The 256,481-nt window shown below is 37.4% G+C and overlaps 2 protein-coding genes and 1 long non-coding RNA gene across 6 annotated transcripts; 1 reads left to right on the top strand and 2 right to left on the bottom strand.

Moving 5' to 3' along the window:
* Positions 1–13,288: 13,288 nt before the first annotated feature.
* KCNT2 (potassium sodium-activated channel subfamily T member 2) lies at positions 13,289–185,508 on the top strand. Of its 4 annotated transcripts, XM_052802059.1 has the most exons (31): positions 13,289–13,439; positions 58,528–58,607; positions 67,477–67,576; positions 70,564–70,620; positions 71,489–71,537; positions 73,440–73,499; positions 77,727–77,801; positions 78,306–78,389; positions 79,144–79,238; positions 104,170–104,350; positions 106,510–106,674; positions 108,221–108,357; positions 112,077–112,140; positions 124,030–124,138; positions 130,908–131,016; positions 135,315–135,371; positions 136,502–136,651; positions 137,790–138,019; positions 138,707–138,923; positions 140,247–140,352; positions 140,631–140,803; positions 144,104–144,175; positions 147,330–147,464; positions 151,763–151,874; positions 159,145–159,246; positions 162,114–162,197; positions 166,536–166,664; positions 169,505–169,525; positions 174,121–174,421; positions 177,728–177,812; positions 181,986–185,508. In XM_052802059.1, exons 1-31 carry the CDS (start codon positions 13,345–13,347, stop codon positions 182,095–182,097), a joined length of 3,546 nt encoding a protein of 1,181 aa, XP_052658019.1. In that variant the 5' UTR covers positions 13,289–13,344; the 3' UTR covers positions 182,098–185,508. The 4 variants fall into 4 exon arrangements, with proteins under 4 accessions (XP_052658019.1, XP_052658021.1, XP_052658020.1 ...); XM_052802061.1 differs by lacking the exon at positions 144,104–144,175 and having other exon boundaries at positions 13,290–13,439; XM_052802060.1 differs by lacking the exon at positions 169,505–169,525 and having other exon boundaries at positions 13,291–13,439.
* On the bottom strand, positions 53,878–97,859 carry LOC128148341 (uncharacterized). Its single transcript, XR_008237262.1, has 5 exons — positions 97,752–97,859; positions 97,580–97,669; positions 77,220–77,272; positions 57,123–57,169; positions 53,878–54,305 (listed from the first exon to the last, which is right to left on the bottom strand). It is a non-coding gene; the product is annotated as an uncharacterized LOC128148341 (long non-coding RNA).
* Positions 185,509–194,710: 9,202 nt separating the features above from the next.
* On the bottom strand, positions 194,711–195,643 carry LOC128147627 (beta-1,3-galactosyltransferase 2-like). The gene is given in 3 exon segments (XM_052800367.1): positions 194,711–194,883; positions 194,886–195,235; positions 195,237–195,643. Coding segments are annotated over 3 exon segments (903 nt in total). The 3' UTR covers positions 194,711–194,737.
* Positions 195,644–256,481: the final 60,838 nt, after the last annotated feature.

Raw genomic sequence — 256,481 nt, 5'->3', positions numbered from 1 at the left:
CTCAGTTAAAAACCAGAAATTCAAATTAAATGTGTGTAAATATGAACTTCTGTACTATACACTTATCATTTGAGATCTATGTTGAAAACAATTGAAATAAAAAGCAGACAAAAATACAAAATGTGACTTACTAACCCACTGGGTCTTGTATAAGATAACCAACTACCCAGAGCAAAGGAAAAGTACTTGATCAAATATTTGATTAAATAAACCTATGTGATGCTGAAGTACTTGTTTCAGTGTCACATGAGAAATGATAAGATGGAGAAGATGTGAATGAATTGTAAGATGGATAATGAACTATGCAAAGAAAAATAATAATGATAGTGCTAAAAGAACTATGTGGCAAACTGGGCTAACAGAGGAACTCCTCATGGATTCATGTAAACAGTCTTATTAATGTTTCCATTAAATGTCTTGGCTTTATAAGAAGTGCACTCCAGTGGAAATGTGGATCATATGACAAGAATTATTTGATACTGAGAATTAGGGAAAAAAATGTAAAAGTACAAGTGCTCTCAGGAGATGGATGCACAACAGCTGCACACCAGATACCCTGTAGTGGTGATGTCTGACTGGCATGGAGTATATACAGATCGACCTGGTATATGGTCCCAAAAGACCACATAACATACCCTTATAATCACTGGCTTTATTAGCCTACTGATATAGGACAAAAAATAGTGTGTTTAGAGAACAGATCTCAAATAAAACCTGAATTCCAAACCAGTTAAAACTTTTTTTGCATCTCAAAATGCAGCTGGAATTAATTTTTTTTTCTTTTTTTTTTTTAACCTGGGCTCTGTTTTCAGTTACCAGTTCTAAGGAATGGTCTTAGTGAAAACTGGCATTCAGCTGTTCCACCTAAAGAGCTCTTCCAGACAGCATAACATCTCTTCCTTTCCCTCCCCCTTTCTCTTGCCAAGCGACTCATATGTGGAGAATGAACTCTCACTCTGTTCCATGACCCTGTGATGATTGGTTTGCATCCATTTTGCAGTTACTGGTGCATACCCGATCAGTAAAAAGATTTTTTTTACACCTGTCTAAGTTCAGCTCTAAGAAACAGCTCCTCACACAACTTCACTGCCCAAATCTTTAACTCCTTTTGTTTTGTGGTAGAGAACCATGTGCTGCTGCAGACAGCAGTGCTCTAACTGCACCAAGACAGTCCCACTTGTCTTCTCTGCATCCATTATTGTATTGTGCATGCATCTACATGCTTCTGTACAAGTGGGCTGCTGGGTGCAAAAGCTAGTTTCCTTGCAGTGGTGAGAGAGGTTAACCTTCCCTGGTTTAGCCTTCCTTGTCACAGCAGCAGTACTAACTGCTCTTCAAATGTAGCAGTAACACTGCTGCTTTCCAATTCCTTAACCACTGTGGGAAGCTCAGAGAGTGAGAAAAACATTGAGGCAGAGTGCTAGGAGGCACTCCAATTCCAGGCCAGAGACAGTGGCTCAAACCAATTAGCTGTAAAAATCCATGCTGCAGGCATGGGTTCTATAATTTCTCCAATTTTAAGTGTTGTATCTTCTGATGTTGGGAAGCTCAAAGTGGTTCAGGTTTTATCAAACTGCTTTCGGGTGATTAAACCACTTGCCAAATCATTACGAGCCTGAAACACACTCAAAGATACTTTCAGCTACAGCTGAACCAAAACTGGAACTGAATTGAAAATTTACCACAAATTTCCTGACTGCTCTCTATGAATACAGGCAATGTTAAAACTATTTAAGCTAAAAGATAACATCAGCACACAAGAGCAGATACGTCTAAACTTCCTATGAATAAATTTAGGTGTCTTCTAGTTTTCAGCTTAAGTAGTGAGGCTTTTAAGTAATCTTTTTATAGGCATAACGTAGGCCTATACAAAGAAACCATCTTCAATCACAAAGCAAGGGACCAGACTCAGTCCTTTCCAGTCTTGTGTTTGTGATCTTAAGTCACTAATTAAACTAACCCTAACCAAATGGAAATAAAATCAGGAAGTTAATCTTTCTTCCCTTCCTTACCTCTTCCATGGGCTATCACTTGATTCAAAACTGATGTCTTTAATCATGTCTAACTGACTTAATCATCTCTAGCCTCTAACAAAACAGAGCATATAGGCAAACCATGCCTCAGGACCTCTAAGGCAGGCAAAAAAAGTCATCTCCAGAGGACCCTTACCTCCTATTGATAAGAAAGGCAGAAAGATTGAAGTAGTTGTGCAGCCAAAGGCAGCTGGATTTTACCTACCTAAGCAGAGCTATTGCTTTGAGAATGGGTGTGACTGCACTTAAATGTTGCTGTGGGCACAGCCAGACAGCCAAAATATCACCACATATTCCCTGCACTAGCAAAACTGCACGTCATAGGAAAGTTCAGGCTGGAAGGGACCTCAGGAAGTTATCTTGTCTAAAACTCCTGCACAAAAAGTAGTTATCAGGTCAGACCAAGTTACTCAAGACTTTATTCATTCCCTGCTCAATGTGGGGGCTTAACATCAAAATTCAGAGTGTTTGTTCAAACCTGAATCATTTTGAGAACAGTGTTTGGAAGCCATTTTCTGTTAGGAAGACAGATACGAGGAAGTCAGTGTATTCTACTAGGGAACTAGTGATAACTAGTAATAGAAGCTTAATTAGTCACTGCTGAAATAGCATCTCTGACCAGTATAATTTCAGCATGCTCTAACAGCATGCTTGCTGTCACACTTGAGTTTAATGATAACATTGGAGCCCGCAGAATTCTAGAAACAGTCACTGTTTTGCCCCAAAATCTTCATGAAATGGTCCTATCCCACTATATTAATAGTTATAATAATAATATATTATATAGTGAGATTATCTTTTCATTGTCAACAGTTGTCTCTCCTCCCACTGGCAGGCAACTTCTCTAACTCGTAATGACATTACACATCATGTAATATCTACAATTACAACCTAATGGTCTGACAGGGAAAAACCGCACTGTTCACTTAGTTTAAACCAAATCACAAACTGGTTTATTGATTTATTAATAGCACATAATTAACTGGCAGTCAGTGAAATACACATTCAGGTTCAGTATCAGCAATACAACAGATAAGACACTGTTAACAGACAAAATGCTAATAAACACCTAACAAATTTCTAAATGACCTTTCTTCACCAATCCCCCGAAGTTCTAACCATGCACACAAAGTTGTGCACCCACCCACCCATAGTTATACACACAGTCCCTCTCTCACACATACCTTCTGCAGGAGATGTGGGTGCTCAATGTGTACCTGTGCTGCACCTCACAACCTGCTAATGCGCACACACTAGGGAGAAAGCACCACAGAAGGTCACAAACATACCCTCAGCTGTGAGTCCCTACCTGTTGCACCCCACACTGTCACTGCCCAAGCTAGATGCAGGCTGCTGGCAGAGTTAGAGAGGGAGGATGCTCTGCCTGGCCCAGACAGGGGTTTTGGTGCCAGTGGGTGAACATACAACAGTGTCAAACCCAACTCCTCTGGTTTTGACTGCTTGCTCTGTTCCCACTGTTCTCCCTACTGTTACAATGTTTTATTTGTCCCTTACATTTGTTTCCAAATTGGCACCTCCCTTGTTTCAAAACTCACTCTGTAACTCCCTGATTACTGTTTAATCTGGCTGATGGTCGTCATCCCCTTTAATATGATCAGCTGTAGCATATGCATTCTCAGACAGTTTTAGATGCTTGAACTCACATTCCTATCTTAACAGCTGTTGTTGTTCAGGCCATTTTACCACGGATGGGCCACGTGAGCAGCCTTGGAAACAGAAAAACAATGTTAAGAATTCTTTGAATATTCCTTCAGCTTCTAATGCAAATTAGATAACAGCAAGTGTTCAGGCATGGTTTTGCAGCAATGACAGGAGACATATAATGTCCAATTCTAAAAGTATTTTGTACCACACTTCTGATTACTCTTAAGTACTATCTTGTTCTCCTCCCTTAGTGCTCTGTACTCAAAAGCGAAGTGAAAATTACTTGAAAAGTTGTTCTTTGCAAAAAAAGATGCTCTCCTATATAAAAGCAGCTGTCAGTATCTCTAGTTTTAAATAAAGTCCTCCTACTTGCAGCCAAGTGGAGATTCACTGGAAGGCAATTCAGAAGTTATCACCATTTCCCACCAGCTCTCTCTCTGCCTGCTATAGTGCTGCTATTTCTCTTGTTCCTACAGTTTCCTTCCAGGTCACCACAGATGTCAGAGGACTGTGGTGCACCAGGACCACGGGTAGCTCTGAAGTGGATGCTGTTCCTTTCTGGATCTGTGCTATGATGGTTTAGCATATAAGAATAAAAAGATCGGGTAATATTGTGTGCCCTGTGTCTGAAACAGCCTCACGCTTGCAGTACAGAGTCATGCTTGTCAGGCTGTGGAAAACACACCCTCTACCTACCAAGATTTCAGTTTAATTAGACACATGACAAAAAATCCAAAACCATCTCCAATTTTTTTTAATCCTTTCAGAGGAATAATCAAACTGGAAATTCTTCACATTTCTCCTTCTGCCCTAGCTTTGCAACTTTACAGTGACCTTAAAACTCTGTTCTCACTTTGGGCTATTTCAGTCTGTTACTGTTTCTGAATCACTATCAAACCTTTTGTGCCAGCAGAACAGTCTGCTACTGCACAGCCATTTAAAAAATAGGCACCAAGTGGAAAGATAGGCAGACTCCAAGAACAGTTTTTCCCTTAAGTTTAAATAATTCCAAACACTGCAGCATTGTACTCTGGAAGGTAAAAGACAGTAAAATAAAGAGATATGCAAAAATCAAAATGCAAAATACACAATAAAAAGTAAATAGGATCATTATAGATTTAAAGGTTTGTAATAATAGCAAGATTTGTTTAGAAATAAATACTTCTTTTGGAAAAAACACATGGAGCAGTCTGGAGCTTGTGCTGCTGCTTGTAGAAAATTATGATCACCAGTTTTTTTAAAGTCTTATGATGTATTAGTAGCATTCCCCCAATGGCTGTGCTTTCTTGAAGGACAATTAAAATTATCATCAACTATTCCTGTCACTAGTCCAGCACACAACGCAGCTACCTAGCAAAGAGGTGACATAAGCATTTATTTCTGCAGAAACACTGCAGAAACTTACTGGACAACATAATTATTATTTATGCTATGGTAATGCTCAGACCCCCGCTGCCCCCAGACTGTACTATAAGATTCAGAATGAACCAAAAATGGGACTCATCCCTAACAGCCAAGAATCTAGTAAGCTATAACAAATGTACATTTAAACTAACAAACAAAAAAGGGACAAACCCAATATGCTCATGTTGACCTAACTCACTAGCCAGGCTATTCCCATGTGCCGCAAGTCGACCCGCTGAGGAAAACGACCGGCCTGGCTGAACAGGGAGCTTTTGCTAGGAGTCAAGAAAAAAAGGAGAGTTTATCATCTCTGGAAGAAAAGGGCAGGCAACTTGGGAGGAGTACAGGGATCTTGTTAGGTCATACAGACAGGAAATTAGAAAGGCAAAAGCTCAGCTAGAACTAAATCTGGCCACTATCGTAAGGGACAACAAAAAATGTTTTTACAAATATGTTAACGGTAAAAAGAATCCCAAGGAGAATATCTATCCTTTAATGGATACAGAAGGGAACGTTGCCACCAGAGATGAGGAAAAGGCTGAGGTACTTAATGCCTTCTTTGCCTCAGTCTTTAATAGGGAGACCAGTTATCCTCAGGGTACTCTGCCCCCTGAGCTGGAAGGCAAGGATGAAGAGCAGAATATACCCCCCTTAATCCAGGAGGAAATAGTGACCTACTACGCTGTCTGGACACTCACAAATCTATGGGACCTGATGGGATCCATCCAAGAGTATTGAGGGAACTGGTGGAGGTCCTTGCCAAGCCACTCTCCACCATCTATCAGCGATCCTGGTCAACAGGGGAGGTCCCAGAGGACTGGAGGCTTGCCAAAGTGACTCCCATTTATAAGAAGGGTCGGAGGGAGGATCCGGGGAACTACAGGCCTGTCAGCCTGACCTCGGTACCGGGGAAGATTATGGAACGGTTTGTCTTGAAAGCACTCACATGGCAAGTCCAGGACAAGCAGGGGATCAAGCCCAGTCAGCATGGGTTTACGAAAGGCAGGTCCTGCTTGACCAACCTGATCTCCTTCTATGACCAGGTGACCCGCCTAGTGGATGAGGGAAAGGCTGTGCATGTTGTCTACCTTGACTTCAGCAAGGCCTTTGACACTGTCTCTCATGGCATACTCCTTGAGAAGCTGGCGTCTCATGGCTTGGACAAGTGTACTCTTCGCTGGGTGAAAACCTGGCTGGCTGGATGAGCCCAGAGGGTTGTGGTGAATGGGGTTAAATCCGGTTGGCGGCAGGTCACAAGTGGTGTTCCCCAGGGCTCGGTGTTGGGCCCCGTTCTGTTTAATATCTTTATTGATGATTTGGACGAGGGGATTGAGTGCACCCTCAGCAAGTTTGCAGACGACACCAAGTTGGGAGGCAGGGTCGATCTGCTTGAGGGTAGGAAGGCTCTACAGAGAGATCTGGACAGGCTGGATCGATGGGCTGAGGCCAATCGTATGAAGTTCAACAAGGCCAAGTGCCGGGTCCTGCACTTGGGTCACAGCAACCCCATGCAGCGCTACAGGCTTGGGGAAGAGTGGCTGGAAAGCTGCCCGGCAGAGAAAGACCTGGGGGTGCTGGTTGACAGCCGGCTGAATATGAGCCAGCAGTGTGCCCAGGTGGCCAAGAAGGCCAATCGCATCCTGGCCTGTATCAGAAATAGCGTGGCCAGCAGGAGCAGGGAGGTGATTGTTCCCCTGTACTCGGCACTGGTGAGGCCGCACCTCGAGTACTGTGTTCAGTTTTGGGCCCCTCACTACAGGAAAGACATTGAGTTGGTGGAATGTGTCCAGAGAAGGGCAACCAAGTTGGTGAGGGGCCTGGAGCACAAGTCTTATGAGGAACGGCTGAGGGAACTTGGGTTGTTTAGTCTGGAGAAGAAGAGGCTGAAGGGAGACCTTATCGCTCTCTACAATTACTCGAAGGGGGATTGTAGTGAGGTGGGTGCTGGTCTGTCAGGTGGCTGGAGATAGGATGAGAGGAAATGGCCTCAAGTTGCGGCAAGGGAGATTCAGGTTGGATATCAGGAAAAATTTCTTTACTGAGAGGGTTGTGAGACATTGGAATGGGCTGCCCAGGGAAGTGGTTGAGTCACCATCCCTGGAGGTATTCAAAAAGCGCGTAGACAAGGTACTCCAGGACATGGTTTTAATGGGCATGGATGATGGTTGGACTCGATGATCTTGAAGGTCTTTTCCAACCTAAATGATTCTATGATACTAAGTTCTTTTTGAGAAAAGGATGTGAAAGAGAAGAGTGGCTTTGCAGTTGCAATTCCTTTGCAGCAAGGGAGAAGTAAGAAAATGATGATGCTTTCAAATTATAATGTGTGGGAACAGAAAGTATTAGGGAAGGATGCAAGACACAAGTAATCATCTGAACAGGAAATGACAGAAAAGAATAAGGTAAAGTCCAGGCAGTCCTTGGAATTGAAATGGAAGTAAGTAGTTGATCTTTGACCTAACAGATATGGTGTTATGGTCACAAAAATGGGGAAAGTAAAAAAGGCTGCCCTTACCCAAGCAGTAACAGACACACAAAAGGATGGGTCTAAGAAGAAATGAGTGTTAGATTATACGAAGTGAGTGTGCAAGAACTAGATATTCTGGATGCAAGGATCTAGAATTATAATCTCAAACTACTGTGGGGCCTATAAATGTTGCACTGCTCAGCAACATCCCTTTGCTTTCTATCAACCTCAAGAAGCAGAAGTATTAGATAAAGGTAAAATGGAAGGCTGTATGACTTAAAGGTCATTTTGCCCTCTTGCAACTCAATGGGAACTCACTTAGGCAATCTGGCCTGAGCTATGTCCATTACTAAGTATTATTAGTATACAGTGGTGATATATATGCTTTTTAGACATATATTTTAAAAAGTCAAAATTGCAGTTAATAAGCTTAAATGCTTATATCCATTAAGGCATCCTCTAGATAAGTATTTCATACTGATGTAGTTTTAACTTATATATTCCACATCACTAAATAACAGCTCTGTATCATGGTAGGCAAACAGGGAGAGTCCTTAAAATACACCTCTCACCAGTTTTTGCTGTTGGTTTGATTTAGCCTCTCAGATCCATTCAGATTGCAGGATGCTGTGACTCTCAGGCCAGCATGCCTAACTTTAGTCCTATAAGGCATCTATGTCCTGCACTTCAGATTTGAGATTGCTTTTGGAGTTGATGGCCTGAAAGCTAGGCAAAAAAAAAAAAGAAAGATACTAACAGATTTCTTAGAAAATGATGTTTGCGTTTTTTTTTAACTGAGGAGTGTACCTTTTTCAATGCTGAAAGTCTATTTTCTGAGATAAACAATATTTAACAGCAAGGACTCCTCATTTCAGAATTTAATCTAGACACATTTTAACAGATAATGTCATTATTCTCTTTTCTACAGAAGACTCCACCTTTGCAGACTACTTTGGAAGTGAAATTGCAGTTAAAGTGATTCAAATATTGTTTAAATACAGTTTACTAATCTAAACCCCAAATCATTTTGTGAACTGCGAATGCTGAGTCCCTAAATATTTTATTCAGCTGGCAAAGCTGCAGAACTCTCATGTGCTTCCCAATGCTGTTAGTACTCTGTACCCCAGTTCTAGTCTTAAACCCCAAACCACACAGACATACTCAAGTGAGAATTGATCAACATGCAGAAATGTGAGAGTTCCAAAAGTTCTCATTAGCAACATAAACATCCAGATACTTCTTAATTATGGGGAGGGAAAAAAAAAAATCAAAAAAGTGAGCACCTGGGAAAAAGCCTCAAAATGAGCTTGAGCTTGAGTTTTATTCATTTATTTTTCAGTCAATCAGTCTTTCAGCCTGCCTAACCCTTTACTAGCACCAACAGACAAATAGCAGAAAGCATGTAAACTTTGCAAAGAAGGCATTTCCACTGACCGTTTTTCACTTCAGCCTAGACTGCTCCTGATGGTGTCTTACGTATGCCCGCTTAGTGAGTTAACTGAATCCCATTAGACAATATTAGACTATCTTCCTAGAAAGCACAATAAGTAGAAGTTACTCACCTTACAGAACTGTTTAAAATGATTTAGTGTGCATTTGCTTCATAAACGCCATATCCTTCTTCACCTTTTGTTTTAAAAGTTTATCTTCACCAGTGTTCTTTCTTACCCCAACCACAATCTCAAAATATTATTTAGGAGAATAAAAACAATAGTTAGGACAATAAGCTTATCAGCTGAGGAAGACAACTCTCTGAGTCATGGTATAGAACTGAAAAGTAATGGAGGGAACAGGAGTAAGAACTGTGCCTGGTAGGTCTATTTCAGCACCACAATGCAGAGGACCATCAACACTTCAAGAGGGTGAAATTCACCAGTTTATCATGGGCAAGATTCTTCTCTAACTCCTTGCAGTCAGGTTTGGCTTTGATTTACCTGAATAATTTTAGGTATCAATACCAACAGTAAAGAATGTCCCAGTAAGTGTCAATAATTAAACTGTTCAATAACAGAGAAAACCTTACAAGCTTTTTGAGGAAAATACAAAAAGTGAACCCAATAATCTGATTTACTTTGTTACAGTAGAATGCATCATTCAGATTTAGATAGAGGGGCAGAACATCTTGAATTAAGAACAGTATTAATAACCTATATATACCTCCATATACACTGCAACTGTTCAGAAAGTCCAGAAGACATTTGCATTGTGCCAGCCTGTTTTATCTATACAGCATCAAAAATGTAAGTAAGTAACCTAAAAAGGAAACCTAAATACTTTTTTAGTTCTTTCTGTACCTCAGTATGATCCAAGATCTATATAAAATCACTAGCAATAAACTCAGTAACACAGCTCTTGACACCCCCCACCCCCAACTTCAGAGTTAAGTACTTGGAAAGAGTTACACACCTCTATCTAGCCAGTTAAAAATTAAAAAAAAAAAAAAAGAAAAAAAAGAAAAAGAGATTCATTAAAGTCTATTTTCAGTCCCCAAGTCAGGGCCACAGATGCGTCTGACACTTCTCAGGGCCAGAATCATCCCAAGAGTACAAACCTACATTTGCTCCTTGAAAGAACCGAGCGTGGCTCACAGCTTTTCTTTAACACACAAACACGGCAGAAGGAATGCCCAGCTTGAGCATAGTGACCCAGCATAATAGTTCATATATAACAGCATCTGTCTCCAAGCAGATGATTCAGTGTCTCCTCAGCTTGAAGACATACATTTCCCAGGTGTTTTGAGTTGCTAATCAAAATATTAGCTGACTAAAATCCCATCTCTGTCCAATTTTATACACTTAGAGGTTTTCAGAGTGACCAAGCCTCATACTGTCAGACATGAAAAAACATAGCTAATTTTTTACTGGAAAGAGTTTATATTGCTTAGGAGTACAAAATTAAGCTTCTGTATAAATTGCATGACTATAGTCTTAGTTATGAGTTTGCTTTCTATTAGCTCTACTCAACTATTGACGAGGTTGCTAGTTTACCAGTCAGCTATTACCATTCTGAAATGCATTTCCATGGTAAAAAAAGTGCAAAAGCTTCTACTGCTACTTAGCTCCTCAGGTATGAAAACAAATGTTAAATTAATCAATTAAGGTGGAAAAATTAATAAGGCTGCTAGTAGATACAGCAGAAACACCATTAATTTCCCAACCGATCTACGATTCACAGACTTCAGAAAATGACTACAGTTAGTCTAACTACTTTATTTTTATAACAAACCATTATAATATACAGGCTCCACCCCACCTCAAGTTTTGGCAAGATGAAAAGATACCCAGGCAGAGAGAGAAAACAATGTTTTCTTAGAAGAGGCAGCCTGTTCAACTGGAGAAGCAGCCAAGAAAGAAAAAATTGGCTGCACGTAACAACTATTCTAAAGAAGAAAGATCCTGGACTTTTTTTAATTAGACTTGTAGAGAGCTCTGACCTCAGAACACAGCACTGTAAAACTGGCAAGAATGTGGCAGAGGGGTAATTCACTATTTATTTCCCGTATCATCCAAAGCAAAGAGTGACTTACCTTTGAACTCTTGCCACATATGTGCATCTATTTTGCTTCATCTAACAGGCCTTTCTGAGAAGCACATTGTAAATGCTGAATGCAGCAGGCTGTGAAAAAGGTTAAGCATCATACCCCAGTGATCCCAGCATTTTACTGGGCTACAACATTGCATCTCTGTAAAGAAACAGCAATCAGAGAAGCTATGCTTAAGACTCTGTGCTAAAAAAGCAAGGAAAGATACATTGTCTGTAACAACAGCAGAGACAATCCGAGTCCTGACTTGGACTACCTGTTGGTTACCTGTAGAACTCTTTCCATTACAGCATGAAGCTCAGAGCTGGATTCTCAGTAGGGCACATTATTATGTGATACACTGCAGGCTGCCATACTTAAGCTGACAGTGTATGTGCCATACCAGCTTTTAACTAGCTTACCTTCTACACAGAAATCCAACTGAATGGAAAATAGAAGGTTCACTCTTCAATACACAGTATGAATGCATGCACCTAATTAAATATGTGGTATTTAAACCACATTTAGGAAATAACTTCTTGTTTATCACTTAGCCCCTGATCCAGCAAAATCTAAATCTAAAAACTGCACCAGTGTTAAGACTGTGCATGATTTCATTCTAGGAAAGGAATGCTACGATTGAATAGTTTAGGTGAAGGCCTAATCCGGGAAGGCAAATCACAACAGGCTGCAAAAATGTAGTAGTATTTATGTTTACCAGAACTAGGGCATTAGATGCTAAGTATGAGAGTTACTCTAGGTTACAGTGGACCTTTAAGAGCAAATCTAAAAAACATTGTTTGCTATTTCAATTTGGTGACAGTGAATTCAAACAAATCATCGTATCGGGAATATGTGCTTCATCAGTCATGTAAGAAATCCAATACTTTCTAGAGTGTCTCCCACTTTCAGGCATTGCCTACAAATGTCAATCACTGGAACAATTCAACTTCCTTGTATTTCTACAGGGCCTGTGCAACAACCCCCAATTAATTAAAAGGGGAAATTGACCACGTTTGCACCTGAGATTTCAGAATAGTTGGCACAAACCAGGATCAGACATATGTCACTAACAAGATACGCCTGACTGACTGAACATGAGCAAGAAAGTTATGAAAGACCCAAGTATGCTCTGATGACCTACCACCAGTAACATGGGGGTCTGCACAGAGGCTACTTACAGCTCGCCAAGATAAACCACCTCATTTTCCAAATTTCGGGGCCTACAGAAAAGTACTTCTGAGGAAGCCCCAGGTGGTACAAGAAGCGGTTGCTGGCTGTAGGAGGTAGGCTTGTGAGGGAGCCCCACGAACGCCCCCAAAGGAGGGGCTGGGACCGAGCCGGTGCTGGGGGTGTGAGGCAGCTCCTCCAGCCAAGCGCCGTTCTGCATGCCCCAAACGGGTACTCCGCGGTACCACCCCCACGGAGCCCCCTGCCCTGCCGCGGCGTGCGGGGGCACCCGAGACCCGGCAAGGCCCGCCGAACCGCCACCCCGAGGGGACAGGCGCGCGCCTCTGCTCCCACCCGCCCCACTCAGCCCGCCACCCCGGCGGGCCTGGGGAGCAACGCGGCGCCCCCGCCGGCGCGTCGCGGCCCAAGCGTGGCAGGAGCCGGCGGTCCCCCGCGGCGGTCCCCGCTCTCTCAGGCACCGCGCCCGCCCCGAGGGGCGAGAAGCCCCCAGCCCCTGTACACTAATGACGGGGCTGCCATTGGTCAGCAGGCAGAAGTTCCCGCGCCGTCACTGGAGTATGCTAAGGAGTGCCCATCCCACTGGCTCGCCTGCCGGCGGCGGCTCCAAACAACATTTGCATGGCGGTGGACAGCTCTTTGTTGTCAACCGCGGCGGGCGGTGCGCGCGCGTTCGCGTTGGCGCCGGCTGGGTGGGCGGGTGGGCGCGCGCCGCCGAGGCCGCCCTACCGCCGCCTGCCTCCCCCTAGGGCGGGCCGCGCGAGCCCCCCCGCGGCGCGAGGCGGAACTTTCAACCCGCGGTCCGTTAACCGCCACTCGCACCCCGGGGCGCGAGGCGGTGCCGCCACCCCCCTCCGCCGCCGGGAGACAGCCCTCCCGCCGCGCGCCGGCAGCCTTTGTGCGCGCGGCCCCCGCACGCGCCTGGGGGACGACCCGCTCCGCGCCGCTCCCGGCCCCTCCTGCCTCGCTGGGCTTCCGCCCCCCCCCCGCTCCCCCGTTTTGGTGGGTGGGGGGCGGCTGCCCCTCCGCAGGGGAGCGGCGGCGGGCGTTCCCCTCCTCCGGGCAGGATGGCGGACCTGGACAGCGAGGTGCCCCCGCTGCCCCCGCGGTACCGGTTTCGGGACTTGCTGCTGGGCGAGCAGGGCTGGCAGAGCGACGACAGGTGAGCGCGCGGTGCGGGGGCCGCGGTGGCAGCCCGAGAGGGAGCGGGGGGTGCTCCGCGGGCGGCGCCCCCCGCCCCTCGGCCAGCCCGCCCGAGCGGGGGCGGCCCGGCGGCGCGGGCCCCGCGGAGGGTCGGGCTGGCGGCGGGGCGCGCTGCCCGCGCACGGCACGGCCCGGCCCTGCCGCTGGCGGGCCGGCGCGCTGTGAAGGCACGCACCGCCCGCGGGAGGCCAGCCCCGGTGGAAAACTTTCTCGGGGAAGGGATGCGACGGCCGCCGAGGGGCCGCGGTGCCCCGCCCCGCCGCCGAGGGCGAGTCGCGGCCGACGCCCCTCAGGCCAGGCGCTGGGCACCCCGCCGCCTTCGGGGCACCAGCGCCTGTGCAGAAGGGCAGTACCTTTCTCTTCTCTGCGGCCACGGTAGGAGGAAGAGTAGGACAGGTACGGTACCGTCTCCGGACGGTGACTCGCACTGAGGAGAAACCCCAAAGAAAATACTCTTCTGCCGCTTGTCGAAAGGCTACCTGCCGGGCTCACCGGATGTTTTTGTTGTCCAATATGTATGCTGCTTTACGTGCAGCTTCTTTTAATGCTAGGATCCTAGGCTTGGCTGTAACTACCATTAATTTATGCCTTTATACATTATTTCACGGACTGTCTGCGTCTTTAATTACAAACCAATAGAAGAAGGTATTTGTTTGTCGCAAGTCAAATAGTATCTTTGAAAGGAAACAAACCCCTTATATTCAGACAAACAAACCAGGAATGTGTGTTTAATTTCAAAATGCTAAATGAACAGTATCCTTGAGCACCAACAGCATCATGCCACTCTGACCATACAGCCTGGTGTGTCAGTAGGCTATTACATGATCCCGTCTTGTGGAATTATGTGTGAGATCCACTTTGTAGTAACGAATTTGTTGTGGTCAAATGACAGAAAAGCAAAATTGTCTGGTAATGTATAGTGGCATATTGGATCGATTTTAATTCAATATATTTACATTGTCAGAATGAGTCTTTAACTTGGCAGTCAGGAACTTTGATTTTAATGCTGGTCTACATCGTTTAGATTTTAGCTACTTTCCTAAAGAAAGATGGATTCTCATGGATTGGTAATCACAAGATCATGCAGATACGTAACTAATTATTACCTTTGTTTAGGAGAATGTGCTATACATTGAAGCAATTAAACAAATGATGTTTATTCAGACAGTTATGAAACGGTGAATGACATTTAAGATAGTCACAAAAAATGAATGCTGTTGGTTGGAAATGACAGCATTGTAACTACATAATGGAGAGTTAAAGAGTATGTTTATTAAGGCATGGTTTTATAATTTAAAAAATAATTAAACCATACATATATTCTGCATTCATAACTTCTGATTGCAGTATTCTTTGAGATTTTAGAAAATTTAGATCTTGGCATCTTATATCTACATTTTATTTTACACTGGAATAGGAAGAAAACCCAGAACCTTTCTTATTTTATCAATTTTGTTTATTTAGCTAGGGTTTTGATGGCTAAAATAAACAAAATATTCTCTATATACCTTTTAGGACCACTCTGTGGCTTAACACTTTTTCTACCTCTAGTTTAAACTTCTGTCAAGCATTTTCCTGACACCAGTTGTTTGACTTGAACTTTATGACGTTACCTTCGACGGAAGCAGCATGATCTGGTCTCAAATAGGAAATAGTGTCTAAGCAACTGCCCAAACCATAGCATCCATTTAGTTATAGAAATGTCTATTGCAAGTCTATGTGTACTTAACAAAATGAAAGTAAGTAATCCTTAAAAAATATTGATAGCAGAATTATAGCGTAACAGTATTATAGAGCATGGTTATTGTTGGAAAACTGTAGCAAAGGACTAGTGGAAAATGAATAGTTTTAATTATTTTATTAATACTCATACAAGCATTACAAGAAAAATCTCTAGCACATCTGAAATATAAAATACGAACCCAGGACTGAAAATAGCTAGTGGAAATGGCTTTCTAGATCTTCAAGTATTGTCCTGTGCTGAGGCTGGATGGAGCTGCACTGTGGCAGGAAGGCTGTGCAGTTGTTTCCCTGCAATGCAATCAGGATTGTGCTTTACATGAGGCTGTGAGAGCAGTGCTCTCTCCTCCAGCTCTGCAAGTTACCATAGCAGTCTCTTTTGGTACTAGCTTTCCAGTAACTGAACAAAGTCCATTCTTAAAAAATCTTGTCTGTTGTCTTTTTTTTGTCCACCTTACAATATGGTCCTGTCCGGATTCTTGGTTTTTTTGTACTGGAGGATATCACTTTTAATACTGAAATATTAATCCAATCCCATGTTGCTGGTATTTTGCTACTATCCATTATAGAAAAAAGCATACATCTTCTGCATAGAAATATTGTCAAATGGAATATTTAGAATATTAGGCATACTTTCAGGAAATACTTAATGAGATTAAGACTGCAGACCTGTGGGAACCCTGCGATCAGCTGCTTATTAGCTAGTAATGATTAGTATTACACAAGTACATCTTATTTTTAATTGTTTGCTTTCTTGTCTTTTCTTTGCATCCTTACATAAGTGGTTGAAGTTTGTTTTTGGTGAAGCACATCTTTTGTATTATATTCTAATTAGTGTGTAATATAGATATTGCCTACGGTGTTGCTTGTAACCCGTTCAGTTGAATGGACATTAGCTATGAATTGAATAGGTAAACACTAAAATACAGTTGAAGTAGCCTTATAGTATGGCTACACAATGGCAAGTGATCAAGATAGTTCATTTTAGGAGGTTATTGGCCCTTGGCTGAGATGCTGGAAATAGTCTTCTGTGTATTTCCAGTTCACTGCAACTTCTTAATTCCACTTGCTTTCAACACCGGCAGTCTGATTTATATCAAGGGTTTTCTGTCTGTGTGGTTTGTGAACTTCAGGTCTGTTAGCAGCTAAACTCGTTGTCTTCTTAGTTCCATTCCCTTTTTGATCTTGCCAGTCTGTTCATCCTTGAGGTCTCTCTTTTCTCCTTCCATTCTGCCCTTTCTGGAATTATGCTCACTTTTTGCTGGCTGGGAGGCATATGTTCCATCTCTGTGTTTTCAGATGCTTGTTGATTCTTCAAAGTGGAGAGGAGATTGAATTATTCCTCTCATCTGCCACAAACCACTGTGTCACCAAATCACAGTTTCGATAGCACAGTTTGCCAGTAAATCATATGGTAGTACTTAATAATAAATATGATGGAAATGATACAGACCTCTCCTCTTTTTTGCTGAAACATGTATTTCTGACATAAGCATAGTACGCAGTTTTGAAACCTTACTGGTTATGTTTCTTTAGGAGGAGAGTTTGATCAGCTATTTCTTTTAAATGATCATGTTCATGTATAAAATGCACACATGCTAAAATGCTTAGCTGAATGTAATACAACTCTGATTCAGGAATTTTATTCTTAGATCTGTACCTGTTTGGAGACAGATTTATAATCTTCATTTTTTCTCAAGGACTTCTCCTATGGTGGACCTTCACTCAGGCATCTTTTCTTATTTTGGTGTCTAACTCATGGTCCATTTCTTACCTATACTTCTCCAACACAGTAATATCCATCTCGCTGCTTTTGCATTTCTTGCTCAGAAAAATAATTCTACTTGCGTAGCTTAGATTCCTAACTAACCTTGCAGTTGGCTTCGGTAACAGATGGGTTCTGGGCTGTCATATTGCACAAACCGCCAAAGTGGATTGTATATTGTTTTTCATAAAAGAAGTTGCTGTGTGCAGAAGAACATGGTGAATCTTTGGCAAATGCATTTGTTCAGTAAATAAACTATTCTGAATAATTTATTAATATTCTTGAATTTGCTGAGTGATTTTTCCTGAAAAAAATTAGATGTTAAAACCAGTTTTGGTTTTTGAAGGGCTAGATTTTCAAAGGATTTGCTTCCCTTTGAAAACTGTGGAGATAAAGCTTGATGCTTACAGTACACACATTTTACATGGAATAGTTAAATATTCATTTACTCAGGGAGATAACTGAGTAAAAACTCAGCTGTTTTCCTGTCACTATATAAAATATTTAAATATTGCCTGGATCAATCTGAAAAGCTTCCGCAGGACAGCAGGTAAAAGATGAGCCCAGTAGCTAGAGCATGTGTGTGCGTCAAGTGGGCGATTTCTGTGGTGGGTAGGGTACTGTACCGGGTTTCTTCTGGCCATGTAAATATCCCAGTCACTGGGCTGAGGGTAAAGAGAAGATTGAGTCATTGACTTTTTCACTAATTTTGTAAGTATCACTAATATCCCTTTGTGAATCTCACATTTTGCTTTCATTATTGAAAGTATCTGAAACTGAAATAAACTGTTTTGATTTTCTGGATATTCTTGAGATGTTTCTTGACCATCATAATGCAATTTGTCTTTCACTTTGGCTGCTAGGGAAGGGAGCAGGAATAAAGGGGGGACTCAGTGATTAACACAACAAGTTACCTGTTAATTCAGTGAGGTTTCACTGAATCATGATTGTAACAGTAAATCATGTAATAAAACATTTCATAAACCTACTGATCATCAGTGCTTAGTCTTACCAGCTGTGTTGAAGAGCAGCACAAATAAAAGTAGAAAATACCCTACCTAGTGAAGACCTGACATGTTCAAAGCTGGTAAATAATTTGCTTCAGAGGAGGGAATAAAAGAGGATATTTATTTTGGGTTCCCATTTAAGCTTTGGAAAGATACAATGAAGAGGTTATTAACAAAAAAAATGTTTTCTTGTGTGCATACATAGTTACCATGTACTTCAAAGTAGCCAAACCATAGGATGCTAGAGATGTAAAGAAAGAATTCCAAGTTAAAAATAAAAAAGCATTTACATTCTGTCAATATCACTGCTTTTTTAGTAAGGTCAGTCATATAAATTCAGTGCTTGAGTATCTTGCAGAGCACAATTTACCTCACATTTCTTAAACCATTTATGTACAGACACCTAGTCTGTTCTTTAGAAGCTTATAAAGATTCAAAAGCTGCATTTATTTTAGTAAATTCAAGCAAGCCAGGAATGTTTCCTGCCATTGAAGCATGACTGCTTATTCTTGTAAATTGTTCAGATTTTCCTTTGCATGCTTTGGTCGTAGCCAGCTAGCCAAAACTGTCTTGAACAGTGCAGTGCCCAGGAATGATTTGGCAGTTTGAGTGTCCAGGGAGGCACTCCGAGCAGACAAGTTGTATATAGTCACCCAATTTGGGAAGCTCAAACAGTTTTCTGATACATATGTAGGCTGTTTTGTGCCATTTAATATCAGTGCCTGGGAGTGTGCCTGGGCAAGTTTAACTTACTTAAAAGATGTACCCGGAGAGGGTCAAAGTAATTTTATTGTGAAGGTAACCTCTCTGCTTTAACATTACATGCTGCTTCTCCCCTTTGTGCTGGTAGTTCCTCTCTTTCTGGTCTCCTTTATTTCCTGCACAGTCACATGTTCAGATTATGCATATATGGTGGACTGTGTTGTAGAGAGATACATTTATAAAGCACAAACCTGCTTGTGCTTGGTGCCTTCCTTCCTGAAATATGCAGTATAGACCTTATACATGGGCAATAAGTGTGTTTTGTCCCAGAGTCCTTAAAAAATGAAAGAAAAAATACTTGCCTTTAAAGAACTTCAATTTATTGCAATAATTCTTTCCCCACAACATTTTAGAGAAAGAAAAAGAAACATATGGATGTTTTTAAAGTAAGTATGCAGAGTGAGATTTATTTTAGTGACTTCATAAAAATGTATATAGTATTTTTTGTTTTGTATACCTTTTACACTTTAAGTCCCTTTGGGTTTAGGTAAGATTAAGCAGTATGTTGGGCTTTCTTTGGAGCTTGCACACCAAGGTATATTTTATCAATGCTGAGTATTTCTAGCAATACTAATTAAGACACCATGTAGTACACATTCCAGTGTTGAATTGCTGAATTAATGCACTCTGTCATATGAACAAATCATTGAACAATCATAAATTTCTATTTTATACTACTATTTCATTCTACTGCCTGTTGAAGTTTAGCATTGTATACAGAGCTAATATGTTCTAGGAAAAATCACTATTACTGTGCCACTTCAAAATCACATACAACAAATGGAATGTAAAGAGCAAAAAATGAACATAGAAATCCAATATATTTTCTAACCCCCACCTTCAAAGCATCAGATTTCATAACTCTTCTATATGCTGTTGCAATAAGTGTTTACAATTTCATAGTCATGGAACAAAAATTTACATTTTCCAGTTCTGTAATTTTTTCCTTTTCTCTATATATGTAACAAGAATATTAACTGGTACTGGAAATACATTTCAAATCCTGCTCCTGTATTGAGATGAAAATTTGAGTCATTTTGCTACACTATATACTTTAATGATGAAACTATAGAGCTAAATTTTACCTTTGTGCAAGAACTGTTCTTACATTGGATACTTAAAGGATTACATTAAAATCAGCTTTCAGTTCTGATGTGCTTACTGCGTAAATGAACATTACCACCTATCTGGAAAGAGATTCAGATAATACAGAACACCTCCACACATCACTTGGACAATTGTATACTGCTGGCTGTCATGTTGACTGGTGACTTTCAAGGAACAGCTCCTTGCTGTAAGTCTCAGAAGGCACTTTAACAGTCATTTGTCACAGTGTGAATTAGTAAATAAAGCCTTCCCTTTGCCTTTCCTTTTGGAAATCACCTGAGATTGTTAAACTAAAAGGGGATAAAAACCCCCACACATTTCTGAATCAAGTGATTTAAAATATACGAGTCTAGATTCAACTTGCACAAAAATTCTATTATAATTTCCTCAAAAGCAAATTCTATTATGGTTTCTTCAAAATAATCCTCCTCTTCCCTTCAAGAAATACTTTAGTCAATTTGGCCTCCTCATTTTAGAAAACGTGTTAACTTTTATGAGTTCTTCCATTTAACAGAGGCTACAAAATAAAAGGACTTAAGCAAATATTGTTAAATTTATCTTGATTGGTCCATGTAAGTAAATTTTCAAAATAAAGTGATTTAGAAGCCTAAATTCTATTTTAAAAGCTTGATTTTGATTGAAACTGCTCAAGATCTTAGTGAGCTAACTGACTAAGAGAGCAAGTGTTTTCATAGCTGCAGTGAGACTCTGCACAGTAGTAGTTGGAAAGTTTGAGCTGCCCTAAACCCTGAAAAAAATTGCTCCATGTACAGGCCAAGCCCTTTCTCACTGTGCAAAACCACCTAAATTAAAAAAGGATTAAAGAAAAATATTAACATTGGTAAAACCACTGCATCAGCCACACCAAGAGGTCTGAGTTTACACTTTTGTGGCAGGTTTAGGAGTACAGTCCCATGTAAGTAAACTGTTAATGTATCTCCGTACTCACCTTCCTTCTAAATTTAGCTTAGGATTGGGTCCCTATTATAGCTAAAAGAGGGAATCAGTTTACTTGTGTGGAAGTAAGAGGAAGTAATGCTTTGTAGAAGGCAGTTCTGTCAGCCTCATGTTAATTTCTGTTTTAGCATCATTCTTGCAACAATGGAAGTGACGTGCGGAAAACAGACTCCACAATCAGTGAGATTGTAAAGTAGGTATGTTCATTCAGCGCTGGGCAGCACGGGGGGTAGTCCCACCAAAGTCGTGTGTGCCTGATTTTGGCAGTTCACTTTAAATTTATACAGTCAAGTGTTACATATACATAGAGTTTCACAATACGCCTATACATAGGCATTACCTATCCCCGCTTCATATTATAATTAGTTCTAGGAAGTCATTTCCATAGTTTCCTTTCAACTGCGCTTGCGCAGTGCCTCCTTATGGTGGTCGTGAAGATGAAGGCTGTATGTCTTCTTCACAGTGAACTCTTAACCTTCTGTCCCTGTGCAGACTCAGTTGTCCCTTGGCATTTGTCCAAATCACAAGGTTGGTCTTGGTTGGTTCTTGGAGTCACTGCTGATTCTTATCAGGGACTATCTCCTGTCTCAGTCAGCCTCAACAATGGAAACGTTAAACATCACTTCTCATCCCCTTGGGCCATGTCTACCTCTATTGAAACTTCTTTAATTTCATTATAAGCTAGATAATTATTAAACAATTCCTATGTACATTCATATATCTATTATATCTACTAAGGTTCCTTTGGTTCCCCGTCTCAGTCCCCCCTTTTCTAGAAAATAGTAAATTCTTTTACTATATCCAACTCTAGTATTTTAATGCATTATTTCCTTATTTAGCATTTTCTCAAAATATTTGTTGGACTCAACTGATTCTTTTTCCATTCACTGTAAGAGTCTCCTGTATTCTTACAGCACCAAACGCCACATTGAACCATTATGCAAAGGACTACAGACAAGAGAATGATGATTATTACAGTGACAAACAATTGTTTCAACCATGTGAAATTTGGTAACCAGGAGGTTAATTTTTCCCATATCTCAGTGAATCCCCATGAAGTGTCATCTTGTGACATTAAATGTAAAAATTGGGTTTTTTTCCAAATTTGAGAGAGATCTGTTTCTATTAGTTTCTTTTGGTTAACATAGGTGTAGCAGCGTTCATTAATTACAGTGCACAGGCCCCCTTGCTGAGCAAAGAGCATGTCTAGACCTAGTCGATTCTGGAGCACCATTTTTCCTAGGGAGGTGGTTTCTTCCTGGAGGGTCTTTATAGCATCGATTGTGACATTATTAATAATTTCCATAGTGGCAGAAAGATTTACCAGAGCTTTTTCTAACTCACTAACTCCCAATGATGGAATGAGCCATCGTACAAAACTATGAAAGCTAGTTGGTCTTTCCACTAGAGGATTGCTGGTGCGTTTTTGTCTTACTACTGGTTTCATATAAGTTCGTAAAAAGTTTTGGGAATCGTGATCCGTTAAATTTTTAATCGTAATGGTATTAGGAGCTATGGTTCCTACGGCACATTGGCCAGTCCAACCTAGAGGCAGTACTTTATATCCTGTCTGTCCACAAATCCAATACCATCCTAATCCTACTGGGGTGGGTCATCCCCTGGGTGTAATAGAATTATGCCCCCGGGTTCTTGCAACCCAGGTTTGATTGGAGTTCCACATGTTTGCGTCACCATACTTAATATATTCAGTACAATTAGGGTAACTTCCAACAAATAACTTAACTGATCCACATTTAGGGTCTGTGTTATTACCTCCAGAATTCTTATTTGTGTTTTTCAGATGGCACCTTTGAACACATGGAACCTTTTGGGTTTCATTCTACAATTCGCTTAAATCTGTTTGCCATTGAAGGTTCTCAGGGGGTATTTCAGTGTACCTTGTGAGGGACATGTTATTAAAAGCTGCTACTATCACAGAGATGTTAGAAAAGACTGTAGCAATTACAGGGTAGCCCCGTCCGAGACCCTTAGGAAAACATGAACATATCCAGCAATCAGTTTGATTTACTATTTTTGCAATACTCTCGTGGAGTTGAACAAACGTGTTCCCATCCCATGTTATGCTCCTTGTTACCAAGGTTGTCCATGTTACCGCGTAAAAACTAAGTGTCCATCGGGTTTTGTGGTGACTTTCCATGGAGTTTTGGGTGACTTTTTCACTCTGGTGTGATGAATCCAAGCGTTCTGTTCCTTGATTCTGATTGCAGTAAAGGAGGTGAGTAGTACTTGGAATGGTCCTTCCCACTGTGGTTCCAGGGTTTTTTCTGTAAGAGACTTTACATATACGTAATCTCCAGGTTGTATATTATGTACAGGTCCATCTAAACCTCTCCCTCGAGTCCCAGCTACATGTTTCCTGATTTTATTGAGCTGTTTACTTAATGCTATCATGTAAGAGGTCACAATTTCATCCCCAGCTTGTACAGACACCCCTTTTTGTATTTTATAGGGTCTCCCATATAACATTTCAAAGGGACTCAGTCCTTCCCTTGTCCTTGGTCTTGTTCGTATACGCAAAAGGGTTAAAGGGAGAGACTGAGGCCATGTTAGATTTGCTTCTTGTCCCAATTTTACAATTTGCTGTTTGATTAAGTGGTTCATTTTTTCTACTTGACCAGTTGACTGGGGGTGATATGGAGTATGAAGTTGCCAATTTATACCCAAATGGCGGTTAATTTGTTGTACTATTCTTGAGACAAAATGTGGTCCTCTGTCAGAGGACATGGTTGCTGGAACCCCGAAACGTGGTATTATTTCTTGTACTAATATTTTAGTTACCTCCCGGGCTTTAGCCGTTCTTGTTGGGAATGTTTCTGGCCAACCTGAAAAGGTATCAGTTAATACTAGTAAATATCGATACCCCCCTTTTCTTGGAAGTTCTGTGAAGTCAATTTGCCATTGCTGTCCAGGCCCATTGCCTTTCCCAATATGACCCATTTCTAGTTTGGGGGTATTCTTAGGATTAGTCTGAAGGCAAAGATCGCATTGTTGAGTCACTTGTCTCACTGTGGTATATAAATTTCTAGTCACAATTTCTCTTATTAAATGTTTATACAGAGCCTCTGTCTCCCAATGTCTTTTTCTATGCTCCTCTCGAATCAAATGCCACAGTAAGCAAGAGGGAATGATTAGTTTTTCCTGTGGGGTATGAGCCCAGCCTTCTTCATTATATGACCCTTCTAAATCTGTAATAAGTTTCTGATCTTCCTTGGTATATTCTGGCTTACCTTTTAGGGAGATTTGTCTATCAGGAATTAAAGCCCCTTCTATTTTTACCTTTGTTCTGGCTACTTGTTTTGCTTCTCTGTCCGCCAGTTCATTTCCTTTTTCCAAATCTGAGCTCACTTTCTGGTGTGTCTTAATATGCATAATCGCTACTTTCTTAGGGAGCTGGACAGCTTCCAGTAACTTCAGAATTTCTTCTGCGTGTTTGATATTTTTCCCCTGGGAATTCAATAGTCCTCTCTCCTTCCAAATTGCTCCATGTGCGTGTACAACTCCAAAGGCATATTTTGAGTCCGTATAAATGTTCACAACTTTGCCCTGGGCCAATTCCAGGGCGCGGGTCAGAGCAATTATTTTTGCCTTCTGTGTAGAGGTGTTCATGGGCAAAGCCCCTGATTCTATTACCTCTTGACTGGTGGTGATGGCATATCCCGCATGTCGATTACCATTTAGGACATAACTGTTTCCGTCTGTGAACCAGGTTTCTCCGTTTTCCATGGGGCTGTCTTTCAGGTCTGGGCGACTTGCATATGTTGCTTCGATGGTTTCTAAACAGTCGTGATGTACTGGTTCTCCTGTGTTCCCGCTGAGAAAAGAAGCTGCGTTGACAATGTTAGTGACTACAATCTCCACGTCATCTTGTTCTACCAATATAGCTTGATACCTCAGGAATCTTTGGGGAGAGAGCCAGTGTCCACCCTTTGTTTCCAGTACTGTTGATACTGTGTGAGACACTAAAACAGTCATTTTCTGGCCCAGAGTAAACTTTCGGGTTTCCTGTATGTTTAGTATCACAGCCGCAACTGCCCGCAGGCATCCAGGCTAACCTTTTGCAGTCGTGTCTAACTGCTTAGAGAGGTAGGCAACAGCCCGTCGATACGGACCCAGGTTTTGTGCTAATATTCCCAGGGCAATGCCCTGCTTCTCATGTGAGTAAAGAAGAAACGGTTTACTTACATCTGGGAGTCCCAAGGCCGGGGTCGACATTAAAGTCTTTTTCAGTAGCTCAAAGGTTCGTTCGGTCTCCTTGTTCCACTCAAGGTGTTTCTGTTCAGTGGTTGTTAGTGCATACAGTGGTTTAACAAGCAATCTATAATTATAGATCCACAATCGGCACCACCCTGTCATTCCCAGAAAAGTTCGTAACTCTTTCACTGTCTGAGGTCTCTGAGTTTGGCATATTGCCTCTTTACGGGCTTGTCCCAAAGTTCTTTGTCCTGCACTAATTTCATAGCCCAAATAATTCACTTTGCATTGTATTACCTGTGTCTTCTTCTTGGATACCCGGTACCCTTGAAGTCCCAGGAAATTCAACAGACTCACCGTCCACGTCATACAATCTCTCTCTGTCTTGGTGGTGATCAGGATATCATCCACATACTGTAACAGCTTTCCCTCCTCAGACGGGGTTTCCCAGGATTCTAAGTCTTTTGTAAGCTGATTGCCAAAAATGGTAGGACTATTCTTAAATCCTTGTGGTAACACCGTCCAAGTGAGCTGAGTCTTTCGACCACTCTTGGGGTTTTCCCATTCAAATGCAAATAATTTTTGGCTGGCTTCATGGAGAGGGAGGCAAAAGAAAGCATCCTTTAAATCTAAAACAGTAAACCAAGTTAATTCAGGTGTTAATACAGTTAACAGGGTATATGGGTTCGCCACTACCGGGTAAAGATCTTCAGTTATCTTATTCACTGCCCGTAAGTCCTGGACCACCTGATATGACCCATCGGGCTTCTGAACCGGTAGTATAGGGGTACTGAATTCAGACTCACACTCTTTTAGTAATCTCAACTGCAAAAATTTTTCTATCACTGGTCGAATTCCTTCTCCGTCTTCCTTCTTTAGGGGATATTGTTTAATCCTTACCGGTTTTCGGCCTTCCTTGATCCTAACTTCAACAGGGGGGGCACTTTTTGTTCTTCCAGGTGCATCAGTAGCCCATACCCCCGGGTACACTTGGTTTAAGATGTCCTCGTTAATGTTTCCTTCTAGGGGGAGACTGGTTAAGGTTAGGCTCAGTATTTGAATATATTCTTGATCTTTTACCTCCAGAGTAATTTCCCCTTTTTCGAATACAATTTTTGTTTCCAATTGTTCCAACAAGTCCCTTCCCAAAAGTGCCTTTGGGGAGTTGGGCATATATAAAAATTTATGAATGCCCCACTGTTTTCCTAATTTATATTCTAAAGGTTTACAAAAATATGCCTTTTCACTTTGACCAGTTGCTCCTTTCACCATGACATAATCATTTCCCAGGGGCATCAAAGCTTGGTTCAGAACCGAGTATGTTGCCCCTGTATCTACCAAGAATTCTATTTCTTGTTGTGTTTTCCCTAGCTTAATTATAACCAGTGGATCCGCTAGGGTAGATTCCTCAGGTTCCCATCAATCTCCCTTCACATGGGCTACTGTTCTTCCTGTTTGAGCCCCCTGATCCTCCTTCTTGTTCTTTGGGCACTCCTTTTTTTAATGACCAAATTTCTTACACAAAGCACACTGATCTTTGCCCAGTCGGGGCAAGCCTCGCCTAGGCCCTCTTCCTCTTTCTTCCTGGATAACAGCCATTAATTTTCTTTGCCCCTGCCTATATCCTTCTTCTCTGTTACTAAATACTCTCCATGTCTCATCTAATAATATTTCTAAATTCCTACCCTCTGTAGGGCGCAATTTTTGAAGTTTGCGCCTTATATCTCCTGTAGATTGACCCAAAAATAGGGAGACCAATTGTTGTATTCCTACCTCTGACCCAGGATCCAGCGGTGTGTTGCGGCGCATTGCATCCCTCAATCAATCCAGGAATTCAGATGGAGACTCGGAAGGACTCTGTTTGACTGCATATAAAGCTGACCAATTTATAATTTTGGGGATTGCCCTCTCCATTCCTTTTGTAATCCAATCCTGATACCCCTGCAATCTTTCCATATGTGCAGATCTATTAACATCCCACTTTGGGTCTTGGAGAGGGAAATATTCTTTAACGTCCCCTCCTGTGATCTTATAATGATCTTCAGCTAGGTTCTCTGCTGTTTTTAAAATCAGCTGTTTCTCTGTTGCGGTCATATATTCTAATAATAGCTGTATATCCTTCCAATCAGGGTTATGCTGTTTTACAATAAATTGGAAATGTTTAGTTACACTTACCGGATCACTCCTATAATCTTTAGCAACCTTTTTCCATTCCCCTAGGTCAGCAGTAGAAAACGGTACTTTGATTAACATCGTCTCACCATCCGGCCTCACCGCCTCTCGGAGAGGTGCTTGTAAAGCTGTTGAGGTAGTTTTCTTCCTAGTACGGGAAGATACAGGGCTGTCCGGGGGGGGTGGAGTTCTATCCGAGTCTGCATCCTGTTCCTGTGGTCGAGGGGGAGGCTTAAACAAATCAGTTAGATCTTGTTCTGATACCTGATGAATTTTATTTGTCTTTGTACATCTTTGTCCAATACTACATGCCGAACAACACCGTCTCAGCTTACCTCTAAGTTCCTTGTTGTTTTCTCGCTCAACTGCGAGCACCATGGGGTCCTGTGGGGGTACTATTCCACAGTCCCTTTACCACTCCAGGTGGTTTCGGAGGGTGAAAAACATGTCTGCATATGAAACTTCATCCCATTTTCTTTCTCTCCTTAAAAACAGCATTAGTTGTAATAGAGTATTATAATCTGTTGACCCATTAAGTGGCCACTTAGCATCACCTTCTAACTTATATAACGGCCACCACTGATTGCAATACTTAATAAGGTTCTTTTTATTTTCCGTACCTCCGGCCCCAACAATATCTTTCCAGTGGGTAATAACACAACCCAGAGGACTCTTCCTCAATATTCCCCCTTGATTGTTTCCCATTTCATTACTTCTCCCTTTAATATGATTCCATGCAAATTGTTTCTTACACCTCTTTATAGAATTCTCCTGGTTTTTCTCTCACATGTCCTGAATTCCGAGATTAAATTTTCCTTTTCACACACCAATTTCACTATTTTGGTTATCTTTCCAACCACAAACAATCCCAACTGTGTATGTAGCTCGTTCCCTCTTATCCCAAGGAGTCCAAACCCCACACTCAGGGCATTCAATATCCCCGCCACAATCTATTTGCAACCTCTGTTTACACCACACACATTCCAGGACATATGAGGGCATACACTCATTTCCTGGATGTAAAAGACACCATTCTAATACCTACATTTATGCGATGCACCATACAGGGACTTTCTTATACCAACACCACAAAATGATTAAGATAATCAAACTCAAACTTACAACTTTAACATATAAATTCAAGTTTCAAATCATCAGTGAGTCACACTTCGTTTGTCTCCGGCCGTACCCCTTGTGAAGTTACGAAACTGTGGAGCAGAACTCCACACACGCTCTGCAGCTGAGCTGTGTGTCTTTTACTCAAACATTCAATCCACAGTTTTAGATATTTACACATTAACAAACATATATACACATATGAATCTCAACATAACATTTTCACATTCTCACACAAAATCTTTAACATTAAATTTCCAAACATTCATACCATACAATCATCGCTCTAGGTGATAACTTTTCAGCAGCTGTAAAAATGTATCAAGCGCAATTGCGAGGGGGTCCACTTACCCCATAAACCAAGCGCAATTGCGAGGGGGTGCGCCTACCCTTCTCCTGCCTCTTATATACCAGTCATCGACAGGTCCGTCCTGGGTCCCGATACTGGGATACAGCAGTCACCTCGGATTTGCTCGATCTACCCTCAAGATCGCTAGCGGCCGCTCCATCGGTCAGCAAATCTCCCTTTGTTACCGTCCAGGGTACCCTCCTCCCATACGGGGACTACGCTGTACGCCAGACGTCTCTGCGCGATTTACCAGCTGCCCCGGCCTGTACTTTTACAGGCTCCCCTTGTAGAACATACCGTTTGGACCGCGGCTTCAGGAGGTTGTTGTCTGCTCCCGCGGTGAGCGGCTGGCAGCGGAGGCTCCTCCGAGGAAAGTGTTCGGGGTGCGCCTGGGGGCGTCCGCTCCGCAGTCGGTCCCGCAGCCGAGCAGAGAGTCTCCTGGCTGGCTCGCCAAACTGACGTGCGGAAAACAGACTCCACAATCAGTGAGATTGTAAAGTAGGTATGTTCATTCAGCGCTGGGCAGCACGGGGGGTAGTCCCACCAAAGTCGTGTGTGCCTGATTTTGGCAGTTCACTTTAAATTTATACAGTCAAGTGTTACATATACATAGAGTTTCACAATACGCCTATACATAGGCATTACCTATCCCCGCTTCATATTATAATTAGTTCTAGGAAGTCATTTCCATAGTTTCCTTTCAACTGCGCTTGCGCAGTGCCTCCTTATGGTGGTCGTGAAGGTGAAGGCTGTATGTCTTCTTCACAGTGAACTCTTAACCTTCTGTCCCTGTGCAGACTCAGTTGTCCCTTGGCATTTGTCCAAATCACAAGGTTGGTCTTGGTTGGTTCTTGGAGTCACTGCTGATTCTTATCAGGGACTATCTCCTGTCTCAGTCAGCCTCAACAATGGAAACGTTAAACATCACTTCTCATCCCCTTGGGCCATGTCTACCTCTATTGAAACTTCTTTAATTTCATTATAAGCTAGATAATTATTAAACAATTCCTATGTACATTCATATATCTATTATATCTACTAAGGTTCCTTTGGTTCCCCGTCTCAGAAGCAAGAATGCATTGTTTCTATATTCCACTTAAACTAGCACACACTGGAACTGGGGGAAGGACATGAAAAGAGAAGAGGAATGCTTTGGTGCTGTTAAAACTGTATCTGTCCAAGGAAGTGTTTGGTAGTATGCCCCAGCAAAAGTTTTCTAGTGCAGAAAAGGTTTAAGTGTCTCAGCTTAAAAACTCCCACAGATGAAGTAGTCTTCCTCCTCTGGGACGACATGATGCACAGTTTGTAAATGTGCTTGGTACTTTAGTCATTATACCCTTATTACTCTAAAGCTCTTATTTTTCCATCTAGAACTTGATACTACTTTACATCTGGCAGACACTGTAATACTCCATGGGGAACTGAAGCAGTTCTTTCCCAAATGGTTTCTATCTTAATTTTATGATTATTATTCTATCACAGCCAATTATTATGATTCTTTATTTTATAACAGTAAACTGCTGCACTATGCATTACTCCCAGAATGACTCTTCTATAACAAATGGTAACATTAATTCATTTTGTCTCCCTTTTATCCTGTAACAAAGAAATAGATCACTTGGAGCATCAGAAATGTCTGAAGCTTTAAAATACGTTTATTGTAAAATAAATCTGCCAAACATTTCAGTGCTACACATTCAGTTTCTAGACTTATCAATTAAAGGTGATCTTTTGTACTGAATTCTGATATGTACAGTATGCCCAAGTACTTGTGCTTTAAAAGTGGATTCTTCATATTTTTTCAAGTAAATGAGCAAGTTAAGTCCTTTCTGGAGGCCTGCACACCATGGTCCCATAATCTCTCTGTCATTGGAGAGAATGCTATTCAAAAACCGTCAATGTTCTGCAGCACAGAAGATTTGGTACAGAATGCCTTAAAACAGCTGTTAAAGATTTCAGCCTCCCCCATGCAATCATCTGCTAATTATGTTAGCAGTCAACTTCCTGGTGGGAAGTAGCAGTAAAACAGAAACAGTCATTAAGAGACAAAAAACAGTGTTTATACTCACAGATAAAAACAGAGATATTATTATTTACTCAGAAGTATCTTTTGAGGGACAAATCCTGTCTCCACTTACAGAGAGATCTGTTAGGCAGTGCTGTAGTTTTGTGGTGGAAAGCAGGTTGCTGAGTCTGACGTTGTCGTGCTTGACTTGTCAGTAGCAAGCTATGGTAGGTAGATGGGGAAGGCAGGCATTAGGTTAAGATTCAGTGCAAGTTATCTACTGGGTTAGCAAAAAGAAGAAAACTTTGCCCACCCCTCTGCCTCGGTCTTACAAGTCTCCTGCTAGCTTTAGCCGTTAATAACTGCATATCTAACAGCACAAGGTTCATATGCCTGGCGGGGGCAATTCCACGATTTGAGCAACAGCCCTCACTATGGATTAGCTCTGCCGGGAAAGTCCGGCCCTGCCTCCTAGATTCTGTACCCTGAGTCAAACCACTTCGGCTTTTTGTAAAGAAAAGAGTTCGCCCTTTAGCTTTTTATGACGTTAATGTTAATAGCATTTACCATATGTCAAGTAGCTTTAAGTTACAGAGCTCCTTCAAACTATAGTGATTGTTAAAATATTTAATAAGGAGTAAACACTATAAAATAGCCTTACTCTTTTATTGTTCTAAATAGCCAAAAATGTTCTAGAGGTTTTATGTTTTTCTCACTTTGTTTTCTCTTCCCCTTGTGACTAGAGAAAACTGCAGCACAGATAAAAGCAGTGTTACCAAACCAAATCTGAAACAAATACAGATGGGAAAAACAACAAGCTGAGTTGTAAATGGAAAACTGTGGTTATATTTGTTCCTTGTGTGACAGCATCTGTTAATACACAACGTTGCCTGACTCTGGAAGGGGATTTAGTTTCCCATCTTCACACCAAATTCAAAAGAAGCTAAGGGCACTTATCACTATTGCCCTGTAATTCTCACCATCAAGCACAGACAGCTGTAACAGAGATGGCCTAGAGGCTAAGCTCTATATTTAGCTGAATGTAGCCTTTTGAAAAGTGAGCAAGCTATGTTTTCACTCTGTACAACAATCTGGCATTTGATCACTTGTTCAAAGGGGTTTCATCAGTTAAACAAATAACTTTTCAAAAGGCATTTTTGTACATATTGTCCAGTTCGTAATTACTGTTTTGTTCTCTCAGTAGTCATTCAAAAAAGATAATACAAACACAAAAAGTGGAACGAAATATTCTGTAATGTGCAGATGTTGGTTAGTCAACCAGGTTTTATAAAGATTATCAAAATCCAAGTAGATTTTTCACCCACCTAAGAGTATCATAAAAGTGAAGCTTCTCTCACAAGAGTAGTTCCAGGTATCATGTATCTCATTGACACTGAGGAATTAATTTACAAACTGTATTCAAACAGTGACCCACATGATCATTTATGTTTGTACTGAGACTGACCACAGATTGCATGAAAATTACAATTTAGCTAAAATGATACAAACAACATTCAAAATGCACTAAATTAATTTTAAAGGCTTGGTTAGTTTTTGGTTCCCATTTTTCCTCTAATTTGGCAGTTCACAGATCACAGTCTGAGTCCAGGAAAAAACAACAAAGTTAAATTTGTGCTGTCATGAATCCATTTAATACAATTAATTGTGGCAGTTATTGTTTGTGGCTAGCTCAACTAGTCATTCAGAATGGTCAGGTTTTAGTGTGATGTTGGCAGAGTATTGCAGAGGGTGGGAAGAACAAGGCTGGCTACTAGAAATGTTTCAGTGTAGAGGGAAGTATCTCTGAGGGTGTAGGAGGAAGGAAACTTTCGTGAGCCTCTAATAGGCAGTCTTCTGACATATACCATGGGCTAGTCCGAGACTGTTGTGGAAGTCCTCAGGTTTTGCTCTTAATTTCAGATGAAAATGAGCTGTTAGAAGATGACCATTACCAAAATTATGAGGTGAATGTCTTCTTCCAAGGCAGAGATGACTGGGAATGTAGAGTTGTCTCGCAACCTGCTGCTACTTGACTTCAGGCTAAGGTGAACTGAGCATTTAGAAACTCCTTTCCTTTCTAAGCAGTGCTGCTTTACAGTGATAGAAATGGTCATATGGAGAGAAGGAAGAGCTGCAAGTACTACTGTGCCTTCTTGTATTGCCCTAGACATTTGACTGGTTGTCAGATGTTCTAATATACAGCCAGTCCAGTCCAGTTCATAAACACAGATCTCTCCTCATTGTATCCATACATTCCACCTGATCAGCATTAAGATCTATGTAAGACTTCAAAACAAGATGGCAGAACAATACCTGTCCTGACCCACCTCACCAATACAGTTAGCTAAAGAGATCTTAAATAATTTGACTCTCACAAAGCTAGCAAACTCTGAAATTGCTGCATTAATTTGGGAAGTCACATTTAAGGAAAAAAACAAGTATTTACATTGAACAGGCCAGTTTTCTGAAGGCACCTGCTAAATTATTTTCTAAACACACACAAGGCACATTATGAAAGTTTGAAATTATTGTTTTGAAAAATTGAATACTGGGCATACTATTCTACCAGCCATACTACTGATGAGCAGCATTTTACTTCACAGGGTACTGAGATGTTAAGTGCTATTTAACATGAATAAAGATGACAGAATGAAACTTTTAAAATATTGTGAAAATGGATATTTTAAATTTTTCTAATCTAATGAAAAGACAATTAAAACCATGCCTAATGATTAATCAGGAAGTGTAATGGCTCACTCTGAGTAGAGACTGAGATTTATATGAAGTCCATAATTATATGTACCCTGTTAGCTGTAGAGAGAACAGTATCAGACAGGTGACATTTTAGAGATAACAATGACTTCTAAAATACTTGTTCTATTATGTGTTCAAAGTTCTTGAATCATTGTCACTCCTTAATTAAACATTTACAATTTTTATTAAAATTCTGTAATTTTTTTAATGTAAACCAATAATCATATACTATGGTTGTACTGTGCAACAAGCTGTGTTTGAAAGGAAGAAGGCAATTCCACACCATTAGATCTACTACAGTTTATACATATGTTAAGCTGCAAGTATTACTTCAGACATCTTATGTATTTTATCCTCCACCTGGATGACGACATTGGAGCCAAAGCACCTTTAAATACTAGAGAATGAAGATAGATATGTATCAGTGCACGATTCTTTTAGGAAGCATCAGCAGGAAATGTCATCAGCACTATTCTCCTGTTGATTTGGTAGACTAAATGGAGGCTCTGATAATCTTTCCTCTGTGGGAAACGTCAGGCTAGACACCTACAATCAGTATTGGCCTTTTGTTTTATGACTTTTTCTGAGTCTTTGCCTGAATACTCCTCCTCTTTGTATTTATCTGTTAAATACTCACCTTTGTCCTTTGTGTAACTGTTAAACACGTGATCGTATACAGCTCCCATAATTTCAGGGAAGTTGTGATAATATCAGATTCAGCTCTACATTTACTTCTAGAGTAATTGGCATTCTAATGGCAGTTTTTGGGGTATTGTATAAGTGTTTCCAGATTGAAAGTCTGGACTGTTTGAATATGTAACTTTAAAAAAAGAAAAAAAGACACTCCTTTTTGTAAAGTTACCCTGCTCCTAGACATGTGTAAAAAGTATGTGCAGTATCACTTTTTTTTTTTCCCTTTTTCACTTTTTAACACTTCAGCTATATATGGAATCTCAGATAAGTTCTTTCTAGGCTTGTTAAAGTATCTGTGGGAAGCTCCTGACAAATTTAATTTGACTTTTTCCTATTTTTTTCCTTTCAGATCAGGCATGGTTCCTATAATTTCTTACCCTGTAATAAACAAATATTGCTAATCTAAGTAAAGCTGTAGACAGGTGGGGAATTGAGCAGAGTACAGAAAAAATGAATGAAACATTTAAACTAACTTTATTGCTTGCTTTGGATGTCAAGTTCTTGCATCCTACTGAATTTAATATTAATTCTCTTAGTAGAAGGAAAAGTGTAGCATGCAGAAGAAATAAGTGTTTGCAGAAGAAAAATTTAGTTTAAACAGTCTGATGTAAATGTTATTCCATGCTTCAGTGTGTTTTGTAACAATGATCAGTACACATTTTTGGAATACAATCCAAAAGGTAATGGTGTAATATTCTTAGTTACTAAAAATTGTAAAAATAGTAAATCTAGTATCATTAAGAGTACTATTATTAACTAGTGATATTTCTCCTTTGGGAATACTGCTGGCTATGACTAGAGTCAAGAAAGAGCTATAAAAAATAGACTTAATTGTGTATTGTTGTGGGTTTTTTCCCTCATAAACAGAGTTCATGTGGAGGTGAGGAACGATCAGAATTAGCTAGATATTTATTTTACATGAAAAGGACGATGCGCGTTTACCACACAAATTGGTCGGTAAATTTCCGTAATGACTTTCAGTAAGTCTGAGGAGGCTATTTTAATGCTTCCCTCAAAAGAAACTGAAGAAAGGCTAAATTATTATACTGAATAGTGGTTTGATGAGAATTAGCAGAAAGCTTGATTTTAATTGGAAGTCTAATGTCTTCAAAGCTGAAAAATCTTTTTCAAGTACTTTTCTGCTTCTCTGATCACATGCCAGAAAGTTCTATATCAATTTTCACTTCAGATCATAGGACAAAAAAGAGATTTCAGCATTTATTCCCTATTGCAAAACCTAATGTGGATAACCTGTAAAAGGCATTGTTCCGTAGAAATTATGCACAAATGGAAAAAATCCCCAAACACCAACTCTATTCCTTATTTGCCATGCTCCCCTCTTCTCATAATCACTCCTTCACCTCCAACAGGTTTAGAGTTGAGACTATATATTGTGGAAGTGAAACACCAATGTTTTATCCATCAGATTGCCATGTTACCTTAAGTGGATTTGCACTAATTTTGATCTGTGCAGCAAGACTGTAGAATAGTACATCAGTATTGTACAATATTGTTTTGGCCAGAGTTTTATTCCCTGTGTTTCATTAAGTATTCATCAAAATACTGTAAAAACCCTAAATCTGCATAAAGAAAGTTAGCCAAAAAGTGTTCTGACAGTTATGGAGAAGTGGGACACATGCACACATACATGATGCACAACTTCTTTTTAAGTAACTTGCAGAGAGATTTTAGTCTTTTTACATTAAATATCACCTTTACTACAAGTAGTCCTGTTTATTTCAGTCGGAATATTTGTGGGCCTTGGTCTGAGTAGAAGAGGTTATTTTCCATTGAAGAGAAAGCGTATCAGGCAATACAGTATCAAGCTTTATGAACAACTTTACTCATTCACCTTGAACCGATGCAACTTATTCAGGCATCAGATATAACTGCACAAATTTTTGAATATATGGAAAACTATATTGAAGCTAGCCTCAATTCCCCTTATCACTAGAATAAATATAGGCATAATAGGTAAAAAATAAACACAACTAATCTAAACAAATGTCCTGTGAATTCATATGCTGATTTTTTCATTATCAAATGTGAAATAATAGTTTATTATTCTGTTTTAAGTCTCAATTTGATAAATGACATGTGTATGTACATTTTCACCCCCTACAAAGTTGGGATGTATGTACAACTAATAATTATTGGCCCCATTCTGTGCTACTCAATATTGAGGTTCATGGAGCATTATGCCAGTGAACCTCTCTCTTTTATGTTACATAATGTATTTTAAATGGCATTGCTACCAATGCATACTGTTAGGTCCTCAATAGAATATTTCAGGTGACATCTTAGTGACCGGTGTTTGACAATCTAAAAATATTCTAGAAGATGGGGAAGTTCACAGATAAGTCATGTGTATCTGTCAAAATATTGAAAATAATGTGTTAGTTTGTTGTTATTCAGTATTTTAAGAATGGAGATGCTTTGGGCGCTTTTGAAAATGTGACTGTGCTACAAGTCCAATGCTAAACAATGAGCAGATACGAAAATGATAACTGGATCTTGTAGCACTTGGTTTTCTTGTAAAACTTAGCACCAGGTCCCATTTCAAGTACTCTTGCCCCTTGTCTAAGAGTATGTAAGCTGGCTAATATGGAGTCTCAGGAGTCTGGCAGATTTAGTTATATTATGAAGCAAAGCGTGTCCAGTATTTCTTTTAATTTAATTTATTTTAATTCGGAAAGTACCCCAGGCTGAAGATTACAGTGTCAAATAATGAACTGAAACTTTTAACAATTTTTTTTGTGTGTAAAACTTTATATCAGAATGTAAATATCTGGCATCAGGGATAAGCTAGCATTTAAAGTAGGTGGCATTTAGGTAGCTAAGAGGAAGTTTTGCTCTCATTGACATTACAAGGAAAGCTGTCATAAATTACTGCATAGCTTTCTAACCATATACAGAGGATCTAAATCTTACTCTGAAGTCTGAGATTTTGATGTTACACAGATAAGCATAAAAAATAAAATTACAGTGTCAAGTTGATATTCAGAACAAAAAAAAATTGTAGTCATACGTGTTTAAAGTTAATTCAGTAAATTCATTGAAAGTTTGGTGATTTTTAAAAGGCATCAAAGAGAAAAGCCAGAGTGGTATAGAAAATTTCCCATTGGTATTTGATCATCTCACTCGGAATATGGTAGCATAAGTAGGATTGGTGGATAGGTGGTGAAGTACTGACATAGAGTCCATAAATGCAGTAGGAACGCTATTTAACAGTATATTTGATTATATCTGAGATATACTTCTCCATTTTCAGTGGAGAAATAGTTCAACACAGTCAACTGGAATAAAGTTATTCTATTGATAAATTATATTAATTTTCTTTTCAATTGTGAAGAATTGCAAAAAAAAGATTCTGAGAAAAAGAAACCCAAAAACTCCGGGTAGACCAATTTATTTAATCTCTGAGTCTAGATGGAATTCAGGCTACAGCTTTCTCAACAAATTACCCCAAACCAGTCATTATTTCATGGCTTCATGAATGATAAGAATCTGGACCATTTCAGAGATAAGACATTTTACACTTGGGTCATTTTAACTGAGGCTGTTTCCTTCACATGAGTGATTATAATGTATATTTCACAACACTCCGAGGTATGAAAACATGATTTTATAACTTTTATCTATTTGTAGTTTTTGTGGTGACATTTTAGAGTTGAAGAGTAGAGTACTGAAATAAGCAAGTGACCACAGACAATACAAGAAGTCCAGGCTACAGAAGGGATTTGAATCAGGATCTCAAAGACATGCAACAGAAGGCCATATTTTCTCTTACCTATCATTAGTTGGGTAGATTAGATGATAGCATGTTTAAAATGTAGGAAGCAAAATACCCATAGTCTTTCTGCTCTTCCAGTACAGGTGGTAAACTACAAGTCCTAAGCTTTCCATTGCCTTTCAGGTAATTTCTCAGACTTCCAACTGTAACAATGCAATTTCAGACCTTTCAGTTCAGTCGCAGAGGTACCAGAAGGGGAAAATGGATACATGCAGTTTGTCTGAGCTATTTCATATTTCTTTTCCCTTTCCTTATTAAAAACCATAAAAATACACCTCCATTTTCATTGCAAAAAAATCCTAGAAAAGAGTGAATGCAGTACAATATTAGAAAACCTGAGTTTGAAGTTACCAAAGTAGACTAATTTTCTTGTAGTAAAGGGATGAAGATTGAAAAGTGAGCAGAAATCAAAGTTTTTGCATCTGCTCTTGCCTTATGGGATATGAAGATGGAATCTTAGCCCACAGTGAGACAAACAGCAAAAATCTCATTTAATGATGCAGGATATATGTCTGCATATGAAGGAAATGTATTTGGGTCTTTTATAAAGTAATAATAATTGAGTGTTTATTTTTTCATTCTCATTCATACCCTTCTTAGTACTACTTATGCTAAGACCACTGTTTATGGTAACAGTTAATGTAATGAAATTCTTTCTCTTCTTTTATATATTAAGTCATAAATTCTTAATAGGAAAGGCTGATTTTTTCTGTGTGTTCTGTTTGTCTCAGTACCTAGCAAAGCAATGTCTTCACATACTGGAATTCTTAATGTTCTGGTAAAAAAAAAAGAAAAGAAAAAAAAAAAAGAAAAAGATAATATGCCAGTCTAGAAATATTTACAGAATCAGGGTCTTAAGAAAACTTTATTCAGATGAACTGAACCATTGATGTTTAGCCAGTGGTTTTTTTGTTTAACTGAGGTATGTATTTGGCGATCTGTTGATTGCTTTTACCTCCACCTATGGGCATACCAACTACTTTGGTTGCCTTAGACAGTACTGATATATAAACATAACTCATAAAGCAGACATGAATATATTTATGTTATCACTTACATGTCAGCTGTGTATTACTTTACCAAAGCAATATAAATAGCAGAAGAAATAAGAAGTAATCAGCAATTTTATTCGGCAGCTACATTATCTGAACACCTAATATATGTACCTAGTGTTCTGATAGCCTATTCCAACTGTTTTCTTCCCCTTGCCAAAGTAGCTTATTCTATACCTGAAGTACATGTCTGTCCCATTTGACCACAAAGCATTTTTATCTCCTCTGTGACCAGATGTACAGAAGTCAGAGTCTGGCTAATAAATGCTGATGAACACATTTTTACCTAAATGATCAATATATTCACACCGTAGGAAGAGAGTTGATGTACATGGATTTATAGTTCCTTTGTGTTGCAACTGAATATATGTATACAAGTTGCAAAGTATTTATTCATTGCTGTTGGTTACTTTAGTGTTCTTACTGTCTGGGTTCAAGGCAAATAAAGATTCATTTTGTCTTGCTTAGTCTGCTTCTGCTTTATAGGTGCAACCAGCCTCTGCTGTGCTACGTCTATAAGAAGTTATCTGGCTTATTCTATTAGGATTCCCTCTGTTCTATCTAAAGGAACATTGTATGTTCCTTTATGAAAAAGGATTTTGTACTATTTTATTTTTCAAGTTATGTTACCTTCCTATTCAGTAGGTTCTTTTCCTCTATGACTTTCAAGCTAATTTATTATATTAAAAATGTGAAAAAAAGATGGTAACTTTCTGTAGCCATAATAGCATTTTTACTCTACATTCTTCCCAAAAGAAAACGTCTTTTGTGAGGATAGGCACTCACTTTGTATTATACCAACCCTGTTTATGTACTTTTTGGGTTGTTTACTTCCTTTCCTTATTATAAGCACTTGATTTTTTACCTTTGGTATCAATCTCCAGAGAACCTTTTCAAGTGCCTTATAAAAATTTAAGTACATGATGTTCACTTCAGACTTCCCCCTTATCTATCTCTTCCAATTATCTCATAATGGAGCAGAGTGCTACAGCTCATACTCTATTTCTACCTGTCATTTGCTTCATTCTTAGTTTGTTCCTAGGCTAAATCCAACTTGTAGGTCTTGGCATGGGTGTCATTTATTCTTTTTCATCTCTTGTTGACATTCTAACCAGTACTTGTATTTTTATCATTCCTAATGTACATTATAAGAATATTTTTTTTAACTCTTCACTCTTATCTCTAATACGGTGGTTACAAAATACGTCAATTCAGTTTCTGGCATTGTAGCCTAGTCTCTGCTTGGAAACTCCTAACATTTTAGCAATGTTAGGAGTACAACAACTGGAATATATAAAACTAAGCAGAATTATGATATTCATTGAATAACATTAACCACATTTCTGAGACTACTATACCCATGGATGTTGTTCTCGTCCAGGTAGGAATTGTGTGGAATTACTTGTGCTAAGAACATGGCTTATGCAACTCCACAGAAATTGGAATAACTCCACACTGGGCGTTATCTCCTGTCCATTTAAAATATTAAGGTGCTCTCCAACTTAAGTGGCTATAGAATTGGATCCTTGAGACTCCTCATATTTTAATTTTTTTAAGACAAAGCATTCTTAGGAGTTCATAAAGAGAAAAATGGGAGGAACAAAACAGCATTGGAAGGAAAGCATTGTGATATACAAAAATCTGATTTTGAACTTCATGCATACTTGCCTCGTATTTTTATTATTAATTGTATTTTGACACAATCCAGAGACTTTGAATCTAGGTCAGACCACTGTAGAAAAGCACTGTAGGGAAAAAGAGGAGCATATGATTCCCGTTTCAGAAAGAGTGTGGCAGAAGTTAAGCAATGTGCAGCAAATAGATGGAGCACAGGACAAGGATGTATAGATCAAATATGAATCAAACAATGAAGAATTCAGGGTACTGAACTACCCCTAATCCTGAAGGCTTACAAAAGACTGATACTTGAGAGGCACTTTTAGAAAGAAGAACATTTGAAGACAGCAAACATGAAAGTGGAAGAGTGACTGAGGGAAAAATAGACGAGGTGCCAGCAGTAAATGGAACACAGCCTTCCTCTAGACAGAACAGTGGCTTGGTAACGTTCATGTGTAGATACATGTTTGTGCGGTAGAGTAGGACAGGGGATTCAGCTCTTGACTGTGGGTAACTACTACTTCTCCAGAATCAGTTTAGCACAAAAAAGATGACCCATAAAAGCCTCCTTTCGGGAATGCTGTGTTTATGCATCTTCTTACTTGTACTTCTTTCAAACACAGTTCTGACTATGCCTGTAAAAGGATCAATTTTGATTTTATGAACCCTACAAATTGAACTAGGGAACTATACCATGCTTTATTTTAGTAAGCTAGCAGTGTATAATGCTGTTTCAGTTGACTGTGTAAATTTATCCAGCTGAAAGTTAAGATTGTATGTTTTCTAACTCCCATTGTTAAAAGGGTGAAAGCTCTTACAATATTAATATTTTGCCAGTCATATTTGTCTTTGCTCAGTTATGCTTCTTTTAAAATTGAAGTGTGTCTGCACTGAGGCAGTCTATTTAGTCTGTTATTTAGCAGATGGAACTGGTCTATTTGGTCCGTTATTTAGCAGACAGTGGTAAGCAATAGGAAATAACGTAAGAGCAGAGCAAGTAACACACTGTTGCTTATTTTAATATAGCCTCATTCTGGTATAACCTCTTTTCCAACTTTCCCCTCCATCAACACTCATTCCATTCCCATGTATATTCCCATATTCTCTCAATTTTGTTCTTACCATCAATATAGTTATTACTGAAACAAATCATCAGTGTTTTCCTAATGATACCAAAGTGCTCCTGATGCTCTGTTCTGAAGTGCAAAATGTGCTCTGGAACTTCTGTATTAGTTAACATTTACAAAATGTTAATAGACAGCCTAATGCAGGCAGTATGATTAAGGAGAGGTTGCAGAGAAACATCTGTACTATCTTAGACAGAACTAACTTGTGTTTGTGAAATGGGCTTTGACTGGATGATTATTAGCATGATCAAGTAAACAAGTGATATGTTCTGCTTAAACTACCCCTGTAGGAGCTCTAACAGCCAAATAGTGACAGATACATGATTTTTTCATAATCCTCTTGGAAATATTTTAGCACTTTAAGAACACTGTTTAGAGATTTGGCCTACAAAAATACTGTCTCAGTTTAGGGAATTAATTTTGAAAATAAGGTAATAACATTTGTCCAGATTTGAAGGAGACAAAAATGAACTAACTAATTTATTTTTTAAATGCTGTTTATAAATATATAAATTTGCCAGTTGCAAAAGTTCTGAATGAATGTGTAACAGAACTATGACAGCTATTATTACTGTATTACAAATAGCATAGATGTTTTACAGAATCAGTAGAATGCCTTTCCTAACAGGCGCACTAGCTAAGAACCAGTGATGGAAGTATGTATAGCCAGCAAATGTCTCACTGGTAATGAATGCACAACAGTTTATTATGCTAAATCAAGGTTTAGTTTTAAACATGGTTATGGATAACACCAATTTTTTAGAAAGACTCAATAGCAATGTAAACCCAGATACCTATAGTCACATTTATGAATGCAATTCCATGAACATCACACTGTACAATCCTAGAAGAGTTTTTGGTTGTAGTCTCCCCACCCACGCTTTCTTCCCATTAGTTTCATTACCTGAGCAATTGAAGAATTGGTCCATTAAATTTGTGACAGCAAATTTATGCTGTCTTTTACACCAATACAAAGAGATAGTTCATAATCACTGTCAGTCAAACACTGCAGTTGCACTAAGGTCCTGCCTTTCCCACTATCCCAGAGTGTTTGCTCCTGCTATGCCTTTGCATTAGCTATGATAATCCCAATGAGATGAGTCTGATCAACAAACTGATCCAACTGAAAACTCTCTCTCCAAAGGAATGAATAAAAATTGCCTTCAATTAGAGCAAATTCCTAGTCAAACTCATCTGGAAATAACATCTTTGTAAGGGTGACATGACCGGAGACTCACCTCGTGGAGATGGCAGGTTCTTACACTGGTCATAAAACAGCACCCTAACTTGACAATATATCTACTGCTGTCTGCCAACAGTAAGCACAAGCCTATTTTACATGGTTGACAGATAAGTGATTTTGTGTTTACATCTAATTCATACACAAATCTGTACCACTGGTTTATCTGGTAATAAGCAAATCAAGTGTTAATTGGTCAGCACTGATAGATTTAATGATAGTTGGCAAGAGATTGCATTCTTGAGAGCAATAGAGAGCAGTGAACTACATGTTGATAAACAACTATCTAGTTCCAAACATAAATCAAACAGCTTCTGCATCTGTAAACAGAAAACTGCCTATATGACTTTCCTGAAAGCCAGTAGTAAGCTGATAAATACCAAATAGATGATTCAGTGAAGACGTGCAGCTGAATATTCCTTAATGATTTTGCTGCTTCTGCAGAGAGATCCCAAACATACACTAGTAAAAGACTCCACGCTGAAGACATGTACATATTTTCCATATTGTGTATATACTTGACTGCAAGTTTATCACTCATACACCATGACATTAAAGAGTTCAGCTAGTTCAAACCAAAACTGGAGGACCTGAAAGTGCAGTCTAAGCATAGCCTGATGTCCTAAACACCTCTGTGTTGCCAGGCCTCTGGCAGCAGCAGCTCTTTCTCTGTAGTGTGAGTAATAGCAAGCTCAAATCAAAGGCCAAGGGCTTGGGCCTCTCCTCCTTTCAGGGCTGCAATTCCCTCTGCTGCAGGCTGCAAAAGTAGGGAAGCTGAGGGCCCCTCTGTTCTATGAGTCTGAGCCCAACAACTTTGTGTAAAGTACCTACTGCCCACATTAAAATCCTGGGCAGCTGCTTTTATTTGCCACATCGTATGCTTCTTTGTGAGGCTTTGCTACTGCTTCCTCCAGCCTGTGCTTAAGCTTCATTGTGGTAGTTGCTGTCTATGCCTCCTTTGTAACAATTGTTTCTCATGTTTTTCTGGGGCTTTTTTGTTTGTGGGGTTTTTTTTGTTTGTTTGTTGTTTGTTTTTGTTTGTTTTTAAACACACAACTGGAGAATAATCAGTTTTATCATTTGGCCTTCGTGGATTACTACTGCAATAGTGATTTGGACTGTCAGACATATTTAAACTGTTGTACTATATGGCACCTGTCAAATAAAGGTTTCAGGTCATTTCTCTGAACATACAATATCTTAACTTGCCAGTACTACCCAGATATTTATGTTTACATTGCTAGGTAGATGCGTACATGGATTTACCTTCCACACAGGATAAAACTCAGCCAGCCTTCTTCATGCTGTATAAACTGCTGTGAGTGACTCTGCTGCACAGGGTCCTGGAGAGCAGCTTTGCCACTTACTCCACACTCATCATATCCTTCTCTGGAGGGGATTAGGAGGTGACAAAGCAAACTGGGGTGACAGCTGGGGGTGGCAAGAGGAATTTGTGAGGATTAGGGATGGAATGAAAGGAGTAAGTGGCAAGGGTGGTAACAGAAAGTGAAATTGAGCACTTTTCTTCGTTCACATCTCCTAAGCTGAAGAAACATTCTATCTACAGTTTTCCTGAAGGAAACAAACAAAAAGTATAATAAGGAATCAAAGATGTATGTATCACAGGTATAGAGAGATGTACATACTGACTACAGGTGATCTCACTGGAGACTAAAATTAGCAACAGCTTCATTCTGGTTAAGTAAAGGTCTAAATATTTGAAGGTTATAGTGTCTCAAGAATTTCGCTGCTTACTTTCCCATGACTTGCCTGTAAAGTCCACTAGTTTCTGAAAATGTAGTTCATACCTGGATTGCCTTTTCAGAATAGGCATATTTGAGTTGTAGACTGAGTGCCAAACTTTCATTGACTGGAGATGAATTTTACCTGCAAGGATTTTCTATAGCAGACAGAATATTTTTTGAGGGAATTGTGTGATTCAAGTTCCAAGGCATCATGTTAGTATCACATCACAGGAAATACAGAAGGCATTTCACTGGCTTCATTCTGAAGCTGGATTTTTAGATCCAGCAACTGCAATATGTTTAGATGTTATTTTCTCAAGGTTAATAGTTATATACGCTTCAGGTTGATAATTGTTTTAGAGAAATATGCTAAATTTTGGGCTTCGTTTCTCCTCCAAATATCCATAGTATGGACATTTTGTTTGTCTTAAAGGAAGCAGCTTTAGGAGATGGAAAAAAAGGAAAAAAACCAGGCCACTCTGAATGGGGTAGAGAATTCAGATTGCTTAGAGATATCTCTTTGATGGCCAATTAAAAAAGAAAAAAAAAGTAGCATCTTAAGCGTAAAATCTACTCATTTTTAGCCTAACACTTGGGAAGAAAGTCTTCCATGTTTGAAGGGCAAATGCAATGCTTTCTGAAACTGCAGGCTATTCCAATTCATCTGATGCTTCTTATAAAACTTTTCTTAGTATTTTCGGTGAAGATGGCTTTATTTTTGCCATTTTTACTGCTGAACTCTGCAGGAAGCTGTTAAACAACTAAAAATCGTATTATCATCCCCATATAGTTACTCAGAAAGCAGTCCTGACAGCTAAGTTAGGACAGAAATATGAGAAGAATACAGCTCCCAAAAGGGAGGACACAAAATATAGGTCACATCCCACCAGGTCAATGTGATACAAAAAGCAGCATAATGTCTTGCATAGTAACTGTAGTTGTACAGGAAATAAATTTAAAGCTACAAAGACTTACAAAATTGCAGACGTTCTGTTTTAATTGGGTCAGAAAAGCTAAGCAATACCAATATTGAAACGAAACCAAAACTATTCTTTGGGTTGATGAATGCATTTTCCTTGGAAAAATTCAATGGATTTTCTACTTAAAGAACAATAAAGGAAATATAACATATAATTACCTTCTTGAACAAAACACTTTTCAAAGGGAAAACAGGAACTTGTGATTTTGACATGACGTTGACGTTTCTATCTTAGAACTCAGAACATTCAATTTCTGAAACTTCTCTCCTTATGAAATGTTAATCAATGAGTAAGACTCCATACACAGATCATATAAAGTCATCTGTTTACACTGAATGCTGTAGTTTAAGACAATTTTTCATAAGCTTCTGTTTCCTTTTGGGTAGATGCAGGTAATACTTCCTTATAATTTACTATGTCTTTGGTAAAAATTTAGGTTAACTTACGGAATCCCAATATTTCATTTTTGAAAAAAAACCAAACAAAAAACCCTTCAAAATTTGTTTTTCTGACTTGATATAATTATGCTGTGCATTTTTCCAGGAAATAATGAATAAGTTGTTGGTTATAATTGAAGATTACCAAGTATTACTAGCATAATACAGTAAAAAAACAAAAGCAGAAAAGCCAGCAAATAGAAGTAATAATAAAGCAAGATGGTAACAATAAAAGCTGTGGAATTCTTAGAGAAGAATCAATGTATATGCTCTTCTGAATCTCACACTGACATGCCAGTTTTATGTAAAATACATTGTACAATTGAAATAGCAAGAAAATTTCTTTCATTTGGGGAGAAAAATAGTAATTAAATACTTAAAGCAATAGGGAACTATCTAGTTAGAATATTTTTACTATTTGATTGTTTTACTCAAGTTTATGTGAGTAGAATCTTTCCATTGATCTAAGTGGGCATTGGATCAAACCTACTAGGAAGCTGACTCTGTGTTTCAGGTAACATATTAATGAGTCATATTTAAAATTATATTTTACAGTTGGTCATGTGATACTTAAAAAATGACAGATTGGGATTCACTCACAAAGTTTTTTTGTTCCTTTTTTGGATTTTTTTCTATCCATCTGCTCTTTTTTTCTTGTCCCTTCTGCTGCATTTTCAGAAAACTAAATCTTAATTTCTTATTTTTTTTTTAAGTAAAAATAAAACTGAGATAAATGATCTAATCCGTGAGGATACCATGTTTGAACAGCTCTCAGCTTTGTTCTACTTGCTGTTTTTTTGAAAAGATGCAATCTTGAAAAGTAAGAAGGAAGAAAAAGATAACTTACAGAAGAGCAGTAACAGAATAGTCAGGTACATTTGTCTTGAGAAGTAAAGTTTAAGTGAGTAGTGATTTGGATTTCTCTGGCAATCAGAGGCTAACTTGAGTCACTTGCAAGGGACCAAACTGAAGAAGAACGTTTGCTCAGCATTTCCTTAAAGTCAAGACATGTTGGGCTCATCCTTTCTCTCATTAAACATGAGACCTGTGCACACACAGTGTTTTTTGCTGTTTTAAGCCTTGGACTACTACACCTACACAAGAAACAAAAAAAGAAAATGTAATAACTAGCTCCTATGCCTAAACAAAGGTGACATGTTTCATTCACAGGTATTTGGTTTTTTATATGTAAGAAAGGTGTGTGTACCTGTAAACTGCTATATCTAAATTAAGCAATGAGTCTTTAAGATTTTTATTTACTTAATATTCTAGAGATGACAAAATCTACCAGAACAATTTAAGGCTCCTGTTTATCCGAACACCTGTTTCTGTCTTTATCTAGATAATCTCCATGACAATGCCCCTCATAGTGTTTAGCTGCTTGCTTTGTAAGAGCAAAGTGTTAAATGGGCAGCATGCAAACTGAATCCAAACTTATTAAAATAAAATCTACAGAGAAATAACATCACATGTTAAGTGTTGAAGTAGGAGTGATACAACTCCATCACTGCCATTCATCTATTTTGAACATACAGTGGATATTTTCATACATGGTCATCATTAAGTTTCCAATAGGCCTGAGGAAGAAGTAGCTTTTAAGGGCCACACAGCACCAACTGTATGAGGGCCCATATGGCATTTATGCAGTGCTACAGAGTTTATTTATTAAAGCCTTGATATTTGTGAGCTATCCTAATGTGCAGTACTGGAAGTAGGCTGAAAATTGATGAAATAATTCAAGAGGAGAGGAAAGCCAAGCATCTCAAAAGACTGAGATTTCTTAAGGTGATGAAGTTATAACTTCAAGAGTAGTGAAGTCCAGACGTACACATGGCACAGGCCAGGATTTTGAACACTAGGAATTCAAAAGGAAAAGGAATGACCTTTAGATTTATTATTAAGCTAAAAGACAAAGTGGCAGGAGAAGATGGGTAATGAAAATGGAGAAGTTGCCAGAGGTAACACTAACTTAATGACACTTGGTGACAAAGAACTGTGAAATTGTTAATAGTGACATGGAAGGAAGCCTAGAGAGAAGGCTATACAGTCTGTTTTGACTGTGGTTAGACTTAGAGATGGTGGTGCTATGGGAGAGAATGAGTTCTTCCTGCAAAAGAAAAAGCAGAAGCAAAAATAAGAGAATGGGACTTTGACCAGAAGGAAGGGAAGTTTCCAAAGGAGAACAGAAAAGGACAGGAAGCAAAGAAAAACAGAGTCCTGAGTTACAATTCCAGATGGTCAAAGTGTAAAGAAGAAAAAGGTGTGTTGAAAGCAAAGGTCCATGCAGGAAATTAGAGCAAAGAAAAGAAACGACAGGAGGGACAGTGTGCCATTTCCTCAATGTTTTCAAGTGAAATAGTGAATTCTGTAGTACATAGAGGAAGACAAGACAGGGTGAATTCTGCAAGGAACTAGAGAAAAGGAACTTGAAGAAGGGATTGGAAATATTCTTAAAATTTGGATGGAAAAATAGGAAGAAGGAGTCGGAATGAGAGGATGGTGGAGAGTAAATTGTGAGCTGAACATGGAGTAGCAGGAGAGAGGTCTCAGAAGACCAAAGAAAGAGGTTTGGGGCAAGAAGGTAAATAGGTGGAGGGCTACAAACAACTCCTAAAACTATTCCTGACCCTGCAAACTGTCTTTAGCGTAGATACAAGTGTGTCTACCTGGGGAAATAACTAAGGTTTTTTTTTTTGAGAGAGAGAACAAGAGTCTTAATAAGGTAAAAATTAATTGGCAATATTACAACAGACAGAAGTTTGGAAGCATTAATAAATAGCTTCAAATGGAAGGTTTGCAATGATTAGCATTAAAATACTGTAGTAGAAAATACTGTTAAACTTTAAATCAACAAATTGAGGCATGTTGTTTCTCTTAAGAACAGTAATTTCTAATTCATACATACAATGTATGTGGGGTATCCAGGCAAGCTGCTTGACCCATGTATGTCTCGCCTATCACAGAGAAGATAGATTCAATGAATAGACCGCTGTAGTTGTAGGAGAAGGATCCATCATTTAGCTTTTGTTTTAGAACATCAACAGGTGATAGAGACATGTAGTTGTGATGTGGAGGAATAGACCATGTTAGGCACATGAATTGTCCTCCTCCTAATGCAGTTTCATTACTCATGAATCACCAGCTGTCCTGTTGCCTTTCATAGCAAAGCAACCTTTCCCTTGAAACAAAAATTAAATGTTTGTTGAATGGCAAAGAGGTAAGTTGGTACAGAAAAATAATTTCAGGAAAGCAATAGAGAAATTGTCCTGGTGAACAGAGGATAAAATTTGAGCAGAAAAAGATAAAGATATGGTAGCTTCTAATGGGTTACGGTGTCTTGTGTCTTTTGCTCCTAACACTCTAACACAGAGTTAAATCCGGGCTGACAGCGACAGAAAGGTGTTATCACAGTATGCTTGATATTCAGATATTCAAAGAAGTTTGTTTCAAGTCTTTTTGACAAGTAGTTGCCAACATTATAAAAAAACCCAACAAACATTACTGATATTCAGTATGGGTAATTGACACAACTGCATACAGCTGAACAGTGTCTGGAATCAAACTCATGAAGCATACCCCATTACTCAGCATTCTCTGATATTCAGACTTACGCAGACTTACTTTTTAAAAGCCTTGCATAACGGATTTTCATTGCAGTAGCTCTGTGCTGTATATATCCTACACGTGAAGTATTTTTGCCCAGAGGTTAAAAAGAGCTTTTTAAACATGCAATAAATTAACTTTAAAACATATATGCTTTCCCCTCCTTGTATGCTTTGAGGGTGGGGGAAAGTTTTACCAAACCTGTGAGGTATCTTCCTTGTGTGATTTTTCATGCACTATTTCTTAATACATCATTCACATTGGATTTACTAACTTTCTAACCTTAGGCAATAGAATTGCAACAGGAAAGTGTATTTGCAGTAAAAAGTCAGGTGTGTGATATTTGCAGGGCCACTAAAATGGATAGGGAGATTGCTCTGAGATTTCTTTTCCCCATAGTAAAACATCATAGTATTTTGTTTGTTTTTTTTTTTTTTTTTAAAGTTTCTAATGACAAAGAATACAGATTGCAAATTCATTTTTTATTACTGCACCATTACTAGAATGGTGAATTTGTCACTGGTTTTCATGGGTGCAGGACTGAGATGATAATTCTCTTTTTGAATTTGCAAGACTGATTGTGAATGGGGGATTTAAAAAAAAAAAAGTATTATTGTTTGGTTGAAAAGCATGCATACTACCCACCACTGAGTCTCAGTCACTTGCTATCAGCCTTCCCTTAAAAATCTTTCCCTCAAAGGAATGGAAAAAATGAAGATACTTGGCACAGAAAAGTTTGAAAAATAATGCCATTTCATACCTCTGTTGCTGTAATATTAAATTGCTGCCATGAACCTGTATAGGTTTCATGAAGACAGTTTTATGTAACTGAGGCAGCTGATTGTAAAAAGGAACGTGAAGCTGGCTCGCAGTCAGATTTTAAAATATATTTGTATTTATATACATAAAAGTATAGATACACATATACTATTTAAATTGTAAGGAAGAAAGTGTAAATTAAGGGCTGAAATTTTTAGCATTTTGGCTTTTGAACAATGAAGCAAAGAAAAAGTTTGCTTTTGCATAGAAAATATTTTCTTGTGATTGCAGGTGCAAATTTTTACTTTGTGCAACCTGAAAAATTTGGTTTGGCCTGTTTTCTGATGCTGTTTTGGATTTGTTTCAATTGAATCAAGCAGCACTTGTTGGAAAGATACAGCAAAAAGGGTTTGAGCACACATACAGTTCTAAGCTACAAGGTCATTTATGCATCATTGATCCTTTATTCTGTAACTTGTGATTAAGCTGAACTCAGTTCATGCTATTTTTGTCTTCATTAGTACAGAGAATTTTTATGGTGACATTGATAACACCTGAGCTCTATAAATCCATTAGTTATGGTAACATCCAATTACATAATCAAGTGAATGTAGGTATGTCTGGAAAAACTTCATTAGGTAGATTAACTCAGATTCACTGATGTAGAAGGTAACTTCTAAATAAATATACTCATAGAAAGAAAAGAACAAAGGAAACGCCCAGGTACAGATGTCGTAGCATACACTCTAAGTATTAAGATGACCAAACATTTCTTTGTTACATGACAGTTCAAATTTGAACCAGACAATCATACTTCATAAGTTGTTCTAGAGGAGTACTGTGAGAATTTAGTTTGGAAAAATAAAGAGATAATAGGTAATACTGCATAGTACAAGGCAATTATTAGAAGGTATGGAACCTGTGTTCTATCATGTACATTCACAATGTTGGATATTATAAAGAATCTACAAGACAATACTACACGAACACAGTTCTGCAGAGATCTTGAAAGTGTTTGTTGGTTTATTCCTAATAAACAGATAAAACCCCCTATCAGAAAAAGACATTATACCTGTCAGTTTTAATTCTTCTACACTTGTTAGAAGTCATCTTTAAGAAAATGCAGGGCCATATTGCAAATATTAGATTTCATCAGCATAGTGCATGGCAAACGACTTCAGTAAGGACATAGCTTTTAAAGACTGTGTCATAAAGTACCCAGAAAAATGTTGAGGGCCTGATCTCTGCAATTCTCTCATGTCATGCTCACACTGCAAGAATGAACTACTGAATTAGGAGGCTGCAGAAGAAATAGCATCTTTTCTCTCTTTCCAGTAAGTGGGAGGAAATGAGCACCCTGCCTTCCCCAGTTACTACCGTTTGTTTTGGGGTGCTGTCTTTCAGCATGGAGAAGAAATGAAAAACTCAGAACTTTATCTGTTCGGTGTTCATCATGACCTATGCAACTGATGACTTATTTCCTACCAGAAACAAATAGAAGGCCTCCGCAAGTTAAGAACCAGTAATGGAAAAGTACTGGTCTCACCACCATTTCCTTCAGCTCAATATGATGAGGTATCATTCAACAAGCAGTCTTGATCTGTCATATTGATTTTGATGGAACAAGCAGGCCTGGAAAGTTAAATGACCATTTCTCTGTGAAGCTCTAAACAAATCAGAGATCTGAGTATTTCAGAACTTGCAAAACTTCAAAAAGAAGAGTTGCTACTCAAGACAGTCATCATTAAAATACACCGATCTTTTATTAAAAGCTATTAGAAAAAAATGCCAATTTTCTTTTTTTGCAGTAAAATAAGCTCTGACAATAGCAGTTCACTTTAACACTTCAGATACTTCACTTTTAAGCACCTATCTACATAATAAACCTCCAGGTTTGAAATCTAACAGGATTTCACATATATCAGATGGCACATGCCAATAAAAAACATACTGTGTCTATATTACAAGGCTCTTTCTGTAGGAAAAACATGAAATGTCCCTTCCCATAAAGATGGATTTAATTAAATCGATGTAGTTTTTGTCAGATTGGCTCCATTTGTACAGTTAACACCTTTTCTTGATTCCAATGTCAAGAAGTAGTAAGCATAAACATTTACAGCTCTTAGTACATGCGTAGTGAGAAATCCAACTCATACTTGCATTTTTGAAGGGATTATTTCTGCCAAATCTGCTATCTTCTAACACAAAAGAAAGACTATTTGTAGATTTGAGGGTGCAAGGTAATATTGTTACTATAGTAAAGTGTGGTTATGGAGTTAGAATGACATTGTAAATAGCAATGGAAAAATGCAGACAAAATTAGTTACGTAACCGGAGTGCAGACAGATTGGTCCCAGTGATTTACAGTTATGAGAAGTGCCTTGCATTAGTGTCCTTGGCATGAATTAGTATTTTCCTGCTATACTTTGTATTACATTAAAATGTACTACTCAGATTACATCTTGACTGAATTAGAAGAGTACAATGTATACTTGTACTTTGGGTACTTCAAGATGCTTCTTATAGTTTGAAAGATTCCACTGACATCACTGTTCTTTGGGTTTAAACTAGGGAAGACCACTATTAATGGTATTTAATTTTAAGAAGAAGGTTAAAAAACCCACAGTGTTTTCAAGAGAGTCCTATAACTTCAGTTGCTTTTGCCACAGATATATCACAATGAATTTATGCATTTTCAATAAAGCTGAAGCAAGAGTCAGTAAAGCGTAAAATGTGTTCTTTAACTTCCAAAAGCAGCTTTTCATGGAATATTCAATGTCTACCACATACACAGAAAAAGAAGCAATAAACTGACTGCGTACACAAAATCCTTATGTTCATCAGACATTTCTGTCCCAGTAACCATTGTCAAGGAATAGTGTTTTAGTCCTTCAGCTTGATTTCCTTTTGGCCAGGGTGGACTGAAATACAATGTCTTTTACAGGAAGATAAAAAACATGAAGCACAAATTGTTTAAACTACACTTTTAAATTACTTAGACTAGAAATATAGAACAAAACCAAACCTATTCCATAGGCTAGATGATCTGCATACACATATGCTGTCACCCTGTACTGCATGTGTGTCATTTCATCAAAACCATTTGCTTGGAATCAAATTCCAACTAGTATTTATCCTGCAACAGAATGATCAAATTTTATATAAGTATATGACAATGAATTTCACTCACTCACTTGAAACATCTTTACTAACTTAATTAAGTCCAGAAAAAAACTTGTTCAAGCCCTTCACTACTGCTACTACTACTACCACTACTACCACCGCCACTACTACTAAATGATCTTAATATTGCAAGTGAGGATCAGAATTTATTTTTGTTACGTTCCCGAAATACTCCTTTTCTAGGTTACACTTCATAGTGGGAAAAATGCAGAAAAGAGCAAATACTTGAGGTAAAACTTTAATCATTAAAAGATTACAACAAAGGTTCAAGTAGAATGAGTGTTCTCCCTAAAAATAAAGAGCAGAGTATTGGGAAGGAACAGTATCTGGAGGTTTCTGTCTTTATCCCTGCCAGTGGCTCCTTCAGCCATTCATTCTTAGCTTTATTTAGTAGATAGTAACCTTTAAGAAACGAAGTGAAATATTCTCTGCCTCATAGCCAGAGTATCATGAAAGTGTACATTGGTTATAGATGCATGATAATGTATTTCCTGCAAATGTAGAAGGCCAGTATGGTTTTTACTTAAGTTTTAAAAAAGTCAGGAGAAGGAGGAGTTGAGCCACAGAAGTGGCATTAGCAGCATTCATAATCCATTTTGCCATGGAAACTGCTGCACTGTGGAATTCCAATCCGTTGTGAGCACAGGTTGCTAAGGAAAGAGAAGTAGACAGCTGTTAGAAGGCTATCATCAGAGCAATTCATAGTGGTAGTGATAGGAGGGTGATTAGCTCCCACATCCTCTTTCCTCATTATCATTAAATCATGGCTTACTGTTAACATGTTGTTCTTTCATGATAAGTGACTACTGTAATCTTCTTACAGAAAAATCTGAGAGATTAGTTTAAAATGTGTAAAAAAGATTACCAATACTGTTCACCTTTTAAATGACATCCCTTACTTCAGTAGCTTGTGCCACTCTGTTTACCTACTGAAATATGTCCTTGAAGATTAAGTATATACACTTAGCATGTGGCAGCTGCCAAATCATGGGAAATGTTTCCCACTAAAACTGTCATTGCATTAATGACAGTAAGTACCTTGGGAAATGTGCAGACAAGAACAGAAGCAGAGCTCAGGCCCCCCACAAACCTGCTTACCTACCAGTTAACACCTGAACATGCTTCCTTAACTTGGCTTAAGGTTACCAACTATCTAAATTGTACTTCTGTTAATGGCAACGACTCCTGCAGTCTGGAACAGGACAACACTTAGTCTGTATTTAAGTTCAATAAAAGCCCAGAAACAAGTTGCTCTACATCTGATGGGCTTTTTCTCTAGTTTGGTGGCAGTTTCTAGGACATTCCTCTAGGACATCCCCAAGCTCTTTGAAATACCCAGTTGCCGGTACTCTTAGTTTAAACAGCAAAGGGTAGGTGGGTTCCTCGTCTTAAATGCCAACTGCTTAAAGATCTTACCACAGAAGGGGTAGAGCCAGGCAGGGCAGAAAAGCTCATCTAGGATAGGGGTTGCTCTTACTGCTGTGTCAAACGTGTCATTGCACAGAAATAAATTCAAAATTCTCTAAGTTCTGAGGTACTTAACGCCTTCTTTGCTTTAGTCTTTAATAGGGAGATCAGTTATCCTCAGGGTACTCTGCCCCCTGAGCTGGAAGGCCAGGATGAAGAGCAGAATATACCCCCCTTAATCCAGGAGGAAATAGTTAGTGACCTACTACGCCATCTGGACACTCACAAATCTATGGGACCAGGTGGGATCCATCCAAGAGTACTGAGGGAGCTGGCGGAGGTCCTTGCCAAGCCGCTCTCCATCATCTGTCAGCGATCCTGGTCAACAGGGGAGGTCCCAGAGGACTGGAGGCTTGCCAAAGTGACTCCCATTTACAAGAAGGGTCGGAGGGAGGATCCGGGGAACCACAGGCCTGTCAGCCTGACCTCGGTACCGGGGAAGATTATGGAACGGTTTGTCTTGAAAGCACTCACATGGCAAGTCCAGGACAAGCAGGGGATCAAGCCCAGTCAGCATGGGTTTACGAAAGGCAGGTCCTGCTTGACCAACCTGATCTCCTTCTATGACCAGGTGACCCGCCTAGCGGATGAGGGAAAGGCTGTGGATGTTATCTTCCTAGACTTCAGCAAGGCCTTTGACACTGTCTCTCATGGCATACTCCTTGAGAAGCTGGCGTCTCATGGCTTGGACAAGTGTACTCTTCGCTGGGTGAAAACCTGGCTGGGTGGACGAGCCCAGAGGGTAGTGGTGAATGGGGTTAAATCCAATTGGCGGCGGGTCACAAGTGGTGTTCCTCAGGGCTCGGTGTTGGGCCCCGTTCTGTTTAATATCTTTATTGATGATTTGGGTGAGGGGATTGAGTGCACCCTCAGCAAGTTTGCAGACGACACCAAGTTGGGAGGCAGGGTCGATCTGCTTGAGGGTAGGGAGGCTCTACAAAGAGATCTGGACAGGCTGGATCGATGGGCTGAGGCCAATCGTATGAAGTTCAACAATGCCAAGTGCCGGGTCCTGCACTTCGGTCACGGCAACCCCATGCAGCGCTACAGGCTTGGGGAAGAGTGGCTGGAAAGCTGCCCGGCAGAGAAAGACCTGGGGGTGCTGGTTGACAGCCGGCTGAATATGAGCCAGCAGTGTGCCCAGGTGGCCAAGAAGGCCAACGGCATCCTGGCCTGTATCAGGAACAGTGTGGCCAGCAGGAGCAGGGAGGTGGTTGTTCCCCTGTACTCGGCACTGGTGAGGCCGCACCTCGAGTACTGTGTTCAGTTTTGGGCCCCTCACTACAGGAAATACATTGAGTTGGCGGAACATGTCCAGAGAAGGGCAACCAAGTTGGTGAGGGGCCTGGAGCACAAGTCTTATGAGGAATGGCTGAGGGAACTTGGGTTGTTTAGTCTGGAGAAGAGGAGACCTTATCGCTCTCTACAATTACTCGAAGGGGGGGTTGTAGTGAGGTGGGTGCTGGTCTCTTCTGTCAGGTGGCTGGAGATAGGATGAGGGGAAATGGCCTCAAGTTGCAGCAGGGGAGGTTTAGGTTGGATATTAGGAAAAATTTCTTTACTGAGAGGGTTGTCAGACATTGGACTAGGCTGCCCAGGGAAGTGGTTGAGTCACCATCCCTGGAGGTATTCAAGAAGCGCGTAGACAAGATATGCCAGGACATGGTTTAGTGGGCATGGATGATGGTTGGACTTGATGATCTTGAAGGTCTTTTCCAACCTAAATGATTCTATGATTCTAAGTTGTAGAGCTTAGTTCCAATATAGATTCTTAATACGGTTATGTTTTTGCTTCCTCTGAATAGGAAGCAGTGTAATTATCCATTCTACAAGGAATACTACAAGAAACCACACCAAAGCTAAGTGACTAGCTATAATTAACTGACCTCAGTGAGTGAGTCAGATCGCGCCTTCTTTTTATGACATGCTGACCCTGTCCTAGAAAGTGATACTCCTAAACTTCTGGTAATAAGTAAGCAAGCATGAAAAAGTCACATTACCTGAGATGCTATCCATTCTGGGCCCACAACTAAATAATCCTCCAATTCTGTAAGTGTACAGAAATGTATGGTATTAGACAATTTTTTGAGGGGAAGCGAGAGACTACAGACAACATTAGATTATACAAAAACTGTTTCAGCAATGGCTTCCCATGCAAGAAGGGAAAAACTAAAGTCAGGCTCCTGCTTGAAAAATATGACAGTACATATAAGAACAAGTAACTGAAGTACAGTCATTTGATGAAAGACTGCTAGAAAGAAATGCACAAATAAATATCAAGTATGCTTATGAACAGAAAAGGTATATGCAGTTTTGCAACACATGAGGTATACAGAGAAGTGACAGGTAAGGAAGCAACTCACTTTCATGATGTCACTTCAGCAGTAGTAGAACAGTTCTCAAACAGGACTGACTTCTCAGGAAGGCAGAGAAATTGTGCTGGGGTACCGTGATTCATTGCTGGAGGAGAACTGGGATTGGTGAGGGAGATCCAGTCAGTTGGGTAGAGCAGGCACTTCAGTGGAAATGGAACTAATGCTGCACTCATCCTGCAGCAAGCAGTGCAGCGCCACGACTCTGGAATGGCCTAAGTTTTTTTTATACAACTAATGCACATGTTTTTTCCCCCCCTTGCCAGCCCCTGCAACAGTTTTCTCTTCTAGTCTGTAGAATTATTGCATGAATTGTGCTCAGACTGAATTGAGGGACAGAAACATGAAATACATCTTGGCAAATCTGGGGAGAAGGGAGGAAAAAAAGATGTTACTGTTGCTTTAATATAGTCAGGAAGGGGAGTTATTTTCTGTACGATATTGTATGATTGCAACATAATTTTGCTTTCACATCTCAGTATTTCATTGTGACAAAAGCAAAGTTCAGAGAGGGTGGTTTGCTTGGTGCGTGAGCATTTGATTAAAGGTGAACACAAACAAGTGAAAGCTTAACTGAGGCACGAATGCTTAACAGAGATGTGAACAAGATATAAAAAAGAAGAATCATTAAAATGTCAATTTTACAAGAAGGGAGTTAAACTGAGATGGAAGGTTTAACCTGACCATCAAGGAAATCTTCCTTAGAAAGATGCAGATATGAGAATAGTGTTCCAATCAAAATACCAAAACCATAGATGCTTCTGATTTTGCAGTCTAGAGTGTCCAAGTAATATGAAAATGATTCTGCATGTAAAGGGGATAAACTAAGTTTTCGGTTTGCTGGGGGTTTTTTGTTTTCTTTTTTCATCTTTTAACATTAGTGATTCAGATCCAAGTGAGCTTTTGGCTGAACACTCTCTATATATTCCTCCAGTTATATATAAAGAACAGATGATTAGGGAAACAAATTATTTTTTTTAAAATAATTTATTATCTTTCATATTCAATCCTAATACTTCCTTTTATATTTCAGGGTGCAAGTTGAATTCTATATGAATGAAAATACATTTAAAGAGAGACTAAAGCTCTTCTTCATCAAAAACCAAAGATCAAGTAAGCAGTTGGATTAATTTCTGTCAAGCATAATTGTGATACGTTGAGTAGAATCCAATTCCATTGAAGGCAACAGCAAAGTTATCATTAATTTTCTTCTGACCTAAAATTTTGCCCCATAAAGGAGTCAGTTTTACATAATATCCAAAACAAATTCAAAAAGTATTATTTAAACTTAAAAACAACATACTTATTTTGTAGGATCAAATACTTAGTGGCGTGATTTTATTTTTGTATCATGATCAAGTTGACTAATTTGTGTGGATCTGACATTGCAAAGCTCATTGACAAGTCATGACCTTATGTCTAGGAAAGCAAAGAGCCTCTAAGATGCTGGAGAAAAAAAAGCTGCAGAAGTACCTAGCTTTTTGAAGTGTTCAATTTTATTAAGTATTCCTAAACAAATTTCAAACCTGATCTGTACTAAAAGAAAACAATTTGGAAAGGAAACTAATGGGGAGGACGTACCTCCTTCTCCTGAATGTAGTACCTCAGAAATATAGTCCTTGTCTTTAGTCTGATTTAACGATATCTTCATTGACATGTGCACTTAAATTCATAGGCCATCATAGAAGAGAATAATGCGGAGGAACTAAGATATTAATCTTTTTATATACATCCATGCAGGTAGTGCACAGGAGTGGAAGCATTGTATATTACCAAATCTTGATTAGACCAGTGGAGTTCGTAGCTGTGAAGAGCAGTAACTGACCTCAATTTTCCTTTGTGTAGCAGGATTGAATTTACCTCCATTTGCCCTACACCTGTAAAGAATTAAAATTACAATAGCTTTATACATAAAGCTTTTAGAATAGAAAGAATACATTTTGGCCTTTGTGATACAGTGAAGATGGTTCTATGGCTTTGTGTCTGGGAAAGGACAGAAAGGAGGAAAAGAACTTTACTTTTTCGGTGTCCCAATCTAAAAACCCCGGACAAACAAAATTTGAGAGACTAGATCAAGTGTTTAAAAATAAGACAGACTGTAAGATCTTCTATCTTGTCCTGGTTTCAGCTGAGAGAGAGTTAATTGTCTTCCTAGTAGCTGGTACAGTGCTATGTTTTGAGTTCAGTATGAGAAGAATGTTGATAGCACTGATGTTTTCAGTTGTTGCTCAGTAGTGTTTAGGCTAAAGTCAAGGCTTTTTCAGCTTCTCATGCCCAGCCAGCAAGAAAGCTGGAGGGGCACAAGAAGTTGGCACAGGACACAGCCAGGGCAGCTGACCCAAAGTGGTGTAAATGGGGTGTTCCATACCATGTGATGTCCCATGGGGAAGTGGGGGGAATCGTCGCTGGGGGACTAACTGGGTGTCAATCGGCGGGTGGTGAGCAATTGCACTGCGCATCATTTGTACATTCCCATCCTTTTATCATTGCTGTTGTCATTTTATTAGTGTTATCATTATCATTATTAGTTTCTTCTTTTCTGTTCTATTAAACTGTTCTTAACCCACGGGTTTTACTTCTTTTCCTGATTTTCTCCCCCATCCCACTGTGTGGGTGGGGGAATGAGTGAGCGGCTGCGTGGTGCTTAGTTGCTGGCTGGGGTTAAACCACGACATTATCTGTAAGAGCTAGTATTAATAAATACTAGTTTAACATTACAGAACATGATCTTTTTATTGGCTAAGCTTCTCTAACTTTCCAGGTGTGATAAGCAAAATACTCCCCTAAGCAAAAAAAAAACCCCCTAAACAAACAACAAAAAAAAGGCACTGTACTGTGAATAACTGATATTTTCAGTTTAGGCTTTGGAATTATTTGCCAGTTTCCAGCTGGAGAATCAGGCTTAACAAATCTGCGGGAGGTTCGTCCATGGGGAAGGCTTTATTTATTACACTTGCATAGACACACAGGGGAAAATTCATCTCAATTCGGGTGCCTAAATAGGATAGAAAGGAGAGGACTACCTCTGCTAGTAAATGATGTGGATAGCCTTCAGAGTATCTTCTCTCCTAAACCTCAGATGGGACATAGGTTTTTTCACATTATTATACATCTCATAGAATCATAGAATGGTTTGGGTTGGAAGGGACCTTAAAGATCATCTAGTTCCAGCCCCCCTGCCATGGGCAGGGACACCTTCCACTAGAGCAGGTTGCTCAAAGCCCCATCCAACCTGGCCTTGAACACTTCCAGGGATGGGGCATCCACAACTTCTCTGGGCAGTCTGTTCCAGTGCCTCATCACCCTCACAGTGAAGAACTTCTTCCTTTTATCTAATCTAAATCTACCCTCTGTCAGTTTAAAGCCATTACCCCTCATCCTGTCACTACATTCCTTGATAAAGAGCCCCTCCCCATCTTTCCTGTAGGCCCCCTTTAGGTACTGGAAGGCTGCTATAAGATCTCCCTGGAGCCTTCTCTTCTCCAGGCTGAACAACCCCAACTCTCTCAGCCTGTCTTCATAGGAGAGGTGCTCCAGCCCTCTGATCATCTTTGTGGCCCTCCTCTGGACCTGCTGGAGCGGGTCCATGTTTTTCTTATGCTGGGGGCCCCAGAGCTGAACACAGTACTCCAGGCAGGGTCTCACAAGAGGGGAGTAGAGGGGGAGAATCACCTCCCTTGACCTGCTGGTCACACTTCTTTTGATGCAGCCCAGGATATGATTGGCTTTCTGGGCTGCAAACTAGATTGGGTTGGTAAATTTATTTTCTAATGAAGATTTTTATTTGAAATAAGTTTCTTATTCTGTATTAGCATACTTTAGAGCTCTCTTGCTGCATTTAGGCCAATATGAAAAGAATGTGTACAAAACCTCAGTATGCATAGAACAAAGAAAGGAGATGTGTGAAGAACAATTTCATACTCCATTTTATGTTTACTTATGTTTACAAATCTGTGTTGCAAAGAATGAGTTTTTGCTCATACATTTTTGTATGTAGGTTGTGGAGTCTCCCTCCATAGAGAATATTAATAAACAGTGCAGACACAGTCCTGGGCAACCAGCTCCCTTCCAACCTCAACCACTCTGTGATTCTTGTTAGAGGTAAATGAGTTTAACTAAATTTACATTTTAAATGTGATTAATTATACTACAACTTCTAAAATGGTTTTAGTTCTCTTCTACTTTTCTCCTTGTGACTTCACATCTTTAAGTATTTTATATCTTTATAGCCTTTGACTTCTGACATTGTTGATGTATGTGTAATGGAGTTAAGAGACAAAACACAAAAAGCATCCTAAATTAGAAAAGAGTATTACTCCTGGCTAGAAAGGCAGTCTGGGAAGCTGTAAGCAATAATAGCCTTTTTGTTCCTGATCTAGTCCACAAAACAAGGGTTTGATGCAGTCTTGTTTACTTACTAAGAACATCTATAAAGTTATGACTTGGCTCACTGTAAATCTCTTTTCACTGGTAAGATAGGAAGGTTCCATATAGTACCTTCTCGCTTGAGATAAGTGAAAGAATTTTTTTCCCTACTTAGATCTTAACAAGATTAAGAAAAAACACATATATACAGATACATATTTTGATGGCAGAACTGCAGACTCTGTACATCTAAAAATAGATACATTTATGATCATCAGCACAAAAATTAAACCAGAAGTTAGTTAATTAGTATGAATTCATAGCCATTCCTTTGCCAAGTGCATAGCCTTCTGGCTAAGCACATTAAGAGACTTGTCATAAATTACTATACTGGGACATCTGTGCTAGGTTATGATTGGGTAAGTGTGATGTATGGGTCCAAAGGAGAGGTATGATGTGGAAGTTTATTTGAAATAAGCAAGAGAGTGGGAAGCAACTGTTAATTCATCCTATTGGAGATGGGTTCATGCTGTAGTCAAGTAGCACAAGAATTTTCCTGCTTGGCTTGCTTGATGATTGCTGGAAAAATACAGATTCTGATGGAATTCTCCTACACGGTGATGCCATACAGAGCTGAGGTAAATTTTGTAGAAGCATGCTGTGTTTTTGATTAACGAATGAAAATACAGTAATGAGTTCTTCCTGTAGACATCTAGTAAAGACACTGTCATTATGGGCACCTTCTTTTCCCGACAGGTCCTCAGGAGAGGGCTCCAAAGAAAACTCTTAAGAGATGAGGCTTGTTTTATCTGTTGTTGAATTATGCAGCCAGTTCACAGAAAGTAAGTTGGAGAATGGGGGTGCTTACTGTACTTACAGCAGCATATGGTATGGGCATGCCATTTCCCACTAGAATCCCACAGGTTACCCAAGCACTGCTACTGGTTCTAATGATACAAGAAGCTTAACCAACAATTAGCCAAGGCAATTTTCAGGACAAACAAATAGGAAATACAGCAAAATTATTACTGTACTGAATGAAAAAAATAAATCCCCAAACCAAAGCATTCAGTATTAGTTAAGTTCAGTCAAACACTCCTTCTGCTTATGCAGATTTTGGTTCCTGTCCAAATAATCACCAGAATCCTCTAAAATACAATCTCCAAAACCCAAACCTGCTGCTGAGATAGTACCTGCTACTCATTCAAGTGTACTCATTCAATCCTCCACTGAAATTGGAGGATTCTGTTGCGCAGAGGTATCAGGGATTTGATGAATAAAGATATTGCTCTTTAGATCTTAGTCAGTGTTCAGCGAGGGCATTGAAAACCTTCCTTCACATACTAAAGATGTAATTGCTATCATTGAGAAAATAATGGTCAGTAGTATCAGCAAATTTTCAGACAGTACAACCAAATCAAACTACACGTTCACCAACAGTTTTTGCTAATACTTAAGACTTCACAAGTGAATTTAACACATCAGAATGTAATATCAAGTGGTTTTGTCAACCAGAGCAGTCAACTCTAGAATTCATATGAATTTTCTTCAGAATACTGTTCTGATCAAAACCACATACAGACCGGTAGCATGAAATATCATCTGTTTCATTCATTATTCTGGTTTTGGAAGTATTTGTATAAACTGATAAAACAAGCCTTCATCTGTGTCTAATGTCAACCTAGCTTCCACTCAGTCTTCCGCAAGTAAATGTCTAATCAAGTTCAACGAATGCATGAAAAGCATTTTACAAAGGTGTCAGCCAGCGTACCTCCCCCCCCCCCCAAAAAAAGAAAAAGATGACATATTGGTATGACTTGCTTGCACTTGCCAAGATCACACACTGCATTATCACAGCCTGAAATAAGTCTCAAAGGGAAAAAATAAGTGAAGTTTCAGTTCAGTGGAGAGGGAATAAAAGATAACCATCACCAGGATATAAATTATTAACAGTATATTTTCATCCAACTCCTAAAGCCAGCAGCTGAGGTGATTTTGCTAAAAACCAAAAATATCTTAGAGACTTACAAGAAAGGAATAATGGAAGGTGATTGTAAGATCTTCAGCTGCTATCTTTGTTACTTTTGCTTTGATTTAGATCAGTTCTCTAAATCAGAGGATTAATCTCCAAAAAATGGTTGTAAGGGAAGCATCACAGTCAGAAAGTCACAGTCAGTACTGGTGAAGTATAATTTATCACTCTGTACGTAAAAATGCATGCAAAAAATAGCAAATACTTGTTCAAACTGAGAAGGAAACATGAATGTTTGACGCAGTTATATTTATTTCAGAAAACAAACAGATTTTGAACTGTTATTATCAATTTCTTCTTTTAAAGAAACAAAGGATGTAACACCATGGTTACATGGACACAGTGAAATTACAATCATTAAACAATACATAACTGGATAACAGTGTGTGATTGATGTAGCTGAATACAAGTTCCAGGCACCAGTGTCAAAACAGAGATATTCTGCGCAAATGACCCTGCTACTTGAATAATCTGGCTGTGAGTGGAAAAAAAGAAATTAAGTCAAGCAGACCATGTTGATCCACTGACAGCATGTAAAGTAGAGGACATAAGTAGTCAGCCAGCAAACAGAAATATGAAATGCTTTCTTTGTAACAGAGTAATAAATGAAAGCCTATTTTAAATGCCTTCTGTAGTGACTGTCCCCTCCTTCCCATAGTTGAAATCCTAGATCTCCATGATGGTGGAATAAATACATTTCTTCCAACTCACAGGTGACATCCCCAACTGTGAGGCTACAGAAGATTTTGACCAGAGAGAATGCTTATTTGGCAGTCCTACATTAATCATTAAACCTTTAGCAGGGGTGACTAAATATGGTCCCTCTGACAGCACATGCTGTTTCTAAAGGCTGAGGCATACAGAACTAGGAGAGGTGACCTTCTGAAATAGGATAGACTTGAAGCCTGTGCTTCCGTATTTATATTGTAGTAACAGACCCAATCACGTATGGTACAAGGCCTATCCTATTGCCTTATAAGCTTTATATATAACCCAGTCCATGATATGCACCCTGTATCTATGCTAACTAGAACCCTTAGACGAAAGCATGTGTTCTGTGAAAACCCTGCCTTGTATTCTGTGGGAAACACATTCCTGTAGAGATATCCAGGGCCTGAAGCATAGCCTGGAATCGATCTATGGAACTTGAATACTTAAGTAGTTCTAGATCTTTCAGGACCAAGATTTGAGAGTTAAGAGTTTAGGGCAGCAAGCAGGAGCATGGGTCCCTTGTATTGATGTAGTCTTTAATCAGAAAAGCACAATTTTCTTTTGGCATTTAAACCAACATATAATTTCAAATGATGATGAGAAACCAGGCCATTATCAATGCAAAAAAGAGGTGTTTTACACCAACATTAACATTTACAGAGCTAAAAAACCAGAAGAAACAAACAAACAATAGGCTTTTGTACTTATCTAAGAAAGTTAGACAACACAAAATTGGTAAGGAAAAGAAATCCTAGTGGACTTTTTTTGTTTGCTTGTGGTTAGGTGGGTTTTTTTGATTTTTCATTTGCTGTTTTTTTTTTTTTTTAACATTATCTACTCTTCTTGTTGTAATAGCCTAGTTGTTATGGCAACCATTCATACTCCAGGAGACTTCTACACACGGGCTAGTACAGACAAACAATTCATGTTTCTTCAGCTACAGTTCAAAAAAGCTGCAAAAAAAGGTCATAGCATTGTCCAAGAAAAGTACTGGGGTTCTTCCTAATCAAATAATAGCATAACAACACACTCAACTCAACTCAACTCAACTCAACTCAACTCAACTCAACTCAACTCAACTCAACTCAACTTCTACAGCCTCTCAATCCATTTACTACTTCAACCCCTTCACTCATGTTGGGAAATAAATAGTCTGTGGCTAATTACTCTTGATAGGACAGCAGGAATCACTAGGTTAATGTTCACAAACCTAATTGCCAATAACAGCTGTGGGACTTCTCACAGGATTCTCACAGGATTTTAACCCCTAGTTTACAGATGACAAGATGCTGTAAAAGTCTCTCCAGTTCTCGTGTGATAACTGCAATGTCACAGTTAAAAGTAGTAAGCAGTGTTGTGTAATAAACTTTAAGATTTCTTCCAGCAATTACATGGTAGAATATTTAAGAATCTATTTTCTATTTTTCTGTGTTTGCTGTAGATTGTGTTTTACTTGGAGAGAAACTAGTGGATATAAAAGGTGATTTATCAGTTTTATCTGTAAGGCGTTCATTTTCATCTTAGGACTGAGTAAAGTCAAAAAGTATGTAATAGTACTGTAAATTAATTATGATTCTTTCCTTAAAAGGGAATGTATGCACACAGCTTTGGGTATGCATAATGAAGCTGGAGTTCTTAATTGATAGCAGTAATTATATTGAGTTCAGCAGACCTGCTAACATTATCTGCAACACAACAATAAAAGATACTATCTTTACTATGACTAGGTGCAAATGAAGTCACATCTGTGTAAGGCTCAGTCAATGGTATTCTGCTTTGGGCAGGAGGGTTCAGCCATGCAGAATTGGACTCTCAGTTCACAAGACTGAAAAAAATTAATGCTTGAAGTGACCTCCCTGCCACTTAACCTTAGTCAACTGACAGTTTTAACTTAATTAGTGAACAAAAACTTAAAACCAGGAGTTAGATACAAATATTTAGACTGGCAAAATTTTTAAGACTGAAAATTTAAACTCTAATCTTCTAATGACTGCAAAATCTGATTAAAATACAATTAAGTTGCACTGTAGTAGATAACGGCTCCAATTAGCACTGAAATAAATTGCCCATGTGATAGAAGCAAGTGTCCAAGTGGATCCCTTTGAAGGAACCCTGTCTTTGTGCAGTAGACCTATGTTTGTGGGAAATACTGTAATATTTTGTAATAGTATTTGTGATATATCCTTTCAGCTAGAACATTTCAATATTCACATGGTCTGTAGAACAAGTTGTTGATTCAGTTCAGGTGTGCCTTCAGCATGACTTTCAGATGTCCTGATTCATGGACGCATAATTATGCAACTTCAACATTAAATAACTACAGTTTAATATTTTATAAATTGGGATAGTATTAATATATTCTATATGAGAAGCTACTGCATGAAGACTTTCAGATATTAATATTTAAATACTCGCCATTGTATATTTTCTGCCTATGGTTGAAAGTATATCTTCTTCATGTCACTGTATTTTGCATCTCAAATACCATATGTAGTTCTTGTTCCCTTTTCAAGATAGTGGGCTTGTAAAACTACAAAAGACCCAAAGAATGGCATCAGGAAAGATGAATGGCATAGAAGAGCTTTCAAACAAATGACTGAGTAGTTCTTTACATTAAAACAGACTGAGTCTTAACCAACCCAGAGATTTCTGGAAGCTGGAAAGGTGTATTATGTATATCCAACAAGCTTATTCTCATGTTCTTCTGTATGATATGCCGATCGTCCATATCAGGGACAGGTTACTGGCTAGATTGACCTTTGCTCTGTTGCAGCATAGCTGTTCTAGTTCCTTTTAGTTTTACCTTAAAGTGGATGAAACTGTAAAGAACCTGAATTTATTTCTGTGTTTTCTTTTCTTTTCTTTTTAAAATAGGTCTGAGAATACGATTATTCAATTTTTCTCTCAAGCTACTAAGCTGTTTCTTATACATAATTCGTGTGCTCCTGGATGATCCTACACAAGGATTTGGATGGTAATGTTTTTTTTTTTTTTTATTTCTGCTCTCAAAGCATTGTTTAACTTACTTATAAGAAATAAGTGAATTTAGTGAATAAATGTTTGATATTCTGTCAACAGAGGTTTGGTTTTATGTCTTACAGATGTTCTGAAAGAATTATAAAACTAGTCTTACACTGTGAATGGAAATAAGAACTAAAATAACAATATTCTTTTTTCACTTTACTGCTAAAATAATCCTGGCTTTTTACTCAGATACTGTGCATCAGATATAGTTGTACAAACATATCTTTTGGTTGTATTATTACATAACATTGCTATGTATCATATTTATGTTTATATTTATGAAAATAAAATTGCAAATATCTGGTTGCCAGTTTATGCAACAATAATTTGGGGATTTTGCTTAAATAATTTTACTTAGGATTTTACTTAAATAATTTTACTTAAATAATTTTACTTAAAACCCCAGATCCTAGAAAAAAGCAGACACATACATAAAACTGAGCTTTCATGTAGATGACATTGATGATAATTTTCTAGCCCTCTGCTTTGTCTACACACTTCGAAGAGAGGGAGACCAAAAGTACATTCTATACTCACTATGGTCTATGGTCATAATGCTGATTTTGCACCCTACAATTGTTGGTATGGTATTCTACATTGTTCATGGGGTACTCTGCTTTTTTTTTTCCCCGCATGTGTTATACAATCAACCACTAATTGTAGAAGAATTTATAATTTATTCAATCCTGTACTTCAGTTGTATTTGTGCCCCAGATATATTGAATCTTCTCAATTCTAAATGCCAATAAGCACCACATTTTATTGACTTACTTACTTTCACTTGATTTGATTCTGTTGGCCTTGAATACTGAAAGAAAAAAAGCCCACATGAAAATACTAAGCTTGGGATGATAGAACTAGCACTCTTCACGCAATATTAGGCAAAGGACAAACTATGACTTCTAATTTTAATATTTGAAAATCAGTTAAATCTAATAAGGGTAATACTATAAAAAAGCTAGTGCACAGGAGAAATACTATATTTTACAAGAATCAAATCCAAAGCAAAGTGAATTAAAGAATTGGCTTTACTCAGCAGTGCATGAGAAAAGGATGTGTGAATGGCAAGTACAGAAGATGTATCTGAGAATTTTTTTTGTCAAAATTTATTGTAAGAAATTAGAACATCTGAAAAAGGGCCAGAAAAAAATCTCCCTGGAAAAGCAAGAACTGCAAAAACTATTTTTTGACTCCACATGTATCTTAGAATGTCCTTCAAGGAGAGGAAATGTTTAGGGAGGGAACAAGCAGTAAAGATTTCACAAAACCTTTAATAGTGATGGAGAAGAGAAAATCCATCCTCAGAAATTTAGGCATAGTAGCACAGCAACTCAGGGACTTGAAATATTACAGCTAATGATAGTTTCTGGCATGAAAAAGCTGCTGATACTCTTTTGTTGTGAGAACTCTAGTGAGCCCAAATAAGTGTATTACGCTGCAAGGTTATGTCTGGGTATGCAGAATGGATTAGAACATAAGCACTTCTGCCACAGGCATACTTTGATACTTTTGTATTCATATGCAAAGACTTTTCTGCATCTTGCAGACTGCTTAATTACCCAGATCTTTCCTGACATGCTTGTTCCTTCGATCTAAACGTTTAACGATTCACCAGCCAGAGAGTGTATTTGTATTTTCTATATATATTATTCCCTTACATTGTGTTGTGGTACATTTAAGAGACAAGTTAGTTTGTTCTATCTCTGTATAACATTTATCTGGCTGAGAAGTTTCAGATAAGTCACTTCTGCATGCTCACTAAGACCCCAGTCTTAGGAGCTATGCCAGACAAACCAGCCCTGTGCCCAAATGGTTCCCCGTTAATGTCAATGGTTTTGCATGTAGAGGTCCTGAGGGCTTGATACCTAAACTACTGTCATAATACAGTCTTACAAATGTGGTGGTATGAAAAAAAAATCCTTTCTAGAGACTGTGTCACAGCCTGATGAAACAAACTACTTGGTGTGCTGAGAGTGTGGCCACAGAAAACATTATCACCTGGTGTTTTTAAAGTGACAGTTCTGAGAGGAATGCTTTTCATCACAGACTCCCCCTGCAGATTTATTTCCTGTTTTTCAGAAATGCCTGCGCAAGTTAGTATGTTTCATTTACTCCTTCAGGCACAGTGGGTGTACAGGGAAGAGTTTAAGACATAAAGCATCCTTATTAATGGATACCATTTAGCACCTGTCCCACTCATAGTCAGTAAAAATATAGCTATTGCTAATCTGTGGTCTGCAAATCCTTCTCTTTTCTGCCGACCTTCCTTGTCAAAGATAAACAAGGATATTTTTCATCATTTACACAAATATATATTCCCACATCCTTACATGACCATTTGAAGGGAGGATTTGTGCCAGCAGTTCAAGGCAAGATAACATCACATGTACATAGCAGCTATTTTTTTACATAGATGTCACCAGCTTCTTACTTGAATTACTGCTGCATGAATCTCCAGCCCTCCTCATATCCTCACAAGAGGTTATAAAGTGTAGTTTGATGCAATCTTTCCTGTTGAGAGTATGGCAGGTATATGTGCTCTTTCTATCCCAGCCTATCCATATGATAGGATTTCTAGTATCTCTTGATCTTCAATATTTATAGTGTACATAGTTCAGCTTTTGAAAGTGTTGTTTCAGTTGTTTTGTTTTTAAATTGGAACATGTTTGAAAATAAATCTTCAAAAAATGTAACCTGAAATGCTTCATAGTCCTTTATCTACAGATACGGAACACATACAAGAACTACTTTCTAGAAGTTATTTTACTTTTTAAAATGTCTATATCCATTGCCTAGGGTTTCAAACTATTGCATGCATTTTATTGAACACTTAATACTGTAATTAATATCCCTTTCCTCCCATGTTTTTACAATTGTGTTCCCATATGCATTTGCTAATGAAAATGGTCTTTGCTTGGATGGGATGACAACTATCAGTAAGGAATTAAACCGGAGTTGTTCCAATCAAAACTACACACCTGGAACGATTGATTGGTGAGTTCCTAATTTAAAAAAGCAAACCAAAAGTCCACATAATGGTGGGGTGGGGAGGAAAACAGGAAGACAAATCCATTTCCATCTGGAATGGTGACATTTTAACATATAATAGTGATGTTACCGTAACTCTCACGCAATTACTTCTGTATTCCTGAATATTCAAAACTGCCTTTGATATTTTAATTGTTTCTCTGATTGCATAAGTGAACTGCTGGATTGGATGCTCTTACAAGATCTGAATGCCATCAATGCTTATACCTTGCTGAAAAAAAATGGATGCCCTTATTTAAAAAACAATTATATGGCTAGCAGTAAATGACTAACAGTAAACTGTTGTGCCATTGAGTGTGCCAGATTCCAGTAGTACTGTATCAATTGCCAATTATTGTTTAGTTAAATACTAAGACAACATGAGGTTTTTCCAAGGTATGACAGCCCCTGTGAGTCAGATACCATTTATATCGTTAACACACACAGCAAAAAGTTCACACAAAAGAATTGTCAAGTTTCTTTTTCCTACCACAAAAAGTTATTCCTCTGCATCTCCAGAATCAAAACCAAAAATTGATTCTTTATGGAATCATAGGGGATGAACTAGCAGCCACTGAAGCAAATAAAAGATTTCAGTGTCACTGGGTGTTGGATTACTTCCATGGGAACTCAATGATTGGCTTTGGATTAGAAATACAAGCAATGTCAATACTCAGTAGCTAACTACTGACTTAAAATTTTTATTAATGAGAATTTTTTTTTTAAAATAAGGCTGCTCTAATTTCCATTTACATGTACAAATTTCTTTTCATTTTGTTCAAAACACTTAATGAGATTTTGATTAATTTCATATTTATTTCCTTATAATTAACAGGTCTCCTATTATTTGGGTGAATCGAAGCTTGCCTTTATGGGGCTTACAGGTAATATTTAAATGGGTGATTTAACTATTTGCATTTAATAACTGTAGACAATATTGATTTATAGCATTTTAGTGATGTTAAAGGATACTTGGAAAAGTTGATGTTAACAAAGAAATCTACTTGATGACCAAGTACAACAAAAGCATAAAGATTAGCTGATCTGAGCTAAATTATTTGAATTTATATGGCTTTAATATGTATTTCTGAAGTATTAATTCTTAAACAAAATATTGTAGAATTAGATAGCCTTTTCTCTTAGAATTACCAAGCTCTGTTGAGTCAGGTAGTCACTGCTCTAATGATGAGTTTAAATTTCATAATTGCTTATGACTAGCTTTTGACATGCTTCATGGGCTTTCTACGCTAGAAAGCTAAAGTTACTTCGTAATATAGAAGCCTACATGTTTAGAGGAGTATGTCACAAAAGATGCACTATGTCAGTTCTTAGTAGGTCTTGGAGGTCTTTTGAAACTTGTGGTTCAATCCTCAGTGTCCTGGAGCCTGCTTATTTTAGGAACAGTTTTTTTACTCGTGGACAGTGCTGTGGGAATTCTTCTTGTGAAATGTATTTTTTCTATTAAGAGTTCCTTCAGCTTCCAGAATGGTTATATATACCATTATATTCCTGCACCATGCTTAGTGCAATGCCATTATGATGGTTTGTACCTCTATGTAATATACAGTTTTACTAAGGGAAGAATCTGTTGATGAAAATACCTTTCAATTTCTTGCTTAAAGTATGCACAGTTTGAATAATTTTTGACTTAGAAATTCAGATTACTGTATTCAGTTTAATTAAAAAATACTGAAAGATGTATTTGCTGATTGTTACAGTTTTATTCTAATAAGTTTATTTGATAAACATAGGAATTTTTACATATGTGTTTGTGTATGTGTGTGTATATACACAACCATTCATGGTGGGATATATACAATAGTTGCAAACAAAGATTTATTTTTATTTGAGATATAACCTGAGTTTATATAAAACAATAATACTTATTTGGAGAAACTGATAGCATATTTTGATTGCATATTTTAATAATTTTGCAATTCATAGCATCTTTTTTAATTCTAGATAATGATATTGTGAGTGCAAATAGTGCACTCTTCTGAGTTTTCAGTAGTAGTGAGCGTAAGTTTAAAATTAGAAATCCTGAGGCTTGTTTGACGTCAGGCTCCAGCTGAATTTTACATTTTCTTGACAGAATATTCCCACAATATACATTAAAATACAAATATTTGCTATGCAAAGGATTTAAGGAAGTTTTATGGTTATTTAATAAGTATAAAGTTCTAATTTTTTACTATTTTGATATTTTTAAAATATTTTTAAACTACATAATACACTAACTACATAAAATCTAAGTAAGGCTTATAAGTTGAGCTCAGTTGCATTTAAATATTAAAATCAATAATGATTCATCTGTATCGGTTTTTGTTGTTTTCAACTTTCTGAATTATACACAGTAAGAAAAGTGTTTGTTTTTCTACACATTCATAACATTATTACAGAAAAGTGCTGACTAACTTCCATTATTTACGGCTTCTTCCTTCTCTCTCTGTCTTGTGAAAAGATCTTGGTACCTTTTAGGAACAGACAACTGAAACTTGAGAAACAATCTGACAGACTGTGTATGGAGCTCTCTAAAAACCATGGGAAGGCCACCCTGCAGGCTCTCTGGAGTGTTACACTTTGAAAAGAGCAATAGGACTCAAGTCACAGCCTGTGCTTTTAGTCAGAAGAATAACAATATTTAAGCTTCATCTAAATGCTGTTAGCTGAGATGGTTTCAGAGGATGCATGGAAAAGCTGTTTATTATCTTTTACTTTTCATTGTAATGCTTAATGTCATATATTCTTTAGAAGCCAATATTAATACACATATTTTATCACTTAAGGTTTCTGTGGCTTTAATAAGTCTCTTTGAAACTCTGCTGCTGAGTTATCTAAGCTATAAGGTAAGTACTTTTAGTTACTTTTAGGCATAATTAATCACAAAAAGTAGCTGAGTTAAATGTTTCAATATAAAATTCATGTGCCTGCATTTGTGCTCACACTGATGTACAAGCAGGAAGTTGAGAAAAACACATGTGTAGAGGACACCATATTGTCACAGGCAGCCCTGTTCATGTTTCCCAAATTTATGAGCCAACACTAATACCTAGAGAGTGGAACTGAGAAATTAAATTTCAGTTTTTTTCCATTGTCCACTGGCACTTTGTAATTTGAAAACACATTCTCAAAAGTGACCTTGATTTTTGGATACTGCTTTTTCAAGTGCACAGTTTTGTATGTCTATCCATAATGCAACGGACACGATTCTCATTGATGTCAAAGCTACTCGGTATCTATAACTCAAGTTTCAGGTCTCTAAAACTGCACACCAAAAAACTAGGCCAAGACAGTACCTTTTGTTTTTTTTAATTCTGGATACCTACATACTTGTGTTATCCATATCTCTGATGCTATTGGAACATCTTTGCAAAATGCCTTGATATCATCTGGTGTGAATACAATATATTTTTGTGTTTGCATTCTCCTTAAAAAGTTATATTTTCCTAGTATTTTTATTCAGTTTTCTTCATTACATTGTGTTATGTGCTATCCTAGTGAGTTTTAGGTGCTCTGCATTTTTAGTACCTTCAGGAGGAAAATACTAAAATAATTTATCAAAGTAAATATGAAAAGACTTGGCTTCTAAAGCTAAAAGTATCTTGGAGCATAATTATTTTTTTTTTTTAATTTTTGAATTACTGACACTCAGTAGCTATCAGAGCCACCACTGAAGTTGGAGAGTTGTACTTCAGTGTCCTTATCAAGTATGGCATGAATGTTTTCCTTAGCGCCCAATAATGCTGAGGCTTAAAACTGTCTACTGTCTAAAAGTTATTCTTCTTAATCCTTGTAGCATATACTATTTAGGTGTTGGTGTTACAAATGCAAATCAATTATAAGCAGAAACAATCAAAAATTAACACATCCAGTGCCAAAACAGTAAAGAGCAATCACAGTTTATACTGTTCCTGAGTTTATTGGGCAGCATTTTATCCCTATCCATGCTGCTTGTGGTCTGCATCAATTTCAGTGAGTACAGAAGATGAGAGAAACACCGGCGAGTCAGCTCCCATGAGAAGTTACTTATTAGGGTGCAATGGGTGTAAAGCTCTACTATCCTGATTTGCTGCATATACCTGTCACAGAAGTTGAGGCAATTTTATGATGGCTGTATTTCCACTCCCCATAAGGGAATAAGAGTAATGTAAGGAAGAATAATAGTACTGAAATGCACTTTGGCAATCCACCTGATGCAAACACCTCCTTCCCTCTGGCCCTGCCCTCTTAGTTACAATCTGGAAGTGTCACAATAGAGCCATTTACCACAGTTTTACAGCAGTCTCAGGAAGCCAGGAAGGCTGGTATTTTGCCCACTGTAAGGCCTTTATGCACAGCCAGGATGACCAGAAGAGTCTTGGCTCGTGCAAAACTGTGACAGATTACGTATTTCATGCCAACATTTCCAAAGCTTTTACAATTTAGGCATAAGTCAGAGGACAAGCCAGGAAGAAAACAACAAGCAAAAGGTGATTGTGTTTGCATTTGTGCGCACATTGCTAGGATTTCACAAATAACCTGTAAAATAAATAAAGCAGTCATTTAAGAGAATACTCCAAGGAATTTACCTTTCTGATGCCTGGTTGATGACATACGAGAAATGATTCAACATGCAGAATAGTGAAGACATAATAGTATATCATGCTACTAGGATACAGTGAATTTGCATTTTTTATTGCTTTTATATGGGAGGAATGCAAAGAAGGTAGCACTGTATTACACTGCTGATCACTTGGATCCAAGAATGAATCGTTTACAATCTGCATTCTCACAGCTTAACCCATTACATGAGGGTTTGCACTTGGCCAAAATTCTGAAAGACGTCTACATTAGAAATTTTCATTGCCAAAACTCGTCACAGACATCTGGCAATCCTACTGTATCACTGGCACACAGACAGTCTTAGCTGCTTTTATCAGTACCATACATTCTCACTGCAAAAGGCAGTTTTGCAGAAGACATGATGCATTTGTATGTGGAAGCCAGAATTTTAGACCTGCACACATCACTAAGTACCTGGAGCACATCTGCACAGGCATTTTGCCTGAACAAGTAAATTATGTGGCATTTCTTTTCTATAATGCAGAAAAGAAAGCTCTTAACATTAAAAATGAGGAAATTAGTGAAAATGCAGAATGGGTCAGTTGGGAAAATCAAATTTTCTTTTGATTTTATTATTCCTACAAATAAAACCTCAGCTTACAGTCTCATAATTTCACTTCTGTTTACAGGGCTGCTTATCACATGAAGTATGTAAAATCATTCAAGTATGTCTAACTCCCACCAATTACAATTACATGGAAGACAATAATCCCTGCCCCATAGGTACAATGGCTTCCAGATGTGAAAAGTTAAAAATAGAAGAAGAATTTTATATGCTATGGGGCTTGTATTTAATTTTCAGTGGTTATATCAGATGGTTATTTTAACAGGAAAGATTAATATGTCATTGCAACTGAAAATACAATGCTGTACTGCAAATTCTTGTAATATTGCCATGACATATACTACATTGTTATTGCATTACCTATGATGGAGTCTTGATATACAGAGTTAGTAAAGCTGTAAGTCACTGAATTTTAAATATCTTCCTTTTTAAATGTATGGATTTTCATCGCAACATGTAATCATTCACAGTCACTGTTCAGATGTGGAAAAGAAGTAGTATTATACCCATCCTGTAGCTAGCAGTAAGCAGATTAAAAGATCAGTACCACTTTAATTGAAATATGTGGGAAGACCTCTAATTTCATGTAAGCAAGATCAAGTGCCAAAAAGCCCTAAAATGTACTGAAGTGTTTGTGGCAGAAATACAGAACTTTGATATTGTAGTCCTAATTCAAATAGTAAGCACTAGATTGTCTTCCGTACTTCTGTCTCCAAAACAGTTGGGAAAGAGAAAATACCAAGTAAAGATAAAAGAAGATAAATGCAAAGGAAGGAAGGAAGGACTCACTATAGAATACTACTGTCTTTCCCTAACTTAATTTCTTTCCTCTTTTTAATACTTATTTCTTAATAAGTTAATATCTTAATAGCAGGATTAGAATTAATACAGAGAAATATCCAGACCTCTGTAACTAACATGCAGAGGCTAATAAAACAAGATTAAGAGAAAATGAACTGGTATTTTTTCTTTGGAAAATACAACGTATTTGCATTCCTCTTTTGCTTTATATTTTGCCATGAAGTTCTATCAGAAGGATGTACAGAGAGCGGCTCTTCATTCATAACAAACATTAGTAAGGACTATAGGGCAGTCACCTGGGCATAGAGGTAATCAAAACAGTTGATTTGATGGTAAAATCTTCTGAGCAGGGCACGTCCTTTGGATATATGTCTCTGCAACTCTTAAAGACAATAAGCATTAAGATAAGAAAAACTTGGGCACAGTCAAAAGCTAAAGCATTGTAATGCAGGATTTTAAAGACTTAGAGGCTTCTAAGAGAAAGAAGCAGAAGTAGTTGCAGATAAAAGAATTTGCCAGGAGGGTAGTCTGTTACCTGTATGAAGAGTCACTCCTTGTCTGTGTGTAAGTGTGCATGTAAAAATAAAAATAAACTAACCTCTGAAGAACGAAAAAGCAGAGATAAGTTGTCTATGTATGATTCCAAGGTACCTAAAAATGCAAAGAAGAAAACAGGAGCATATTATTCTCTGAAGAAAAAGAAAACTTAATTGAACAAAGCTCTTCATTAGCTGAGAGAATGAGTTCACTAGTTAATGCAATTAGAATTCTTCTTTTAAGCTGTCTTATTAACTAGGTCATAACAGGGAAATAATATATGGTCATATGGAAACAGAGATCTGCTCTAGTAAAAATACAGATTTTAAAGTATATATTTTTGCCTGTGAGGCACATTATGATCAACAGTAAGAAAAATAGGCCAGAGTGACTTATATTCTGTATTCACATTTGACATATGTGTTTAAATTTGAGATGAATGATCTTCCTGAAATTCAGCTAGTGGGAGAGACTCCATGTGTGGCATTGGAATATCACATATATTTCTCATCAGAACTATATGTAAGCCTACTGTGACATGGTGGTTTTTTTTTCCTTTTCTTTGAAGGGAAATATCTGGGAACAAATTCTGAGAATACCCTTTCTCCTGGAAATAATTAATGCTGTCCCTTTCATCATCACGGTAAACATATTTGAATTAATACATTTGCACATTGCATTTTTATAGCTGCAAAAATACTCTTAATTTTTATTTAAGTAAATTTGAATCTTATGTGGATAACAAATTTGTGCCTGCAGGAACAGAAATTCATCAACAACAAGAAGACAGTTTGCTACTTTAATGAAGTAATAATACAGATCACTTTCCCCTTTCTCCCTGGTAGGGGACAAACAAAACCAAACCCTTGTAACTCAAACTACAGCACAATCAATAAAATAAACCAGCTAGATATAAAAATCTAAGAATCTCTGGTGTCTGCACAGAAAACTGACTGTCCTTATTTTATCAAATTATCTTACATACAGTTAATCACAAAGGAAGAAAAAATGTTATTTAAAGCCATATCTCACACTAGTAACACCTTAATAATAAGTATTTTTCCCAAGTGTTTCACTGCTGCTTGAATAGAAAAGCTCTATTCTTGACTAGAAAAGCTTTTAATGAATTTGTTAATTTTTCTTTCAGATTTTCTGGCCAGTCCTAAGAAACCTGTTTATTCCTGTATTTTTAAATTGTTGGCTGGCAAAGCATGCTTTAGAGAATATGATTGTAAGTATGACAAAGGAAATAACTATTTCAGAGTTTCTATTTTTTTAGTATATTGTCTTTAGTGGGATTTTGGCAGCACAGTCCACTGTGAACTTTAAGAGGAAGCTAACCAGGTCTGTATTTAGATTATAGAAATGGTCAAGCATTACTAAACTGCTTTCTGCATCAAAATTAGAAAAAATTAAGATATCAAGTTGTCACGACCCGGGCTGGACAGACCAGGGAGTCGCGTTGAATTCGGAATTCCTTCGGGCTAAATTAAGGTGAAACGACACCAAACGATCAGTTAAACATTTTACTCATGACAGAAGTAACCTGAACTTGGGAGGCATTACAGTAGGTGGCAGGGTTTCTCACAGCAGGATTTGGCATGGAACTAAATTATTCCCGTGCCAATAAGGGAAGGTTGGAATGGCTGGTTCTTTTGCTACTCTTCCATTCATACATAATTGCAGGGAACTCAACTGCTATGCCTTAATTGGTCCTTGCAGCCTGTAATTTTTAAGCTAGACATGAGCAGCCAGACCTTAAAGCAGCTTGCAATAGTATCAGAATTGTGCCAAGTTCAACAAAGAACTAGTTAAATAATCAAAGTATCACAGCTGGCTCTTTTGCACCCTGCTATATGATCAGCAAATTCTAAGTGCATTTGAATGACTGCATTTTATCAGGGCACTATATAATTCCTCTATAGAATCAGCTCATGCCTTATTAATTCAAAACTAAAAATAACACCTATTTTCCATTAATACAGAATGATCTTCACAGAGCCATCCAACGCACGCAGTCTGCAATGTTTAACCAAGTCCTCATTTTAATATCTACCTTACTATGTCTTATCTTCACTTGGTAAGTGGCCAACCCCCCTTTTTTATTACATATAAATAGTAAAATTAGATTTATTATATATAAATACTACCCCCGTTTTTATTATATGTATTAGCTTTTCTTCCTTTACTACATAGTGATAAAACAGGCATTATGGAAATCATGCATTGAAATAAAAAGAGTAATATACTTGCAGTGAAAGTGTTAACTAGCACCTGGTACTACCGGGGTCCTGATACACTGGGTTTGGAAACAGAATGTGCATGCATGGGAAAGGGAATCATTCTCACTCTAAGGAAGGAAATGCAGATGATGCAAAAACACAGGAGAAAGGAGTGGGGGAAAACTTACGTATGTACCAAGAGTGCAATCTCAGCAGAAAAGTCACTCAAATTTGAAGAGTACCAAAAGAAGTACCCATACTAAGGTCACCTTCCTCTGACTGGTGGGACAGAGAGAAAAATATGCAAGATCTCAGCCTTACCGCTCTGATGACCAAGTCAGGTTCCTATAAGGAGTACAAGGGGACAGCTGTAAATAATCTCAATTACAGGAAGTGTAGATTTTATAATCTAGATTAAAGAAAGTAGTGGATGGTAGGTTCAAACAACCAAAATGTGTTACTCTGAAGAACTTTTTACTGCAAGACCTTGAAAACGTAAATTTCCAGGAGTTTGGGAAGCACGGAGAAAAATCTGTTGAGGGCATTAAATATAAACATACTTGATTAATGAAATTCATGACCTGCAGATTATTGGAGGCTAGGAAAAGATCCACAGGAAACACCACTTGATTGTCCCATTTTTATATTGTGCCTTAGGGATGTGCTGTTGACCAGAGCTGGAGACAGATAAAAGTAGAATACATGAGTCTTTGGTATTACCCAGGATGGTCATGCTTATATTTGTATAAATGGATAGTGGTTATAATGTAGCTTGGTAGCTTACTTAACATACAACATTTTCTCAGGAGTACTGCCTGAGAAGTGTCATATACAGAAAAAAAAAAGTAGAGGAAGAATGTGTGTGTTACAAGACAGCGTGAAAGGGGGCAGCGAACAGAGAAGGTGATTCTGTGTGGAAAGGCTAAATCACCTGTATTTATTTTGCCAGACAGGGTGCCTTTGGGTCAGCACACTGATAAAGTTTGGTCTGTCATTTTGGAGACAGTGATCTGATTTGCTCTTACTGTATTTCTCTAGCTTGGTTTTCTGATAGCCACTGTTATGTGCTGCCTAAAATAACACATGGCCTTTTCCAGTCTTGTCCCTCTCTATCCTTTTTTCAAGAAGAGGAGTTTGTTCTAGCCAGTGGCTAAACGAATGGTCCAATTTTACCCTTTGTCTTATGGCTACACAACTGCATAATGACAAATGCTGCCAGGTCTAAACAGTAATGAATTTTTGTGAGATTAAATTTCCTATTGAATATTATGGCCCTTTAAGAGGAAATTTTATATAAATAAGGACTACAATACTTGAACCAGAATGCATAAAATTCTACCACTGTAGCACTTGGACATTTTTAATTGGCTCTAATTTTGCTTTTTAACTTTTTGCAATACAACGCACTCTTGAGTAAATATGCCTTCACCTTTTTTACTAACCTACTTCAATATTTTACTGAACTGCTGAACAAAATATGTATCCAGTTCTCACTGAAGTAAACTAGTGACAAGAATGTTTCCTAAGAACTCACTGTGATGATCCCTGGTTGAATAAGGTATAGAAGCTGCAGCTAAACAGAACATCATGCTCGCCACCAGGCGTTTTGATAACTGACAGTAAAACATGCAGTAAATGGCAAGCTCACCTCCAGCAATTATGTCTGGTCTCAACAGCTGCAAATACCAGCTCATTATAGATCATTATATACTGACCTAGTATTGACCCTAGCTAGACTGCAAAATAAGCTAAATAGGATGAAAACACCCAGTAATGTAATAACTAAGGAAATGAAGCACTTTTGAAATGACTAGGAATAGTTGTTCAAGCATCTGAAGCTTGCCTAAGACTTGAGTTCTGTTTAGCCAATTGTTACCATTTCTTATATGAACACACATAATGGCATTTTTACACTTTTTTACCTGTCTACGTATGATTTTATATTACAGAGCATATTTTTAATATATCTAAAAAATTCTCTTATAAACAGAATCAATTAGCTTAATGTCTTGGATTATGTTACATCTGTGGTGAATTTGAGACAGCGTTTCATTTTAAGAGGCATCATTTTAAGCTTACATGAGTTTCTTCATGCTGAAAGAGGAGCAAAGTCCATTTCTGGAATCTGTCCACTTAAGGGTGGCTTTCAGCAGGCTGATCTTTCACATTTTCTGCAACAGCAGGCAGTAACCAAGTGTATTCCCCCAAACACGTATGAGAGCTAGCACTATACTTATCCATACATGTAATGGAGCACAATACAAAAAAAATTTTGAGCTAACACTAGTCTGTTTTCATAACCATGTTTTGGTTACCTTTAGAGATACTGCCTTTGTCCACGAAGTACCATAGCTTCAGTAATGTAAAATTAATAAGCCTAGATTAGTAGCTTGAATACAGTGCTTACAGTTTCAGAGCACTTTCCCCTTAGAGTATATTGAGTAGCACAGGGACATGCTCATGGTGTGCTTTGGTGCCACTGTGCCTCCATGCCTACCTGTGAGGTTAATGAGATAATGACTTTCAGGCACTGTATGGATTCAATTGTAACACCACAGCCCTTCTTAGTTCCTGGTTGACAGGCTTGCTTTTACCAGCTGCTTCAATAGGAACATTGGCTTCTCAGCACTTCCGAAGTCAATGTAACTTTACAACACAGGGTTCTGTTCAAAACCATGCTTTTTTATCAGACACATAGAAATAGGTGTCACATAGCTTTGTATGGGGATTACACCATTGTCAACCATTTTGTAAGAAGTCCAAGACGGTATGAAGCCCAGAAAGACTCCTCTTTCTACTTCCATTTTTTACTAGTTCACTTAGACTGGTGCACTGAGAAAGTGCAGCAGAAGTGCTTTCTTACTGCTTCAGGTGAGACTGAAACCTTTTGTAAGTCTTCTGATGGTCATTTCTGTGAGAAAGTTTAAAACAAATAAATGCTGAAGCATAACTACTTTCCAGTGATTAGTTCATATCCAAAAGATATGCTCCTTAATCAATTTTTCAGAATTTTGGGTACATTTTTAACATATTTAAGAGTAGGTTTTTGCCGAGGTGTGACAGAGATGCTTTCTTTACTTCCTTGTGCAATAACAGAAACCTGTAGTTCTGTACAGAGTACAAAATAGCTGGATATGTACAAGCATACTGGAGCTGACATGTCTCCATTGATAATTATGGAAGTACAATTTTGCTGCAGAATGTATATTATAGCACCCTTTCTGAAAGCTCATGTGTTTACAGAGTAAGAAGATATTTATATCAGAAGATACTTATGTCTGATCTTTGTATGGGTGCAAGTTCAGTGAGCAGGAACGTGCCTCTGCCATCTGTGTCTAGCCAGAGCTGAAATTACACTCTCTCAAATGTGGAGGAACTGTTCAGTCCCAGTCACTGAGAAGTGCCTTAGCACACCCAGGACCCTGGGGAAGGACCTGGCTACACCTCCCAGTCTCCCGATGGTTTACAATGGAGGGAGAAAATTTGGTGTATCTAAGCCCAGTACACTTTTACTTGTTCTTCTAGTGTGTAGACAACAGCATTGCATTTGTTACCATTTGAGTGGTCGTCTTTTTCCACAGACATTTACTTTAAAGATCAGTTTGAGGGATCTGTGTTATGTAAAACAGCTGCAAGAAAATGGCATATTTATAGAAAACATTTTTAAAAATTCATAAATGTGTAAAAGGAACTCTTCCTCATCAACTTTGCTCCTGTCTGCATATAATAAGTATTTTCAAAATAAATTCTACCATAGCTAGCAGAAAACCCACAGAAAATTAATTAAATTCTGCCTCATGCATCATCAGCAAACCCATCAGTTACATCTCTACAACAGAATCTTATAAGTGGTGTTTACACATATAGAAGCATTCCAACTTATGTCTTATAACTCAGGTGTAAGCTTTCAGATGAAAAGTTAAAACAAAAATGTTTACAGCTAATTGGCTAATCTCACAATTTTTAGATACCATTATTCAAGCTGTCCTTTGCATTCAGAATATAGTGGGAGAAGGCTCCTTTTGTATTTTTGTATACAGTTGACAATTATTACAGAACAAACAGTAATCACATAATAAAATTTTTGCTCTATTCCACTGTGATTTTTGATGATAATTGTTTAAGGATCCGAGCGTAGAACTCATTTGCAGATCAGTAAACTCATAAGGCCAACTCCATGTATCTGTAGTTTACAGATTACATACAAGGACTTTTTTTCTTTTTTCTGATTTCAAAGACAGATTAGGCTATCACATAATTTTTTTTTCTTAAATACCTCAGTGGCTTCCTATCCAGAGCAACTATACATATACTAAAAGATGTGTACTCCTATATGACAGACTGTTCAGTAGTTAATAATGATACAGTTGTAGTGAAAGTTATAGACCTAGTCAAAGTATATGTTGTGTCATTTAGCTAATGGATGTTTGCACTTGTTTGTCAGATGGAATACTAATTATTTCTGTAAACTGTACAAGAAGACAAATAACAGTGAATGACTATTTCAGGCATCATTCTGTGACACAGTGAATCATCTATTAAGACTTATTTTGCTCTTTAAATCAGTGTTAGTCATGTATCACCAGTGTAGAATGATTAGCTTGTGAAAAAGGTGGCTACAAACTGAGATGGGCATTTATTTTTTTCTTACTGAAGACTAAGAAGCCTGCACAAACTTTGCTTATGTCTTCATTGAAAGCTCACTGAGGTCAATCTTAATATTTTTTACCCTTCAGTGCTTTCAAAATCAGAAAATTAGGATGTTTTCACACACTAACTTACAGAATAAATGTGGTATGCCAGTACTGTAGCCTCAATGTCAATTACACATCAAAATTCTCATCTGGAGGAAACAGTATAAGTTGCTTGTAAGAATGAAAACAAATCCAGACAATGATCTAGTCCAAACAAGACAAATCAAGACCTTCAGATTTGGAATACTATGTTACAGAAAAAACCCAAACAAACAAAAAAGGATTAATCCCATGTGATGTTAGAGAAAATAAGGCATCTCAATGCTCCAGTTCTCTTTATTATCAATAAGTAGAGACAAACACCTTAGAGGCCAATGCAGATCTGAAGGGAACTAAATCACCACATGGAGGTTTGTGCTTCTCTGCCCTTCTGTGTTGATTATATCAGGAGCCTACAACTGCAGTTCTCCCAAGAGCAATGCCTAGCATTAAGTAGGATGAACTTGAAGAATGTTGGTGGATTATGTAATGTAGAATAAAATGTGGGGTTTTGGGTCTATAGTTCTTTCTGTGACTTTATGTTTTGTTGTATAGTACTCTCAGTGCTCGGGCCCAATCTCCCAGAGAGATTTTCTGCATTCAAAAATAGCACAAAATTAAACTCTAATTCTGTCATTTAGTTTGATCAAATACAATGATTCTAAAGTGGTAAAGCACATGAAGTCTCAGGATCTAACAGACTAAACAGGAGTTGCAGAATTTACATCCCAGAATATTATAGAACATTAATGGAAAGTTCTAAGTAACTGTAAATAACACAAAATAAATTATTCAACTATTAAAAGAATCCCACAAAGTATTAAAATAATAGCAGTTGTGCTTTTGTTTCTCTGAAATAAAGCAGATGTGTCAGGAACTTGCTTGTTTCAAACAAAGGATCTCTGTTTTCTGTTTTGAAATATTCCGATGTAGTACTCTCCAAACATAAACAAATAGATCTTGAAGTAGGACAGGTAGCATGTGTAGTACCTTTCAAATCCATCGTACCAACTTCCACCCTACCCTTGTCCTGCTTTTTGATTGCTGAAGTCAGGGCAGCATGTATGGGTAGTTTTTCTGTGAGTGTATACAATTAGAATTGAAGTCTACTTCAGACACTACCTTAACACTTCCTTAAGTGATAGAACAATAAAAATGTTGCGCATCCTCTGGAAGGTCAATAACAAAACATTTCTTAAAATATCCACCTGTTATTTGCGAACAAATAATCTATACATTAAATTAGGGTTTATCTGAAATGTTACCTTCTGGGAAGAACTGTGTGCATGAACACAAGGACAACATTTTCATCAGCTTTGGTAGGAGAAAAACATATTTCATACAGAGTTTATCTTTTCTAAGGTATAGAAATTTATAAGGTGGCTTTGCTAAAATCTGCTATATAAGAGGCATGTGAAAACAGAGTGTTGCCACAAATAGTTGTCAATATAGATTATTTAAATGAAACACAAATTGAGATAAAACTCTTACTGTTTCTAATGGAATATGGACTTAGGGGATGGGCCACACCTTTTTCACCTTTGCTAGCACTGGGGATCATTTACTTACAAGCCTTTGAGAAGGCTTGATGAGAAAATGTAATGAAAAATTATAACGACAAAATGTAATAAACCCCCCAACTTGTTTCTTGGATTAATGCCTTTGCTTATTTTTATGCAACTATTGTATTGTGACAACACAGAAATGTTACCATATATGAATTTATTCTGTTTTCTTTTTTTTTCCTTTGGTTGATAGCGTGGTATTTGTCATAATACATTTTTTAAAATACTTTTACATATTTAAGTTCAAGAGTTCAGATCTTAAAAAAGCATATGGGTGATCAGGGCTGTTAAAGAGTGCTGCTTAAAGAGTATAGGATAAGGACTTATGCTACTGAAAAACTGATTAGTTGTTTGTGAAAGGCAGAACAGAAATTGTGTTTATTATAGGGAGAGCAGAAGTATGGAAGCCCAATCAGAAGTCTTTTTGGCTACACATCAAACGTGGTTTCTATGGAAACCTAGATAATTATACACTGATTTTCATGCTATTTTAGTTATTAATTTGGTAGTGACATAATATTTCCTTTGTTAATCTTTTCAGATGTTTCTACATAGTTATTTCTAAAATAATTAGGTCAGCATCTTTCCCATGTGACATGCAGGGAATTCTTTGTGCAAATGATGTAATGGAACATTTAAAACTAGACACAGAGACCAGTGAAATTAATAATAATCTGAATAGCCTATTTACTGTGGTCCCTGGAACAAAGTCATAAAGGTTAGAGAGTTCAATCCAAATTATCTTCTGAGTGTGAGAGAGACATTTGTAGTCATCTTGTCTTCTTCTGAAAATAAAAAATAATCGGAAAGACTAAATGGTAGCTCAGCTGCTTCACAAAGCCTCTGTAAAGTGGAGTGTCAACAACAGATTATTTATAAGCAAATCCTATTTTTTGAAATATGTAGGGAAATATTAAATTAAGGAAGTAAACAATACGAATGAGAGATTTCTGTTGTTTATTGCATCCTGAAAGATGGGTTGGGGCTTCAGGTACTTGTGATCTTTTCAAGTTACAATCAAAGTTTTGCTGATTTTCTAGCACAGGTTGCAGATCATTTATTAACCTGAAAATCAGTAGTTCCAAACTTAATTTAGATAAAGGTGGGCAAAGTTAAATTTGAATAAATTTGAAAGACAAAATAAACTTATCCACATTTTTTGTTCTCTATTGTTGTACCACATGAGACTTTAATATTTTGAATGGTATGTAACTCTATGTTATAGGTCAGGTAAATCATCCTTCAACAATTAATCAATAGCAATTTCACAATCTAGTAGTGTGGTGTTGTTTAAATCAGTATTTTTAATTGACACTAGAAAGAATTTTCAGCATGGCCTGCAAGACTTTTACTCTTGGTGAGAGTTAGACATTAAATTACTTTCCATTCTGAAAGTTCCAGCCTCTATCCTTTGAATCATTTGTGATTATTCTCTTCTAATAATTTTTTTCTGCTATGTGAAGGTACTGTAAATTCAGTAATTAGAATACGCATACTTAAGCAAAGTGTAAAAATAGATTAAAAACCAAACTCCTGCCCAAGAAGGAGAGAAAATGTCTGTCAGGTTCTTTCCCAATAGTTTCCCCAATAAGTTTCATGTGATGTAAAAATGTCTCTCAGATAGCAATAGCTGCTAATATTTACAATAGTCTGGACAACTTTTCATTAGAGATGCATTGAGAATATTTGGGAGGGTTACACAATATTTTGCAAAACATTATGCACTCTGAGTATGCTATTGGGAGAACAATTTTTCGGCTTTTATTATCATGACATCTTGTAATACAGTAATAATATTACCAGATACCATCACAAGCAAAGGTTGTTCTGGCAGCAAAGACCAATTACCATTAGGTAAGGTGGAAAAAAAGGAAATGGTTTTGAGTCATATAACATTTGGACTGTTAGAAATACAATTCTAAAAGACTGCATCTCCATAGCATCCTTTCGTTAGCAATCATATTTTGAATTTTGTGGGAGATAAATAAAATCAAGCTACTGCTAATATTAACTAATTATGGCTTGCCAGCACGTGTAAAGCAACACATAAAATTCCTCAAAGTTAATCTAAGTGCAATCCTGTCCTTCTTGTTTTGCAGGAACATAGCATAACATAGAATGACTATAAGGAATATGTAAAGTCTTAGTAAAATTAAAAATTAAATTAGCAAAGCCTGCTTTAGTTTTCTGTGTCACACTGATGTACAGAAGGACAGAACTGGGGCCACAACATATAATTCCATAACTGTCACGTGAACCCCTTGACATAATGAAGGGGGATTTGGTGAAAATCTAGAAGTCATTACCCAAAGAGCAAAGACAAATCAGGAATGTCAAACAGAAATAGAATGCCATATTCCGTTACCAAAAATCAACTACCATATTTTAATATGCGCAATATGCATTTGAGATATGTATGTCTTCAAAAGTATCTGCACTTGAAAAAGATCCACAGAAAAAATGCAGTCAGAGGAAAGGTTTTGGGGATTAAGAGACAGGGAGCAATGGAGATAAATACAACAGGCGTGCAAGGGCATGCAAATTTTTAGGATGTGGGTTCTTTAATAAGCTTTCCATTGGTTTATAAGCACACATGCACACATACACCTGCTGCTGAATCACAGGCTTGTAAATAGATATCTTGTGTGAAAATGTAAATGTTACATATGCAAAATATGCATGTTACCTTCAGAACAGGGGTGACAAGAATAACTTTGGTAAAATAAAATACTAGAATACAAGTTGATCTGGAATACAACCAGAGTCTGCATGTTGTGAAATACTGTATCATGATACTGGTAAAAGAAATCTTATGTTTTGCTTTGGTTTTGGGAGGACTTCAATAAAAGCAGGTAAAGTTCCCCTTAAGGGAACTTAAGGGGCAATTTGATACATAAAAAAAGTGTTTAAAACCTCTGTCTTCCATCTGTGTCATTACAGGAAGGCATTACATTTCACATGCTTCGTTTTATCTTTGCAGTAAAAAGAAAAAGCTGATACTCACATGCTGTCTTTGAGAATGTTATATCATTTTAAACAGTAGCAAATAGAATGCCATGTGTAACAATGGATGACTAACTATGTTGAGGGTGTTATTTCACCATTTAAAATTCAATGCCTGGCAGCAAACCATCATCACTCACAATTCTTGGCTCAAAAATGAAGTTGTCATTAGCATGCAGACTTAAAAAAAAATATAGTTATCTTTCATTGACTGATTCATTAGGCTGACAAAACTATTTTACTTCACTAAGATTTGGTGTTTATGGTGGTTTATGCTAACACATTTAACTGTATTATTAGATGCCATCAGTTATTCTGGTTCTCTGATGAGCAGTAACTCATTATGCTGATTTGTGATCAGCGTAACTCTTCAGTGATTTGTTCACTTTTATTGTCTGTTTCATATTCCAGCTGTATTTTAAGGGTGTGAAGTTTAGCAAAGTTCATATTTCTCAAATCAGGAAGTGAAGAGTTAAAAAAGATGTTGATACAACTTTGGCCATACTAACAGAAGCTGGCACCAGCCACCAGGAATTATTCACTCACACCCTGTTTGTATTAGGCATAACTTTATGGAATATTGAAAGGATATCTCAAAGGCTTTGGCAAAGCTAGGGATGTGATACGAGATGACCTAAAAAGAAGACAGATTTTAGTGCATTTACAATGAATTTTAAAAGAAAAAAAATCTCAATTTTTCTCTTCTGTATACTTGGTATTCCATTAAAAATTACTATAATGTTTAGACAGATGTTTTTCAAACAGGTGAAACTAGACAGGTAGACAATCATCCAAACATAGTAATCATATTTGGGTGATAAATACATGCAAAAGTTAAATGTCCATGGATTCCTCTAAGTCACCTGTGTGTGATATTCTTTCCATTAGCAATAGGGGCCCCATCCCCCATGCCAGAGCTGTCACATGCCAAAATCACTTACTGAGCTTAAATAAAGGAAGTAAAGAATTAAAAGTATGATTCATTACAAAAATGTTACTTGTAAACTCAATCTCTGATAATTGCTTGTGAACTTCAACAAGAGTCTTTACCAAAACATACAGGTCTGTCAATTGTTTGACCTAGTCACAACAATTAAATGTCAGCTTGATATCAGAGAGTGTTAAAGATTAATCTCTAAATGGTATCTCAGCTCCAATAAATTTGTATTTCTAGCACTGTTAGCAGATATCGCTTTCCATTCTCCCTGTCCCCCCCAAAGCAGAAGTCTGTAAATAAAGACCCTTTAGGGTATAATCCAAATAAAGAGCTCTCTGATTAATGAGTTCTGCACTTCCATTGGCAATTAAAACCTTCTCCTAAAAATAAGTTAAAAATAGTAAATTATATTGAGTTTTGTTATCTCTCAACCTCTGTAAAATATCTAACTGTATACTTATAAAGGAACTCAAATGTAAGCTTAAAGTTGAATATATGCTTCCATTCTTTGCAAAAACACAGCCATATTTTTTATGTTTGTGGAAATTGTACATTTCTGCAATATATATGAAAAATTATATATGCTGTATATTAGGGTGGAAGTGCCTGGGTCACAGCAATAAGGAAGAAAAAATAATTGGTATTCATTTAGTAAACACTTAAGTACAAACCGTGGGTTGACTTTGCAGACTGAAAACTTAACAACAGGCATGAAATCAAATTGTCAGCTCCTTTGGGCACAGAGTACTGTACATAATTACATTCCACAGAAAAGCAGTGTTTTTACAAATATATTACAAAAGGAGTAGGAGATCATATAAGGGATGAGGCTATTTAAAGGTATCCAGTACTTTATGGTCTCCTATAATTGCATGCATTCTACTGCTTTGCTTAACTCTACAGTGTAAGAACAGAACGCTTCATGGCATTCCAATAAACTTTTGAATTACCTTTTCATATTTTCAGGACATCTATTATTACTGGCTTACATTTATGACAAACCTTAGTCAACTGCTGAGAATGAGCACTTAATTTGAGTACTTAATGAGTACTTAATTTGCTTTTCAGTTTACAGTGTGTTGATATCAACAAATTAAATACAGTCCTATATTTTGCAAGTTTATCATTAGTGATGAGCAGTGAAAACAAAGTAAATGTAAATATTTTATGCAAAGAAGTTCAAAATAAAATTGCTGAGGAGAGGGCACAGCTACATGTGGGTATGTATGTACTTTTACTAGAATTGGATAAATACGGCAAAAAAGAATGATTGTGGGTCATGTTTCAACTGTACTTCACTCAATCTCTTTGTTCACTTTGCTAATATTCTAAAACAAAAAAAGAAAAAAAATGCAGAAGATAAAGATTCAGCCAACTTTAAGGCAAATGTGAAATACTTAATCTTGAATATTCAGAGTGGAAGTCTAATTCTAAGGCCTGTAGTGAGTATGTAGTAAGAATAAAATCTTACTGAATATTCTCCATGGGCTAAGCAATCAAAGGGAAAATATGCCAGACAAAACATAGCAGAGACTAACTATATAGTGTGCTGTCAGTCCTGGTAGTCATGGTGATCTTCTTTCTTCTCCTCCCCGCCTTCATCTTTCCACTATTATGATCATTAATCCCATACTATTTTGCTGGCTGCTTGAATCAGCTCATCTCTTCACTCATGTGTCTGTTGTTTTTTGGTCATCCTGATACAACCTGTGCTCTTTTTTTAAATGATGAGTATTATCAACTATGCTATTTTGAGAATGTAGCTTGTTGGGATTTCATCATAAACCATCATAAACATAGCTGTGATTGTTAAACAGTCACACCTCACACTTCAGAGTAGTCCTGGGAGGTTTTGAATTTCACTGATTTTTGGGAAGAGTTTTATGCATAGATCCATTTGAATTCTAGCCAAAGAAATTATCAGACTTGAAGGTTTTTCTTCACGCAAACACATGGTCAAAATGGGTGGTCCAAAGAAGAAAACTCAGATGGAATTCATAAAAACTTCTATGACTTTCAGGAAGCTCTTTAGCTATTGTAAAGTTCAGGCTTTTCCGCTCAACCAAAACATTTCATTGAAAACACCATCAGACTCTACCAGTGTTAACAATAGTGAGGAGTAGGAGTAGAATGGTGATGAAATCATGGAGCTTGCTGATCAAACCAAACAAGACACAGCCAGTCCAAGGTATCTAAGTCCTCTGGCTCATAGCTAGAAGAATTGCTAGGTTTCCAAGCAGAAACTCAAACCATAAAGGAGCCTACTTCTGTAATATATGATGCAATATATTGCTTTTATCTCCTAGCAGTTAACCTCCTATAATTTTCACCCCACTAGACAACCTCTATTTAACATTTGCCCCCTTTCAGCTATTTTGGCAAACCTAAGCATTAAGCCTGGTGCTTAATTATATCTTGTTCACAGGCCAGTTGTTTCCCTGGTCATTGCCCAAACAAGTTCTAGCTAAGACAGTAGGTCATCAAGGAGACAACTTTGAAGTAAAAATACCTTTCCAGGAGGAACACAAACAAGAAAGAAGTATTTATGTGGAACACTTTTTCACGTATGCTGTTGTTTTTTTAATAACAAATCATTATGAAATAAAGTAGCCAAAGCATACCATATGAGTATTTAATAAAAAAAAAAAAAAGGAAGGATAAACTTTAAGTCACATTGTGGTTTCCATACACCCTTTTGAATCTTCTACTACCCTTTTCAGTGAACTTTCTAGTCATCATAAGCCTACAGGTAGTGTTCTAAATAGACAGAAACTGGACATCAGTGCAATTGTCTTGAGACTGCCCATACAGCCACCCATTTAACCAGCTTGATGGACACTACCCTTGTAAAGCAGCAACACAGTGTATGCTTCTATTTCCATTTTGCTCACTGCTTGTTTGAACAATCTTTCTCTGTCTTAAGAATATCACGGAACATAGCAGCTAAATTGAGGACAAACTTATAGAAATGCAGATGCACAGGATTTACTGTCCAGCAAACCCCACTGGCAACCTGCAGAGGTATCTGTGTAATTATTGGTCAGATTTTTCTCCACTATTGCTTAGATTGCAGTCATCCTCCCATTTAAGAATCAGTCCATCCCTTGTCACTATCCTTCACAATCTCAAGAGTTTTGCACAAAAATAAGGAAGATGATGACAGTACCCCAACACTGGAACAAGCTGGGGAGAGCTGAGAGGAATCAAAGATGTTGGCAAGGAGACTGCAGCTTTGACAGTATCTAGTGGCCTTTATTCTTTTCTGTACAGGTGACCTCACTGGCAAAGGTAACAACACTGACAACACCTATGCATATGAAAAAAGTTTAAATAATGCCATATTTGTGCACATAACAACAAAAATATTGAAGGGAAACACTCATAATGGTAACAGAGAAAAGACCATGATGAGTCAGTGATTTCAGAGCGCAGCTTGAAATGCAAGAAGCGTACACCACTGTCCCGATGTGATCTGACTACAGCCATTTACCTTAAACACTATTTCTAAATTTAAATTTTCCAGAGGGGAGAAGAATAGAAAGTTTCTCATTACCTAAACTCCTCTCCCATAAAGTTGTGTTTTAGCCAACATCCAGACATGCAGAAAACAGATATGTCCATCTAACTTGTCACTTGGAGAACAAACCTCTCTGCTTGCTTCATTTTGTAAACATAAAGGGGTTACTGCATTTCGAAACAGCACAACTTTATAATTTAAATAATATGCAGTGCTGTTATTTTCATGGATACTTTCAATCATTATTAAAAATACTAGAGAATGTGCTTATGTTCATTGTTCAGCATCTTGAACAATTATTCAAAATACCATCTTTACTTTATAAAAACACACACATCTACTTAAAAAGTAAATAATAGTGCAATAATAAAATCCAAAATGGAGCAGATTACATCCTCATTTAAGTTATCATAAAGCTTTTGCATTCACTGACCTATAAATACTCATCTGCAGAATGAACTCCTCATTGTAAGCGTAAACATTGTGCAATAGAAGGAACACAACAGATCTCTGTCTCTGTGTTCCTACATAATTGTAGCATTTCACAGTGGTCTTCATTTGGCCTTCTCAAAATGTTCAAGTAAGTCCATCGTGCTCCATCTGTCTCCTCTCCATATCTGCAAACCTCTCTCCTTTGTTCTCAGAAAGATTATATAAAGCACAGCAAGCAGCTGCCATGATAAACAGGTATTTCTCATCAGTTTCTAGCCTACATGTCTGGGTCTTCTATTTATTCACCCTTTAGTCTTCCAAATGCATATTCTATTGTTTTTCTCAAAAAGTGCTTTTCTCCATTTTGGGTGCCTAATAAAAGAATCCGTAAGCTCAGTAAACATATGAAAAGTCATTTCTAGTAAACAGAAATATTCCATTCTAGTAATATTTCATGACTAGTTTTTCTTGCTTCGGTTATACATCACATACAAAAATATTGTTATATGGAATAATCACTCTACAAGCTAGACTTGCAGGACCTGGAATGAGAAGGGTAGAATTTGTGAGGTAGACGGTGCTTCACAGGGGCCTCAGAGCCTACGTTCTGGCTCAGGAAAAGTCAGCTTTCTGATACCAGTCTTAGTTATCTATGTCTTCTAACGGTGAAGATTGTCATCATTATACTGTTTAGTCCTTCTAGATAATTGGTGATGAAAACAAATATGAATGAAAATTTCTGGGGAAAAGATGAGCTTAATGCAGACAGTGAGGATTGACTGCAATAGCATATTAAAATATTGTGAGTGAGATATAAATAAGGCAAGCAGAAATCAGTTTCTTCCATGTCTACAAGTAAAATTCACTTCTGACAGAGCTTGGGTATAACTGCAACAGAATTCATTTTTTATGGAAATTTAAGCTGGAAAGGAAGATTTCACCTGTGAGCTTTCCAAAGGGCTGCACCCCTCATGCCTATGGTTAAGGTGGATAAGACAAGTGATACCTGCTGTGAGTCACTTGCAAGTTTTAGATCACTCCAGCCTGTATTTTCTATTGGTCTGAGTTTCATAGCAGGATAAGCAGTGCAGGAAAGACCATTCTTCCTGAATATTACTCACCTGTAAATTTCTGGGAAATTAATTTTTGTTTATGGTGTCATTAACAAGAAAATTTTGCAACTGGAGGAAGGTAATTTGGTTTGTCCTGAAGCAGTTGTTTTAATCGCAGCAACGAGAGCTGCATTCAAAATGCAAACAAATGAGAGCCTGTCAAGGAGATGTAAAAATGTATGGAAGTTCAAGGAAGATCCATGATGAATATCCTTGAGAATCAGATGAAAAGGCAAAATCTTATAAGGAGAGAATTTTGACCACCAGAACTGAAGGAAAACTAGGAGGAAAATTCAAAAATCCTATTCCACAAAAAGCCTGTCCTAAAAGGAAGGAACTAGGAGAGAAGTTTTCAGGTTTCAAGGCTAAGATAAATCAGAATGAATACTTAACAATAAAATTAAATCCATTTGTCATTAAAATATGCTGTGACTTGAGTTACGCTGACAATGAACAAAATCATTTTGTCAGTAGCTTATAGACTATATCATAATGCTGTAACAGTTTTAAGGCTGTAAATCATCTAAGACCGATCCTGTCTCAAGTGTTTGTGAAATTCTGTTGAATCAACTCTTTTCCTAAACGTTTATTTACTTCCATGACCTAGCTTATATGGGTATCAAAAATTTAGTAAACTAGATACCCGAATAGACTGAAGCTAAGGTGGTTTACCTTGGCACACAAGGAGCTGCATAAACGTAATAAGCTGCCATAAAGGAATATTGGTATCTGGGATTTTCCAGCTGTTGAAAGATATTACATGTTTCAGTGAGGTCTGGAAACACTCTTACGGTAGGCAGCTTTGGTACAGAATACATGTAAACATTAGAGAGGATACTTCAAGGTCAGGAACTGCAGGATTGTTTACAACAAATAAATGTTTGTAATGAGACTGAAGTGTACCTAGGCTAGGATGGACACAGAGCTGATTCATCCTCCATCAGAGAAAGTCTGCTCTTGGACCACGACTAAGGTATGCATTTTGAATTATTATTACAGGTTATTTTAATGCAGATGGAGTATTTCAGGGGAGAATCTTTCCATACTGTTTTTGTTTATTTTTCATTAAAAACCTGTTACTGCTCTCAGTAGAAGCAGGACACTGAATTAGACGAGCCTTTTGCCTAATCCAGTATGGATTTGGCCATTTTTTCTCTGTCAGTCCTTTTAGAAACTTTATCTCTAACCATCCAACTTGAGAATCTTTTTGCCTCTTCTTACCATCTCTCTCCATCACTATCATAAAGAGGAAAGAAACAGGATGTGGTTTTGGATTCACAGTCATAGAGAATGAATATGCAGCTGGATCTTCCATATCTCCAGTAGAAATCTAACCAATAATGATTACTTCCTTCAAAATGGAGCAAATAATAAAAAAGATAAAAAGTGGTGCTTCCATAGTAGATATAACCTGATCTCAGAGTTTTAAAAGATTGAGTTTCCATTTCTTTATTACTATTAGCTTCTCTTAGCCAACCTTCTATGATTCAAGATTTTTTTTTAACAAATCTTATGATTAAAATCCAAGCGTAGTGTCTTTAAAATCTGTCAAGTACTTAATTAAACAACTTACATAGTGGTAGTGGTACAATAACAGGCTTTGGAAATTGAATATAATTTTCCATGAGTTACCTCAAAACAAACTTAGGTTCAGACAGATATCCAAACACAGTCCTAGAGCTAGTTTGTGTTTTTTAGGTTTTCTTCATATTTATAAGAATTTTTATTACTTTTTGTTATTTATGCTAAGAGGATAACTGTGACTGCGTTCTGTCACTAGGAAATGAAATACATGTATACCTGGTCATAATCAATACCTCTGTCTCTAATTCCAATCCTGATTGTACACGCTGGGTTAGTTGTTTCTTACACACGTTTAACAAATATTTAGGTAATGAATCTTTCAGTTGTTAATTCAATTTGATCAAGGGAGTGTGGGTAGTTTGCATAACAACTGTTACACTCTTAAAAGTGTTTCAGAACTATTGCAAGAAACATTAAGCATGATGTTCCAAAGCATAACATATTGGGTCTATTAAATTAGAAGTTTGCATTTGAATTTTCCAGCACAGCACATATAATTTCTGAATATTATAAATAGATTACATAATTGTTCTTCCTGAGAAAGGATAGGTATGTAATATTACCTAATACTTCAATGCCCTGCAGGTGAAGAGTACCTGGTGGTTGAAGTACTGACTGCATGATTCTATTTCCTGAATAGTTACTGACTCCTTGAGTGAGCAGTCCAAAACTTCAGACTCCAGCAGGCTCTTAGCTGCAACAGTATTGATGCACCTAAGTCGGAATGCCAGTTTACTTTGTTTACCAACAAAGTTCTGGGGTAGACTGAAAGCATACAAAAATACAGATGGTTCTTTGGACTTACAGACTGACGTGCTCACAGACCTTTTTATGGAAATACACTGAGCTACATGCTGCCCACAGTGGGACTCTGCTTCTGCAGTCTCAATGACCAGAGGTGTTTTATTGCAGCCCTACTTCTCATTTCACAAAACGCAGCAGCAGGAGTAGAAAGGTTCTAACTCAGTTTCAACAAATATTTAGATACAGTTGGTCATTTCATAATATCCTATTCTGCTTAACAAGATGTTCTGCAGTTTCTGGAAGTCACATGGCTTACTAGTGGAAGTTTATTTTTATAAGTTGAGCTTTTGCAACCGTTAGCTGCATATAACATACTGATCTTTGGGGAAGAAAAATGCTTATATTAGACACTATAGGTAAGCAATAATGATATCATCAAACACTGTCATTTAGGATAAAGATACAACTGGAATACAGAAAAAGGTGACTTTTCCAGCTGAAGAGAAATTCAGAATTCATTTCTGACATGGTGGGATTGCTGTGTAGTGAAAGAAAGAATTCTGCACCCCTACCTCAGCTTGTATTCGCAGTCCCACAGAACCGAAGAGCTTGATTCAAGGCCTGTTGAAGTAATCCGAGTCTTTCCTTTCACTACTATGATTCTGAAAAAAAAGGGAGAGTGTTGTATGAAAACATATGCCGGTCTCTGAAAAGAAAATACTCTGGAAAAATAGAAAGATTTACATTGGACTGCCTGATGAAGTGGCATTAGAGTTGCAAAAATATCTGAGATACTTGTCATAACATTAATTTTCTCCTTGAATATTAAGAAGCCACAACATCCAGCAGTATCTTTTTTTCTGTCCAGTCAGTGAATACATTTCAGCACGATCTACTGCATTTGTAGGACCATTTGTTACCAGCTAAGAATAGCAAGTATAGTTCTCTACTGACTTACTTTGAGGACAGCATAACAACCTTCATCTTCATTCCAGTCAGCATTTTTCCCTCATTCCTTTTACTGTCTTGTATGCAATTTCAATGTCCTGGAATCAGTTATTCCCACAGCTTTAAAGCCTTCTGTATGGAATGAAAAGTGCAAATTGGAACTTCTCATTGTAATTCTTGAATTCAATACATTATACATGATATATTGCACCAGATTCTGTCATTTTAACATTTTGGAAACTGCATATTACTTAAACTAGTAAATTTTTTTTCTATTTTAATGCTGTTTATGGAAAATTGCCTTTCAGAAAATAAATGTTTAGAAAAAAACAGGTTTTATAAAAGACCTGAGAAAGCATCACAGGGCTTGGAAAAAATTGAAGCATTTGTTTTTCAGCAGCTTAAAACCTCAGCTTCAGGGTGTTTGGACAGGATAGACATTTTATTATTGGTCAGAGTATTTTCTGATTGTCTTTCCAGTCATTTACTTGCTGTAGTTTCTGCTCATCCCTTGTTCTTTTGCTTTGTCTCTTCTTCATTATTTACACAAGAATCAGAGGTTCTGTCAGAAAGCATTAGGTTTTTAGGTCATGGGTAAGGTGGTTAGCAAAACCTTCACCTTTTGTAGGACCAGACTACACAGCTCAGTATTGTTCATAGGAAAAAGATAATTAAAATTCAGAGAATGTGTATTATCATTCCGAAGTCAGCATACAATATTTCCATATGTAACTGATACAGTGAATGAAAAAAATGCCTCTTTAATGTCACTCCAGTTATATTGGTATTCAACACAGAGTTTTGTGAAGTGTAAATTGAGCATTTAATGATTCTTTGTATACTAATTCTACAAGCACTGAGAACTGCTTTTCCAATAATGTCTAATTTTAAAACATAGGACAAAACTGCATCTGGCTTGACATCAGTGCCCTAGAGAAGACAGAACACCCCACAGAGACAACCTCCAGTATGAAAAACTGTTTGCCTCTGTGCAAAGCAGGGCGTTCTCCAGATACAGCATTAGTCCTAACATCACTTTCATTTTGAGGACTTAAGGCTGGCACCAGCTTAATATTAACACCTTTGGCAAGTAGTGAGCAAGTTTTGCCAATTCCAGGCAAAACCTCTATGCTTTTTTCAGGCTTCTAAGGGATATTACATGCCTCCCAGTGTGAGGCTGAAGTATGAACTGTTCTATAGCCACATTTTATTTTTGTGTAAAGATAGAGGAAGTTTCTTTAAACATCTTGGGTGAACTCTTCCAAATCTTCATTTCCTTAAGCAGATAGTTACAGCCTCTATAGTGATAAAATTTGTCTCAAATGCCTGCTCATGTATTTCCTGGAAAGTTAAAATGGTCGTCGTCTTCAGTATTTTGCTGTATTTGAATTTTACCCATAGATATTTGCTACAGTTGATGGTCTATTCCAATTTTTCTCATAAAGAAAAATAAATCTCTGACAGTAGCATCAAAAAAATTTAAAATAATACAAACAGCAATTGGCAGTACAGAACAATCAAATAATTGTAATTTAATTTGTAATTTGTTCTAGCATCACCATTCTGTGGTAGGATATGTAGAAACTTTAAAGAGTTTTGGGTGTGAGAAGCTACTGGGAACACTTACTTAATATGCAGAATTACTATATTTCTAAGTTATTTCAAATGTAACTTCTGTAGTATATGAGCACTGAGCCTGTACCACAAAATCTCACTGAAACCCCATAAAATTAATCCCCCTTGATTTCAACATATTCATTAGCTAGTCCCTGCAGCTAGCTACTTAAAACACAACAAAGTAATTATACAAGTTGAAGCTCAAAGTTAAAGTCCAAAGAAAACAATGCTATTAGTTGCTACCCAATCCTGAAGACATCTAAGCATCTCTAACTTTTGGCTTCAGCCTCTGGTGCATTATTTTAGACCTCAAGAGGTTGTACCTGTAAACAATAAGTTTTCTCTAAAAGTGAAAATAAAAATGTAGAAATCGGATATATTTGGCAACACTGAAATGAAAATACAAACCAATATAAAATAGATTATAACCAATTGATTATAAATAAGAATAGTTAATGTAGAGTACTTGCAAATTGCTATCCAAATGGTTCTTATTAAGTCCATTTCTATGACATGCTACCACAGCATGACAAAAATCTGATTTAGTCTCAGGGGTTATTTTACTCTACAGTATTTATTTCTGTACTGCATGTGGATATAGGTTATTAAGAAATAGTAGTTAGTTTTGGCACATAAAATAAGCAAACAAAGATTCCTGGAATTAGAAAGAAAACTTCCAGTAAAATGAAGATCGAACTCTCAAAAGTTCAAATGATACCTAAACTAAACATGACTAATCTTCAGAGATTACATGTTGCTATCTTTACTTTTTGTTTTTCAAGTGCAGTGGTAGTAGAGTGTTTAAAATCACACTTCTGTTCTCCATAAGTTTGTAATAAAATTTCTGATACTACTTTACTTTAGCAGATCCATGGTTTGGGTTTCTGTGGGGTTTTTAGTAGTTCGAAATCTCCTTTCCATTAAACCAATTTTGTTTTGTTGCAACTGCTTACTTAGATCTGCTATAAAAAGACAGCCTTGCTGAATTTACAGGCAACCTAAAATTGGTATAGAAGGTGCTGGATTGGGCCCTATGTTTTAATTAGGTGTTATTTCTGTATTTATTATTATAGTGGTTTATTCTCTCCACAAGAACAAGCTGGTGTAAGCATTGCCTTTGCTGAACATTCCTCTCCTGCTTGAAATCCTTATGTTTGTCCAGGGATGACCAAGTAAATTATTGTTTCTTCATGGGATGAAAGAGGAGGAGGAAGCAAACAGGAACAAGGAGATAAAAATACCACCATAAAATATCAAAACAGCCAAAAGATGAAGTCCAAGTGACTACGTATTTCATTATGTCAGGAAATAGAAGAAAGCAGACAAGAACATATGCTGTCTCTATTGGTACATGCAGCATTTGTGCATATTTTAAAAATAATGCTTAACACTTAATTTACAAGAAAAAAAGAGGTTGATACTATTCATATAAAGAAGGTTATATTAAAAGATGTCAATATGTTGTGGGGAATGGAGTAACTAATCCATGTGGACTTGGCTTCATGGACAGCCAATAACTCTCCACTGCACTCTCTATGCAGTGTAATCTGGTAGCCCAAATAGCAACATGCTATAGATGCTGAGTAATGTTTCTTTAGAGGCACTGGTGGTGAGACTAAAGTATAATATTCTTGGGGGAGGAGTAAAAGAGGTAGTATTTCATTTGGTAATGAGACCCCCATAAAGTTGTCTCTTGAAAGTTGGGGTTTTCTGCAGTTTTGTGATCTCTGGCTCTAGTAAAAACAAAAGGCAGAGCAGCAAAACACCCAGTAAAATTAACACTTGGTAACCTAATTTTGGATTTATCATTCCTTTGTTTTCAGGGTTAGGGCTTCAAGTATGATTTGGTAGAACTGCAGATGAGGTGCAAGTAATTTTGAGGAAAGAAATTAATTTGTTCAACAAGCTGTTAGAAGAGCTGAATTTCTTCTTCAGCAAAGAAGAAAGAGCTCCCATGTCTTACTGACTTTAATATTGTTAACTAAATGTGAGAAGCTTTGGCTCATGCCCACTGGGTTCAATGAGAAACAGCTTGAATCTGCAACATTTTGGATCAGGCACAAAATTATTTTGATGGCTTCAAGGAATAGGAATATATAGGACTGTAAGGGAGTACAGCTGATAAAATGAAATCTTGGTCTCACTAAATAAAATGGGAATTTCACCATTCACTTAGAAAAGGCTGAAATGGTTCCTGATGTATTAACTTATTTCAGTTAAGCTAAAGTGTGATGGGCTGGGCTGGCTACGGAAGCTCATGAAGAAGAATAAAGATAAAGAAAATATCTCCTTTATCAAGACTTGAGTTTTCCTACCACCAAGCTATTAAAAATTTTTGTAAGGTTTTACAAAAAGAACAAAAAGTGAAGGAACAGTTCTCATTCCTTGAAAATGTAAAAAAAAGTAGGGTATAAATTTTTTTTTACAGCTTAAACCATCCTGTCAGATACAAAGGGTAAACCTGACCCTTTTGCATATACAAACACCAAGCAATTTCACAGGCACCAGCATCAGAAAAAATACATTTCTATCAATGATAGGATCATGCATTATGCTTCAATACAAACCCATCTGTGGATATTTAACACACTTAGTGGAGTGGTGTAATAGTCCTGTTATGTGGGGACCACATCACTGGCTCAATGTAATTGCTGCTTTCCTGGCCCTTGTGACCTTAATTCCTGAAGTCAAGGTTATGTGTTTTAGAGATTTACCCACAAAAGACAACTAAAGAGAAGAAAACGCACCATGGTGATCCGGAATAATAACAATGAAGAATTAAAAACCCATCACCATTCTGCTTTTAAAATTACATATAACTTATATGACTAATGATATTAAAATAGCTTCTTTTTCCATACTCGGATGCCTCTGCAGTATACTCTATTGTTTCAAATTAACACTGGAAAAACTTCCTTGTCTGAGATCAAAAGAAAGCTTCATTAGCATAATTCCTTACAGTCGTTCTGTTAATATTTTCAGGGACAAAAATATAATTCTCCTTTTTGTCAAAGAAAAAAAAAAAAAGAAAAAACTGGGAACATAGTGAAATTATGGAAGATCAAGATTACAACTCCAATGAAAAATGTGGGACAAATTGAATAGAAATATAAAAGTATCAGTTCTTACTGAAGTATGAAACTTATGCAAACAATGGGGAAAAAAACTCCCACCCTTTTAAGAACATTTTGAGATGTGTGAAAACTACAAATGCTAGAACTGTGAAAAGGAAACTGGGAATTTGATCCATATGTTCTGGAAATGCTACTGCCCACAGCTAAATTATTTTTGGAGAACCAGAACAGAGAACAGAAGAACAACTGCTAAAGCTGTTATAAACACAGGGTCTCCCTGGTGATGCAAAGATCTTACCATGGCAGGTATTAATGAGTGACTATTACCGTCTGGATACCATATATGAAGAAATCATCTTTGGTGTGTTCTAGAATAATTATTAAGGAATACTATATTATTTATCAATTATGTCTCTAATTCTCTGAGGAGAAATCATCCTGCTAACTCGAAGGGGAAAAACACTATTCAGGGTGGTTCACACATTGATTTTCTTCATATAGGTGAATATAATTTAAAAGCCTGAACTGATCTAAGTAATTCTACTGTAGGGAAGATCATATTTTAAATTTGGGAAGCTCTTTATCATGGTATATTTTTTCAAAGTGAAATATTATTAAAATCTGCAACATATGAAATAGCAGTAAGACCTGTGGACATATGCTGCTACAGCTTCTCAAAACCAAAACCACATCATGCTGATTACAAAAGAAATAATTACTAATTAACTTGGGCTACCATTTCCTTGTTCACAGGAATTTGTGACTGGAAGGAATGAACTTCATTTGTTCTGCTATCATAGACAGCCAAGGCTTATTATTTCTATTCTGTACTTTTAGCGAGCAGAATATTCATACCAGTTGGCATCTTCCACTTTCCACCTGAAGGCTGACCCTGGACACATTACTCTGACAATTTGATAACCTGCAATTCTCACATTCAGTTTATTCTAGACAGTCAGCACCCATTTGTACCAACATTATCCTTCTAGTATGCAACACACACACTCATATCTAGTTCGTGCTAGTAACTCTTGCCACAGAAAGGGATAGAGACCAACATAAAGAGCGATAGATTTAAAGAAAGCAGTATGTATATTTTCTTAGCCATACTAGCAAACTCTCCCTGAAAGTTACAAGATGTTTATAAAAAATTCTGAATGATGGCAGCTATATACCATCTGTTTTGTTCTGGTTTAGAAAGGAACTGCATCAATCCATGATGTTCTATATACCACCTCTCCCTCACAACAGCCACTGAGCAAAACCTAGCAACAAAGTTGTGACTATCCTATTGAAATAATCAAAAAATGAGTTTCTTTTATTACAAATGACATTTGAAAATTATATTAATAACACACTTCTGATTTGATACTAATTTTTTCTCTTCTTTGAAAAAATGTCTTTGCTAAGCTATTTCTGAATTCTGAAAATAAATAGTTCTCTGCACATATAATCATCAAACTTGAACTGACCCTAAGTACAGTTTTTATTTTTCATGTCTTTATTCATTCTTTTCTACATAGTATTTGTGGAATTCAGCATCTGGAACGAGCAGGAAACAGGTTGACTCTCTTTGACTCCCTTTATTTCTGCATAGTGACATTTTCCACTGTGGGCTTTGGGGATGTTACACCCAAGATATGGCCTTCAAAGCTGCTTGTTGTCATTATGATCTGTGTTGCTCTTGTGGTGTTGCCCATACAGGTAAATGTGGATTTTTCTTCTCTTTAGAATTGTTTTTAAAACAAAAGAGTAATAAGTGAAATAATTTATTGTTACTATTATTATTGCATATAAAATGTCAGAAAAAATAACCATCTTCTATACCTCCTATTCTGGTTTTTTTTTCCTTCCTTTTTCCTTTGTCTGTTCTTCTGTAGTCTAGATTTATACTAAAAACCCCAGAGCACTAATAACAGTTTTCAAATGCTGGTGAAAGCTTTCTGTTCCTGTCATGTACCACAGAACCCTTCCTTCATCCTGAGATATGGGTTTGTTATTAAAGGAGCAATTTAAAAAAAAAACAACAGTAGCCAGCACTTTCTTTATGAGTATAGCATTTCCTCTGCAGGCTCTCCCTGTTTCTAATCTTGGTTCTCTCCGCTTCCTCTCTTACTCTTACAGCTCAGTGCTAAGTTGAAAAAAATCTCATTAAATCTGCAACTCAAGCAAATTGGGTTCACAGCTGTGTATGTCGGTACGCACACAAACAGAGCCAACAGCACAGTTAGGAATTTTTGATGCCTACTTAAGTTTAGGACTTCTAACAGTTTCAACAGGAGAAGGCTGATTTATGAAAATCCAAGTATTTCAAGGAATTAATCAGTTTCATTAAATTGGTACCATATATTTCCCAGCTCATTAGGTGAGGCTTTATGACAGAAACCCTGAGATTACATGGGAAGCCCTGTCAAGATGTTAACTGTTCCACACTTGGTGATCACCCAGACCTCGTGCCACAAAAAGGAGATGTGGGGAGACATTGTGAATGCTTATCAAAGCTTATAGCAGACCTGCTAGACCATGAAGCTCCGGACTTTCTCACACAGCCATAGTCTCCAGACTCTGCTTCTTTGACAGTGAACTAAAGCTCACTGTGAGCAGACAACACAGAAACCCTGAGAGATTGGAAGCTCAAGCTTTCAGCATTAATTTCCTTGAAATTATTTGAACATTTTAATTATACCTAAATATTTAATGTCTGCATACACAGACATATGCACTAACACAATTGTATTCCCACTCAGTAGAAATTTAGTAAAATATATATACTATTGAAAACTAAAATATGCTTTGTTTAAGAAATTTGGAATTTCCTAGGAAATACAAATTTCATCTTTCAGGTAGTTCTGATATACACTTCAGGCATAAGAGCTGTGTTACAAGTAAATAACCTGGAATCTACTGCCCTTTCACATAAATTTACCTATTATTAGCTACTTTATTTTATAGCTTTGTAGTGATACTGGGGGCTTCATATAGTCTTCCATACACAGAATGTGGGATGCGTTCTCTCCTGAGCTTTTGTCCTGCTATGATATGAAATCATTTATTATTCATGATTCAGTCTCTCCATCAGTTGAATGTGAATGAGAAAAAGCAGCTATCACACAGATATATAGTTAAATTGAGCTCAGTCTTAAATGCATATTATTTACAAGAAACTTTGAAATGGTGTTTGTATGTTTTATTACAGATTGTTACAGTATTCTCTTTAGTATGAAGGATTCAAACTAGTAGAGGAATGTTTACTGTTAGCCTGCATATGTTGTTCAGCTGGCAAAGGCAAATTTGCTGCATTAACAGCTGCTGTGTATTTAAGTTGTATCTAAATTTAAAAGACAGATAAGAGAGTATACAGAAGGTCACCTTCAGAACATTTTAAAGTCTCTGAGAAGAGTAAGTACTCTGCCCAAAGTAAGTAAAATGGTGCTTCTATCCAAATATCTATACTCACAGTATGCACTTAAGTGTGTGAAAATTTAACCTTTCAATTGAGGGAAGCATTTATGTTATATGGCACTGGAAAAAGAGAGCTCAGAAGTATGAAATACATAAAGGAAATATGGTACAGCCTTCATTCTTTTCTAAAATCTTGAGATTTACTGTAATCTCATGATATGTTAATGTATTTACCCTGCTATTTGTGTGTGGTAGAGACTAGCTCTGCTGCCATGTTTTTCAATCACCCTTTTCATCTCACCCACTTACTAGAGAACTTTTTATGAAGAAAAAGACAATGTGGGCTAAGGGCAGCTTTTCACAAAGGCATGAGATGAATGATGCAACATTGGTAAGTCATGATACAGTTGTACTGCACATCTGCTTGTCTGTATTTCACTGACAATTGGCATCTCTTGCAGTTTGAACAGCTGGCATATTTGTGGATGGAGAGACAAAAGTCTGGTGGTAACTACAGTCGACACAGAGCTCAGACGGAAAAACATGTTGTGCTGTGTGTTAGCTCTCTGAAGATTGACTTACTTATGGATTTCTTAAATGAATTCTATGCTCACCCCAGATTGCAGGTACTTACAGTGGTAAAAAAAAAAAAGGAAAATAAAACAGATTTTTTACAGACAGCCTTCTGAACTGGTCTTTAGTATGTAAAACTAAATTTGGGAATAGCTGACTGAATTGGGAATCTATAATTGCAATAAGAAGCTGAGATACAGTATGGAGACATTAATTTTAAATTGAGATAAATAGACTAAATGGATAGAATTACTGTCTTGTTGAATTATGCCAGTCCTTTTAGAAACAGATATTTACATGCAAATTCCTTATATTCTACCCCAAAATAGAAAATAAATGAAAACTACTCAAATTATTTTTCCTGTTGTTTTGGGACTGGATCCAAAACTCCTCACAAGTCAAAGCATCTTTTGGTTTTCACATTTTGCTTTGTTTTTTGCCAGGGTTAGGAAGATTAGATCCTTTTGGAATTATTGAAATTAAGAAATAAATAGACATACTTTAAAAGACAAAGACCTTGAAAGATTACACACGAGATTTTCTTAGTGTACACATATTCCCTAGCTAATGCAAACATGTTACATGAATTGTTTTGATCATCTAAAAGCTTATTTTTATGTGAGAGAGCAATTTGGATTCCTTATCATTAGCTTTGCTACAGACCATTTCTTTTACTAAATCTCCTCTATGTCTTTTACTAAGTTACCTGTGGTACCATGCTTCATTAACTAGTGAAAAAAAATCACGAAAATAGAAGCCTCAAATTGCTGAGCAGCAATTTGACAAATCTCAAATCCAAAATATTGCCCCAAATAATTAGCTAGTAAGAGGCATAAGCAAATGCACAAAGAAATCCAGTTCTTTATAGATGCAAACACAAATTGAAATCCAAAATTTAGTTAACTAGCCTGAAGAATGAGTCAGGCTCTGTGATACACTGGAGACAAAGAAGAAATGTCCTTATAATACTTATGTAGCCTAAAAGAGCTTATATGCGTTCCCTTCACAATTGAAATGGGAAGCTGAAGGATACAGATGATACACCAGATCCAATGCACTAAGCTTTCTGCAAAAGTCTGTGTGTACTAAGGAAGACTTCTATGATGAGCCTGTCCTAAGCTCTCAAGTCTCTCCTCTCACATTCCATTTTTCTCTTCTTTTCCTATGTACACACGTGTATACTTCAGAGCAACCTAATTTTCCTAACAAGGATGGATCTGCCCATTAATGTAGAGGAAGCAGTTTGGGGGAAGGCAATTCCTTTTCGATTGTTGAAAACTTCCTACATTTTCCAGCTAGAATGACAGAAGTGTAAATTGTCTCTAAAAAAAATTATGCTCATATGGAAACAAAAATGTTTCTAAATGGACTTCCGTTGCTGCCTGGGAGTCTTTCCTGACCAGTTGACAACTGTCCAGCCATATTTATTAAAGAATTCAATATTTTAAACACATGTATTCCAATAACTTTTGTGAATTAAATTTGAGAATTATCAGAGACATTTTTGACATCCTGAGTCTCTGCTGACTCATTCTCTAGCAACAGTAAATGGTAATGTAAAAAAAATAACATGACTATTCCCCCTTATGTTTTTGACAGGACTATTATGTCGTTATTTTGTGTCCTACTGAGATGGATGCTCAGGTCCGAAGGGTGTTACAGATCCCAATGTGGTCCCAAAGAGTTATCTATCTGCAAGGCTCAGCGCTAAAAGATCAAGACCTGTTGAGAGCTAAGTAGGCAAATATTGTCCAGTTTTGGTTTTTCCTTTTGTTTCACTCATACTGTTTGATAAGTAAATTTGACAAACAACAGAAGCTGTGCTAGAAGGAAGGCATGTGTATTTAGAAAGCAAAGCTCTTTGATATAATGTGTTTTTCTTAATATCTGAAATTTTTCAAGGAACAAATATTTGTCAGCTCTTTCATTTGACCAAATTTTTCTTCACTATCTTTTCTGTCTCAGTTTTTAAAGGTGTCAAGACAGAGTGCCTGTGATTTCTTCTGAAAAAGCAGCACAGAAAATTCCAAAACTGCCAGTAATGCTAGAATTTGTTTCTGTTCTCCTGACCAACTGAAGGGGAGAAAAGTCAACAAAAATAATTATCGCCCTTTGAACCCGTTGCAGTTTTATTTTCTTCCTAAGTTCAGCCTGGTAGTATAAGCAACTACTCTACTATACCTCCATACACTCTTCTTTCAGGGCTTTCCTCTTACCACATAGTTCCACCACTTCTAAAAAATTCTCTCTGCCTGTTAATAGTGAATCACATTAATCAAAACACATCAGTCAAACACAGTTCCTCAACCTCCCCCCACCATTGCTCAATCACTTGAAGGTGTGAAGGAATTCACAGTGGAATTCATGTAGGAGGATCTTCTCTTTAAACTCTCCAAAAAGAGAGAAAGGTGCTTCTTAGCAAATAACTGATTTAACTTATTTGCATTGCTCTTTATAAGAACTTATTCAGCAACTAATATAGATATCTAAAATGAAGCCAATACCTGTCTGAGTATTTGTGTCATTCAGCCTTCTTTACCCCAGGGGAGTTATTTCCAAGAATCTAATCTGTGAGAAGTCTAGTCAGCAGTGTTATCTTCTCAGATTTCTGCCAGTGAAAAAAACAACTACTTCTATATCTGTTTAAAATTTGAAAATCCAGTAAAGCTTTTTTCAGGATTAGGAATTTTCCTTTAGAGAGAGGTTCCTTTTTTTGCTCTCTTGCTGATTTCAAGAAGGAATGCTTGTGGAGATTTAGCTGGCATTTGTTCTACACTTTAGGAGAAGAAAAATTAGGCTGTTCCCTAAAGATAATCTTGAATTTCACTTACAATAACCTGGAGGTAGTCAACTATGGAACTGTGCTTTTTCCTGCAGAACATGTAATTGAATGTACCTGTCATAGAATAATTTTCAGCCTCTCCTGAGGGAAGAATCATAGTGGGAATTTAATAGAACATTTAATATGAAATACAACCCAGTACCCACGATGTTTGGTGTATTTCTTTTTAATGAGAACATAATGTACTGAGAAGATAACAAGGCACATGGTAAACTTATTCTAATAAATAAAGTAATGGTTACCAACAACAAAATAATCAAGCAGTGTCTCATCAAAATTTACACATGTATTATATGTGAATGCAATGTCAAAATAACATGATAAAGGTTCATTAAAAAGTAAAGGAATACCAAAAGTTGGCTGGCTGCATAAGTAGTAAATACTCAGTTAACTAAAGACTCTATTTTGCTTTACATGCCCTAATACACAATTTGACATTACAAAAATGATATTCATTCTTGCTTCCTATCTTTAAGAGCTTCATGTTGAAAATTTTTGGTGATCTCTGAACAATGTTCACATGCCCAGCCTTAACAAAAAAGCAGGATGAATTCTGTCATGAGGTATCACACTGATGCCTATATTGTTCATCAGCATGACTGGAAGCTTTATAGCTACCTTCAGCATTTAAAATAACACAGTAACTGATTAAAACAGCTCTCATTCTCCATGCAGACTAGCACTAGAAAGTGAGTAACACTACCATGCTTGATTTCTTTCCCCTACAGCTTTCTCCCATGTTCTGTCATGACTTCAAACATTTTTTCTCTCTCCTTCCACTTTCTTTAGTGAACCATCACAAATCTTAATCATCTTCATGTCCACTCTTTTTATTTACCTTATACTTTTTCCAAGCTATCTGACATCTCATTATAGATATCTATTTATCAACTTTGGTTTAGTTGCAGAGAGTTGTAAATAGATCTTAATTTTTGCTAGCAAAGTAAAACCACTATCCTCTGTGAATAATAAGCTTGGAATTGTATTGTAGAGCATGCTATGTAGACTAAGCCTGCATCTTGCAAGTGTTTTCCCACACAAGCTCTCATTTTTGCCCCACTTAAAACTATATTTATATTCTTGACATATAGCATCTCAACTCCCTGAACCCTTGTTTCAGAACACTCTGAAAATATTATTTATGTAGTACATCACTTTGCCTCATTGCAGTCCTTCCCTGGCTTACCCTTCTTTATTGCATCAAGGAGTGACCCCTTATTCTCACTTAGCCTGCAACTCCCAGTTCTTACTGAGAGGTAACCTTCTGATAAGTCTATAATGTTATTCATTCTCTTTCACACGTACAACAGATTAAGATACAAGTCCCATTGTGATTTCATCCATGCTGTCCCTTTAATATAGGATGAATTTCTCAGAAACATCTGCAAAGTAATCCCAGTATTCTGACTCGCATCCTCTCTTCAGTCAGTTGTCTGCTCTCATATCTAGTGAGACCACTTTCTACTACGATAATTTTTATATTCAGGTATTGTCACACCGTTTCTTCCTGTTTCCCACGTTTGCATATGCTTTTGTTGTCCTTTGTCATGTCACTCACAGCTTAAATGCCAAAGACTGTCTTTGTGTTCTGTGTTTGTACAGTACCTAAAAGAATGGGCTCTCAGTCTAAACCTAGGGTCCCAATGGCCTAAACTTTTACTAACAACCACCAGTTCCATTTTCTAGAAGCAGAGAAACCAAAGGTTTAGGAATCTCAGGTCCCATTCAAGACTCCAGAATGGAGTTGCTGTAATGAGCAGTGAACTGCCTGTTCATTTTCCCCAGCTTCTGTCTCACTTTTCTCCTTCCCAGGAAACCCATTATGATCATCCTGTTTCTCTTTGCCCAGAAAGTCCTGTCTTCCCAGGGAGGTCAACCAAGTCCCTATTTCTTTACTTCCATGTACCAGTAAGTGAAGTAGGATTCACTGGACAAGGATATCAAGATCTGAGGCAAGAGAAGAAAAGCAAACTTTGATTAAACCTTCAGTCAGATAGTTTTTTTCTGCATTTCCACCACCACTCTTTTTATTACGTGACCAGTTGTACCCAGTAGAGAACAATTAGGCATTAAAAGTTCTCAAAGAGACCATGAACTGAAAATGGTTAATTCATTTAATGCATACATACACAGAAATGTTTGTTGTTTATCCCAAATGAATTATTCTAGTACATCTACCCATCTTTCTGCTATCACTAGGCAAGACAAGTCTATGTGAAGTTGTCAGCCCCCTCTCTTTCATTCTTATCAATAATAACTTGTACATATCATACCCTTACACACTATGCAGACTGGTGTTATTTATTCACCTTTTACACTGATGACAGATAAATACTTATTTTGTATTTGAGGCCACTCTGCTTTTATTACTGTGGCACAGCTTCTACTGGCACCAGGGAAAGAAAGTTTCCCAGAACCTAGTCAAGAAATACTGGTACACCATGAGTTAGTGCACAAAGTGCCTGCTGTTGACATTCAGATAACGCATGAGAACAGATAGACTAAACTTTCTCTGTATTCTGTTTCTGTAAGCATACAAGACTATAAACTGTGAAACACAAGTCCACATAAGTGTTTTGTTGGTATGTAACAGGCTTGTCTTCCTTCTTCTAGAATGGATGATGCTGAAGCTTGTTTCATTCTGAGTAGCCGCTGTGAGGTGGACCGGACAGCAGCTGTAAGTTTTGAAGAAATAACTAAGAATGAATGTACATGCTGTTTATACTGTTACTGCCCTTAGTCCCTCTCAGGCACTGAGACATATTCTGTGAACAGAAGATTGAAAATTAGCTGATTTACAGAGGGATTTTGTATGTGGGATGAACTTCTTGTCTCAGTTAAGATAATTAAAAGGTTTCTATTGGATTCTATTAAGGCCAGGATTTCACAAATTTATGAAACATGATCTAATGGCTCATTTCACCTAACATATCTACTTCTGCTTGTTTAGAAAATAAATTACATGACCTACCTACCAAAGAAGTTTGGATTTTACAGCACATTTTAGTTATACATTGAACTTTTTTGTAAAAAAAAATAAGAATTTATACATTCTTACGGGACTTTAAAAAAATAAAAGGGTACTGTAAGAATACAGTACTTTCAAAAACAATTTTCACGTTGAATAAAATAAATTTTTATGAGTTATCTCCTTTTTTATGGAACAATGGCAGAATACTATATAAGCACTATCATGGCACCTTATAGATATATTGATACCTAGTCATTAATCATTCCAAAGGGTAGTACTCTGTCAAAAAAGCTTTATTCAAGTTACGTGGATTAATGTCAGTGTTTGCTCTAGATATCCAATTCAAAGAGTTATATATTTATTAAATCAGAAAAGAGATAGATATCAACTGATTGGTATTTCCATTCAGAACTATTGAAGTATTGAAAGTTTACTACTAACAAAGTAAAGATTGAATTCAATTTTATAGATTAATGATAATAAATACCAAATAACCAATATTTCTGAGAGTATTTGACCATTTTTCATATTGGCCATTTTTAAATGTGAAAAATGGCATGATTCTTTAAATAAATTACTATGGTTTTGCCCATGCTACTAGTTATTTGCAGTCAGGTAAGTTACTGTCCACAAAGGAAGACTGCTAATACAAGCCTCTACTCAGCGTATCTGTGATAAAAGAATAAAACTATTGTAATATGAACTAGAACTCTTCAAACTAATGAAATTACCTACCAATCACAAATATCCAGGAAAAAAGTCCACCGAGGAAGGATTTATGAATACAACTTTAAATTTTTCACCATGAGCTGCATGCTAAATTATTGCACACTTGCCTCTATTCAGTTCAATCTTGAACTCCAAAGGAAGATCAGAATAAATCTGAATATTCACAAAGTTAAATTAAGATGCTTACAAATTGCCTAACAAGGTCAAACTAGTGTTTATAATTCTGTAATTATGTTTTAAGCTATCTCAATTAAAAAATACTGGTTTGCTGCTACATTATAAGAAATAGGAATTATTTTTCTAAACATTAAAAATAGATACAGAAAAACATGGGAAATGAGGGCTTTTCATTATACATGCAGCATTTCTTAATATATTCTTTATCACTTTTACAATTACTTCATCTGCAATCAAAACTTAGTTGTTTCCATACCTACACATACATCTTACCAGAGAAGGAAGAACAAAAAAAGCAACATAAGCTGCAGCTAGCAAGAAGAAAGGATTATTTCCTTCCTAGGCAAATGAGTCCCCAGAAGCAAATTTTATCAAAAATAACTTAATTTTTTGTAGACTACCAGCATGCTGTAAAAAATACTTTCTTCAATGCTAAAGACCCTGTGCTGGACCCATCACTTGCAGAAAGCCACTGAACTCCCTGAGAAATAAATCTGTGCTCTTACTATAATATTCAAACTTACTGAACTAAGAGCTTTGAATTTGATTAATCAGCAATAGACTCCTGAAAACACACTAACAAAAGCCACTGAACTGGCAGCAAGTAGTCCTGGAGTAGTCAAGTAAGGCAAGCATACTGTTTGGAAGTGACAGAGGTGCTAGGGTTTTTAAGGATAAGAACAAGCAACAATTCATGTAAATACCTGGGAAAATACTGGTAACTTCTGTGAGACTGAAAAATATCAAAAAGCCAACTGCCTTGCCTAAATTAGCCATGAAGTTCAGAATAAATTGGCTACAACATCTCATTTCACAGAATATACTTGACAGTTGTGAAATGCTTAGAAATGAGAAATCCCATATAAGCAGAGCATGTGATTTACATTGCACTTGGTAGGTTTATGCAGCTTTAAGGACATCACCAACACAGGATTCACTTAGAGGTAAGCTGTTCATCTCTGCTCATAACCTCTCCAGAATTTATACAAAGAAAGGACAATTTTCAGCTCTGCTGAACTCTCCTACAGGGCAGACAGGGGACTCTACATGGAGCTCACAGAGCTTCCATCCATTCTGGCCAGCACTATCTAGTTTTGGTTTCAGAGTCATGGCCAGCTACAACTCTCTCCAGGCAGCCTTTCTGCCCTCGGGACACTGGGCCCCAGGAAATAAAAGAATGGTACCTGGCACATTTCAGCTTCCAGAACAGACTATGATCAAATCTCATTTATTATTGTACCTGGAGCAAACAAACAGGCAAATCTTACCAAAGACACAATGCTGTTACGTTCCTCTGGGACAGAATGCCCTGTTGGGTGACTGGCTGGCTAGTCATAATGGCACAGTATGTCAGCTGTAGCAGTGATACGCTGAGGGTCAATGTCATCTGAAGTTTTTAAACAAGATGTCACCTCTCTGTTTTTGTTGTTGTTCAGTTTTCATTTTCACAGGGAATGTAATTATTTATACTGCAAGTAGAAAACAGCACAACTGTGGGGTTTTTAAAATTTTGTTTTATTTTACTGCCCTCCAGAGCTTTGAAATGAAATGGCTTTAATTTCCTACACTGTTCCAGCTCTAGTCACGAACTTCAGTATTGTAGTGCATAAGGTTACAGTTTGTCACTGGGCTGAAGGAATTTCAGTTGTCATCCCAGTATCAATCTTTACAACTTGATTTTTCACCCTGCTGTGCTTGAGAAGCTGACAAACTGTTAGGAGTGCCTTGGATCCTCTCCTACATCTGACAACTGTCAAAATAAAAATTAACAGATGCGTTGAGGAGATTCCTGATCAGAACAGCTGTTGTTACTCATGTGATTTTTCAAAGTCCATGAGGGTTTTTATCTCCCCAGCTACAGTCCTCAGCAGAGGATTTGCTCATTTGCCATAGATACCACTGGCTGTTCATTGCTTGCTATTTCGTTAGTTAGTACGTTTTAGTGCCAAAGTCTGTGTTGCCTCCGATCCATTGATCTCAACTATAGCTCAGGAGAAAATTACAATAACAGGTGACATGCAGTTACTTCATAAAAATTGTCAGTTGCTTCCTTTTTCACTGGGAGGACTAGGAACTTCAACAGTTGGACCAAGAATTTGTCAGCTTTCCAAAGTCTCCTACCAGAAACAACTTCTTCTGTGGTGACAAAGCTCTGCCAAATTTTATTCTATCAAATGCTATTTTGACATCTCAGACCAAGATGTAAGCTGCTCATCTGCTGTAGCAAGCAGGACAGATCTGTTTCACTTCTGGAAGATGCAACTCTTAAAGAGAGTTCAAATTGTACTTAAGTCTGGATGGGGTTTTTTTGTTTGTTTTTTTTTTTTTTTTGACTGATGGGTATAGAAAAGTAGTCTGTACCACACCACAAAGATAGCCAGTGACTTCAGTGGGCTGCCCACATCAAATTGCTCCACAAACCTAAGGTACCTGAAAACAGTACATCTGCTGTTTTAACCTGAGGAGTGGGAAGAGAAGTCTATTTTGAATTATCCTATAGATAACTCATTAATAGACTATATAAGTATATGAAAGACCACTTCTACTGCTGACAGCTTTGTTCTGATGCTTTCTGATGGTTTAGTTCAAGATTGCACCTTTTTTTTTTTTTTTACCCCTTCTGTTGATTAAATTGCATGACACTACTAAATAGTAGATCTAGCAAGGCTCCTCCCCTGGTTGGCTCACCTTCCAGCTGTGTCAGAAAGTTATCTTCCACACACTCCAGGAACCTCCTAGATTGTTTACTCTCTGCTGTGTTGTATTTCCAGCAGGGGTAAAAGAATCCTCGCTCATGAGATGGTGGGGGTCATAGAGAGGGCTTTAAACTAGATTTGAAGGGAGTAAGGGATAAAACTAGGTGCACCACAGATGAGCTTGGGGGCAGCATGCCAATGTTAGGGGTGGATTCGATAGGCCAGCTCAAACGCATCTGTGCCAATGCACGCAGCATGCACAATAAACAGGAGGAGCTAGAAGCCATCGTGCAGCAGGATAGATATGACTTAGTCGCCATCGTGGAAACATGGTGGGACGACTCCCATGACTGGAGTGCTGCAATGGTTGGCTACAAGCTCTTCAGAAGGGACAGGCAAGGTAGAAGAGGTGGTGGGGTGGCTCTTTATGTTAGGGAATGTTTTGACTGTTCAGAACTACATGATTCTGATGACAAGGTGGAGTGCTTATGGGTGAGGATGAGAGGGAAAGCCAATAAGACAGATATTGTGCTGGGAGTCTGTTATAGACCGCCCGACCAGGTTGAAGAGACGGATGAATCTTTCTACAAGCGGCTGGCAGTAGTCTCAGAATCGTGTGCCCTTGTTCTCGTGGGGGACTTCAACTTTCCAGACATCTGCTGGAAATACAACACAGCAGTGAGTAAAAAATCTAGGAGGTTCCTGGAGTGTGTGGAAGATAACTTCCTGACACAGCTGGTGGGTGAGCCAGCCAGGGGAGGAGCCTTGCTAGATCTGTTCTTTATGAACAGGGAAGGACTGGTGGGAGGTGTGATGGTCAGAGGCCGTCTTGGGCTTAGTGACCATGAAATGATAGAATTTTCAATTCTTGGTGAGGCAAAGAAGGTGGTCAGCAAAACCACCACTATGGACTTCCAGAGGGCAAACTTTGGGTTCTTCAAGGCACTGGTTGAGAGAGTCCCTTGGGAGACGGTCCTGAAGGGCAAAGGGGTCCGGGAGGGATGGACATTCTTTAAGAAGGAAATCTTAATGGCTCAGGACCAGGCTATTCCCATGTGCTGCAAGTCGAACCGCCGAGGAAAACGTCCAGCCTGGCTGAACAGGGAGCTTTTGCTAGGACTTAAGAAAAAAAGGAGAGTTTATCATCTCTGGAGGAAAGGGCAGGCAACTTGGGAGGAGTACAGGGATATTGTTAGATCATACGCAGAGGAAATTAGAAAGGCAAAAGCTCAGCTAGAACTAAATCTGGCCACTATCTTAAGGGACAACAAAAAATGTTTTTACAAATATGTTAACAGTAAAAAGAATCCCCAAAAGAATATCTAGCCTTTAATGCATACAGAACGGAACATTGCCACTAGAGATGAGGAAAAGGCTGAGCTATTTAATGCCTTCTTTGCCTCAGTCTTTAATAGGGAGACCAGTTATCCTCAGGGTACTCTGCCCCCTGAGCTGGAAGGCAAGGATGAAGAGCAGAATATACCCCCCTTAATCCAGGAGGAAATAGTGACCTACTATGCCATCTGGACACTTGCAAATCTATGGGACCAGATGGGATTCATCCAAGAGTACTGAGGGAGCTGGCGGAGGTGCTTGCCAAGCCGCTCTCCATCATCTGTCAGCGATCCTGGTCAACAGGGGAGGTCCCAGAGGACTGGAGGCTTGCCAAAGTGACTCCCATTTACAAGAAGGGTCGGAGGGAGGATCCGGGGAACTACAGGCCTGTCAGCCTGACCTCGGTACTGGGGAAGATTATGGAACGGTTTGTCTTGAAAGCACTCACATGGCAAGTCCGGGACAAGCAGGGGATCAAGCCCAGTCAGCATGGGTTTATGAAACGCAGGTCCTGCTTGACCAACCTGATCTCCTTCTATGACCAGGTGACCCACCTAGTGGATGAGGGAAAGGCTGTGGATGTTATCTTCCTTGACTTCAGCAAGGCCTTTGACACTGTCTCTCATGGTGTACTCATTGAGAAGCTGGCATCTCATGGCTTGGACAAGTGTACTCTTGGCTGGGTGAAAAACTGGCTGGATGGCCGAGCCCAGAAGGTTGTGGTGAATGGGGTTAAATCCAGTTGGCGGCAGGTCACAAGTGTTGTCTGTTTAATATCTTTATTGATGATTTGGACGAGAGGATTGAGTGCACCCTCAGCAAGTTTGCAGACGACACCAAGTTGGGAGGCAGGGTCGATCTGCTTGAGGGTAGGGAGGCTTTACAGAGGGATCTGGACAGGCTGGATCGATGGGCTGAGGCCAATCGTATGAGGTTCAACAAGGCCAAGTGCCGGGTCCTGCAGTTGGGTCACAGCAACCCCATGCAGCGCTACAGGCTTGGGGAAGAGTGGCTGGAAAGCTGCCCGGCAGAGAAAGACCTGGGGTGCTGGTTGACAGCCAGCTGAATATGAGCCAGCAGTGTGCCCAGGTGGCCAAGAAGGCCAATCACATCCTGGCCTGTATCAGAAATAGTGTGGCCAGCAGGAGCAGGGAGGTGATTGTTCCCCTGTACTCGGCACTGGTGAGGCCGCACCTCGAGTACTGTGTTCAGTTTTGGGCCCCTCACTACAGGAAAGACATTGAGCTGCTAGAGCGTGTCCAGAGAAGGGCAACCAAGTTGGTGAGGGGCCTGGAGCACAAGTCTTATGAGGAGCGGCTGAGGGAACTGGGGCTGTTTAGTCTGGAGAAGAGGAGGCTGAGGGGAGACCTTATCGCTCTCTACAACTACCTGAAAGGGGGTTGTAGTGAGGTGGGTGCTGGTCTCTTCTGTCAGGTGGCTGGAGATAGGACGAGAGGAAATGGCCTCAAGTTGCAGCAGGGGAGGTTTAGGTTGGATATTAGGAAAAATTTCTTTACTGAGAGGGTTGTCAGACATTGGACTAGGCTGCCCAGGGAAGTGGTTGAGTCACCATCCCTGGAGGTATTCAAAAAGCGCGTAGACAAGGTACTCCAGAACATGGTTTAGTGGGCATGCATGATGGTTGGACTCGATGATCTTGAAGGTCTTTTCCAACCGAAATGATTCTATGATTCTATGATTCTATACTGGTAATCTAAGTTACACTGCCCTAATAGCATCACAAGATGGATGCATTGCATAGGAAGATATAACTAATGTATCAAGTTGTTATGGCAAGAAAAAAATTAACAGAATTATTTTAAAATATATATTAAATCAATGTCTTGCTTTGAGTTCTCATGACTTAAATTCCTGTTACACCCACTTTAAAATGTACAGCTCTTAGTACGTGAACTGAAATATCAGCTCTATATTAATCACCATCAGTATCAGTGGTAATTTTTGATCACTGACTGCAATGCATTGCATGGAAAGCACACAGAAGAGAATATATTTTTTCCCTCATCTCCCAAAGAAGCATATATTGTATAACGTGAATAGAAGCATAATTTTGTTTCAGTTATCTCTGTTTATAGTATGTACATATATACCTCCTTTTTACTTGGGAAAAATGTGAACATTTTTTAACGTCACTGCAATATAGTGTAGAAATTGCTACATATGTAAAACAGAGCATCACCAATACTATATGAAGAGACTGAATCTAAGAAATCACTTAAAGTGCCTATCTGTATTTTAATTTCTCTTCCCTGGAATACTTCTCCAGGGTAGAATCTGGGAGAGTAACTGAGTGAAAAAAACGTGGAAGCCCACATAACCAGCTTTTGTACACAAACACGTGTATATACCAAGTGAAAAGTGAGAAAATGAAACAATAATACAAGGTTATTATATTAACAGTACATCACACTGAGTTGATCTTATGAAGCTATATAAGGCATTTTAGTATCCATTTTATATATATTACATATGTGTAGACTGCTTCTTCAAAAAAGAGTTAGCAAATGGAAAGCAATACATATTTCGCAGTGTTAAAACTGCAAATGTGTGAAGTAATCATCAAGAGATTTTAATTTTAAGGAGTCTTTCCCTTTCCTATACAATTATCTAAAAATATTTAATGTTGAGATTCATGGTTTTAGTTTTACAACACTCACTTCTATGGGTCTAGGTTTGTTTGGTTTTTTAATAAAATGGTGTCATTTGAATCATTTTAATAAGCGTTCTTCATTCTTAACAATTCTTGCACCTTCTGACAAAACCAGGCTTTTTAGACAAAATAATTAAAAAAAAAAATTCAAATAAAATAGCTAACGTTGAGAAGAAAAGTGGAAGAGTAAAGTTAGTGTGAAATGTACAACCGAAATTGTATTTACTGGTACAGTTTTGGTTTATCCAATAAATTTAATCTTGGCGCAGGTATGTAATACTCAAGAATGAAAAAAATAAGTCACCTGTATTTCATTGTATATAAGCTATATTTCTATGCATATGGCATACAGGAAACAGCTTTTTCTCACCTCTTTTGCAAGCCAATGTGGTCTGTGAATGATTGCTATGGAAAGGAAGGGAGGAAACTGGTAATGTCAAACCCTGTGCAGTGAAGCCACACCGTCACTGCAAGTGACTCTGAATATGTTTCCCTGACACCTTTTGCATAAAAAGATAAGGTAATATCTTCAACAACACAGGTTTTTGAAATCTGTCCCACATCCACTCCTAAATCTCTTACTCTTCCTGTAGTATATCTGTATGGCCATCATCTATCCCATTACCCAGTCATTTGCTACTTCTAAGGTGTGTTGGCAGTTCATTCCCTTCAGAAAAAATGACAAAAAGCCCTAAATATAAAAAAAACCCCTAAGGAGGATAAGTCACCATATGCTATAGAAAAAGTGACTGCATACAAGGAAACCTTATAGCAGGGTACATCCAAGTTCTGAAAGCTCCTGAATGGGCACAGCAATCCTACGTCTATGAAACTGTTAATAAGAAAAATGTGAAATAATATATTTTACCATCCTGAGAAGATCTTCCTCTTAGGACTTCATTCTAGTATTTCTAATAGAAAAAGTACTTGCTAACATCTCAATTGACATTGAAATATTATGGTTTGAAAATGTCAATTGTGCTCTGTTCCAGGCAGAGATTTTTCCCTTGTGTTCATGAGTCTGAAAGCTTGTCTTATTGCTGATGCTGCAAACATAATGAATCATTCTTTATATTTTATCTTTTAATACCACCAATTTCATGACTAGGCAAGGCATTTCAACCCAAGTATTGCTTCCTATGTGCAACGCTCAAATATTCCTTTTTAGTTCTGAAATAAAAACTGATGGCTGATACACTGAAATTAGCCATATTTCATGAAATTCAATATATGAATGTGTTATCACATACTTTACTTTTATGGGATAGCAGTAATCATCCTGCAGTTAACTCACTCTTGATGCGTGGTAATAAGTACAAAAACTAACAGGCTCAGAAATCTATTGGAATCCTTTGGTCAGTAGCTGGCTAAATTCTGACATCAGTTATGCAAATGTTTTAGTTGCACAATAATGTAGATCTGTTTTTAATTGAGCTGATTATTTTTTAGAATTATCCACAACTTGAAACTCTTAATTCCTGATGTCCTCATTTAATGTTATTTAAATTCTGAGTCTCTTTGGAAGGACATATCTAATACATCATTCTTGATTAATTAGACATGACTCATCACTACCATCTAAGTTTTCACACGATTCTTCCACATCTAAATGCCACCCCTTCCAAATTATACCATCCCCAACACTTGCAGAAAGATAGGAGAGGGACAAAATACCTTATTAGTAGAAGACTTCTGGAAACAAACCCTCTATTCTGCATTCCAACAAATAGAATATATTATACTAGGATCATAAGATAATGGAGGTTGGAAGGAATCTCAGGAGGTCTTGTGTCTGACGGGTTAGTTGCGAACACAGACCACATTTGCTCAGGGCTTTATCTAGGTTGGTGTGGAAAGTGTCCAAGGGTGGAGACAACATAGCCTTTCTGCACAACCTGCTCCACTGCCTGACTGTCTTCATGGGGAAAAGGTTTCTCCTCATATCCAGCCTGAATCTCTCTTCTCAACTTACATCCATTGTCTCTTGTCTTCCAACCATGCATCACTGTGCAGAGCCTGGCTCCATCTGCTCAGTAACCGTCCTGTAGGTACTGGGGGCTGCTCTTAGGCCCCCCTGAAGCCATCTCTTCTGCAGGCTGAACAAGCTCCATTCCCTCAGCCTCTCCTCACAGGACCTCTGCTTCTGCCCCTGACCATCTTGGTGGCCCTCTGCTGAACTCAGTCCAGCTTATACGTCTGCTTTATTGAGGGCCTGCAAACTGGATGCAGTGTCTAGATTCAGTCTAGGTTGTGCTGACTAGAGGAGGATAATCACTGCCCTCCATCTAGTCACTGTGCTCCTGTTAAAACAGCCCAGGATGCTGTCAGCCTCCTCTGCTGTCAGGGCACACTGCCAGCCCCTGCTCAGCTCGCTCTCTGCCAGGACCACCAGGTCCCTTCCAGCAGAGCTGCTGCCCAGCCAGTCAGCCCCCAGCCCGTGCCAGTGCAGGTGGTTGCGCAGTCCAGAGGCAGGACTCTGCTTGGGCCCTTGCTGAATTTCATGAGGTTCTTGTCAGCCCATTCCTCCATCTTAACTTGGTCGATCTGAATGGCAGTCGTGCCCTCAAGTGTTTGGACTGTTTCATCCAGTTTGGTATCATCTGCAAACCTGCTGAGTGTGCACTCTTTCACCTCCTCCAAGTCATGGATAAAGATGTTTAACAGAACAGGTTCCAGTGCAGATCCCTGTGACACCCCACTTGCCGCAGGTCTCTGGGTAGAGTACATGCCATTTACCACTGCCCTAAGACTCCAACCATCTAACCAGCATTTTACCCATATAGTTTTCCACTCATGTAATGTCTGAATGTGTGTCCTAGTTTCCGCTGGGATAGAGTTAACTGTCTTCCTAGTAGCTGGTACGGTGCTATGTTTTGAGTTCAGTATGTGAAGAATGCTGATAACACTGATGTTTTCAGTTGTTGCTCAGTAGTGTTTAGACTAATGTCAAGGATTTTTCAGCTTCTCATCCCCAGCCAGCAAGAAAGCTGGAGAGGCACAAGAAGTTGGCACAGGACACAGCCAGGGCACCTGACCCAAAGTGGCCAATGGGGTATTCCATACCGTGTGACATCCCATCTAGTATAGGAACTGGGAAGTGGGGGCGGGGAATCGCCGCTCGGGGGGACTAGCTGGGTGTCGGTCGGCGGGTGGTGAGCAATTGCACTGCGCATCATTTGTACATTCTAATCCTTTCATTATTACTGTTGTCATTTTATTAGTGTTATCATTATCATTATTAGTTTCTTCTTTTCTGTTCTATTAAACCGTTCTTATCTCAGCCCGCAGGTTTTGCTTCTTTTTCCCGATTTTCTCCCCCATCCCACTGGGTGTGGGGGGGGAGTGAGTGAGCGGCTGTGTGGTGCTTAGTTGCTGGCTGAGGTTAAACCACGACAACGTGGAAATGAGAATACTGTCTTGAGACACAGCATTCATGTGCCCAGAGGTGTAACTCCCCAGATCATCCTTTTGTTTGAAGACGGGTAAAACTATTAATTTTTCTGCCGTTGTTGGAGACCTCCCCCAGGCTCCACAACCTTTCAAAGATAAGAAAGCAACCGTACAAGGACATTGGCCTCCTCGCTCTGCACCCAACTGATCCTGTGGGTTTGTATGGGTTGAGTTCTCTGGCACAATCCATGTCCAAAATCATCCACTGCTGATGATTCTTCTCCTCCTTGAAGCCTGCTTCAAAGCAGAGGCCTGAGAGACCTTGTTGGTGAACACTGAGAGTACCTCAGCCTTGTCTGTGTCTGCAGAATTACTGGATTGTCTGTGTATGTGTATATATATTTATGTATTTAAATATATGTAATATACATAATAAATAATATTACTTATGTAACAGGTATGTGAACATCCACACCATTGGTATTTTATAGTCTTAAAATGAGTTTTCTTCAATGGAGTCAGTCTGACGAGGTTTTTTTTCTAATGTAACATGGTTATTGGTATTTCACTGTCATCACTTCATACTTTTTATTCTAGGATCATCAAACCATTTTAAGAGCATGGGCAGTTAAAGACTTTGCTCCAAATTGTCCTTTGTATGTCCAAATACTGAAACCTGAGAATAAATTCCACATCAAGTTTGCAGGTAAGTGTAAGATTTCAACCATTGGAAGCACTTGTTAGTATTTGGCAGTTTCCTTCATAAACGCACAAGAAAAGTGAGATTCCCTAGGCATATTTGCTGGTTAGAAGCAGGTTAAGAGTGCAGTGTTGTAAAATAACATGGGCTGCATATATCCTATCAGTAAAATGTCATGTTTTACATTGAAATCTTATTTATAAGCACTTTCAAGGATTATTACTCTTTAATGTTACCTAATATACAGAGTAGAATTATTTGATACATAACACATTGTTACTCCTTAATTATAGATCCAGATAGGTTTCCAGCTTGCTGTATCCATGTCTTTAAATTGTTTCTGTCTACTAAAACATCCTAAGGGCTATATGAGAAGATCTGCTTAGAAAAGGCCAAATTTTATCCAAGAAACAATTAAAAAAAAATCTTCCCATTGGACTGGTTTTTTTTCCTAAGTGGTATGAAAAACATTATTTTAATTGCTTTCCAGTATTTTGGAAAGAGACATATAATTTAATTTTATATCCAGTAAAATGTGTGTCTTGGAAACTATGACATAAAATGCAAAATGACATTAAGAAATCCAAACAAATCCTCTCTTATAAGAGAATACCAGCTTTAATCTGAGAAATTTTTCCTCCACACTATGTAGGTAGGTGTCTCTCGCTCTGCCTATATGTAAACACACACACACATACGTATATATGTACATACAGACATATATATCCTCATGGGCAAAACTGCACAAATACTTTTATAATGAACTCATTTTGCTTATCTTTGAGAAAATATCTCTATGAAGGAGAAGCAAAGCTTTCCTTTTCAGCTGTAATTTTGAAAATTCAGTTTTCTTGAAGGTATTCTAAGGAAGAAAAGATTGCTGATTCATGCAAAAATAAAAAATCTCTATGGAAAAATATTAGTCTCTTCCATCATCCCAGAATGTGATGAAAAAGTAAATTCCAGTGCAGAACAATTCCAGAGCAACAGTTAAAGCTGTATTTTTAAAAGCTACTGAATTTACCACTAGGTTGGAAAGAAGGGCAAAAGCATCGATAGCAGTTCTGAAGTTATAAAAGTGTAATCTGAAACTCTGAGATGGCGCAACAGGGAATAAGACTCATGCTGTGACAAGAATGATGGTGCTTTTCATCTCCCCCTTAAAACCACACAGCACAAACATAATCTCTTCTCCCTACCCATGGCCACTTTTTTTTTAATCGGTAACTGTGTTAATTTGTTGTTTGTAATTGTATTTTTAAGAGAGTTTCATTATTCTTGATGGTTTGTCTCTGTAGGAGCTTATATATAACTAGACTTGCAAAACAGGTAATTTTTTGTATCTAAGTCTCAGATTGAGAATTGGGACCATATTTTTTTTTTTAAAGCAAACAACAACAGAAAAACCAAAACCTCTTTCTGTAATATTTCCTTCAACTGAGTTTAACCAATCTGGTATCTTACTGCCTTCATTTATGTTTTGTAGTTCTTCAGGGGCTTGAGGAGACCTTATATATTCTGTGCCTCATTAGGCCCCTCTAATATTAATTATAGTAATGCTGTGTTGTAAGTCTAAATATTTATATAGCACCTTACATTCCAAAAGAATTTCACATGGATCACGGGCGTCACTGCATCCATTTCTACACACTCTCTGCACAACAGTAAAAGCAGAGAATTACAAGCCTTCCTTCAAGATTAATTTAATATTACTCATAGAAAGCACAGGAAATTTTTAATGCAGTTTTAAATTCAGCAATGTTATGAACATGGTATAAACATCACCACTGGATGCTTACCTACTGCAAATGGTTAGGCCACTGATACAGTCATGAGAATAACATTTGTTTGCATACATTCTCCTAAGAGGACTCTACTTTGGTTATTAATCTCATCCAACTCTTCTTTATTCTTGAATACGTGCCCAGTGGGGGATGCAGACTATAGCCCTGTCCAGAGTGCTTATGAATAAAATTTCTCATAACCATACGGAACATTTTTCTAAGTGCTTTTCCTATTATCATCAAGGACTGCTTTATTACTGCCTTAATGCAAAAGCGTCTTTTAAATTTGATATTCCTTTAAAAAATGACTCCTGGAGGTTTCCCAAAACAATATTGTGCATTTTTATGAACCTGAAATATTCAGTAATAGATTTCTTCTTTTTTTTTTTTTTCTTTACACACAGATTTAGAGACTATAACTGTCAAAAAGAAAGTTTCTGAATGTAGGAAAAATACAGCCAAGGAGTTTCAGAAAGTCCCCCTAACAAAAGTTTAACTTTTAACTACATTGAAAATCTATAAAACACTAGAAGCCCAGTTTCTCAGCAGCTTATATTAGGTTCATCAGTCATCTTAGATTGCATGAGACAGTCCTGAAATTTAGACCCTGACTGCATTTTCCTGTAGAATAGCATCCTGGAGATTTTCTGCCTTAGGCTTCAGAAACAGTATATAGGACAAGTAATTGTTATAATTTATTCCTATCTGGTAGACAAGACTTGTACATTCTTCCTTTCTTTAATGAGAGTACGAGAACTTATTCTTGTCATCACAGCAAGAGAATGGAGACACTTTGCACAGGGTAATATGGCCTGTCAGAAAGGCATGTTTCCTGTCTTTCCACCTGACGCCATCCTGTGTTTTCTCTGTTATTTTTTACAGTGGAGTTTAACTACTTTGTTTAAAATAGGAACTTACGCTTATATTAATACAATGGAAATACTTCTCTGTGTTTGAATATGATTCTTCAGTGGAATATGAAAAGCGTAGGGCATAAGTGTTTGTGTCAGCAAACTCCTTTGCAAGTTCAAGGTGTGAACACTCTATAAATACAGTGACTCTAACATGACAGTTATCGGATGGGCAATGAAACGCTGTATCACTGTTGTTAACCATCTTATGTCTTAAGCTGAAATGCTTTGATTACTCCTTAGTAATTTCCAATATACAAATGCCTTGACACGCCCAGTTTTTCTTTCACTAATACTGCATTTTCCTTCACTGGCAGTTACATATGGTTTTCTTAATCTTCCTGCCTTTCCTTTGAACACATGGGTCTACAAAAGGCCATGTACCCTTAATGCATGCATCTGGCCTTGCATTTCAGCACAAACATGAAATATAGTGAAGACTGTCCACAGCAGAGCAATATATTTATGCAATTCAGAGACTGGAGTAAATTGCATATTTTCTGAGTTGAACTTAAAACCATTATATATTTGCTAGAAAATAAATTAATCGCCTTTACCTTGAATATTCAGAAATTATGTATAATCACAATTCGAGGAACTGGGGATACATTTTGACATTCTCTTTTTATTCAAAATGCACCAATGAATTAGCACAGACTGGTGAAGGCTGACATTAAACCTTCAGTATTTTTTTCGAAAAGAACATAGTCCAGACTCACCAGAATGGATATTGAATGCATCTGATGATTAATCTATCCAATTACAAATAAAAATAGTCTAGAGATAATGGATGGGCATTTTTCTGTGTCTGGTAATGATCATGTTAACTTATCAAATTGACAAAAGTAAGGTTTCTTAGAATAGTTGTGTCAGGTCTAGGACATTCTTACTACATGGCTGATGCTGCAGGCATAAATCAGTATTTTGTTTTATCTTCAGGAACATTACAGAAGTCATAACTCATGGCACTGCATTGCTACATCTATTTGAGACAGACTTAGCAACAAATTTTCTGTCAAAATATATTTTCAACAGAAACTACAGCTTCTGGAAATTCTAAATGGAATATTTCTTTAGTATAAATGCAATCAAAATACTTCTGTTTGGTAAACTGATTTGGCGTATTTAATATTTAATTCAAGATAAAATGCAGTTTCCTTTGCTGCTTCACTGCCAACTGAATGAGTAATATAACGATTCTAGTACCTGCTGTCACAGGACCTGACTGATGTCCCAGACATGAGGAGTGGGAGAGCTGTCACCCAGCTTCCTCCCTACTCACTTTAGAAGAGAAAGCATCAGATAAAGTTCTGTATAACCCTCACCACAGCTCCACAAGAAGTCCTGAACATAAATATAAAACACAGTAACATTACAGGCAAACTATAATCTGTCAGATAATTGGAGAAATGAGCAAGTTATTTTTGACCTGATCTGTGTCTAATACAAGAACTTACTCCAGCCAAGAGGAGAAACCCATAGCACCTCTCCTCATGTTTCAAATGGCTACAATAGTCCTAATCATGGTAATCAGATCACTGAAGAATCCTTCACCTCATGTTCTCAAAGTACCTCTGAGAATTCAAAAGCTTCAAAACAGTTCGGAAGTAGGTAGGCTGTTACCTTCATATACCCATTTTACAAATGCATAAAACATCATGAAGGGCATAAATAGCTCACACAAAGTCTAAAAGTCTGCAGTAGGAGTGGAGGTAGTCCTATGAGCCCCGGCTCCATGGCTTCTGATGCAAAAACACTTGACAACGCAACATGAATCTCTTACACATATGAGATTAAGACAACTATTAGGACAGCAATCTGTTTGCTGTGTGCTATATTCTCTGTTAACATGATATTTTACGTAAAATCCATCCCAAAAGTCTACCAATATGTTAGAATATATAGAGGATTTAAGTCTGAGATCTACTTTTCATTTGCATCGTGCCATCCGTGATTTATTCATTCTCATTTTTATATATTTAGGTCAGCATGTACAATTTGGTTCAAGTACAAGATCTGAAATAAGAGATGATGAAAATTCTCATGTATATTTTTTCTTGCTCCTATTTTCAAAAGTATTAGCATTAATATAACAACATTCTAAACAAAAAATAAGGGGAGGTTATTTGGCAAAATCCTATACAAATTCAAAAATATAGAGAATTCTCATTCCTGCAATATCAGGAAGTCAATATTCACTTTCATAAAACTTTGCCATCTGACTAATGGCAATGGAATGTATATATTCCATCCAAGCAGTAGACTATGCCTTACTCTCTCAAAATCTCTAGTTTAAAATTCAGATAGATTTATTAATGGCACATGGTCAACTAAAAGAACACATTTCTGTCTGAAATGTTTTCTGCAGGAAATATTTAATTGCTATAACTGAAATATATTTAGGGGAGGAAAACTCATTTTGTTCTATATTTGACAGGGTCTTTATATAACTAAATTCGTTCTTTCCCTATGACATTTAAATAGGCCTTGATCTTCAGAAAATGAGAGAATGGATTTCTCTTTTCACTAGTCAATTATTCTGTTACTGAAAAGCCTCTAGAAATTTCAAAAAAAGGAATAGAGAAGGCATGCAAAGTATGCCCTAACTTTTGTTTTCAGTAAGTGGCGTGCTTATAGCTGTACTATAAATTCTATCTAGAAAGTAGCTTAGTTAGAGAGGTAAGGTGGCTCTAAGGATTTCAATGATACATTAGTGCAACTAGAAGCAGAGGTATGTAGACAGCTCAGATCTAGGTGGGGAGATTATTTGCTTACTTTTAGTCAGCAGTTTTCATATGGCTTATGTTTTGTTCATTAGCTGCACTACTTGTATTATCCTTTCTCATCAGAAGCAAATTCTGCTCCCATTGAAATAACATAGACTGAATCAAACATTAAATTCAGAAGAAAAAAAAATACTTAGCATGCAATAAATGCCTTCATGACCTTAGAAAACCTTTATGACTAACTTTCTACACTGACAGGAAGTTTAATTAAGTTGTAAGTTTTGTGCTTATCCCTTCTTGTATCTATTTTAATACTGTCAGGTATACGTGAATGACATTTAAGAGTAATTTCTAGTTCCTTTTCTTGCCATCACCAGCACTGGAGAGCATTTAACTGTGATCTGAATTTTAAGCACTAGCCATCTACGTTGAATAATAATTCATACAATACTGAAAGCATGTACAGAAGATTTGACAGTTTTAAGTATAAGCCAATATAGAGGACTAGATATAATGCCTCTGTTGCTTTCTCTTCTCATTTCCCCTCCCCTAAATTCCATTAAAAGACAGAAAGAAGTAGGTATGTCTATCGCACTGTTCCATCTCAGCAAGTACTAATGTGCAGACGTGCTTTCTTGTAAGGACTCTCAAAAATAAAGCACAATTTTGTGATTACAAAAGCCAGACAAGGACTGGGGTAAAAAGAATGCAAAGTTGTAAAAAACTGGAAAAGACAAGACAGCACCCCCCCCGCCCCCATGCATAGGAGGCAGCAGCTGTTAGCAGTTCCTGAGGGAGATGTTGGTCAAATCTACGTCACACACTGAAGTTCAGTGCAAAATCCCAGAGTCACTGCCAAACAACCAGTCTGCAAGCCAGTACAGCCTATCTGATCATCGGCACTCCTGCACTGCAGTGTCCTAAGTATGCTATTTCCTGAACACAACATTATATGTATGTACAATGCTTGATGTCTCTATACCAGTTTATGCAAAACTTCAGAAGGTGCAAAATATGCAGACTAGAGTATGCTACGTGGCTTACTCATACAACTAGTGCAGCAAGATAGGGGAAGTGGGATTCGCAGAGCCATTGCATCCTCTCCGTGTGTAGCTGCAGGACAGAAAGTATGAACTGGATGCAAAATTAACTTTACTCATGCAATCTGAGAGCGAGCATAGATGGAGCAAATCATACACAGTTGCTCTCCAGGTTCAAGTGGAAGATGAAGATCTGGAGGCAAATTTTGATTGTCCCTATCTTCACCATTTTCCTAGACAAGGAAAGGAATTGGTAATTCTGTTCAATGGAAAGTATTTTTGTGAAACAATTTATATCTTCTTTTTTTCTACAGATCATGTTGTGTGTGAAGAGGAATTCAAATACGCTATGCTAGCTCTAAATTGTATATGCCCAGCTACCTCTACATTAATCACTCTGCTGGTTCATACATCTAGGGGACAGTAAGTATATACTACCATAAAAAAAACCCACCTTGTAAAAGTTATAGCTGATATTCTTTGGAAAATAGCTTACCCTGAACTCCCAGACAACTACAGTTTTCAAAAGGAAGTTGGAATTTTCTGCACAATAAAAGCATCAGGATGTTTTACTCAAGATATTGTAATTTCAAAGAGAACTCCCCCCATATTTAACATCTGTTGCATGCTGTTGTGCCACTTCTACAACAGAAGGTATGAAAAATTTGTGTTTCCAATTTAGTAGGTTGAATTGTGGATCTATCACACAGTTCTACCTAAGAACACAAACAAGACCCAAGAATACCTATTTTAATATGTTTATTTGAAGGTCTGTTTTTGTATACATATAAAAATTCTTATTCACTGAGCTAAAAAAATTTTTTTCTGATAACGTATAAAATATTATTTGCTGTTCAGTGCCCGTATGTTAAGAAGCAAGCAAATACACATGTGAAGAAAGGGTTTTTAAGACTATAACCACACTGCTGGAAGGGGTACAGAATTGCGGTGTCTCTACAGACCGCGTAGTCACAGTAGAACCTCTCTATATTTACCAAAATAATTTTACCACATCTAATGTATCCGTGTTATGCTATATTCTTGGAATAATAAGGTATTCTTATTAAAATGTTGTGGACAGAGAGAGGCATTAAAGAGTAAATCTTCAAATATATGTGTAGAAATAGAATAGGTGCATATAGACTGCACAAGAATACATTTGAGAGTCTAGCAAAATGCATAATTTTTTTCAAGTAACCGTGGTCCCAGTAATATCTTGATATTTACAAGCAGAGTTATTTAACCTTCTATATGGCATTTGTGGTATTCCCCTGTGCCCAGGATGGGGAAAACTGAAATTATTGCTAGAACTTTTACTACCAAGAACAATGAATGTCAAGATTTTAATGGCACTGTCTGTACTAGAATCTGTTAGTAAGACGACAACAAAATACTGTTTCCATGCCTCCTGAGAATCATGGTGGAATACATTCTTCATGTGCCTAGTTTTCATTATCTGACATGCACAGAACACAGAGCCTTTTTCATTTATTTTGTATTATATGTACATGAAAGAAGAGTAGTATTCCTAACAGTTAGCAGAGAATTTTCCGTTAGCACAAAACCAGACATACAAAATGGAGTCTGTTTTCTGCTGTACTTAAGAACTTCAGCATTTCATTTTTAACACAGGCATATTGATCATTTATACAGATTCCCAACTATGATGCAAAGTAACTACAGTAGAATGCAAAAGCTCTTATTTCTTTTGCAGTCAGAATTAATTGACATGATCAGGGTTGTTAAAGTAACTGATTTCTAGTCTGGTCATTGTAGACTCAGCAAAAAAAAAAATTTTGCACAGATAGTTGTCAGCATTACTTTGAATCCTTCTTACAGAAACATACAAGCTTGCTGTATAAATACAGAAAGACTGGAACAGTGAAAATGTCTAGTTGTCATTTTACTTTAGTCAGCACTCATCAGAGCATTTAATCTCAGATGGGCTCCAGAATACTGAGAAATGGCAAACTGGACATCTTGCAGCATGGGTATTAATGCTAAACTAATTTGTTGAATAGATATGACTGTTCTTTAAAACCACACTATATCTGTGAAAGTTTAAAACAGACACACTTGAGGGGAAAAAACTTCAAAAATATTTCAAATTTGAGTAGTCTTGACCTCACAGTGCTAAAAATAAAAACCATAAAAAATCAAGTATTTCTCTCCCAAAATATCACTTTCTAAGCATTCAAATTTAATATTTTTGTTACTTCCCTTAATTTCATTTTTGCTAAAATTTTACATAATTCCCATACATAAAAAGGTACATAATTCCCAAACTGGTGAGGTTTTTCTTCCCCTTTTATTCCTTACAACTTTTAAAAATCCCTTGGAAATGCTGGATTATGTTCTCAAGAGTCTAATTTAACTGTGATTTTAGTTTTTCATTAAGTTTTGTACAAGCGCACAAATCTGTTCAATGTATGATAAAAGTCACCAAGTCAAGCATTCAAAATTAGGAAATGAGGACAAAGCTATCTTTTTGCTAAACTGCTGTGATCCTATTAAAAAACCCTACTGTGCTGTTGAAAACATTAAGTAATGATGTACTTAAGCTTACTTCTTGCTTGTAACAGAGTGCTACGTAGGCCATGTTTAATCTGGAAGTTTTGTGTCCTTGAATGTTTAGTTAAGATCATCTTTAACAATTAGAGATTTAACCAATGATTTTTAACAAGTATATGCTTCTTGAATATAATATTCTAAATTCAAAGGACAGTAATCACACATAATTGAAAAAAATCGTATAAAATATTTAAATATGTGAAAATAAGTTCTGTTTCCTGAATTACCACTTCATTGTCCCAATTTTATCAATCTTATACTTATTTTACTTTTTTATTCATGATTTTTATGTGGAATACCATAATTGATTTAAACACTTGCTAACTAAAATAAACTCATAGCTAGATACAGGTATAAATCTGATCTTTAGAAGTATTATACTTAAGAAATTTATTTTCAAACTCTCTTATTGAGTATACACTAATGTTTTAGAGAAAAAATTCCCTTTAAACTTACATTTTTCATAAGCATCACCTGAGATTTGCACTGACTCTAGAGCGTTTGAACAGTGTTGGTAAAACAAATTATTCTGCACTTCATTGTCTTCAGGGGGAAATTTATTTGCAAGATAGGCGTCGGGTTTGAGCTTCATCTACAGGTTGTCATTGTATTGCAGACATAAAACTGCTTTGGATTTGACTATTTTCTAATGTTGAACAATATGAAAGATGAAGTCAGATGAACATTTGAGTTTGGCTAAGTATAAGTAAAAAGATTAAGTGAAAATAGATTGTTTACAAATAAAAGTTTTAACTATACATGCATTTATATCCAAACTAAATACTAAATTAGATCTAAATAATGAAGAGCATTTGTTAAATAGACTTCCAATGTTAACAGTGAACTGCTTTCCTTTACATTGGTTCCTGTTGAACTCTCCTTTCATTATCCTGGTTACTACCGGCACCTGCATTAAACTTCATGTAGGACTTGAGTTTTAAACCCCTGTTAGTATTGACTTCCTTATATAAAAAGAACAGACTTGGATTACGGGGAGACTGCAATGAATCAGCTGCTTCCAACCTTGGGTAATCTTTTTAAAGTCTATTCAAAGTAATTGGGAGGATTTTCTTAATAATTAGTTCAGGTTTCCATTCCCAGAAGCCCCTTATCTGTTGACTCACAAGTTTAGTAACTTCAGTATGGTGACTGGGAATGTTCAAGTTGTTATTACAGATAACCAAGTTCAAATGACAACCTATGCCTCTCCATTCCACAAGGAATGGCTCTTCTTTTTACATAGTATTTTAGGTGCATGTAACCAGAGGAGTTTATCAAGGAACTTACCAGAACATTTCTTGCTTTTTGTCATTTCCCTGGTGAAAAGTCACTCATTAAGGGAAAATATGACCACTTTCAAATTCTACCTTCTTAACATTTGTTAGTTTAGTGAAGTTATGATCTTAACCTAAGTGATGTATATTTTAATGGAATGAAACAGTTCATTGACAGCTCATAGATAAAACATTGTCCCAGCTGTTTGTTGTACTCTTACAAATGAAGTGCTACCCATTCCACAGGGAATACATTTCCTATATTTATTAAGAAATAGTGTGACACTTAATAATACAAGCTCATTTCTGATAATCATGAAGGTAAGTTCACTGGGAAATTACTGGAAGTTGAAGGCAATACATAGCAGCAAAGCACAGTAAAAATTGTTATTCTCTATTGTCCTAATTAGAATGATAATACAATAAAAAGTAAACAAAAAACCCCACATGTACATAAATTGAAAACACCTTATCTTCTGGTGTTAATATATGAGGAGACTGGGGAAAATGTTCATTTTCTAAGCAACTTTGGCCAGATCAGCTTCCTGTTAAAATTAAGATGAAGTTTGCTGCTGTTTATGTGAACTGGCTTTGGTCTGTAATGCTACTTTTCAGATTAAACAAACTAGATGTAAATAATCCCATTGTCTTCTCAGCTGTTTATGGAATTCAAAACCTCAGTCTATAAAACACCGAAATTCTACCTTGGATCTTATTTATAATCTTATTATTGATGTTATTTATTAATCTTAACATACATCTTTAAATGTTATCAAAGTATCTAATCTAGTAATAGAACTTTATTAGGGTTTGTATCATTATACAAAACATTGGAAGAAAAGCCTTTCTGACTTGAACTTAATGTGATCTTTACAGAACAGCCCCATGGGAAGCTTTTAGACAACTAACTGGAACCAAGCAGACTTTAAACAGGTAAACATTTCGGGGGGGGGAGGGGGAAGTGAAATACGGAAAAATTTTCTTCTGCAATTACATTTCTAGTTCTGCTATTCTACACCTAATGCACTGTTTGTTAGTACTGTTGCAATAAAAATGGTTTGCGTATTTCCATCTTGGAACAAAATGTTTCTACACTGAGGGTGGAAAAAAATGGTAAATTGAAGAAAAGCAGAAATTGTGTTAAGATATTGAAAATGTATAAATGAGCACAAAGGAGCATGTCCCAATAGCTTGAGAGCTTAGCTCCAAGTGGCAAAAAACAGAGCACATTTGTCAGTTTTATGTCCTATCTGCATATATATGTGTGTATAGATGAATCCATTATATCCAGTAAAACTCATGCAGGCAGAACCTTGTTTCCACATGAAACTTAATAAAGTCAGAAGTTCATGGAAGCCCCAAGTCTGCAAGTTTTGGTGTTAGCTGAGGTTTGGAACATTTCCACTAACAGTCCATTTGGATAAAGAACATTAGCTGCATATAGTAAAGGATGATATGCTTAATATGTTTAAATTAATAATTTATTTTCTTGCACTAGAGAAAAGAAGGTATATATTTGTCATAGTATACAAGGCACAGTAACTCAAAATGTCCATAGGGTGAATGCTGAAGATAACCAATAAGCAAATGCAGAAAAAAAACCTTTCTTACAGATAAAGTGATCAAAGCCAAATGGGTCTTTCCTACATAAGTTATTTTTGATGATTCTTTACCTACTTCAAACAGGAACCAGACAATCTGCCATGGAGCATCTGAATAGACTGCCTTTATGAATAGAATGAGTGTGCTGTTGGTTTCACCTGTCGTCTTTGAATTGCAATGCATCTACTTATTATGGTGTGAATTGAAAGTAATTCAGCCATATCTCTCCTGATATTAAAGTACATAATCTTATATGCCTATTACTTAACAGAAAACGCTCTTTATTTCATTAAAATAATCTCTGTACTTACCAAGCTTTGATCTCAAATACTTCTTTCAGATTAGCCTATGGGACTTTTTTAATAGACATTTGTAGTTTCTATTGCCATGAAATACTGTTCTGATTAATAAGAATTTTACATGAACTTTTAAATTATTCTCTTTATCTGTATATGTTTCAGGGAGAGTCAGCAATCACCAGAACAATGGCAGAAGATGTATGGCAGATGCTCTGGTAACGAAGTGTATCATATTAACCTGGAAGAAAGTACTTTTTTTGCTGAGTATGAGGGGAAAAGCTTCACATATGCTTCTTTCCATGCACATAAAAAGTATGTTTATTTTCCTATCAACAATTAAATGTTCAAACAAATCATTGTTTTGCCTGCAATGTAGGTCTGCATTCAAAGGTGCAGTATTACACGTTACTCTGTTTCTAGGTTTAAATATCTGGCCACTAATATATTTTGTGGATATTTTTGTGTAAGTTACAGCTGGTCAGGTAAAAGCTCATGTTGGTTCTGTAGAGGCCAGCTCAGTCTGAGAGAATAGAATATAAAGGATATATAGGATAAGCCTGACAACCAGAAAAAAATTGTACCTTAGGTTAAATGAGAACACCAGTCACTTTCCATGTCCAAAACAAACTAGAAAAGGGTGAGTGGGAGAGTGTTAGTGTATTTTTTTTTTTTTAGTTATTTGAGAGTCAGCTGGAAATCTGGCTTCCTTTGTGGCGTGTTCATTTTATGCAGAATTCAATTTAAAGGTGGTACGTGCTACATTCCGGTGATTGTTCAAAGTAAAACCATATTTTTTCTGTTAGATGCTAACATACCTTCTTTAGGGTTCAGATCATGCATCACTTGTTCAGTGCTGCTCTGTGAGTTGAACGTACAAACTGAATACAAAGCATGTATATTCATATGTATTTAACAAAATGAACATAAATCAAACCCTGAACACTAAGTTTCTTCTCATACTTAATAAGTGAAAGATTTTTTTTTTTGGCTTTAATTCCTTATTTTCTATCACTAATCAAATACACTTCTAGGAGTGAATTGCAAAAATGAATTCTGAAAATGGTTTCCATTACATATGAATAATGGAACAATTTAACATGATGAATACTTTTTCATATTATATATCCATTCTTCTACTAATATTTTCCCAGAAGGAACTATTCATCTGATAGAAAAAAATCAACTGGAACAGCGTTAGAAGAATATTATGGGGATTAAGAAAAACACTGGATTCAAATGTCTAGGGATTCATGAGCTCATAAAAACTGCTTGATCAGAAGTGGCCTATTTAGGAGATAACATATTTCAAACATATTTGTCATCCAAAAATCTGCAAATGTTCATCATCTGCAAAATATAAAAATATACTGGAGATTCATTTTTGACAGTGGAAATTCTGGTATATATGGGACTATGCAAAATGAACCATGCCTTTCCTTTTCTAATTAAGGTTTGGAGTCTGTCTGATTGGTGTTAGAAAGGAAGATAGCAAAAACATTTTGCTGAATCCAGGTCCTCGATATATCATGAGTTCTACAGATATATGCTTTTATATAAATATCACCAAAGAAGAGAATTCTGCTTTTAAGAAGCAAGAAAAGCATAAAAAAAAAAAAGAATCAAAATTATCTTATCATGGAGCTTCTAGGTTACCTGTACACAGTATAATAGCCAGCATGGGTAAGTAAAAAAAAAGAAAAAAAAAAAGCAGCCTCACAACATATTCTTACTCAATGAATAATGCATTTTAAATCTTTTAACTGTATTCCTAAAATTATAATTTAAATTAATATATAAGAAATTATAATAGTGTGCAGAAAGAAAAAAATATTAAACACTTGCCCTTGTATTTTCCAAAAAAACCCCCAACAACGGAATTTGGTTATGTTTTTCTTTTACTTGACAATATGGAATTAAACAACTTAAGACTGTTGTATAAAAAAGTAATAATAAAATGTATGCAAAGCAAAACAACTGGTAAAATCACATGGGTAATTTCTTTGTCATTCATAACTGGTTGTTTGTAGTAAGTTTTCATAAGCTTCTTTCATTAAAAACATGTCCTTGCTCAATAAAAACCTACAGGTTGTTATACATATAAATATGGATTAATTATATAAGGTATGATTTTAAAAAGGTAGTTAACAAGAAAATATATTTCAATGGTCAGAAAAAGTGCTACTTTGCAGGTAAAGGCTTCCTCAGATATAGTTTAAGTATTTGTTATATTTTAATGTAATAAACACAATCAATATAGTATTCCTTTCAGTCTTTGGCTGTGTAGTCAGGTAATCCCCACTAAACATGGGTATGTCATTCAAATGTTTTGACAACCATATTGAGAAAATCCTTTCAACACTACTTCAGGGACAGTGGCTATCGATTTACAAGATACAGGATGCCGAACATCCAGCAGACCTACGCTAGCTCTTCCTTCCGAGGGAGGTAAAGAGGGCAGACGGCCCAGTATAGCACCTGTTTTGGAGGTTGCAGACTCATCCTCACTTCAGACGTGTGACCTGCTCAGTGACCAGTCAGAAGATGAAACTACCCCATCAGATGATGAAGTCTCTACAGGCTTAGAGTATGTATATTAAATATAAACAACATAATTTGAAAAGCTAATATTATGTAAATGGCATAGATAATTCTCTGACATGCAGATCAATCCAAGCAGTTGTAGCAAGCAAGACCCATAAAGGCTAATTATGGAATTATTCCCTTTTATGAAATGCTATTGTCTGTTAGGAGAATGCTGTTATGCCCATTTTAAAATTAAAAAAAAAACCCAAACAGATTAACTCCTCCATTTGCTGGAGATGTTCTGTACTCTGTTATAAAGATCTAACTGTGTATTGCAATTTTTTTTTATAACATTCTTTTTGCCCATTTTTCTTACATTCTATAGTTATAAAGACAGGAGTCAACTAATTTGTAAACAGATAAGTACTTCTATCCTGAGAATGCAGTGATAATTGGATCATTCAACAGGCTTGTTGAACACTGAGGCTAGGCATCTGACTTCAAAATGTAGGAATGGCAAAAAAAGCAGTACAAGACAAAACTACTACATCTAGTTTAAAATGCTTGTTAGCATGTTACTGAAAGTAATGATGCATTACTCAAAACCAGAAGATTCAATCCTGTAACTGCAATGCAGATAAGCAATTATGTTTATTGGGATTACTGAAAGGAATGTTAAAGCTGAAATACACAATTAAGCCAGTGGCTTACCTAGCACAGTTTCCCATCTCCAACAGTGGCAAGCATGAAAAGCCCCAGGGAAGATCATAAAGCTCCAGTGAAAAAAACAATAGAACAAGTCATCTTAAATCTGCAGGCTGAAACACCAGGATTTAAAAGGCCTCTTATTAAAAACTAAGGCCAATTAGAAATTTCATCTCATCAGCAAAAGGATTTGCTATCTAAAATTTATTCCAATCATGTTGAAAGTATATTATTAAAGCAAGAAGGTAATGACCTCACTCGATAAGTGTTCGAAAGACAAGTGGAGAAGGAAGAGCAGAAGTAGCGCAACTTTCTATTTTCTTGCTTTCCTTTTTTTCCTTCCTTAGAAGTTTCCAGTACATGCATTCAAAACACTAGGACAGCACACTATGACACATCAGCCCCTTTCCAAAGATGCCTATACAAAAAAACCACAAGCAAAATTCCTTTAGTCCACAAGAGCATGATAGCTTTCACTAAATTGTATTGAATTGGTCAAAGCTATGAAATATATTCCTTTGATCCTATTAAACATAGCTTATTTCATGTGCTTGACTCTGCTCATCTCCAGATAACTGCAAAACTTAGACATAGGTATAAATGTCCCATAAAACAGTTGTATAGTCAACTGTGTTTCAGTAATTTGCTATACTGAAAAATGTTTGTTCTATTCTCCTAGGTATGCCAAAGGCTATCCTCCTTACTCTCCATATATCGGAAGCTCTCCCACGTTTTGTCATCTTCTGCATGAAAAAGTACCCTTCTGTTGTCTAAGACTAGATAAGGTAAAGGGAGTTTCTGCTGCTGGATAAAACTGCATGCTGATTTGTCTCTCGCATCTGAAGAGTTAAATTCTGGTTTCTGCTTAGAGATGAGGTTCGTTCAGCACTTGCTAAGTTATAATGTATTTTCTCATCCTTTTAATCACCAGCATTTGTTTACATCTAATCAGGTCTATATCAACTTATCTACAATTTTCTATTTCTAATGGTAAAATCCTTTAATGTCACAGCTAAATCTCTTCATTCTTATCCACTGAATTTGTTTCTTATTTTGATTTTAGGGATGCCAGCATAACTACTATGAAGATGCCAAAGCCTATGGATTCAAAAATAAATTGATTATAGTTGCAGCAGAAACTGCTGGAAATGGCTTATATAACTTTATTGTTCCACTCAGAGCTTATTACCGACCAAAGAAAGAACTAAATCCCATTGTATTACTCCTGGATAACCCGTAAGTAGATTTAAATTTTTTTTGTGTGTGTGATACATTTTAAACTCATTTTACCATTACTTTAATAGATGATCACTCTTCACATGGACAACTTAAAATCAAAAACATTATGGCACATTTACCTTTGAGAAAAGTTGGTGACAAAAATAATACCCTATGTTCACTGTCATATACAAAATTGACTTTCTACTGACTAAATGGCCATAGTGAATTTAAATATCCTTACTCTTCATGGCCAATGTTTCAGCTACATATTTCTTAAAAATACCCCAAATAATGTGAATATTACTGCTAAAATTAAATAACTTCATAAAAACTGTATAAAACAAACTGTGTAACAGTTTCACAGCTACATGACAGCACTTCAGACAACACTAATCTACTTAACACAGAGCACTTAGTGGCCTGGACCAGGCAGGTATATTTTTAATAATTTTAGACTCTAAGATAAACAGTTCTTTAAGCCAGTAGGACACCCCCACACACATGCACATACACTTTGTCTACAATTACATAAAGTCATAGAAGAAAATTAAAACATGCAATACTGTTGTTACTACCATATCTGTCTGGAGATGGCTGGAATTCTTAGCCTTGCATTAGCTGTTTAAAATTTCAGACAAATTCTTCTCTGGCAAGACTGATTCATTCATAATCTGACAATGAATGAAAGAGGCCTTTTTTTTTTTTTTTTTTTTTTTTTTTTAGCAACACTTTGGTACTGCCTAAGTACTTAAAATCGCAGTTTGGAAGACACAAAAATGGAGTTTAGCTGTATACAGAAAGTTAGATCAAACTACGACTCAAAGAAATGACAGCACCAGAATTTCTTATAGGTTCTCATTCCAGGCTGACACTTCCCTTTGCATATATATGTTCTAGTTTAAGTGATTTATTATACAAAGGCCTGCTGTGAAGTGTCCCATTTCTGCCTCAGACAGCTCTTTAGTGAAGCTGCATACACGTGTGTTTGCAAAACAAGCTTTTTTATGTACATATTACGGCATAAAGTGAATTACACAAAGTGGTAAAAGCCTAAACTAGGTTAAAGGACTTCTGATTTGCGACTTCAAGATTAAAGATATGAGCATACAGTGCCCTCTAGTGCTTGTTCTCTTTTAGAATCATAGAATCATTTAGGTTGTAAAAGACCTTCAAGATCATCGAGTCCAACCATCATGCATGCCCACTAAACCATGTCCTGGCATACCTTGTCTACGCGCTTTTTGAATACCTCCAGGGATGGTGACTCAACCACTTCCCTGGGCAGCCCATTCCAATGTCTGACAACCCTCTCAGTAAAGAAATTTTACCTAATATCCAACCTGAATCTCCCTTGCCGCAACTTGAGGCCATTTCCTCTCGTCCTATCTCCAGCCACCTGACAGAAGAGACCAGCACCCACCTCACTACAATCCCCCCTTCGAGTAATTGTAGAGAGCGATAAGGTCTCCCCTCAGCCTCCTCTTCTCCAGACTAAACAGCCCCAGTTCCCTCAGCCGCTCCTCACAGGACTTGTGCTCCAGGCCCCTCACCAACTTGGTTGCCCTTCTCTGGACACGTTCCACCAACTCAATGTCTTTCCTGTAGTGAGGGGCCCAAAACTGAACACAGTACTGGAGGTGCGGCCTCACCAGTGCCGAGTACAGGGGAACAAAAACCTCCCTGCTCCTGCTGGCCACACTATTTCTGATACAGGCCAGGATGCCGTTGGCCTTCTTGGCCACCTGGGCACACTGCTGGCTCATATTCAGCCGGCTGTCAACCAGCACCCCCAGGTCTTTCTCTGCCGGGCAGCTTTCCAGCCACTCTTCCCCAAGCCTGTAGCGCTGCATGGGGTTGCTGTGACCGAAGTGCAGGACCCGGCACTTGGCCTTGTTGAACCTCATACGATTGGCCTCAGCCCATCGATCCAGCCTGTCCAGATCCCTCTGTAAAGCCTCCCTACCCTCAAGCAGATCGACCCTGCCTCCCAACTTGGTGTCGTTTGCAAACTTGCTGAGGGTGCACTCAATCCCCTCACCCAAATCATTGATAAATATATTAAACAGAACAGGGCCCAACACCGAGCCCTGGGGAACGCCACTTGTGACCTGCCGCCAACTGGATTTAACCCCATTCACCACAACCCTCTGGGCTCGTCCATCCATCCAGTTTTCCACCCAGCGAAGAGTACACTTGTCCAAGCCATGAGACGCCAGCTTCTCAAGGAGTATGCCATGAGAGACAGCGTCAAAGGCCTTGCTGAAGTCAAGGTAGACAACATGCACAGCCTTTCCCTCATCCACTAGGCGGGTCACCTGGTCATAGAAGGAGATCAGGCTTGTCAAGCAGGACCTTTTCCACCTTAGGGCCTGAGTTTAGATAGTTTAATGCTGCTGTTGTGGCATTTACAGCTAAAACCACTTTTTATTAGCATAAAGTAAAAGCTATGGTTGCTAGTTAAACTAACACCCTTAGTGTTGTCTCTCTCTACATAGCATTTGCAGTGACTCCTCTGAAAGGCCAGCATTCATGAGAGTACAGCAGTTAGCTGAAAAGCCAGCATGCTTTTCATACGTGCATGAGGTGGAATTCACGCTGCCATTCAAGTCAATTGGAATTTTGTAATTTACTTCATTGGATTTCGGAATTCAGCCACCTTCGACGAACATATCTATGCCTTGTTGTTATATTCCTATTTTCTCTATCAAGGCAATTTTTTACACTATGCTCATTCTGTTACCTACACATCACATGTGTTTTAAGATTTCCAATGTTTCTTGGTATGTAAGAAGAAACACAATTAAATTTATTATTAAAGAAACAGTGCAATAAAATACAGTATCTTAGTTTTCACATTCCATTTTAAAAATAAGGTTTCATCTAAGATTGTCTCATTGCCTTGAATGGAGCTGTTGGCACAAAACCCAAATGATGATTGGGTTTCCACTTCACTTTTAATTGAAAATTCTCACTGCTTATTTTAAGTACTCCTAGGTCATGCATAGGAGTATAATTTGGTAGTTTGTCTCTGACATCAGCCATTCATATGTGGAATTGTACTGTGTCATAAAATTTCTGATTTAAGAGGTGCATTTATTGATATAAGCATGTTAATTCTGATCATTCTTTATGATCACAGCAAACTGTTGATTCACAGCTTTCTGCAAACCTATTTCCTGTTTAAAGTGTTGTTATACTGCCAAAGTTTTAAAAAGTCATTTTTTTAAAAAAAGCTACCAGTTTATTGAAGTATTTTAGAAGAGATGCTGCTGTTGTGATGTTGTGTTTCATTTTGTAATCCCATCTGCTGCTTAGGCCAGATATGCATTTTCTGGATGCAATCTGTTGGTTTCCCATGGTTTACTACATGGTGGGCTCTATCGACAAGTAGGTGAAATAACTGTTAGAAAACTTAACATTGTAGTGCTCAGTGGTTTGTTGTGTGTATCGTCATTGCATGTTTATGTGTGTGTTGTACTTGAAGATGATCTTTTTGTATGCATGGTTTGTGTCTGTATGCTATAATTTGGGATTTCAAATTTCTGACTTATAAAGGATATCATTAGTGAAAAGTATGACAGGGAACACAGGTTAATATCTTCAAGAATGTAAGATTAATGCCTGTTTAGGTACGTTAATATGTTTCTACAAAGTGCCAGATTATAGCCCTGATTCTAGTGTCATTCTATACTTGGTTATAATTTGTTTGGATTTACTGACTAGGGTTTTGTAAAGATAGCTACAGAACACAGACAGTACTAATACTGGCAGTCTTGAATGTGTCCAACACTCTTCATCTTCCGCTACTTAAAATATGACCTACTCCTACATTTCTGTCTTCACCTCTGCTAATATTTTTTTGAATATCTAGGTTTAGCAACGTAGATTTGATGTAAAAATCAGGCAGAAACAAGAGAAGAGCAAGGGCTCGTAAGCATTTTAGTAAACTCCTGTGTGTAGAGTGTCAATTTAAAGAAGAAAATGGTTTGCTTCAGTACATAGCTAATTTTGAGATGGGGATATGAGCCCATAATATTCATGCCCCAGGTAGAAATCAAAAAACTTATTTCTTGCCCTGAATTAACAGAATCCAGATTTTCAGTAAGAATTCTGGAGATTCAATGTTTCTCCATCTCACCTAGTTGTAACAAGGGCTTTCAAACTGCTTATAATAGTGATACAGTTACAGATTTACCTCGGTGATATCATAGTCATTGTGAGATTTGCAAAGGATCTACAGAAATGTTTTTCACCTTCTACATTTATTTCTTCCTCTAAACGAAAAAAAGTGTTTTAGGTTGTTAATATCTACCACTTTCTTAACTTTTAATTCCACAACAATTATTAAAAGAACTCATACCACCAGCATAATTGAATTGACTCAAAGTATCCAAAGTAATTAATAACCCAAAGATGTTAACTGTTTTTTATTAACATGGAGAAGTAAACTTTAATTTAGTTTACTGAGTTTATTTCAAAAAGGAAATGACCAAATCTCTCCCTAAAAGTGTTTTGTTGTTTTTAGAACTGAGTGCATGAAGAAAACGAAGCGTGTAGTCTTTGAAATAAGCGATTATACAGAATTCTACAGTTTACAGTAACACTAGCATGAACTTCTGCATCTTTTCTGACAATACAATCGCTTTAATTCCTGATGCAATAACCAATCATATTTTGTAGGGGTTTTTTTGACATCTGTTTTCATCGATAACAAGACTTTTAAAAATATAGTTCATACTTATTCCCTGTGTTTTCCTAAACAGGTTTTTAAATTGTGTACAATTAATAGAAGTCGATCATCTTTAGCTAAGAACTACAATGTAAAATATGCAGTTTCCTTTCTTATTTAATAGGTATAGAATACATTCTCAAAGTGTCACCTACTACCTTTTAAGTATCTAATATATTTGTCATTTGGTCACCTGGCATGAAATGTCATTGTCTTAGAGAGAAAACCACCAAAGGAATGACTCTCATTTACCAATCCATTTTGTTAGAAGTGGATGGCCTGCAGAAAAACAGCTTTACCACAATTCATAGCTGGGATGAACTTCATCAAAATATGTAATCAAGTAGTAGAAATCTGTTCTACAGTCTTCAGGTATAAATGATGTGAGATCTGTAACTGAACAGATTTCACAGAGGTGTAGAAGTCTATTCAGTGTTAAGAAACCTATAGCTAGAGGTACCTGAGAATTAGAATTATACTACTTCTAAATTAGTATTTTTTTAATTTCTCCACAAATTAGTTGAATGTAACTACTAAAATAAGAATAGCTGTTGAGCTGATGTAATGTTGAAATGCAGAAAATCTGGATATTTCAGAATATGCTGCTATTTTCAGGGTTAAAATGAAAGACTGAAAAAGCAGAAATACAAATTACTCAAAGGTCAGAGTTCTACTTGTGCACTGAAGTTGTTAATATAGATCACATAAAATACAGCCTTTTTTTTTTTGTAGTCCACCACCAGTGATACTGCACAGTTTCAAAAATAATTATATCATGTATTTGTTTTGGAAGAATGTGTATAAGATGTAAAATAAATACCACAAATTTATAGAGTTTTCCTTATCCAAAATTTAAAAAAGAATTTATAGTAGGTTATGTAAACTTAGGAACCTAAGATCATTGCTGAAAAGAAAAACTGTTTCAGGACAATTAAGACTTAATTAATATTATAGATTGCCAAATAAGAAGCAATTATAATGCCAAAACAGCTTTTCACCTTAGAAGTAATCAGAATGATGCAAAAATTCAGTTTTCCAATTTCCCTTGGAAACCCTGAAATTCACCCTTTCTTCTTATTTTTACTTAGTTAAAAATTGCTAGGTTCCTAGTAGTTGAAAAGTCCTTTCTAATCTTTTCAAGAAGTGCTTAGTTTCTGTGGCAAATATTATTGTTAAAACAACAAACATGCTTCATTTTGGAAACAAATATAAGGCATGATGGGAACTGTAACTCAGTTGTCTGTGAGTGTTTTCTATGGTCAGGCTTCACAGGAAACATTGTCCAGCAGAGTGCAAATTTTTACTGATGTACAGCTGCTCCTAAAAGCATCATGAGAATACTCCAACTCATAGGTTAACCTAAAAGAGGAACGTATTAGATGTCCTGGCAGAACCTTTATTAGCATTTTGAAACAAATAGAATTGTGGGAAAGAGCAACCCAAAGCATTTTATTTCAGTCCATTTATTGCCAAAAGTAACTGCAATGAAGCAAGTTGTTGCAGCATGTAAGGACGTACTGTCTTCCCAAATAACCGTTAAAGGCTTATTCTAAAATGTTGAAATAAATTTATCATTTTAGCAAAAGGAGAGGGACTGTAACAACCTACTGATGTGCATTCTGTATGACTTCAAGGAAAATAATTATTCTATTCTATCAATTGAGATGATGTACTTGTTATAGATTATATGATATGTACATGAAGGGAACCAGCAACTCAGCCTGTGATCTGCAAGTTCCAACCATCCCTAATCTTTTAAGTGTTCCCTATTTAAGTTGCTTGTGTCTTTCTCCCTCTTTCTCTTCACAAAAGCCTAGATGACTTATTAAGATGTGGGGTCACCTTTGCAGCTAATATGGTGGTGGTGGACAAAGAAAGTACAATGAGTGCTGAGGAAGACTACATGGCAGATGCCAAGACCATTGTAAATGTTCAAACACTCTTTAGGTAAGACATTTTTGCAATCTATCTATACATCTTCATTAATCGTGAAATACTTAATGCCTTCTGTACTCAGATAAGAAAGGATTTTTTTGTTTCTTTCTTCTACTTAAGTTTTCCCTTATATGAATTTGTGTCTTACGTGGGCAAACCTTTTCCCACCCTGCTTAGCAATACACTCGGAGTACTGAAGTATTCTCCTGAAATCTCAGATGAAATTCTATGCATCCCAAAACTGGTTGATCATTTTAAAAGTCAACTGTCAGGTTTGCAGGAAGGAAAAGCAAGCTACTCTTGAAGACTTAGGACCAAAGATAGTTGAGAAAAGAAATTTTTCCTCAGTGCAGCAGTCTTTCACAGTAATGCGAAAGCCAGTATGAAAAGCAGATCCTTCTAAAAGGTAAGCAATGCATCACTATGAAGTTAGTAATAAGTGTTCAGATTTTGAATATTTAGTTTTGAACAAAAATTAGGTTTTTAGGCACATGTATGCAACATTACACATGACAACAACAAACTAAGAGTCATGAAGGAATAACAGAATACAGAGTGAAAAAATGATCAGTCTAGTAAAGAGGCTGAGAAGGCAGTGCTGTGATGGAGAGCTAAACAAACTGAGAGTTCCTATTCTTTTGAGAACCTCTCCTGATTAAAACCTCACTTTGTGTTAAATATCTTGTTTCAACAAGTACCAAAACATACGTGTCCCTTTAAACTTAAAAAAGTTCTTATTTGCTTAAAAAAACAAACCAAAACAAACACCCCCCAAAACCCCCACATGAAACAAAACACACTATAAAGTCAAGTATGAAATGCCTCCCTGATTTGGGGCTTAAAGCTAGCACTTCCTGTTGTTCATTCTAATCAGACCTGGACAAAATGAAGTCCTTCCTTAGAGGATTCAGTATCATTCAATATTGCTGCGCTTTTCTGTGTCAAGCCTTCCATGTAAGACCACAGAGAGGTGTATAGTAAAAGTCTTTTGAATCTGTTTTAGAAAATGAGCTCATTAAAACGCAAGTATTTCAATGGAGATTTTTTTTTTAATGCAACCGCATGTGAGAATACAGTTAAATGCTGTTAGCATTTCTGCATGTGCTCAAAAGAAGCAAAATCTATGTTGCACGAGAAATATTAGTCTGTCTGTTTCTAACTTGGAGTTTTTGAATTTGTACATGATAACTAGCACAGGTGTGTGTTTCATAATCACACCTAAATTTAATTTAGAAACTATAATTGAACTTCATCTGTGCATCATTCAAGTCTACTCTTAACTATATTGTGCTAGGGTATCTCACTGAGGTTTTGACATACATCACTTAAGTTCTTCAGAAAGATATTTTACCCCCAAATATAAAACAGAAAAATTAGTTGAATAAAAAATAAAACTTACAAAGTACCTGTTGATTTTTCCCATGCTTGTCTTCTACACATGTAAAAAATACTAAGAAAAAAACACAACCAAAACCACCATAGTAGTACACTACATACCATAGGTATCCAGCTAGAACTTACTACATAATCATTCAGTTGTCTTGCACAACGCTTACAGCTAGATGGCAGTTTAGCACCTTTAAGGCTAGAAACTCTTCCATATCAATTAAAACTGTGACACAACACTAGCTTATCTGAATTATAGTTAAAAGGAGTAGAGAAGTGTGACTCAAATGGTCACACTGACTAAGAAAGGAAATCTTTAATCCTTTGGATGGGAAAGAACAAGTTAGCATATTTTAAAAGTACAAGGAGAAATTACTCGTTTGGACTGTGCCCTAGAGGTGCTTTTCACTTTTTAGTATGAAATATGAAGCCAACCATTGAGTCCCTATTGACAGTTATGAGTCCATTTCAGAAAAGTAGTGGGTTTCTTCAGGCAGTAGGTCTGTACTAGAAGGAGTGTTTATATTTATTAATTAATGGGTTTAAATGTTCGTGTCTGGGAGGCCCTGTTTTTAAGTTATTATTAGCTAACATCTTGAAGACTATGCTTCAAATACTGCAAGAAGCCTATTGACAGCAGTACACCTAACAATTCAGTAGTTTAGCTGGTATCTAGCAGTCAGCACCAATTTATAGATAAACCAAATGAGGTGTTATGATGGCATTACATTGTTTTACCTTTTTGGTTCAGGAAAGAACTAAGTGTATCTCTTGCTTGTCTAATTCCCGAATACCAGTTCAACAGCAACCCATGTCTTCCATCAGGCTGATAAGTGCTTTCTCCACCCTGTCCAGTCCTTTTATACCAGAATGGGATAGAAAAGATGGATCTTCGCATAGAAGTAGCCTGCTCTGCTGCTGAAAGCTTGCGGGCAGTGTGTCTTACACCCAGGGCAAGAAGCAATCTGGCCCTGACTACCTAGAAAGTAATTTCCCCTAATTCCGCTAAAAGGCACTCATAAATGAAAAATGAATTTTACCAATACCAGGTTTGAAACTGATTTCCTAATATAAATCAGTTTTCATATCTTGGTGATAAACTAAACCCATCTTTAACAGAAACCTAGTAACCTGTATTTTTTCCTGTAAGTTGTGTATATTTTATCATTAGATGAGCTTTTAATTTCCTGTTACTCTTAGTTCTGAATGTTATATTGTTAGTTTTCCAATATGAATGCCTGTCCTTTAATACAACAATACAGGAAAATTTCCAGCCAGCAGAAGCTTAAGTAATTCTATGCTACAGAATTAATGCAGAGGACATTTATTCTCCTTCCTCAAAACTTTAACACATTTGTTAAGCTACTTAAGTACAAGTTCATACCTACAAGTGTGATATTATCAGGATTTTTTTGAATTTTCATGAGCACTTCGCAGGGTTTTATAACACAGCATACAAGTAAAGACATACCACAATAGCATCTCAAGAGCGTGGTTATCATGTATTAATAACGATACTGCATCACTCAGAGTTTGTATCAAAGTCTGACTGTAAGAGCTAAAAAGTTACAGAAACTCCTGAGCATGCACAATGCCTTTCAAACTAGTGCAAACAAATGGTCGTTGTTAAATGATTCACATTCTCACCCAGTTTGCCAAGTCAATTTTTCCTTATATGATCACATTTAAAATTTGGTTATTCACAGGGACATGACAACTGCTAACATAAGATTGGCTAGCATTTCTACCATCATATAATCAGGACATGTTTGGGATCGTGTGATCATTACCAGTCTATGTTTTGACATCAATAGACCTAGGAAACTGTATTGCAATAAGATGGCATTAACACGTACTGACAGATAGTTTTGACATACGTTTCCCCACATTTAGGGTCTGCTTGAATTGCCATTTCAGTGAAGTTCCTTCCTACAAAAATGAGGGAAAAAGAGTAAAGACTTGCAAAAAAGTACATTGGATTCCATTTGACACTAACTTACTAAATTCACCTTTCAAGAAAACCACTTTGATTTCTTTCTGAATAAAACAGAAGTCACATTAATGATGTCCAGTTATCTATTGTCACATGTAGATAAGTACTTTCAGAATCATCAGAACAGATTACAAATGCACATCTCATTTTCTGACACTAATCTGTAGAGGAAATACTCAAATAATAATCTGAGTTCTATTACAAGTTGTTTAGTATTTGCATAGCATAAACTACACATTTCTTGCTAGTTCTTAAGAGCCCTGAGGGCTGGGGAGGGGCTCTTTAGTCTGCTTCATGAAAATCTGTGTTACTCAGCCAGATCAGAGTTAAACTTTCTTCACTGTTTTTTGTTATTGGAAGCCTGAATTAGTGTTAACTTATAAATATTTTGTGTATGTAAATATTTCAGAGGGAGAACATAAGTATACATAAGCATACATTTTCTCAGCAACTGCCAAGAAGTGCCAGTTTTTATCTATGTTGCTCAGTCTGTGGACACAGAGCATACAAACAGAACTCAAAAATGGAAAGAGTACATAAGCCAGTTCTAATAAAATGGTAGTTTACATGCAACCAGGTACTAAGTGCAGGCTGTATAGTTTTGCATTTTTTGTGGTTTCCTACAGATTTGTGTCATTTTAGATATTATTAAATAAAATCTCTGGTAATGAAATTGTTTCCTTTCTAGCATTAAAATACTTTATAAGCTCAACCTTTGAAGGCATGTTTGCTTCTCTGTGAATTATATAGAGAATGTTTTGTAGTTTCTTCTGCTATTATACCAGCATTTCATTGTGCCAAAACCCACCACAGGTTTCAGGGACTTCATTAAAAACGTGGACATGAGCACAAGCTACAGCATTATGTAGAGCCTTACATTTGTGAATTGTTATAATTAGAGGTGTAACTGTTACATTCTTTTAAAATACAGGTTGTTCTCAAGCCTAAGCATTATCACAGAACTAACTCACCCAGCCAATATGAGATTCATGCAGTTCAGAGCCAAAGACTGCTATTCTCTTGCTCTATCCAAATTAGAAAAGGTAAGGAGATTTGCCTCCCCCCACCCCCAATTTAAATGTTATAATTTTAACAGTTTTTCTGATTTTGTAACAATGCTTTCAAACAAGTGGAAGCAGTGAAATGATTTTATCGTTGCAGAGCTAATATAAAAGATGATTTTTTCCAAATTCTACCCTCATTTAAGAACGAAGTTTGATTTGAGTTCCATCACTTTACAATATAATATTAATCCACCAACTCTCTGGTGCAGTTTGCTCAAGGAAAATTGAATATTTTTGGATAACTGAATATTTAGAGGTAATATGGCTTTCCAAGAGGCTGCCACAGGCAATTAATGTGGAAAATATTTTAATTGACTAAACACTTAAAATATATACAGCTTTTGTTATAATGCATTTTTTATTCCAATTCACTTTAAAGGTACTGTAATTACATATTCTGTATACGTTTCCATGTACCTGTGTGGGGTATTTGCATTACTATGACAATCTGAGAGCAGCAATTGTTCTCTGTCAAAGGGCAGTCCTAGTGACGATAAGGAGAGTAACGCTACTTAAATGCTAGATAAAACCTTCATATTTTATACATTCCAGTGCACATGTTGGCATTTTCAAGCTGTGGAACAGGGAGGCTGTATGGAGATATGTTTAATTTAATTTGCTTGTCCAAAATACTACTGCTAAAACGTTAGATGGAGCATACGAAGTAACACTGTGCATCTGTTTAACTTGGTAAATTCAAGGATGATCCTCTTTTTCACAGATCTTTGTTGGTGATCTGACCTACCTAGCTCTGCAGTCCACAAAACTTACAGTATCGCCTTCATGATCTTTCAGGCCGTTTTCTGAGTTAATAAGAGTAAGATAAATAATATCACTGTGCCAGTCTTCATGGACAAAGATCTTCCACTCCAGTCATCTCTCTTTCCCCTTGCTATCAATCTAGATATTACTGCTAGATTCTCTTATGTAGCTTCCCAATCTCTTCACCTCAGATATCTTACATATCTTTGCAAATTTGAATTCATGCTAAAATCATTATACAGAATTAGCATATAATTTCCATTTCCTAGCTGTACAGTAGATTTCCTAGATTTGGGGGATTTCAGATATTTACTGGAATTCAGATATTTCACTATTTACTGTATAATGTTCACATAGTTAATTTTAATATATATTTAATGGAAAACAGCCTTTTCATACAAACTTATCCTCACAGGCCAGCTCCCAGTTTCTTACAAAGTAATCGAATTTGCAAAAATTCAACCTGTATAGATGAGATAGGATAAGTATTAGAAGTCAATCTTTTACTTAGTTGACTATCATGCTTACATTTCAACCACAAGATGTAAATATCTGGGTAATTTTTTGTGATTTGTTGACCTTTGGTGAAATAGAGTGAAAGCGTAATCTTATTTAGGTGGTATTCTGATAAACACAGAAAACGGAACTGAGAGGAAGCTAGACAGAAGTTGTTACACAAAGAGAGGAGCAGTTTGCAGCAGGAGGCACGTCTTCATTTGGATTATGCCACTCCCAGTATCCATTAAGGTTTGCACCTGTGATTCCTCCATTTTAGCACTCCTTCCCTCAATGGTAAATTCAGGAAGAATAAGCTGGAACTGGCTGGAGTCATGCATTGCTATTTTATTCAGGGCAACAAGTCCCAACAGCTGGATGGTACCCTCAAGACTGTGTTCCAACCTAACTTAGTTCCTTGGTGTACTATAACCAACAGCATTTTTTTAAACATATTCCCTTAATCCATACAGTTTAGTGATAAGGGGAGGTAAGAATTGTAACAGCTTTCCCAGTATGTGGTGTCTACAGTTACTTCTGGAATACTCTGTGGGCGTAGCCTGTCTACTTCAATGCAGTGAAACCAGGATTTTTATCTCAGTTCTCTTTCTTGCTTTACACAGGCTCCTTCATTTTTCCAGCAAACGTTCTGGAAGTCATTAGAAATATTATAATTTCTTCCCTATCTTTATTAATTCATTGTGCAAATGTAAATTTGTGAATACAGGTTGGAAGCTGAACGGTTAATTAACTTCCTATCCAAACTATGCTATGCTGAAATAGAGGTAGATAAATTATCTTAAAGAAAGAACATTTTCTTCATTGCTGTTGAAGTTGCCTGCTGTTGATATTTCCCACTCATTTCATCTTAACATTTGCAGGGAGCTTTTCACAGGTGGTGCTGTAGTTCATTTGATGTTTCAGAACTCCCTCATGCAAAATGAAAGGCAATTAAAAACTCAAGTAAAAATTATCTAATGCAGTCAAACATACAGCTGATTGTTATTTCTGCATTAAGCACCTCATTTTCAGAAAGACTAAAAGTCAGGCAAGTTGCCTTCATGTAGCACTGAAACACACATGCAAAGTTGACTTTTCAACCTAATGGGCTGCAGAAGAAAGGTACACAAATCAGAAGTCCATCTGCTGTTGCAGCTTCAACTTTCCTCATTTTAGTGATAAATAAATCCAAACAACAAACAGCACTGATGTAGGAGAAAGCACTGGCCCTTATACAACAGAGAAAAGGAGAAACAAAACACCCATGGTCTAAACTTATGTTCTCCATTTGTCTTAGATAAGAAAAAAATGAGGTAACCACTCCCTCTTCAAAAGGGTTTAGAATGTCTTGGATAGGATTCACACTTTAGTTTTCTATGGGTTTTTTTGGCGTTGTTTTTTTGTTTGTTTTCAGATTTTCCAAGTAAATATTGCAGGTGTTAACTGAAGGATAACAATTATAAACCCTTAAGTGATCATTTTAAAATATGTGCAAACTCCTATATCTTTTAACCAAAACAATGCTGTGATTTTGTATCTTCCACAGGGATAAGCACATACATGTTAGGTGAGCGGAAATATCTCTGGGACAGCCCAGTACATTTGCAGTGATACACAGAAAGCCAAGGCTGCTTTTTTCACCTTCAATTAAGGATAGGGCATGCTGTCTCCATTTGTTTTTAATATTGTTCAGGTCTTAAGCAGATTTGAAGTAACATTAAGTAATAGCAAGCAGTAATGATATATGGGTTATAAAAAATAGATTGGTACCTCTTAGTTGGTGTAAATTTTATTTTAGTTGGATCTCTAATGATTTAGATCACCTACAATTTGAAAACTGTATAAATAATTAGCATACACATTTGGCTGTTGAACTGGCAGGTTTTTAGAAAGTTGTTCCAGATCAAAACCAGAAAAATTAATCCGTTCTTGCCAAAAAGACAGAACAGAAACGATTAAAAACACATAGTCCAAAATATCATAAACTGTTCTAGAGGTGTGTCGTGGTTTCAGCCCAGCCGGTAACAAAGGACCACGCAGCTGCTCGCTCACTCCTCCCGCCCCCCTCCGGTGGGATAGGGAGGAGAATCAGAAAGGAGAAAAGAAAAAAAAAAAAAAAACACGGAACCTCGAGGGTTGAGATAAGGACAATGTACTGGGACAACACAAGAAGAGAAGTTACAACAACAACAACGGTGGTAATAAAAGAATATACAAAACAAGTGATGCACAGTGCAACTGCTCACCACCCGGAACCTGACACTCCAACACTTCCCCCACTGAAAGCCCCGAGGGCCCCCCCCAGCCCGCTCCCCATTTATATACTGAGCATGATGTCACATGGTATGGAATAGCTCCTTGGCTAGTTCAGGTCAGCTGTCCCGGCTGTGCTCCCTCCCAGGTTCCTGTGAAAATTAACTCTATCCCAGCTGAACCCAGGACAAGGTGGTGTTACCGATCCAAAATCCCTTATGTCAACAAAGGTACTGTAAAGATGTTTCCATGCCCAGATTTCTGATCAGTATTACATCTGACATTGGCAACAACTGACATTCACCAAAACTAACAGTGCACTGACTGTTCCCTGTAATAAGCCACTGTCTCTGTCACCTTAATATATTCTTGCATGACCCCCAGGCCCACCCCCCCATATCCTTGTATGTTCATTAAAGCAACTTTGCATTGTTTGTGCACAACAGTTACAGCCTATCATGGCAGTTCCCATATTACTGTCTATATCAGAGGAGAATATATTAAATCAAGATGGGCCCTAGATCTCTTTCAACCACTGACAGAGTAGCCAAATGAGGGCTTCAGGTTGGTTTGGGGTTTGTACTTTGTTACTGGTATCATAAAATTAACTGTTATGAAGGAATAGGTATTTGCTTAGAAATCGTAAAAAGATAAAACCATGATAAAGAACCCTAAAAAGGGTTTGATGGAAATATAAATGGAGGTTGAAAAGAAGGAAAGAAATTGAAAAGCTTATGAACTTGACCTTCTGGGCAGATATTTTCTGTTATTCTGACAATATGCAAACCCAAAAGGAAATAATTAACTTCAAATTAAATGGCCTATATGGAGGAAGCACATGCTAAGAACTTCTCAAAACCACAAGTGTACACCTGTTATTACTTAGAAAGCAGTAAAAATTCTGAACTTCGTGACTTGAGCAAAGCCACAAACATAGGAAGACAGAGGATGAAGTAAAGATCTCCATCTACTAATAGCTGTGTCTTAAAATGTCATCTATATAAGTGAAGTTCTACAGCACACACTCATGCCATAATCTTTTATTTATGTTCCTAGAAATGATGTATGATTTTCTTTAAGTAGTTATATCCCCTTCCTCATTAATTCCAAAAAGTGTCAGGGAAGGAGCTGCTGGGCATCACACTTATGAAATAAAACTGTTGGGACATTCTGGCACATTTCTGGCTTCTGCATCCACCGTATTCTCTGGGAAGCGAGTGAGTCTGCAAAGTAATAAAGCAAAACTCAATGCAAAGTGCCCGAGTAAAAACTGTATTTCTCACAAACCTCTTTTAAGCAAGAATAAAGAAAAAGCAAGCCTGTAATAAGAGATGGAAGGAAACAATACAAGAAAATTAAAATAAAGGGGGAGAATAAATTTCTAAGCTTCCATTTTAAAATGAAGCAAATAGGAACATCCTTATGTTTATCATTAGGATTTTGGATAAGAATCAAATTATTCCCCAGATATCTCTTGCTTTATCCCCGCTTTCTTGGCAGAAAACCAGAATCTGCTGCGAATTTCTCTAAACAGACGGAAAGATAAATGTAATACCTGAGTAACATAATAGGAGGATAGTCACTTCACAGACAGTTGCCTATGAAATATTTTATGGCATGAACCTAAAAGGAGTTAATGCAACATATGTTATAATATGCATGTAGTTTTAATTTTGAAGTATTTGTACAACAAATCTTAGCATTTTTTTCCATAATTCACGCACAAGTTTTTATTCTCAATAGCAATTGAAGAAAAATATCTTCTACTTTGACTGCACTAACAGAAAAGCACTTGAATATAAGAGATCGAACTACAAAAGTAATACAAAAGTTCCTGTTCCTGTGGCTTACACTAGTAAGCACAATGGCATGCTTATCTAGGTGAAAGTGGTTTTTGTACAGTTAGACTGCTTTCTTCTTCAACTGTCAGAAGTACACAACTTGTTAGAAACACCGCTTTGCCACTCAGCCATCAAAGCACACATATGTGTGAGAGCATGAGTGTATATGTATGCATTTCTCATGGAGAAGAAACTAATACAAGCCAGTAGTATTTGTTCAGAACATAGAGAATGTTTGGAATAGAAAAACCAGAAATAATTATATTTTATTTCCTTAAAAATTTTGAAACACCTTTAATCTGAAGAGATTGACAGAGGTGACATTTTATAAAGGACGGGTTAATATCATATTCTAAAGAGTTATTTGCTGTGTATTTTTATCGGAAGAGGAAATTCTTTTTGTGTGACATCTTTTTCAACTCCACTCATACGAAACCACAGAAGTCAACAGGTACAATCTGGAGTTCATCTTGCCTAAGGCCCCTGCTCAAGCAGGGCCACCTAGAACCAGTTGTCCAGGATGATGGCCAGAGGGCTTTTAATTATCTCCAAAGAGGGAGAGTCCACAACCTCCCTGGGCAACCTGTGCCAGTGCTTAGTCACTCTCACAGTAAAAATGTGTTTCCTGACCTTCAGAAGGAACTGACTGTGTTTCAGCTGGTTCCCATTGCCTCTTGTCCTGGCAGTGGGCACCACTGAAGAGAGCCTGGTGGCACTGTCTTCTCTGCACCCTCCCTTCAGGTATTTATACACATTGATGAGATCCCTCCTAAGCCTACTGTTCTCTGGGTTAAACAGTCCCAGCTCTCTCTCAGCCTTTCCTTATAAGAGAGATGCTCCAGTCCTTTGATCATCTTAGTGGTGCTTTTCTGGACTACCTCCAGTAGCTCCATCTCTCCTTGTACTGGGGAGTCCAGAACTGGACACAGCACTCCAGATATGGCCTTACTAGTGCTAAGTAGTGGGGAAGGATCACCTTCCACGACCTGCTGGCAGCATTCCTCCTAATGCATCCCAGGACACCATTAGCCTTCTTCACCACAAAGGCACATCGCTGGCTTACGTTCAACTTGGTGTCCACCAGGATCCTCAGGGCCTTTTCTGCCAAGCTGCTTGCCAGCCAGGCAGTCCCCAGCATGTACTACTGTGTATATGTGGTGGATGCGTCTCAATTCAAAGACATGTAACATTTTTGTATTTTGAGAACACATCCTATTCCTCATGACATCTCTGAACTGAAAGCTTGATATTTCCTCTCTTCTTAAAATAAGAAAATCACTTCCAACCTGTAGTTTTGCTCTCTGATAACTGAAGGAATAGGAGGCACGTTGTGGTACGATTCCTCTGCAAGCGAGATGTGATAAGAAAAAGGCATAACTATAGTTGTTTTTCTGCATCCCTTCCCCAGAAGCGTCAGAGCAAGAAGTTTATACCCCAGTCCATGTCTGATCTTGTCTCACATACTCACAGTCACTGAAATACCATTTCTTCCCTTTGCATCACATTCTGTTCATGTTTCACGTTCCTGTTCCTGGTAGACTTTCTGGACCTGAATGAGAGTCCACTGTCAACACCAAGGAATTGGAGCAGGAATAACAAGAGCTTTGCTCTAAGTACAGTCAAATACCTCAATCATTTTTAAAATGATCTCGTAGAATGTGCCCATGCAATTTGAGATGTGATGATTGAAACAACGTATGCATTAAACAAAAAGTTTCAACCTGAAAAACTGTAAGTACTGAACAAAGATGCTACATATTTGCAGAAAGAAACTATATTCAGAGTAAAAGAATTTTACACTTTTGACCTTTTTCAAGGTAACATCAACTTGATGTTTTTATTATAGTCCTTCCAAAACCAGCACTAAAAGTATTTTCTATTTTTTAATTCCTTAACAGAAAGAGCGGGAGAAGGGATCTAATCTGGCATTTATGTTTCGACTGCCCTTTGCTGCTGGCAGGGTTTTCAGCATCAGTATGTTGGATACACTGCTTTATCAGGTACAATGAACAATAATGTGACTTATCTTAACACAGACATGCATTGTTACCACCTATTTTATTGTACTTAATTGTTAGATGACCCTGTTTTCCTACATGTAAGCCATTAAAGCACGTGTCTGTACCAGGAACAAAGGCAAGAGATAATGGAGCATGCTCCACATGACAACTAGCTCAGTTATCCACCCCCAAATCATCCTGTCCTTGCATGAATTCTGTTGTTTAACAGTGTAATGCTGTTTGTGAACCTCTCTACAGTCAAATAAGTGGGATAGTTTTGATAAGGCCTACATAAAATACTGATCATATAGACTAATAATGCTTGTACTCTGCAACAAAAAGGCAGTGCCCATTCCCACAAAGTAGTGTCTCTAACCATGAAAATCAACAGAATTACTTCTATGAGTAATTTATCAGTCATCTGCATTTGCTGATAGAAGCCTGTTACTTCATTGTGTCCTGTCCTCTTACTCATGTCGACTAGACCTCCAGGCGACCAGTCATCATATCTTAAAGTAACCCATTCTGGCCCTAACAAGAAATATACACAGTGGTAACAAAGAGACAGTGGGGGAAGAAAAGGCAGCACTGAACCTTCTTGCCCAAGAATCCAGGACGGAGCTCCTCATGCAAAAAGAAGTTATGACAGTCAGTGGGGATAAGGGAAGGGCAACAGCCTTAGACAGCTGAAGAAATAATATATCAGAAAATATAGGGTCAGGACAAACGAAGGTAATAGTTCCTGGTTTCAGGGTGGAAAAAGAGAATACTGCCCTTGCTCTTTGGCAATGACCACCTTTCTGCACACCCTGATACATCGGGATGCCCAAACAGCAGCCCCCAGCACTAGCCTTCAAGGATCAAGTTACGCAGAATAAGCAGCAACACCACCATGGCCCATGCAGTCTGCTCACCTAAGCAGCTACCTACTTTGCCTATACCTGGAAGTAGCCTGTGGATGCTTTTGTATTCAGGCGCTAAATGTTCTTTCAGGGAAATTAGTTTATTTGGTAATTTGGTACATGAAAGGTGTTCTTTCACCTCAATTCGACTTCCAAATAAATTCCCTGAAGGCAAGTTCAATGTAATAGAAAAATTCCTGGAGCTAAGCTTTTCTCAAAAAGTCGTTAATATAGAAAACTGTCATGTATATGGACACTTACCAAAAGCAGATAAGCCAACAGATGTAAAGCCATTTATCAAATTCTAGATATTTTAGAAATAAATGTATTTGATTGTAAAACATGTTTTTAATTGTGTCCCAGAATATTAACATCACATAGAGCAAATTTTTTTTTAAAAGTAGATTAAAGCACCTATATAGAAACAGATCTGTCATCATCAACAACTCCTGCCAGCACATAAGTAACTTGAATATTTTATATTTGCTGCTAGACACAATCAGTCGTGCTATGCCTTGACAGAGTAAAACCATTCACCAGAAAGTTTTTAAAACAAAAACAAACCCCACACACTCACTCAAATTCCACCCATTCTTTCTTTGAACTCCTACAGCTCAGGTGAACTGTCATTTTTCTAAAATTATCTTTCTTATTCCAAGTTATAAATACTATGACAGCAAGTTCTCTCTGTTCTTTTTCATGGTCCCATCCTTTTCTGTCCATCTTTTTCTTCTGCATACAAGGAACAGAGTAAATGACATGGGAAACAGCGGGGTTCATCTGGTGCTTCCTATTCTAGGCCAAAAGAAAAGCCTTCGAATTATCTTTAGGGTACTGACTGAAAAATGAAAACTTGATCTAGCAAATCCTTGTGAATACACTTGGTAATCTAATAATTCCACAGCATATATGATGCAGCAAAGATAACAAATCAGTGAAGGTTACAAAAAATTTTTTTCTTTTCAAGATGCTGCTCATTGGCATTTGCCCCGTCACAACTGGAAGATTACCAGTACAAAAATCAAAATCATTGAATTACTATGTATCAAATTACATCTGCCTAGCTTCTGAGTTTAAACAAACTCAGATGCTATAACTCTAAAGGAATTATATAACACATCTGTAAGGTATTTCTTTATTAAAAGCTATTTGCTAGCTCCATATTTGCATTAAGCCAAAATTGCAAGTTATCTTCCAACTAAGATAGATAGCCTGCCTTGAATGCTGCCCTACTACACCTAAGAAGAAGTGACAATGAACAGCTCTACCACAGTTAGCAGAGCACCCACATGGCCCTCCGGTTCCAGCAGCCCAACTCATATGGAGGAGAAATATTTGTGATTTTAGCTGACCTAACGTGTGTTCCCGGTCTTAGCCTACATTTAGCTTAATTTCTACATTTTAACCAATCAGCAAAGCACTTCTGTTAGCAGAGCAACAAGCCTGACCTGAGATAAGGCAGGTCAACCCTTAAAAAAACCCAGACGGATTGGCAAAAGCAAATGACTCATTTGAATTAAAATAATAGCGGTCTCACCTTAGTATTACCCACTGCTCAGTACTGCAGCCCCATCTAACATATGACAGCATTTCTTTTGCACAGAAGAGTTCATTATTATAATTTCACACCTAATAAGGCTAATATCTTACTTCCATTGATCTTACATCTACATTCATCTTTGCTTTCATACTGCCTTAATATGCCTTAGCTTCTTTGAATCCTGTATGTACATTGCATGCATATGCAGAACCAAATAAGAAAACTTATTTTATGTAAGTAGTTTCAGCACAAAGAAAGGGATAGCTATTTCTACAGTGATTAAGATACTTAAAGGGTAGAGATTGATTGTAAACGCAGATGTACAATTTCTCTGAAATTCACACATGGTGCTAATGGTTACCTGCTCATCTGTTCACTAAAGCTTTTTTCTTTCTTTTTCATCTCTCCTGTTAAAAATCTTGCAGTCATTTGTGAAAGATTATATGATTTCTATCACAAGACTTCTGCTGGGACTTGATACCACACCAGGATCTGGGTTTCTTTGTTCCGTAAGTTATTTTAAAAAAATTATTACAGAGTACCAGAGAAGATTCTGTACTGTCTGCAAAATACCCCTACTTTCTTTGTATAGCATTTCCTTTTGTGAAAGTCCAAGAAAGGCCATCTGTTTCCTTTTTCACCAAGGGAGAAGACAAGAAAATTTTAGATAGAAAACGTAAATTTTTAGTTACTTCCATAGCAAAAAACATCCCCCTCCACAAGAAAACACAATACATTCTGTAGAGCACAAAGGAAAATAGAAAAGACAGGAAAAGTATTTTTTATATGAAATAGCAATGGCACTACCTGTACTGTACGGCCTGGCTAGCACTTACACACAATGCTGTTTCACAACACCCATTTCTATCATAGGCAATAAAGGCCAGAACTGGATTTTACATAAAGATAAGATGTATTAAATGACTTCAGTTTAGGTGTCAAAGTTCGAAAGTCATCTTGTTATTATGTATGTCAATATTCTGCAATGCAGAATTTATTTTTTGTATGTAATTTTTATATGTTTATACACACACATAAAAAATAAACCAATAAATTTATTTGAGTAAGAGAATCCTTGCTCATGAGATGGCAGGGCTCATAGAAAGGGCTTTAAATTAGGTTCGAAGGGGGTAAGGGATAAAACTAGGTGCACCAGAGATGAGCCTGGGGGCAGCGTGCCGATGTTAGGGGTGGATTCAATGACCCAGCTCAAATGCATCTATGCCAATGCACGCAGCATGGGCAGTAAACAGCAGGAGCTGGAACCCATTGTGCAGCAGGATAGATATGACTTAGTCGCCATCACAGAAACATGGTGGGATGACTCCCATGACTGGAGTGCTGCAATGGTTGGCTACAAGCTCTTCAGAAGGGATAGGCAAGGTAGGAGAGGTGGTGGGGTGGCTCTTTATGTTAGGGAATGTTTTGACTGTTCAGAGCTACACGATTCTGATGACAAGGTGGAGTGCTTATGGGTGAGGATGAGAGGGAAAGCCAATAAGACAGATGTTGTGCTGGGAGTCTGTTATAGACCGCCCGACCAGGTTGAAGAGACGGATGAATCTTTCTACAAGCGGCTGGCAGTAGTCTCAGAATCGTGTGCCCTTGTCCTTGTGGGGGACTTTAACTTTCCAGACATCTGCTAGAAATACAACACAGCAGCGGGTAAACAATCTAGGAGGTTTCTGGAGTGTGTGGAAGATAACTTCTTGACACAGCTGGTGGGTGAGCCAACCAGGGGAGGAGCCTTGCTAGATCTATTGTTTACGAACAGGGAAGGATTGGTGGGAGGTGTGATGGTCAGAGGCCGTCTTGGGCTTAGTGACCATGAAATGATAGAATTTTCAATTCTTGGTGAGGCAAAGAAGGTGGTCAGCAAAACCACCACTATGGACTTCCAGAGGGCAAACTTTGGGTTCTTCAAGGCACTGGTTGAGAGAGTCCCTTGGGAGACGGTCCTGAAGGGCAAAGGGGTCCGGGAGGGATGGACATTCTTTAAGAAGGAAATCTTAATGGCTCAGGACCAGGCTATTCCCATGTGCCGCATGTCGAACCGCCGAGGAAAATGACCGGCCTGGCTGAATGGGGAGCTTTTGCTAGGACTTAAGAAAAAAAGGAGAGTTTATCATCTCTGGAGGAAAGGGCGGGCAACTTGGGAGGAGTACAGGGATCTTGTTAGATCATACAGAGAGAAAATTAGAAAGGCGAAAGCTCAGCTAGAACTAAATCTGGCCACTATCGTAAGGGACAACAAAAAATGTTTTTACAAATATGTTAACAGTAAAAAGAATCTCAAGGAGAATATCTTTCCTTTAATGGATACAGAAGGGAACGTAGCAACCAGTGATGAGGAAAAGGCCGAGGTACTTAATGCCTTCTTTGCCTCAGTCTTTAATAGTGAGTCCAGTCATCCTCAGGGTACTCCACCCCATGAGCTGGAAGGTAAGGATGAAGAGCATAACATACCCCCCTTAATCCAGGAGGAATTAGTTAGGGACTTACTACGCCATCTGGACACTCACAAATCTATGGGACCTGATGGGATCCATCCAAGAGTACTGAGGGAGCTGGCGGAGGTCCTTACCAAGACACTCTCTATCATCTATCAGCGATCCTGGTCAACAGGGGAGGTCCCAGAGGACTGGAGGCTTGCCAAAGTGACTCCCATTTACAAGAAGGGTCGGAGGGAGGATCCGGGGAACTACAGGCCTGTCAGCCTGACCTCGGTACCAGGGAAGATTATGGAACGGTTTGTTTTGAAAGCACTCACATGGCAAGTCCAGGATAAGAGGGGGATCAAGCCCAGTCAGCATGGGTTTACAAAAGGCAGGTCCTGCTTGACCAACCTGATCTCCTTCTATGACCAGGTGACCCGCCTAGCGGATGAGGGAAAGGCTGTCGATGTTATTTTCCTAGACTTCAGCAAGGCCTTTGACACTGTCTCTCATGGCATACTCCTTGAGAAGCTGGCGTCTCATGGCCTGGATAAGTGCACTATTCACTGGGTGAAAAACTGGCTGGATGGCCGAGCCCAGAGGGTAGTGGTGAATGGGGTGAAATCCAGTTGGCGGCGGGTCACAAGTGGCATTCCCCAGGGCTCGGTGTTGGGCCCTGTTCTGTTTAATATATTTATCAATGATTTGGGTGAGGGGATTGAGTGCACCCTCAGTAAGTTTGCAGATGACACCAAGTTGGGAGGCAGGGTCGATCTGCTTGAGGGTAGGGAGGCTCTACAGAGGGATCTGGACAGGCTGGATCGATGGGCTGAGGCCAGTCGTATGAAGTTCAACAAGGCCAAGTGCCGGGTCCTGCACTTCGGTCACAGCAACCCCATGCAGCGCTACAGGCTTGGGGAAGAGTGGCTTGAAAGCTGCCCGGCAGAGAAAGACCTGGGGTGCTGGTTGACAGCCGGCTGAATATGAGCCAGCAGTGTGCCCAGGTGGCCAAGAAGGCCAACGGCATCCTGGCCTGTATCAGAAATAGTGTGGCCAGCAGGAACAGGGAGGTTGTTGTTCCCCTGTACTCGGCACTGGTGAGGCCGCGCCTCGAGTACTGTGTTCAGTTTTGGGCCCCTCACTACAGGAAAGACATTGAGTTGGTGGAACGTGTCCAGAGAAGGGCAACCAAGCTGGTGAGGGGTCTGGAGCACAAGTCCTGTGAGGAGCAGCTGAGGGAACTGGGGCTGTTCAGTTTAGAAAAGAGGAGGCTGAGGGGAGATCTTATCGCTCTCTACAAGTACCTGAAAGGGGGTTGTAGTGAGGTGGGGTGCTGGTCTCTTCTGTCAGGTGGCTGGAGATAGGGCAAGAGGAAATGTCCTCAAGTTGAGGCAAGGGAGATTTAGGTTAGATATTAGGAAAAATTTTTTTACTGAGAGGGTTGTCAAACATTGGAATGGGCTGCCCAGGGAAGTGGTTGAGTCACCATCCCTGGAGGTATTCAAAAAGCGAGTGGACAGGGTACTCCAGGGCATGGTTTAGTGGGCATGCATGATGGTTGGACTCGATGATCTTGAAGGTCTTTTCCAACCGAAATGATTCTATGATTTTTTTATTAAAATTAAACCCCTACCTTTCTGTTTTCTCCCACACCCATCACACCCCAGGTGGCAAACAGATCAATAGAAGTCAAATTATTTACCAGTTGCTTTCTGGGGAGCTATAAAGAATTGCAGGATGTTGTTCTCAGAAAGGAAGTTATTAATGATGGTTTAAGAAAGCTGTTTAAATAAAAACCAATTATGGATTCGTTGGTCAATCATTAAGCTTTGTTACAGTGAATGCAAGACAGTTGAATCTCTGAAAAGGGGTCACATCTTGAAATAAACTTAGCGTAATAGTAATGGAATACTTGAGGTTAATTTAAGACTTTCTTATGCCATTTATGCTTAGTGTCTTACTTTCCCTCTGCGCTTCTCCCCACATATTCAGCCTGCAGTCTAGTAAACACGTATCTGGCTGCATTCAAAATACTGACATGTTCTTCGGTCTGTCCATCACCAGTTTCTTACTGCTTCCCAAATTCAGTTCATTCTTTTCTATTTTAGCCAGATACAAACACTGGATGAAGGATGCCATATAAGTTTTTAAGTAATTTTAAAATAAGAACAGAAGTAATTTTGTAAGACTGAACCATTTGCACTGCAACGGCTCCCAAACAGAGAGAACAAAAGAAACAGTGTCTACAAACTCAGTAGAAGTTCCAGATTTGTTGTAGTATTGCACCTTTGCTCCACAATATGATCATTACCAGCTAGCGTTTAGTTTTAAAATTTTTTCAAGAGTAGTATAGTGAACAAGTGATAAGCCCTCAAGAGTTAAAAGTCCTCCTTCCTATTATTATTTGTTCAGATGAAAATCACAGAAGAGGATCTATGGATTAGGACATATGCCAGACTATATCAGAAACTTTGTTCTTCTACAGGAGACATTCCAATTGGAGTCTATAGGACAGAATCCCAAAAGCTTACAACATCCGAGGTATGTCAGTTTACTATACTTTTTGAGGGGGTTGATTACAGGGTATACAACATTCTTTGGTCCTCATAAGAATGGGAGCCACAATTCCAATAACCCACTGAAGGTGTCCCTCTGCTGACATATACTATATGGTCACATTAACTCAGGGCTCATATTTAGCCCCAGACTTCATGAATACCCAGAGCCAGTCTACATACTGACTTTCATTCATGTGCTGGCCTACAGAGAACTGACTGATTGTAAACAAGGGACAACTCAGGCACAGACAGAACAGGCTAGGATAGTTTGCTCTAGTCTGAGCTTGCATGTGGTGACTAGTGGCAGCATCCATAACAAGCTGTATGACCAGGTCCTGTATCAGGTGTGACAAGAATGTCAACACTATATCTCAAAGCAGGTGGCATTTCAGTATGCATGTGAATTTCTAACTAGAAATGAGCAACAAGAGAATAAATTAGTGTTATTAAAAGTATTGTGGGATTTCTCTACATTTAGCTGCCAAACAATTTTTTTGTAGATTTATGTCTGCCATATAAATGTATACATTTCTCCCTATATATAATGACAAAAATACTTTTTCCTATTTAACATACTTTTTTGTTTGTGCAGCTTTCATTTTTGCCATGTATAAGCCATTTGTTTATGTGACCATTAATACTGCCATCTCATTAAACCATGGCTCAAATGCAGCTCTAAAATGCAAAATGAACAACAACTTCCTCCTTTCTTCCGAAATACTCGGTTTACTGATTTCCAAGACAGCCAATTTTCTCTTCCACATTTCAGAAAAATGTTATAAAACATTAAGCCATGTAATGCTTAAATGCAAGATTTATCTTGAAGGAAGTACAAACATTCAGTTAAAGTTAATTTAAAAATAAGGGTTACAAAAAGCTATGCAAGATTCCACCAAGTTCACTAGGGTCTCTCTTTGTGGACCACCAATATCTCCACAGGTGGCTTTTACAGCTTAGCCAGTGGATTGTGCCACTGCAATAACGTCAGCTGATTTTTTAAAATATAGCAGCTTTAAGATAAGCCATCAAAATCATTCCCTGGAGAAGAATAGAGGCAGCATCACTGCTAATACGAAAAAAAGCCTGTCATAGCTTTCAACAAAACAGAGGACATGCCAGATTTTAAGAATTCATTAAATAAGGATAACGGAGAAAAAATTCATGGCAATGCTTTATTCTCACATTCACAGCTGGCTATTTAACTTCAGGTCCAAAAAACAGAATCAAGGACAGTTGAACTGTGAGCATGCAACATATTGTGAAGAGTGCATTCTAGTGGCCTATTTTTTTCCTTTCTGCATTTTCACATGCTTTCAAACATACGGGCTGACTGGCAAACAGCATCTGTACAGGGGAAGGGTAACTATAAGAGTAACACTCCTCTACCTGAAATTTTTGTTTTGGCAGGGGGACGGGGGATAAGCATACACACTCATAAGTCTTCTGAGGCAAGCTTAACTGATAAATTAAAGATCTTTCAAAAGTTTTTCTGAAAACAAGGTTTGGGACCATCAGTGACTTAACTCTAAACTCACAATTTTACCATAACATTGGGAACCTTTGGAGCCTGTATACATGCAACTACTCAAGTGCTTGAATACTTGATCAGACCAGGCCCAGATTTAGTTTAAGATAGTGATTATCTTTTACAAAGAAGCAGTTTCTTAAAACATTTGGATACTGAAACCAGCCACTGTCCAATAGACAAGAGGAGTTCTACTGTTACTTCCTACCAGCTTTCACAGGTAATCTCATGAAGAGTTTCAGTTAAATCAGGTAGAGGAAGAAGGGGGGACCGGCACGGCGGAGGGCAGGGAAATCTCCTTAAGTTTTCAAATTGTCAGGTACTGGACTAATGTGGAAGTGTGGCACTGTCTTTAAGTTAAGTAAAAGCATTTGTTAGTCTTCTTAAAAGGCTCAGGGCTCTGAACGCCAACCCCCAGTGGTATTTTCACACTTAAATACTTCAGCAGTTTCTTGTTCAGTGGGTGAGCATTTGTGAAACCCTTCCCCTTCTAGAAAGGGGCAAGGGAATCTTCCCTAACCTAGCTCTTCTCCAGAATACAAAAGAGCAACATCTAGCTGTGCTTCTGTGGTCTTTATGGATAGATACCTACAAATGCAGAGATGCTGAAAGCTGTAATTTTTCTGCAAAGTGTTTCTTCTGAAGTTACAGGAATTTTTTACTAATTTCACTAATAAAATAATATTAGCATGGGCTGTCATTTTAGCTTTTCAATATATTAAGCCAAAACCAACTTTAAAATATTGTTGGATGAGATCTTCAGATGGAGGTTAGAGAAATGTATATTGCTTTTTTTCTCAGGAATTGTTTGAAGGTTTCTAACTCAGAGAACCTCCAATGTGTATATCAATTTGAGTTTAAACAGATCTAAAACTTAATTTGTATTGCACACACCTGATAGCTGTCAGTTAATGGTTAACTTGAGGCACAAGAACAAAATATGCCAACATTAATATTTCTATATATATGATTTCTCCTTTGACAGCTCCTTTTTGTACTATGCAAATCAGAAGCCCTCACTTCACTCTGACAGATAAATATAATCCCTTCAAAAAGAAAGTTTTCAGTGATCTAGTTACTAAATAACAAGCAAATCTAGCCTGATTCTCAGTGACCTGCACCTATGACTCAAGCCATTTTCATTTCATTAAAAAAAAAACAAACCACAGATATGAAATCTTCCTTACTACCTGTGTAGCTGATTTTCTGTGGTTCCTGTTAAACAGTCCATGTTTGTCTCTTTAGATTCACTTCTGTTTAAATTGTCTTTTGTTTTCTTTTTCCCCTTCCTTTGTCAGTCACGAGAAATGGCTTCACAAGTAAGTATTTGCTTATTGTGTGCCTGTTTATGGGTGTCGTGGTTTAAGCCCGGTAGGCAGTAAGCACCACACAGCTGCTCGCTCATTCCCCCCATGGCGGGATAGGGGAGAGAATCGGAAGAGTAAAAGTGAGACAACTTGTGGGTTGAGATAAAGACAGTTTAATAGGTAAAGCAAAAGCCATGCATGCAAGCAAAGAAAACAAGGAATTCATTCACCGCTTCCCATCGGCAGGCAGGTGTTCAGCCATCTCCAGGAAAGCAGGTCTCCATCATGCATACTTGGGAAGATAAATGCCATAACTGCTCAAGTGCCCCCATTCCTTCATCTTCCTCCAGCTTTCTATGCTGAACACATCACCATATGGTCTGGAATATCCCTTTGGCCAGTTGGGGTCAGCTGTCCCAGCTGCGTCCCCTCCCAGCTGCGTCCCCTCCCAACTTCTTGTGCCCCCCACCAGCCTCCTTGCTGGTGGAGTGGGGTGAGAAACAGAAAAGGCCTTGACTCTGTGTAAGCACTGCTCATCAATAACTAAAACATCCCTGTGTTATCAACACTTTTCAGCACAAATCCAAAACATAGCTCCATACTAGCTACTATGGAGAAATTTAACTCTATCCCAGCCAAAAAGAGTACACTGGGTTAAACCCTGGGAGTAAAATCCTTATAGGAAATGGAACTATGCAATAGATCATCCTTGAGTAAATAAAGCTGAAAGCAACATTGTTCTGGACACAAACATCTTATTAAAAATCTAAAAGCTGACAGACTGGGACTTTCAAAAAAGCCCGGTGGAATTTAGTCCCTGTTGGGCCTGTCCCTATTGAATTCTGAAGATAACAGATCATCTTTACAGTCTGGTGAAAGCCTTGATCCTAAACACCTTAAATGCTAATGGACAAAAATCCCCAAGTTCATCATAAAATGAATATGTGGCTGTACTTAACAATGGTTCAGACAGCTGTTGGAGCAGAAAAGCATTCCTAGAACCCTAGATGCAATTAAGGGCTATGGGTATACAGAACAGTAAATTTACTTTAACATAAAACTTGTAGTTAGATAAAAATAAGGCATTGCGTAAGAACAGAACAGATGAATGTGCACATTAAAACTGTTTCATATTTTATATACTTAGCTCGTAGGGAGCAGCAAGGCAAGCGAACAAAGATCCAAGAAACTAATTCATGTTTGGTATTGTAGTGCTGTTACCACCATGCTCACAGCCACCCTGACCATCTCAAATATCTCAAGACACTAGTGTGTTCATGACTACACTCCCGTTCCTGCCACAAGTTGGCCAACCTAAGCTAGTGTTTAAATAAGGGTGTGAAACATCCTATTAGAGCACCTTACTCAAGTGGAAAAACCCCTTTGGGTCACAGATGTCCAGCAGCACAAGTGAGCCATCACACCCATTTGGGCACACAGTCTGATACTTGAGATAGGAACCTGCCTTTAAAAACAAAAAAAGAAGAAAACCAAACCCCAAAAGAAAAAGAAAACAAAAACAAAAAAGAAAACAAAAACAAAAAAGAAAACAAAAACAAAAAAGAAAACAAAAACAAAAAAGAAAACAAAAACAAAAAAGAAAACAAAAACAAAAAAGAAAACAAAAACAAAAAAGAAAACAAAAACAAAAAAGAAAACAAAAACAAAAAAGAAAACAAAAACAAAAAAGAAAACAAAAACAAAAAAGAAAACAAAAACAAAAAAGAAAACAAAAACAAACAAAAAAGAAAACAAAAAAAGAAAAAAAAACCCAACCATGAAACTTAAAAAAAAAAAAAAAAGAAAAGGTTTAAAGGCAAATGTTTCTTCACTTAATGTGTGACATACAGATTTTTCCCCAGTAGAAGTAGCAGCGATTATGTAAAGACTTAACATGCACCTTGGTATTTTCCAGAGATTTCACCATGTTTCTATTTTAAGGAATCTCAAAAAAAATATATACACTTCATAAAACATAAGATAATCAATTACTACTCTATAGTGACACCATATCATCAATTATGCTTCTCATACAGCAGGTTTACAAGCTATGCAAAAAGGAAATTAAATGAAAAGAAATTAAAGCAACCAAACCTCAAAATAAATTAATAGTAGTTATGAAAGTATTTTTAAAGGAAGTTTGAGACTGATTAAAGCAGAGAGGGGCACACAGAAGTACTCTGCACTGGGCTTTTATCTTCTATGTATTAAACAGCTGCCACCGGCAGGCACACTTTTGTGCTGCCTTTGAAAGAGGGTTTGGGTTTCTTTGGCTTTGCTTTGTCTTTAAACAGTTTAATTTTTTTCCTCCTGCATACAGTGAAGGGCCATTCTGCACACCTTTCTCAACAGGCACTGTAAAAACTGAAGGGACCTAAGCAAGTATTTAACTTTATAATCTTCATTTATGGTTTCAACTCACCTATCCCAGTGTTTGGAAAGTTCAAGCTAAGGATTTACAGATTCACAGAATCAAAAGACTTGTTCTTTTACTTGGCCTCTCCCGATTAATCTCTGGCTCAAAAAATGTGACTTACCCTCCTGTAATAATTAGGATGATTGGTCTCTGCCTTTCCAACACTACTGCCAGCAAGTCCAGATGGCCGTTTTATCAAGAGTTGGACAAGGAAAGCTACCAATGCAGACAGGAAGAAAGGCAAAACAAGACCATCCTTTATACGCAGTTTGTGTCAGATTTGTTCACACCAAATAGACCCTTCCTATCCATAAGTAGCACCTTATCATATGGATTGTACTTTGCCTACCTTGATCCTTGCTGTAAAATACATGCAAACCCAAAATGTCAATTTAAAGTAACACACAACAAGAACAAAATCAAATAGCATTCCTGTACACAGGGATTCAGGTTTCTTTTTTATGCCCTACCCAAAATAACATCAGCTAAGTCAGTAACAACCCTTCAAAAATCACATAATTTTCCAAAAAAACCCCAACCCCTTTCTATTGCAGACTAACCTGAAGAGCCTCAATAAATCAGTGGGTCTTTGCATAAGGCTTATTGCAAGATACTAGTCTAGAATATTAAAAATGTGATTTTACTTGAAGTGCTACAACATAAGCATATTTAGTGCTCTTTTTAATTATTGGTTTTCATTGGTTTGGGTTTTGTTTGGTTGTGGGTTTTTTTGTTTGTTTGTTTGATTGGTTGAGTTTTGGATTTTTTTTAATTTTTTTTTACACAGATAAAAGCTATTCTGTGCAAAAGGACAAAAAAAATCAGTATCTTTCTCACACTGTCAGACTTACTCATATCAAATATTATTTTATGGACTCCGGGAACCTTACAGATTCCGTGTGGGACAGGGTGGCGAGTCTCTTAAAGAAAGGTTATATTCAACACTGATGAGGTCAACAGAATCTTGCTTTCAGATTTTCTATTAATGGGAAAAGGCCTTTAGAACCTCAGTAGCTCTTCAGTTAAATTTGCTTTATGCACTGATCACTTCCAGCATATTGTGAACTCTTTCTGTTCTTGGGGATTCATACAAACTGAGCCAGCTCCACTTTAAGTCATCTTTGGTTTGTACTTCATTTATTTATTTTAAATACTCAACACACTGAAATCAGTCACCAGTAACTTGGTAATATGACTGCACTGATACCGGCGAGGGCTTCACTATTTCAATGTCAATAAAAGACATGTTTCAAAGATCACAAAAATAACTCAGGATTATAAGGAAGTAGTTTTGACACTAGAAGCTAAAAGTATTAGTTAAATGTAAAATAGACATTAAAACAATTTTGAAGTTCTCTTTTGAAATGTTTCCTCTTCTATTCCCTATGATCTTTTTGTATGTTAGAACTGCGCATGTAGCCCATCCACTTGAGTTATTTCAGTACTGCTGTATGTGTATACTATTGGTCATAGTTAGGTGGCATGAAGAAGAGACAGCGACAGAGAGCCAGATTTTGGCTCTTAAGTCTGGGGGTGTTTGTTATGATATGAGTGAAAAAGCAACATCACTATGCTTTAAGGTAGGAATTACTTACCTCGTTTGCAAGAGGTGCTCTGAATCACACTGAAGGCTACAGCATGCAGACACAGAGGCATTCCAGATATTACGTACTGGAAAGTCAAAAATGCCGAGGAATTTGAGACACACGTAACAGGCCCACCTGTGGTCTTAAAAGGGTACTCAAAACAATGCAGCCAAAGTTGAACTATTACTTAATGAATCCACAACATACATCTAAAAAGCAGTTACAGAACTTGAATTTCTGAAAATATGCAGACTTTGAAGATAGTGGAGAAGTCATTCAGAACAGATTTGTAGATTCAGGAAAGGCAGTATCAGAAGGCTAGAGTTATTCCTCTCAGAATCAAAATAGAATCAGGCACTAAATAAAGCTTAACTGCTTTTGCCCTTGAGAAATGCATTTATAACATAAATGAGCTTTTTACATAAAAAGTCAAAGTCTAGTAAAGGGTGCCCAATTCAGGAACACTTGCTAAGTACAAACAGCTGAATCCCCTCAGCTCCACTGCAGCCAAAATACATGGTCAACTACACTGTTGAAAAGAGAACACCTTACTCTGCTTCCATTTTTTTAAAGCCCTTAATCTCTCTTGTCATTTTCCTTTCAAGTCTCAAATCTCTATCAGTGTGGAAGAATGGGAAGACACGAAAGACACCAAAGAACAGATTAGTTATCGTAGTAGTCATCGTAACTCAACATCTAGTGATCAGTCTGATCATCCCTTGTTACGACGAAAAAGCATGCAGTGGGCCCGACGGCTGAGCAGAAGAGTACCAAGACACTCTGGTAAAACAACTGAGAAGATAAACCAGCAGCGAATGAACCTTTACAGGAGATCAGAAAGGCAGGAGCTTGCTGAACTTGTGAAAAACAGAATGAAGCATCTGGGCCTTTCTCCAGCAGGATATGGTATGATTACTATAATACTTTAATAAAAACATTAGTATAATGCAAGATGAACTTATTTTTAAGAACTGAGGGTGCCATAAACAAAATAATTAAGTTTATGATAATGGTTTTGGTTTGTTGGTTTGGGGGTTTGTTTTGGTTTTTTACTGAGAGAAACTTGCTGGAGTATTTTTAATCAGTTCTATTATCACCCTTTCCTATTTTCAGATGGAAAGCTTAGAAGGCAGCATGTCAGTCAGATTTGTATTTAGCACATATGATATGTTTATGCAGAATATATAAACATTCCCCTGTCACTGAACAGCTGTGCCCTATTTCTACAAACTTGTTGAAACATAGATGAAGACAGAACTGCTGTGAAGTTCACTCATATGTCAAGGTGGGGAGTTGTTTATGTGAAGGATATTGCATTTTCCGCACAATTTTTAGAATTAATGCCAAAGTGTCACATTAAAGTAATTTTTATGAAGCATGTTTCACTAGGTCTTTAGAAGCCATTTTTATCCATCACGTCCTTCTCCAGCAAGGCTGATGATGGGTTCCTTTTTTGTTTGGGATTTTTTGGGGTGGTTTTTGGTTTTGTTTTGTGTTTTTTTGTTGGTCGATAGGGGTTTTTTTAAAGCTATTGACCAGAGCTCTGTAATACTTTTTTTAATATATGCACCACAGCTGCCTGGGGTGCCTTTCTACAGCCTTGGCTTTGTAGTGTGTTGTGTGGAAACCCCCAGAACTATGGCTTCTAGTTTTCCTAGAAATACCAAGAATTTCTAGATTCCAACTTATTTGACTGCATAGTAGGTCCAATCTGGAGTTTAGTACTTTCTGTTTCAGAAGCACCAACACTGGGGTTCCCGTACTCAATTTTCATTTGAAGAATCCAAAATGTACTGTTTCACAAATGTGTTACTCTTCATTTTTCAACACAATTATTTTTAAATTTGACTTATCCCTAAAATATCCATTAACTGAAGGTAAATATGGTATTTCCTGCAGAATGGATATTTTTATTTATCCATTTTAAGTACACACGTTCTTAATGCAGAGTCAAAATATCTTTTGACACCAATAGCAATGCACTACCCAACAGTAGTTCTTATTGTTGCTATTGATATAAAATCAACTTAATTGTGAGAGAAGGCTACTGCAGAATACATGGTTATATTTTTGCTCAATCTTTACAAATTAGATACGTAAATACAAGCTCTTTATCCCATATTTCAGCTGGATAATTACTATTCCTGCTTTCTTTGTGGATACTATATGACTCTCTGCAGGAAGATTCAGGACTAAATATTTTCCAGGAGTGACACAGGCCACAATAACATTTGATCAACCACAAAGAAGTTTTGTAAATTTAATTCATATTTATACTAGTAACAAGAAAACTTTGTTGTGTTCCTGCTTTTAAAATCCTAGTTAAAAGCCAACAGTAAATGTTCATTTCATTATTTAAATTTAGAAAGATTATATACCATCTGCAGAACAGTGAAATCTTGATAGGTAAATGCTTCACCTGATTACAGTTATCTGCCCTGATTCTGATTTATAAATTTTCACGATCGCTTCCCTATTTTCTTATAGATGCACCTCATTATAAAGAAAGCTTCTACTTTTACAACCCCAGGAACACCCACATTCTGAAAAATACGCCAAAAAAACACAAACCAGTTTTACATATGCAGTCAGCTGCAAAACTGGGTTGTCACATTCCCACTGTCATCTCTCCACGCTCCCTCCCATTCAGAAAGAAATTCCTGAAGCCTTTCACCCCTCTTCAGAGCTAGCTCACTCCCCACTCGTCCCACCACATATTAAACATGGAACAGAAACTTTTAAATCTCCCTTTTCTTTCAAACTAGCAGGAATCAATCATGCCAGTTAGCTCCCTGCAGAAGTTAAACATACTCCTTGGTACTCTCTCTCTGCATGTTTGGGGAATAACGAAAAAAAACCCTAAACCAGGAAACAAAAATCACAGCTGCTTATGTATCTCCATGTATGGGGATGATGTCTAAATCCAATTTCACATCTTCAGTGTCCATTTTACATTGATAACCTAATAACCCCCAAGACCTCCAAATTAAAATTCAGTTAAGTGTGAATTCATTTAAGCCAACTGAGACACAACACAGTTTTGACTATGTAAGCCTCTAGCAGAGGTGTAATGTTAGTATGGTGGTACAGGTGCTTGTATAACTAGTTACAATACTTTGCATCAGTTTCACTTTACAGAAGTAAGCTTTATTGTAAAACACCATTTTAGCTGTATAATTGCATCTATACTAAGAGTCTGTGTGAGCTTATCTAATTGTTTTCTAGACAGAAGTACTTACGGTGGTGCAAATACATGATACAAGCATGTAGAAAAATGACACATACTAGAAAATACCCAATATAGTGATTTCAACCTACAGGCAGTATATCAAGAATACTTAATTAACAAAAGATTTAGGAATTGCATTGAAACTAGAATGGGGCTGTTGTCTTTCAAATAATTTTCCCTAAAATGCTAAAGAGAGCAATTAACACAGAAGCAATGCCTCTCCTTTTTAGTCCTATCAAATTAAACCTAGTCTCACTGCAGCACCACAGGAAGTGTACCAAGAGAAAGCTATACAAAAGGTACTGCAGTGACAGCTACAAAAGTGTAGTGAGATTCGACTAGGCAAAAACCTTAAAAAAAACCAAGGATTTTTTGTCAGCCTTCAATTGCAACATACTATTAGAAGAATAGTTAAAAATGCAAGACAGATATACCAATTTCCATTTATACAGCATTCACATTTCAACCCATTGGCACAGGTGATAAAAGGAAAATGCTTACTAGATAAATATGAAAAGGGAAAAAAGGTTTATATTGACCAAATCTGGAAGAGGATGAGAATGCTATACACTTGCATTTAACCTTGCTTGTCACTTGAACTTAATGCCAGCTGAGGATGGAAGTCCTTACTTCCCACATACTAACATAAGCCACATGACAGATTGGTAAATTACACTAAAATTGGGTTGCATTCAGAACTGCTATGACTGAAAAAATGCAAAAGAATACTTATAGAACTTTCAGAAAGAAAACGGTATTTTGAGAGCTGATAACTCAAAAGATGTTACATCAGATAGTTCCAATTCAAGTACAGTTGAAAAGAAGTTGCTAAACATTTGAAATCACTTTGACACCTGACACTTTTTGACAGCTCTATGAACCAAAGATGATCTTTTATCAAATTAATTTGTCAGAAAACATACTTTTCACAACTTGTTTGTAAATATAATTAATTTGGTATGGGGTTTTTTTTTGTCCTCTAGATGAAATGAATGATCATCAGAACACCCTTTCTTACATCCTGATCAATCCTTCTCCAGATACAAGATTAGAGCTGAATGATATAGTGTAAGTTAAAGCACACACACACAAAAAAATTTGCAAGACCTGCAAAATTTCTTGTTTGTACTTCCTGCATGAATTTATTTTATTATCTTTCTGCTGGAAAAGAACTCCAAACTTTCCCATGCACCTGGAAAAAATAAAGATTAATATGGAGACTTCTATTTAAATAGACACCTAATTATACATATATGTATATATTTAAAACACATATATAAATATGTAATACATATGTTAGTGATGCTCTTACTTCCATGTTCTCTCATCCTCCTCTTACTCTGTATATTTAAAAAATAATCTAACCAAGTCTGCTGGGTAGCTTCATAGAATTAATATTCTCATTAAATTCTTGCTTATATTTTAGCTACCCAGTCTTAACAGAAAGATCAACCCTTCAAAATCAGTGTTTTCAAATGGGATTTTATTACATGGATTCAAAGATCGTTAAAGCAAACAGCAGTCTTCCCCTGAACATCATGTGATATTCATGTTTAAGATAATTCAAATACAAATGGCAGGACCTTAATAGAGGAAATTTTTTCACTTGCTTATCAGGAATTTTGCAGAGTACATGAAAAAAAAAAGAGAAAAGAGCAAACACAAATTTGAACTGTCTAGAAAGTTTTTTATGTCAAGAATTTTAGATAATTATCTTGCATTGTCTCATACTGAAGCCTGATGTGATTGCTGTGTTCAGGTCCTAAGCTGTTTCTGTCTCTAGCCTCTCCTGCCTCTGCCTTGCTATACTAACATGCCCCATGTGCTCCACGGGAAAGAAACCACATAGCCCAGTTGTGCAAGCTCCTCCACATCAGTGCTGACCCACCTCACTGCTTGCTCACAAGGAGGAAAATTGTTTGAAGTATTAGCCCTCCTGATACTAAAACAAAATCATCATAGTGCTTTGTAGCACTGCAGTATATGAAAAACACAGCATAATATTAACTGTATCAAACAGCAAAGACAATTATCATAAAATTTGTTGAAATTATTTGGCGTACTATTTTCATTGTTGTGGAACTCCACAGTATGATGTGTACTAATATTTCACCTGTAAATTCACATGCTGTTACCTAATCTATCTAGGTGGACTAGGTATCCTGCATTCCAGTTTTCTTTCTTTGCAAAAACAAAGGTACTTGAGAATCCAATATTGCATAATTTTGCAGTGGTACTGAATTTGTAGTGTGTTACCTACACATATTTAGCCTGTAAATGCACATACTGTTACCTAGCTTGATACATGTTCATTTCCTGATGCTTAATGAGTGGGCCTGTGTCTCAGCATAAGCTCAGATTTTTTTTTTTTTAAAACCTGACACAAGGAACATGATCCTTTTATCTGGATAACAGTTAATGCTTCAATAACCCAGATCATTACTCTATCTGATTATATAGTTCTATTGACTAAGCAGCCAGTCCACCCTCATGCAACGGAGGATTGTTAGTGGAAAGGCAAGGAAGAAGAGGTTGTCCTCTTTCTACAGTTGTCTTCATCACAAATCCCAGAGTGGGCGAAAAGCTTTTTCTATTTGCCCTTCCTGCTGATGAGCTGGAAGGCTAGTCTTACTATATTTTAATTCTCCCTTTCTCAGTATATTTTGCAGACTTCCTCCAGCTGGTTATTCTTTAATCACACTTCTTATGCTGCACTTTTCTGCCAATGTGGCTTATTCTTATCCAAACCATGTATTTATATGCATATCTATGACAGAAGCCAAAACATGTATTCACATTTAGTCCTATAGGTACAACCTTCATTCTCTGGTTTCTCATGCTTATAGAACTTTAAGTCTTTTGCATTCACTATGATCCTATTACATTTGTAATTTATTGTGGGTATATTAGATAAAATACAACCCTGAACCAGCATATGAGGAAATTTTTACTGCTTTGGGTGCAACCTATCTCTAAAAGGCGAGTTCGCAGCTGTTGGTTGCTCAACAAGCTCTTGTTAGTCTTTGCATTAGCTTGGCAAGCTAACGTTTAGTTTCTTGACTTGATGGAGCTTAAAGGACAATGATCTCACTGTCTGTATTGAACAATTAAAACAAAAGCACTTACATTTCAAGTAATATGTTCAGACTTTGCCTTAGTAACTCCGTATTTCATCTAGCCTATTTGCCTTAAGAAGCAGGTACTGAATAGCAGCATTTTCATTCTATAGCCATGAGATTTTTGTACCAAAACATTTAACATTTTGACTCGCAGCAGAGCATGATGTTCTTTTTCTGTATTGGTTTATCACTATAAAAGTCTTTGTTCATTTTTACTTAAGGAATGCTGTGATCTACTTACTACAGAATTATTTTTGATGTAGAACTTGTCAATTACATATTTCAGGTACAAGTCTTTTGTTTAGTTTACTCTAGAAAAAAAAATAAAAAAAATACAGAAACACCTGAATTTTCCCCCCCAATCTAAAAAAAACTATTTAAAAAAAATCAAGCAAGAAAAGTAAGATTTTGTGTGTGTGTGTGTGTGTTTAAACATGCTTCATTTGGATTTGATGAACAGAATAGAACAGACTCTTCCACTACTCATCGGTTTCATTGGCTGGATGAGCAAAACAAATAGGTTGTTCTGGAGTAAACATAAGTAACAGATGTTATAAATAGAGGGTAATAAGTCTGACTTTAAACAAATAGATACCATGAGAACATGATCTAGATAAGAACAGTACAAGTAGATTTTTTTAATCCCATATTTAAGTCACCTGTTTTCTTACACAAGTAAGTTCAGGTATTTGTAGCAACAAACTCAAAGAGAGAAAATGCTGCTATTCTACTTTAGCCCTGGCAGAAGGAGAAACATTAACAAAATAACAGAGGCAGACAGTGGTTCCAAATATTGGAGATCAGGTGATTCTCTTCCCACAGACGGAGAAGCCTGTGCTTTGAGGAGCCATGAATGGTCTGTTACTAGGTGAGCTGAAAACAGATAACAGCAGTTCTGTGGGAAATATGACAGTGATTGCTCATACACTTACAGAACATGTTAGTTCAGTTAATCAGGATTTTCCGTTTTGCATTTTGTTGAAGAATTTTTCAGGGTGTTTTAATTAAGTCTAGGGCAAAACATACTCATTATACTGAATAGTAGAAGTTCATGGCCTGTAAAAACAGAAACTTTCTTCAGGGCCACTGCAAAGTAACACAGCAAATCTTTATAAGCACCACACAGCATGCTCACAATCTCTATTGGGATATTTAAGCATTTTTCATTTGGCTGACAAGGAGGAGATGGACAGACATGTAGCACCAAGACTTCTGAGGATATGAGAGAAAGGATTCTTTCACATTTAATTTTTCTGCATTTCATTTTTCTTTCGGGGGGGGGGGGGGGGGGGGGGAAGAAAAGTAAAAAACAGGGTTTGAAATAAAATTTCCAGTAGCTTCAACAGTACTGCTCATCTTTGGACAAGTTTAAGATACTGGGATTGAATCTAGTTGTCTGGCTGCTCTTTAGGAGCATAGTGGCACTGGAAAGCACTGATTGATAGCTCAGAACACTGAAATGTTAGTTCTGCAGCATAAGCTGCTACTGCATCAGTGCCAAAAGCTGTCTCAGATCCAATAGTTTGTCACTTGAGACAGCTGACAAAACAGTGTGGAATTTACACTTACAAATTAATGGGAAGCTCTTCCAACCTTATCCTAAGAAAAGCAGTTATTTTAAACATCTCAAACTAGATCTACTTCGAAGTTCTTAGAATAAGGGTCTATCCCCAGACTGTCAGCCTACACCAAGATTGTCAACATCAGGCTTTTTATTTATTGAGCACAGTGACAAGAATTATCCATTGTTTTCTCACAAAATTATTTTAGAAATGATGCTGTGGATTGCTTGTCCCTTCTTTAAGGCATAATGAATAAAGGAGATGCATAAAGAAATACAGAGTTACTGGCAAAGGAGCTCTCAGTCAAAATTAAGGTTTAGCTGTGCATAGTACATACAGATAATGTCTAGGCAGACAAAATGTGAAAAGCTTTATTATTAACATCTAAAGTAGGTGATGTTACCCAGGTGTCCAAGTTACCCAACAGAAACTAGACTAAGCACCTTCAAAATAAGTCTCTCAGTCTTCTTCAGATCTTTTCAACATTACAACTGTATGCATTTATTTTATAGTTGCTCACGCCAAGTCTTTTTAATAAGAATCATAATTTCTTTTTATAGATATTTGATCCGACCTGATCCATTGGCTTATGTTCCAAATAGTGCACCCAGCCGAAAAGACAGCTTCTGCAATACAGTGGGACAAGACACCAGGGAGGAAACACAACTTTGATATGTAACTCAACACAAAATTAAGAGACAATTTTATACTCATGTTGTTTCCACTAACCATTTTGAAAACCGAGTGGTACATTTTATTCAGATTTTGGAAACAAAGTGACAGTGGGTAAGTGACCAAATTTAGAAATGTGGTGTCTAGAAACTCTGATTTAAGGGACTGTCAGGCCTGTGGCCTGTTCAATATGGTAGTTGAACTTTGTCAGTGTAAGAGAATTATGACACCTATTACTATTTAACCAATATGAACAAATGATTTAAAAAGTGACAGATTCCATCATGTGTTTTGCTTGGATGCTTCTAGGCATATTTATCAAGGTGACAGCATGTCAGTGACTAAGCTTTTGACCTACATCAGTAAAGATTATCCAATACCTGTAGAGAGACCATGCATAATTTGTAGTAGAAAATATGTTATTACCTAAAGATGCCAATGAGGCTTTGCGTGTCAAGAATCCAGCCTCTGAAATAATTTTGAGTCTCAGCCTATCACCTGTTCATATTAGAACAGGCTAGTTTCAGTCCCATTTTAGCCTCCAGGACTTGGGTGTTAGTTCTCTGGGTTTACACAGATCAGGTTGAATGACACAGCCTAGTCACACTGTAGAGGTTGAGGTCTGAGCCATATCCACTGAAAGATTAGCTCAGAGGAGCCCCCCTGGAGGAAAGTCCCTATCATCTCACACAGGCAGCCCCCCACATTTACAAAAACTGGGAAGGTACTATCTGTTTGAAGCTGCAAACAATGGTAGTTCAGATGAAATATAAACATTTTAACCGTAGTGAGTTTGTCAATAGAAGCCTGAATAGATTATGATACAAAAGTGAGAGCATTCCTCTAGGGAACAATTCATACCACAAGTCCTTCCCATTTCCATGAACATGCCAGAACTGCAACTGTCCAAAGTATGTACATGCCCAGTCTTTCAGATTACCCAAATATGATACATTTTCCTATGAAATTACATATCCCATGTTATATGAAAAGGCACTATGGATTTGAAGACTCCGTTTTGGCATTAAGTGCACAAGAAAGCATCTGCTAGTGTATGAAACATCTGAAGCTTCTACATAATCTCCAGTCTACACATACAAGAGTGCAACAATTGGTCAAGCTTTCTACAGAATTAAACGTGCCTGTACATGATCTTCTAAAAAATCACATTCTTGCTTTGCCATCTGTCACAAAGGGGGAAGAGCATGCTTAAGGTAAAAACTCTGTTACAATTATCCATATAGAACTGGTACAAGAAATTTGGAAGGTAGACTACAATGGAAAAACTGATTATTCTTTGAATTCCCTTGATGTCCTACACATAACCAAATTCAGTCAAAATTTTCTGTATTCTCTTCTATATTATTTGGTAGATCAACTACAATTTATTTCTGAAAAATAAAATACCGAGTTGCCCAGTGAACAATTCATGGATGCGAGTATGCTTATCAGCATTGTAACGATGTTAAGTCACATTCATATTAGGAATGACAGCAAATCTGCTATTAGTCCCTCCCTTCCTCTATAATTCTTCCAAAACTTAACTAATCTGTTCCATATTAAGTCAGAAATCCTAAAGCCACAACTATAAAAAAACCACAGAGGTCTCAGAGTGGACTGAAGCCATCAGAAGACCAAGAGTACCAGTTTTAAAAGAAAAAAGGATAACTAGAAAGTAGGGTTTCTCAGCAATTTTTTTTATATTGACATATTGAAGTAGCATCATGGTTCAGAAGGGTTTCAGTGATTCTGCACTGAGTCCATTATTGTTCAGTGTTTTTCCACACACACTAGTCACTTATCAGGTTATTCACAGGTAAAGACAAAGTATTTCAGATGTTCCCTCTGGACACTGTGGAAAAAAAAAAGAAACAACTGAAACAGCTGCACAGACCGAGGTCTACAATTTTCTTAAAACAAACAGTGTATGGTACAGGATCTTGCCCAAGACCTGTCATAGCAGTTATCCCAGAAGAGACTGCCCATGCAGTGTGAATAACTTCGTATTTTTAATGCCCAGTGAGAAGACTATATTCCAGTTGAATATTTAAAAAAATAATACAAGTTTCTTAAAAATGTTCACTGCAAAATATTAGGAGGATCCTTTGTTTCATACTGAAGGCCTTATAATGGAGTCTCAAGTAGGCAGACAGGATTCTAAAAACAGGCCTACTCTTCAGCTGGCGAGCTAGATACTCTGCTATCAGTGTCATTCTCACACTGTTCACAGGCTTTCCCTGTATGCTGCCTATAGTACCCACCACAGATTTAAGGACTGACACAAGGATCTATAGCTAGGACTCGATGCCTCGCATTTAACAGCCTGTAAAGCAGTAGAAACAAGCAGTCAGGTGTATCCATTTTCCCACCCAACTCAGCAGAATTGCTGCTCAGCTAGAGTTGAATAGTAACATCTAGTATGACCTGATATTTCTCCAGGCTTAATGAATTTCTAATTGCTCATTAGCCCCAGAAGATTTGCTAAAGCAAACACAAAGACAGCTGGAGACACTTGCAGTCTCTAAAATGAATGAAAGGCAATCTTTCTGAACAAAATACTTGGTTGTCTTCAAAAATCTGCTGGAAGACAAGCAAGGTAATAAAAACTAGCAACAGCTTCTTATGAAGCAGAAGTTCTAATAACCCATGAACAATATACCACAAAGTTCTGTTATTCAAAATATACTGCCTTTCATGTTGAAAGCAGAACAGCTTTGCTTCCTCTGGCATATCTTTACAGACAGACCCCATTCTAGAGGGAATTAGACCTTTCAAGAACCATCCTAAAGCACCTGTACATTAACACTGAGCGAGACAGTATGCACATTTCTTCAGTGGCCAGGGAGGCGATTCTTTAATGGTCATCCTACACGCAATCTTATGTTCACATGCTTTCTTCTCATCATGATTATCAGAAACATAATACAAGTCTAGCTGGGTTGGAGACCAGACAAAGGAACAGTAATCTCTGTGCTCGGTGCTGGAGAAGGAATGGTGAAGTTCTCTGTTCAACAGTCATTTGCACCTGCTGATTCTAGGAGTTCTGTCTGGTCATAGCTCACTCAGTAGACAGAGAAATTTAGAGCTATGATCACCAACATAAGCAAGAGATTTAATCCTAACCAGTTGTCAAAGGTCAGAAGAAAAAAAAGAAAAAAGGGATGATTTCAATCTGTGCTTAATTGATTGTATTTTTTGCTCCTGACTCACTTTTACCAATAATTCAAAGATGCCCATCTTCCCCAACACTACCTTAACACATACCAAGCAATTTGGTACCCAAAGTCACAATCCCAGTGAAGAAAGTGATAGCAGGTAATTACTTCATTCTCACAAAGGAATTCTCCAACAAAGGGAGAACTACCTATGAAAAAGTGTTACCTAGTCTGCAATAAAAAGTCATAAAAAGTGTTTCAGTGGAGTGCAGTGTGTTTACTTAACTATTTCACTCCAATTCCAGAACATGCATTAATTCACATACAAAGTAAAAAGCATAGAGTTTGAGGTTTTAAAACCTGCAGTAGAATGAGGTAGTGAAGTTTTCATGACATTTTGACTTGGAAATTGAAAGGACAGTTATTTCCCAGCATACGTATTTCCCCTCCCACAAACAGCTTCCTGCTACAACTACTTTTTAACAACTTCAAAGTATACAAATATATATTACGGAATATTTCTTATACATCTTTGTTTACCAATGCACCAATAAAATGCTAAAGAACAAATAGATTTCAGGCTTCAGCAGTGGAGGAAAGCTGAAGTGACATCAAGTGCACCAGAAGTAACACACAATACTGTAGTTTCTAGGCAGCTAGGGCTGACAGCAACCATTCTGTAATTTTGGAGCACTGATGCGTGATGCATTTGCTGCATTGAATTCCACTTGATATCTGAGGGAAATCAGTCACTACAGTCTGGAAATGAATTAATAAAAACAAGCAGCACTGTGTAGTGACATCAAGTTGTACAAGGTTATAAAAAATACTTTTTCAAGGCAGCGATATAAATGCAGAATTTATAAAATAAAGCAATCTACATAAAATGTTCTTGCATATTCTTGATATTATATCAGAAATGGCCCACCCCACTTTGAAACAGACATACATTGAATAAATGTCTAAAGAGCTGCACTTCAAATTTTCAGCCACTGTTCCTTGTGCTTGATGCAGAACATGCATTGCAGGGAGACAGGAAAAGAGTTATTAATTCATATTAAGTTACGAGAAATGACCAAGACTTTTCTTACAGTTGTCTTGTGAAGTTAATCCAAAATATTAATTATGATTTTGTTATATACTTAATTATTGCCTACACTACTAATGCAAGAATGCTGTCAGTAATGGTAATTCAACACAAGCATAAACTCCCACGGCCTCTCAAGAAGCTTAAAAAGGCAAATATTTCTGCTTCATAAAGTTAAAAACAAGCATTTGAAGTTTCTATGAACTAAAGTTTTCTATTTGTTCTGTAAAATCCAGACTGTATACCGTTACGAAAATTCACAACTGGCCTGTGCCAACCAGGGAGAGAGGCTGGGATGCAAACTATAGAATTAAAAGAGTAAATAGTTATTTGTGTGCCCGAGGTGTCCCAGCCAAATTGGGGCACCCTGAATGTGGTTCTACATAGGGTTCTTATACCTTTAAAGCATTCAGGTACAACATGATTTGACTAATCACTAACACCCACACTACCAATTACTAATCATAGTAAGACTTCTCTGGATCATTTCCTATTTCTTTTGTCCTTTCACCAGTACGGGCTGGCTGATGAATGATAGCTAGTTTCTTTGGCAATTGTATAGGTTTTAACAGTTAAGTATTTTCTCCCACTAGAAGTTATAAACTTGCTTCTCTAACTGTCCAGTGGTGTGGTAGACTCCAAATGCAAACAGAGAATCGGTATACATATTTATAGTCTTTTCTTTGGACAGCTGGCAAGTCTTTGTTAACACAGTCAATCCTGCTGCTTGCGTACTCAGCTTCAGACTGAGTGGAGAAGCTTCTACTACCTTATCTTTGTTAGTTACTCAATAACCTGTAACTTGGTTACTGTTCCGATAACATGAGGCCCTGCCTACACATAGTTCAAGATCAGGATCTGGAAATGGTACATCCATTAGAATATTCTGGAGGGGTTTTCTGGTTTTTACAGCTTCACAGGTTTATTACTGCACAATCATGATGTGGTGTTCCTCCCCAGGTAAAGGGAGTAGAGTTGCAGGGTTCAGCTTATGACATTGCTTAAGGTAAGGTACAGGTGTCAGCTAGACAAGATTCCATGGCTACTAACAAATCATCAACATATTGTGTCAAAAACAGATCCATTTTTTAAACACAACATCCTGTAAAACTTTTACTAAAATTTTAGAAAAATAGTGGAGGACCCAGCAAAGTCCTGAGGGAGCTTTGTCCATGTTAGCTGCATCTTTCCCCAGGTAAATGCAGAAAGGTCTTGAGAGTCCAGATGAATAAGTATACTGATTTAAGGCAGAAAAAGTGCCCCCTATATGTATTAGACAGGTGTAATTATGTTCATTAATCAAAAGGTTTAAGACCAATTGTCATAAGAAGGGGAAAATATTTCATATTCAGAGGCTCCTATAGTGACTGCACAATAGGTCCCTGCTGTCAATCCTGGGTGAAATGTAGCTGCCCCTGTTGCACAGAGCAGGGCAAGACTGTATGATAGGATTCAGGGGTCCTTTTGGGAGGCTTTTTTTTTGGGGGGGGGGGGGGGGGGGGGGGTGTCATACCAAGCACTCCCATTTCCAATGGCCTTGTTGTCCACAATAATTACAGCAGTCTCTGGTTCCTTGAGATCCATTACTTCAAAAGTTTTCTCCTGTGCCCCACCTTGGACATCTCTGTGCCCTTGTTCCCTTAAGCTAGGCTTATTATTCAATACTGCTGCCAACAGACTAGCTTTCTTTTTCTGTTCTTTTCTTTTTGTGCAAAAGCAGCTATATTTCTGCAGCATTCTTGCTACTTGTCTATTGATCCAGAGGTCCCTGGAGTCAGTCTTGCTATAGATACTTATCTATGGTGCCAGACAATGCTGGGCGGGTTTCAAAGATGTGTTAAATTGGCTAGGATGGTAGTGTTGTCTTGGTTGTCCAGGGGTATCTTTTATCCTTCATGGACAGCTCTAAGATTCTGAGAAGCAAAGTCCTTATTTCCAGGGCCAGGCTGTCCTTCAGTTTGTTTTACTTAAGCATGAACAATGCCAAAGTCTCCAGTAAAATTCCACTACCTTATTACATTACAGTGTATAACGTGAACTAATATATAACAAAGTTAATACACTTTTGTACTAGAAAGACTCATTGATATAATGGTTAGGGAGGGGTATTTTTGTAACATTACCCTTTTAGCACTATAAAAAAGGATAAGTTTCTCTAGACTTGTGTCTCCTTACAAGGAATAATGGCCAAGATACTTATTCTTGCTCCCTTCCTCCTTACCCCCCAAGCTAACTCAATGCTTGCTTTACATTTCTCCAATGAAAACTTGAAAATTGTCACTCTCTTTGTATTTGTCAAAAAGAACAGCTGACTTTCTCCCGAGTGACTCTTCCTTATCTAACTCAAAGAAAATATATTGAAAGGAATAAGGAAGTGCTTTGAGAAGATTCTTGTCTATCACCACAAGGCAAAGTGGCATAGCCTGAAACCTTTCACACCACAGGAATGCTATCTAGTTTAAAACATGGCATGGTTTAATGCATTTTCGCAACAACAGCATCTAAGAACTATCAAGCATATGATATCTACATCAGCTTCTTCAAGTTTCAGATTCTTATCTACTGCATACTCAGCATGAACTCAGAGTCTATTTTGAATATCAACTAAGAATGAACACAGAATGGAAGTTGCAGAAAAACTCTCAGCAATCAGCGTAAAACGTGTGTGTGTGAGATTAAAGCTTTCTGAGGAATGGCCAACAGGGATTAGGGAATCTAAGAAACAATCATAATGACAAACCAGAATAATGGCTGAAGCACAAAGACATATCTTTGATTTTTACAGGTTTTCATATAAATATTACAGAAAGTAGAAGTTAATTCCAAAGCAAGAAACTTAATGGAGGAAATGAGGTAGAACATGCATTGATTTTAGTCCTAGTTATTCCACTATTGAAGATTATCATAGAATGGTTTGGGTTGGAAAGGACCTTAAAGATCATCTAGTTCCAGCCCCCCTGCCATGGGCAGGGATACCTTCTTCCACTAGAGCAGGTTGCTCAAAGCCCCATCCAACCTGGCCTTGAACACTTCCAGGGATGGGGCATCCACAACTTCTCTGGGCAACCTGTTCCAGTGCCTCACCTCCCTCACAGTGAAGAATTTCTGCCTTAAATCTAATCTAAATCTACCCTCTATAGTACAACTATAGTTTCTATACACATCTAGTATAATAATCTACAGGCAGATCTACATCCAGACAAATCAGTTAGATCAAAGTATTCAAGTTCATTTTTGCAATTGTTCTTACCTACAAGAGCGTTCCACTGTTGTGATTAAGCTGATCTAATACAGCTCTCAAGACTGTAGTTGCTGCCACTACATCAGCTGGCACATTTGCAAGCTCACTGTCCAGTTTGGGGATAGTGAGACAGGAAACACATTTTTAGTGCTTCAGTTTTTTCCACCTAGATGGAAAATTCAGTGCCAAGGAAAGGAATTTTTCCTAGAATATGACTGAACTGTGGAATGCTCTACTGCAACAGCCTTCCCCAATGCCAGTTTTAGTTGGTCAGTTATTGGGCACACTGGTGGTCCCTAGGTAGATGCTTTAATTGAGAAAACATATTGCTTATGCTTCAGTATTTATACTAATCTGCCTGTATGAAGCATCCAAGTATATTATTCATAGATGCTCCTTACACTTAGACCATTGACAATGATGAGATGGAATAAACATTAAAAGTTTTCTTATATTTAAAATATAGACACATGCCACTATGCTAGCCTGAAGGTTAGTAAGTTACCTATATAAATTCATATCAGAGCCAACAATGGCTTGAGAAAGTAAGCACCATTTCAGGAAACCCAAACTTACTAAGTACAATTGTTTTAATGCATATTGAGTTCTGTTTGCGTCAACATTTAGTTAAGCAAAGGTCAAAGCAGCACTGCTAAGGAACTTGAGGTTTCTCACAGTGGCTGCATGCACGATCACTGAAATTCTAACAATGCAAAGCTGCATTCCACCAGCTTTTAGATGTGAGTCTCATATCAGGTATTCCCTGCTCCTGCCCCACTATTTGTCTTTGGCCTGTCCCCAACCACACATGCAGGATGAGGCTTTATATAAGAAGGTCTGGAGATAGTCTCCTTATCAGAACAAGAACAAGATAACAGTGCCTGCTGTAAGCTACAAACATCTGTTAAAAACACCTCACAAAAATATATACACATGTAGAAATTACAAGGAAAAAAAAAAAAGCAAGCAAAAAAGCTCAACTTAGTTACAGCAAAATAATGAAATGGAGAATGAAAAAGGAAGATGTGACCAAGTGCAATAGTTTTTCAGTAGAAGGCCGTTTTGAGGCCTCAGGACCCATCAGATGGGTCTTCTACATACCAGCAAGGAGGCGGCAGCTGAACCAGGAAACTGTTGCAGGACATTAGCCCTTGTGAAGAAAATCTTACGCTGTACACCCAGGTAAGATGCCAATTCTAACCCAAGAGAATCATCACAGAAGCAATTTGAGCAATGCTTACAGATTATTTAGGCCTTGCCCCAGCCACAACCCCCTTCTCTCAAGGTGAAGGAGCACTATTCTAAAACAAGAGACATGGAAAATCCAGAGCTCTTGTAACTGCTTACAACCTGGTCCTCTATCAAGCTATGGACCTGTCTGTCAAATTCATCTCAGGTGCTAAATATTCCCACTAATAGGCTACTTAAATTTCTCTGTGCAGATTACCTGGCCAGTGCAGCCCAGCTGCATCAAATGCAGAGAAGCTTCACATCCCAGTAAACAAACAGAAGATAAGTGTAGATTCCTCTGGGGGTTTTTTGTTTTGGTTTTTTGTTTTTTAAATTTAAGTTGGCAGGGCAGGCAAGACAGGGCTTGTTTCTGCAGAAGAGTCCTTAGATCACTATATGGAACTTCCTCTTTACCAGCCTTTAAAAAAAAGACTAGCTCAAGGTACAAATGACGGCTAGAAACATACACAGATGCTTTATTCACTTTCCCTCTTACTACAGATTTGACATCTTTAAAACGTTTATCAGCAACAATACTGCAGCTACATGTGAGTTTTATATATATTCCACAACTTCCACCCCTGGTATCATTTTATTATTGCCATCCCAAGAGCTACTGTTTGCACAGCCACCATCACATTACGATAGAGGCAATAAACATTTTCTAAAAGCATTTAAGGAGTTTGTGAATTTACATAAAATAAGGGTTCAGTATAGCAGAATATCAATCAACTATGGTAAGCTAACTATAAGCTTTTTTTATTAAATGGAACCAGTGACCAAAGAATTCAAATAATCCATGAGTCTTCGAGGCATTCAGCATACTTGAAAATTGCTACAATTTTGTCATGCTCTTGCAGTGACTGTGGTGTACAAAATACTACTATGTATCAAGAAACTTCAGTTTTCAGGCTGACCTCTTCAAATAAGTTATTCATATGTATAGAAGGAAGAGGAATATATTGCAGCGTAAGAATATATTGAGCTGTAAGAACAGCTCTGGTCATCTGAAAATGTTATGCAGACATTTGGAAAACAACCCCAATTATGAATGCAAATCAATAGAATGTCTGAGGCAAGAGGTTATTTTTAATCGGATTGCACTGGTATTATTTTCTTCTATACTTTGGATGAATACATCCATTAAAAAGCAAAACTGCACTGAATAGGGGATGGCTGAAGGGAACATCGCTATACACTGAACTATACAAATGATTGTTCTAAGTCAGATAAAACTTAGCCTAAAGTTTTATACCCTTCTCCAACAGCTTCTAAAATACAGAAGTCTCTAAGATAAAGATCAAGACACCAAATGTAAAATATAGCTTCTTCTAGTTCTGTGTACTGTTAAGCAGAACAGTAAACAACATGCCAGCAACCATAAAGACAGTAACAAAATCCAATTATCAGTTAGCTTTTTCAGACATAGCTTTAAATTATTTCTAGATGCAAAACACATTACATTTTTACTAGCCAACATCAGATCTGAAAGACGGTAATCTTCTTGGGCTTGTATTTCTTGAGATTAGTCTTACCTGAATGCAGGAACCTAATGCAGAAAAATTATTTTTCCAGTATCCTTCCACCCACAACAGTAAAAGTGCTTCTGACATAATTCAGACTTTATTGAAAAAAGATGGTTCCAGAGGAGAGAGGACTACCCAGGTCAAACCTCTCCCACACCATCCACAACCTCTGCCATGACTGTTTGTAAATCACCCCAATCAGAAGACTCACCTGTGTCTTCAGCAAGCTTAAAGAACCAGCATCATGTTTTACACAGGGCATATTGACTTAATTTGCAAAATAAAATTTAAAGATTACCCCAAAGCACAACAATATAAACATGAATTTCAAGTGCTTTTGTAGCATGACTAATGTATAACCCAATCTCCTTTTTAAGAGTCTTTATTGTTCTGGGGACAGGTAAAAATGTTTTGAAAGGGCTTAGGACATATTGCAGAAACAAAGCAGTATTTAATGGCTTGTTCTGTCTTTCTGGTGCCAGATACACATCCCCATTTGTTAGAGCCCTTGTTATCTAACTGCATAGTCATAATACGCGTATCAATTTGACACACTCAGTAAACTTCTCCAAGTAAGCACTCTTTTTTGAACTTAATTGGAAAATTTGCATCAGCAAGTATTGTCAGCTCTAGTAGGCAGCATTCTGAAGCAAGTCCTTTCTCAGTAAGGATTATTACTGGAGTGTGTCTTGGTTCTTGTCCAAATGCTACTGCAATCACTCAGAATCTTGGCATGCTTTAGGTAAGTTCCTAGAATTCTATCATATCATACAGTCACAGGATAACAGGATAAAGCTGTTTGAAAGGAAGCTCAGGAGGTCTCCAGTCCCCATACCCCTGCTGAAAGCAGGGGTAGCTATGAGCTCAGACCATCCTGCTCAAGGCTTTCTCTAGTTGTAGGGATAAAAAGTACAACCTAATCCTCACCTCTGCCTCAGGGCAGATCAGCTAAGCTATTGCTGGCATAGTAGTGTAACGTAACCTTGAATTAGCAGATGGCATAGAGAAGAGTTCTAGCTTCTTCAGGTTTTCATTGTTTGTCATTTTAATCAAGACTCCTGGTAATTCATGTTTTTCTCCTTTGGATTCTCTCCAAACGGTTCAAATCTTTGGACTCGGTGGACAACACATAGAAATAACCTGCTTACCAAGAGGGAAAAAAGGAAACTCAGTCCATAACCTTGATTTCTATAGGTGAATTTCCTAAAGGAAGTATGTTTTGCATTTTTCTGAGCAACTGCAGAAAAGGGTTATTTTCTCCACAGGAAGACATATAATTCAGTTAGGATTCTTTATTCAACTTCATAATGTACACTTATAAAATGACAGTGGGGATGCATATATTGTATACTCACTTTCTCACTTCAGCTCTGGCTGAAGTATTTGTTATTTATGACATTTTGATTCCCACATGCATCTGAAAAGCTTCCTGCAAAGCTCCAGGTACTTTTTCCTAGCTATTCAATTAATCCAGCCAGTTGGCCCACTCAGTAATTACTGTAAAGGTCTCTTAATTCTTACTGGGAGTAGCAGATAACTTATATTCTTGGTTGGAGAGAAATCTGGAAAGTAATTTACTTACATAGACATTTTGACTGAAACTTTTAGCTTGAGAGGTTATTAAGCATCATCTTATTTTTTCCTTAGCTATGAGGATATTTTGTACATGGCTGAGTACCCCAAAATGAAATTTAATACATTCCTGTCAAAACGCTCTATCAGCATTTAATTTTCCTCATTTATTATATCTCCATAGTAACAACTAAGTGGTTTCTTGTGTGTGAGACGTTCTTTGTATGTATGACTACAGAGAGTAATAGCAGCTGCATGCACTGATAGAGATCTGGCAAATGCTAATAGATTTTCTGGAAAAAAGCAGTTTCCATCCATATTTCTATCACTAGTTCACCAGCACAGGATATCATGTATGCTTTCTTCTTCAGTCACATTGAAATGCCATCCGAGCACATGTACTGGTACATGGACTAATTACATCTAAGCAATATAAAATTAACACATTAACTTATTATTACTTGTTAATGAAAAATTAAGTTTCATTGCATCTGCATCGCTTTTTCTTCAGTATAGTTGATATGACCTCTTGCCATATTTTAACAGTATAAGAATTAATCGGCACCTCATCCAAAACAAAGGTACCAAGTGGTATTCAGTCAACAGAGAAAGCCTGCTTCATGGAAGAAAAATCCTTTGAATGCAACCTAATACAAAAACTATACTCCTGATTCAGGATGTCCCTGAACCTTGAAAGTTACCACTACATAGATGCTCTGTTTCTAAGAAAACATCTGCTGTTTTGTCCATTGTCAAAGACAGACAGACCTCCCCGCTATGGGCCTTTCTGTTCTGTCTGACATTTATGGTTCTTCTTTTGCAGTGTTTCCTAATACAATATGTGCTCATTTGTCAGAATGTGATGAGATGTAATTATATTATTGTACAGGCAAGGAGAAAATGGGACCTTGTATATGTTAAACAATGAACAACTAGGTGGAGGTACCGTCTGTCTTCCCTTTACTTTAAGACAGAGCCTACATAAACATCTTCCAAATGTATATATTTTATCATTACAGAAGCATTGACAATTTTTGAAGCCAGGTCTCCAGAAAAGACGTAGCCAGTTCCTGAACAAAAAGGATGGTATTTGTCACCTAGGTATTCTTCTTCTGATATGTACCATTTACTTTTTTTATTCTGAATAGGCTTATGCCTTTTCATAAGACAGCCTGTGAAATAATTTTGTGGAGGAGGTGAAAGAGGCCTGAGGAGCTTTTCTATTAGGTATATTATATTAACAAAAACATCACTGCCTGTCTTCATAACAAAGCTTGTGCCACTGCAATAAGAGGCAACCCACTTCATGCCCATCAAAGTTTTAAGGGTTATGGTAAGTGTCCAGGAAGTCCTGTTGAATAATATCATGATATTGCTTGCTTTGTCTCAGTAGGACCTCATTTGGACCCTTGCTCTCAACACCCAGCATAAACAACTGAGCAACCTCAACTCCTGGAACCACAGATTCATTTCCCCAAGTTTTTCTGATGGAACTTCTGTGCTGAATTTCAGCAGCCGTTGTTGCTATTAGCAATATCAAGAAAGGTGTTTTATCTTTACACTTCTCTTTATCATTAATAATGAATTTAAATGACCATGTTGAAGTGGATCTGGTTTTATTCCCAAATTTCTCATTTTCAGTTGGTAGTTCTCCATTTTGTTTCCCTAAGAATTGTTTGAAATCTGAAATGTTTTTTATGTAAAATATTTTCACTTTCCATCTGAAGATTATCATACCTTTTGGTAAAAAGTATGTCTTTTTCTTCTATGTCATCATTGTTTTGAACTTTACTTTCAGTTAGAACAGCAAGGTGAGCAGAATTCAAAAAACAGAAAATCAAATATACTGCTCTAAAAGAGATGGAGGCAACCAGGAAAACATTTCTCTTGGCACAATCCCAAGGAGAGGAGAAGAATCCACTACAGTAGTTCATGTTGGCAGCTTTGAGAGGATGCACAAAAAGCTATCTTTCAATTGGACAGATATTTTGTTAAAAGAGCAGTTAATTTGTAACTGTTTTCCTCAGTGACACAGGAAGATAAAGGCAATCTGGAAGCTTCTGATTCTTCAGGATTCCTTTTTATTATTATTAAAAGTATCCCATTATTTCATCTTAGAATAAATTGTAAAACTTTTCATAGAAGAAAAAAAAAAAACTTAAAAAAAAATCAGGATTTCATTTTCAGGCTTATCTTCCTAAGAGAAATACAGTATGATAAATACAGTAAGAAATAAATAAAAATAAATACAGTATTAAAAATAATGATTTTTCAGAGACAGAACAGAACTTTTTCATATAAATATTTAAATATTGGAATATATGTAAAATATAAATGAGAATTTAATCCAGTCTTACAATCGATCTTTTAATATTTTTATATATATGCAAAATACCTGTCCATCTTTCAATATAGTTGTCTTCAATACTAATAGCAGGGTACTGAACACATAAGAGGTATGGTAGAATGTAGAATATATATTCTATTTCAAATGCATACATTTATTAAAACACGCTAAAAAGATACACGTTTAAAGTAAGATTGTAATTGCTATTCCAATTGCTACAACAGTCCCTTCTAGGTTACAAAAATAGAAGAAAGATAACTTAACTTCATGTAAGCTTTACCAAATGTTATTGCGTAATTGAATAATCCAAAGCTAATGAAAGATTATGATTGATTATGGATTCACAGCCTTGGAGACTATTGTGATAAATCACATGGCAAGTACTTTTGGCCATTTAGAAGCTAGATACAAGGTTGAAAGTGATTGTCTAGACTATATAAAATGTAGACAGAGAGGTAGCATTTCCAGAGGTGAACTTAGCCATCAAAAGATAGGTGTCTTATATGAGATGAAGTGCCCCCTGCCAGCATCTACCTCTGTAAAGAATATTTAAGACAACTGGCTTAGGCTAGATCCATACATTTCAAATGGCTTCAATTGAATGAGTTGAATCCCATCCTTCCAGACTGCAAGGACAGGTAAAATATAAATACTGGAACAATGAAAATACTGTGGCTTTGAGTAGTTTTTTGTGATTTCCATAATAGCTAGCTTCAAATTCTGGCTTCTTTCAACTAAATGGTACAGAAATTTATCTAAGCCTTGGGGATGCACCACGGTTTGCAGGGAGAGGGAGATAATCACATGTATCCAACACACCACAAACTGGTAACACCCAAGAATGCTATCTGGAAAAAAGTGCAAGTTAACTGTATTAAACTGCTTTTCGCAAACTGGTCTCTGAAGGGTTCTCTGCACGTACTCCAAAGTGAGTTGCAAAAGTATAGTGAGTCAGGGTTTTTCAAATTTTTTTTGCCAACGCAACATAGCTCACAAACAAACACCAAAATTAAACACTTCTTACCATCATCTTTGAAAATGCAGATTCATCCTAGTCATAAAAACATGGTATTTTTGGAACAGAGTCTTCAGGAATTTCTTGCTGCTTCACAAAGAAATGACAGATTTAAAAGGACTGAAATAGAGTCAGGAATCCTATCTCTGTACTCATGGAGAACCTGAGGACAAGCTTACAGGTCCCTGAGGTTCTGTCTAAGTCTTTTCCAGAGGAATTAGGAAATTAACACAAAGGAAAATGCACCAGGACATTCAGCATTCTATCTGAAAGGGAAAAAACACTCTTGTCACTTGTAGCAATGAAAAGAGAGTCTATAAAATGAGATTGGATTTCAGCATTTCAGAATATGCACCAGAAATGTAAACTAAGAAATGAACTTATGCTCAATTATAATTTAATCTGGATAAAATAGATGTTCATTAATCTGAATGCAAATGTGTGGTGTATTACCCTTGGCCAGCATCCAAACACCCACCCAGCTGCTCACCCACTTCCCCCTTCCTCAACAGGACAAGGGGAGAAAATAGGATGAAAAAGCTTGTGGGTCAAGGTAAAGACAGGGAGATCACTTACCAGGTACCATCAAGGGTGAAACAGACTTGGGGAAAATTAATTTAATTTATTGCTAATTAAAATACATATGGATAGTGAGAAAAAAAGACAAAAATTAAACCAACACCTCCCCCCCCATCTTTCCTGGGCTCCACTTAACTCCTTCACCTGCCCCCCACAATAGCAGAAAGGGGTTGGGGTTTAAGGTCCCTCCCTGCTCTTCTTCAGAAAAATCTGCTCCAGTGTGAGTTCTTCAAGGGCCACAGTTCCTTCAGGAAATATCCAACTGCTCTAGGTTTGACAGAAAAAGACCATAAGTATATTCTATTATATACTGGTCAGCAGTTCAACTAATGCAGCTCACGTGTATTGTACACCCATAAAATATTAAGAACACAGTGACTCATGGTTTAGCTCTAGCAATCTTCCTTCTCATATTTTCAGTTCTTCAGAAACTCTGTATTTTGACATATTAGCATTTTAAATATCCAGGATCCAAACCCCGAAGTAAATATAAAGTAATGTTAGAAAGAATGTAGCAGTACCACTTCAGAAGGTGAGAGGACTTTCTGTATCCACTAATTGCTTTGCTGCTATTTGAAATGTGAGAACTTCACGTGAAAATACGAGAGCAAAAGGTAATTTTCAGTGTTTTGAGTGTACTTCTGCATGGCAATTTTCTTGATCAAGCTAAAAACATTTTGTCAAAGTCTTTTTTGACTTCTGTTGGTTTTAACAGTGCAATTCTGTTAGATTAAATCCTGGTTCCATTGTGGAAAGAACAGGAACTTCTAAGAAGACCTTTCTAACAGGCAGCCAGAATATTTATTGTTTCAAGTTTGACAGAGTTATTACAAGATTAGCAGAGAATTCATGTTACAGAAAAGCAAAAGTACATATGTCTGAAAAATTAATTATAGTTTATCTTGCTGATGACTTTTAAAAATGCCAAGAAGGTCTCAAAATACAATCCCCCTTTGCTATTAAAATTCCTCCCAGAAAAAAAAACAAACCCATACTTTGAAAATAAATTCTTACCCACAATAATTACCCATACTATTAAACCAAAACAATTAGAACTCATGAAGATTATTTTTCTAAAACCAACTGTGTAGCGAAGTTGGAATAATAGCTGCCATGTACATTAAATTGCCGCAGTGATACACTGATTATTCACATACACATGCATTTAACTACATTTTTAATTTAAAATTACATCAGATATGCTGAAAGAAGCCAGAATTAGGCCTTATTAAAATAATAAAAAGGAAGAAGAAGAATATAAAGGAGTAGAGAAGAACAGAAAAGGTATTAGAAACAAAAAAAGGAGATGAATATGGTACGTTTAGTTGCCACTCCTGTTTATGTTATCTTTTTCTTATTTATTTAAAAAAGGCAGACTTTACAGCTCATGAGTGAAAATCTACCTCACCAGTTTCTAATTCCATCCTATCTCATCCCAGATTTTTGGAAGAATTTCAAAATCAGACAAACAAACTCCTCACATTCTAGCAACGCTTTGATATTTCCCCAGCTTCTTGAAGTAATGACTTTTAAAGTCCAGTCCTTTCAAGGTGGTCACACAAATGGCAAATTTCAAAGTAATCTTTTGAGAAAATGATACATGTGTTTAAAGATGGAAACTAAGGGCTGCCAGAAAGCATGAGACAGCTAATTTAATTTAAACTTGCCAGTTGGTAAACAGATCACAGTACCTTGACTCGTTTGTTTCAATTTAGTTAAGCTGACTTTTAGTCGAATTGACTAAACCTACATAAAAGCATGAGCTGGGAAGCAAGAGAAGAGCAGGAGATGCACCATCTGAAATAAAGGCAGCCCCTCCTGGAGAGCGGCTCTGCTCAGGGCTTGCAGTCCTTCTGGCTCAACAGAGCAAGCAGTCTTCTGTGAAGACTAGACTGCAAAAAATCCCCACGCCCACCTCCTGCTTGATCTGTAAGAAGTACCAGGGATGACCGTGGAGTTAGTGAGGTGAATCCATAGCCATTTCACCCCTCTTTTTTGAAACTTGTATTTCATTTCAAACCTACCTAGTACAATATTTGGAGGATTGATTTGGGCATCTCAGTGACACTTGCTCTCAGTGGTTATAAAGGGAAGCAGGGATATTGCAGTTTCTGGCTTTGAAGCAAGCTCTACTAATTTATTCTTGGGTTACAGGTGAAAAAAAGCTTTCTTAAAGGCAAATGAGGATCAGACAGCTAGTTCTACTTCCTTTTACCAGCACCATTTGGCCTCCCAGAGAACCCAGGCAATTCTACTATTGTTTACACATATAAACTCATCCAAATGCATACTGCTGAGGCTTGAGTTGAATCGGTGGTGGAGAGAAGGAAGTGAGGAGAAAAAAAAATTTTGTCTTCGTGTGTATTGCTGGAAAGAGCTGCATTCGGTTATTTCAAAATTTGAAATAAGATTCTATTTTGCATAAATGACTCGGTATGTATATCTTTAAAACCAGTTTCTTTTACAATGATTACAGCAATTTGAACAGCAAATGGCTTAATAAACTGTGAAGGTAATTAAGCACTTTAAATAAAACACTGAAGAACTATGTTAATAACACTTTAAAGTATTTAATGAGCATATGGAATCAATTTAACAGACATATAAAGTATTTATTTTCTAGTGTTCTGTAAAATCTTTGTATATGTACTTTTATGATTTAAATTATGCCTAGACTGAGTTAATCTCATCAAAATGCTACTTCTGCACAGAAACAATATTTACTTTTTTTCACTGGAACATTTGCAAAACTTTTTTTTTTTTTTTAAACCAGGAGTATGTGAAAAACTGAAGAAGAATTTTATATTCTCCTTTTCTTTACATAAGTGCAGTATGGATTTAAAAAGTCTTAAAACAGAATTTAGCAGCAACAGCTATCCTAGAGTTTGCTTGTCTCTAGTTAGCTGCTATATCGATTTTTCTTAAAGTACACTTGGAAATGGGGATGCTAAATATTTAATCACATATAAACAGCACAATTCCCTGTTTTTATACAAGTGAAGTGCAATTCTTACATGTCAAAATTTGTCATGGGACAAAAAGGGAACACACTGCATGTGCATGAGCCAAGAATTTTTTGTTAGTCCAATCAAAAAATGGTTACTAGTTTAATTATTACAAAAAGGGGGGGAGGGGGCAGAGCAGGGGAAAAAAGTTCTACACACAGTCCCCAGTATCTCCCCCTTTTCTCTCATGTCATTCTCACCTTTTTTAATACCCCTCTGGTGGGGTTCTATGGGTCAGTGGTGCCAGATTTTCTCAAGAAGGAGGTGGAGGAGGAGAAGGTTTTATGGCAAATTGTCAGTGTCCCACATTCTCGACCAGAAGGAATGTCCTGATGTTGATGGAAGTGTCTTCCCTACCTGAGAATCCACTAGTGCTGATTTCCGGGTGTTTTCCAGTACACCACCTTCCTCTTTCTTCGTTGATTCTCAGTTCCACGTGAAAACTGATTCTATATGCATGTTTACATTGGATATTTCCTCTTTCTTCTCTTTGTTATGGCTAAATCCAGTTTTACCCAGCTCCCAAAGGTGCATTACTATAATAATAAGTAATTAACTACTGGTGGCACTTTTCCTCAGTTATCATCCCATACCTGCACCCCTCGGTACTACAGTATCCTTTTAGTTTAGGGTCATTAACAGGTACTCAACACAGAATAGCCATTTGCTGCAGAAATAAAGCAAAATGACTATAAAAATAGGCATTATGCCACATAGTTGTGGAAAGCTAAACTAAGGCTAAAACTAATTGAATAATGGTAGCCAAATCACCACAGAATTTGCTGTTACAGCTTAAAAAAGCTAGAACAAAGCTCCAGGCAGACAAGGCCAGATCAAACAAATCTGTCCTGTTCTGAGGCTTGCAGAGTTCATACAAAGGTGATGGACCATATCCTGTTAACTGACCTGAAGAAGGAAACAGTAAGTATCTTTATGTGAAATACAAGCAAGGGTGTGCTTGGGAGCATAGTACAGAGGATGATCTTGGTAATGCTGCAGCAGTTTTGCTGTCTGGTGTGGTTTGGTTCACAGGAGTAAAATTCAACAGAACTGTGATGGAAATTGTTAAAAAATAAAGACAACAAATTGATTCAGAAGTAGCCAACACCATTATTTCAGTTGAAGGCAGTTAAGATTAGCATGAACTCTGAATTTTTGACCTAGAAACATTGCTAGATTTTCATATTTCTATTTCATATCTATCATAAAATGTTATTTCCCAGTAGTCTGATAAATGTCTTTATCAAGATATTAGCATTTGTGGGAAAAATAAAAAAGTCTTCCTGGTATACAGCTAAGCAGTGCTAACCTAAGAATAAATATTTCTGCTCTCAGATAAGACAGGAATACATATGGAGAAGAGACTGGCTTCTGAAAATGACTGCTGGACTAGTATGTCAAAGCTACCTCAACTACATTGTGTGCTTTGAGATATAATGCTTCATTTTAAGAGAAAATTTAATTGGGTCTTGCTAGAAAATATCATTTTTAATACAGAGATGTAAACCTAAAATGCAACCTAATAAAGTATGTTTTATTGTATTTGCCCTTTTTTCTACAAAGGGATAGTCGCATAAGCACATACTGTAAGCACCTTATAGTACTTTTGCTCACGTAAACATAAGCACCATACTAACAAAACAAGCTATTTACTTAGCTGTTTTCCCCGATCGTGAATAGGAAAAACAGGAATTCTCTCAAATACTTAAAATATTTTTATTTGTTTTGATACTGCATTTGTGTCTAAAATACAACACTACTTTGTTAAAAACAAAATGAACAGAAACCCACAAACATTAAAAACTTCCTGACTCTTAAAGTCTCCTTCCAGAAAGAACTTTCATAGTGAAGAGATAAGAGATAGATAAAGGTGTAACCTAAGCATGCCAAACAGCGTGCCAGTTCAGCTACATATTATCACTGAGGGAAAGGGGAAGGGGAAAAAGCAATAATATCAAAGACCAGCCAGCAAACCCTCTGTGGATAAGAACGACAATTTCCACAGCTATTAAACCTTGTTTTCTTCCTATGTCACATCCAGCAATTAGACTCAAGAACTGTAAGGTTAATTTACATATGATGTATAGCCGCCTATTCCTTGTTATGTCTGTTGTTTTTTTTAAATTAAAATATATTGTATTCTCAGCAGTCATGAACAACATGCAGACAGGAGAAAATCGATTCATACCTGCAGGGATCATGTGGGAATTTCTGAAAGGGCCCAGTTTCCTGGTCTCACTTAGAAAATGCCATTCTAGTGGAAAGGAAGACGGCACTGCTGCTTATGACAAAAATGCTGAACACTGCAGAGCAGTAGTTCTGAAGGAAGACAGCCTCCCTAGTTTTAGGTTCTTTGGCAGGTATAAACAATATAATTATTCATCCAGGTAGAATAGAGAGAGAAGTTGAATATGAGAGTGTGTTGAGCTGTTTGTGTACAGATATCCATAGAAAGCTGAACAAAGAGAGACCTTAACAGGACTTCTAGACTATGAGTTGCCCCCAAACAGTATCAGTTTTAACTGAGTCTTTTCTGACAAATGTCTGCTTGTACCTTTCTAATCTGTACTTAAATAATTTAGAACCCATGACCTTCCAAAGTATCTATTTAATGCCTCATTACTCTGCCTATTTCCCTAATCCAAACTGATACTCCCATGCTACACTTAAAATTCATTACTTCTTGAAGCATTGAAAACAAATATTCTTTGTCTCTGTGAAGAGCATTTGATAACCTTTACCTTGTCCCTTCTCAGACTTCACTTATATCCCCAGTTCTGACATTTTTTGAATTTCTAACCATTCTTATTCCTCCTCTTCAGTTCTCTCCAATAGATTGACATCTCCCTGAAAGGACAAAGGGGGCTCATTACTTCAGGTGAAGCCTAGCACAGGGGGAGTAGAATAGAAGGATTGCTTCATGTGTCCTCTAAGCTTTCTCCCTGTTCATTTCCCTGTTCATTCCCCACACTGGGAAAACATTTGTCTTTTTTGTAAGTATTACATTCTTGATCCATGTGATCTGCTATTGCAATAACAGGTATAGCTTGTGACCTTCTCCATGCTGGGACCCACTTCCACGTGGCTGGTCAGCTTAGCCCATATGCTACATTTGTTTCTCATTATCTCAGATAATTGCCACTTTACCCTACCAGCCACAACCTCATTATTTTAGTACATTATTCCAAGCCCCTTGTGAAGCCCTGGTCAATGGAGAATTCCATTTTCCTAAGAAATCACTGCAAGGTAGTCCTGGAGCTAGTTTTCTAGACATTTATATAATCCCCTCATGGTAGTTTCATCTGCCCCATAGCTCCTTATCCAGTGGTTCTGCCCCACTCACTAACAAAAGTGACAAGCACCTTGTCATTACATCCTTGACTGCTTATCCACAAATGCGAGCAGTTTCCCCTTATTTCTGACAAGCAATACATATCTTCAGTAAGCTTGCAATGCTTTTACATAGATATGGAAATGTTGTCGTTTCCATTATAGTCACTTAGGCCCTTTTCTGAGTTTGGCTTAAGAAACCTGTGTCATCATTGTGTCAGCCCTTATGACTATAGACAGAGTACTAACCACCCTATTGATTATTTCTTATTTATACACTATGTTGCAGAAGATATCTGACACTTTAAAGATATACATAAGTACATCATTTCATGTAATAATTTAAAGGCAGAGTTGCATGCATTAAAGCTATAAACACTTTTATATATCTAAGCAATGGCAAAATAGGTAAAACTTTCCTACATACAAAATTGTTTTCTAGTTTACTTGACGTGAAGCATTTTGTAATGATGCCATCTTGTGACCATGGTGAAAATGACATGCTGTCTAGAACTACAGCAATATTTCAATTTTTCCATACGTTTTGGGCTCAGGCAGCTAGTGAACAGACAATGTTAGGATCAAACCGATGGCAGTGGGTACTGGTCTTTGTCCCATTCCGTTGCTTGACCTAAAACTGTTTCCCCGTGGTTTTCATCAGGTGGCTGGGTCTTTAACAGATAGTCCAAACAGAAGGTGCCAAACACAACTCCCAATAGTTTCTGAGTATTAAAAAAAAAAAAAACAAAAAAACAAAACCAAAAAACCAAACCAATACTTACTGGCATATGTGGAACTGGCACTATGATTTTCTTTAAAAACTATACCTCATACAGAGCCTTCTATCCAGACTTATTTATGAATTGAAAGATACCATTTTAACATTAGGGAAACTGGGTCTCTGCAAGGATATGACCACACTACATACAACCACCTCAACTATTATCTGAATTTACTAGTGTATATAACAAGGCATGAAGATAGGGGAGTGGGAGTATGAGGAATTCAGTTCAAAATTTGGAATCAGCAGAAAGAGATATCATATTTAAAACCAACTGATGCTAGCAGTAGCCTAATGGGAGCCAGTTGCAGAACATACTTGCTCCGTTAGTCCTCCACCCAGACGTGGCCCCATTATGAATTAGACAGCTATTTTGTACTCTACATACTCACACATCCGTGCAATTGTTTTCTTAAATGTATCGGGACAATATGCAGAAAAAAAGTAGCTTAGACACAGTTTAGAACAACACATTAGGTTAAAATTTCATTTTATGAAATGTATTTTTCACTTGTTTGTTGCAATTGTGTCTGGATTCTTAAACTAAATTCATCATGGGCACAGGAACCAAAACTACATCAGTTTTCTTTATTAACTTTAGTACATGGCTGGGTTTTTATAGCAATTAAGATAAATTAGAATAGCAATTTATATTAGAGATGTTTGGCTAATTTATATTTTATAATTAAAAGTTCTGAAATAATGAATTACTTAGATCAATTACAAAAAAAATTAATATGAATTTAATTATGGGTGTTTATGTGTGGCTAGTTCATAAACAACTAGTCTTCAGGATTAGTGTCTCCTAATGGCTTATGTGGATTCTTGTAAAAGCTGCAGAACGTTCAAGTCTTTCTTAGCCCTTCTCTTGGTTAATCATGAATTTGTATAATTTAATTCAGCTAAAAGTGACATTTATAAAGCTTCATTATTTGCCAGAACATGAGCTCCTTGTTCTGTCACCACAGGGGGACATGTGTATGGAAAGTCTTGAGCGTTTCTGTTCAGTAGTCACTGCCCGTAATTCAAAGGGCTTGTTCACTGCAGGGATCAGGCATGTTTATTCACCAACGTAACTGTGTGGGTCTCATGCTCTTTCCTATGTGGATTCACCACAGGGAGTCAAAACACAGGAGAGGTAACCTAGAACCCCTTCCAGCTGGGATGGGCACTGAATCAACTCACTCCTCTCCCGGATACAGTCATCTCCTATGGTTGCTGCCACATTTTTTAATGTCACTCTTATGCATCAGGCATGAACAATGCATGTTCATCAGACCTTCAAAAGATGAAACCAAAATGTTACCTTGTTTGAATATTCTGACTTACTTAGAGGTGATTTTAGAGGTGAGATGGATAGAAGCTGTCGGCATTTCCCAGACAGTTATGGCTGTGAGCATGTCCAGAGGAACTACACAGAGCCCTTGAGAAATCTCCCCAGTGACAACATAGACACAGATGGATTTTTCAGGTGCTGTGGGGATAGACTGAAGTTTAGTTGAGACTTGCAGTTTTAACTGTATATGTCTGAATTTCACCTTAATCTTCCTTTACGCTGCCCATGTTCTGTTGCATTTGGTAAGATACCTTCACTATCTAAAGCCACGCTGTATTTCAAGGAGACCAAGGTGATGTTGATCGCTGGAGTGCTGCGGCTCCCAGGATTGCTGAGCAGGAGCTATCTGATCCAGGCACAGGTTTTACAACCTAGATTTTCAAGTTTGTGGTCCTTTTCTAAACTTTTACAGATAAGCTCCCTTAAATGTAGGAGAAAGATCACATTCCTTTAAGGCTTGTTAAGAAAAATTGGCCTGTATAAAGAATTATATCCTGCCTAGGAAACTATGCCACGAATTCCACCCAGATTAAATCTTCATTTTTAGACAATTCCAAAGAAATACCAGCATGGTGATCTACTTACTGCTCATCATCTAACTTGGCCAAAGACATCTGCAAATCCAGATGTGAGGGTGTTTGTCCCCTAGCATAATTGTTTCAAAACCACTACATCATGTTTCAGTTCTAAAATAATGAGAAGATGCAAAAAGATGAACATAATGAAATGCAGGGTTAAATAAAATTTTAAAAAGTACCTTTACTTTCCTGAGTGAGACTATCTATCTATGCCCTTCCTGTCAAACCCTTCACCTTTCTGCTAGATCCCCAGGAATTTATTCTCAGTCGAGAAGGATTCCTTTAGAAGATGTTCAGCAAGTTGTCATAGGGTACTCAGGGAGTTGTGTGTCAGGCCTTGACAACTTTCAGCAAAATGGGCCTAAAAAGGCAAAATTTTGGTACTCAAAAGGTACTTTGAAACAGCAACTTATTACCATGAATCTTAAAAATAAAATACCCTCTGATTCAATTTGTTTAAGAAATTCTGGGAAGGAAGATTTTCTTTTGTTTTAACTTTACATTTCAAGGGGAAACAAGACTTTGCACTAAGATTTCTTAAATTCTCTGTTAGGCTAAAAACTTCAGAAGTCCAAGTATGCACTGAAATAATAATCATGCACTGAAGGTAATTGTAATGGACTGAATGATAAGTATAAACAGGATTCGCTTTTCTGGCACCTGTGCCAACGTTCAGGTTGCACAGAAGAGTGAACATTTTTCACTTGTATGGAAAAGCTCTGTTGAAATGCTCTAGAAGTTGTACTGGTGGTTATATGTAACTAGTTCAAAGTAGAACTAATAACATTTCTATAGGTCTAATAGGCATTCCTTTATTGTAGCTGAATCTTAGCTGGGCCTCTAGATGGTAGTGTAATACCACTAATAATAACAGGAAGGCGTATTGGAATATGACTATTTTCACTTTTCTCACTGGACAATACCCATCTCATGTTACAAAGTAGTCATAAAAGCCATGCGTTATCAGCCTCCATAAAAGTAGCCAGTAGTTCCAGTTCAGATTTTATTGGAAAACTGTCTGGTTTCCACCATCTGAATTTGCATTCTTACTGGCTGTGACAGCCAAATCATTATTCCCTAGCACAGATCAGGGTTAAATCACTCTGCTGTAATAAAATTAAAAAAATTTTCTATGTTCCTTTGGAGGAAAATTAAATTGTCATTTTAGTCTGGCACCTAAACAAACAGCACTTTTATTTCAGCCTTCTTTAAAAAAATAGCCTTGTGGGAAAGTGAATTCTGAGAGGATTTAGAATGTATCATGTAGTCTTTTCAGTACATATTTTTGTAGTTCTTTAAAATGGCTTTCTTGTTCTGCTCTTGATGTTTAGAGTATTTACCAATAAATTTAATCACTTCATAATAGATTTATGCATAAATTGTGCCAAGAAATATTTATGTCTTCCATATTAAAGAATGGGTTATGATGACTGAGCTGATCACATTGAAATGATGTAATGATTATTTTTGATTCATACTAAGTTTTACTTCCTATGGACAGAGTTGCTGAGTCGGGAAACTAAACTTTCAAAATCACTCCTACAAAGGTTAAAGAAAGCGTAATTTTCTAGTCATTAAGGATACCATGGTAGATAGACCGAACCTTTATCAAGACACTGTGCACAGTACAGCACACCTAAAATAATGAGATATTTTTCTCTCTGATCACCTCTGAGACTGGATTTTGAAATGAAGGATAAGGTACCCTTTTCTTTAGGCTATAGTATTTGCAGTGGAAGTGTGTTCCTAGCAGACTGTCTGCATCATGGGATCCTCTTGATTGGGCTGGAATTCACATCATGGGAATTGCGTGAAATTGTTCATAAAAGCGTAGTTAGTTTACATCGTTTGTGAAAAAATAAAGAGGGTTTAATCCACAGTTTTCTCAAATGCAAGACATATAACTGCAAAAATCTCTCTAGTTGTATCTAGAAGTCAGATTCAATGCCTTTTGAATGATATATGTTGCTCCTACACTCTGTAACTGTCTTGGGTTCTATGCTTCTGAAGTTAACCAAATATCAAGTAGTCACAATCCTGAAAAACAGGTACACTTCAGTGCCACAGAAAACAGAAAGAACCTGTGAAATCAAGATAAATAGCAACATAGTCTCCTAAAACAAAATCTTTTGTCCTGAAGACAATGAATAGAAAAGCAAATGATCAGATGACTTCCGCCACTAAAAATATTGGGCCTTCAAACACGAAGTTAAATTGGTATTTCCTTGTCAGATACTCAAACTTTTTCATCACAGTACTAGATTACATTGGAATGTTTTAAAGATAAGATTATGACGGCTACTAGGAAATTATATGAGAAATTGGAATTTATGAAAAAAAGTCATTACAACATATTTGACGTATATAGCTGAACTAGGGAAGCAATAATATCTGTAATGCTCTAAAATCGGTACACAAAGTGGGTAATAACCTATTACTTTTGGGATTATTTGCATTCTTCTTCAGTTATACTCTCCCTGCTTCTCTTACTGATTTTTGCTACAGCAACTAATGTAGTAGCTGAAAAAATCGTAGTTGAATTATTTGATGGGAATCGCCTCCTCAAGGCAAGTACAGAAAGAAGCATTTAGACACGCACAATTTTTTTCACTGAGTTCTAATGTTCTTCCATTTGCTACCACACCTTGAGCTCTTATACCATTTTTACTTGGATTTATAATTCAGTTTTGCACTTCAGAATACTACTGCAAGTAAGTCTATCATAAATAAATAAAACATAGTTTTGAACTGTCATAGTTATTTTTTTCGTAACATAGGAGTAGCATCTATGTGGCAGCAAAAGGGAAGCTACCTCAGCAGCAAAAGCAGTAGAAAGCAAAATTTATTAATACTGCATATAGACTTTCCCAGTTTTCAGAATAGTACTTTGTTGTGTATTTCCCTCATGACCAAAAATTTCCAGGAGAAAAAAAAAGCCACCATTCTCTGCTATCCGCAAATGATCAAGTCATCTAAAAAGGGAAGCGTAAACAAAAGGCTCCAACACTAGAATTCTGTGACCACTTGCAAATTTCTTCCTTAGTTTGAAAGCAAAGAGATATTTCAGACTTTGCATTCCTACTGAAATGCAACATACTGTGGAAGTAGGAAAGCAGATAGAGAATTGAGATCTGAAACACCACCTGCGTGTGCTAAGATGAATGATAAGCAGGTCATTCTAAACAAAGGACAAAGACCTTTGGCAAACTTGAGACAACATTTTAATATAAACATGTTTATTCTTTATGGTTAGGATGAATGTAAATAAAATCTTATGGAAGTAATAAAGTATTCTATTGGTTTATATATGGCAAAAATATGAATCTATTGGAAGTTTCTGTCTCTAAATTTTGATGAGAGAGGCATATGCTTTTTACAAGCTGGCTATTCACTTTGCCTGTGCACATAGGAGAGTCCCTTAATTTGTCTGTTTTGGTGCTATCTCCATGGTCTTAGAGAAGAACTTTTCCCTCCAAAACAAATAGAGCAGTGAAATGAACCTGGGCTTCACACAACCCAAGGGAGCGCCTCAGATACCAAAATGATACACACTCCTATGTTTTTTTCCACCTTTTTGTGTTCTGTTGTAGGGCTCTAGAGGGGAAAAAATTCTTTTTCAAATAAATTTGAAAGGTTTTGATCATTTATTGGTGCAGTTGAAACACATTTTGAAAGTGGATAAGGTTTCCAGGAAACTGTCAGCACTAGTAAAAATAATTGAGGCCTATTCATGAAATCCTGTTAAGCCAAATTTCCTCTAAGGACATGGTATGAAGGAATATAGGTTTTGTCCCTCTTTTTTCTTCATCTCTTGTTTCTGAAGTGTGGGAGAGAATCACATTGCTAACATGAAAAACAACTTCTTATGCACAGCAACGCAAAGACCACAATTTAAAATAGTGCTTAAGCTTTCCTTCATTATAGAAGTTGCCATAGTCACTTTATTTCCTTATAGAAACAGTGATATCCTAAGTTATTTATTCCCTTTTTTGTAAATAATAATAAATGGTTCTTCTGATGGGCAATTCGGATTATTGCTTACAAGTGCCATCAAGTTACAGATGCATTAAAGTGCAGCAGGAATGAAATACCTATCACCTCAGTGCTTAGGATGTGTCCAAAAAGCCTGGATATTGTAATAGGCTGTAATATATTTTGTCCCTGCAAGTCACTTTCACAACTTACTGTGCAAAAAATTATTTAGCTATTGCCAATCTTTTCTTGGATATCAAAGGCATCAATTAAAATGCAGTTGCGTGCACTTTCTTGATGTTTGCAATGCTTTCCTCCCATCCTCTCATACATAGAAATATATGGTGAAGAAATCCCTCTTCAGGGTGAACTTCAGCAAGCAGGGTGAGAACTAGTTTGACAAGCTCTTGAAATAGGCTCGAAAAAAATGTCACACAAGCATTACTTAAGCATTAAGGTTGTGTCTGTGTGTATGTCTGAAGATATTAGGTGGGATATGGAACTATAAAACTATTATTTGAGTCAACTACTGTTTTATTTTCCTTACGCTTCTGCTTACAGCTTTCCTTTTCTTCTTCCAATTTCAATTTAACCTTTATGACTTGTGTAAGAATATTTATTTGAAATTGAAATCCTAACCTCTATTAAGAGGATACAGCCTGCTCCAGAAACAGTGATCTTAGCATTTTTTAAATTTGTTAGGGAAAAAACAACCCCAAAAGATCTTTTTGTGCACATACAATAAAATGTGCAAGGCTCTCTATAACATAATACATAAACTTTATTTCCTACCTGTCCAACTGCATTGCAACCTAATATACTTTACATTAGCTATTACTTCTGCAAACTCTCATTTTCTCTGTCAAATGATGCATGAAAGCTAGAATCACTACAGCTTAATGGAATAAGCCTCTTATCAGTGCTATATATCAAAGGCATCCCTCTCTGGACATCTAAGGACAGAAGGATCACAAGTTCTAGAACAATTTCAACAGAATTCACAATAGGTCACTGGGTTTGAAGTTTTGCCCCAGCTGGTTACTTTTCCCTTGTTGTGGAGACAGTGGTCAGTGTTATGCTGTTATTTGTTCTTTACAGGCTTAAATGTGCAGGAGGTCAGCATGGGGTTACAGCTAAGAAATCATGTCAAGAGGGATTTTTTTTGTCCCAAAGAAGCACTCCATTTGTCTCTATTAGAGAAGTTTGGAAAAGAAAAACAAAACAAAACAAAATCATGCATATTTAAAATAATTTATATAATAATCTCACTAATTTATATAATGTTATCAACAATAATATGAATAATATAATAATAAATAATTCATATAACAGGCAAGAAAGAGGTTGAAAACAGTTTTACGAATGCATGATGTTATGGGAGTAAGTGAGTCTGACTGAAAGTGTTCAGGTGGCTGCCATCTATTACTTCCTTTTCCAAAATCCCGTTTTCAATATAAAGCTGATTCTTAGCTAGATCTTCTAACTATATGGAGATCTAGCTCATACAAACTCTATGCCTCATCTTTTTAGTTGCATCCTCTTTTGGATTCAGTGAAGTGGTATTTGATTTTTCTCTCATGAGAAACTCTGTGGGCACTTAACTAGAGCTATGGGAACCAGCAAAAAAACTAATCAGAAAACAAAACCCACAAGAATGAGAATGTATCTTAGGTTTTTCTCATCCATTTCTATCAGAGAGTACAATAAAAGGGAGAAATGAACACATGAAGCATTAAACTAGATTTACACGGGAAGCTTTTGAAGCTTCCATCACTGAAGAGCTTTAAGAACAAATTAGACAAACTTCAGCCAGGAGCGTTAGCCTGCTTTAGAGCATGGGAATTCCCCTGCTGAACTCTGAATGTCTCTTTCTGCCCTATTTTCCTGCGATTTCTAGAATATACCCATTTACAAACAGTTAGGTTATTTAGGATCTCTTAAAAAAACCAAAAAGCTTACAACAAGTATACAAAACGCTTGGTAGACCTTTTTTGAAAAGAATCATTTTTTCCCCACTCAGGTTCATTTATTCCCTTCAATCAAAAGATTCAGAGTTCCCATTAATTTCTGAGATCTTTATACAGGTATATGACTTTGTGCCTCATATTCTGATAATAACTCATCTAAGTCACACAAAGGAATCTGCATTAAGTCTTCAGTTTTCTTTATAGTGACTTTCATATTCTTCATACTTTATAGGGCATGTTCTTTGTCTTGAGAAAATGGCTTTGCCCATAAAATAGCTTATACTCTGGAACAGTTCATTCTTACTACTTCAATCTAATTTTGTTGTCATTTCCAGGTCTCTCTATAACACTGTGTTTATCTGGGATGATTTCCTCTATTTTATCAGATTTCAGCAGCTTTGAGGTGAATCAAAGAAAGAGTGAATTATTTCAGTGAAACCTGACAAAGTGTGGGAGCTGCTAAAAATTATTTGCATTTTTTAAGAAGCTGGTCAAACAGATTTCAAAAAGCTCCTGCTGTTGCAGCAGGATATAGTCATGTAACACTAGAAGTCTGTTTTATGAGTATTCAGATCACAGGTGAAGCAGCATGAGCAAGAATGGGACATGATGAAAAAGTGCTGACAGATGGCAAATGTACCAACTTTTTTCCCACATAATGAAGGGGCTGTACAGCTGGAGGCACTGAACTGATATTAATTCATTTCTCTCTTTGTGAGGCCATGAAGGTTTTATTTTTCTAACCCTTTGTTTCTAATGGACTTCATAATGACATGCAATTTATTTGAATAGCCTTGACAACTGAAGGTAAAAAGAGCACTGCCACTAGCATGCTATGAACTTAAATCACATACACCCCATGCTAACAAATAGGTTTGTACAAAAAGCAACTCAAGAACATCTCAACTATTTAATGACACTTTCAAATTCCGGTTCAACATTTCAACAGTTCAAAATCCCAGTTCTGAGGAGTCTTAGCTAAAAGGTTTACATATGCTGTGACAATGTACATTTCTTCTTGTTTTGTTACAGTTTATAGCAAACAAAATTATTTTCCTTTGTTTTGTTCATCAGTTGTTTGTAAATAAACTTCTCTTAGCCATACTATTTGATGAAATTGTTTATAATTTTGAATTATTAATACCTGTCTGCATAGTTTTTGCAGCTACTCAAACTGAGGCAGTCAAAATCCAAGATTCATTATTCTATTTAAGATAGAATAATGATGGAAGAGCCTGAGACAACACGATTTGATTCTGATTCATTCCCCTAGTTCTTCATGAGAAACAGGAATTTGGAGGATCAAGATGAGTATCAGCTTAGGGATAGATACATTCGGTTGGGTTGCCCAAAGGAAGTTGAAAGTGATGGGATCCTCAGGTGAGCATCCTCCTCTGGGAATCCTCCCCAGTGCAGCAGGTAGTTCCCTCATAATATTTCTCCTACAGTAGCTATACAGTTTTCATCAGGACCCACTCAAATTCCCTATGGGTAGTTCCTGCTTATAATGCTGTTAGCACTGATTGGAGGATGCTTTTCAAAGGGGCAGTTGCTGCACACTGGTTGTGGTTTAACTTTGTGCACACATATCATTGAGTCCTGTAGTGTAAAACAAAACACTACAACCAAAAGGTAAGGAAAAAGGGAAAGAAGGGTCGAGTCTTGCGCCAGCAGCAACCACTTCCCATGAGAACTACCATAACAATATTGGAATTTTCAGGTGTGAGGCCATGAGAATAACAGCATGAGAACAGCAGCACAATGTGCTAATTTGGGAAGGAGAAAAATATGAAATTATAGGACTTGTCTGGATTCCTTCCACAGTGCTAGTCAAATAATTGAAAACCCAAGCCAGGTGTCCCACAGTCTAGGGAGAATGCATGTCCCTGCAGGTCCCAGGCACCTGCTTTTCTAGGCAGACTTTCTCTGATTTTCAGTGGGTTGTTTAAAACTCATGCTAATGCCATTGTGCCAAGGAAATCAGCAGAACCGGTTCAAAGGACGTTTCACAGGGGCTGACTCAGTGAGCCAATCTTTTTAGTGTGATTTATGGAATCAAAATGCGAATCTTTAAACCTGGCAATATAAATGATTTCTTTGTATTCAGGAAAAGGTCCAGATTCCTGACATATCCAGGACATAAAGCATGTCTTTCATTTTTTTTCTTCAAATTATCATGACTTGCTGAATATTGTATTATTTTCCAGTTTTAAAAGTTCTGAAGCAGAGAGCAGAAACAGCACTATGTGATGTATTCTATCAATTACACAACACAAAATCAACACTTTATTCTGTAGGGTCCAAAGTCACACATAACCTATGTAAAGAGGATCTGTAAACTGAAAGTTCAAGAATAATGTGACCTGATAATTAATCAAAAAAAGGCTGAAAGTGATCATAGATACTAGTAATAAATATTGAAATGTTTCCACCATGTTTAATGATCACATTTTCTATTAAGAAAAGTGTTTCTAAACCTTGTTTTTGTATTGAAAATAATGTTATTTCCTCTCCTGTACACATGTACTAATATAAGGAAATGGCTGAAAATCAATGCTCCTTTCAAAAGTCTAGTTACTCTTTACAGGACCTGCTTCCTCTGAAGGTGAAGTTGCCTTATCAGTTCATGGATACAATATGATAATGCTGTAACAAGTAAAAGAACTAGTGCATTTAGCGGTAACCATGGAAAACTGTTCAAACATACCAGTAAGTCCACTACATTCAAACAGCAAAAAATATATATTTAGGGAAAGGTGCATAACTGCACCATTCTTATCAGTATCAAAGCAAAATCTATACTTTTCTCAATATCTCATTACAATGACACTGTAGCAGACATAGTGTAGCTAGATATTTGACCCAATTCTTAACAGCCAATACTGACCGCTCATATACCATTTCCTTACTTGTGCAACTCATTAACTGCAATGGATTTTACACTGATGAAAATAAGATCAGCATCTCACTTCCTAAAATAAAAATCCAAAGTGACAAAAGCCATAAAATGCAATTTAAGTGGCACCAAATTGCAGCCACAAATCTGTTGAATTAGCAAGGTGTGAAGAAAATGAAGCCTGTGTTTCCTGGAGAATATTTAGTTGCCTTTCACTGGCAACAGGTACTCAGTCTATTTTATTCTGTTTCAGGTGTCTCTATAGTAACCACATACATGGATCCGCTTCTCAATGCTAGTTAAAAATTGGAGATGAGAAATAGAAAGAGGAACAAATTTTGAAAAGAAAAATATCATCCTAGTTTAGATATCAATTTTAGAAAAAGGGTAAATCACTGTCCCTGTTTCTCTCTACTGACAATAAAGGGAGTCAAGAGAACAAGTCTAAATGTACACAAACATATATTCTATTTCTGATAGTTTTTGAAATAGATCCCATCCCTTCCCAGCCCTGTCTTCACTGATCACTTACTCATGCTCCTTTCTTTCTCTTGTTATGGTTAGCACTCTTTTACATTGCAATCACATAAATAACACTTATTAGTTATACTTACTATTGGTACTTTAACAGAAAGTCTCAATGATCAGCAGTTAGGTATAAATTGATAAATGCTCTAAAATGCTAAAATATATTTTCCACCTTTTATTTTATGTCAAATAACACTTTAATTACATATAATATAGAGATACCCAGAATGAAAGAGACAAAAATACCCACAGAGATGTTCATCTGCAGTAATATAACTGAAGTATTAGTTACATTATTGCATATAAAGCATACGTTTAATTTTAACTGCAAATAGATACATTGCAAGGCACGTTTTCTGTTTGGGGTTTTTTGTTTCATTGGTTGTTTTTTTTAACCAGAAAATGATCTCAATATGATAAATTGGGGGGGGGGGGAGGAGGAACCTGTACATATATTTTGCATAATAAACGTATGTGATCATAAAAATTCTTTGGAATTTGAGTAACAAACCAGTCAGAAAAAAGCTTACACGAGGTTAAGCCTATGGTCTGAATTGTTTGTAGTTATTATTGTGAGGTTACTCAAATTCAATTTGAGGTGACAAAAGAATACTGTGGATTAATCAGAAGTCTTGCTTGAAAATGTATCGCAACTCCTAGGCTTTTTCAGATATAACTACGACACTAACCCCTTGATTAATTGTCTCTCATTTTGTGAGAAGGGGACCCCTGCCACAGTGAACATCTATTCCCCGGTTCACCAGAATCCCCCATGCTAACTGGACTCCAGATGCTCTAGCAAGCCTAATCCTGCTTTTTTTTCCCTACCACCTCTACCAATTGAATCACTGTCAGACAGTTGTCACATGTGTCCTGCAAACTACCTGTAATCCCCTATTTTCAGTTCTCTGTTTTTCAGTTTACTTCTCTGTCCCTACTATCAGCTACCTTTTTGCCCCCTTTCCACTTTTTTCACTCTATCTCCTAATTTCTAACCAGTTTCTGCCTCCAGTAAAGGCCACTAGAAATTTTTTATTCTCAGTCAGATTATGAAACCTGTTCCAAAATTTCAATCAGATGCCCAAGAACTGTCTCTCCTCCTGCCTGACTTGAAACACACCTGAGGGAAGGTATGTACCTGCTCTCCCAATGGGGTTGCTGGATTTCACATGTAACTCCCATAGAAAAACATGAAAATGGAAAGTTTGAAAGAGATATAAATCTTTCTTGACAGGGGTTTCACCTTAGCTGAGCCCAGGTCGCTGCCTGGTTCCTAACCAAAACTTTTATCCTCCTGCCTTGCATGTATCTAGAATCCAGAAATAAGGAGTATGGATATAACAACTGCTGTTCCTTTCCCAAAGTGACTCACTGCAATGACTAAACACTGATTTAAAAATTAAAAGTTAAAATAGATGTGTTCTTTGCCCCTGCTCTATCCCTCTGATTTTGGTAGGTATTTATCAGTGTGGTTAGAGGACTTGGAATCAAGGATTAGTGTAAATTAACCAAGCCAAAGTTGGAAAACCAGTTACAGGTTAGCCATCTGAGCAGATCCCAATCTTGCTATAAATTAAAACAAAAAAAACCCCAAATGAGTTACCCGAGTGTGGATCACCCCAGGTTAGGATTAGGAAGAGGAAAATTAAGGAACCAAATTTATTGTTAGTTCTGACAAGAAAGAGCTTTCTGTGGTCACTGAGCATAGCACAATCACTCTAAACAAAGTATGATATGACTTAATTTTTATTCCTAAGTGCACCAAGATGCATGTCTACCCAGGACAACAATCACTAATACTTGTAAACAGTAGAGAATGCTGTATTATTTATTGTGATTACATTTATAACTCTGAATCACCACTGATGGAATTGCCAAAGTAAGCAGTTTTTTTTTTATTCTTCCTCCATGTTCATACAGGCCTGATTTCCTCAGATGCTGGCATTTTACAAATGTCATAGTTTATGAGGAAATAATGAAACCCCAGATAACACCACACAACACTGTGACCTTTAGCTGAGGGATTGCTATAAGTTCTTAAGTAAGCCCAGTAAAGAAATTCAGAGGTGAAAATTCAGGTAATTGAAGACTTTGAAGGTCACAGATTTAGCAGAAATTCTGTCTGTGAGTCAGAGCCAGCAATACTATTTTTTTTTTTAACCTGTTGCTTGTGATTTGATTTTGCACGTGACCTGCTTTAGCAACATACTATAAACAGCTTTAATAGTAAATTTGGAAATTTTCATTATTATTTGGAACTGAATTTGTTTACAGTGACCAGTCTAATCAAACCTAAAGGCATTCCCAGTATTAATGTTATTGCTTAGGAAGCAGATTTTGTGGGTATGTTTTCATGACAGTATTTCTGGCAGATACTCTCAACAGGTATACATTTCTATTTAATTAGCCATTCCCAAAATATAGTTGGAGAAAAATGTGTTTTTTCCATATTTGAAAAAGATTATCAGAACTGTTTTGAAGACATTTAAGTGGTATTATAACTTGAATAGTGTTCGAAATTTAAGGAAGAATCCTCTACTACAAGGACTATCTGTTGCTTTTTCCATGAGAAAGCATTCAATAGTTGAGTTATGGGTCCCCAAAGGGGGCCATCTCCTCCCACTCTCCAAAACAGGGAGAGAAAAAACAAAAGGTTTCTCACTGCTCGGAGGTTTGTTTAATTTTGGCAACTATATCATTTGGAGATTCTATCTTTGCTGACAGTGCTTGTGTCTACCAAGACTACTAGGGGCCTAGGCACGTGCATCCCTGAAGAATTACATAGATGTTTATTCCCCAGACTTCAAGAATTGAGCAGAGTGTACCAGTTCAGTTTATACTGCCTAAAAAAATGGAACTGAACACAGAATGGCAATCTAGTTAGATTTTCTAATAAAACAGACCATAAACCATATCTTGTTGCTCAAAGAATTACATCTGAAGCTGCGTGAAATGTGAAGGTATAATAATCAGAAGCAGCACAACTAAAAAACACCTAAACAATAAAAACTTAAGCCAAAAATCAGTATGTGTAGAAAAACAACAACAAGAAATAAAAATTAGTATATTTAAGTATGTAGGTACTTGATAAAGTGTATTTATCAAGTAAGTCAATGAAGTGCAGACTTACAATAAGTGCAGTGATAATATCATAAAGGCAGAAATAGTCACTGTTTTTCTGTGTGCCGTATTTGAAATAAAAGCAGGAAGAACTAGGCATCCCCTGTGATGTTGTGGGAATAGAAACTTTGCTATAGGTAGCACAAAAGACATGGGACAGCTTCTTCCAAAATTAAGTATTACTAATCCTGGAAAAAACAGACAAGATATCCAATGTAAATGAGAGACGTTTGTTGCAATGATGTAAAATTCCATAGAGATTGGTGACACTGGAAAATTTGGATGACTGCTTACTGTTACAGGGTTTTAATTGCTTCAATTAAATTGTTCAAATGGTCCTAAATCCACAACTTGTGGTTTAATACTCCTGGGAAGACAAAACTTAAGTTGTATCTTTAGGAAAGAATAATATTATAGAACAGGAAGTTTAAAATATACTCAGAAGCTATCCTGGATAATCACTTCAGCGAGAGCTCATATGATAGTTGTGTATCTTTAAATGTTATTGAAATTCTGAATATATATATATGTAAAACCAGATGTTTTCTTGCCTGTATACACAGAACCCTTACACTCCAGTCAAGACTTCTAATAGATTCATTCCACATTTTCAGAAAAAAACTGGCAATACAGAATATAGTACAAAGGCGTAATTCACATTTGCTTTAGTCTAAGGTTTAAATGACTCAACTCAGCTCCTAAAGCATCTTGATTGCAATTGCTGAAATTCCAAAAATCCCCACAATTGACAAATGGTGAAAAGAAATTATTTGATCAAAGTCTGAAGTAAGCATTTTGTTACAAAGTCTGCCATCTATTAAATTACTGTCATGCATGTAAAAATATGAGCACCTGCTAGAATGGTATGAATTGTGATACTCCTGACATATACACTTAAGACTAATATTAAAATATTAATGATTTTGTAATAGAAAAGGAAGTACTTGAGTAGTTTGACACTCCTACTCCAATAAGCTATAAATGTTAATTTTGGTGTGAGCACTGTGGATCTCTGACGTCTCAAAGTAGCATTGCATTTAGGTAAGAAGTGGGAAGTTAGGTTTAAAATAATAAAAAAAAGAATTATTTCTAGCACACATAGAAACATCTCAGTAGTTACTTGGTAGCTCCACATAGAATTTTATTGTGTTGGTGAATTAATGCATTCTCTGAATAAAAGAAACATTTGCTTCTCTATAACTGTCTGTGAATTACAGCAGTACCATTTTGTAACACCATTTATTACAAAATATCACAAAACCATCAAACTTGCCAGCTTCTTGAGTCACGTACAATAATCTCCAAATGCCTGAACTGTAGAGAGAAATTTCTTTGAAACTTCTAACTGCTACAAGTTCTTCTTCTTCATCCTTCTCCATTCAAATTTTATGAATGTCAATTTGTTCCAGCTCACACTTTCAAATTTATTAAATCTTGTTGGGTTTTTTTTGTGAGAAGCCTGAGTTTGAGCTTAGAGGGCTTTTGCATGTCGCTGCTGATTGTATCCCAGGAAAATGACATATCATTATATCTTAGTCCACAACTACCTACATATATAATGTATTTTAGAATAAAAGATTCATTGGAAAGAGCTAAAACTCAGAGTAGATGAAATCATAGATTTTCCTGTTAAAAATGGGAACTCTTGCACTCACAGAATAATTTGAGAGAAAAGGGCCTATTTTGTATCCAGATTTAACTTTGTCTTTTCCTTAAATCTTGAAAAAGAAATTCCCTGTTACAGAGTTACCTCCTTTTAGATGTCAATCCACACAGTTATAATTATGATTGTGCAATAAACAGCATTGCTACGGAAAATTTATAAATGCTTTACCAATGTAAACATGCATTTTTTTAAACATGCAATGATGATGAAAGACAGCATGAGATTTATCACTACAAATTTTGCAGTGTGACTCATTCATAATAACCTTTAATACTCTTCAGCAAAAATCTGTTAAAAATTAGTCTTGCTGTTATAGCAAAGAGTATTTTGAATACACTTTGCACATCTAACACCAATTTAGATCTTCATTTTTTCTACAATAGCGTTTTGCACTTATACTGCACCTCCTGCAAAAATAAATTTTAGAAGACCTCACATACACTGCTGAAGTCAAGTTCCTAAAACAACTGTGACAATACAATAATTGCTGGGTATTAGAAAGAAGTAAGACATCAGATTTCATATGTAGAGCATCAGGTGGAAAATATTAATTAGGAGTTATCAGTAATCTAATCTGAGGGTCTTTTAGAAAAGGTCAGTTGAAACTATTTCAAAGAGGGAATGGAAAGAATATGAAAGTCTCTCCCCTTCCCTCTTCCATCATTAAGCACTCATTATGAGACATGATGAAGCAAAGGGTTTGAAATCCTGCAACTAGTTGATCATTTAGTCTGTGCAGCAGAAGGTTAAAGACTGTTCTGCATTAGATTGAGCCATCTAATGAGATATTCTGATGAAGATTTTGTGCAATAGGAATCTTCTTCTTGAAAAATCCTTAAAGATTGAGTTTTCCTCTGTGTGTGGATTTTTTTTCTATAGAGAGAAAATGATGAATCTCTATACAAACCCATTCATCCCTAAATGAAATTAGCATTGTAAGGTGCTGGGATCAGGAAAGTGAAATTCTCTTTTCAAGATTCACTAGTAAGAGAACCTGTTCAAGGTATTTCATTATTGCTTCAGCAAGAATGAGCAGGAAAAAAATATCTTGTTCTCACTCTTGTGGAGATCTTTCTTTGCAAAGTTGTGCTGCAACAGCAGGGCAATGCTCTGAAGCAGGATTAGGGAGGTTCGGGTTCTGTGAGTGAGCCATTGTGAGGTCTCAAGGTGGGGAGATGGAGGTCTGATAACACAGTTCCTATTAGGGCTTCTGATTCTGTTTCAGGAGGCTGTGGATGTAAGTGGGGATCTCTGCCTATCTCCTCACTGATCCATGAAATCCTTCTCAGCTTCCCCGATCATCTTCAAGAAGTTACTGTTGTTCATAAGAGTTGATAGGTTTGATCGCCCAGTGCATTACAGCTTCTTTTTTATTGCAAACAAGGCAGAAACCAGCTGCTATGAGAGCCAATGGTGGGAATATTCCCTAGAAGTAACTTCAGTAATACTTCTGGCTGTAGTAACTTCCAGCTGTAACTTGTTCTGCAATAACTTCTAGCTGTGGCTGTAAGAAACACAACCAAGGAAAAAAGGATGCAGTTTGGACTCCTTCCTCAAGAAAACTTTTTAAAAAGGAATGTCTTCTATGGCCTGCTACAGGACTATAAAATAGACTTCAGTCTACTTTACTGATACCCACCACTGGGTAAATACCTGGTTCACATTCGCTCAGTCTGTGGAAAAATGATCACTACATGAACTGTTTCACGTTCTTGACACCTGCTGATTACAAGTCTTAGGCATTAAAGCCACCTCAGATCTGATGCTGCCTTTCCCCTCCAAATCTACTCTCTCCTTGAACCAAACTAGAGATTTAAATCAGCTCTTCCAATGTCATGGTGTGTACATAGTTAAGTTTGTAACTCTTGGGAGTTACTAATTTCTACATAAAATATGAAAATATTTAGAAAGAAAGAGTAATCCTAAGAAGGGAAACGTGTGCTGCTGTACTGTCCTACTTCCAAGTGTAAGGGAATGTTTTTAATTGAGTTATTTTTATTTCCTATTTTTGTTACAGTGAACAAATAAACAAACCAAAGCAGTTCAGATTGGCTTCCATTTGGTAACGGTTACCAGTTCAGATGTAAAATTGAAGTAAACTAAAAAACCACCACTGAAACTATCTGCACAAACTAAAGTTTAATTTTTGAAAAAAAATACTGTAAGCTTTTTCAAACCACTTCCTCCATTACAAAAATATTGTAATTAACTCTCTAAGATTAAAAGTTTTATTTTAAAAATTTTGATTTAAAGTTTGAAAACAAGGAAGAAGTTTTTTTCCATTTTTTCCCATTTCTTTCCATTTTCCTTCAACCAGTACAAAAATACGTGCCAGTTCAGTTCTATAAACTTATCAATAGAAACCTATGGAAAAAAAGTATTTAAGGAGCAGACATGCCCCCAGCACATACCTTCATGCTTAGCTTACTCATAATTTATGAGGAAAAGAGCCTTCACTGTCTCACAAATGCAACAACACACTTCAGCACATGTTATTTTATTTGAGTCAGTGATGAGATTACTCACGGTCTCAAATGCACTACTGGAACAGCCACTTCTGTCAAACACTTGCAACAATTATTTCTTTGAATGATGTTCAGAGATAAACCAAAAAATATAAAAGTCCCAAATCAATATAAAGATTTAAAAACCCCTCAGCCTTTGGTTAAGAGTTTTCAATTGCTGACAGCAGAAAACATTACATTTTTTTTCCAGAGAAGTACCTCTCTCTTTCTCACAATTACCTTAAGAGTTGTATCCCATCTTTCTCTCCAAATGCTGTTCATGTTTCATACTTCCAGATTTTTCCTCAGGCCTAATTTTAAAATGTAGGGCTGTTTGGAGAACAAGAATTCCACTTCACTAAGATTTTGAGATTTCAAAATATGGTTTTGCTCTGATTCTAAACCAAAACTTTGTAAACTCTATTTAGGAAATGACTGGAGTGCTGCAATGGATGGCTACAAGCTCTTCAGAAGGGATAGGCAAGGTAGGAGAGGTGGTGGGGTGGCTCTTTATGTTAGGGAATGTTTTGACTGTTCAGAGCTACACGATTCTGATGACAAGGTGGAGTGCTTATGGGTGAGGATGAGAGGGAAAGCCAATAAGACAGATGTTGTGCTGGGAGTCTGTTATAGACCGCCCGACCAGGTTGAAGAGACGGATGAATCTTTCTACAAGCGGCTGGCAGTAGTCTCAGAATCGTGTGCCCTTGTCCTTGTGGGGGACTTTAACTTTCCAGACATCTGCTAGAAATACAACACAGCAGCGGGTAAACAATCTAGGAGGTTTCTGGAGTGTGTGGAAGATAACTTCTTGACACAGCTGGTGGGTGAGCCAACCAGGGGAGGAGCCTTGCTAGATCTATTGTTTACGAACAGGGAAGGACTGGTGGGAGGTGTGATGGTCAGAGGCCGTCTTGGGCTTAGTGACCATGAAATGATAGAATTTTCAATTCTTGGTGAGGCAAAGAAGGTGGTCAGCAAAACCACCACTATGGACTTCCAGAGGGCAAACTTTGGGTTCTTCAAGGCACTGGTTGAGAGAGTCCCTTGGGAGACGGTCCTGAAGGGCAAAGGGGTCCGGGAGGGATGGACATTCTTTAAGAAGGAAATCTTAATGGCTCAGGACCAGGCTATTCCCATGTGCCGCATGTCGAACCGCCGAGGAAAATGACCGGCCTGGCTGAATGGGGAGCTTTTGCTAGGACTTAAGAAAAAAAGGAGAGTTTATCATCTCTGGAGGAAAGGGCGGGCAACTTGGGAGGAGTACAGGGATCTTGTTAGATCGTACAGAGAGAAAATTAGAAAGGCGAAAGCTCAGCTAGAACTAAATCTGGCCACTATCTTAAGGGAAAACAAAAAATGTTTTTACAAATATGTTAACAGTAAAAAGAATCTCAAGGAGAATATCTTTCCTTTAATGGATACAGAAGGGAACGTAGCAACCAGTGATGAGGAAAAGGCCGAGGTACTTAATGCCTTCTTTGCCTCAGCCTTTAATAGTGAGTCCAGTCATCCTCAGGGTACTCCACCCCATGAGCTGGAAGGTAAGGATGAAGAGCATAACATACCCCCCTTAATCGAGGAGGAATTAGTTAGGGACTTACTACGCCATCTGGACACTCACAAATCTATGGGACCTGATGGGATCCATCCAAGAGTACTGAGGGAATTGGCGGAGGTCCTTGCCAAGCCACTCTCTATCATCTATCAGCGTTCCTGGTCAACAGGGGAGGTCCCAGAGGACTGGAGGCTTGCCAATGTGACTCCCATTTATAAGAAGGGTCGGAGGGAGGATCCGGGGAACTACAGGCCTGTCAGCCTGACCTCGGTACCGGGGAAGATTATGGAACGGTTTGTCTTGAAAGCACTCACATGGCAAGTCCAGGATAAGAGGGGGATCAAGCCCAGTCAGCATGGGTTTACAAAAGGCAGGTCCTGCTTGACCAACCTGATCTCCTTCTATGACCAGATGACCCGCCTAGCGGATGAGGGAAAGGCTGTCGATGTTATCTTCCTAGACTTCAGCAAGGCCTTTGACACTGTCTCTCATGGCATACTCCTTGAGAAGCTGGCGTCTCGTGGCCTGGATAAGTGCACTATTCACTGGGTGAAAAACTGGCTGGATGGCCGAGCCCAGAGGGTAGTGGTGAATGGGGTGAAATCCAGTTGGCGGCGGGTCACAAGTGGTGTTCCCCAGGGCTCGGTGTTGGGCCCTGTTCTGTTTAATATCTTTATTGATGATTTGGGTGAGGGGATTGAGTGCACCCTCAGCAAGTTTGCAGATGACACCAAGTTGGGAGGCAGGGTCGATCTGCTTGAGGGTAGGGAGGCTCTACAGAGGGATCTGGACAGGCTGGATCGATGGGCTGAGGCCAATCGTATGAAGTTCAACAAGGCCAAGTGCCGGGTCCTGCACTTGGGTCACAGCAACCCCATGCAGCGCTACAGGCTTGGGGAAGAGTGGCTGGAAAGCTGCCCGGCAGAGAAAGACCTGGGGTGCTGGTTGACAGCCGGCTGAATATGAGCCAGCAGTGTGCCCAGGTGGCCAAGAAGGCCAATCGCATCCTGGCCTGTATCAGAAACAGTGTGGCCAGCAGGAGCAGGGAGGTTGTTGTTCCCCTGTACTCGGCACTGGTGAGGCCGCGCCTCGAGTACTGTGTTCAGTTTTGGGCCCCTCACTACAGGAAATACATTGAGTTGGTGGAATGTGTTCAGAGAAGGGCAACCAAGTTGGTGAGGGGCTTGGAGCACAAGTCTTATGAGGAGCGGCTGAGGGATCTGGGGCTGTTCAGTCTGGAGAAGAGGAGGTTGAGGGGAGACCTTATCGCTCTCTACAACTACCTAAAAAGGGGTTGTAGTGAGGTGGGTGCTGGTCTCTTCTGTCAGGTGTCTGGAGATAGGACAAGAGGAAATGGCCTCAAGTTGAGGCAAGGGAGATTTAGGTTAGATATTAGGAAAAAATTTTTTTTACTGAGAGGGTTGTCAAACATTGGAATGGGCTGCCCAGGGAAGTGGTTGAGTCACCATCCCTGGAGATATTCAAAAAGCGAGTGGACAGGGTACTCCAGGACATGGTTTAGGGGGCATGGTTAATGGTTGGACTCGATGATCTTGAAGGTCTTTTCCAACCAAAATGATTCTATGATTCTATGATTCTAAATACATTTATCTGAAGACAATTTGTTTTGCCCCAAATTGTTATTTTTTTAACTTTCTTTTTTACTTGGTATTATACCACAAAAATTTTTTTTAAAAAAATCCATATTAAAACTTGTTGTAAAAAAGATATACTGTTTGTAACAAGTTTTAAAAGAGAATAACCTGAAGTTGCCATGACTTTTTCCTATTTTTTGTGTGTTTTTTCTTGAAGAAAAGTTCTAAGAATAAACCCCTGTTTTTAGTCAAAGATTTTGATTTAATTTGAGCAACACATTCTCACAGAAATAGCTCTGTTGCTTTTTCTACCTGTCTCAATTAGAAACCCTAGCCATAGGGCATTTTGTACAATAAAAAGAATTGTCTCATCTAGGCTGCTCTGTACAGACGTGGCCACACCAGCTGTGCAGTTACTTGCCAGATTGGGATGATTTCCAGATTTCCTATGGCAAAGCTAGGTGTACCCTGAAAAAACGTCCTATGATCCGTTAGCTAAACTCCGGCTGAATTCAGAGGTCCTGCAAGAATTCACAGGTATGGGATCTGTGGAGAAGCTTTCACTTTGGACAAGTTATAGAACCAGCCTGACAGGCTTAATGTGGACAAAGTGACTGTTAGTTCTTTCACATTCCTCTTAGGTATTTTGTAAGTATCATTGTGTAAACTTTAAAGCAGACAGGGTGCTAAAAGAAAAATGTTCTTCTATTCCACACACTGCAATTCTGTTATTACATTGATTTTTCCCAGCTTCCTATGTTCCTGAAAATGCTTCAACTCATTCATGTTTCAAACATCATACTACACACTCTTCTGAGCGACAAGTCTTTCTCCCTGCACACCATTCCCCATTTGACTTAATACAAAAGTATAATTGGCACAAAGATATTAACAGTGGGAATGTCCTTTCAATAAGATGTCTTAATGTATTTAAAGAGTTTTTAAAAGTTTGTTTTGTGGAACTTATTTCTATCTTTGTAGAAACTACGTGTTATAAGGATATCTACAGTTACCCCCTCAAAACACATCTTGGAGTCTTTGGCTATTATTCTGGGAGCATCAGGCAGTGATGTACATACACTTGTATTCACTGTGTTCCATTACCACTGCATTCAGGTATACCACAGTCTTTTTATTTATTTGTAAACCTTCTGCAAACTCAGCAAGTCCAGCATAAAGGACTGTATGCAATAGGCCTTGATTCTGTACAAATAAATACACCAGCTCAAGCCCTTATCCAACAACACAGGAAAACTAAATGCATGCTCTGTGAATTAACAAACACATCTGCTCTAGAATTATATATGAAAAAGAGAAATTATGAAAAGTTACAAACTTGGAGTAAAACAACAACAGAACTTTTTTCCAAGTGATGATTAAGCATCCTTCTTCTTCCAGGAATTGTTCACTAACTATTTGCAACCTGCTTATGGGAATATTCCAAAGAGCACTGTTCTCTCAGTGTCATCCACCAAATCATACATATTGCAAGCATCAGTCCAAGTGTCCTCCTTCAGGTCTATCTATAGCTGGCTATGCATGGATTTCCAACATGAAACCTAGCTTAAATTTTATTTTTTTTTTTAACCATTGGAACTTCGTTAGTATCAGCTGTAGTACCTCTCAGAGCAAAATTGTTATACCAAGAGAGGCTAAGACCCATCTCTGAAACATTAAAGACTTGGAGATTCTGGCCATAAATCAGGAAAACTTTTCCTTCCTTCACTACCCTTCATGTAAAATAAAGATTTATAATGTGCCACTAAAGAGATTCTGAATAGACAGTCTAAAAAGGGGAACCTCCCTAGAGTAGCTTTTTAAGATTTACCTCTTTAGCCACAGCAATCTAGAGATAGAGGATGCTACATTTCCACGTACAGGTACCTGACAGAAAGATGAACACTTTAGCCATAGGGTCACATTCTCTACTTAAACTGTTCTTCCAAGGCAAAGTATTTTTCTTCATTCAAATAACTATTTCTCCCTAGTACAATTCCAACTGTCCATCTAATTTTCTTCACATGCCTGCCTAACACTTCCCCAGAAATAGGAGTTGCTCTTTCATTTGGCTGCTGTCTTGCACTTTGGGAAAGTTCTCCTTTCTGCCTAAGCTGTCTTTGATTTTTGCAAAGTTTTCTATTATACTGTGAACAGACGTCTTGAAATATCATACTGTCGTAAATAACCAGGAACCTTTGAAAAAGGGCTTCCAAAAGTTCTCTCTCCGTAGCATCCTCATGCATCTGTCACAAATTAGCAACCATTTGCTGGGTAGAAGATGTAACTGACTGTATTAGTAGAGCTGACTGAAAGAGCACACATACATGTGAGATACATATGGCCCTACATGCTTCCAAAAAGAGCGGTTTAGATAGGGGTTGCTTTGTTCTTTACTACTAACAGGTAGTTAGTACTGGATTGCTGCTACAGCTTCTCGGCAGCTGTTGACCTTGGCTTTATTTTTAATTGACAGATTACAGGGCACACAATTCAAATTAAGATGTAATATTCTTATATTTTAATGTCTAGCAAGTACCAGAGGACCATTAGACTGTGCAGTTATCTAGTTTATGACTTGAGACAGCCAAGTGCTGAATTGCATTCTTTCCTTAGTGGATAAGGAAGATGGTAAAGAAGGTGAGAAGGGCTGCAGTTGCATTTCCATTTCAGCTCCCTGGGAGTCAGAGTGAAGCTGGGTTTCACACTACTTGGAAAAGGAATACTTAATTCTTCAGTACACTTGTCTAACCTATGCTGTTTACCTTGCTCTCTATCATTTTCCTTTGTTCGGTTTCATAGTGGACTAATAAGTCAGTCTGTGACCTCAGTCAGATTCCTACTGATCTGGTAGCTTCACCGAGGGGAAGCATAGAGTGAACTTCAACACTGCAGTGCCCTGAAGGCTATAGGTATTGTAGGTGTGAAAATTGAGCGTTTTGTTAATTGCATATCAGGTGAATGCGAGCAGGCAGAACAGAAGATGTGCAGGTGTGCTACTGGTTGGGAAAAAAGCAGTCATACATCTTTCTTTAGACAGATTAATGAGAGATTTTATGAAGGAAAGAGCTCATTTAGGAATTATGTCTGAGACTGTATTGCAAAGTCTTGTCTATATGAGTACATTAAAGGTGATAAAATATTTAGAATTACTTTAATGAATCTATTCTTATCTCTAAAAGAAAAGAAAGAGGGGCAATTCATGCAGTTAGTGCTTAGTGGAAAAGGTTTATGTGCTGATACATACTGTTTTGTTAACCTTCTTCTAGTTAATTCATTACGTATTATTGAAAAGCCTCTCACAAGACGCAGTAAGAGAGTTTCTCCTGTAAGCCAGGCAAAAAAATTAACAGAGTAGAGGTGCTGTGGGTTTATACCACCACCAATATAAACCATGCTTCTCTGTGTCATCTACTATATATTCAAGATCTTATAGTTACAACCATTTATCATCCCTTTCTTTTACAGAAGAAGGAAAAAAAAACCTAAGGTATCCTTACAGGTCTCTCACCATTCCTTCCCTGAAATAGCCCAGTCCCAACTTCTTCAAGAATCCAATGCAAAAGACTCCTGTTTTTAAGTTATTCCATCTGCTCACAGAATTTGAAGTAATTTGGGGTAAAAATACACCAAACTGAAAGAGTATTTCACTGCACTTTTTGCCATTAGAGAGACTCAGTTTTCCTCTGATGGGCATTATCAGACCTCTTGATGACCATAGTTCTGTTTTTCTTTATTTTCATAGCCTTCTTACACTGTGCAAAACCTACAGATGAAATAGAGGGCATATTGATTTAAGTGAAAGGTTTTTTTCTTTAGCTCTGGTGAAAGAATGAGAATTTTTTTCATTAGCTTAAGTGGCAGTGATTTTATTCTAAAGCAGGTTTTACTGGAATAACTGAAGCTCAATTCACCTATATTTTAATTGAGAAAGACTGGCAAAAATCTGGTTCTTTTCCTCCCATCTGGCCCATTCTTTTTCAGCAATATCTTTTCTGGTGTTGAAAAGCCATACTTCCTCTTTTATTAATTTTCAGTATATTTATCCTCTGGTTTTATTCAGTTTCACCAGTGAAGCATGGTAGACTGGATTTCCCATCCAAATATTGCTGGATTCTCTTCTATGAATATGAATTAGTATTGAATTTTTCTCATAGTATCAGATACAATGTGGCAGAAAGATCTTAATGGTAATGAAAAACATATTTTTCACACAAGAGTGAAGCATGCTATATCATTAAAGCAAGGGACTGAGAGTTAAATGATCTGGGTCATTGAGCAGCTGTGGGCAAATAATTTAGAACAGCCTTCCCTAATTTTCGTTAAATCAGACAGCCAATTTCGATTTCACATATGCAACATCCATGAAAATCAGGTCAGTCATTTGAAGTGCCCATATCTGAGTTTATCACACATGCTTTATGAGATAAGTGTTAAAGTCTCTGTGACACTTTTTCTCCCTACCTAAGATTAAAAATGTTTTGGTTTTTTCACAAAGGTATATAATAAAGCTTAACTGATTAATTTAATGTATCATTATTACTAAATAATTAAACCTCTTAAAGATCCACAGATGAAAGCTGCTAATGGAACTCTATCATTAAGAAGCTGGTGCTAAGAAACATGCAATTCATGGTAGCAATAGCAAGTAGTTCTAATGAGGTCACGACATACCTCCTTCACTTTCTCATTGGGTAAAATAATCCATTTGGATTGGAAAAATAATGGTAACAGACATTTCTTCTTTTATGATTATAAGCAAAAAGTATGAAAAGATACTGTCCATCTTGTTGCTGCAAATTCTGACACTGAATGGCTGGCAAAATCCTTTTAGCAATTGCGTTTCTGTCTGAAAGAAGGCATTAAAGGTTTAGAAAGATTAGAGAAGAAACTGATTTAGAGTTTAACATTATCCTCTGACCTACTACATATAATGACTAACATGTTTTAAGATTAGAGGGCTTGTCCAGACAGGACGTGGAAAGGTTATAACTGAATGATGCAATATTTTTAATTGCTGACTGTTAGAGGCAGATTCCATCAGAAAGACACTTTCTCTGTCTTTTATACTGCTTGTCTCCCACAAGTGCACAGTTGTACAGAAAAAACTGCATTTTCTATCACTTTGTTGAAGAGTCACCAGACTTTTTTACCCAATTTGTGACTTTTACAAAAATTAGCTAGAACTACCGGCCATCATAAAGCATCTGTTTTTTGCAAGTTTTAAATTCAAAGCTGAATAACGAAGGTCCCCCTTTTACTTGTAGTACTCCTCACTTAGCAAACAAAGACCTCATCCATGCTCTACAGATCAATCTGGTCTCAAGCAGGTTGCGCTCATGAATCATCAGTGTAATCATGTCTGCTTATTATTTTACAAGTCCCCACAAAACTGAAGAATATCAAGGATGAACCAAGACACTGAAGATGATGAACTTCATCAGAACTTCAGAACTGGATCTCATACTGCAAAAGCCTTTGAGGCACAGGCCAAAGGAAACTCCAGTTCACTTTTTCCCAACTGAACTGTCTTCACTGCACCAAGACAGCAGAGAAGCCATTCCTCAATTTTATTATCAAACAAGGAAATGAAAATTTTTAGGCTTGGAAAACAAATGCAAAAGTTGCAGCAGCTACTTTTTAGGTTAGAAATACTTTTTGAATGCTAACCGGTGCCTAATTTCCCAGGACATTAAAAGCTAACCCCCCTCCCCATTTCCTATTATACCAGATTGTTGCAAAAGCAGCACTTTAGAAATCAAACTTTTTTGTGTGAACTCTATTTCTTTTCACTTTGAAAAGAACCCACAACTTTCTGTCAAACCAATTTGTTTATGTAAAAAGATTCTCACCAGCTAAAAGCTTTGTGATATATTTAGCACATCATGAAGGCACAGTGTTAATTGTTTGTAGCAGTGCAGATGATTTTGCTGTTTACTTTCCAGATCACCACTTCCACAGAAAATTCACGAGTATTGCATTATGTAGAACTGTGTTCAATAAAGCCATTTTTTGCAATATTTTGAATGTACATTGGATTCAGTTAATGCAAAATCTGTAAAATAATGTCACATTGTTAGTTATATTTCAATGTAATTAATTCAAATATAATATATAATCAGAAACTATGGAAGTAAAGCAGTATTATTCTCCCTGGCTGAGGTAGGTCAACCCTGTCCCAGACGAGCCAGCTTAAATCTTCTGAGATGCAAATAATATATGAGGATCCTTTCTTGCGAAGTGCTATAGTCTACAAGGATTTCTGTCCCCCCACCCCAGGATCATGCAAAATTTAGTTACATCTTCTGTAACTTACTATATTATATAACGCAGAATTGGAAACCCACACCAGACAGTAGAGGAAAAATAATGCCATTGTTTCGTGACCCTTTATCTCACATGGTGGACTAGATTCCCTGACAATTTAGCTATGTGGTTTTATTTTAAAAGATGGTTGAATGGAAGCCGTACTCTGAAAAAACCAGACCTGTCACCCATAGAAAAAAAGCAGCTGACAAGAAAAAAGTCACAATAAAGTAGCAACTTTACTAGTCTAGTAAAGTGTTACATCTGCAAGGCAAAGGCATCACTAAGACTTCAGCATCTAAATAGGAGAGAGCTTAACAACCTGCCATCCTGTTCAAATCGCAACAAGTAAAAGAAACTGAAATACTTTTGTACATTAGAACAGTGATAGCTTTTTCAAAACGAATATAGAAATGTGTAATCCAGAGAAGTGTCTACTAGCCTTGGTAAGCAAAAAGAGAATAAATTACATCAATATGATGACTTTATTATTTCAGGTAATGTAATTTGGTCTATAGCAGTATCTAAGTTGTGCTGAAGACCTTTCTTCCTATAAACTGAGGGTGAATGAGCTGCCATGTAACATCTTTCACTACCAGGAGCACTGGAAAGCATATTAACAACTACTACATATGCTGTTACCAGATAAAACGTGCACAGACCTAAACTAGATTAAAATAATCCTTCTGTCAACAGTTCATGATCTGAGCACGCAAGGCATGAAGAACACCCTTTTTTCCAGTCAGGGACTCGTTATCCTGTTTTTTACGTTATAAATATTCCCAAGTACAAACCAGCAATGGTTTCAGTACTGCCTACTGTCATGGTTTAACCCCAGCCAGCAACTAAGCACCATGCAGCCACTCACTCACTCCCCCCCACACCCAGTGGGATGGGGGAGAAAATTGGGAAAAGAAGTAAAACTCGTGGGTTGAGATAAGAATGGTTTAATAGAACACAAAAGAAGAAACTACTAATGATAATGATAACACTAATAAAATGACAACAGCAATAATAAAAAGATTGGAATGTACAAATGATGCACAGTGCAATTGCTCACCACCCGCCAATAGACACACAGTTAGTCCCCGAACAGCGATCCCCCCCCCCCCACTCCCCCCAGTTCCTATACTAGATGTGACATCACATGGTATGGAATCCCCCATTGGCCAGTTTGGGTCAGGTGCCCTGGCTGTGTCCTGTGCCAACTTCTTGTGCCCCTCCAGCTTTCTCGCTGGCTGGGCTTGAGAAGCTGAAAAACCCTTGACTTTAGGCTAAACACTACTGAGCAAAAACTGAAAACATCAGTGTTATCAACATTCTTCTCATACTGAACTCAAAACATAGCACTGTACCAGCTACTAGGAAGACAATTAACTCTATCCCAGCTAAAACCAGGACACCTAGAATACTCAGAGCTGATGGTTTGCACATGATAAGCACTGTCATAAAAAACGTAAAAATTCCAGACAAGATAAAATGAGGAGATAGGCTGAAAGCCCAGGAAGGTAAGGGTCACACAGCACATCAGCAGCAGACCCTCATAGAGATTGCCACCTCCTTTACTCAGCAAGATCTGTTTCACAAGGCAGTACTGTCTTTCATAATAAGCACTTTATCTTCTAACCTAAGCAGCAAAACTACAGCAGAGCAGTCCATCCCCACTCTACCCAGCATGAGATACCTCTTTCCAGTGAGTGAGTGAGTGAGTGAGTGTAAAAAAAAAAACAAAACAAAAAACAAACAAATCACCATTCCCGATGCAGGAGAGTTTAAAACAGTGAACTGGTTAAAGCTGGAAAATAGAGTATCATAACATTTTTGCAAATTGTTTTTAACAATCTGATGGCTAAGTTCAATTTCTTTTTTTTTTTTTTAGTATAAACTTGCAGCAAACTGCTTTCATTTCTTGGTTAAAATTTACAAGTATAACCTTACGTTACTTGTGGCACAGGATCATGACACATGTGAGGACATAAGGGGACATTAGCGAAGCTGTGCAAATCCTGGGATTTTCATTCACTTGAACGGACAGCTGTCAGCTCAAATACAATAACAGTTAAAACCAACTGCTGCAAGTATAATTGAAAACATAAACTCAGTGAAGGAAATCATTGTTGTGAGCAGCTATTCTCCAGAACTTTTGTTAACGGATAGCATGCAAACTTCCTGAAGGAAAATCAGCACATCCTTGACACAATTCTACCTGTGACAAACTTCTATAATAGAAACAACTCCTTTACTCACTCAGAAATGCAGACTGACGGACTGGATCCCTGAATTACACAGCTTTGGCTCTGGTGTTCTCTTCTAGAGGTCAGTCAATGTGTCATAAACTTAAATGGAATAATAATTACATCACTGTGTTGAAAAGCCTACATTTTACTATTTTCCTTTTAATTTACTTCATATGAATATAACATTCTGGTAATAAAGCAGTCATGCTCACTTTGAAAATCATACAGTCAGAGGCTTAGACTCTGCAATTTGCAGGAAAACCTGTTAATCCACATAACTATCTTGATCTTAGGGAAACAATACATGCTGCAGCGTGCAGGATCATTGCCATAGCCCACTTCCAGACAAACATCTGTGACCACAATAACAGGGATGTGACAGCCCAACAAGGCTACCTCTGGTTGCAGCTAAAGAAATGAATAGGAGGTTGGCAGAAGGTTTTTAGATGATATTTTGATGTATTGAAGTGGATTTGATTCCATAATTGAAGGCTCAGTGAGCCTTTACATATTATCTTTTAGTAGACACTCTGCTGAAGCGGTTAATGGAACTGGTAAGAAAGGCAATTAACCAGCTTAAATATTAATGGAAATCATCCCTGAATTTTCAGGACACAATAACCATAACAAAGATGTTTCAAACATTCAGTTACAGAAATCTCAAAATGACAACAATAATTGGATAAACACAGTTGCTTTACAGTGCAAATGCAAATCGCAAATGCACTTTTCTAGAAAATACAATTATAAGAAAAAAGATCAAAGTCTTAATTTAAACATACCTTCCATGATTGCAAAGATTTACTTTAACAAGAAAGTCCTAGTAATTTGAAGCCTACTATATTTGTTAGTCCACCATATTTAGTATGTTTAGACAATGCCATTAATATCCAGCTACTTCCACAGCTTTCAAACCTCCACAGTTACTTTCTAAATGGAAATAACTGTATCTGAAGGTAACATTTGGAAATTTATATCGTGACCAACTGTTGACGCGGAAGTCACAGACACTGCGCACAATCAATATGATCAAGCAGATGCCCCTTTATTGCCAAGATAGCTCAGTTTATATGTTCATTCTAGTTACTGTTCACGCATAAGCAAATTAGAGATTGGTTAGCATGAGCTGTCCACGCGCCTAGTTACACCTAATGATTGGTTATATCAACACTGTACACGCGCATAAACATAAGGCATAATTGGTTGTATTAACTAAAACATGCGAAACTTGTCTCAGGCTAATTGGTCAAGATAAGCTGCGGAATTGAGGTTCTTTGTGCCAAGTTCCCTTTATCGTGGAATGTGCACCTGTGTTCTTCTAATTGGCGTCTTTCTTTTTTTGTCTTCTTGTTTATTCTGTTCAAGGCCTTCTAAAGGCGTCTGGAATGCTCTTACTACCGTTAGCTAAATATGTGTCCACAAGCAAAGCGTCCTTGAAGCCTGCTGCCTACAAAACATCCTTGGCTCACAAATTGATCAATTCTATCGAGTCTGCATTGTTCACTATGTGCCCATTACTTTCCAAGTATCCCACAACCAATAACAAAAAGACGGTGTGTACAACTGCTCTGTCAGAGGCAGTACCTAAAAAACCCAGGCCTGGCAAAGTTACTCGATTCAGGTAAAATTCATAATCTGTTACAAGCTGTCTGAACTATCAAGAATATTGCTTTTGCAATGCAGTCATCTCTGGTTTCTCCTTATCTAAACATATGTGTAAGTTATAGGAAAAGGAAGCTCATTTTTATAGAACATGCTATTCTTGTTGGAAGCTTGTTCACAGTGGCAACTATTCTATTGACGTAACAGCTTCTATTTCAGTATTTCTGTTAGAGGGATTGTCTGCAAGAGTCATTATGTCTTCAAAAGTATCACACAAAAACAAGACTACAGAATAGATCATCGCTTTCAATTTATACACCACCCCCCTCCAAACTCTTAGTCCTCCAGACTCTATATTCAGTAAAGCTTTGACAATCTTAGATCAATGCCTAATATCCTAGCTCAAGCGAAATACAGCTTTTTGATAACCACTCCTTTCTAGCCTCTGCTCATTGTGGATAGAAGCGAGTCCTTAAGAAATTATCATTGCTGAAATTTGCAAAGTTGGGTTCCACCCTGCTCTACAAAGCAAAAAAACCAAAAAAACAAATTCCAACCAAAGTTCATAGATGATTTATCTGCTTCTGCTTAACTGGGGCTTTGTAGCTGGTTAGTTTCACGATTCTTGTTTTACAAGCACATTGGGATGGAAGGGGGAACCTGGAACAAAGTGAATGTGTTTTCCCATTGCTGATCTCAGTGGAAACACAGTATTAGTTTGATTCAACTAATTGTAATGCAAGGCAGGAACAAGGCTTATGGCATAATGGCACTCTATTTTTGGAAATACAGTTTTATATAATCACAAACATTTGTAGTAAAGAATGCTACAGGCTGCTTTTCCAGTTTTATCTCAACTTGAAAAATGTAAGCGGCCAGATATCTTTCAAAGGCAATAATGACATAATTACTTTTTTGTGTTGGGAAACTTAAATTAAGTATAACATGCTGAAAAGCATGACTCTCTTTCTAAATAAATATATTAAAAATAAATAAATTTAATGAAAGTAAATCTTCAGTAGATGTTTTCAAAAATTGACAGATTTTTATTGATGAGATATGTAGTATTTCTGTTCAAAGAAGCAGTTTGTTTATATCTTGAATGTTTTAATGTTGTTATGCTTGAATAGCACTAAATTTAGAAAATACAAGAAACAGGATAATTTCAATCTATATGTTATTTCCATGTGAAGATGCACACAAATTTGGCCTGGGATACACCTGTGAGATTTGGATACTTAAATTTTATCTTTGCAATTTCCAGCAATTTATATTCAGAAAGTTCCAAAGATCCAAAGTGACATAACACATCTTGTTAAATTATTGTATAAAGCCATCTTTAGCTAATCATCTAAAGAATTTTTTTCTTTTTTTTTGCAAAGGAAAGAAATCATTGGGATAAAAAAATATGAATTAATAAATGTGACATTTTTTAAGTATATGCTTTTTGTTTATAATCCAATCCTGAAATCATTATACCCTATAGTGAAAAATACTACATTACTAAAGATACAGCATCACATCCTTAATCAGCTGGAAAAGGAATGCTAGTAACCTGGGCAAGAGTCTCAAATTCAATTCCAAATGAAGTCTGGGAGTTGAAAACTTCAAAATAGCCTTTAGTCAAGAGGACCCTCCAGAATACACAAACATCAAGCTTTCAGATTTCATGCTTCCTTCTGACTTACAAAGAGCAAAGACTGTATACACAGCTGAATTTGTGTATTCCAACTTATTTCTAAAACTATAATCACATTGTATCACTGAATTCCATAACTGATTTACTGTATGATATTTCAGATGTTTGCTATGCAACTTTTGATATTTCAGGCATTATCACATTAGCTTCTTTAAATCACCTGGTGACAAGAATATTTTCTTATAATATTCACTCCTCTTGTGGAGTAAGTTTCTCTTTCAGTGCCTATATCTCTTATTGGAATACATACAAGGAAGAAAACCCACCTTGATTAAAAAACAAAAAAAATCACACCACCAGTGTCCCTGCATTTACTTTTTAATAGAGTCTTCTAGAGTCCTTGCCTCCTGGGACCCTTTCCCAGGCTCCTACAGAAATTACTGAGATGGAGGCAAGATAGCTTGGAAATCCAGGCACTAACAAAAGAAAAGTCATGGTTAGTGAATGATAGAATATTGGATCTCTCCTGAAACTAGACTCATGGTGACACTAATATCATGCTTAACATGCACTATATCACCTTTTAAAAATTATTTTAGCCTAAACCTCACTTCGTTTGGTAAGGTTTCATTTAGTCTTTATTAAAGTAGCCCTATAATTACTATACAATTTAAAAATAAACACTTATCCTTTTTTATTATATTTAAGTTGTACAGATATTTGGGGAAATGCACAACCATGTTGTTCTTGGATCTAGTATTTCAGGCAAAATTATTAAGATGACAGCAGAATCAGCTTCTTGAAAATAATTCGGGCAAATAAATTTACCTTACTATCACACTCCATGCAGTCAATTCAACTTGTAAAACGTGTCACCAAATACCAGAAAAAAATAAAGCAGACTTTTAACCAAGTCTCTGCTTTTATTACCAGACAGGTGATTACCAGCAAATTTCCCCCTACTAGTCAACAGTTTTCATGCCTGAGGAAACTTGGCTGGAGTTGGGAGCTACTGTCAAATATTGCTGCAATTTGCTGCCAACGTTTGATGATCTCTTGCCTTACCATGCAACAACTGTCCTTGCCTGGGACCAAGTTCCAGCATGGACATTAGTTTCTGTTTTGTACAGGGGAATGGTGGTACTCCACATAATTTTTACCTTACTGTTGTGGGTTTTGGTGGTGTTCTCTTTATTAAGACATAGCGTACTTACAAGAAATTACAGTCAATATAGGACAAGGAGTGACAGCTTGTCTGTCCTGAAACATTAAAGCAAAAATACTTTGACTGCAAAAGGAACTATGAGGCCCATTTTTAAAAACATGACTATTACTGTTGGATGTTTTACAGTACTGCATAGCAGACTCTGTACATGACTTTATATAGTAGTTTCTTAACTTTCACTAATGCCTAAAGAGATACAAACAAAACTGGACAAGTGTGGGAGTGAGTTTACAAAGTGGAGAGCAGACACAGTTTTAAGTGTTTGCACCAAAACCTGCTCTATGTTAGTGATGTGCCAGCCATAGCATTGACAGTCACTTTCTGTAAAAAGATGAACACTAAGTGCCTTCAAAGCTGCTTGAGTGTGTCCAGAGAAGGGCAACCAAGTTGGTGAGGGGCCTTGAGCACAAGTCTTATGAGGAGCGGCTGAGGGATCTGGGGTTGTTCAGTCTAGAAAAGAGGAGGCTGAGGGGAGACCTTATCGCTCTGTACAACTACCTGAAAGGGGGTTGTAGTGAGGTGGGTGTTGGTCTCTTCTGTCAGGTGTCTGGAGATAGGACAAGAGGAAATGGCCTCAAGTTGAGGCAAGGGAGATTTAGGTTAGATATTAGGAAAATTTTTTTTTACTGAGAGGGTTGTCAAACATTGGAATGGGCTGCCCAGGGAAGTGGTTGATTCACCATCCCTGGAGGTATTCAAAAAGCGAGTGGACAGGGTACTCCAGGACATGGTTTAGGGGGCATGGTTAATGGTTGGACTCGATGATCTTGAAGGTCTTTTCCAACCAAAATGATTCTATGATTCTATGATTCTATATTTAGTCAGCTTAACATCAAAATATGGTATGATAATTTCACAATAGCTATATGCCTCAGTATCCAAATACTGGTTAAGCACATCTGACAATTCTGATATGAAACAATTAGTTTCACACAATTAGAATTGTGTCTTTGGATTTCTTTCTTTCTTTTTTTAAGAAAACAACAAACAGCTCTGAAAAGAAAGGAAAGAAAAGAAACTGGTCAAATAGAAAGAAAAGGAAGACTGATTGTAATACTAAGAATTCTGTGATAAGATGTGTGTTCTAAAGCAGCTTAGGACCTGCAAAGATTCCTGTTCTGTTCGAAAAAGGTACTTGCATCTTTACTAATTTAGGCCACTTTGTTTTTTAAGAGCTTCCTTTGCACTTCAACTCAGTGAGAATACAAATGCGTAATTAAAGGGAGTGGTGGAATACTTACATAGGTATAGAACACCACATAGAAAGCTAAGCTCGAGGTGGAACCACTGCCTGTAGGGGCCGGGCCATAAGACAGGGGGACACTGACAAGTGAGAGATGCCCCATCCCCCCCAGGTCCATGGTGGTGGTCCACACTGGACTAGAGGATCTAGAGGATCTAAGACCTAGATTGCTGTATATGTGTAGTGTGCAAGTGCCATAAAGTAGGAATCACTATTTTCATCCTGGTTAGTAAATAAGTTTTAGATTGTATGTCACTGAATATTGGGGTTTTAGTTCCATGGCCACATAACCTGCCAGCTGTGGACTTGCATACTGTTAGAAAACCCAAGTTGAAACAAAACCAGTGCAGTTTCTCTGGATCTTTCATAATCTACAGAGGAAGCTTCATGTTGTGCCACAAATTCTAGGGTTGAAAGAAAATGAGATACATGTAAAAGGAAATTTATTCCGACTAAACAAGAACCTTGATTTTCATATCCTTATCTAAAGAATGTTTTAAAATTATGGTACAAAAGCCAAAGTTCATAAATCTTCAGAATGATACTCTGAATGATAATTCAGATTATATAAATGATTCAGAATGATAATTCTCCTAGCAATGATCCACAGATAATTAAAAAAAATTCTCATTCATTTCAACAACCTGTAAATCAGGCTTGAGTACATTTGTTGATAATAAAGCTCTCTACATGTATTTCTATAGATATGCACCTTTATCTATATTTTTGTATATTCAGAAGATGAAAGAGGTGGGAAATGCTTTCTACATTTTTTCCCCCATTCTTTTTCTTTCTCTCTTGCTAATCAATACACAGTGATCTGGCTTTGACTATGAAAATATCACCTTCTTTTTCTCTCGTGAATATTTATTTCTGAATATGGACTCACAAATCTGGACTGGGTAGGGAAAACTAACTGAATCACCATTTCAGAATGCAAAAAACTCTCAGACATGCTAAAGCCTAGTGAAGACCCCAAGTCTTAACATGAATAGGGGATTTTTTTTCCCTTTCAGGAATTCTTTCACAAATTAAACACTCAAACCAATAGGTCACACAACTCTAGAGATAATTTTTTTCAAGTCTACTGCCTGTTTTATATTCAAAGAACATAGAAAATAGTATTTTTGCTTATGAGTTGGCAAAGCTCCTGGCATAATGGGAATATGAAAGCAAAATGTATGCTCTTCCCCTGAGCATATTTTTTTGCATAACATGTTTGCATATTAAGCAATACTAACAAAATGATATTTTTAATCTCCCCACAAAATCCATGCTGGTGTTCCCAGGTGTCCCATAAGCAGCCTTTATCTGAGCAGTTCTATTAACATCATTGGAATTCTACATGCGTAGATGGGTATAATTTGGATCAGCTGATCAGAGCTTACTTTTCTATGGGAAAACATCCTGTATGTGCTAGTGTTGTGGAATCCTCCCAATAAAAAAACCTTAGCTCTACTCGAAAAAAACCTTAGCCCTTAGCTTGAAAGACTAGGTCCAACCAGCCAATAAAACTCTGATGGAGTAAGAATTCAAAGAGAAAGATAAAGGATGCTATTAAAACCACTTTGCATCTTTCTTTTTTTTAATATAGAAGTTCAACTCTACTTTGATTAGGCATTCAAACAGCTGTTCTGATGTTCTTCTGACACCTCTTAACTAACAGGAAAAATAGAAAAAGGGGGCTAATGTGATTATATTTTAAAGTGTAACTTTCTAAAATCCACCTTATGCAGTTACTTTTATTGTTTGGTTGCTTTGTTTGGGGTTTTTTTTCTGTAGGAAATATTTTATGAATAGAAGGTGTTTCTTTAGAAATACGTCAGTAAGAGCATTTTAGTTACATTTATAATATAGAACAAGGCTACTTAAAGATGGTACAGGAAGTGATGGAATACAATCCTATCTTTATACAGCAATAGACAACTGGACTTTCATTAATATGTAATTTTAATTTACTACTGTAAATTTTATCAAATACAGATGACTAACATGAAAGCTGAATGGATTTTAATCTTTAGGCCTCTGTTGCAAAGTTGGCAATAATTTTGTGAGGTGTGATTTCCATAATAGTTTCTACTGTTTACAATAAACTTTTTATCACCAAGAAGGTAAACTATATGCAGACTCACAAATTGTAAGACACTTAAATATTTGCCTCTATGGACTTGCATTTTTCAAAATTTATTTTCTAAATTTATTACTAGCAGGCAGCATATTTACTCTGTTAATAAACTACCATCACTGCAGGTTCCCAAAACAGTTCTGAAAAATAACTAGCACTTCTTTGTAATCAGCTTGTGATGGTATGGCCTCAGAATATCACAATATTTGATAGACAAGTATGAAAGAGTTTTTTCTGCAATTTCCACATAGCTCTGTCTCCTTCAGTAATTAATGGTGTGATTTTTCATTTTTAGTGTTGACTTGAGTTATAAGATATCTCATTCAGGAAACAGTTGGATGAGATGAGCTCAGGTGAAGCCTGCCACAGAGATCCTGAAATTTTCAGCATGTTTACAAGTGTGGAGTTTTGCAGGATCAAGTCTTGACTATAGGTAAGCATGTAAGATTCAACAGGAAAATACTTTAAAGCTCCAACTAGTTCTTAAAAGAATCAGTAGTCGAATTCTTCACGTGGTTCACTGTTGCTAGTTTATGTCCAATATTTCTACTCTGTCTTAAAGGAGTCCATGTGTCTGTGTATATGCAGCAAGAAGCCAAATTTAAAACATAATTTTAGTCAGACATTTCACTTCATAAATAAAAGACAACATCCTTCCTAACCTGTGAGGCTGTGCTAGGAAGGAAAAGACAAGCTCCTAAGCAAGAAAAGAGAGAGGGGGAGGTACTATATGCAAATACTTCTATTGCCGGGTTAAGTAGTCATGCATAGGCATTTGATTCCAGTTGTCACCAGCTGCCAGTTAAGGTACTTACAAATAATGCCATCAACAGCACAATCCTGCCTGTGTGACTGCATTTAACACAATCGAATCCATGTTATAAACACTATATTTTCTAAGAATGTCTTCTTTTAAAATACTTGATATGAACTTGATCTCTTCCAGTTTTGAAAATGATATTTGGGAGCATTTTTCAGCAGTCTACTCTTAAAATTGTAGGAGCATGGAAATCAGACATCAGTAGAAAAATCAAATGCTTTCTGGATTTGCTCAATGTATAATAAGATGAAGCAGCACATCTGTTACATTAGGAAACAAAGTAAGGCAAAGATCCAGCTCATCAGTACATACAGCAGCCTTGCTGTAGTAAGGGGGTGAAATTTTTATTGATGAAGTAATTTATTTCTAGGGACACATTTGAGTTTGCATTTCATAGATAGTAGGATTTAATAATGAATGTATCTCCCAATAGGTAATTGAACATAATTCTGTCATTTTATCAACAGAATTGCAATGTTTTCATGTTCTAATTCCAAGGAATATAACATTAACTTATTATTACCAAATAGTCTACATCAAGTTAATTAGACCTAATAGCTGAATTAAGCAAAATGCACTGCCATTAGTATTTACTGCATCATGCACTTACTTACACTCTAATTCTGCAAGCTATTAATTTGCCTGTAAACACTTAATTTGGGATACCCTGTGATTTTCTACTTTACTGCTAAAAGGTGGATCATGACTTCCTCAGGCTGCAATGAATGTAGGCAGTTTTAAGAAAGCTTTTTGCCCTCCCACACATGGCCTAGCATTGTTGAAGGATAGAGTCCATAAAATGACAGCATTTGCCATTTCAGAGCTCTCCAACACCTCTCCAGTACACTGTTATTCCATCACTTTCCAGTGGGTCTTCTGAGGGTCCTGCAAACAGACATCTCCAACAGTACAGCAACAAGGGAAATTCCTCTATAGGAAATCAGGATTTTCTGCATAGTACAAAGGAACTAGAATGAGAACTCTGTGTCTGTACACTATTTTGAAAAATTTTCCTCAGAAGCCAGGCATGTTCCATGAGTTAATATACAAAGCTTACAGAATTCAGAAGAAATGGAATGACAGAAATGCAGAGGCTAATGAGGTCTTGCACATCCTGTTCTCACTAGCTGCACAGAATTATAAGAAAATAAAAATAAAGCTCAATATAATAAGAGCACACAGAATCAGAGAATGGTTGAGGTTGGAAGAGACCTCTGAACATCATCTTACCCAACCCCCTGCTCAAGCAGGGTCACCTGAAGCAGGTTTCATGTTGAATCTTACATACGTTACATATGGTAAAGGCTTGATCCTGCAAACCTCTATGCTTGTAAGCCTACTGAAGACTTTAGGATCTCTGCAGCAGGCTTCACCTAAGCTCATCTCACGCAACTGTTTCCTAAACGAGATAATTTTATAATGCAGGTCAACACTGTAAGTAATTCTGAGAACAACATGCTAGAAGGAAGAAAGAATTATTGTGCAAACCCGTACATTGATCTACTAGTGTAAGCAAGATTGAGTTAACTACATGGCTCCCAAATGTCATGCTACTGATATTTTAGCTTCTTTTGTAAAAATTTTGGGGTTTGTTAACAGACCAGAGGTGATGGGTCAGGCTTGGATGTGTACTTAAAAGCTCCATATGCTCATCACAGAACAAAATGCTAAAGCATAAACATATTTCTGATCATCACTGTGCACATACATGCTACAGCAGACGTGCCTAAAGCATTACCGTCTGCTGTAAAGGGGGAGTGCACTAGACTTTCTTTAAGTAAAATCAGGAACTGTGGTAACCCGAAATAAAGCATTACATCTCTTTGCCTCTAATTGCAACCATGGACTGACATAAAGACAGTATTATGCAGTTATGCCTATAGACTTATACGCTGTGGTTGTTGGAACCTCAGATAAGCAGTAGCCAAAGGCTCAGTTAGATGTTTTAGAATAGCTCCTCTTTACATCTGCTGTTACAAAGTTTTGGGCTTCTCACTTCCAAAATAACTCTGAAATGGAGTGGTTTCCTGTAAACTATTGCACCTTTTACCATCTATGTCAAAACATACAAAATAATCAAAATAATTAGTCTTGAAAGATTTAATTTTCCTCATACAATGCCTTGCACAGCAATCCAAGCCTTACTTCAAAACTGCCTTCAGTCATGAAAGTTTTGATATTTTCTGTTTTACAGACTGTTACAGATTAAAAGGGACAGCTTCCACAGAGGTAAGTCTGATTTTCTGTTCTAAGGAGATAGCAATGATTAGCATTTATTTTGTAGTCATAGGGTTACAAAAATTAAGTGTCTTCATTTGCATGTGATCTGTTACATTAGCTAGAGCACATATTCCTATAGGTCTATCTAGGAAAAATTCCTTAGGATAATGAGACCATTCATAAATTCCAGTTCCATGTAGTATCCTCAACTTCCAAGGGAAGGTTCTTGTTACATACTGTTTCAGAAATCCTAATCTACTGTCCTGGTTTCAGCTGGGATAGAGTTAACTGTCTTCCTAGTAGCTGGTACAGTGTTATGTTTTGAGTTCAGTATGCGAAGAATGTTGATAACACTGATGTCTTCAGCTGTTGCTCAGTAGTGTTTAGACTAATGTCAAGGATTTTTCAGCTTCTCATGCCCAGCCAGCGAGAAAGCTGGAGGGGCACAAGAAGTTGGCACAGGACACAGCCAGGGCACCTGACCCAAACTGGCCAACGGTGTATTCCATACCATGTGACGTCCCATCCAGTATAGGAACGGGGAAGTGGGGGCAGGGATTCGCCACTCGGGGGACTGGCTGGGTGTCGGTCGGCGGGTGGTGAGCAATTGCACTGCGCATCATTTGTACATTCCAATCCTTTCATTATTGCTGTTGTCATTTTATTAGTGTTATCATTATCATTAGTAGTTTCTTCTTTTCTGTTCTATTAAACCGTTCTTATCTCAACCCATGGGTTTTGCTTCTTTTCCTGATTTTCTCCCCCATCCCACTGGGTCGGGGGGGGAGTGAGTGAGCGGCTGCGTGGTGTTTAGTTGCTGGCTGGGGTTAAACCACGACATCTACATACACATAAAATACCCAAGTCAGAGCAATACAACAATTAAGCAATATAAGGACAAACTTAAATATTTGTCTTAATAAATAAGCAGATGTTTTTAGAACATATACTTAAATTTTCTTGTCATGGAGTCTCCAAAAGCTACAATGTTAAGAACAGAACCAGAACAAAGCCTAAAATTTCAGTTTGTTTTAATCTGGAAAAGTGAGGATTTCTGCCTTTGAATTTTGATACAGTCTCCTGGTCATACCCAATTTACATCTACTTTTTACAGAATAAAAAGTTAGCTGAGTGTGATATGTCTACATAAATTTCTGCCACAAAAAGCTCATTTAAGATAGCAAACATTTCTAAAACCTGTAAGGTAACAGGAAGCTGAGTAACATTGTTTAAAGGTTTAGACTGAAACCCAGAAATAACCTTTATTATAAAAATGTCTAGGAAATTTGCTTTTGAAATAAGTGAGGATTTAATGTTAAAAAATCCATTACGTTTACATTAAAATACTTGTGGCTTGGCTCTCTGAACTTTAACAGTGATGTAATACATCAACACAGAAATCTACATCTTTTCTTAACAGCTTGCCACTCATACACTTTGTGCTACAGATGATACCAGATTTTTTTCCTAAATATCTAAGCTTCTTTAGGACAGAAGAAATGAGACAGCCTTTCTTTCCCAGGGATCAACTCTGCAGTTTACCTTTCAGTTGTGATCTTTTGTATTTTCAACAACTAAGGAACGGGGAAAATTTGTCCTTCATCTCTGTGCTTTTTCATCTCTATTTTCCTTTTGAAACATAAAGTCCAGACCGTATAGTATGATAATGGTTCATTACATCTTTAGGCTAGGAAATGCTATAGCTCCAGCTGTGAGGCATTATATGTGTCTGCTTATCCCAGATGAATGGAAAGATTCTGCATGGGGAAATCCTGCAATGTTCACTTTCCCGTTCAATGTGTGAAAGCCATGTTATTGGCTATAGTGTGATATTTACCCAGACCATCATAGAATCATAGCAGCATTTAGGTTGGAAAAGACCTTTAAGATCATCAAGTCCAACCATTAACCTAGCACTCCAAGTCCACCACTAAACCACATCCCTAAGTGCCACATCTACACATCTTTTAAATACCTCCAGGGATGGTGACTCCACCACTTCCCTAGGGAGCCTGTTCCAATGTTTGACAACCCTTGTGGTGAAGAAATATTTGCTAATATCCAATCTAAACATCCCCTGGCACAACTTGAGGTTGTTTCTTCTTGTCCTATCATTTTTTACTTGGGAAAAGAGACCAGCACTCACCTCACTACAACCCCCTTTCAGGTAGTTGTAGAGAGCGATAAGGTCTCCCCTCAGCCTCCTCTTCTCCAGACTAAACAGCCCCAGATCCCTCAGTCACTCCTCATAAGACTTGTGCTCCAGGCCCCTCACCAACTTGGTTGCCCTTCTCTGGACACGCTCCAGCAACTCAATGTCTTTCCTGTAGTGAGGGGCCCAAAACTGAACACAGTACTCGAGGTGCGGCCTCACCAGTGCCGAGTACAGGGGAACAACAACCTCCCTGTTCCTACTGGCCACACTGTTCCTGATACAGGCCAGGATGCGACTGGCCTTCTTGGCCACCTGGGCACACTGCTGGCTCATATTCAGCCGGCTGTCAACCAGCACCCCCAGGTCTTTCTCTGCCGGGCAGCTTTCCAGCCACTCTTCCCCAAGCCTGTAGCGCTGCATGGGGTTGCTGTGACCCAAGTGCAGGACCCGGCACTTGGCCTTGTTGAACTCCATATGATTGGCCTCAGCCCATCGATCCAGCCTGTCCAGATCCCTCTGTAGAGCCTCCCTACCCTCAAGCAGATCGACCCTGCCTCCCAACTTGGTGTCATCTGCAAACTTACTGAGGGTGCACTTGATCCCCCTGTCCAGATAGCTGATAAAGATATTAAACAGAGCTGGCCCCAGTACTGAACCCTGTGCAACACCACTTGTGACCAGTCACCAGCTGGTTTTAACTACATTCACCACCACCCAGCCATCCAGCCAGTTTCATACACATCAGTCTGAAATTTTCAAAAAGGAGTAAGTACTAAATCCAATTTATGACCCTAGCAATAAGGAAAGGCATTCCTGGAGAGATCTGTGTTGCAAGTGGGACTGCTTCTCCTGTAGAAGGAATTTAGATAGCTTTGAACTACTTGAGGTAATAGGTGTAATCTTCCTGTAACACCACAGATTTAAGACACAAGTCTAAAACACGACAGTAGAAAAATTACTGTTTTATCCATTTTCATGAAACTCAGAATGACCTTTTACTGAAAATTTCTGAAACTTCTGAAAATTCAGAGCCCCCAAATTCATGGCCTCTGGGCACAGATGAATCTGAGAAAATTGCAAAGTGAGAAGCAAGTGTTTCAAAGGGATCTAAAATCAGAGAAACCTTGTCTTCAATATAAAAAGATATGTAACAGCTCCTCAGTATAAAATGGCTATTGTTTGATACCTATTTGAACACACTTGTAAAACATTTTATAACTTCAAAGTGCTTTAGAAATGTTAACATAACTTGTTACATGAGCCAACTGAATGTGAACTGGGGGTGGGTGGGTGGAATTTACTGTAATTATGTGGCAATATCTGAGTATGTAAGCCCCTTCAACATTTCCTGTTTCCATCTGAAGGGTCAAAAAAGACTGATCAGCTTTAGAAGCCTATCAGCTAACAATCTAAGGAAGGCTTGTCTCATTACAGGTATCAAACACTGGTAACGAGACACATGATGACACTAAAAATTTATTTTGTGTAAGGAAGCTTAATGGCTCAAGGCACTGGCAAAGATATTTTGAATGTAAAGTCTTCAGCTTACTGCTTAAAATTCATAGGGAAAAACATTACAATCATGCAGGGGCTCTTTGATGGACCATGTGAAATGAATGGGTGTAGGCTATTGAATTATGATGGAAAACAGACAGTTCTCACTTCTGAATGTCACAGCCTGGTTACCATTAGTCCTGTTATGAATTTTAATAGAATTGACACAGTTTTAATGAGCTTTGAACTTGAAATTGCAGGAAAAAAGCCAAGTGTATGCCATACTTTTATTTATAAGATTTGAAAGCAAGTGTAATGGAAATTGTAAAATAAGAAATCCTAGCTTCTATTTGCAGTAGCAGAACAAATTTTAGCACACAACATTCACCAGAAAAGAATGATCTTGAAGCTGTAACATTTGTGATTATCAACCATTAGCCTTAAGCTGCAGAAAAAGAATGCACTTGTAATGGAAGCAAAAGAATGGGATCTACTTGGCTTCCTGCCTAGTCACACTGGTCCATAATAAGTAGAAATGATATGAAATAAATGAATCTCTGATTTAATGGCTCTTACACATTATATCTGCCACCTCACTAAAAGAAGTAAAAAACAATTAGTGATATTACAGAAATGATATTACCAAGTACTGACCTACAGTCTAGAACAACACCTGTTTTGTTAGGCATCAAGAACAAACAGTACCAGAGCAAATTAAACTTCATTCTAACTTTATGCATATTTTAACCATGTGGTTATCTGTGCCGAAAATTTCTGCAGCATGGCCACTCATCTATGCCAGAAGGTGAGGGCAAGTAACAACCAAGACAAAAAGCAATAGCATAAGCTATGCAATGAAAAAAAGACACTTGATGGAAAAAATTATAAAAAGATAACAAGGTCATCTGTCAGTCAAGAAGGCTCAGAAAGCCAGACACAAAAAAAATATATGCCTTCTGGCAGAACAAAGTCACTCACATCCAAAGCTGCAGTCCTCAAAACATCTGTACAGCTTCTGTTTAATACTAGAGTCTAGATGGAGGTATCTAAAATCCATCAAGTTACTTTCTTTCAACAGGCATCTAAAATTTTCCTTCTAGGCTTGAAGACATATGCCACTATGTTGATATAGATGAGCAGTTTCAATGAAAATCACCGTTCAAAGGAAAACTTCGGCAGATTTAAGCAATTTTTTTTTTTAATAACTAAATTACTCTCAGATATTCCAAGGATATGATATTGGGAAACTTTCTGAATTATAGAGTACAATGATGCAGCCAAAATAACATTTTGACATAAATAGCCCTAAGATGTATGCCTCCTCAAAAGGTATTAGAAGACAGACATATTGCTTATGTCTTTAGTTGCATGAAGTGTGTGAGGAAATCATTAAAGTGTTTACAGGTAATTATCTGGAGTATGGATGAAAAGACATTTAAATGTCAGCGATTTCATTAATTTTATAACTAAAGATTGAGAACTGGCAGAGTAGAAGGTAACCATGAATGGCTGTCATTATAGGCTAATAGAATATAAGGATGATTCTGATTTCATAAAACTAGTTGGCATTGAGGTACACACAGAAACATAGAAGTGTGTATATACAAGTTAGTAACATCCTCAAATCATCTCGGTCAGGCACGCTGTAGAAAATGATTCATGTTGTGATTGCTGACTCTACTGCCTGAAATACATGGTTTATAGATAGGACAGGAAGATTTATCATGATAATGCAAGTTGCCTAATGTGCTTTTAGCAGGGCTTTAATCCCAAATCTACTTTAGAAGATAAGAACGCTACATTTGTGCAAGCCCTAAAAGAAGCGTGTAGTGTGAATTTCAAGACTAATATTAAGGAGACGAGGAAAAAATTAACAGTGGTACTATGGTTAAGCAGAAATATGTTTCAGCACTGGAAGAGTTAGGTTCAACTTGGAAGACTATAAATTAAGAAGTAATTCATTACCATTATAGATGAATAATTCAGATATGAGATCCATATCACTAGCCCAAACTTTCCCTCCTTCCTGATACACACGTGAGGGAGTCAGTCAGCCTATATGAAGTAGTGTCATAGAAACAGTGATCTGGCATTTGCATGTTCATAGTTTTTCTTTCTCAGGATGGGTATTTCAGTCATGATTGTCAGAGGACACAGGATTCAAATTGCAGGTAGGTGCTAAGGAATTCAGTCTTAAAGGAGGCAGCAGAAGTTACAGTCATCCTTCCTACAAGAAAATATTCCCTCCCGAGTGCAATGGGGCAGCTTAAAGTGATCAAGGGACATTTTAGTGTTCTCCCTTGCTAGAGCAGAAATGGCAATACTGGCAACCATGTTTCTTTGACACAACTTGAAAAATCATATTCTTTTGCCATCCAAAATTTAGTTTATGTTCTCTCATACTAGCACTTATATAAAAGTTTGTTACTACATGTGTAATAAATAAAATGAATACATATTATACAGATTAGCAGTTCTGGTTGTTTTAAAAGCATTTAACATTTGGTGCTTTGATTTATAAAAGTAAAATATGGAAAAAATTAATGCCTCTTGCTACATTTCTTGAAAGGAAAGATACTGCATACCCATCTAGACAAAAGACAAGAAAAAGTGTTTTCAAGAAAACAATATTGCAGGTACAGTACATATAAAATCAAATAGATTTTGATCAATGTCTTGAAAAGATTTTCAAGAAGCATGAAGAAAAAATCAGTGATCTACCCCCAATGACAAACCCTAAGCATTTTTCTCCGCCCTGTCTATGAGAACAGACAATAAGAATGGTAAGCAAAAAATGAAATAAAAAAAAAAATCCAGTTCTTTTCCTACTGAAAGCAAGAGCATACTCTTTGGAACTGGGATTTTAGTAAAATCAGACCCCAGAAAGGTGTGCTTTGTTTTCTTTGTTTGTTTTTCAGGAAAAGATAATAAAGAATCTCATTTAATATTATTTATTTGTCCCTGTTATTCAGTTTCTTGATAATTAGAAGACAGTTTTCATCCCTTGTCAGGCAAAATATTATGTGGAAGCCTAATGATGCCACCCCCAAAGCATCATTAGGTTACTTCATGGTGGATATGATTTATGTATGTTATAGAAGCATTTACTCCAGGGAACCTTTGCAAATCAGCAAGAACAAAATTTTGTTCTCTGGTAAACAGAAATGTAATGACAGGCTATTAGTTTTGGGTGGCTGATGTTTGATTTCCTGAAGTTATAAAGACAGTCTGCTTTTGTTCTAATGGCATTATATATTTCTGTGATGGAAATAATTAATGACTGTGCAACTTAGGTCATTACTGTGCTAGCAAACACTGTTCAGTTGTACTCTTACACATACGTAAGTTTTAGAGGGTAAATCAAACTCAACCCATATTTTCAGAAAGAAAAAAGAAAATGTATCTGAAATATCTGCCTATTTGCAGGCCTTATACCAGAGCAGAAAAGAAGTTTTACTTTTCAGTTCTGCTTAAAAACTTTAGATTCAGTTGTTCCTTTAGTCACAAAGAAGTGCAGTCAGACAAGTATTTCATTTCTAACAAAAGGTTAAGGTAGAGAAGTGCATTCACTCACAGCTACTATTGTAGAACAGTTTCATCACCTACGGAGTTGAACAGCATCCTGTTAAGTAGATTAACAGGTGAAGAAGTTCTTAAGTACCAGAAGAAAGAGAAAACACAAGAATCAAAGAAAAGAAAGGGTTTGGGGTTTTTTTTGTTCCTTCCCCCTCTTCCCCACCGGTTGTTGTACCATTAGCTCCACTAAAGCCTTAAATGTAATAAAAGTAGGAATCCTCACTGAATCCCTTTCTTTGCAAGGTCTGCTGCATAAGAAAAATATACAGAAACTTTCCCTAATGAAAGTTTTATTATGTTTAGTACGGACTTAGGCATCTCCAGAATCAGCCAGCCACCTACTGCTATTACAGGCACCTAATTTTTCAAATTACTTTACAAGTGAAATATTTCAATGGATAATGACAAAAAACCCACACACTTGCAGGTAAACTAAGCTTGGGATACATTGAGTAAAGGACAAGTCAGTTCCAAGGCGCAGTTTATCAAGTAATAGAATCCGTGAAAAGAGAGCCTGTTCAAATGGACTCAAGGTAGTCATTCAGTTAAAAGTTTGCTTGTTAATGGAAAATAAATGAAGGAAAGAGAGAGGAGCCAAATGTAGGGGGAGTGACAGATTAGTTCATCAGATGATAGCTGTCTTTAATTATAAAGATCTTATGAATGCTCTAGTACTGCATCAGTGCAAGAAAACACATCCATTCATAACATCACTCTGATACTGTGAAACATTCATTGTCTAACATATATGCTAATATGCATACAAACATTCCAGGATAATTCAGTGTGGCAAGTAAAGGCTGTGAGTAAAGATCTTAGAAATGTATGTCCTTCTCCCACTAGTGTTGTATTGTTTGGAATTATTGCATCACTGGTAATAAAGTATTACGGGATTGAAATTCTCTGAAGTTGTAACATCGGTGTTTCTTACTACTGGAGTTGATAGAGCCAAGGGAAATTCTATTGTGATATTTGTAGAAATACAGACATTTGGCTGGACTATAGCAGTAGTGTTGGATAGCAATGGATAACTTCAGTTCTGTGAGAGAAGTGCCAGTAAGGCAAAAGACAGATCCATTACTTTTTTAATGATGTCTTGAGGTTATTCCATTTTTAGGCCCTGAAGATGCAGAGAACATACACAGTTCTTACCAATTATGAGTAGAATACAGATGCCCAAACAGGAGCAGGTTAAGACATTTGCTCCTTAACTCGCTACTACAGAATTTCTTCTGATATAGTGAAAGAAGAACGTATGGAAGTGAACGAGAACATATGCAAAACTTTAATGTGTCCTTTTCTTCTACCAGGTCATGTAAGCAGAGCTAGAACTACTTGCATCATCATGTAAGCTATGAATCACCCTTTTCATTTTTTTATGACCCTAGAGGTTTCTCCCTTCCCCTTGTCAGGCTACTATACATTTACCAGTCTAAGTGATGTAAGATGTTTCTAGTGCAGAAAGTGACATTGTCAGCAGTTGAGGCTACATAGGTATGATAAGCATAGTAGTATTAACTATGGTAAAATATCCAAGATGTGTAAAGCTCACGGTAAAAGGCTTAAGTCTTTAAAGCTACCTCATAGATTCCTCATACCCTCCTCAGCTTCTGACTGTAATGTATCAAAATTCTTTGGCTTGCTTAAAAATCTCAGTGTAATATGACTTTAGAGATAATAACCACTGAACAATTGTGTAAGACACAAGACATCTGCAGAATTTATTTTGAAAAAAAGTTAGAAATAATGACACAGTACTGGGCATAAACATTTTCTTTACAAAACAGCACTGAAGTTGTAGAAGAAAATTCAGGTATATTTGCATTTGTTCATTTCACTTCTTCATCAAACTGATGTTAATAGAAGTAACCTTAAGGTACAAAGGAAATGAAATTGCTGAAGGTATCCAAAGGCATTTTGCTAACCTCAGGCTACTTGGGAAATAAGGTGCAGCTATAAAGAGTTTTATTGTGAAGTAATTATTATAATTTACATTCTGGGTTGTTACAGGTACAACCTGTAGCCAAATGCTTCTAATCCCTTGGGTCCAATTACCTCATGATAATCATGCCAGTTGGTGCCATATTTAGTTTTATTCAAAATACAACACTCAAAGGTAAAATAGATACTTTCCGATTGTAGGGAAACTTGCAGACTACCTTTTTTTTCTGGTGGGTTACTATGTGGGATGTGTAGTCCTTAATAAACAGCTTGTCAGCTGTGAATTCCTTTCCAGCAGTCAAAAATTTTGAGTAGCATAAACTACTCTTAAATTCCAAACGTATGCCTTGAAGAGAAGAATCATTCCAGAACTAGTAACTCCAAGTGGATCAGAGGACAGGTGGAAAGGTGACAAGGAACTTGGTAGCATCAACCTCTATAAAAGATGAGAAATCTCTCTTGACCAATATAATATTTTCTTATTACATATAAAAGGATAAAGTTAGGTATGTTCAAACCTTAGTGCAAGGTGAAACCACTGAGGAATTCATTGGACTTTTCAAATCAGTGAAACAGAGGACTGTTCATCAGCAAAATAATTTTGGACATCACTGTTGGCACGTCAACTTACAAAATTTCTGGCATTAGACTCTGGATTTCAGTATGACATGCGATGCCCTCCAATGGCAAGAGGTAAACTGCAGGAAACTGTCATTGTACAACTACTTTGTTCCATAGTGAGATGTGGCAATATATTATAGAGAATCATTTCCACACTGTAAGCAAGTTAAATAAGTTTATAGATAAGTGAAATAAGTTTACAGAACCAATTATACAAAGTCCCAAATGTCTAAAGAAGTAGTGAGTTGTAAAGAATGCTAATATGCAACCTGAATAAACAATATCATCACACACACTACTGAAATTCGCAGGTACCTGAGGGGATATCTGTCTGAAAGCTTCATGAACAATTACAAAAAGCTACTTACATATGCATTTCCAAACAAACAGCAGGTTACACTGTAGTGACTTTTTATTTTAAATTTCAAAGACTTTTGTAGTGAGCTACATTGCTGAGTATATTTCAGATGTGTTTCCTTGGAGGGTAGATGTTTAGGTATCTAGATTAACAAAAGTGGAATACAGAGATTTGAACCTGGAAATCTCATCTGTAACATAAATACTTTAAAACTTCCTTAAAAAAAAAAAAAAAAAA

The sequence above is a fragment of the Harpia harpyja genome, chromosome 11 (assembly GCF_026419915.1).
Source record: "Harpia harpyja isolate bHarHar1 chromosome 11, bHarHar1 primary haplotype, whole genome shotgun sequence".
NCBI classification, from domain to species: domain Eukaryota; kingdom Metazoa; phylum Chordata; class Aves; order Accipitriformes; family Accipitridae; genus Harpia; species Harpia harpyja.
Note: the sequence above shows the minus strand (reverse complement) of the source record. Positions and strands in the feature narration are given on the sequence as shown.

Coding starts and splice junctions, on each gene's coding strand:
- KCNT2 (XM_052802059.1), top strand. CDS start 13,345: ATGGCGGACCTGGACAGCGAGGTGCCCCCGCTGCCCCCGCGGTACCGG. Junction 104,351..106,509: donor TTGTGGTGTTGCCCATACAG/GTAAATGTGGAT, acceptor CATCTCTTGCAG/TTTGAACAGCTGGCATATTT. Junction 112,141..124,029: donor AGGTGGACCGGACAGCAGCT/GTAAGTTTTGAA, acceptor TTTTTATTCTAG/GATCATCAAACCATTTTAAG.